General features: G+C 46.0%; 6 protein-coding genes across 10 annotated transcripts in view; 2 read left to right on the top strand and 4 right to left on the bottom strand.

Annotated features, from left to right (window-relative positions):
* The window catches only part of LOC119445851 (TWiK family of potassium channels protein 7-like), a 97,628-nt gene extending 64,721 nt beyond the window's left edge, over positions 1-32,907 (bottom strand). The window contains exon 1 of the mRNA XM_037710156.2: positions 31,980-32,907. Coding sequence (XP_037566084.1) covers positions 31,980-32,403 — 424 coding nt within the window. The 5' untranslated portion in view covers positions 32,404-32,907. The remainder of the gene's footprint in view (positions 1-31,979) is intronic.
* Positions 32,908-57,554: 24,647 nt separating this feature from the next.
* LOC119445849 (eukaryotic translation initiation factor 4H-like) lies at positions 57,555-94,148 on the bottom strand. 3 transcript variants are annotated; one of them, XM_037710153.2, is made up of 9 exons: positions 94,025-94,148; positions 92,483-92,618; positions 89,597-89,645; positions 88,130-88,194; positions 84,208-84,310; positions 64,769-64,949; positions 62,680-62,792; positions 60,249-60,404; positions 57,555-57,691 (listed from the first exon to the last, which is right to left on the bottom strand). In XM_037710153.2, the coding sequence occupies exons 1-9, from the start codon at positions 94,057-94,059 to the stop codon at positions 57,678-57,680; spliced, it is 852 nt and encodes a 283-aa protein (XP_037566081.1). In that variant the 5' UTR covers positions 94,060-94,148; the 3' UTR covers positions 57,555-57,677. The 3 variants fall into 3 exon arrangements, with proteins under 3 accessions (XP_037566081.1, XP_037566082.1, XP_037566083.1); XM_037710154.2 differs by having other exon boundaries at positions 64,769-64,931; XM_037710155.2 differs by having other exon boundaries at positions 64,769-64,910.
* A 4,626-nt stretch (positions 94,149-98,774) lies between these two features.
* LOC119445848 (phosphatidylinositol N-acetylglucosaminyltransferase subunit A-like) lies at positions 98,775-113,013 on the bottom strand. 2 transcript variants are annotated; one of them, XM_037710151.2, is made up of 12 exons: positions 112,774-113,010; positions 112,530-112,686; positions 112,320-112,442; positions 111,774-111,949; positions 110,039-110,154; positions 109,322-109,429; positions 105,296-105,402; positions 104,737-104,819; positions 103,425-103,510; positions 102,290-102,473; positions 100,696-100,795; positions 98,775-98,946 (listed from the first exon to the last, which is right to left on the bottom strand). In XM_037710151.2, exons 1-12 carry the CDS (start codon positions 112,797-112,799, stop codon positions 98,863-98,865), a joined length of 1,350 nt encoding a protein of 449 aa, XP_037566079.1. In that variant the 5' UTR covers positions 112,800-113,010; the 3' UTR covers positions 98,775-98,862. The 2 variants fall into 2 exon arrangements, with proteins under 2 accessions (XP_037566079.1, XP_037566080.1); XM_037710152.2 differs by lacking the exon at positions 112,320-112,442 and having other exon boundaries at positions 112,774-113,013.
* Positions 113,014-113,187: 174 nt separating this feature from the next.
* Positions 113,188-115,042, top strand: LOC119445847 (2,3-bisphosphoglycerate-independent phosphoglycerate mutase). The gene has a single exon (XM_037710150.2). It carries the CDS (start codon positions 113,366-113,368, stop codon positions 114,896-114,898), a length of 1,533 nt encoding a protein of 510 aa, XP_037566078.1. The 5' UTR covers positions 113,188-113,365; the 3' UTR covers positions 114,899-115,042.
* A 4,211-nt stretch (positions 115,043-119,253) lies between these two features.
* Positions 119,254-200,909, bottom strand: LOC119445845 (transcription elongation factor SPT6-like). The gene is given in 38 exon segments (XM_037710148.2): positions 119,254-119,895; positions 124,436-124,665; positions 127,864-128,006; positions 130,323-130,524; positions 136,860-137,093; positions 140,940-141,062; positions 145,372-145,487; positions 145,722-145,810; positions 146,560-146,666; positions 147,192-147,232; positions 147,235-147,298; positions 148,361-148,509; positions 154,613-154,802; positions 155,337-155,502; positions 156,275-156,402; positions 157,401-157,568; positions 161,987-162,124; positions 165,819-165,954; positions 167,116-167,192; positions 172,736-172,853; positions 175,700-175,830; positions 178,588-178,731; positions 179,567-179,668; positions 179,756-179,851; positions 182,746-182,896; positions 185,553-185,682; positions 185,900-186,150; positions 188,915-189,060; positions 190,176-190,265; positions 190,786-191,205; positions 192,045-192,144; positions 192,276-192,357; positions 192,871-192,952; positions 193,061-193,177; positions 194,452-194,525; positions 194,616-194,726; positions 195,925-196,049; positions 200,760-200,909. Coding segments are annotated over 37 exon segments (5,145 nt in total). The 5' UTR covers positions 196,034-196,049; positions 200,760-200,909; the 3' UTR covers positions 119,254-119,705.
* Positions 200,910-204,676: 3,767 nt separating this feature from the next.
* Positions 204,677-282,384, top strand: LOC119445846 (ankyrin repeat domain-containing protein 13D). 2 transcript variants are annotated; one of them, XR_007466045.1, is made up of 16 exons: positions 204,677-204,987; positions 209,817-209,952; positions 213,458-213,582; positions 218,648-218,693; positions 223,168-223,221; positions 225,253-225,342; positions 225,664-225,853; positions 228,039-228,105; positions 232,913-233,071; positions 234,885-235,061; positions 240,784-240,886; positions 243,451-243,612; positions 251,618-251,775; positions 259,557-259,660; positions 262,633-262,709; positions 271,869-272,005. XR_007466045.1 is itself a non-coding variant. In XM_037710149.2 (15 exons), exons 1-15 carry the CDS (start codon positions 204,883-204,885, stop codon positions 272,158-272,160), a joined length of 1,887 nt encoding a protein of 628 aa, XP_037566077.1. In that variant the 5' UTR covers positions 204,680-204,882; the 3' UTR covers positions 272,161-282,384. The 2 variants fall into 2 exon arrangements, 1 of the variants encoding a protein (XP_037566077.1); XM_037710149.2 differs by lacking the exon at positions 251,618-251,775 and having other exon boundaries at positions 204,680-204,987; positions 271,869-282,384.
* The last annotated feature ends 5,974 nt before the right edge of the window (positions 282,385-288,358 follow it).

The following is a 288,358-nucleotide window of genomic DNA, read 5'->3' as shown; positions in this document are numbered from 1 at the left end:
GGGCCATAAGGTAATTAGTTAAAAACTTTATTAGCGGATGTTTAATTACTCAATTATGCAACCTTTAAAAAATTTGAGAGTGTTTGCTGAAACGCCCTTTGTGTTCCCCATGCGGTGCAGCCTTATGCCAAGAAATAATACGTCAATCTCAGAAACTGACCGTGTCAGTGACCGACTGCAGTGTCGATGTGCACCCCGGATGGAGCTAGATTCAATGTTATCTCTCCTTTCTTTTCTTGCTTTTTATTCCTTAAGCCGCTTCCATGTGCGAAGGGTAGCAAACCGGACGCGCGTCTGGTTGACCTCCTTGGCTTTCCTTTTTCTCCGTTCTTTCTATCTACGCATTTTTTTAAGCATCTGACAGTCCTTCGGCTCTGTTATTCTCGTCTGTTTCGTATTGGCTTTTGGTAATCGGGGTTCATCGTCCTTTTTTTCGCTTCATGTAGGTGTTGTTTTTTTTTTTTTTCTTTCACGTATGAGAACGCAGTTAGTTCGGACTTTGGACGACCCCGCCGTTCGAAAGCATCATCCCCACCACACTGCCTTAACGTGACACCAAAGTAAGAATAAATTTGGGCTGCATTAGTAAATTGTCCTTCTGTACAATACCAAAAATGTCACTCTTGCCGTGAGAGGAGGAGACTTGATGAGACAGAAAAGACACGAAAGCAAGATACGGATACGTGGCTACGCTGACTAGAAGTTCCCGCACCATCTCGTCGTGAAGACATTTTGACGGCGTCTACTTTGAGCCTAATTCTGTCTATATTTGGATATATATATATAGAAACTTTATTTGGCTGGAAAATATTTTAAGTATAGCGGTGGTCGGAGCCCCTCAGTCCAGGGCCCCACTGGCCTCTGCCGCCTGCCTGACCTGGCTAATTAAGGACTTTTGTCCTGCCAAGTCGGAACGGGCGAGCTGTGCCTCCCACTGCTCCATTGAGATATTATTAGTGGGCCTATGAGGGTGCTTACTACACTCCCAGGTCACATGTATTAGTGTAGGTATGCCACCGCACCAAGGGCATGTGGCCCTATAGCGGGTGGGATACATGGCATTTAGCAGTTTTAGATGGGGGAATACCCCGGTCTGTATTTTGCGCCAATCGGCGGCCTCTTCCCCGCTAAGTTGTGGGTGAGGCGGCGGGTATTTTCTGCGGACTCCGCGCTGATGAGCAAGGGTGTCTTTTACATTTAAATTGATTGGATTTTGTGAGGGATAGTGTGAGGGGTTGGGGTTCGAAGAGGACGCCATCGCTCGGTTAGTAGACGCTCGAGCTAAAGCGTTAGCCTGTTCGTTCCCCTGTATCCCCGAATGTCCCGGGCACCAGAGTAGGCGATGGCGGTGGTTGAACGATTTGGGGATTATCGCGAGGCTAGCCGCAGTCACGTGCCCCTTAAGAAACATGCAACATGTCTCCCGGGAGTCAGTGACCACGACTGAGTCCCTTTCCGAACGCTCCGCGTGAGCGAGCGCGATCGCCACTGCTAACATTTCGGCCGAGGTGGGGGAGCCCGCCGTGGTCGACGCGGTAATTTGCTGCTGGCTGATCGCGTTCACGACTGCCATGGCGTACCTCCTTCGGTAGTGCTGCCCGGTAGCCTCTGCATACGCAGCTGCGTCCGTGTAGTACGTATTGTACCTAGCGTTATTGGAGTACATCGATTGAATATGTTGTGCGCGTGCTTTGCGCCTTTCCTTGTTGTACTCGGGATGCATATTCTTAGGAATTGGAGCTACTGTAATTTTGGATCTCACCGAAGGAGGGAGAGGTACGGCATCACATCGCAGATATATTTGGATAAAGGTGGAGTGCATTGTATTCCTAAAGTGTCGAAGACTGAGCTTAGCAACTTTCAAGAACTTTCACTGGGTCACAATGGCGGATATAAGAAACAATAGTTTGAGATTCACGACCTAACACTGACGTACCGGTGCTTTAATATCGACGTGAAATTCAATAAACCGAACGTTTCTAACAGTCAACGTATCACCGCAAAATCAACTCTAAACAAGAGTTGTTTACAGAATACTTCATCAGTCTAAACTGATTTAGTCCAAACTGATTTATTGTTTTCTCTAGTGAGTCCCTATAGGGCCACAACTGGCTTCTTTTTCGTTGCAAAGTTTAATACGACACACTCTCGCAGACAGTTAGCACATAGAGTCAAGCCCACACACGCGCGCGCACACACACGCGCGCGCACACACACGCGCGCGCACGCACACACCGAACGAACGAGCATGCGTACGCATATAAAGTGGCGAAAGCCACTTCAAAGCGAGACAGTGGGCCCGCTATGGCTCCTCCTGCGCGTCCAGCGATCTGATTTGCATGCGTCTCCGCCGCCTGTTATCAGTGTTATGAGCCATCACTCCTCTTCTTGCGAGACGGTAGATGGGCGTGTCAATCCCAGCTTCTGACACCGTGCGCAGTTTTCACCGTACATCAATGCGTGAACGCGGCACAAAACGCAAACACTGCTCCCTTCCCCCTCCACTGGCGTCCAGCGTCCTATCTTCTGTGCAGTGAAGCCACAATATCGCGGTGTGCGTAACCTCAACAAAGATAAAAATGGGGCAGGGACGAGAAGGGGAGGTTAGGCTTCCGCGCCGAGCACGCAGCGACGGCCCGCTGGCACTATGCCAACCGTGAGGGGGCCCCATTGAGATGCAGTTTAGGTTTCGCGATGAGGCAGGCCCGCCTCCTTCCGCAAGACAGCCAGTCGCTTTCAAAACAAACGTGTCGTCGTCTTCGGGGAAACACTCGGAGCATGCAGCTGATCGACGGCGCCGATGCAGAGCATGGAGAGCCGCGGTCTGCGGGCCCTCTTTCAATCATCCGGCCCATCATCGCCGTATCTGGCCACGAGTACAGTGTACGTGGCAGGCCTCCTTGATGGCAACGTCGATGCGTGTGCGCGAGGCTGGTGAGGCCTTGGCGCAGTAGCGCGCGCGGCTGCGGGGACGTCGCAGTTTGCTTCGCGTGGGCGGTCGGGAAGTGTCTTCCGCAGTGGCTCGTTTCTTTGGGACAAGGTCGCAAGAGAAGAGTGTATGCACTTTTTCTCGAAGCAGAACTGACGCACGTTTGATGCTTGAAGGATGAGCAGCGCATGGCATGACCATGTATCTCTCCGTGCAATGCCATATCTGTAAGCCGTATGCGCGAGAAACAATCAAGCGACTATATGCATGCTATGCTGCCCGGAACGTCACCCACTTTATACTTTGGTATTTGCAGTGAAGTAAAAGTGAAGCCTTGTCCTCTTCCTTACAGAGCTAGGAGTGAGGCAAAACCGTTCGTTTTATTCTCTTTGTAGAGTAGTTGACGCAGAGCGTGAATGTCGCAGTGAAATCTGCGCTGTCAAGGTCAGCGTGGAAAGACGGAAAAGCTTGCTTCTAAGCGTAATGATTCATGGTTAAAGGTATACAGAAGGCGCAATGGAACGTTTCTACACAGTAAGCTTATAGCGGGTATTTGAGAGCTATATCGCGCGACATAGAAAATTGGTTTACAACCTAAAAAAGAAAGAAAGAAAGAAAAATTGCAGTCATCACGTTCTGCGTCGCGTGGAGGTACCTATACATACTCCAGGAAATGTCTTAAAAGGTACAGCTTGGCCGCGATGGCTTTCACTCATCGGTTCACACCAGGGGTGCATGTTCAACAGCACCAGATTCAACTTGCGATGAGGCAAAGAGTTGCATCTAGGACACACACCACGACACGATTCTCGTCAAACTGAACTTTGTATGTTTTTCCCGACGAGTCGGCTGTGCTGCACTGCCACAAGGAGACGTAAGATCATTCCCAGGTCACAGTCAACCGAACCATAGTGTAGCACTAGTAGTAAAGTGTTACAGTTTTCTTGGCATTGCATTACATCTAATACGCTTGCCTAGAACGCTCACATAACCCTGTAGTGATGCGTCGTAGGTACTAGGGTGCCTAGATATTACTGCACTGCTATCGAGACCACCCTAGAAAAAAAGAAGTCGCAGTTTCGCCCGAAAGGCGAAGCATTGATTGCGATAGCAAATGAGTGGACAGGTATACGAAGTAAGGAAAGTAGTTTTATCGGCCATATAATCTTGTAAACATAGGCATACTATATAAATTAACAAGCATGGTGCCACGCGCGCACAAGCAAACATGAACGAATCTCAGTCGATGGCCGCGGAAACTCGCTGTCAAAACGCTGTACTGAGCAAGCCCCCCCCCCCCCCCCCCCCCCCCCCCTCGGAGCCTTGCGGCCCGGCGAGCGCGCGCGGTCACTCGGGCGGCGCGGAATAGAACGCTCCCTCCTCTCCCTACCCTCCCTCCGGAGCGTTGCGCGAGACTGGAAGACGACGCGCTTCCTTCCCGCTTCCCGCCCTTGCGTGCGCGAGATTGCCGGCTCATCGTTGCAGGCTTTCACTCGCACATACAGCTTACGGCAGGCGACGACGATTTTATCGCCCGTGGACTTTATACGGAACCTCACGGCGACGGCAGAAAAGAGCCTGGAGTGTCCTTATAATTGCTATTGCAATAATAAACCAGCTCAGCGAAATCGATGGTGGGAGTCCCTATTTTCACTGTCCATCGTAACGTGCTCATTATAGCTGTTATGCCGAAAACAAACGTGTGATTCCAGTTATACCAGTTCATTCACTAATTCATTCATTTTTTTTTTATTTGCTTCATCCAGGAAGGCATGCGCGCAATATGTTTAGAATTATAGCCCATGGCTAGTAGGGGGTCTAAATATACACCATTCATCGGCTATTTCACCGACGGTGAAAAATATTTTCGGTTATCTCAACCTAGTGAACTGAGCAAATGTTAACAAAACTAATGGTCTGCAAGCACTCCAGAGGGCTCCTCTCCCCCGCCCTCTCTCTCTCTCTCTCCTTTCTTTTTCTGGACCCGCAAAAAGACCGCAAGCGCAGGTCGAACGTGACGCGCTTCACAACAGCGACAAGAAGAGCGCGCGCTAAAAGCGCGACATATGCCGGAGGAGCTTTTAGTCATCGCATCACCGGAAAGCAACAGCGCAGCAACCTCTCTTCCTCCATAGCACCGCGACGGTGGCTTACTCAGCCACTTCGGCAACATAGAGGCACGCTCAAAGTGGTGAGAGTTGGTTGGGGAGCGGATACTAAAACGGTGTACCTAGCACAGCGGTGAAGCGTGGGGCACCGCACTCCCCCGGGGTGATGTGATTAATGCCGGGCGGCAGCGGCTTAACCGAGCTAGAAACGGTGACAACCTGGCTCGGAACACGTGGGCTCCTCTCCTGCTAGTGCTCACTGGTTCATATTACAAAATCAGCAACAACGTCGACGCGAAGACACCCGCTACAAACACCTTTCGCGCGACACATAGTGTAGGCAGGCATTGGCGGTTCATGTCGTCATCGAAGAACTGAGACATCGTCGAACCGTTTCTGTCGCTGGCTTTTTCTTTTTTTTTTCCGCGCCGCGGAAGTTTTCCAAAAAAAAAGGGGGGAAAGGATCCAGGTCGTTACCTTTCTCTGCTTTCCTAGAAGCACAAGAAAAAAGGTCGGCGCTAAAGTTTTGTCTTTCACTAGCGTTTATTTTATTATTATTTTTTTCTTCGACGAGTAGAAGGGTTGCCCCAGAAGTCGCGCGGTTCCCCCCGAGACGGCACGCGAGACGAAGACGAAAGAGTGGGACGAGACGTCTGAGAGAGTCGAGGCAAGCGACAACTTGGACAGCAACCAAACTGAGGGGGCGGGGGGCTGAAGAAGTCGGCGCCCGCTTTTTGAGGCGTTCGCTCGAGGAACCGGGGCGGCAATTTATTCACCGTACAGCCAGTTCCTTGGATCCGGTATACGTGGAAGAACCGGGTATCTGCGCAACTGTGCGCCCGCTGCGGTTCGTGCAACATCGTCAAAATATACTAGCACGTTGTGCCTGAATAGTCTCCGTGTGTTTTAAGTATTACTTCTTTTCTCACGCGTTCTTATGGCCCCTGTCGCGCACAACACTTTGAGAACCATGAAGTCAGAGACGATGTGCCAAGTAACTGCTTGACCCGAATTCGACGCGCTCTTGTGTTGCGCGGTGGTTCGCTCATAACGCAAGGCGCTTAAACCGCCACAGAGCTGCTCCCCTAATTTAAGAAGGGGGGAGGGGGACGGGGGGGGGGGGAGTGAAAGCGGCTTTTTAAACGCAGTGACGGAACTGCGAATGCGCCTGCAAATTTGTATTGTTTCGTTTCGCAAATTACCCACAGAAACTTGGCGAGCAAGACGTGAGACGCAGGCTGAAGAAGAGTGAGTCGGCGAGGATAGAGAACCTGTCGTAAAGCAGCTGGCAAGGCATGACAAGTGACACGGAACACGGTAGCGCGCTAGGAGAACGATGAACGACGGTAAAATGGTCGCGAAAGTTTAAAGGTCTCTTTTTGAGTGAGGTTATTTAAAGTGGTGACGTGGAGCACAGGTAGAACACCGGGCTTCTAATCTGAAGGTGCCACACTTGAATCTTGGTCCACTCCACATTTTTCAGGCTTGGAGTGGCACCTGACACCGGCAAAAAAAAAGAAGAAAAAGGCCGAGTGCAAGTGGGTTCCTAACCAAATTAGGAAGATCCACTAAGCTTCAACAAAGACACTCCCTCACCAGAATAGGAATTGGTCTTCCTGGTGCAGTATTCGGCCATTACCTACATCATGACTCTTGAAATTAACCGTGGCCCTCAGTCCCCAGCGTTTGCGGAGCACCTGACCAAGGCGGAGGTCCGACCTGCGATGTGGCAGAAGGTGCTAAGAACCTCTGGTTACGGACAGGCCGCCATTGGAAACTGAACTTGTCCCCATTTAACACACGAACCCTCTCGAGTGAGGCTAGCTTAGCAGGGCTTATAATTATGAGGCGTTGCCTGGGATATTATTGGCCTCAGTGAGGTTAGAACTGCTGAGGCTTATACAGTGCTGAATAACGGCCACGTCCTGTGCTACAGAGGTCTTCCAGATAAGAGAGGATACGGGGTAGAATTTCTAATTCATAAAGACATAGCGAGCAACCTTATAGCGTCACAACAAATTATACCGACGGAAAACTTGAGGAAGCAGAAAAGTTGCCACAGCATAAAATCAGTGAGAAGAAAACTTGGCGCAGAAGAGGGAAATACGTATGCAGTGAAAGACAAGCAGGGTAATGTCATCAGCAATTTTGATGATACAGTAAAATATGTAGAACTATTCTATACTGACCTGTACCGCACCCAGAGTAGCCACGCAACCTTCATTTGCAGTAGTGGTGAACAGGATACAAAGGCTCCTTCTATAACTTGCGGTGAAGTTAGAAAGGCCTTGAAAGACACGTCCCGGGGAAAAACGAAAACTGCCTATCAAGAAAGGGGTCAGGCAAGGAGACACAATATATCCAGTGCTATTCACTGCATGCTTAGAAGAAGTATTCAAACTCTTAGACTGGGAAGGCTTAGGAGTGAAGATCAACGGCGAATATCGCAGCAACCTTCGGTTTGCAGATGACATTGTTCTGTTCAGCTACACTGGGGACGAATTAGAACATTTGAGGACCTTAACCGAGAAAGTGTAAGAGTGGGGCTGAGGATTAATATGCAGAAAACAAAGGTAATGTTCAACAGCCTGGCAAGAGAACAAGAATTCAGGATCGCCAGTCAGCCTCTGGAGTCTGTGCAGCAGTACGTTCAATTACTCACAGGGGACCCTGATTATGAGAAGGAAACTTACAGAAGAATAAAAAGAGGTTGAAGCGCATACGGCAGGCATTGCCAAATCCTGAGTGGGAGCTTACCACTGTCGTTGAAAAGAAAAGTATACAACCATTGCATTCTACCGGTGCTAACATATGGGGCAGAAACTTGGAGGTTAACAAAGAAGCTGGAGAACAAGTTAAGGACCGCACAAAGAGCGATGGAACGAAAAATCTTAGGCCTAACGTTAAGAGACAGGAAGAGAGAGGTGTGGGTCAGAGAGCAAACTGGGATAGCCAATATTCTAATGGACATTAAGAGCAATAAATGGAGCTGGGCTGGCCATGTGATGCGTAGAATGGATAGCCGGTGGACCATTAGAGTTACAGAATGGGTACCAAGAGAAGGGAAGCGCAGTCGAGGACGGAAGTAATCTAAATGGGATGATGAAGTTAGGAAATTTGCAGGCGCAAGTTGGAATCAGCTAGTGCAAGACAGGGGTAATTGGAGATCGCAGGGAGAGGCCTTCGCCCTGGGTGGACATAAAAAAGTTGTCGCAGTTTCACCTGAAAGGCGAAGCATCAATTGCGATAGCAAATTTGTAGAGAGCTATACGGAGTAATGATATTAGCTTTATCAGCTGTATAAACTTGGACATGCAGCAGCACCGGCAACACGCAGAACTATTGTCGACGCCGTCGGCGTTTTGCCCGCGTTCGCTCAAAATGCGTGCGGCGTTGGTGACTGTTGCCGGAGCCTCTGATATAAATAGGCACTTGGTGCCACAGCTAAACGTCGCCTCCCTTCCCTCCCCCTCCCCCACGGCCTCTCGCGCGTCGGAAGAAGGCGCGTTTGCTCTACATATATGGTGATTGTAAAGGAGGAAAGAGACGCTTACTTCTGCAGCCCTTAAGCGAGCACGGCGCAGAACGCGCGTTTGTTCTCCGTCGTGCGTTCACTCCCCGTGAAAGCGCGCGCCCCTCGCGCCCTTTCACTCGCACATGCAGCGTTCGGCGCGCGGCGACGATTTCATCTCCATTGACGTCATACGGAACCTCACGGCGACGGCGACGGCGACGGCGACTCCGACGGCAGAAATCTGCTTTTGAGTGTCCATATAATTGCTATCGCAATAATATAGGCTGATGATGATTATGATGATGACGATGACGATGATTTGGGGGGTTATGCGCCTAATGAGATGAGTTACTCATGTTAGGGTCTTCTGAAGCTTCGGAAGTGTAGCTGCGCCAGATCCATCTTTATGTATTGTGAGGTCAAGGACGCGGAGGGAAATAACTTGCGAATATCGCCTCCACTGAGTGCGACTTTGGGATCGGGGGTGACGTGGGCTGGTGGTCTTCCCCTTGTCCTTGTCTTGAGTATAAGTATAGCTCTTATTTTTCGGGGGCGCACTGAAGACCGCATTTTGCAAGGAACTGTTCTATCTTATGTAATACCCCCAGCTTCGGAGTTACCCACCGTGTTTGCTCAGTGGCTATGGTGTTGGACTGCTGAGCACGAGGTCGTGGGATCAAATCCCGGCCACGGCGGCCGCATTTCGATGGGGGCGAAATGCGAAAACACCCGTGTAATTAGATTTAGGTGCACGTTAAGGAACCCCAGGTCGTCCAAATTTCCGGAGTCCCCCACTACGGCGTGCATCATAATCAGATAGTGGTTTTCGTACGTAAAACCCCATAATTTTTTTTCAACTTGGGAGTCTTTAAGGTAATAAGGTGATGTGATGTGATGGTCGATTGCCTCTTAGAGGGCAGTTTCCTGTTGGTGGGTTGTAGATGCTTTTGTCCATAACATTATATCGTCGGTGTGTATTGCATGGTTTAAGCCTTCCCCATTTAAGCCTTCCTGTCATTGAGTTGTTGGGGGAGCTTAATAACGACGAGATTGAACAACGAGACGAGATTAAATGGCTGACCCTTGTGGCGTGCCTTTGTTGGGCATTTCGAATTTGTCGCTTCAGAGGCTGCCAATACCCACCGTAGCCGTGCGGTTTTTGAGGAAGCCATGTACGTATTGGTAGGTCCGGATTCCACAGTTTGTGTCTTGGAGATTCTGCAAGATCGCGTCATGCTTCACATTATCAAAGGCTCATTTGACCTCCATTGCTAAAATAGAGAACTTTTCGTGGCGAGGGCCTCTCCCAGCGATCTCCAATCACCCCTGTCTTGCGCTACCTGGCTCCATCTTGCACCTGCAAATTTATTAATTTCATCATCCCCCGTTCTTTGAGCTGCAGATATACTCCTACAGATCAAGGAAGGCGGGGTGATGATTTTATTGCGATAGCAATTATATGGACACTCAAAAGCAGATTTCTGCCGTCGGCGTCGCCGTCGCCGTGAGGTTCCGTATGACGTCAATGGAGATGAAATCGTCGCCGCGCGCCGAACGCTGTATGTGCGAGTGAAAGGGTGCGAGGGGCGCGCGCTTTCACGGGGAGTGAACGCACGGCGGAGAACAAACGCGCGTTCTGCGCCGTGCTCCCTTAAGGGCTGCAGAAGTAGGCGTCTCTTTCCTCCTTTACAATCACCATATATGTAGAGCAAACGCGCCTTCTTCCGACGCGCGAGAGGCCGTGGGGGAGGGGGGGGAGGGGGAGGGAAGGGAGGCGACGTTTAGCTGCGGCACCAAGTGCCTATTTATATCAGAGGCTCCGGCAACAGTCACCAACGCCGCACGCATTTTGAGCGAACGCGGGCAAAATGCCGAAGGCGTCGACAAAGTTCTGCGTGTTGCCGGTGCTGCTGCATGTCCAAGTTTATACAGCTGATAAAGCTAATATCATTACTCTGTATAGCTCTCTACAAATTTGCTATCGCAATTGATGCTTCGCCTTTTAGGTGAAACTGCGACAACTTTTTTTTTCAGAGCCACTACGGGAGGTTCCGCAAGCATATAAACCAGCAGTTCACTTACATGAAATCAATACACTAAAATAGGCTATACATTTTGACAGAGTCGTCTAATACAGCGTGAAGGCAGAAATAATCTTAACAACGACAGTTTCTCAAACAATATTCCCGAATTATGTAAGAATAAATAAATCTTGTATGCATCAGCGGCTGCGTATATGCAACGCATGTGCCTTGTGTATGTTACATTCCTTCGTGGGGCTCCTCTGGCATGTTGCTGTGAAAAATACTGCCCGTTGCCCGGCGGCGCTCGGAACGCAGAGCAGGCCTGGCTTCGACGAGAAAACATTACACCTTGACTGTTTGTAGTTTCGGTGTCTTTTTTTGAGTGCCACCGGCTGAGTCCGAAAACCCACTTTTGCACGCCTTTTCTGTGCCCTCGCCATTACGGCACCATCAGCTTCAACAGTGCCACGAGCATGCGGTCGGCAATCTTGGGAACGGAAAGCTGAGTATGTGAGAAAGCCCGCTTACGGGATTTCGTGCCGACCGCGGTGGCTCAGTTCATGGCTACGGAATTTTGCAGCACAGCACGAGCTATTCCAAAGTGGTAGCAATGCAAAAAAAAAAAAATTAGAAGGCGCTCGTGTGCCGAGAATTGGGTGCCAGTTAAAGAAGCCAAGGTAATAAAAAAAGTTGTCGCAGTTTCACCTGAAAGGCGAAGCATCAATTGCGATAGCAAACTTGTAGAGAGCTGTACGGAGTAATCATATTAGCTTTATCAGCTGTATAAACTTGGACATGCAGCAGCATCGGCAACACGCAGAACTGTTGTCGACGCCATCGGCGTTTTGCCCGCGTTCGCTCAAAATGCGTGCGGCGTTGGTGACTGTTGCCGGAGCCTCTGATATAAATAGGCACTGCGTGCCGCAGCTAAACGTCGCCTCCCTTCCCTCCCCCCCCCCCTCCCCCACGGCCTCTCGCTCGTCGGAAGAAGGTGCGTTTGCTCTACATATATGGTGATTGTAAAGGAGGAAAGAGACGCCTACTTTTGGCGCTGAGCCGTGCTCCCTCAAGGGCTGCAGAAGATAGCGCCAACCTTTCCCTTTCCCTCAAGAACCACTTATCAGCCCTTAAGCGAGCACGGCGCAGAACGCGCGTTAGTTCTCCGCCGTGCGTTTACTCCCCGTGAAAGCGCGCGCCCCTCGCGCCCTTTCACTCGCACATACAGCGTTCGGCGCGCGGCGACGAGGCAGCCCTCCTCGGCCTGCAGAGGCCAGAAAGCGCCAGCCTTGGAGTCGCACTGCTGTCTACCCGGCTGACAGCGCTGCAGGACGCAGGCCACCCGGTGTCCCTGCACTGGATCCCCGCCCACGTAGGGATCCCGGGCAACGAGGCAGCCGACACCCTGGCGAAGGACGCCCACCACACCACTGTGCCCCTCAGTCGGGCCGTGACGGAGGGCGACTTCACTGGACTGAGGCTGCGGCGACACCTGGCGACCCACCACCCAGACAAACGGGTGGCACTGGGATGCCCCCCACGACCACTCCCCCAGCGAGGCCTGGCTCGCAGGGAGACCTCGCTCCTTCTCCGGCTCCGCATCGGCTGCAGCTGGACGGCAGCACGCAGCTACCGACTGGGACGAGCGATGTCCCCGGCCTGCAGCTCCTGCGGGGAGCCGGAGACGATCGAACATCTCCTGCTGGCCTGCCCGGCGTACCTCCAGCAGCGGGGCCCACTCCTGCAGGAGTTCCGCCGCCTGGGCCTCCCCTCTGGCAAGGAGGAAGATCTCCTCTTCCCCGGCCGACACCACCTTTCTGCACTTCGAGGCGTCGTGGAGTTCCTTGACTCGTCAGGGCTCTCCGCACGCCTCTAAGGACATTTCTACAAGCGGGAAGGCCTCACGGCCTCCCGTCCCACCCCGGGCCTGACCGGCCTGGCACAACACCCCTGCAGACTCTGCAGCACACCAAGGCCTTCCATCTCGGCCTGATACGTGCCGCCTATGCCTGCCGGTTTTGCTTCGCCCAGCCATGGCGACTCCACTCTATCCCTTCTTTCGCTCCCACTTACCCCTCCCCGTTGGCGCTGAGCCGTGCTCCCTCAAGGGCTGCAGAAGATAGCGTCAACCTTTCCCTTTCCCTCAAGAACCACTTATCATCGGCGACGATTTCTTCTCCAAATGACGTCATACGGAACCTCACGGCGACGGCGACGGCGACGGCGACGGCAGAAATCTGCTTTTGAGTGTCCATATAATTGCTATCGCAATAAAAAGTACAGTGCAGTATTTCACTACGGCTCATCTCGTTGTACTTGTGTTGCCTTGAGGGCATTAAATTCAACAAACGCCAACAAAACGCTTTCTCTTTTTTTTTTCTTTTTTTTTTTTGCTTCACCTCTGCTGACCGTGAGAGGCGCGTCCCACTCGGATTTCTTAGGGAGCCTACATGCAACGCCGCAAAGCTAAATTGGCGGGTTAAATCTGGGGCACAAAATGGCGAAAGACCAGCCGACAGACCACATTTCCCGCAACCCTTGGTGACGCGAAATTAATTAACTTCTTTTAATAAACTTTGGCCTCAGCAGCCAGAGACAAATGGCGCGTCTGAGCGCCGTACACGGCACGTCTACGTTTTAGTTACACAGACTAGTAAGGACAGTCTTTATTACAGCACACTTCGAAAAGCACCCTTTATAAATTATGCACAACTGGAAGGCAACGACAATGTTTAATACAGTTCCCATTCTTGGCGTGAGATAATCCTACCACGAGCACGCCATCGTGCCTTATAACTTGTTGCTTTATATGTGTCGCACGACGTGCAATATAAAAGTACGTTTGATGTGTTAAAATAAAAGGAAAATGCAACTATAATATATTAAATATGTATGCAGGTCTCTTGTGCACATTGGCGCAAAACTAAATTAAGGATATTTAATAGATCGCGTGCCTACATGAGTACTTCAGAGCGTGACAAAAAAAGGCAGAAAGACTGGCGACCAAAATGGCTAACCACCAAATTTGGTGGTAAATAGCGGTCAAAATATTGGTGTTGTCACCACCCTAAAACGGCGTTGCATGTAGGCTCCCTAGGATTTCTCGGGCTCGTGCGTGAAATTGCTCTGGTGGCGCTGTGAGGCTTTTGTGCCTAGGGTGCCTACATGCAAGCGCTGCTTTAACAGCGCTTGCATGTAGGCTCCCTATTTGTGCCACAGCACTGACATGTTCTGATGTTGTCCAAAGTGCGTTACTAGATAAATTAATATTGACTGGCACGAAATCCCGTGAAGCGACAGATTGCCACCGTGGTCTCGTACATCGAAGGTATCGGAAGCATGCAAGAGCTGCGCTACTGAAGTCAACGGCCCAAACTACAGGCAGTACGCGCATGGGTGGCTATATACGTACCTTGCTAACTTCTAGACTTTGCCTTCGTATCATATAAAGGGAGTGGCGACTAGCGAGATTGTGTTGTGCGACGTTGATGAAAATCAAATAGTGAATATAGTGATATAATCCAGCACACTGCAATTTAAATTAGAATTATAATTATAAGGTGGCAAAGAATGTCTCAAAAATTAGTAAGTGGCGCGGCCTGACGGTGACATCGTGGTACTTCGGATGTAGTATATGAGATTACTGTACGTAAGTCGGCTGTTATTAAGTACAACACACTTATTGCTTAAAATTGCAGTTCGTATATTATTAGACGCTTGCGCTTTATTCTGTGCGTATTACGAAGTAAGGAAAGTCCACGCTAACAAGCGGCACACGTGGCCCATAATGCATTGCGGCGCATATATGCTGCTGTACGCGCGCGAGTTTGCGAATTAGTAACCAGAGTTATTTGGTCTCCCTGTGAGATACAAAATACCACCGAATAGTTGTACCGTAAGTGGCGCCAGCACTGCACTATGAGGCACACGCGTGACTGCGGCAACACGTTGAACTGCGTATCAAGTGTAAACGCGTTGTTTCGCTTTCGAGAACTTGACTTGGCTTGGTTAAAAAAAACACCCTTGACTGGTTAATGACCAAAGCAGTTGGACAGGAAACCACGAAGACACGTAGCGTTATTGTAGATATAATTTAACACTTCGGAAAACGTGTAGCGCAGGAGCATCGGCTTGATAAACAAAATAATACTTTCTCACAGATATGGCCGCACTTGTCGACTGCCTCCCACCAATGCGGCGTATAATCGCTTTCTCTCTCTCACTTATATCAACTGTTTTCAGCATGCTTCCAGTGAACGACTACAACCTCACTACAGATCGAAAAATTCCGATAAAAAAATTTCCAATGCGTTTTGCGCGTTACCACTTAATGATTAAACACTCTGACCGGTAAGCTTTCAATTGCACTAAATAAAATGTCGCAGTTTCGCCCGAAAGGCGGGGCATCGATTGCGGTAACAAATTAGTAGACAGCTATACGAAGTAAGGATTTTAGTTCTATCGGTCGTATAAACTTGCGAATATTGGCTTACTAACTAAACTAACAAACACGATGGCACGCACGCACAGGTAAACATGAACGCTCGATGACCGCGGAAGCTCGCTGTCAAAACGGTGGAGTGAGGAAGCGCGGCAGCGGATCGAGCGAATTGACCTTCGTGCTCTCTCACTTCAACGCGAAGTAAACGTCGAAAGCACAGCGCATACGAAGTTACCGGCACTCGGCGTGGCGTACTTTGTCCACATCGCAGGTCGTTTTAAAGATGAGGCCCGCGCGGGGCTTTCATTCGCACATACAGCGTACGGCGACTGGCGACGATATTATTGACTTTGGACTTTATACGGAACATCACGACGACAGCGACGACGACGGCGACGGCAGAAATGTGCTTTGAGTGTACATATTATTGCTCTCGAAATAAAATACGAGGCCGTCGCGCGGGAATCGCATGGCCACACCCTTCACGTCTCCCCATCCGGAACACGGACGCGCAATCGACTCTCGAGATCTCTCTTCGGCGATGCACCTTGTGACTTCAGCCTGCCTTCTATATATGGGACACTACCAGACGTCTAATTCGGGACGGCGGTTTCTGCTCGCGTTCTTCCCATGTCACCGTCATTCGTCTCTGCCCTTACGACTTTGGGAAGAGGCATTGTGATGGAGCTAGCGACGTTCGTAATTGCCATTGTTTTTCGAACTTCATAATTGTCAATCTGTTTGTAAGTTGAAGGTTGGCTCTATGGCCTGGCACGTTCGGCACTGACGAGCTTCGCGAGCACGCTTCCGATATATATATATATATATATATATATATATATATATATATATATATATATATTTTGCTTGGGTTGTCACGCGGCATAACTTCAGTACGAAATTGAATATAAGAATGCATGGAGGCCCGTTTCATGTAGACACTGCAACAGTGACTTATAGAATGTGTTGCACATAATCCATCGTTCATATATAGTCTTCAGGTTGGTCGCTTGTCAATTTCACACCTCTCACGAAACTTTCGCGGACTGTCGTCGTTGTCCCAGGGCACGTCCAAAGTAGATGGCGGGCACCCGCTGCAGACGCAAGAGCGTATAGCACTTCGGACACTGGACGTCATCTTCAAACGGTTGACCCCAATAGCAAGTGATGGCCGGTGTTAGGGCTATATTCCGCTACATCATGGTGGAAGCGCAATCTGGGCGCACGCATGCGTCAATACGCGTTAGTTTCTTCATCCTCAGATGGAAATGTGGCAATATATACCTTCAAATGCCGTTGTGCTGCGCGTTCGCCTCGCGACTTGCACGCAACAAAGTGAGCTGCGTATCATAATGCTCTTGGGTGGTCTTTTCCAAGGTGCCGGCGCACGAGATTAGCCCCGGTCTTCTTCTTCTTCTTTCTGGGGTTTTACGTGCCAAAACCAGTTCTTATTATGAGGCACGCCGTAGTGGAGGGCTCCGGATTAATTTTGACCACCTGGGGTTCTTTAACGTGCACTACAACGCAAGCACACGGGCGTTTTTGCATTTCGCCTCCATCGAAGTGCGGCCGCCGCGGCCGGGAGAGATATTAGCCCCGGTCGACCTGACATTGTGCGCTCTCACATTGTGCGCTTGTGTGTCTTATCCTGTTTTCTCATTATACCACACTTGAACTGTGGTATGATGACAAAAGCTGCAACATTCCTTTTCGAGGGTTCCATGCGCCTTGCTTGGAATATACGGTTAGATACGCACGAGAATAGTGTTGGATGCAATGTCCGAACTACGTATATTAATAAAAATGTGTTTTTTCACGTCTGAGTAACATCGGCATGTATTTGACTGACCGTTAGAAGGGGATCGAGTGAATTTTGAATGGAGATGTGACAAGCCTGGGAATATAGCAGCACCAGCTTAACGAGCTTCTTTTCCATGTAGAGAAGTAATTTTTTTTTCTTAGTGACTATTTCTAGGCAGTCGCGCCAATTCTGAAGCACAGATTGCTACTGCGATGTTGTCCGAATGTTCGCGGCCAGTACTGGAAGGCAAGGTGATACATGAGAAACTGGGTGCCATGGATCTGATACACGCCAACGATGCAACCTCTTTAACGTTTCTCCAGCCATGACAAACATCTAAAGTTTTTTTTAATTCTTAGATGTAATTAAATATCGCCGAGACATGCACGTAAATGTAGATAAATGAACGTGCACAAATCTCGTAAAGCGACGTGAAAGTTTGACTAAGCTAGGTCACTTGCCCAATTATAGAGCATATGCAACACAATCACAGCTTCAAGTTGTCTAGCTCTAAACATGCCAAATCGGTCATTTCCCTAGATGTTTACGAACCAAAACATCTTCATGAGTTTGTTCGGTTGCTCTATGCTCGAGTTGTCATGTTTTTAACGTCTTTATTTCTGCATTTAATATGTGAAACCTTGCGGCAGAAGAGGGGTGCTCTATGGGGGTGGGGGAGAGGGACCGGTGCTCTCATCTTCCTCCAGGTGGAGCGGTCCCGAGGTCGGCTCTGCAAAGAGGCGACCAGGCCCTTCCTTTTTCCCTGACAAGGTCTGGTGAAGTCAACTGAACTCTCCGACCGCCTCGGATAGCACGATGTACACCTACAGCTGCAGCGGAAAAAGATTAGCGCAAGTGACCGATCACCCGATCATATAAATTGCGGCATGCGACGCTGTTGTTCCCTAGGACGCCGGAAACGAAAGTGCCAGGCACTCCCTCTTTGAAACGTGAATCATGGGGCACTTTAGATACCAGTGTGCACGGGGACAAGAACACCGTGTACCGCAATTTCTCTGCTCCGGTCATCGGCCACTTGTGCTAATATTTTTTCCGCTGCAGCGGTACATGTAGATGTAGAGCCTAAATGGTAGTGGCACATACCCACTCAGGGGGAGTGGCCAAGAACCGATGAATGCTGTTATGTGTGTGCGCGCGCATCCCTTAATCTTCCTTTCCTTCTCCCTTTCCTGTATTTTCCCTTTTCTGTCCGTTTCCCTCTACCCCAGTGCAGGGTAGCAAACTATAGGGACAACCTGGTCAACCTCCCAACCTTCCCTTCACATTCTCTCTCTCTCTCTCTGTGCGTGCGTGCGTGCGTGCGTGCGTGCGTGCGTGCGTGCGTGCGTGCGTGCGTGCGTGCGTGCGTGCGTGCGTGCGTGCGTGCGTGCGTGTGCGTGTGCGTGTGCGTGTGCGTGTGTGTGTGTGTGTGTGTGTGTGTGTGTGTGTGTGTGTGTGTGTGTGTGTGTGTGTGTGTGTGTGACTAGACTGTCGATGCTTCTACAATCAACAGTGACTTTCTTCTGACTTTATTTCCTCAGCAAAATCCGAGTACTACAGCTCACAACCATCAGTACAACCTGCACTCAGCCCCAACTATATAGCCATGCATTTCAGCTCCACACAAGGTCATACCTATACGCAGAACATTCTGAGCAGGCGCACTGTGCACCTGTCGTCGTGTTCCGCACACGAGGGTTTTCGTGGCGTATATATGCTACGCCAAGGTTGTCTTCTGACGCCCTATACATACACCTCTCCACTAGTAAAAAGAATGAGGAGAAATACACTACCGGCGTTAATGTGCCAAAATATTTATTCTGAGATACTAAGGGTGCCAAAGTCACGATCTGGTTATGAGGCACGCCATAGTGGGATATACTCCGGATTACTTTGACCTCCGTGCGGTTCTTTAACGCGCACTAACAGCCCGCAACTCAAGCGGTCTTTTTTTTTTTTTTTTTTTTTTTGCGAACTCTCCGCCACGATGCAGCCGCCGCTGCCGCCGGGAATCGAACTTGCGACCTCCGCGCCCAGCGTCACAATTTCGTGACCACAAAGCCGATAAGAAAGAAGGGAAGTAGGTGGAAGCGTGATAACGGAAAGGAGGAACGGAGGGAGAGAGGGTGGTGGTAAGTTATATACGGCGGAAGAACCGCGAACCACGCCACAATGTCTTCGAAACAGCTAGAGCGAAATGGGGGCGTTCGCGCGGGAGCACAAACCGTGCGGACCACGCGACGGCGGCAGCGGTGGCGGCAGTTGAGGATCCGCGATTGTTTTCGCCGCGAAACGGAGCAGAGCGCGCGCGGGTGGTTGGGGAGCTAGGGCCGATTCCGTTGTCACCGCGCCGCCTATTTTCGGCGCGCTCTTCCGACACGGTCTGTCGCGAAGAGCGTAGAAAGAAAGAGAGAGAGAAAAGGCAAGACGGGAAAGAGTACGGGCCCGCAGCACTGTGTCACTCGAAAACTTTGCTTTCAAGCTCTACTCCTTGAGTGACGGCCAATGACCCAGCGAAGAAAGCGACACGAAGTATATAGGCGACAAAAGACGAACGTTCTGCTCCGTCATGACCCCCCTCCCGCTGCCCTCTTCCGCCCCAGATGAGCAAAAAGAAGCTGAACGGAGAGGACCGAAAAGAAGCCATTTTGTCCGGAGTGAGATCGTCATTGTGTTCGCGCGGTTTTGTCGCCGCGCTGCGCTTGGAACGAATGAATGGCCGCGCGTTGCATCATTCTTCAATGCGCGGCGTTTTAGCCGCTGCGCGGCGTGGATTTAAACTGCATTAATCACGAAAGAAGGCGGATAGCTCGTGGGAGAAGCACCATGTAACAAATGCATCGGAAGTAATACTTTGCGGCCGACCCTTCCCGTCTATTTTATGCTCACGTATAAAAAAAGAAAGATGCGCTAGACTACTTTCGTATTGTATTGTCTTTTTGCAATAGTGCGCTCTTTTGCTAAGCGACATCAGCCATCACCGCTTCTCTGGACTTTGTTTCGGCTGTACGGTCGTTGGTCGCTTGTGTCCCCAACTGCGACTTGCTGTGAAGACATCGGTGAGGATAATGGACATAGTTTCCAAATGAAAGACTAAATTAAGGTATCCCTTTTCTTGTGAAATGATAAAGCTCGAAGCAGACGTGGGTACGTTCGCAAACAGCTGCGAAACTAAAACAGAGCTCGAGTCGCGTCAGCGAGTTTGCGAAAGATGAAGTAGTGTGAGGCAAACAAGACGGACAGAACTTCTGGGACGAAAGAATAGAGAGCTTTCCGGATTTAAAGTATTACAGGTAGTGGCGCATCCCCGGAAGGGGGGGGGGGGGTCGGTTGTTGACCCCCCCCCCCCCCCCACGTCCAGTCCTGCCAGTCCAACGTGTAGCGTCAGCGCTCTATTCACATTGGGCCTCGTCGATTATCCGCTTCTGACAGTCCCGGACTGTCCGAAACGCTGCATACGCAACGCTCATTGGCTGAAAGCACCCCCTCGGGCAGTCCGGGACACTGTCAGGAACGGATAATCGAAGAGGCCCATAGTCATTACAATTCAGGAGGTGGCTTGAGGTCGAATTTTCCTGAGCAGCAAAAACACTCTATCACTGTCTTGCATTTATTCATTGACTCTTAAATTACTTTGAGTAAAACGCTGAAGAAATAAACATCGTCGTCATCATCCTTGGTGTCATTATTATAATTATTAGGCATTTTATTTGCTGTTGGATTCCTCTGGCTAAAGCAAGGCAAATGCATATTATGCGAAGTGTTTGCTCCCCCCCCCCCCCCCCCTACCACTGGCAGGGATCCTGAGTGCGCTACTGATTACAGAAATGCCGGTAGCGACACCTTGCAAAGTTTTGCTCAACCAAAATGGGCCCGAACGTTTCTGTGTAGTAGGTGCATTAGCCAGCTTCAGCATACAAGCCGTCAGCATACAAGAGAACGCATCCTCACAACGCGGTAAGAGAGCCGCACGGTTTGACTGGACGCAGCGTAAGCTGTACACCCGCCTTCTTATGCACAAACCAGAGCATTTCTGGCTTCAAAACACCGCTAACATCCTGCCTAAGTAAACGTTTGTATAACGGAAACGAACAGCTGTGGGCTACAATCAATGTCTCATTCTACGCGCACATCACACTTTTGAGACCGCTGGTCGGAAACGACCAGTCTTCTCGCACGACACGATGACGCAGAAGCTCCCTTTGCGCTTCTGCGCTGCACGCATTTGCGCCTCCTGGGCCATCGCCAATTTCAACGAACAAAAGCGCCATAGAGAATTCGGGAGATGTGAATACACGAACCAAAGCGCCTGTTTTCTATTCGCTCGTCTGCACTTTTCGTAACGTTTGTGTAACACCGAGTCGTTTAACTAGTTTAAAGCGTTTTAGCAGTCTACCGCTGTATGGCGGGTGCAAGATATATGGGGAGCGAGTGCGGCTGACCGCGTTGAGAGATGTTTGCGGCTACTTTCTTACTCGCGGAGAAAAAAACAGCCGGTATTTGTGGTCGCATAATTCATGCAGCGATAATTTATTCGCGGAGCCCGAAGACACGGCCACTTGGCACAAAACAAGTGGAAGTATACGGCAGTTCGTCAGCGCGAACCTTTGGTGTTTTTTGCACGACACATGGCCCTGATATGCGGGTCGACAGTTCCTGGTGGCACAGCGCAGCCGGTATAGCAGAGGCCGGCAAACTGACTCGTGAGTCGACACCCTCCGACTCACTCAGGCCGACCCACGAGTCTGAGTGACACGGCTCAGTAGAATTTCGGTGAGATTGGGTGGTCCGAGTGATCCCGAAGCAAAAAATGAAAATATATTTTGTGAGTGAGTTTGAGTGAGTTCAGTATATTTTGCCAACCTGAGCCCGTTAGTCAGTCAAATGTCTGACGTTCACCATGTCACAAATGGATCATCCAAATAAAATGATGAAACTGCAGTCAGCCATTGATCATGTGTCTCGGACCGGCAGTGATACTCCGCAACCCATGCGGGATCCTTCGTGATAGAAACAGTACGTCCAGGCTTTTAAACGTCGTCGGTGGACGCTGTCTGATTCGTCCAAATTGTCAAACTTGTCATCTTTCCTGCTCTGATTGGATTGAGTGCCTATACCCGTCTCTCAGTGGTACAAAAACAAACATGGTGAAACTCGACAATATGGCAAAGTGTAGCATAATTCGTAATAGCACCCCTGATCAATTGATTGATTGATTGATTGATTGATTGATTGATTGATTGATTGATTGATTGATTGATTGATTGATTTCAATGTTTCAAGGCAACAAACAAGCTATCGGACAGCTGCCATGCCCGGCGACAGCAGTAACTTAACCATTCTATGCACCTTGCTGGTTCTAGCCCCATCCTGATCTAGAATGAGAAGCAGCAAAACTGCTCAACCGTGCTCTGAAGCACCATTCTGGACATCCTCAAATTCAGTCATATTGTGGAATTCTGTAACGACAGTTTTTTAAGCCCATGAGAGAGGCCGTACGTAGCAGCCCTCTGGGACAATCAGAGCTGACAAGATGGCGAATTCGACAATATGGCGGGAATCGTCAATGTCCAGAATAACACCTCTGGATGAGCAGCGTAGCTGCTCGCTTCCAACCGCATCCACTTGACTGTTTGTGCCATCACGGCCAATTTAAACTTTAAACGCAAGCGCAATTGTGTTTTCTACGTTATGTTGGCAGAGCGCGCAACGTAAGAGAGTCTGATGCGCACCTGTTTGCTGATATACAGTTGTACATATAGAATTTGCACCTGGATTCGCGGGGTCACCATCCTCGTTGGCCATCGGCGACATGCTGTTTCGAAAAACCGATACCACTTTACAAGGAAGCAAGTCTTTTTGTTAAAGTCTGTATCTCGTGTTCAGCGTGCATAATCGTGGTATTGCCATTACACAGATGCACGATACTGGGCAGAGTGTCCGCCATCCCCCTGCATCCGTCGAGCATCTCCGAGTCGTTTGCCTTTACTTTCATTTAATTAAGAGGTCTAACGTCCCGAAACTGCACAACGGGGGTTTTGAAGGACGCCATGGTGAATATATTAATTTTGATCACCTAGGGTTCTTTAAAGTGCACCCATATCCCGGCACTTGAGCATTTTTGCATTCCACCCTCATCGGAATGAGGGCGCCGCGGTCTAGATCAAACCAGCGATGTCGTGGTCAGCAGCACAAAGCCATATAGCACTCGAGACGTTTACCTGTCTATAGATTTGTGAGAGGTATAGAAGTTTCATATGGAAAACCGCTGTAGATGATTTAATTAAATTTGATGAGATTTAAGAAAGTTAACATTTTTGCGGTTGAAGGTCACGAGATTTCTATTCAGACTGTGAAATATTTTACAAAAATTGGAGGACGCTTAAGCTTCGCCTTTAAGAGTGGAAGGCGATAGCGTTATCGGGCTCCGTTCGCATCACATTTTCTTTATGAGTAGGCTTCACTGCAACCCACAATGTGGGAAAGCCAACTTACAAAGACCAAGCTTACACTGATCCCTTTAAAGTCGGCATCACTTTTAAACACAAATGCATTGCTGGGAAGACATTTTTACAGGAGCAATTTAAGCCGTCTTGTATAAAAAGTGAAGGCCCTAGGACCTTTTTTTATATTATTTCATTAATGGCTTGCTGTTGGCCCGAGACGCGCGCGTGTCCAAAATTTAGAAAGGCTCGGTTTTCAACATTCCCCTTAATGTTGCCTAGAACCAAATACAGCGAAACACCATCAGAATTAGAGGACGCTTAAGCTTCGCCTTTAAGGGTGGAACGCGATATATAGCATTCAAAAATCTCTGGCTGTTTATCAGGCTTTTTTCTCGTATATTCAAATTACAATCCGACGTTATCACGTCTGTAGGTTGTGGTTAAGTTGTGCTTTACGATTTCTCTGGTGGATTTTACTTTGAGAAATTCAAATTTTGTTCACTAACGCCTTGCGCCACACGGAGGGCCTGTGTGGTCGGGGTTGTTCGGGATGATGTGGTTCGGCATGATTATTTCCGCCAGACGCCGATGGTGAACGCTGCATGACGCCGGATTTTCTGCGACACGGGGCCCTTATCGCTATTGCGTTAAATATGACGCTGCAATGCGATATATTGTTGTAGCGCTATTAAGAAATTGCAGCATATAAAAAAAGATTCCCGCGGTAATTCTACAAGTCCGTTAATCCTCAATAAACAGACATCTAAATAGCGTAAACCGCTCCTATAGAAGTTCTTAAAGGGGAATAATTCGACAAGCTATTTTGAAAAGTTTGGTACTTTTTTTCTCGTTATTTTTGACAGCCTTTAAAACATAACTGAGGGCTTAGCATCGCAATTACGGTCCTATGTGAGTCTCTGGAAGTTGGTCTGCTTTTAAATGAAGCAGATTTTCCTGAGACTGGTTTACCGTTTGCTTAATGAGATTACGTTATGTTTTACACCTGTATACTGATAAATAAATAGGAGACAAATTCGAGCTCACAGACTTTTTTAAAAAAATCTACATCACGTAGAGTCACGGATGATCCAGATTAGGTATACGCGGCGAGGCAGAGGCGGCAGATGGAGGCATCACAGAAGCCATCGACCCGAAGCCGTCCATCAGTTCTAAGCTTGGCCCCCGGCCAGTCAACGCTTTGAAACTTCGCCGCTCGCGCGGCCGCGCAGCTCATATCAGCTCCCGACTCTACTTCCGGCATCCCAAGCGGTGGAGTGAATGACAGACGGTGTTGGCAGGTTCGCCGGTTAAGCTAAACTCGCCACTTCTGATGGCACGGATAGCGGGGCGAAGTTTAGTTACGGGATATGCACTGGCGCACGCGCTATGTGCGCCTAATGAACAACGGATTATTTAACCGAAGCTTTTTTTTTTTTGCCTCTTCCGCCCACTTTCCCGATCTGGAGATTTTATGCGTTGTTTAGGAAAATATGAAATTTTCTCTTGATCTAGGGGAATTTTGCAGTAATAGCAAAGCACAGCTGCGACGTCTCAAGGACCGATACGTGAAACTGCTGCCGTGAAGGTTTTTCTAATTTCAGTGCACCACAAATTACATTCGCATTATTGTACGAAGTGTGACTCATGATAGTGTTGCAGTACTGCAGCGATTTGAACGCATCGGGTCAAGCAAAAGACAGGGTGTGGATGCCCCGGGCTGGTTAACGAAGCCCCGATATTGCGCTATTGCAATTGTTCTGCTGAATTTCTGTGCACTTTGAATGAAATTTTGATCTGCAGCTGTCAAAACAAACGCATGCCGCAAAACTGAACAAAGCAGTGAGGCAAATCTCGTCGTAAGCGAAAAGATAAATCACTACCGCTGAGCGCGACATGCCGATGCACGCGTATACACTAAAATTCACCTGGAACCGGCCATAGGCAGAGCAACCTTGACAGGGCCTCAGTGGTGACGTGTTTGGACTAGTTTTTGCATGAAGGGGGAAAAATGACCGCGTATCTGCGTGCTTCACTGCAAATGGCATGTAAGCGCGTGAGCGTGGTGGTGCTACACGCTAGAACACGGCGTACGAGAAAAATGTATTCCACATCTTTTACACTGATGTCGTGAAGTGGCACACTGATTTGACACTGTTACATTCAGTAAGGGAGGTCAGGCGCCCATCTTCCGTACATTTTCAGAAAGGTTCCGTGTAAATATTATTTTGCAAGTAAAGTACAAGTTTGTTGACGTGCTCTTCTGTGAATATGACTTCAAGCAAGGCTATGTTCTCAGCCTATATAACAACTTGCACTGCGACATCATATAAGCCTGAGTCCAGGAACATTTTATTTAAATATTTCAAATCGGGCTTAAAAATAAGTTTTAAAGTAAAGTTTGCAGTCTGTTTACAAAACAGAATAATTTATCGTTGCAGAAACCATATTTACAAAGTGAACAACTGCGCCTTGCAAAACATCTAGGGAAACCTAGGGAATTTGTTATCCGAGTTAAGGGGAAATTGGCATCGGAAGCTGACAGTGCTCACTGTTTCTATGTCAATTACCTGAAAAAGAAGCTTATTTGAATTGATCATCTGTTGAAGTTCATCGCAGTTAAATCATGGGGACCATCAGCATGGCGTTATGTTACAACTATACAGAGCGCTTTCCCTCGTATATTTCAGCGACAGTCTCAAACCTTATCGAACACATGCAAGATGAACATCCGTACACCACAGAGCACACAAAGCCTAACGTAATTCGAACATGTCTTGGCCTCCCGCGATGTGCTCCGACAGCTGCACTGCGATTGCTATTGCACGGAGTGAACATGCAACATCTTTCACGGCTACCATCGCACCACTTAGCTTGTTTGCCAGCGCGGAGGCCCCAGCGTTACATTATTCGGTGCTGTGGCCAGTCACCGAGACTCACTATATCATATGGCTTCAGGCCTGCGAAGCGCCCAACATCAGCGTTGTGGTGTCTCAGACAACCTTACGTGTGCCTCGCAGTTCCTGGGATTGCCAAGAAGGCGGACATGTCACTAATAGCCTTGAAGCGGTTGCATCTTTTTTCTCGTAAATGAGTCCAATTTTGGCCGCGCACATATCTATCTACATGGATGGTTCTACCAGTTCCAACAGCTCTACCGGAGCTGTTATTGTCCCATCGAGATCTGTATCTATACAGCTCAAGCTCTCGCGTGCTATCACATCGACAGCTGCAGTACTTACGGCGCTTCAAGGTGCCATCGATCACTTGCTTCAACCTCCGCCTAATCGATGGGCAATGCTACAGTTTTCCTTACGTCATGGCTCGCTTGACCAGATGGTATATGAATTAGACATGGCATGCTCCCCACCAAGCTTTCGAGAACAGTCATGGCCTCTGCGCACTAGTCTTAGCCGCTTAGACGACAGACCACTCACGGAAATTAAGATCCTCGGACCTTGGCCGCAGACTTGTATAGTATGTACACGGCTACCGAAGCGCTAATGTGCTGCTTGAGTACAACCGGGTGAGACGAGTGCTTGTGCCGTGAGTGAACAGTCATCTGTGCGTAAGCACAAAATTAATCTCCTTCTCTCCTTCTTATCTTTCTTTACCCTTCTCCACGTGTATATAGGGTAGCCTTTCCTTTTTTATCTCTCTCTATCTCTATCTTTGGCATACATAACTGTTGTTCGTAAGATAAGAAAAAAGCAAAAAAAAAGAAATAAAAGGTAGAAGGCGATTCAACCTCTAGTTGCAGTTGATGAAATACAATGTCTTCCGGATCGAGTAGGAGTGAGAATGGGGTGTATGAACCGTATCATTTATTGTTAGAGCTGGAGCAACAACGTTTTATCGACGTCAACTAGAGGTTGAATCACCTTCTAAATTTTTGTCATCAGTTATCATTATCATCGTCATCATAATGATCATCATCCTCATAATAATAATAATAATAATAATAATAATAATAATAATAATAATAATAATAATAATAATAATAATAATCGCCATCATCGCAATCATAATCATCATCATTATAGTGATGATCAGCGCGGCTCTCAGAATAAATTATGTGGTTCATCATCGTCACCATAAGTCAAATCATAGGTCCTGTCACATTTTTAGTATGGTCACTCTGTCCCTCTTTTACTCTTTCTATTCCCCCTTTCCCTCAGCATTAGTGCAGGGTAGCAAACCGGACGCTCGTCTGGATTGACCTCCTTTGCGTTTCCCTCCATGCTTTCTCTCTCTCTCTCTCTCTCTCTCTCTCTATATCTATATATATATATCTATATATATATCTATCTATCTATATATATATATATATGTCATTCTCTCAGACTGCACTACATTCGAGACTGGACCACGAAAGAGGCTAGAAGCAGGTTAGCAACAGAGATACCCGATACGCAAATGTGGCGGTAACTCGTCAAGAAAGACATTGTTTTCAAAAAACGACCAAGAAAGAAGAGAGACGACGACAGTTTGCGCCCGTGTAGATTTTCTTTCGTCAATTGTGGCTTTCGCGCTGCAGTTCCCAACTATACGAACCAACCGGGATTTTTTTTCTCTCTTTTTTTTCCGTACTGCTTATTGTATTTAGCTAAACGTTTTGCTCGTGGCCGGCGAAAGGGCGTGTACGAGCACGACGATCGACAAATGCAAACAGTGGATAGGTCGTTTTAATCAGCAAGGCCGACCGGGTCACTGCGGAACGAAAATCTTTTAGGCAAGGGAGGTTGGTTAAAGAGACAAAACAAAAAAGAGGGAGAGGAGAAAAACTATCAACAAAAGGGCCTCTCGTCGTTCAAGTCTGCGGGAACGGTTAGTGCAGCGAAAAGCAAAAATTATTTCAACCGAACAAAATGAAAGCACATACGTACACGCAAGTTTCTGAATTGCAATTCGCTCGCGTGGAAAACTTTGTATATCAGGAGACGCACCTCCAGCGTCCTCGCGCCTACACTTTCGTCATAGCAAAATACTTCTAGGACCGTTAAAGAAAAAAGAAAAAATCACCGCCAATTCACTCCGGTGAAGCTGGTTGGTCAGCAAAGCTGTACATATGTTGCGCCTAATGTAGAGCAACTTGTCAAACACCGATCCCATGATGTGCGCCCGTTATGTCCATTGCTCTTCAAAGTGATATACGAGACAAGCCCACGTTTTATTGCAGTTTACAAAAACCTTTATTTTATTTGTTACTTTGAAATGACTGCTATAACTGCTTTGTGGACACAATGATACACACTGATGTTTTCCGTTCTTATGTGAGAAATGTTTTTGGCCAAAGTTAAATCGATGCATGACCCGTGTACGGTAGTTGGTTTACTCCGATCGCTGAAGTAACCACGAGGCCAAGGCCTTTCACGAAGTGGGTGAACCACTGCTTTGTTTCCGGTTTTGAGATGTCTACGTTAAAGTCTTCGACAATGACCACCGGCGAGGGATTGGCGGCAACGTAGGTTGATCCACGCGCAAGTGCGCGCGCATCGTCATCAATCATGTGGTTTGACAGCTTTCTTTAGTTTGTGTGTTTCGTATTGAAACGAAAGTTGCGCTGTATGTTCGCTTCACGGCTCTTCCTTACGGGGGTATGAGCCATTGCTCCTGGGCCTGCACTGCCACCGGGATCGGCCCACCTGGGTTTTCTGTCGACGTGACGGATGCGAAACAATCCCGGGATCCTAGCCATATAGACAGCCTCGCTATTAAAAAAACTATTTCTGCACTCATACAGGCTTTAAAACATCGCCATGCCCTGCATTGCGCAAAGGGATGGAGACACGTCCGCTTTAAGACCCCTTCAGTCACCAATTGATTATGTCTGTTCTCTATTCAAGTAAATTGTCAAGTATTCAATAATTCTGTCTAATGTATAGTTCTAGCACATTTCTTGAACATTCAGCATCGCTAAATACATATGATCAAAACAGATCTTTCAGAGAGATGTTTCATGCACAGTATGGACACCAAGCCTGAACTATCACAAGTACTTGATGCCCGGGTAACAATTTCGAATTCTTTCCTCACGTCACGGCGCTTGGTAAGCAACGGAGCACTTGAAAATTGGTCTGTCGCAAATCATTACTCTCAAGAACAAAAAAAAGGTGAGAAGCCGTTGCAAGACGACTTGCTCGCTTCCCGGTAAACAGGCAAACGTACGTAATGTCCTCGTGAGACTCCTTGTATATACTACAGCGCACGTTACGTTCAGTCATTTTCAAAATTACCTCAAAAGCGATTACGAGAAATAGTGATCCCAAATATAAATTTGGATGTACGTGCAACTGCATAGAATTGGTTTCATCATATTCTTGCCGTGAGCTTTCTGAAAAGTATCACTAATTTTCTCTATAGACTGCCGCGCCGTCACAAACGACAATAAAAACAGCTGTGAAGTACATTTCGAATATCGCGAGTTAATACGAAACTTCAGGACGTATAGCATCAACATGCCAACCTGCTAAGCAATGTTACACCGCGATATCTCCTGCGTTTCAGTCAGTGTTGAGGTTGGGCTGATTGGTATATCATGAATGCTTTTTCGTGTATAGCGCAAAAGTATAGTACATGGGCGCAGAGGAAAAAACAAGACAGGCATACAACGCTATAACTTCAAAGTTAGCGCTGTGTATATATAGTGTTCCCCATCTGCGTCCAGTCCATGTACTGGTTGCGCTATACATCTAAACGCCTTCATTTATCATAGCAAACATGAGGGGAACGTTACCTTCTCCATGTGCTTGGGGATGCTGCTGCCTTCAGCATCTTTAACTGTGGCATTTCACTAAAGAAATGAGTTTATCACCTTCTTAACACGCAAGTCGGTAACAAGAACCGCGACTTAGAAAGTGCTGCCAACGAGTGGAAGGAGGAGATACTTTGGAACCCTTTCTCTAACACACTTAGCGTAAGTAAGTAACCTTTGTAGCGCAGTGCGTCCTATCAGAAGTGTTTCAAGATGCGAGCAACGTGCATTAAACCTCATTATTTAAAATACCTCATCCTACATTGAGACGCTATTTCAGCGAGTACGATTGCACAAGCAGAGCCTGCAGAATTAAAAGGGCTTGTGTAGGCCTAAATCTACTGGTGGTTAGGAAAGAGATAAAATAAAGAGAGAAATAGGGCAGGAATGTTGACAAGAAAAGCGTCTGGCTCGCTGCCCTACTCTGGGAGAGGGTAACAGGGGAATAGAAGGAAGGCAGAGAGGAATGCAGCGAATGTATGCACGTGCACGGACAGCACCGCGCTGTCATGGGCGCTCACACAAGTCAGTCGTCTTCGAAGAGCTCAAAAGTGTCTTCACTGCCTACTGAGCCAGTGATCGGTGGGGACGGTGTTCCAGTAGAGGACACTCAGTGGACTATGATCTAGTCGCCAGAATGCATTGGACATTGATTATCTTCGTGAGCTAAATCGAGGGCAGTGGCACAAAAGGAAGGCCCAATGGATAAAGACGACAAAAGAACACAAGTTTAATCACTCGTTCTGTGTTCTTTTGTAGTCTTTGGCCTTTAACACTTTCCTGACCATGAATCCACATGCACCATGATACACACAAACTCGCCAAGTTCGACATTTTCCCTAAAGCTATCTTCTGTTCCGAAAGAGCAGACGCCCTCTTCTCGCGCACTTAGCGTCTCCGTCTCTAGTAGACAAATGGATGTCTGGAGTTCTTCTTCATGCCAAGAGAACGCGTGTGATGACTCAGCTCGCGCTGCGTTGAACACGAGCTCCGCGTGGACAGGCTTGGCGCTGTTTACAAAGCAAGCGCGCTCATTACGGAAGCCGCGAGCACGTGTTCGCTGGGGGTGCGTGCCAATTTGATTCGGCAGACGAGTGCAGCGCGGACCGAGAGCATGCAGTGTAAACAAGGAACACCGCTGTACTAGCTTTTACTTCTCGCGAGTGGCAACTGGGCCACGTGCTTTATGGTTCCGTATTGACGGGCCCTGACTTATAGTGGCATATGCGATTGCAAAATATAGAGAGAAAGAAAGAAGAGACAAGATAGAATATTCTTTTTCTTTTTGATGCATAGAGGGAGAGCGGTGAGTGCCTTCGCAGTTTAGTTGTCGCGCCAGAGTTTGTTTCCTAAGCCGATTAGCGATGCTAAGAGTAGGCCGCTATCGGATAATATTGAAGCTGTTGACGGTCAAGAATGCGAGGAAGAAGTGCTTGACTGATAAGGCAAAGTAAAAGGCACTGATCGTAAACAGAGACCTGATAAAAAATCAAGCAACACATCTCCAAGGAGTTGTAAAAAAAGAAGGCTTTCTTTCTTCTTCTTTTTTTCATACGGCAGAGTGTGCATGTGCAGGACAGTACCATCTATAGTACGGCGGGGGTGTATGCGTTTATTATGCGCATCAATGTTCTCCGCGATCGTTTTATTTTACCATCTCTTTGCGCCCCTTTCATACTGCCGCGGCACAGAGTAGCAGGTTAGAGTGTGCTAGTTCAAGCCAAACTGTGCCTTTCCTGTCAATGTCAATTGTCGATGTCAATTTCTTCCCTTGCCGTTCGTCGCTCTTACAAAGTACTTCATGCGGCGAAGCTGACGACGAGCAATAGAGCGCGCCATTACCATAACAGAGCGTGCACGACCATTATTGACGAACAGAGGAACGAAAAGCTCGGAAGAAAACCGAAAGCATACTGGATGGCAATGGAAAAGGAAAAAGCTGCGTGTCAGGCAGAGGACGTCGCCTACCGATGGTGGTGATGACGGTGATGCTGTAGAGGAGCGAGCCGGAGAAGGACCACTGGAGCGCCTCTTCCTGGACGTCCTTGCCGTCGTAGCCGTCGTTGCGGACGGCGAGAACCACCTCGTCCTCGAACTCCTTGAGCTTGGCGCCCACCTCGTGCATCCACTGCTCGTCGTGGAGCACGTTCAGCCGCTCGGTGACGGCCCACATGTCGCGCAGGTAGCGGCGGCGCAGCTGCGACACGCGCTGTCGCTGGTGCACCTCCTTGTCGGCCTCGATGGCCCGGAAGATGAGCGCGCCCACGATGGCGTACGCGACCACCAGCAGGCACAGGCCCACCTGGGACACCAGGTGCGTCAGGAAGATGCGAGCGCAGCGCCGGACGCGCGCCAGCCGCGAGGGAGGCGTCGGCGATGCCTCCGCCGGCATCGTCGCCGTCGTCGTCCTCTAAAACGCACACAGCCTTCACGCGTCACAACACTGTCGCCGTGTTTTCTCGCAGTCAACGCCCGAGGCTTCCGGTCGTGATTCGAAGTCCCAGAATGCACATTGCGCTAACTTAATAAGCGACGACACAGTAGACACAGTCTTCTCTCGAACTGGCCAACAGGCCACTGTGACTCGCAGTCGTCGAGTGGTCTTCGCGCTAAGTCAAAGACGGGAACCACAGTCACCCTCCCCCAAAATCGGCCAAGCCAGTCATCCACAGACCCTTCGAACGGATGAAGCACGCCACCGTAACTCGCAGTGCGCCTAACACACTTCAAATTGTGCCGAAGAGGCGGAATGGGCGCAGTCGGTCCCCCGAATTAGCTAATCGACCAACGAGTACACAAACCCCCAAGTGGGCCGAGTTCCACAGTGGGCCACACGCAGCACTGTTCGTCGAGCGGACACCGGTTCGGTGCGAGTATAGTCTGGCCGCGACACCCTCCGAAGAGCGCGGCGAACGCACGTGTTCTGAGCCGGGGTGCGAGCGAGGAGCCAGTTTGGCCGGTTTGGCCACCGCGCCACGCGTGCGCCCTCCGAGTCCGGACCTCGCGATGCGAGCGCCGCGCGTCGCCTTGGAGTTCGCGCCGTGCCAGCGGTGGCATGAGGCGCACGTACGCCTTCCGGGTCGCCCCACGAATTGTTTGCTCTGTCTGGCTCCAATGGCACGCGCGCGATCAAAGTTTGTTCGAGCGGCGCAATTATTCGTACCTAATGAATGCATACAGTGTTTGAAAAAGTGCAGTAATGCGCTGAGGTACATGTGCTTGTTCGTATTCGTATTAAAGGAAATACATTTTTCCAAGCACTTTCGCTTTTTGAACGTTTTATGCACTATAAACGTGAGTGAAAAACTGGGACACCATTCAGCGGATTGATTTATTTTTCGGTGCCCTGGAATAATTTTAATACTTGGTATTTGGGAGAAGTTGGCGCCTTTAAGCAGCGCCGGCAATTTCTTTCCACGCAGAATGGGTGCATACTAAAAATAATAATATAGTTATATATTATAATTATTGTATTTGTTTTGAAACGTATATACACTTGACAAGGAAAGGGAAAGCGAGGAGCAGGCTGGCAACTGCCACCGGAAGGGGAAGAACGTCTGCCTACTCTTCAGAAAGGAGGAGACAGAAATAAATAGGAGACAAACATTCGTCGAGTGTCGAACACCGCAGGCCAAGGAGATGATAGTCCCACACTATTGACCGTGCGCTGCGCAATGAAAGCGGGACACTCCAATATCAGATGCTGAGGTGTCTCGCAGCAACCGCAAGACGTACACGATGGACTTAAAAGGCGAGCTCTAAAAATTCTACATATTCCCAAAAAGCACACAGCTACTTCTTTTAGCATGTCGTATATCGCCAAGGCTGAAGAAAAATACCCATGCCAAGGATGTGGTGATGGCTTGTACTGATGACAATGGAATGATATCTCCTTTGTGGCATTCAATTACTTATTTTTTTCGGGGCACTGCATTTAGCGCAACAGCATAAACAGTATGCTCTGCAAGACGTCTGCTCAGTATCTCTCAAGGAAACGAAACAGCAAAGTTTCTAGAAGAAAACGTCAGCACCCAAGTACGACGCCACAAATGGTTATTAAGGTGACTTTTCACTCTTCTGTTATTTGTGCTTTCGCCACACAACTCCACCTTTCTGATGCACATATTTGGCCAATGCAAACCAAAAATAAACAAAAAAACGCATACTTGTCAGTCGTGAAAACGTTCGTTCGCGTCCTTTTTTTTTTCTGCTTTCTGATCACGTTATCCAACGAGGCAACCTGGAACAGCGCAGGGAATACTTTTTGCGAAGTCTATACCAGTTGTGTGAGTGACGTTGGTCGCCATCGCGTCGGGTACGCGTTATAGAACTAAAAGTATTTCATGGGAAATAGCTTTCTTTCTATCTTCAAAAAGAAAATTGCAGGTCCCATGGAAATCGGTTTAAGCGAAGCTTTCGTTCGTGCCGGCGAAGAACGTAGCTCTTGTTTAACAACCATCTGCAAGTACTGAGCACCGACCAAGTTGAAGACATTTTGAACGGGTGAAGCATTTTGTCGGGCATATAGCTCGACATAATGTTGTGGGGCTCGAACATGCGGATCCCACGCCTGACCACGAAGGAATGAAGACGATAGAATGACGAAGACTATTTGACGATGACGGTGTAACGACGACGTCATGAAGGCAACTATACGGCAACGACTATATGACGACGATTGCTTGACGGCGAGTTTTCGTTCTAGAAAGGTATGTTCTCCGAATTAAAACCGGCCTTAATTCTAAGCAAGGTATACAGTACTTGGACATGTAGGTTGACATTCACTGTGCTTGCAGTACATGTGATGCGAAGCACTGAAGCACGGGGATAGCGTATATCTGCAAATTATTTGCATGGTAATAAAAAGCATAAGTATATAGCCGCGACGGATGTAGACCGCACTGGATCGACGACTCTTTAAATTTCTTAAGTACCGTCCGTGAATAGGTAACACTCTGTATAGGGACCATCATAGCGGGATACGAGCGTTTCGGAGAGACCGATAGGGCACGACTGGAGACCACGTTTACCCGAGGGAACTGGAGACTAACAGACGTCTCTAAAAATTAATTAAACTCGGGGTTTCTTACGTGCCAAAACCACGATATGACCTTGAGGCACGTTGTAAGGGGGGATTCCGGATTAGTTGTGATAAACCTGGGGTTATTAATAACGTGCACCCAATGCACAGTACACGGGTAGAGTATTCTTGCATTTCGCCCCCGCCGAAATGCGGCCCCCGCGGCCGGGATCCGATCACGCGCGTTCGGGCTTAGTAGCGCGACGTCAACCTCACTACGCCAACACGACGGGCGACAGACGTCCCTGTGACGGCGATCATGCACAGGGATTTTATTGCGATAGCATTTATATCGACACTCCAGGCGGATTTCTGGCGTCCGTCGTCGTCGTTGCCGTGAGGTTCCGTATAGAGTCCAACGGCGATGAAATCGTCGCCCCGCGCCGTATGCTGTATGTGTCGCAGAAAATCCGGCATCGGCAACCGGCGTGTGATCGCGGGTATCGGAGAAAATCCAACCACATCGACCGCGCAGGCCCACCACGTGGTGCAAGAATTTTGTGAACAAAAATTGCATGAATTTCTCACAGTGAAATCTGTCAGAAAAATGGTAAAGTAATACTTTACCATTCGGCGTCGGATTCGTCGTCGGATTGTTTACCAATCGGCATCGGATTGTAATTTGAATAGTACGAGAAAACCTAATTCTTCTACGAGGAAACTCAAACACAAACCCGTTTTCCGGCATTTCTACCAGACCTGCGCGCGTCGGGGCAATGGATGGATGAATGTAAAACTTTAATGAACGTCCTGAGGTACGCGACTCAGCGCGCAGCGGGCCGCTCCCACGTTGGGACAGTCAGTCCATGCCCGACCGCCGCATCGTGGGCCCTCTGGACAGCCCATAGTTGCGCCCCGGCATCGGGGCTCTTAATAGCGAAGAGCCACTTGTCCTCATTTATTTGTTCCGTGCCTCGTAACGAGGGGCAACGCCAGAGCATATGGTCTAAGCTAGCGAAGTCATTGCAGTGCCTGCAAGAACTACTGGCATAAGTGTCGGGATAAAGCTTGTGTAATAAAGCCGGGCTGGGATACGAGCCTGTTTGCAATAATCTGAGGGTCAATGCATGCGTTCTATTTAACTTCTTGTGAGGAAGCGGAAAATCTCTCCTGCCATAATAAAAGTGCTGCGTAATTTCGTTATATGTGGTTGGTTGGTCTCTGTTCTCCGCCACTGCGGGCCGGCTGGGGACTGGGAGTTCCCCATTGTCGCGGAAAGCGAGACCTCGCGCCTTGGAGTGGGCCAGCTCGTTGAGGTTTGTGGGGCCTCCCATGATGGATCCCATGTGAGCGGGGAACCACGTGAGAGTGTGGGTGGCAATGCTTTTACCGCCTAGGATGCGACAGGCTTCTTTACACACTGCGCCAACGCTGAAGGCGCGGATGGCTGCCCTGGAGTCGCTGAAGATGTTGGCATGTTTCTCGTCCAGGAGGGCCAATGCAATGGCCACTTGCTCGGCCGCACATGACGACGTGCTTCGTACCGAAGCTGCGTTAACGGTCGAACCCTTGTGGTTGATGGACACTACTGCGAAATTTTTGCTGTTGCCATATTGGGCCGCGTCAACGAAGCAGCTGCCGCCAGGGAGTTCTGTCACCCGGCGTAGGAGCGCCACGGCCCTGGCCTTCCTTCTTTCCACGTTGCGCTGGGGATGCATATTGCGCGGGGCGGGGGATATGATGATGTGGTCTTTCTGCTCTTTCGGAAGGCCCTGGTAGGAGTCTTTGACTTTAGCCGCGGGGACGCCCATCTCTGTTAGGAGTCGTCTGCCCGCCGTGGTGCCGGATAGTCTGAGAATCTGTGCCCTTTCTTGTGCTTCTGCAATTTCTTCTAGTGTATTATGAATACCCAACTGCAGAAGTCGGTCGGTGCGTGTGTAGTTTGGTAGTCCGAGCGCGCTCTTAATCCCCCTCCTTATCATGGCATTTAGTTTCTCTCGCTCGGCCCTCTTCCAGACGTGCATGGCCGCTACGTACGTGAAATGGCATAACAAGAAAGCGTGGACTAGCCTTATCAGATTCTCTTCACTCAGGCCTCTCCTTCTGTTAGCTACTCGCTTGATTAGACCGATGACGCTATCCGTCTTCTTTGCTAGTTTGTGAATGGTAATGCTATTTGTGCCCGCCCCTTCAAGTGTCATTCCCAAGATTCTAATTGACGCGACTTTGGGAATCGGATCTCCGCTCTTGATGTAGAGATTAATGTCGATTTCGGTGGGGGGTTTCCAGTTCTAGAGGGGCTGTAGAGAAGGAGTTCCGATTTCTTTGGGGAGCACCGGAGTCCCGTGTCCGTTAGAAAGCGCTCTGTAGTGTCGACAGCTTCCTGGAGAGCGGCTTCGACTTGTCCGTCACTGCCTCCCGCGCACCAGACAGTGATGTCGTCCGCGTAGATCGTGTGACCGATGCCCTGGATCTTGCCTAAGTATCTCGAGAGGTCGACCATTGCGATGTTGAAGAGGAGCGGTGAGATGACTGACCCCTGGGGGGTGCCTCTTCCACTCAGCTCCATTTTCTCTGATTCCAAATCTCCAGCCTTGAGGATGGCGCATCGTTTGCTCAAGAAAGACTTGACGAAGGCATGGAAGGAGGAGCCCAGGTCGAGTTTGGAGATGGCGTCGAGAACGAACTCGTGACGGATGTTATCAAAGGCCTTCTCCAGGTCCAAACCAAGGATGGCTCTCGTGTCCCGAGTGCAGCGTTCCAGGATTTGGACCTTGATAAGCTTCATGGCGTCCTGGGTGGAGAGGCCTGGCCTGAAACCTATCATGTTGTGAGGGAAAAGGTCGTTCGTCTCAATATACTCGGCAATTCTGTTATGGATGGCGTGTTCGGCCACCTTCCCTACACATGACGTCAGTGAGATGGGGCGGAGGTTGTCCAAGCTCGGCGGTTTACCGGGCTTTGGGATGAGTATGACCTTCGCCACTTTCCATTGTTCCGGTACAATTCCCTCCTCCCAAATGCGATTTGTCTCATTTGTGAGAAACTCGACTGATTCGTCCTCTAGGTTTCTGAGAGCCTTGTTGTTAATGTGATCAGGGCCGGGTGCCGACCTACCATTGAGGTCATGTAGGGCAATAGCTAACAATTAATAAAATAATAAAAAAGGTGCTATACTCGCCGACAACTTTCTGTGGCAGTGAAGGGAAAGCTACGGGCGCGTGGCTGCTGCACATGTGTTACCACGCCAAGTAGTCCGGCAGCGTTTGACAGTGCTTTTGGTTGCTCGGAACAGACGCTGAATCAACGCAGGTTCCAGGTGCGATGGTTTCGCGTTTATGAGTAAACTTTTACACTGCGTGGTGTGTTCTGTTTTATTTAACTGTTCCTAATAAGGTGTTTACGTTTCCTCTTCCCCAGCCTAAACCAACGTGGATTAAAACGCGGGACTCTTTTCAGAAGCGCTCTCACTTGTGCGCGCTTTGCCTCCGTAGCTTTCCCTTCATTGCAACAGAAAGTTGTCCGCGAGTATAGGGCCTTCACATTTTAATATAAGACCACTTTATTTTCCCTGGAAAAACGTCTTTCCAGCAATGCATTTCTGTTTAAAAAGTGAAGCCGACTTTAAGGGGATCGGTGTAATTTTGGTCTTTGTAAGCTAGCTTTCCCACGTTCAGTGTTGCAGTGAATGAAGCCTACTTGCCGTATGCGAACGATGCGATGCGAACGGGTCCCGATAACGCTATCGCGTTCTACTCTTAAAGGCGAAGCTTAAGCGTCTACCAATCTTTGTTATTAACGAGCAGCCTTAATTTTCTGCGGCGTAATGGGTGTGCATTGGGTCATGTGTGTGTCCAGTTTTGTGTGATATATTTTAGCTGATGTTGACAGGTGCACTAGAACATGCTTTTAATGGGGGTCATGTTTTAAAGATTTTTAGGCAGGTCGAGGACTTTTTAATTATTTTAAACAAGCAGGGTGACTTTACTTCTCCTGGAATGATCTCAAATGTTTTGAATCAAGCAGGGCAGGGTTTGATTTTTACACGCGAAATGTCTGGCGCAAAAGGCTTGCCGTTCCTGTACCTTCTTTTGACGTTTTATGGAAACCACGTATACGCTGGGCTTATCTACCACGTGCAAATAAAGGCCTCTATTGTTTTGACTCCGCTCATTCGAAAGTTGTCAAAAGGGGCATTGCATCTCACTGCTTGGAATCTGCGCTCCGGAAATCGCGCCCGCGTCAGATGCAGTTTAGTTTTGACAATAAAGTTGGCCGTCTTTTGGGAGCGGGCTTCCCTAAGTCTGTTGTAGTTGCCGTGGCTAAATCTCTCCTGCAGAAGGTGAAAAACAGAGCTGGAAGGGAAAGGGTTGAACCCGGGCGACCGACGGCGAGACCTTTGGTTATGAGTTATATGCACGATATCTCACACAACTTTGCGAAGGTCCCGAACAGTCATCATATACCTGTGGTGTTCTCGGCTCGTAACAAGTTGTCCAAACTCTGTCCTCGGACTTGCGATGACAGAAAACGACGGTGCCAAACGAGGCATGAATGCACCTTCGTTAAATGCTCGTCTAGGGTTTTATATTCTATTCCAATGACGTGTGGAAAGGTCTACATCGGCCAGATCAAACTATGTGTAAACGACCGACTCTGGGAGCATGCTCTAAAAGCTAGGAAGAAAGACGTTAAGTTTGAGCACTTGGTTGCCCATATTACGCGGTGCGTATGCGAGGCGCGGTTTTGTGAGACAAGAATCATATATGCAGATCTGCAAGTATAACACGGCTCATTTGGCTTTGGAAGCCTTCGGCATTACCAAGCATTCAACTATGTGTATAAGTGAGGCGTCTACTGTTTTGCACGAGGCCGAGCTTGATCTTCTGAGGGATGGCTTCTGACACGCGCGATACTTCCTGCTGATGTGGCTTCACGGTTTCGCTTGATGAAGTGGCGTGACGCATGCGCACGAAAGAACCTACAAATCGTTAGGGTGTTGACAGGAATAAACAGTTGGTAGTAGCGCTTGTCCTCGTGTGTTCCATGTGGGGTGTGTAACTTATTCGCGCTTAGAGTTTTCCAGCCAACATATGTCAAACCGGAGTACAATCAACCTCTCTATATGGCTTTCATAGATTATGAAAAAGCATTTGATTCAGTAGAGATACCAGCAGTCATCGAGGCATTGCGTAATCAAGGAGTACAGGAGGCATACGTGAATATCTTAGGCAAATATCTACAAAGATTGCACAGCAACTTTGGTTCTCCACAAGAAAAGTAGAAAGACACCTATCAAGAAAGGGGTCAGACAAGAAGACACAATCTCTCCAATGTTATTCACTGCATGCTTAGAAGAAGTATTAAAGCTCTTAGACTGGGAAGGCTTAGGAGTGAGGATCAATGGCGAATATCGCAGCAACCTTCGGTTTGCAGATGACATTGTTCTGTTCAGCAACACTGGGGACGAATTAGAACATTTGAGGACCTTAACCGAGAAAGTGTAAGAGTGGGGCTGAGGATTAATATGCAGAAAACAAAGGTAATGTTCAATAGCCTCGCAAGGGAACAAGAATTTAGGATCGCCAGTCAGGCTCTAGAGTCTGTAAATGAGTACGTTTATCTAGGCCAATTACTCACAGGGGACCCTGATCATGAGAAATAAATTTACAGAAGAATAAAATTGGGCTGGAGTGCATACGGCAGGCATGGCCAAATCATGAATGGGAGCTTACCACTGTCATTGAAAAGAAAAGTGTACAATCGTTGCATTCTACCGGTGCTAACATATGGGGCAGAAAATTGGAGGTTAACAAAGAAGCTCGAGAACAATTTAAGGACCACACAAAGAGCGATGGAACGGAAAATGTTAGGTCAGAGAACAAACGGGATAGCCGATATTCTAGTTGACATTAAGCGGAAGAAGAGCTGGGCAGGTCATGTAATGCGTAGGATGGATAACCGGTGGACGATTAGAGTCACAGAATGTATACCAAGAGAAAGATATACCTAACGGCGGCGGCGGCGTCGGCGGCGCCGCCGCCGTCGTTATATGATGATGATGTCAGACCAACTAGCCCAACATTTAGCCCTTCTGATGACAGGTAAGCTAACGTCATTTGTGAGAGGCGACGGCATAAGAATACCGCGACACGAAAGGAAAAAGCCCTTTCCTTCGTGAAGTGCGAAAGTGCGGAATCTTTAGCGAACGAACACGTGTGTCGATTGGTCGGTGTTGTTTGCGCATTTCCCTCACCCAAAGAACTGCGGACTCGAAGGCTTTTTCCTTTTCCTTTTCCTCGAAGGCTGTTTACTTTTCTCTTTTTCTGGTATTTTCCCTGTAAATATATAAAAAATCATCAGCCCTTCCCCTGTCGAAAAAATGAGGGTAAGCGAAGCTTGTCATGTGTTACCCTTCGTCAGGGTAGCGTTCGGAAACCGTGGCTTCGGGATTCTCTGATGGTCGCTGACGGCGAGCCTCGGCTAGGGAAGCCCTTACGCTAGAATCGGCACGTCGACGACGAGCCCTTTCCCGAGCGAGTTCACGCCGGCATTCATCAAACGCAGCTTGCTCCTTTCCAGAGCGCACCACGCGTGGCCTTCCCATCTGTTCGCCGAAACTGATCCGAGGCGAGGGAAGCCCGGAGAAGCGCGCGCCAACCCGCTTTAGTTCCATGTCCCTAGGGCCTCTCGACACACGAAACGAACCTGATTGGTCGCGCGCGTGAGCACGCGTGTCACGTGATCACGCGTGTAGCATATCCAATGCGGGTGTGCGCCGCACGTGATTTTTTTTTCTCTATTTCTTTCTGTAATCCTTCCTTTCTTTCTTTTCTTTCTTTCTTTCCTTCTTGTCTCTGGTATGTGACATTGGGTTTGGACCCTTTATGCACTATCATCAAGATCGGCCCACACGACAGAGGTATGCGCCATTAAGCTTGGAGCATTTCTGCACTATCGCCAGGATCGGCCCACTTTTCAGCGTGACGCCACCACCACCACCACCTCGCTCACTTGTGAGCCTATAAAGCTTCGCTTAAAAACGCTCCTAAAATTTCCTCCTCAAACGTCAGCCCTCCTTCGGCACGCAGCAGTGACTCTGGATAGAAGCGTGTTAGAAGATTCCGAACACCGTCCTGGTAGCGAGCTGAACCGGGCGTCCTGAAGGAACTTTCAAACCTCGGACTCCACACAACACAAAAATCAGAGGGCAGAACAGATCATGGAAGCATTCCAGGTAAGTAAAACTCTGTTGCGTATTTAGTGCCTTCTGTTCTTTCTGAGTGAGAAATAGAATCTGTGAGTTGCCTTGCATTAAAATAAGCACGTGCAGGTTGCCCTTTTGTTCCCTGTTCCCTTACTCCGTTTCTAACAAATCATCAGTTGGTAGTCATAGCATGTCCTATATATTTCTTCTGCGCTTACGTACACTTCTGTTGCGTTGAAAAAAAAACAATTAAACCTTATTAGCGAGTCCATATGCATAGTTTCGGATTTCGGAGATCTGAGATGTAGGGGCGTAGCCAGGGGGGGGGGGGGGTTCAAACCCCCCACCCTGAATTTTTTTCCGCGACCCCCTCCTCCCCCCCCCCTCCCCACTTACCCACCCTTTGTTCTCGTCGCTTCGCGCTGACATAATTCATGAAACCGGTGCTGCTATCACAATTTCATTCCTGGGCGCTTCCGTTTGAGTTGGTAATTTACAGCGAATCATGTCTGCATATGGAAAAAACTGTCACGGTGTTTGTCAAGGCTTTGACACTCTGTGAAGTTTTGGGCGAGAATGTGGCGGTCGCATTCTGAAGCAACAAATGCGGCAGCCGCATTTTAGATGATGGCGAAAACGCTCGAGGCCCGTTTACTTAGATTTAGGTGCACGTTAAAGACCCCAGGTGGTCGAAATCTCGGGTATACATTTCCGCCGCTTCCCTTCAGGTGCCGGTTAGGCCGCGCTCGCGCAGGATCAGTCTGCGCGAGAAACGTCTGTTGTTTGCGATTGCGCTCCTACGGAAGGATAATTACTGTTGTGTTGTTCAATCCCAAACCAGCAATTACGGAAGGCTGGTAGTTGCTGTTTTGTTGTGGAATCCCAAACCAGCAATGGCCCATGTCTTTGATATACATGTATAGAGTCTGCTTAAACTACCGATATTTATTATTTAATTAATTTAATTTAATTATGGGGTTTTACGTGCCAAAACCAGTTCTGATTATGAGGCACGCCGTAGTGGGGGACTCCGGAAATTTAGACCACCTGGGGTTCTTTAACGTGCACCTAAATCTAAGTACACGGGTGTTTTCGTGTACTTATTATCGATCACGTGACGTAGAGGAAAGCAGAAGCTTGCCCCCCCCCCCCCCCCCCCGGTCGGGCCGGTGAACCCCCCCCCCCCCCCGAAAAAAATTTCTGGCTACGCCCCTGCTGAGATGCTATTCAGGATATTGTCGAATTCTGTAATGGCGGCATTTTGAGCCAATCAGAGAGACCGTAGCAACTCTCTCGGCCAATCAGAGTTGACAATATGGCGGAATTTTTCTATGCCCAGAACAGCACCCCTGGTCGCTGCAACACAAAGCGCGGCCAGTAGGTGCCCTCTAGAGGGGCCTTCGACAGGCAACTATTTCCCAGGACAAAAATAACGTGACACACACACAGCGCCTGTGTCACGACTTCCTTCGTCCTTGTCTTTTCACGCGCTACAAGCCTTTCGTTAGAAGGAATTCGAGCCATGCTCGGTTGCAGTCGGTTGACTACTATTGTATGCCGATAAGTTTCTCCACTGCATCTTTTCAGTTATATATTATGGTTGGCTGAGGTTCCGCAACCATACATAAAGGTCTTTGTCTTCATTCGGTTACAATGGCAAACGCGCTATTAATAAATACAACAAAACAACCCGTCATACTGCGCGTATAGCGGCTCCCCGCACTTCATTCCATCAACACAGCTGACATTCGCCCAAAGTACAAAGAAAAAATAGCGATGGCTAGTAAGTACTAGCCAACAGTAGAACTCAGACGCAAAAGTCCCCAGATGTCTCTCTCGCAGCTAACGCACAGAAAGTCGAACCAAAAATGTTTTCGTTCCGGTTCAGCCAAAACAGCTCAGTTGCTGTTCAACGCCGGAGCGGAGAATTAACAGTTAAACTTGTTCAAAACGGTTCCAGTTCATTTGAATAACCGAAGAATAATTACAGGAAAACAGCACAAATTCGTTTTGCAATAAAGCTCGGCGCTGATGCTAAGCTGCACGGAAGGATTACGCGTGTTGTTCACGTATAATCGGAGGCAGCCAAGCGTTATGACTCACCACAGTGACTTGCATGCTTTTCAGTGCAGAAATATAAGCGAGTACACGCATTAGGGGCGTTCGCAGTTTAGCGAAAGCGCGCGTTTGTAAATGGTTCGTTTGGATATCTGATCACGAAGTGCAGGCGTATAGTGTCCTAGCGAGAACGCTGAATAGACGTCTGCTATTAAGCGGGTACTTTTTATCGAGAGCTGCCGCATCGCGCTGCCGGTGATTCTTCGCGCCAGAGCTCGCGAACGCGTAATGATTAATTATACGTGTTGCTTTATGGTAACCTGACACTTCGTGTAATGCATGAGATTGATATATCAAGTTTCGCATTGCTGATGCATGTAAGCTATGCTAACCGGTACTATTGACCCTTTTCGCGGCGATCCCGTGGACGCTGCCATGTTTGATCACGTGATAACGCGTCAATTGCTTGCCTCAACTGCCTCCGTTGCCTCCTTGTGGAAGTGTATGACGCCGGCGCGGCTTAGAAATCCTCTGTTTTCGGAGATATCGTAGACGGTGACTAGGTGGACGACACGAAGCTTTGATCACAACTTCAGAGAACATGCAAAAGCGCTTTCAGAGCTGATTAAGCTATGTCCAAACGGCGCAAGCAGCGTACATGGTGCTTGTTCTAAAAGCGGGGCTAAATATGTATTCCAAGCTATCCCAGCTTTCCGATTATGAATTCAGTCAGGATTAGTGTGTGTCTTTCTTTGTTCTTTATTCGGCAAATATTTTGAAGCAGTGTCTTGTCAGTTTCTGACTCAGTGAAGTTCCTCGGTGCGGCCACTATCTTATTATTAATCACTCGCGGTTGTGCTCAGTTCCGATAGATTTGTTCTTGCTGCGCACGAGGCTTGAAACGTAGCTGTTTTGTACATTGCAATACCTTGTAGCAAATATATATTACAGCTAGTAACTCGCTTACTCTTGTGGACCGTCACGAAACATTCAGCTTCTACCATTCGTGCGCCATAGGTGTAGTCCGTCATTTATTGTGCGTATAAAGTGCATATATATTCAAGTGTGCGCCAGTGTTGCCAGGTTTGGCTATATATAGCCAAATTGGGCTACGGGAAAACGTTTTTGGCGTCGAATTGGACGTGTTGGCTATGTGGCTATATTTGGGCTACTGAAAATCTGCGACTTGGCTGTGTTTGGGCTATACGTGGCGCCCTAATCCAAGCTCCAGCGGTGGCTCTGATCGGGTAGAATCAAATCTCGAAGGCTGTGTTTTAACTGGCGGAGCCGGCCGCGTGGTTGTGCGTGTGTGCGTGCGTGAAATGACCCCCCCCCCCCCCCCCCCACCTTTCCTTCCCTCTCTGCGCTGTTGTCTGTGCAGGTGGCTTTGATCTTTGATGCATTTAAACTTACGCCCTGCTTGGCCGTTAGGCACCCGATCCCCGGGCATCGGGATGAACCTGGGAGTAGTGGGTTTTTCACAGTACACTGTACTAACATGGCTATGCTCAGGAAGGGAGAGCAATAACATAGGGTCGGGGCCGTCGGGCGATCGTGGCACCCACATGAAAGAAGGGAAGCAAGGGTGGATGACACGCCCCAGTGTGTTCATGTCCATGTCTTAATTCTGGATGAAGTATCGCGCCGGGCACAGCTTTCGACCTACTCCACGTTTCTCGCGCGAAGCTTTACTGGCATTTTCCATTTCCTGCTAGATGAAGTTTTCTTCGTGCTTAGATTCGAGATTCATTTCGATAGGTTGGACGTAAGATCGGATCCTCCTCAGAGAGGAGAATCCAAACATGGGTAAGTGGGCCAAGTATGGGAGAATGTATAAAAAAGAATGGCAGCAATGCCCCGAGCCAAAGGTGGGTTCTGGTGCTTTTACTTCTAGATGGTTTGCCCGTAACGTCATCGATGCAGATACTCATTCTGCCAATATCGAAACATGTTTGCCACGATGACATCAGTGCACCACGTCACACGAACTTCGCCCACCGTGTTAGCTTAGCTTGTGAGGTGTCGTGCTGCTGGCTCGATGACGCGGGCTTAATTCCCGGCCACAGCGGCCGCATTTCGATCAAGGCGAAATGCAGGAACACCCGTGTACTTAGGTGTACGAACCCGAGGTGGCCAAAATTAATCCGGAGTTCCCCACCGCGTCATGCCTCCCAATCATATCGTGATTTTGGCACGTAAAAACCCCAGCAATTATTAGATTTAGAATAGGGACCTCAAACGTATTGGGGCCTCAAAGAAATAGCGTCGAAGCCACTGCGCATGCGCAAGACGTTAACTGTATTTGGGTTTTGCGTCGGACACGCTATTTCACCGATTTAGTCGGAGCCCCAAAAGCTACCTCAAAAGCTTTCGTCAACAAACATGGCGGCGCCCATCGAAGCGAGGCTCTAACATAGCACAAAACTGGGATCGATTCGTGGTAACGCGTGAAGTTTGTAAACTAGAAGAAGTGATTGCGGTTATCGCTTTCACTCAACTAACATGTGTAATGAAGATTGGTTCATTAACGCCGCTGATTCCGAATTCAATTGTCGATTTCATGGCTCGTAGGCCTATCACGGATGGACTTTGTTGGGTGAAGATGCGTAAAGTTGGTTACTCAAAACTAAGTGCAACAAGCTGCATGCTGCTAATAGAATTGGTTTAAATTGTAATTGAAGGCGAAAACACGAATGTCTAAAATACTTTTCTTATCAGAAAATGGTATATTTTATTTTAATATTTATAACAGCCTTTCTTTGACGTCGTAGTGACGCTGCAAACGCAACACGCTATCCGCAAACGCAAAACGCCTATTCCAAAACTCTTCATTCCTGCATGCCCCAATGCTAACAGCCGCAAAGCTCTTTGGGGCCCCAAACTTTAGGGGCCCGTATTCTAAAACTTTATTAGCCATCAACATGGTTTGCTTTTTGGTAGTAACCGGTTTTCACAGCATTACCACTGTTATCAATTTGTTAACATTGCTCTTTGTGCGCCGTCGCGGCTTTTACCATTTCGAGCGAGTTAGTTCGGGACGTGCTCGTCGCCGAAAACGACTGCGCGCTTCTTACACTAGTGGGTCGGTTTGCGCAGTAATATTTTAAAGCTTACACCGATTCAGACAGTGAGTGGCATCTGTTGTCTGTCCCTTTTCTTAACGCATTTTCTTGGCGTGCTAGAGACCTAAGATGGCGGCCAGGTTGATGTAAATTGACACTATATAGGTAGTGTGTGTCCCCGCTAATCCGGGCCAAGCTAATTGAAAAAAACACAAAAAAACGAGAAAAAAAGATTGGACAATGAGACAAATAACGCTAGATATCATAGCGCGAAAGACTTGTTTTAGCTCATAAAAAAAAGAAGCCGTGAGCACGTTGCAGATCGCTGGACAGCTGAACTTCTACGCATATAGGCAGAGATAACGTGAGAGATCGATGACGCTGAACATTATTTTGTGTTCACGACAGCTAAAAAGCAGAGTTCGTAGTAAATATTACTGTAAATAACTAAAAATAATAACTTAGCATTATCTGTCATAAAATAAAAGCACTGATTCGCCCTCTGCAGCGATTCGCTGGAACTTAAGACCTTCCGGAGCCAACCAAAAAGTGTTCTGTGCAAGCATGATGTCCCTGTTGTTGATGTAAAGGGCCGACCGTCACGGCGGCATGGACATTTTGTTACGACGGGTTGTGCAAAAAAGGACTGCCGTAGTCGAATGTGAAAAGGTATACACAAATAAAATAAAAATGGCTATATTTGGCTACGAAATATTTTGCCCTTTTTTTTCTGTTTGGCTACATTTGGGTTACAACTTCTCTAGCGTTTGGCTACGCCTCCTCGTCGGACCTGGCAACACTGTGCGCCCATTCACTAATTCTTGATACGTCGGCGATAGAGTGGGCGTAAGTTTTCCTTCCATTTGGGACAGATGTGTATAGATAACGTGCGCGAAACTTACTATGACAGTAAGCGGCGCTACTCCTTTTGTCATTGTTTAACGAGTGGTACTCACTCTTGCCGACGTTCTGGGGATGAAGCCCTTTCTTTGAAGGTTAGCGATACAAGGCTGGCGGATGAGAAAATTTCTGTATCCTCGAGGAAAGCCGTACATCACAAAGTGCCGGTAACACGTTCGGACAGTTGCAGCAGCGGTTCGCGAACTTGGCCACACAGATTGATTCTATTCCTTAACATGCCAGTGACTATTTTTGCAGCCAACTACTGCGCACGGCTTCAATCCACATGATTCAATCTAGCATGATTGGAGCAGTGTGTTAGCGAAAACTTGCATTTCTGACAGCTGATCGCACAGAAGCAAGGCAGAAGCGGCAATTGTTACATATTCGTGCGCGGTCACTGAGGAGAGGTATGGCGCGTAAAGCCCCTTGATAATTCTAAAGTACCGCCACCCTTTGTATTCTGCCGCCGGCGCGCGACCTCCTCGCCTCCTCCTCGCCCCTCGCGAGTCCCCTCCGCGGCAGACGGTCTTGCGCCCGTTTTCCTGCACGATGATTGGTCTCCCTGCCGTTGCCCTTGAAAACGAGCGGAGCTTGCGTTTTGCTTGTGTTTGCTTTTTCGTTCGCGCCATTTTGCGCCTTAGCTCGGTTGGCTCGGCGTATAGAGAACGGCACACTAACATTGCACGCTGTTTCGTGCACTGTCTGCTAGCGCTATGCCGTGCTGCTGCGCATATAACTGCAGCAAGAAGCGTGATGATGGTTATGCAGTTTTACGATACCGCAAGGAAAGCGTGATGGCTTGCGCAAGAAGCAGTGGCTGCACAACATTGGCCGAAAGAACTTTGTTCCGACAAGGAACAGTATTGTTTGCGAGGTAAGGCGCCTTTCTTATTGCTCATATCAAAGCATCCCCTAATGCTGCATTTTTTTCAATTCTTCCGCCCTGCTCATTAGCGTTTTTGTTGTGGCAATTTGTACGTTGCATAAAAATGGGGTTCTCCTCAGAATGCTGAATATTCTGCCAGAACTATATCACCTCGCACCTCGTCAACTGTTATTCAATCGGAAATGCATCATTATAGATTCTGCTTTCCACTGAACAAATATACCCGAAGATACAGCCTCTCGATCGCACTTTTCGCGATTGTTAGGATCCGTTGCCTGTTTTACTGAAAATCGGAATAGCAGCGTGTAGAGGAGCTTTTTACAGCTTCGATGTGTGTGAATGCAGGGCCTGAAAAAAAATAGTTGGAAGTATACCCGTGGTATTGCAGGTGATGAGCGCTAGCTGGTCCTCATTTTAAGGCGAGACCCTTAGTTGGATATGTTTCAAGGTGAGCGTTTGAGGTACAGAAAGTAACGTGACCTAATGAAGGCCAGAAGCAAGCCAAATCATGTCCAGCCGTGTATAATAGATTATTAATGATTAGCAAAGTAAATTCATGACTGATTAGTGATTGGATTAAGGGGGTTTAAGGTGGATTAAGGTTAAATAAGGAGAGCTAAGGTCAATTAAGGAGGATTAAGTTGGATTAGGGTAGATCAAGATGTAATAAAGAGGATTAGGGTGGATTAATGTTGAATAACGTGCATGAAGGAGGATTAAGATGGATTAAGGTCGATTAAAGTATTAAGGAGAGATTAGGGTGTATTAAGGTCGAATAAGGTGGATTAACGTCGATTAAGGTGTATTAAGGATTAGGGTGCATTGAGGTGGATTAAGGTGGATTAGATCTATTAAGGAGGATCAGAGTGGATTAAGGTCGAATATGGTGCGTGAAGGTGGATTAGTGTGGATTGAGGTGAATTACAGTAGATTTTACAACACTCGCATTCGCGTCTCTTAGGCGATAGCTAAGGACACCTGGTAATCTTTTTCAGTTCTTGAATTTGCTTTGAACTGGGCTGCCATGCACGCGCGAGTGGGTGACGATTATTATTTGGTTTTCTCACGGATACAGGCAATGTGCAGGAGACGATCGCGCACCCTTGCTGTTGACTTCTAGGTGGAAGCCGTGAATCTTCGCTTTAATAGCGAATGCGTTACAATCACCTTTCGGTTTTGTTCTGTGGGTAAACCCTTTCCATCCATGTAACACGAGCCGATGTCATTGTATCAATGCGCTTTGATTACGAAGGTTGAGCACTAAATAAAGATTATGGTTATGATGTAGCAATGCAGGGAATATTATATAGGCAATAATGTTTAGCATGGGCAGTCCAACGGGCCCGCGAAGCGGCCGATAGGCTAGGCCTTTCGGTCCCAACGTGGGAGCGGCCCGCTTCGGGCAAGGAAACTAGTGCGACCCAATGGACCAAAATAAAGTTTTTCCATCCATCCATCCATCCAATAATGTTTAGCACTGCAGCGTATTAGCCCCTTGTGCTTGTATAAAGGACGTTTTATTCATCCTGCCTGAGTGATTAACTCTTCGATCAATGTTCTAGCTACATTTCACTAAAGACCAATTTGAGCTGTACATATTACAAGAATTTCGAAAAAAAAAAAAGCTGAAGCCCAACGCAGTTCCAATAACTTTCTCCCACCGACCTGTCGTGAAGCACAGGAAGCCCCCTCGACAGCGGCATGAACCTCGAACTGACAGTAGTGATTGCTGCTGCTTGCTCCTTGTCCCGCCTCTAATAATTTCAGCAATAATGATCTCGGTCGCTTAACGACGCAGCCAACGACACTATGATCCTTTATGCAGAGCCTGTCGCCACCGCATGCTTGCCCGCAATCTACAATGCGTCGGCAATAGGGCCCCCCGCGAATCAAAATAACAGTTTTAACTATCCTACTACATAATTTAACGGTATGCCGGTGTGAACCATCAAAATACCTGATCCAGAGGCGTTTTTTTTTCCCCCTAAAAATATGGAATGCCTTCTCCCATGGGTATACCGAGTATTTTTTTTAAGCTTCATTGACACCGGCGCCTAAAGAATAATCTGTAAATACTTTTCCTCAGCTTCTGTTATTGTGGGCGTTGAGTGGTTGCCGGCACCGCTTCATCACACTGAAATTGCGCAACCGTCCTATTCAATGCCGAAACCACAGCACAAAAGCTACATTGACATTGAGACAAACACATGGACGGACGATTCACTCGGCAGTAATTCATTATAAGAAGGCTCGCTGAATATACCTGCGGTGCACATGCGCGCACATGCAAGAAAAAACTGCCAAACACAGAGCGATTGACCACAAGCAATACTATATCATATGCACAAAGTAAAGCAGCGTATCATGTGGCAGAAAAAATAACTGGAGTATAGAACTCGCCTCAAAGCTCCTTTTACATCAGTGTGTGTCATTCATACGGCTTTAAGATGAAACCAACCTCCTCATAAACGTTGCCTTCAGCATTCTCCATGCTGTTACCATTTTTCAAAATTTTCTACGCCACTGGAGCGCACAAATGGCCCAAAATCATGCGCCTCCATCGAATTCTGCGGCCCATCCGCGGGAGCCCAGGCGCAATAGCATGCCGTGCGCAGTGCGCGCAGCCGGCGGGCGAGGAGAATCGAGGAGGAAAGCGCGGCGGGGAGGAGAGTCAAATTATCAAGGGGCTTTAATGGTGCGCCAGTTTCTCTAAAACAAACTGCTCCACGAAAATGGTCAATACTATATTGACCCTATAATCTCTAAAGAGCTACAGAAAACACCGATTTTTCCTTTCCACAACTTATTTCGCTCCCTCTGTGTGTAGCAAGCCCATGTGAAGTTTAACCGCCGGCGCCAGCGCTTTTCTCCTAGGCAAGGCGAACTTACGTGCACGTGCTCACCAGCCGCCGCTTTCCTTTAAATTTCTCTAGCTACAAGGTGCAACAGGCGAATATACAACACACAACGTTCTGGAAGCTACGTGTATATATACATATAGTATATATAATTAGAGATAGGGCGGGGGTTGGAAAGGCTCGCCGCGCCATATATATATGGCTGACGTAAAAAAATTTTAATTCGGCAGAGACATGTAGGACTGCTTACGTGTGGGAATGCGAAAGCATTATAGTTCCTTTGGTGAAACACAAACACCAGGGCAAACCTTTAGTCAGCAGGAACCGTGAAGCCGCCCTGGCGTCGGGAAAGCGTGCTCATCTCGCACCCCGGAGGCCCGGGTTCGATTTCCACCGACCGAAATGTATTAATTTACTTTGTTGACAGAAACCTTTCCAAGAAATCTGACGTCAATCTGAGCATTTTTTACGTTTTTCGCTCTTTGCGCGTCAGCCATTTTTGGTACCATCGCTCGGTCACGCCGACAACAGATTTTCGCATAATGGGGTATATAATGCGTTCGCATTAAAATCGTTGGTGACCCATCTTCTACAGTCAGCGTTATTTCCCTTCGTGATGGAAAGCAGGTATAGCTTGGAGATGTCCTGCCTTCCTGTGTGTGTGTGTGTGTGTGTGTGTGTGTGTGTGTGTGTGTGTGTGTGTGTGTGTGTGTGTGTGTGTGTGTGTGTGTGTGTGTGTGTGTGTGTGTGTGTGTGTGTGTGTGTGTGTGTGTGTGTGTGTGTGTGTGTGTGTGTGTGTGTGTGTGTGTGTGTGTGTGTGTGTGTGTGTGTGTGTGTGTGTGTGTGCGCGCGCGCGCGCGCGCGCGCGCGCGCGCATATATACAGGGTGTTTCATTTAAAGGGCAACTCCGGCGATTTTTTGACCATGTCGAGCTAATAAAATATTTAGCTTCCCGAGACCCTTCTGTGACGCACCTGATAGGAGAATTGTTCCGCAAATTCGAAAATAATTTTAAATAAGCAGAAAAGCGCAAAAACGAAACCGAAACCTGAGCAAGCAGCCGAGCGAACCTCTGCGTGTGACGTCACGAATGTATCCCCGGCGGGGAAGGCGCGCAACGCATGCCGGTCTCGCCCGCGGGGCGAACGAAACCGGCGAAGAGCAGACGCCCAGCTTATTCGTGACCGCGCCGGACTTTCGGGGACCTTCGGGTTACATTGCAAGCTGCACCACCTATTCGGATCTGTCAAACAGTGACAGTTATGATTCAGACGAATTCAATAGCCACGAATCGCCGTCCTCCACCACTCATATACGCGCTGCTTGCTATTTTAGGTGTTTTACCCCTCTCAGGGAACCGCTTCGCATGCTCACTGTATGCTCACGAAATGTATGGGCGTTCCAGTTAACTTTTTGAGGAAAACGCTGTTTTATCCATTAAAGCACAAAGTTAACTGGAACGCCCATGTATTTCGTCAGACACTTTGAAAATTAATATCTCAAAACTGGTGCAGTCCTGAGAATTCGTTCCAAGTGGATACGCCTTGCGAACTCAGCGGCTGTAATTCGTAGATTGAAAGATGTCCCATAAAACGAATAATTAAAAAGTTAATGTAATTATGTTAATAACTAAATTCGGCGTTTTTATTTCTCGTGGAAGTAATGGCCGCCTCATCGATTAGTTTAGATCAAGGATTACAATTGTGCTATCTGCCACAGGCAATTTTTAAAATTTTGGTGCAGCTAAAATGAAACACCCTGCACATATATATATATATATATATATATATATATATATATATATATATATATACATATATATAGAGAGAGGCGGGAAATGGTTATACATGCATAGCTCCCCAAAAAGTGCGTGAAGTACCCAAAGAATGCAAAGGCATTAAAAGCAGAAAATGACTCTAACAACAGGTCAGCACTACCAGATGAAATCCCAATACAGCTAATCAAACAGCTGTGTCCAAAGAGCAAGGCACAACTGTCTATGTGCACGGGCCTCACAAAAATGCTTCCACAAATCTCACTTTGAATAAACATTTGATGTCAATAGTGCATTACTGTGCTTTCCTTTGGATCTCCTGAATTTTATATAAAATTTAAGTGGAAGTTTTATTTCATTTATTTATTAAACAATACTGCTAATGTCCTGCGAGATCATAGCAGGAGGGACACAGGATCAAGTACAGAGCCAAGTCATGAATAAAAACAGGCGAGTATACAATACACAATGTTCGGGTGTAACATAACACAGTGCGGCAACTTTGAAACATAAACACTGTAACATCATTCAACACGATTTAGTCACCCTAAGTATGTCCATGTTACATCTTTTACACTATAGCGTCGATCTCCGGCCTAGCCCAGAGTTTCCAATCGAAACACACCTGAAATGCAGATACACTGTATTTCGTAGACTTGCAAGTTGCACCTTTGTATAAGTCGTACCTCCTGCTTTTTGCAAGTTTCCAAGAGAAAATTTATACGCAAGTCGCACCGCTGTATCTTAACTCGGTCAGCATGATGAAACACCTTGCACACTCATTGCAAAATGCCATACCCATTTTGAGGGCACTGAATTTCTGTTAACAATTTGTACGAGCTGCAAATTCTACCAGAAAAATACATTCAAATAACACTCCACTTAGGCTCAGAAAACCAATATTTATTGCACCTCTCTTGTAGCCATCGAAGATCTCGAACTCCGTCCCAGCTATACAAGAAAAACGTTAAGCTACTTGGGCAGCAGCATAGCTGGGTCACCTTTGTCAGCCTCGGAATAACCTTTACGAGGCGTATGCACGCAGCTGGCATTGCCTCTGTGGCGTGGCGTGCTTGATCCGACCAGTATAAACGACATCGCTACGGCGACATGAACTGCTGCGGATGGCGGCGCAAGGTGAATTGATGACGCAAGCCAACTACTGCAGGTAGCGGTGCCAGGTGCGCCGATTACGCTTCGATCATTATAAGCCGTTATCGCTCTTTAGCGCCTTATCCATCTGCGTCGAACCATTACGAACCGTGATCAACCATACTCCAGCAGCAGCTGCATATGGCGCGGCCGCACGGGCCCTATCTTGAAAGTGATCTACGATGGGGACAGAGTGCGGCGAGTGCCGTGTTCTCGTCGCTTACTTTGTGTTCAAACGAGACGCGCGGAGCCTACCTTAAAAGCCATCTGCGAGGGGGCCAGAGTGTGGCGAGTGCTCATGGCTTCATGTGCGCTGTGTTCTCGCCGCTTAATTTGCGTTCAAGCAAGAGGCAGCACGAAGGTCAATTCGCTCGCTGCTGCAGGCCCCATCTTGAAAGCGATCGTCCTATGTGACGGACAGAGACGGACGGGTTTCCTCATTCAATAGGCACAGAAATGCTTACGCATTTAAAAACTACAATGTGCGTCTTGGGTCACACACCAGGCGCTACGTGCCAGCTCCACGCGCACTGGCATTTTGTGCCGCAACGATTCGCGCCGGGTTGGCACATCAAAAATTTCAGTACATAGCCCAAACTGCCATCGAATGACACGCATTCCAGCTGCTAGATCTCATAGAAACAGGAAAAGGCGCGAGGGGCGCGTGATAGAGAATAACAGCCGCCCACCGCATGGTTCTCCGACAGTACTCGCCCGCCAAGTGCTATCAGTAAATCTGCTCCCAGGTCGTCGCATGCCACATTCACAATGATCGCCGCCAAGATATTGCGATAATCATCTTCACCTACCTGTTCCACACGACACCATTCCCTACTGCAGGCAGCGCGATGTGAGCGTCATATTTCGTTCAGGCGGCGTCGTAGACATCGTATTCCTGCGTCGCCCACCAGCTCGATTTTGTTTTGGTTTCGCAAAGGAACACGACAACATGCAATTGAACATCAGTCGCTCAGGCGCCACCAGCTCCATGCGCATCGACGTCTCGTGCCGCTATGATTCGGCCAAGTGGGCACGCCACAGCTACCCGCCAAGATGCCCCGTTCGAAGAAGCTGCAGACCCAGGGCGAATTCGAGGAATGCAAGCGTAAGCTTGCTGAAGCCGCTAAAACAATAACACACATCTCGGCCCGCTTGGCCTACACCAGCTCGGCGCGGGTCCGCCATCTTGTGCTGCATCGATTCGCGCAACGCTTCACATTACCTAGATGTCAAGTACAGAGTCTGCCACATCTTTAGCGATTTCGGATCGTATGTTTTCCCGAGTAGTACACTTTTATTTTCTAGAACTGTGTGAACAAGGTTTTACCTTCTACTTATATGTCACACAATTACATAAGATGCACCGTTTTTTTGGGATAAAGCTGCGACTTATAGTCTGGGAAATACAGTAGTAGCATGCCCTTTTAGGTACTAATTGCTGTAATGGTTAAGTTTGTACAATCGCCGACCGATAATACGGACATGCTCGGTAATTCGGACAGCTTTGCGGCACCGTCAATGGCCCCGTAGAATTAATGTGTAAAGACGACCGATATTTCGGACAGCCGCCAGCTCTACTTTCGAGTATCCAGACTCCAGTCCGTGACTGTAGCGTACGAGGATTCTGCCATTATCTCCTCTGACAACCTCGATGAGACATGAAGCATGGCCTCAAAGATAGGAGACCTCAAGATTACACGTAAAACAATAATCCCCGAGGCCTTGTCTCGGTCACAGCACTACGCCTCAGATTAAATTACAAGTGCTGATCTTGGAGGCTTTGCCTGAATTGTGAGGTCGCATCAACATCGCGATCACCACATCCTATTCCGGCATCTCAGCGCATGGCCCGCTCTCACCATTCTGTTTGTTTAGTTGGCGTTCCAGACTGCGCTCTGCTGGCTCCAAGAAGTATTTCTCGTGAAGTTATCGACAGGCCGCATCAAATGGCACCAACGGTCCCCTCGCAGTCCGACTCCGAATTAGTCTTCAGTCACAGTCCGAATGACCCCGACTTTGCAACTAAAGAGCCTGAACAAGCTCAAATGCAGACATCACTGATGACCTGCTAGGCTGCGGTGTGCCGATTCGTGCCGCCGTTGCATTTAAAGACATTGCAGACGTTGAAAGCGCATTGTTGTGTGCCGAACTGAACGATAACGAAATAATTGAGCAAGTTCTCCCACTGTCAAACAGCGACTGTAACTCGGATAATGATGTGCCATGCCTTGCATCAGTGTACAGCGACAACAGAAACCGACAACAGAAACCGACAGAAATATAGGCATACTTGGTTGCACGTAAGCGGATGTGTGTGCAGCAACGAATCGGCCACTTCTTCCTTGCACGGGGGAGGGGGGGGTCATTACAACGTAAATAAGATTATCTTTTCTGGGCACATCCGTTTTTTCAGACATTCGATAGTTCGGACTTATTTACGTTCCCCATGAAGTCTGAATTATTGGTCGTCAGACTGTAGCAGCAAAACTTGAACAAATTTAAATCCCGTGCATCCACCAGCTAGAATTCTGCTCAGCCATAACCAGCTAAATCGTGAAATAATCACTTTACCTGTCTGCAAACGTTAATCAAGCCAAGCAAGAACTAAACAAACACAAGAGGCCCAGTTTTCCAGTACGCCGTTTTTATTCTTAATCACAGAGTACAAAACTCTCAATCCACACACAAAAAAAAAGACAAGGCTTAGCTTTAAACACAACATGCTGAGTTTTCTAGGAGCGGTGGTTAGTCAGCATCGCCTGCAAGAAAACATAGAAACATTGTGGCTACCAGTAATCACTGCAAACACCTCCCCACAACTGCTTTCAACATCCCCTCCTCACTCTCAACATGCACAGCCAATCACTTGAGCAAAAATCAAATGCAAAAAAATAAAAACTGAAAAATGAAAAAGGAGCGCAGCCATTTACATTCAAGGCATGAAATTACATAATGCACATTTCCGTGATTTTCCCCATTAACAGCAAGTGACACGTGCCAGCACCGACAGCTCAGATGATACACCCTGCTCAAGTGGTGCCTATAGAAAGAACAATGCAGGAGTGCATTGGGCCAAAAGGCAACATAACCACTTATCTCTTATGTATCTTTCTTTTTTTAACCGCTGATGCACGTACGTTCTACTACAAGATATCTATGCCTTTCTTTTCTCCTTTGAATAGAGCACATGCTCATTTCTCCATTTAGCATGGTACAATTTTTACACCACAGAGCAGGACCATTGCATCTCAATATTTCACTGCAATAGCAGGTGGCGTACTTGACACAAACACAAAAGCCATTTTTACAAGCAGATAAGTAGGTAAGTTGTTTCCCAGCTCTTTGCTGGTAAGTAGCTTATCCACAGTTTATGGCACTGGCAATTTGAAAAGATCAGAGCATTTTCTTTTAATTTTTGAATGTTTTCAAAATGATAGGAGTGCATTATGTAGCAGTACAAGACTCCACTCTTACTGATCGGAGAACCAACAGAAGTAACACAGTTGCACGCGAAATACATTTTCCGGGCCAAAGTGATTAACTCAATGGCTCACGAAAAACCTTCTACCTCACCAGCCTAGCTAATCCTGGCCTATCCATTCGGGAAATGTATGCATGTGTCCGGAGTGCACCAGCAGCCCATCATAGAAAGCTACACCAACGAGTGCTTTCCACAGTTGCAAGAAGGCTCAAGAGAGGGCACACATGGCACACACCACCAATGATGCCGCATTTCCTCGGTCACACTAAATGTGGACAGCAGCTTTGCCAAAAACCCAACAAAATCACAAACATCCCTCTGAACACTATCCAGTTCAACCAAAGCCAAGTGGCAAACGCGATGCTCTGGTTTTAAAAACCAGAACTAGAAATATGGGTGCACACAGCAGGCCAACCACAAAGATTGTTTGCGGCTGTGCATTATGTGCAGCACTTCACACATATGCTTCCATCTCATTGCAGGATTTTTTTTTTTTCTAAACAATCCACCACTCGAGGGCAGCTGCTGCTTTTTCAGGTGCGAGGCCTAAATGAAATTGTACATGACAAATGCACACTTATGTCGAGGAGTGTCGCAAAGAGACAAGATGTGGTGGAAGGAAAGATTAATTTGATTTGTTCAATGTGTAATGCAAGGCCATGTGACGCCCTTAATTATAACACACATCACTCGCACACCACAGCAAGCAGTGGACTCCATGACACCGGCACTCAAAAATGCAGGAATAACAACGGCCTCTCAAGTCAGTAAATTATTTAGTGAAGAGACATGAGCTGTGACATCCAAGATGTTTTTTGTGCAAGATTACCACTTTATAACACTTATGACTCTTCAAATCAATCGGAGCATGCTGATTCACTATATACACTTCATACCAAAGACTGTAGCTGTCTGTCCTCTCAAGGGAATGCGGAACATAGTGAAATGCACTTCTGGCATAATGACATGTCCGCTAAGCTGCAGCTCACACATCTGTGTCATAACTCTTTTGCTCCCCTCGACACAATGCTTTACCGAGTCTAGTTATTCCGGAGATCAACATGCTTTAACTTGAAAACACTTGTATCTAATGGCACGCAGTAGATGATTGGCACCATTCAAAGAATCTAGAACAGAGACACGTCTTTCCGACACTTCAACAAGCCTGCTAAGGCCATGGCTGGAACATTTGTCCGACTATTTCCACCGTCAAAGTGCCCGTTCAAGGGCTTTCCTGACACATCACTGCCTAGCACGCACACAGGCTGATTTTTTTCCCTCTTCCAATCTTGCAATTCCTGTACACATGCACAATCCTCACACCACACAAAAGGCTACTCATTACTGCAGCAATATTGAATGCCAGCTCCCCACACAAGCACCGCCAGACAGACACATGCACACACGCACCTACAGTAGGTGGACAAAGAGTATAAACAGCGAAAGAAGCAGAGACAGAAGCCTAGAAGAGGGGAAAGTAGACAGGCTGGTCCACCGAATGTAATAATGCCCCATGTAATGCACCAGACTTTTTTGGCGCGAGTGGTGGCGGTGGAGAGACACCCAAGAGAGAAAGCCAGGAAAGAAATAAGAGGCAAGGTCGTTGCACGCAGTCCCACGGAAGCAGCGGCAGCAACAGTGGCAGCTGAAGGTGAACAAGGCCGACGCCAAGGAGGGCAGAGAAGCGAGAAGGAAGAAGAAGAAGAATGGGGGACCGAGTGAGGAGGGCCGAGTGGTTGCAGTGGCAGCTCAGTGTCCCCCCCGTCGGGAGGAAGCAGACGAAGTTCCCGACGGGCGGGAGGCAGGCAGGGAGTCCGAATGCAACAAGTCATCACCTTCGGAAGTTTTGCGCCCCTTCTCGTACTCCTTCTCGTCCCGAGGCTTGGCTCCACCAAAGATGCTCGAGCGGTTCGACGTGTCGGCAACATCATTCACTGGAGCACGGACTGTGCGCGGCAGCAACTTCAGCCGTGGGCGGTTGGACAGCTCTTCTGCATTGCAAGAGAGCAAGGGAAAGCTTTGAATGCCAGCTGTAAACACTACCGAACATGCACAAAAAAGAGCAACGAAGAGCGTGGGCACAGTTTTCCTTGGTCCGCTTTTAATTACAGAAACCCTGCAAACAAAACTCTTTGCCCCAGGAAATCGGAAGCACTATGACAATGTGCAATGACTCTTTTCAAGCTATACACAAACTTTCAAAGAATTTCCCGAAAGCAGCTAACACTGGTTGGTTTCTCATGAATTGTGAATTTTTGGCAATACTATCCTTGACTGATACCTTCCTCCCTGTACTACCCTCCCCCTTCCCTTACCCCCCCCCCCCACCCCCAAATCATACACTTAGATTTAAAGGGACACTAAGCTCTGCTTACCGTATTTTCGCACTTCTAAGCACCCCCCCCCCCCCCTCTGTTTCGCGAAAAAATTGGGAAAAAAGTTTGCATGAGAATCTAAGCACCCCCCTAATTGTTAAGAAGAGCGCGCAGCTAAGGCCGCCAAGCGCGGTTCGAGTCGGAGCCGTCGGAGTCCCGAGGTGGCACGGCGTCCACAGCGAGATTTCGCCGCAAGGCCAGACTGTAAAAGCGCGCGGACTCGTGATGCTCGCGCACCGGGCGTAGCCGGGCGAGCGTCTCGGAGCCAAGCGTCACAGAGATTTTTCGAATCTAAGCCCCCCCCCCCCCTCACTTTGGGCATCGCGATCATGAAAAAAAGGGGGTGCTTAGAATTGAGTAAATACGGTACTTTCAGTAAAGGAAAATACAGTAAAACCTATTCATTAGGATTTCAAAGGACCGAGAAAAATGGCCGAATTACCCAAATGACGAATTATTGAGGCTATCAAGAAAACAATAAATAAATGCTTGCTACACCAATCAGCCCTTATTTACTAAATAAGTTTGCAACTCTTGCTTCTATTTTGCACAAAATTAGTGCATAAGCTGCAATTGTCGTCATCTCGGGACTGATTAGCGCTCGCCGCAGGGCTTCGCAATTTCTTTCGCAGAGCGGCTCGTTTGGCCGTGCCGCCAGACAGTGCAACAGATCATCCGTACATTGTGATGTAGCTGAGGGTTTTATGCCAGCATGTGGGCCATGGCAGAATCGGTCTTCGTTCTCGACAGCTTCGACCGTGTTTCTGACATTGCGCGCGCATTGTATTGAGTCAAAACAGAACTACTGCTTGCCGCAACTACTTGTAACGTAACCGAGATCACTATGGATGCAATCATGTGTGGTGACTGCGCAGTTCTGAAGGCACGATGCCGACACACGCCCTGAGTCGAAACGTGGTCACAGCAACCACTACGGAAGAAACCACGGTCATTATCGATGCGATCATGAATGGCGACCATGCAGTTCTGAAGATATGCAGCCAACACGCACACTATGATCCTAATGTTAGCCACAACTGCGGCGAACGAAACCACGGTTGTTATCAACATGATCAGGCATGGCGGTTTGTTGTTATGAAGGCACTTGCGGCCAACAGTGTCATGTGTGGCAGTAAATATTAAGCACACACACAGACATGAAGCATTCAGCGTTTGTCATTTGCATACGGTTTCCGCTGACGACTATGGCGATGCGGACACCGCCGCTTCCCTTCAATTGGTCGCTAGTGCCGCTCTTGCTTTCTTGCGCAGCACATTTGCAGTGCTCCACGTTTGCCGCGCTCCATGGGTTGTCCTAATTAACCAGTGTGTGGCCAAACATGTCTGAATTAACGAGAGTTTGATACCATTAAATAATGCATGCGCCTGCAGGGACCAACGGACGAATCCGAATTTTTTGGTTTTATGAACTAACGAGGTTTTACTGCATTAAGTAGAGCTAAACTGAAAGATTAGCCTTCTGTAATAACAAAATCATCATTGGTAGCTAGAACAAAGCTTTTGTAGGCGAAAAAATGACAAAAATCAAAAATCAGTGGCGCCACCTATTTTGGACTATGGTACCTCTCCTGTGACGTCAGCACTAGCCAATTCACAAAGAGTGGCAGGGAGGGAGGCCACGCGACGATTACGTCAACTCGTTTATTTTGGCACAGGCGATTCAAACTGAGGAGCAGCAGCGGGACGGGACACCTTTGATGGGAATTTTCTACATAACAAGTCATATTAGCACACAGAGAGCGATGGCAGACTTTTAGATGAATAATCTATTGATCTAACTAGGCTTAATATTTTCCTTTAGTGCCCCTTTAATAGAACTGGCAATAGAAATGGCAACAGGGTGACCGAAGTGTGACCAAAGATTACTCACCTGCTGTGGGCTCCCGGAACTCCTCGCTGTCTGCAGGCCGCCTATCACCACGAGGTGGGGGTGGTCCTCTGTTGAAGCCGCCGGCACCACCAGCACCTCCTCCGGGTGGGCCCCTGTAAACCCAAGAACATTGGACCTCGTCGACACAAACAAGTTCCGACAGTGCAAGCATCTGTAAAGCAGCCAAAGGCACCATATTTACTTGATTCTAACACACACCCTTTTTCCAAAACACATATCTGAAAAATTCCAGTGCATTACAAAGCCACATTCACAGAGTTGGTGACACCCTACCGTCAAAGCCGGTCATCACCATTGTCCCTGCAATATGGTGACAATGGCAGGTTCTGAAGCAAGTTGGCAATAACGGCACGTCAATTTCGTTACAAAAGCTTATACAGTAATATCTCAGTAAATGCTCCTGGAGTGTCCATATGATCGCTATCGCAATAAAAGTAGGAGACACACGGTACGATTCGGCGTCCGATACCATCGTAGCCGCCGGACGCCATATCGGACGCCGAATTGTACCGTGTCTCTCCTACTTCACGGCAGCAAGTTTAGGGTGGGTCTATTATGCAGGAGAAAAAAAAATCCCCATTTTGACGCCTAAAGTTGGGGGTGCGTTCATTATACGAGTGCATTCATTACGCGAGTAAATACGGTATATTAATTTTAATAATACAGGGTGGAAGATTTGGTTGTCTTCTTCATTTTTGCAAAATACCAATTTTGCACATTCAGCAAACATTTACCATAATACCTCAGTACCTATCACAGACAGAATAAGAATTCTTTTTGCAGCATGAAGCAAGATGTTTGGAGCACACAACATTGGAAGCACTTTTCAATTATTTTTTGTTTTAAGTTATTCAAATTTGTTTTTTGTGTGACCAATGTATGTCCGTGTTCAAAACAATGGAGTTCAACGTACTACAGTCGAATCTTGTTAATTCGATTACGCTTAATTCGAACATACCACGGAACGACAATGCTCTCAGCAGCGCGCCAAATAACACGGCGGCGCCTCCGACCGGCATTGCTCCGACACTGCCATAGAGCAAAAGCTTAGGAGACCCCCCTTAATGCAGCGGCGGAGGCCCAGTCCGGCCAACAAAACTGCCCACGCCGGCAAACGCTCGCTTCCTGATAACGATAGACAACGAAAGTTCAGGGAGCGGGTTAGGTGGCGCCGGGCCGGCTGGACTGGCGGCACTGGCACCCACGCCGGCAAACGCTCGCTTCCCTTTCCCGATAACGGCAGAAAACGAAACTTCAGGGAGCGGGCTAATCTGCGCCGGCACGGCGGCTGGCGCGCATGGAGACAGTCGAAGGGAAGGGAGCTGTGAGAGAGCTGAGAGAGAGGGTGAGGCGAACCGCGGTAGCCACTGCCACCGAAGCGGCGGAGTTGCCGAGGCAAAATCCGCTTTCCTGCCGCCCTCCTCCCTCACGTCCGACAGTCTCCACGCGCGCGCGCCCTTCGCCATCCGGCGCCATCCGTTCCCTGAAGTTTCGTTTGCTGCCGTTATCGGGAACCGAGCGTTGGCCGCCGTGGGCGGTTGCGCGCCTCACGATTCACACCGTTCATGCTATGGTGCTCGAATACTTAAAAAGTACGTCCTTTCTTTAATTCGAACTTCTTTTTATTTGAACAAATTTCCGGGCCCCTCCGAGTTCGAATTATCGAGATTCGACTGTATAAAGTACATCATTTCATTGCAGCATCCCCCCTTAATTTCCCAAATTTTTACATTTTTGGGAGATACGAATTTTGAGTCATACAAATTAGTGTGCCATCCCGAGATAGTCGCATTGTTGAGATTCTACTGTATATTGGCCCATGAGCACAGCATAACTGTCGCCAGTTCTTGCCACACTTTTTGCCACTTGTCACCATGTTATCACAAGCAAAAGCAAGCATCCTGAACATGCAGCTTAGAAGAAAAAGAAAAGGCTTGTCGCCTTGGCCTCATCGCAGATCAAAAACCAACACGAGGACAAGGCAAACGGCTGCTCTGCAGTCATACTGTCGCATTGCTCTCACGTTTGCTCTTGACTCACGATGCGGTTTGACAGACCACACAAGCACCTGTCAAAGTCGCGGTCGCTGGGCCGGTCCGAGAAGCCTCCACGGAAGCCTCCACGGTCTCCTGGCCGGCCTCCTCTATCTCCGTATCGAGGCGGCCCACCGTCCCTTGGTCCACCCCCTCGGCCACCACCCCGGTCAAAACCTCCACCACCCCGGTCAAAACCTCCACCACGGTCAAAACCTGAAGCCAGCAAAAAACAAAAACAAAAAAAAAACTCAATTGATTCAGCACAGAAATGATTGCAAACAGAGCATGCTCCACACTCAAAACAGATAAACTAAATTGAGCTAGACTAATGCACAACACCTGTGAAATATTGTTACGGTGAAGGGAAAGAAGGGGACACTAACGAGAGGAAGACGAAGACTCTGGCCGTTGCCTGAACGCCATATACATCGCTTGTAAATATACATTCTCCAACACTCGTGGGCCTGCTTTCTTCCTGTAACAATACTATCAGTGCTTATTAGGTAGAAAACAATTACTTATTTGCAGACAAGGTTACAAATACAGTTGAATCCCCCCACCACGAACGCCGCTACAACGAAATTTCTACCACAATGAAGATTCTCCGATTCCCCGTCCTCTGCCCATAGAAAGTAATAAAAAAAAAAGTCTCTTCATAATGAAGGCGTTTTATTCGGTACTTCCGCTTCAACGAACTTTTCGAGAACAAAATTGCGACTTAATTGAAACTGGAACTGCCGAGAAGTCAAATTAGAAGGCCCTTCCAAAGCTGTGACGATCCTATGTCCACTTGAACAAGGTTTTCGTCAACAAAATCAAATTCAAAGTACCGATTTATGCCACTGCAATCCATAGCCACGCGTTGTCATCACGCACCGGCGCGACTGGGGCCGTATTCTGAAATGTTCCACTAGGCGAAATTTCTTTTTTCGCTTTCAGGCGCGCGCTGATTGGCTGGTTGACCAAAACCGGAAAAGAAGTCGCGCCACCTAGCAGTTCCGGTGTACGTCACTTTGGCGTAACGGTGTCAGTGGGTGCAGGGTGTCTACCAAGTTGACATTTTCAGATTCCCTGAGTTTTCCAGGTTTTCCCTGAGTGATTTTGCTAAATTCCCTGAGTGAAACGGAACTTTCTTTTACATCAAGATGGGCTGACACCATGTTGCCTGATGCTGTCACTCTTTAGTAAGTATGTTAAAAAAATGCGAAGCATCAATTGCGATAGCAAATTAGTAGAGAGCTTTACGGAGTAAGGATAGTAGTTTTATCGATCAGCTGTATAAACTTAGACATGCAGCAGCACCAGCAATGCGCCGAACTGTTGTCGACGCCGTCGGCGTTTTGCCCGCGTTCGCAACGCGCACGGCGCTGGTGACTGTTGCCTGTGCCTCTGGGGGCGGCTCCGAAGTTTTCGACGAGATCCGAACGGGACACTTGTCGAGCAGCGTCCGAAGTCTTTACCACCTTCTCGCCTCACCACATTTTTATATAAATACGCATTTGGGGGTGCAGCTAAACGTCACCTCCCCTCCCTCCCTCCATTACCACAGCTTTCGTTCCCTTTCAATTAAATTACAGCTAATTTAGGGACGGGCGATTAGTGGATTTGAGGTTCGAAGCGAGTATTGATTTGGTCAAATAATTTCGAATCGAATAGTTTGAACAGTATATATTACATATTACAGTAAAACCTAGTTAATTCGAATTTCACGGGATTGAAAAAAAAAAATGTCCGAATTATCAGGGTATGCCGAAAACAATAAGCAAATGCTTACTACGTCAGCACAATTTTATTAGTATAATGTATGAGCAAATCCTTTCGCTATTTAGCACAAAAGCAGTGCGGAAGCTGCAATTCTCGTCATCTCGTGACTGATTAGCTCTCGCAGTGGCGATTGAGGCCTCGCGACTTCCTTCGCAGCACGTCTGCGGCGCGCGCCATCATTTCCGACACGCTTTGCACTACCGCGCGCACATCCCGATAATTTTTTCGCCAGTAAGCTCACAGCCAACGTATCGCACGTCCATCGTGATGTAGCCGGTGCGCTTCATCCTCGACAGCTTTGCCCCGAGTCAAACCGAAACAACTGCTTGTCGCAACCGCGGCCGCTATCGACACGATTATGAACGGCGACTTTGCCCACAATAGCGGCAAAAACGCCCGCGTCATGCCGCGAGCGGCAACGCATCATGACGCGCGCGGCAAAAGCGGCAGGAATCGGGGGTTTTAAGGCGCGACGAGGGTGACGTCACGGAGCCAATGGCAACCGGACCTCCGCCGTTCCGCGCCGGGTTATCAATCGACGATTGTCGTCTCTCGCGGTTCTATCGAGGGATTTCTGGACGCTGTCCGATCGCACCCTTTTCGCTCACGGTGATTCCGCGTTCCGAGAGCGCGCGAGATCATATCGCGCTGCCGCGCGGCGAGACGCGATAGCCACGGTGGACTTCGCGGCAAGGCGCTGACGCGCGGCAACTTGCCGCTAATGTGACCATACCCGGCCGACGCACGCACCGAGTCAGAACGAAACTACCGTTCTCTGCAGCAACTTCAGACGAAATCGCGGTCGCTGTCTATGCGATCATGGATGGCCACTAGCAGTAGCGCACCCAGTATCTCTGCCAGAGGGTTGACAGCTTGTCAATACCATCTAAACAGCACTAATTTCGATTTCTTCACGGGAAATTAATTGTCAAAAAAATGCGCTTTTTGCGAGTGTGCAGACGATTGCGCGTCTTACATCTTAGTTGCAGCACTCAAATGCGTAAGGAAAGAAAAGGGGTTAAACAAAAGGGGGGGTTAAGTCGGCCTCAGGGGGGGGGGGTGCAACCCCCGAATCACCCCCCCCCCCCCCCGTCGTTGCGCCACTGGCCACTAGGCAGCTCTTTAGGCACGCGGCCGACGTGCGCATTGAGTCAAAACGAAACTAAACGAAACCGCTGCGAAAGAAACCGCGGCAGCTATCGACGCGATGATGGGTGGCGACTATGAAATCGCGCGGCCAACGCGTTGTTATGCGCGGCGGTAAACACAATAAAGGCACAAATAGGCACGAAGCGTTGCGTCGTTGCTGTCATTCACGCACGATTTCCGCTGCTGACTATGGCCATGCGGACTCCGCCGCTTCGTTTCGGTTGTGCGCTAGCGCCGTTTCTGCTCTTCTGCGTCGCACATTTCAGGCTCTTTAATGCAAAAACATATAGCCTTCGAGATTTATGGTTGATGTATGGTAGCCATGACGTGAAGCAAAGCCTCCGAGATTTGCACCGGCCGTCCGTGGCTTTTGGCTGCCTATTCGGGACCGCTGAATAATTCGAAAATATTGAATCCATGAATTTGAATCGAAGCGAATAACGAACATAGAATTATTCAATGAAATATTCGACAATACCCTATATTCGCCCATCCCTAGAGTAATTTTCCCTGATAGAGGCACAAATTCCCTGAGTTTTCCCTGAGTTTTTCCAGAATATTCAAAATCCCTGAGAATTCCCTGTTTTCCCGGTTTTCCCGGTTGGTAGACACCCTGGGGTGCTCCCGACATGTATTGAATAAACGAACACGCCTGTGTCGTTCTGCGGCCGATACATTCGAAAACAACACACCCGAGCCGCTCTGCACTCGCACGGCGCGCCCTCACGTGTGTTTTGCGGGGCGTTCGAGTGCGCGTGTTGGTAGTGCATGTTGACGTCACGGGTGAGCAGCCGGTAGACTTATTGAACGCGACTTTCGCCTAGGCGAAATTTCTCCTAAGTGGAACGTTTCAGAATACGGCCCCTGCACAGGATCACTACAATCGCTGCCGTTTTCTGTGGTGTGTGTCTGGTCGAAATGGCTATGCCAACAAAGAAGCGTAAATTTCTCTCTCTCGAGGAAAAATCACAAAGCACGGTGTAACGCATGCACAGGTAAACCTGAACACATCTCACTCGATGACCGCGAACACTCCGTGTCAACACACTGGAGTGAGAAGGCACGGCAATAGATGACCCGTAAAAGAGCGAGGGATTCTGGGATGCGCCATCTGCTGGCTGTTTCCGGTTCGAGGCAGCGCAGCCGCCGCCACCGTGTCGCCGTTGAAGCTGGTTGCAAGTGCCTAGTTGAAGCTGTTGCAAGCACCTAGCAAAACCATGGTCAGCTGTTCAGCCGTTGGCTGCTCAAATTCAAGCGTTAAAGGTAAACGCATATAACTGCTGCCTTGACATGTACAGTGACACTTATCAGGCTCTAACATTGACTCAAGCAACCAGAACTATTTCAGCACTCGCATGCACATATAGAGGTATGAAACATGGTTTTATGGTGCAAATTACGGGACACAGCGAGATACATACATAATACTCGTAACTAACTAGGGCACCTTAGTTCCTTGAACACAGAAAGAGGTATTGCGCAGCCGTAATATGTTGGTGATATGGCTATTCCTCATCCTGTTGACAAAAAAGCAAAAACTTCTACCTACATACCACTCACTTCAAGTGAACCTCGAGTTTCGACCGAGAAATGCTGTTGACAGCGGGCAAAGTTTTCAAACATTTTCAGCACTTCATTTTTTAATTACGCTAACTGTGCGGTTACCGACGATATCGGTTGCAGCGATGATCACAGAGAAGCATTTACCAGACCGATGTAGCCATCGCCTCAGCACCCGATTTTCTGAATAATGCTTCGATACGCTTGATAAATTATAGGATAAAGATAACTTTTTCATCTGTATGACTGGCTCGCAGGCAGGGCAGTCAGCGAAGGTGCTTCTAAGCAGCGGCAGATGTCGTAAAAATAAACCTGTCAGAAACAAAAAAGGCTGCCAAAACGAAAACCAAAGTTTGTTTATGAATAAAAGCATATCCTTACTTTTCTTGGCCTGTCATCGTAGCACCAGAGTGAACTGAAACCTAGAAATCAGCTGCATGAATGGTACGACATTGCTCGTCGACAAAGCGGACGGAAAACTTCGCATGGCTGACAGCTGGAACCCACAGAAAAACATGTGCGCCGGGCATGCCGCCGCGTCGGGCGCGTCATCCGTTGAACCGGAAGCTGCTACCAGACGGCACGCCCCACAATTCCCTGCGATTGCTCCTTTTACCGGTCACCTATAGCAGTGAGCACATTGACCTCCGTGCTGTCTCTCGCTTCAACGTGAACTAAATGTCGAAAACACAGCGCACAGGACTCTACCAGCACTAGTTGCCCTTTGCCCACATCGCAGATCGCTTTAAGAATGAGGCCTACGCGGGCATGCACTTTGTACACGTCGCAGTTTGCTTTCAAGATGCGGTGGCCACGCCGCAGCCCCAGTTGTCAACATGATGCTAACGTCTCGTCGTCGTGGAAAATGACAACCTGCTAGACACACCGACTCCGGCGACTGCTTTGAAAGTAATGGATCCTTTTGACCTCATCTTAAAAGTTATCAGAGCCCACAACAATGATGTTGCGATGGCTCTTTTAACAGACTGTGAGACTCGCGTAGCGCCTTTGCTTGCCGTGAAGCGTAAGAAATCCAGGCTGACCGACTTCTGTAAATAAAACTTACGGTAAGCGCAACCTTGACAAGCTTGTCGACATTGTCAAAAATATGGAATGAAATTGTGATAACTGAAACCGCTTCATTGCGACAGTGCATGAGCCACAAAATGAGTGTTTCGCAATCGGCCGGACACGCACGTTGAGTAGGCGGCTGCCGAAATGTACGAAAAATGCTGCAACAGCAGCGCGAAATGCACTCTCTCGTTAAGTTGACACTTTATTGACCGCCTTCAGAACATCTCAACCTTTGCCCCCACGCCATCGTGAAAAATGTTTCGTTCGCGACTTTGCCATTTGCCATATGTATATACATACAGTAAAACCTCGTTCATTCGGATTTCACGGGACCAACAAAAAAAATCTCCAAATTAACTGAATGTCGAATTATCGAGGGTATCCTGAAAACAATAAGCAAATGCTTACTTACAACAACGCGCCTTTATTTAGTGAATGACTGAGCAACTCCTGTTGCTATTTTGCACGAAAGCAGAGCGGAAGAGCAGAGCCGTGGTGTGCTGCGGTGAATGACTTATTTTGCTCTTAGTTCTTATGAGGAAATAATTATGTAAGCTAAAGAGAACGCTAAACCATATTATTGCGATAGCAATTATATGGACACTTGAACCGGATTTCTGCCGTCGGCGTCGGCGTCGCCGTGAGGTTCCCTATAGATAAAATCTTCGCCGCGCGCCGTATGCCCGAGAGGAAGCGTGCGGAGACGCGCGCTATCACGGAGAGCGAACGCACTCAATCTCCCACGCGCAAGCAAGGAAGCAGGAAGCCAGCGCCGAAGGGAGCAAGGGGGGGGGGGGGGGGCGCACTTCTCTGCCAACAACCGCGCTCGTCGCTCGCTCGCACCATCTCTTATCTCCACACGGCTCTGACCTTTAAGTGCATTCGCCGCTCAGTTTCCGTTGAAGCAATAGACCGCACGTACCTTCGCCCGCTGCGGCGTATGCTTGCTGCCAGCGTTTTGACAGTCGTTGTCTGCTGTCATTCAGTGTGATCTCTTCGTGTTTGTGCGCGCTCACACCATGCTTGTTCATTCAGTTCGTAATAGTCGGGCCACATTTTACAACGCACGCTACACACGCAATGCTGCCCGGATCGGCAGTGCAGCGCTACAGGTGTGTCCCTTCGCACGCGCTGCCCACGGGAAGCGCTTCTCATCAACACCACCGTTTCACACGCGCCTTCTCGTGGTCATCGAGTCTCTCTTCATGTCGGTCTACTTACGCCGCAGCACACCTGCTTACTTAATCAGCTCATGTTTACTACAATTCATATTGCTACCAAAGCCGCTCACCTTACTTCGTATGACATTGCTGTGTTGCTATCGCATTCATTGCTTCGCCCTTAGGGCGAAACTGTGAAATTTTTTAGTTTTTCTGTGTCTGCTTTTGTGGAAATCTTACACCTGCTTCAAACAAAGCAGTAGGCACTCCAAAAATAGATTTTGTCTGTTCCAATGGCTGCTCCAAAATGCAAAAGAGCATTCCCAACACTCATAGTGTCCCTAAGCGAAGCAATGTGGTGGTTCCACAGCCATTATTAGCAGGCTTGTTTAAATTACCATTGTTGCCGTTAGCTATACGAAGCCAGATCAAGCGACCAAGCCATACCGCTATTTTTGTTTTGCTAGTTCGTTCACACCGCAGCCATCATGGCTCCATTTTCAAGCTCTAGGTTCTAGAAATACCTGGCAGAAAGTAAGTTTCAGCCACTGTGGAATCTGTGGGTATTGAGGGATGCAGCGGCACCATTGCGCAGGCTTCACCTGTCTGCCGTCCCCGCCTATCCCCGCCCGCTCACAACCAGTTTCAGCAGTGTCGCTTCACTCGCGGTGGTTTGCGGTGGGGGCGGGGCGCTGACGTCACTACGCTGCCGCGTTCGGCTGCAAGTTGCCGAGCGTGGCTCTGATCTCTGGGACCAAAGCAGGGTACATACCGTAAAAACCCGCGTATAATACGAGGTTTTTTTCTAAATTTTACCATGTAAACTTTCTGCCTCGTATTATATGCGGATCCCAAAGTTTTCAGCGTAAAATGTGCAGTTTCGGGTTCGTTTTTGCTCACTGCTATCATCATCAAGACTCGCAGGGAGTATGCGTCATCTTGCAGTGGCATCGGTAGGCTGCTGCTGCTTTCAACGGGCGCCATTTTGACCACGCTAAGAATCGGCACGTTCACTAGTCTATCTTGCACGATGACGGGACTAAAAAAGTAGTACCCAGCTGCCTTTAAAAGGAAAATTATTTTAGCTGCCGAGGCCATCGGAAATTGCACTGCAGGGCATCACTTCGGCATCACCGAGGGCAGCGTTCACAGCTCGGATGACATCCCAGTTGCAACGGCGGCAGATAAGCGCATTTGGCCTTGGCAATGCCGTCGCTTCGGTGGCAGTGGCTCCCCTCGCCATCCCCCTCAACTCCCTCGTAGCTCCCCTCACCTTCGACTGGCTCCGTGCGCGCCCGCCAGCGTGGCACCAACTTAGCCCTTTCCCTGAAGTTTCGTTTTCTGCCGTTGCCGGGAAGTTGGCCTAGACGTCGGCTCATACAAGCATGTTCCGGTGCGACGGTGAAACGGCGACCTTGCTATTTGAGAGTGAAATTGCCCGCCGCGTGTTTTTTTTTTTTTTCCATTTTCTTTTTCTCCGTGTGGCGTTGAACGGTCTATCCTAAGCTTTTGCTCTGTGGCGGTGTCAGAGCAATGCTGGTCGGAGGCACCGCCGCATGATTAGGAGCACTGCTGAGGACATTGTCGGTGCGCCGTATGTTGGAATTAAGGGGGGAGGAGGGGATGAAAAATAACTTTTTTGTTTCTTGGCAGAAAGGGCTGAAATTTGGCACACACGCTGTACATTGCAATATAGGGACAAATCCAAAATTTCATTAAGATATCTTGATTAGTTTTTGTTTTATAAGAATTTACAAAAGTTTACAAGTTCCTTGCTCGTGGAAAGCCTGGCACAGTAACGAAACATGGTACGGAACTGGGAATACTTTGTATGTTTGCCCAGATGTCTAATCTATATCAAGACAGTGTTCGATTTTTTTTTTAGTGCCCTTGTAATTTTTTACTCAACATGACATGCATGTAACTTGTGTTTGACTGCATAGAGCCATGCAGTAATTGTGAAGTAATTAAATAATGGAAAAATAAATGAACATTTCAAGACTGTCCTGATGTGCAGCACAGTTCATGGATCACAGCAAAACGAACTGGATCAAAATCGGTCCAGCCATTGTTGTGCTATGCTTTCCACGAGCGAGGTGACCGACCAAAAAAACACTATTGAGAAAACGAGCTGCAAAGTTTTGCAAGCAGTGTAGGTTTATTAGAACGCATCAGGGCGGTAATTTTTGGCATCAGTGCTGTCAAGCATCTTCTTGCACCTCTGCCTCTTCGTTTGGTGGGCTTTGAAAATTTAATAGCCTGGCTAGTACATCAAATTGAACTTCCGTTCAGTTGCGGACATCGCGCGAAGGGAGTCGCGCACGCTGCATGCTCGCGATTCTGCCGTCACCGCTGACGCGAAACGCGGCTCGAGGCGCGTCTGAATGGTGCGCCGTTCGGGCGACTATTTGTCCGGTTATTACACTGTAGCTCGTCGACGGTTGGGGCTCGCTCAGAGGCGGCGTGCGATGCATCAAACTAAGTATACATCGTCTTCGCCGGCGATGGTGACCTTCGACCCGCGTCGATACGATCTCGGCTGGTTCGCGCGGCCGTACGCCGAGGCGCGGGAGCTTCCGTTGGCGCGTCTTCCGTCGACTGCGTTATCGGTACCGATGGCACAGGGCGATTGTCGGTTTCGCTGCTTGAGTCACACGGTGCAAGATTGCGCGGCACGTAATCCACGGTGCAAGGTAGCGCGGCACGTTCAGTCGGGTGCTCCTCCGCTAATCGCCGTATTTTTCTCGCCGTAGGAGGCTTGGGCGTCCGTATTCCGAAGACGTGCTTCGTCCAAACTTTCTTCTCCAACAAGCGACGATCCTTAACTAAACTGGGCGCCCTCAGAAATCCGAATTCTGCGTGTCAAGTGAAGACGCCGGCATGGTTTGCGAAGCGAACAACTGCGGTAGCCATCTTGCCCGCTGCCGCAGCAGTAACCAATGGGAAGACGCCATTCAGCACGGCAGCCAATCGCAGGCCCGCTTTCATCGGAGGGCCCGTGTGACTACCTCTAGCAGACCCGCGATTCTTTTGTGTTTGTGCGTTTGTTACAAGATGGCGAAGACCGACGAATTGAGAAGCGGAACGGCGAAACTTTGAGCTTTCGAACGATACCAAGATGGCGGAGCTCGGTGGCGGGAAATACGAGATATGGCTCCGTGAACTGCGGTGATTTTGCGCGATTTAAAGCTGTTTTTTCGCCCTGCGCACTGACAAATTAATTTTTTTCGGGCACTTTTAGTGCGTTTCCAGCCAAATCATTTTGATACAGCGTAGATTAGGCGTTGCAGATACCGAAATGCGGGGTTTCCAAAAACCGATTTTTCTCGTTATTTTCGCGATCTGATCCCCGCGTCCCCCCTTAACCGTTGCAAATGCTTTCGCGTTCGAATTACCGGGCGTTTTCGCCCATAGCAATACACATAACTTTGACGGGTCCACAGCGTCAGTTCGAATTAAGCGTATTCGAATTAACGAGATTAGATTGTAAATGCTTTCTGTGGGTTTTCCTCGCTCGCATTATATGCAGATGAAAACATTTTTTTTCGTTATTGCTATCCCCAAATAACACCGCGTATTATATGCGGGTCCGTATTATACGCGGGTTTTTACGGTACATGCTTTCCTCTCGTCCGCCGACACCTTTGTGACTAGGACTTGAGCTCGCGCACAGTGCCTTTGCCCATGCAGGGAGCGCGTACTTTGTGTTGATCCTTTCCTGACACTAAGCCTAAGAGCGGTGCCTAGTGCTCGCACGAGGTCGTACCACGCCAAGCAGCACTTGCCGAAGGAGATTGCCCGAGCTCTCGCGAGTTGGCCCATTGGTTATTGCCAGAGCAAGTAGCATAGCCGCCAGGACTTTTCCTAGCAGCGTGTCCCAGCTTGAGCCTGTGCTCTCGCAGCGACGTGTTATAGGCGCCCATGTCTGTATTTTCGCCCGTGGTGCGGGACCCCTTTGGCTCTCCGCCGCCCAGGCGTTTGTGCAGTGCTGGTGCTGCCGGAGACAGTAAACGTATGCTTGTGGAAATATTCGAGCGCTTCAAATATTCGAACGAACATTACAGTATTCCAATTCGCTTTGACCCGAATTTACAATTTCTGATATTTCATACTATCTGGAGTGAACGAATATCAAAACTGCGTGCATGCAACTACAATCAGGAGTTTCAATTTAGTTAGGCAAGCCGCAGTGCCATTGACATCAGGCTTACATCTTGACTACATGTGGAGCCAAGACAGGCTAAGCCACATTCAGAGCGTTGTCGCAGGCTTGGTTACCCTGTTGCACGCTTGCAGTGAGCAGGTGTTGATCGCACTCCGCGCTTGAGCTTCAGTGTGCATCAGTTGCTTCAATCAGTCAAGTGACATGGCCAATGCGTCCATGGCTGCCAACCCGATATTACAGTGTACTAGAATAGGGGCAGTGTGCTCACTGCCGTATCTCTGCGCCGCGGCGCTGCGACGCACTCAGCGTCGACCGCTCCGGCGCCCGCTAGAGGCGCTGCCGCCAGTTTCTCCTGAAAACTTCCCTCGCTTGCTATGGAGTGCGTTCTGTTGGATCGCAACGTTGACCGTTCTCCCTCAAGGGCTGCAGAAGATAGCTCCAACCTTTCCTTGCTGAAAACGAACCACTTAAGGGGGGACGTGGTAATAAAAATTAGCATTACTTATTTATGAACCAAACTTGATAAAAGTTGGCATGCTTATTTAGTTTCTTCTCCTGACTCTAAAAATGCAGTTAGTTTTTCTGTAGGTTCATTATTTCATTACATAATTAAGAAAACAATGTCTTTTGTTCTTACTACAATAGACAAATAACCGCTGCATAAAAATAGACAAATGACATATGGACCAATAGCAGAAAGCACAAGCTACACAACATAGGAAGCACTTTTATGATTGGATCAATATTTCTTACTTTATAGTAAACTGAACTCCATTGTTTTCAACATGGCCATGCATTAGTCACACAAACGACAAATTTAAAAAACTTCAAACAAAGAAACTTAAAAAACTGCTTCCTATGTTGGGTGCTCCAAACATCTAGCTTCATGCTGCAAAAAGAATTAATATTCTATCTATGATAGCTACTGATATATCACGGTAAATGTCTTGCTGGGTGTGCAAAATTAGTATTCTGAGAAAATCAAGAAAACAAACAAATGTCACATTTAATTATGAAAAGTCGCAAATGTCTGCACGTACACACTCCCAAAACATTAGTAGGCTCCTGGGGCATAGTCAGTTTGGGTATTAGCACCTCTGTGGCGCTTTTTGAATAAGCATTGCACATTTTCTGCCGATGCACGCTTGTTTTCAGATGCAGCTGATCGGCGCCGGTCTTTTTCGTCCATGCGCTGCATACACTTTTGGCCGGGGTTCATCAAGAGTTCTTGCAAAATGCTTGCCGAGGTTCTCCTGCAGCCAGCATTGAATTTCATCACTGCTTCCGCCACAGCAGCCTCAACGCTGAAGAGTGAGGCGTGCCGCTCCTTCGGTGCGAGCGCCCATATTAGCGAGTGCAGGCTTTCGTTGTTGTTCTGTGTTTTGCCTCGCTGGCAACGTTCAAGCAGCCTCTTGTCAGAGAGCCGTTGGTAAATTGGCAGTAACGCCTTGCTGACTTGAGTCGGTAAATTGTAGTGGTGCTTCGGCACAGGTTGGCCTTTGGCCTTAGCAGCATTTTGCCGGCACCAGGAATCGGGACCTTCTGGACAAAGGCTATGATTTGAGGTGACATCATTTGATGTTACGTGATAGTAGCTTGCCATCACGGCCTTCTCCATGGCGTCAATGTCACCAGTGTGGGACTTCAGAGCCCATCCATAATAAGAACTCAATTTGTTGACCAAATCTCCAGTCAACCTTCCTCTTCCACCAAGTGGCTCTGAGCCAGGCCCCTTGTGCTTTGACAGGGCATTACGAAGTGCTGTCCCCATCCTTTTATGGACATGGTTGATACAATCCTCTTTGTCAACTTCGATGTAGCCATATACTTTGGCCTCCTTTAGGGCCAAGAAAGTACGGCTGTCACCGTCTGACAGCACAGTTGTGTATCTCAGGCTGTGCTTTTCCAGCGATCTGTTGAATAAAATGAGGCCAGCCTCCACCTCCATTTCACCAGCCTTCTTATCCGTATTTTTCTGGCACTCATGGCTGGCTTTCCATTCTTCGTATGACGGGTCACCAACTTTTGGTCCACGCTGACAACCGGCACAAAAGTTGCTCAGCACAACGTAGTCCAGCACAAGTCCGGTAAAAAGTTCAATGACGGCGCCGACACCGATGTGCGAACTGTGCCCGCGAGTCATCCAAGACCCGTCATACGATACAGCAACGTTGCCCGGGTTGCCGAAGTTTAATTGGCTGTAAAGCTGCCGGACCGACTTCGCGCATTCAGTTGTAAGCGTCTCAGCTGCCCGGGTCGCGGCAGGCGTCAACTTAGTTTTGACGTACCGCTGCCACGTTTTCGTATGCAGCCCGCGGTGCGATATATTCATTGCTGCGAAAATATCGTTAAACGCAGTTTGCCGATTGCCGGTGCTCTGCATCGCGCGCGCAGCCAGAATATTAATGGTAAACGGATTCACCTTCTGAGTCCCATTCACGCGCGGCGAGCTCCACGCTGACGCTTTGTCGCCGCATTTCGAGCATGTGAGCACCAGACTTACTGCAAGGCCGTATTCGCGCTCCTTCCGGCTGATTTTCGCGCTACCGCCGCATGTATTACAATTCATATGCTCCAGCAGTGCGTTCACCGATTCCAGGCACACCACGGTGAAAACAGTATTGTCAAGCGGGTCGGCCGCGACATCGCCAGCGGACAAGATCTCCGACTTACGGCTCACTGCTGCGGTTGACGCGAGCTCTTGTAGTTTCTCGTCGGATCTCCTGTCGATTATCTCCAAATCTGCAGGCGTCAGCATAACGGTGTCACGACGGACGCGGCTGGCGTTTTCGTCGCACCTACTCGTTGTCGCACCATCTAGGCCTAACGCTCGGTCGGCTCCATCGGTTCCGTCGCTTGACGCCGTTATTGGCTCGTCCTCAACGACTGGCGACGCGGTGGGGCGTTTTTTGAAGTTGTCGAGCATGGACTTCTTCCTTTTCTTTCCAAACTTGTGTTTAGAGTCAAACTTTCGAAGCGGAGGAGGCATCGTCGCGGGTAGTCACACAATGATCGTATCGAACATGGCGTCTCGCACTGCGCGTCTCTAGCGGCTAGCAGACAGCTCGGAGTGGGCCCAACCAATCACGGGGCGTTATCTCGTCACGTGCACGCGACAGCGAATGAGAGCGCGCGTTTCATCTATTTTTGCCGCCGGTTTTTGTATTGAACTAGCAAGCCTAACGAAGCGGCAGCGCGCGATATTTGAAGCCGAAACCCCGTTCTTTCAAACGAGACCAAGATGGCCGCCCTCAAGGCACTGGCATGCGAGCGCGGCGTCATTGAATGTGTGTCGTTTTAGCGTCGACACACGCGAAAAATCAGGTGCCCTATCTGTTTTTAAATTGATGGTTTGGCTGAAATAGGACCTTACGAGATTGGAAACTTGGCAGAGAGGGAGAATAATAGATGTAGATTCCAGAAATGCTATATTCCAAAATTCGTTTTTTTGATGATTTTTTGGGTCTAAAGACCCGTGTCCCCCCTTAATATCGACGTTGTCGGCTCTAGACTGCAAGTCCCGCCGGTGTTTTCAGCAGTATCCTCTGTGCTTGCTCTGTGCTTGACACTTTACTCAATGTGCAGTCTGAGTGAGTGAGAATGACTAGCCGCCGTCGAAATTACTGTTTTGCACCCGAGTGCAGAACTGGCTACAGTCGCGTGAAAGATGCCCCAAAGGCGTCTTTGCTCAGCGTTCCACGTGATGAAGAATGGCGAAAGGAATGGGAGAGGAACCTCAACCGTACAGATAAGACACTGGAGGAATCTTGCGCGGTCTGTGAGTTACACTTCGAATCGCGATTCATAATTAGGGACTTGTGCACCTTATAGAATGCAAAGAGATGTGCATTCCTCGTGACAATTGCCACTGCTATCAGAAAACGCTGTTCCCACGATTCTTCCGAATTTACCACAGTACCTGATGAAGACGACACCTAAGCCCAGGAACAAAAGGAAAAGATGTGAAAGGGACGAAGCACCCGCGAAGAAAAGCCGAAGCGCACAAGACAGTAGCTATTCGGAGTTTTCACCAGCTGCTTCCAGCGCTTCTGGGATCATTCTTTATTTCGTTGTAAATAAACATTGGTATTGCATAAATGTACACTCGTAATCAAAAGTATACAGACCAATGATTGCGCGATAAAGCCGTTTGTTTCAACTACCTGCAAATGCAACTTGAAATTTAAGACTGCAGTCCAATCTTGGCATTGCGAGCTTTCCAGTGTACTCATCAATTTCAATTTATGCATGTTAATTACGAAGAAATTGAGTTGTTTCAGCGACCTTGTTGTCCGTATACTTTTGCTCACGGGTGTACCTGGTATTTTCATCCTTTCGATTTCATGTCGCATTAACGTTATGAAAGATGTAATACATAAATAACCAGCTAACCAGCTTAACTTGTGCAGCAGTGATACCTAAATATTTCGTGAATAGATGGGGCAACGTAAAAATGTCTAAGGCGCTGCACGCCTTACCTGCGAAAAAAACAAAACGAAGTGGTGATTAAATTCGGCACGGTGGTGCTGGAAACACCGATGTGCGGTCGTTGTGGCGAAACCACACTGACGATTTTATCGATCAGCTGCAGAAAAAACTCGAGTGCCCCTTGCTACCGTGACTGCAGCGGCCGTATCAAGCCTTTAACAGAACACCATGAATATCAAGGCTAGTTCATCCGTGCCTCCGGCTCAAAACAATGCCAACCCTCTGTAGATCAGCCGCAACAATAGTAATTTATTTCACTGCACACTGCGAAGGTGCACCAAAAGAACTCTCGTGCGCTGCACGTTGTGCAAAATACTTTTATACGGTGAAAACAGCAACACCTGATAGCTGTTCTACCGTGACGCGTAGGAAAGTTTCAGATGACGCTGCGAACCGCGCCACCTGTCGGCGGCGACACGAAGTGCGTCAAGCTCTGCCGCGTTGTGAGCTCACTACAACTCTTCTAGTACACTGTACCGATATGGAACTTTTTTGTAAAGGTCCCGCCAGACCAAGAAGCTCAGTGTCTCAAGTGCCACACAATTCTGAAGACGCCAACGGGGACTATGACTCTGGCGACGCATTTAAAGAGGCACCCGGATGTCTCCATGACATACGAAAAGGAACATTGTTCGCGGAAAAGCATGAGGTCTACTGCTAAGCCTGACGTGCAACAGCCTTCAGTAGCTGACCGGTTCAAGCCGAAGCTGAAATATACAGCGCCAAAAGCACAGCAAATGACAAAGGCCATTGCCGGATTCGAGCGCAGGATGCATTCTTACGGTGTTGTTGATGAGCCGGGCTTTGTGGCCGTTAAGAATGCCACTATGCCCGAGTACATTGTGCCGTCGCGGACGTTTTCCAGAGCAATTATTCCGGAGCTCTACGCTTCCATGAAGCAAAACTTGATAAACAGCCTTCAGGCGGTGATTGACGCTGGAGTAGAGGCCATTTCAATAACGATGGACAGTTGGACATCGCATGCTAATGAAAGCTACTTGTCGGTAACATGCCACGTCATGGACAGCTCATTTCAACTGCATGTGCACGCACTGGCATGTATAGAAATGGCAGACGCTCACACAGCCGGAAACTTGGTGCTGTTTCTGAAAAGCGTGATGAAGAAGTAGGCACTTCCCGATCCAGGTACTGTGCCAGTGTACGCTGTTACAGATAATGGAAGAAATTTCACTGCAGCAATTACTCAGTCGCCTTGGATAGGCATAAAATGTTTTGGGCACACGCTGCAGTTGTGCGTGAGTGATGTCAAGCAGGATGTACCTGGATTTTCCCAACTGTGCACGAAGGCCAGGGCTATCGTTGGCCGCTATAAAAAAATCTCGAAGGCTCGGGCGCGCCTTATGGAACTACAAAGGGAAATGCAACTGAATGCCCTGGAAGTGGTGCAAGATGTTCCGACGCGTTGGAATAGCGAGCATCAGATGATGACTAGGCTGGTCAAGCTTCGCAAACCAATCACCGTGGAGCTTTCGGAGTGTGATGGGGCTGATAACCTCACTGCAGCTGAATGGAAGCTGATGACTGCCGTTGTGAAGGTACTGGATCCACTTGCTCAAGCCACAACAGAGCTATCTAGGGACAAATATCCCATGTTGTCTCAAGTCATTCCATTGCTGGAGTGCACTGGCATTGTACTTGCTCGGCACGCAGCATCAAAGCAAGGTTTCTTGGTGTCAAGACATCTGAGGATACAGCCCTAGTGATGTTGCTAGATCCAAGATTTAAGAATGCCAGCTATACGGAAAGGGCAGAGAAGTGGGCCTGCGCTGTTCTCACCAAAGCAGCAGAGGGAACACTGCAAGTTGTATGCTATGAAACATCAAGTGAGAGTGGTACAAGTTTAGATAGCTCCCAAGCACTTCTGTGGCCTTTGCAAGCTTAGCATCAGATGGTTCTATGAAGTCTGGTCCTTTCATCAAAGATGATGTTGAGAGCTTCCTGAGAGCTCCCCTTCTTCCTCGCTGTGAGGACCCACTCGATTGGCGGAAGAGCAAAGGCAGCCACCTTCACCCGTCCCTTGTAAGGGTAGCCCGCAGGTACTTTTCAGTGCCAGCAACCCAGAGAAGTGAAAGGTTACTTTCGACAGTGGGTGCCATTGTAACCTGCAGAAGGGAGAACCTTATTCTACAACTAATCTATATACAGTCGACGTCCGATTTTCCGGACCCTCAAGGGACCGCGAAAATGTCCGGAAAATCGGGCAGTCCGGAAAAACGAATGCACGTGAAAACGCACATTTTTGGTAGGTATTTTTCGCTGACGGAGAGGGTCACGGCCGGAGTACAAAATTCTCATTGCTATTCAGCCAATGCATCGTTTAGGTGGCTCTGAAAAGAGCAGTTTATAAAAAAAAAAAAAAAAATACGACGTGGCCGGCGCTACCTCATAGGTCAGCACTTGGGCGCAAAGAAGTCGCTTATTTTCTTTTGCACGGTCCGCTTGCCCGCGATCATGTCTGCCTCAATTTCAGTCAACGTCATGTTGCCGCCGTACACCGATGACAGTGTCATCAGTGCTCGCGTCAACTCCGAGCTCGTTGGCTGTGTAGGAGCTGGCTCTTCGTTCTCGGTGTCAGAGTCGTCGGAATCCTCCGTAACTTGACGAATGATTTCGTCATCGGTCAACTCCGCACATAGCTCGAGGTCTTTGTCAGCGTCGGCGAAGCCCTCAAAGGTTATCCCGGCTGGAATCGACACGCCGGCAGCGCGCAGATCGTCGAAGGCAACGTCCGCGGATGGCAGTTCGTCACTTCGTCAGTTCGTCCACGGAGGGCAGTTCGCGGATGGCAGTTCGTTCAAAGGCGCGGACGAAGACGAAGGAGCAGTCAGTGCCATCGCTGTAAACGGCGAATCCGCTCGACGAAAAGCGCAGCACGAAACAGCTAGGAACTCGGTGGATGCTGAAGGTCGGGAAACGTGATCACTGAAGATAGCGCGCAGCAGCAAACGATCAACCGCAGACACGACCGCAGAGCTGGCAGAGCTGACAAAACAACACGTGAACGAACACAGTGAGGTTTGGCTTGGCTAAGCTACGGCTGGCAACGGATTGACACGTGCGGTTTCGAGGTTACGGCAACCGCGGCGCGGTGCGGCGGTGCTGCTGGCCACACCTGCGATGCGAGTATGGTGGGTTCGAGGATATGAAAACAACCAAAATGGCGGCGTCGGTGGTGACTTTGGTAGGGTGCCCTAACTTTGGGTCGGCGGTTAACAGTAAAAAGTCCGGGAAATCGGATGGCGAAGGCTATAAGCGTCCGGAATTTCGGACTTTTTAATACATTGACTCTATGGGGAACTTGACGGTGCCACAGATGAGTCCGGGAAATCAGGCATGTCCGGAATTTCGGGCGTCCGGGAAATCGGACGTCGACTGTACATAAAATTTTTTGGCTGGTTAGGATATGTTATCACAGGATTCTCTGTGATGCCTTCGTATGTTGTAACCTCAGAAATAAAGAATTTTTGCATAGAACAACTTTAAACTGCTCAGTTTTGTTCTTTGGACACCTGATAACTATTCAGGTTCGCTTCGAAAGTATTCGACCCCAAGGACTATTCCATCGAATTCGCATCAAACCAAAATATTACTATTCGCACCAAGCCTAAATAAACGGTTTCCGTTACTCAGGGCAATACTGTGTTCTTGCGGGCGTCGCTCGGTAGCCCCTTGCAGCCTGAGTCTGCGCGCAGCGGTGCTGGAGGCGACGGCTGACGCAGCCCTGCGGCTGGCTAAGCTCGAACCCGCGGTGGTCGGTCACCTGTGAGACACTAAGACCCCACAAATCTGAACAATAGACGATATTCAAAAGTCCATAAGCAGGCATTCCATCACAAGCTACTTTTCCCTAACCAATATGGCCACGTTCCTGCTAGTAGCGCTGTTAAAGCTGAGACGCATTATGAAAGCTTGGACGGTGTGAAGAATAGATGGCAGCAGGAATGATGTTTCCATCCCGCATGTTGGCATTCACTACGATTTTAGCCTGAGGTCCGCCATCTTGGTTATGTCAACAGGTGTGGTGAAGCACACTTGCAGGTTTTGCATATCACTGATTACTACATAGTGCATGGTATGGTTGTATGCATACCTCCTCCTCCACCTGGTCCACCCCGCCTGTTGCCGAATCCTCCACCACGGTCGTTCCGCCGACCCTCAGCGATGTCCACTCGCAGCGATCGGCCCTGAAGATCCTGCACACATGAGCCAAGATGTTTTACTCCACAGTGGATGCTGTTATTAAAATTTTTCCATAACTGCTACCAATAGACAAAGTGTCCCGGCTAACTTTAGCCAAGGTTTAAAAATATGCCGAAGCACACTAGGAGGATGCAACCAAATGCATATTGTTGGCTATTGTATGGAGCAAGTCACACAATATTTTGTATTCTGCTTTGATTGCATAATTAGTCCAGATTAATGAACCAGCTTCGCAATTGAAAAAGTTGTACAGTTCGCCAGAAATCATTTAATTCAGCAGCTTTTAACTTCCTACTTGGCCTGTAATAATTTTTTCTGCATCCTAAAGAAAGCCCACAAAATATGGAAAAAAAGCACATGACATACCCGCTTACGCGTGCCACAATTGGAGCATTTTTAAACGTGCCGTATATGGACGAATAGCGCACTTAGCCTAGTATGCTTATCGCTATTACGCACGTAATAGCACGTAAGCGAAGCACATCACTGGCGTACATCACAATACCAAATCACTGTTTAAGTGGTAGCACACCAGGCTAAATGCGCTGTTCTATCATACTCCACACATTTGAGAGCACTGCAATTGTGGCACGCAAGCGGGCATGTCACGTGCTCCCCCCAAATATCGCTGGCTTTCTTTAGGACGTAGAAAAAAAGATTACTAGGAAGCACAAAACTGCCCAACTGTAAGGAAGCAGCGCTTGAAACCTCATCCTTTTTGTCACCCTTAACAGCCTTTATATATAAATTGATGCCCCCATGCATTAACACCTTATTTTGCACAAATTTATTTTAAACTGGCAATACAAGCAAAGTCAAGAACCACAGCATTTTTGTTCAATACTACAGCAGCGTCGGGTATTTTGTTTATTTATTTATTTAGACACCTACAGCACCTTAATTGGGCATTACAGTCGAGTCTCGCTACAACGAAATTCACGGGACACACGAAAAATTTCGTTGTGGCGGAACTTCGTTGACGCGAAATTGGTATGTATATACCGTGTAATTTCACGATTCCCCCTCTATTTTCGCAAAAAAAATTGGGGAAAAAGTTTCCATGTGAATCTAAGCGCCCCCCTATTTGTTAGAAGAGCGCGTAGCCAAGGCCGCCTCGTGACGCCCGCGAGCCGCACAGACTCATGACGCTCGCACGCCGCCGGAGCCGAGCGTCACGGAGATTTTTTTAATCTAAGCACCCTTCTCCCTTCATTTTGGGCATTGCGATCATGAAAAAAAGGGGGTGCTTAGAATCGAGTAAATACCGTACGTACGCCGAACGGCAAAGCCGCGAACGAAACTGAAACCATCGTCCGGGAAATCTTCGCGATGGCGGGGAGGCAAAGGTTGAGACGTAGCGAAGGCAGTCGATAAAGTGTCAACTTCACGAGAGAATGGATCTTGCGCCACTGTTAGAGCTTTTTTCGTACATTGCGGCCGATGCCTAACCCAACGCGCGCACGACCAATCGCGAAACACTCATTTTGCAGCACACGCACCGTCGCAATGAAGCGGTTTGAATTATCACAATTTCACAGCATATTTATGACAAAGTCTGCAAGCTTGGCAAGCTTGCGTTTACCAGAAGTTTTATTTCCCGAAGTCGGTCAGCCTGGATTTCTTACGCTTCACGGCAAGCAAAGGCGTTACGAGAGTCTCAAAGTCCGTTAAAAGAGCCATCGCATTGTCGTGGGTTCTGATAACTTTTCTGATGAGGCGAAAATGATTGATTACTTTCGAAGCAGTCGCCGGAGTCGGTGTGTCTAGCGGATAGTCATTTTCCCCAGACGAGGAGACGTTAGCATCGTGTTGAAAACAGCGGCTGTGGCGCGGCCGCTATCTTGAAAGCAATTTCCGACGTGCACAAAGTGAGCGCCCGCACGAGCCTCATCTTCAAAGCGATCTGCGATGGGGGCAAAATGCAACTAGTGCCGGTAGAGTCGTGTGCGCTGTGCTTTCGACGTTTAGTTCGCGGTGAAGCGAGAAACGGAACGAAGGTCAATTCGTTCGCTGCTATTGCCGCATTCCACTCCAGCGTGTTGACACGGAGTTTCCGCGGTCATCGAGCAAGATCTGTTCATGTTTATCGGTGCGCGTGCGACACCATGCCCGGTAATTTAGTTAGCGAATGTTTACAAGTTTATATGGCCAATAAAAGTACTATCTTTAGTTCGTATAGCTGTCTACTAATTTGCTATTGCAACCGATGCTTCGCCTTGCAGGCGAAACTGCGAGATTTTTCCTTCGGCTCTCTGCCTCGGCGATCATATGTGCCTTCTCCTCTAGAGAGAGAAATTTACGCTTCTTCGTTGGCGTAGCCATTTCAACCGGATACACACCACAGAAAATGGCAGCGATTGTGGTGATCCCCTGCAGTGTCGCGCAGGCGCGTGGTGATCACGCGTGGCTATGGATTGCAGTGGCTTAAACTGGTACTTTGAATTTGATTTCGTTTGCGAAAACCTCGTTCAAGCGGACATACGATCGTCACAGCTTTGGAAGGGCCTTTTAATTTGACTACTAGGCAGTTTCAATTTCAATTCAGTCCCAGTTTCATTCTCGAAAAGTTAGTTGAAGCGGAAATACCGAATAAAACGCCTTCGTTATGAAGGGACTTTTTTTGTATTACTTTTTATGGGCAGCTGACGGGGAATCGGAAAATCTTCGTTGTGGCGGAAATTTCGTTGTAGCGGCATTCGTTGTAGGGGGATTTGACTGTATACAGTATACCGTAGGCTTCCGTTAATTCAGTTTTTCGGTTCATTCAATCCCATCCAAAGGTTGTGGCCTGCACCTATACATTTCTATGGGCTAAGACTTTTGTTTTTACCCTGAAATTGGCCCTCACAAGATAACCTCCTAAATCAATTTGATTGGTGCCTGACCACACGTGCCTGACCTCAATGATGGGCCCACCTGTCAGTCTTGGCAGCATTCAGTGACAGTGAATTCACTGAAGACACGCTAGCTTCCACCAGAAATGTTGGTTCCCCTTGGCAGGGTTTCAAGTTAAAATGCCAGCTCACAATGAATGACGTATTTACTTGCGCCTAACACACACACTTTATTTCTGTTCCAAGAAAACTGGTCTGGAAAAAAAACGGATACGATACCGAAACCATGTTCGCACCACTGGCAATAGCCTACTGTCACAGCCAGTGTTTAGTGCCATTGTCATAAAAAGATAACGACAGTGCAAATTTTCGCTACTGTAGTATTTTTCACACAGGTAAAGAAAACTTTTTGCATGCTAAACTAGGGGCAACGGAGCCACATTGAATGTTTTTAGTGTGTCGGAGTGTTGCGTCGCATGGCGAACTGGCAAAGTCTAGGCATCGGCTCCCATCCAGTTTGCAATGACTGTGCAGTCGTTCAAGAAATGCAGAATGTCAAATGCAGTGGACTGCATGTAGTATGGTGTTTCGTGGTTTGTAGCTATACAGATATGTCTGAGAGTGACAGCGATGGAAATGAATTGCTATCCTGTAAAGGAAAACTGCAGAATTGAGGGCATGCTATATTTTTCTTGTTATAAAATTGGGTGCACAATGGATTTGGTTGCATATTGTTTTCTGCTTTGAACCCATAAAAAGTGGGCACATTATATTCAGGGATGCACTTGAGCCAGATAAATACTGCTAAATAAAGCAGCAGTGTGTTAGGACATTTCCTTTCTTTCAGCCTGTTGTAATTTCAGCCGCTGGATAATTCAATTCTGTTGGTTGTGTCAAGGTGAAATTAATAAAAGTCAACTTTACTCTGCAAACGTTTCGCAGCACTAATGAGGGTTATCAGGTAACAAGTTTACTCACAGCTGAGTCAAACTCCAAAGCCTCTTTCAGGGAGTCAAGGTCAAAGAACTCCACATAGCAGTAGCCTGGAAAAAAAAAAAAAAGCAAGGTAAGACACTTGAACATGAGCATTAGTATTAGACTAACCACAGAATCAAGAGCTAAGAGTCTATCTCAGCAGTTAACCCAAGCAAAGGGGTGCCTAGTTTCTCTTACCATTAGGGGTGTGTGAATGTTCGCTCCTGCGCGCACACTTTTAGGAATGCAGTTATCCTGTTCGCACAATTGCATTTTTGCCACTAAAACTTTTTATGTGGAAGGATGCGTGCAAATAATGACTTCTGCCTCAGCCGGTATTTTTGCAGTTTTTTACAAGGTTTACTAGCCATAGAGGTGTCAAGAATATGCTTGAAATGGCCAAAAATCTTTAAGTTGAAACCGTAATAAATTACTTTGTTAAGCTGAAAAAAAAATACATGGTTTTCAATAGAACCAAGATTGGGAAATTAAAATAGTTTGCTACATTGCGGATTTCGTTAAATTGAAGTTCCTTATATAGAGGTTTGACTGTACTACAAAGCTGGGGCATCTAAGCCTTTGGTGCCATATCTTCCTGCTTCGAGCACACTCGCCGCAGTAGGCAGCCAGCTTATTATCAACACACTATGGGCACCACAAACAATATCAAAGGAAAGACAATGAATTGTCGATGACCTCCCCCCAGATCATCAATTGCCATAAAATAAAGCAAAAAACACCTAGATGTTGAATAGAGACCAGCATGGCAGTATACCAGCACTATTCAAATAACAAAATGTAACTGATGGCACGAACAGTAGCACACTGCTGTTTGTCCCTGCATTCGTGTGTAACAATAGCTGCAAGGCCTACACTTTGCCACGAAACAGTTTGCCAAAGGCACTGGAAACAATGATGCATGTCACCTGAAATGAAGTATGAGCTAAACTTCACAATTATACTGTAAAAGTCACGAGTTCAAGGAACTACAGTAGAACCTTGCTACTATGTTCCACATATTGATGCTGTTCAACACCTTACAGAGGCCATGAGAGGTGCCACAGTGGACGGCTCCGGACCAATTTCAAACACCTGAAGTTCTTGGTAATGAGAACGAAATGCTAGTGAATACATTTTTTGTATTACACTCCCCCACATAGCCACTATCAGCCGGAATTGACTCTAAACTCTTATGCCAACAGCAAAACCACTTCAACACTGAGCCACTGTAATTGTGACTGTTTTATGTTTACAACACCACAAATAACTGGTCCCCACATTGATGACAGCATCTTTGGCTGTTTTGTTTTCATAACTACAGCAAACATGTTCCTGCGTTCCAATGAAAACTTAGGATGGTTCTAAGCTCGAACGAAATACTGAAGGAGCACGCATGCCTCGGATATAACAAAAACACCCCAGCACAATACAACTTTTCAGCTGCTTCTGCATGCGAAAGGTGCAACACACCTTTGAATTTGTCAGTCTCCTTGTCTCTCACAAGGCGGGTGCTCTTGATCTGTAAGAACAAGTTGCATAAGTGTTATTATGAGGTTCTAGCGCATGTGTTGCTATTGCACAACTGAAATTCTGAAACTAGCATTAGCTTCAAGCTCTTTCTGTCATGAACACTAAAAATGTACACTGAGGAGGAGGACAAACTAGGGCAGGATGCTGCACTGGCTGTACCTCGACGGTAGCTGTTCTTTCAATATGGAGGCGGGCTATATGAGCAGCAGTGACCTTTACCACATGCTACTCTGGATAACAAACACATCTACAGCAATCAGCCTAGTACTGTGGACTGACTTGTGCCACCACCACCAAGCAAGCACACATTACTGTCACGCTCACGATGCACAGAGCAAAAACAAGACCTACAGCTATGCTCACGGTCACATGTAAAGGAACACCAAACAGGGCTATTACATTAAGAGAAAGCTTAAGCCCGCTCGAGACTTTTCTAGTCAAATATGTGGGAGAAGCAAAATTTTCACATTAGGCCAGCAATAAAATAACTGAACAAAATTTGTTGCCTTTAAAGGGAAGTGTTAAAGTCTGGTGACTGCTGGGAGCACATTCCTTACTTATGCCATCAATTATTTTACTATATTTGCCAGAATTAAAGAAGACAAAAGTATAGAGTTGACAGCTTCATAATTACACAATAAAAATAAGCAATTCGAAAGTGGAAGAATTTTATATATTACTTCAAAATATCCCAGCAGGACTTTGGCAACATTCACGTCAACGAAGCAATTATTTCTTGAAAACTGTAAACCAGTGCACTACACATTTCAGCACCTGAAATGGGTGACCAGGGGGACAAGAAGCTAACATTCGTCGCACAAGTAGTGTTACTACTGGAGAGAAAAAAAAACACTAAGTCAAGCTGAGGCTTTTTGCAACAAACCTGAGTGTTGATTCAAAAACGATTGCCGACTTACAACTAAAAATTATTCTCAAGTATTCGCCAGGTTAACTCTCATATGGTTAAATGCCAGCATCGTATTCGTGTTTGCACAGTGCGCAATGATCAAGCCTAGAAGCCCTATTCATCTTATTTTTCTTTGCTCATGGTGCAATCTGTCACTTTCCCCCACATTACCCAGCACACAATTGGAAGCAAACAAATTATGAGCGCAACTTTTCAGTTGTAACGTCCCAAAGCAATAGCATGGGATATGAGAGGCCGTAGTGGAAGGCTCCAGATTATTTTCGACCACCTGGGGTTCTGTAACATGCACCCATAGCATGGTACCTGAGTGTTTTCGCATCCCAAATTATCAGAATGTGGTTGCTGCTGCCGGGAACCAAACCCCTGACCTCTCGCTCAGCAGCACACCACCATTGGCATAGCCACTGAGCCATCACAGAGGGTGGATGACGAGTTGGCTACACATGACGCTCCGCACAGCTCCAGCTGTGCATATCCCGACAAAAAACAATTTTAGGCTCAAATATGGCCACGCATTATGATTACACTCGTACACTAGTCACAAATATCTGCTGGCATGGGCAAGCTTTCGAGTCCTAAGCACACAGGCACATCAGCACTGTGGTGACAGACGAGCATACTTTGCTCCTTAAATTTGCACACTTTGCTTTCTGATCTTTAATCCCAGCAGATCACCGTTTTCTTTTTCTGCTTACTTTTTGTATGTGCCAACAATGGTACACAACAACGCGATAGATCTGCTACTAACCCATATCATGCCACTCAAATGTCAACGGATATACACCTCTGGTGGCAACGGCAGTTAAGTACAACCAGCTAAGCAAGCAGATACAACCTAGAGATGGTTGTATGCAAGCTATCTATATTATGCAATATGTCTGACACTGCCAACAACAATCTGTTGAGCAATCTTCATCTCTGGCGAATTTCGTATGTCTGAACTACTGTAGTCAGTTGACATGAAACAAAAGTGGAGATCACTCGAAGAGGCCTAGGTTTGGCCTGCAGTGAACAAAAATGAGACTGCAATGCAGCACTACCTACTGGCAGTGCAAGCAAGTGTTAGCTTCTTAAAAGTGTGGAGTTCAATTTTCACTGAGCATCCCACTTCAGTGACTTCAAGGAAACTTCTGACAGGAAAGCTGTCTGCGCATTTCAAGAATACTCCACGAAGCTGTCGTTCACAATGTATTCAAATATAGAGTTAACGACTTGCATCACTGAACAGAACCTTGATGCCTGGAAGTTTCTTAGAGGAAAATGTGTTCTCCGAGCTGAACCTCTTTACCACAGCTTCTCATGAGTAAGGGGGCTTTACCTGGTGCCACACATCTACATCCTTATCGCTGTCACCTTATGATATCTTGATACCGGACCCAGATAGCACATAAGGGTGGCTGCCAGCAGTCACATTACACATGCAAGGCTTGCACACCAGCACCTGGCTTAAACGTGCATGTGTATGTCTCGTTCAAACGTCCATTCTGCAAATTTGATGCTTTCCACTGAAAACAGTTCAGCGTCTAAAGGCATGCTTCTCACACAAATACAATGTGGCAGACCTGTAGCTGTGCTATCCGTACTGAGGTCGCTACAGATGCATGGCATAAAGTTTGATTCACACAACAGACCAGATCATTGATTGAGACCATGGATGAAACATCGTGTAGCTCATCAGCACGAAATCACGAAGCACAGAAGGTTACAGTCGACTAGCTACTAGTGGCACGACACCACTTGGCCACCCTCATCATGCTCAGTCAGTAAATTCACCGCTAGGTCATGCTCCAAGGATATATATTTAAAGATTGTGTGATAATATCTGCCAAAAGATCAAGCATAACACAAATGGTGCATCACAAAGCACAAGACGTTGGCACACTTCAATGCCTTCTTACCCTGATGCCATGGAAGATCTCATCAATGTCGCTCTGCACAACACCATCAGGGAGGTTCCCTACGAATGCTGTGAAAGGTGGCTCTGTGGGCATTGGTCTAGAAGGCTTGCCATAGTGATCTCGATGGCCTCCAAATCTATAAAAGGCACACGCATTGACTCTTTTGCAACCGTTGTTGAAAAAAAAAAAAAAATTTCGTACAAGCTGCAATGCTCACCACACAAGTGCTTGGCATTAAATGGCATCAATGGGGAGAACAAAAAAGCATAGCGTTTTGTTAAAACATAAATCAAGTGCAATCAACATTAGAACAGTCAATGACAAGAAGTTGGCCAGTTTGACAAACCTTATCAGATACAGGGTATTTGGCTGTAGACAGCACTTGAACATATGGAATGCAAGGCATGGGAGGCAATGTATATAATAGGGCTGCTCCTTTACACTGACGTTGTCAAACTGCACACTGTTTATCAGCCATTTCATAGTGTTCGTGCACACACATTGTGTCAACAAGGCATCATGCATGCAGATAGCAGCAGCAGTCCAAGATTACCGGGACTTTTATAAACAAAACACGCTCACTTTTTAATGCCGCTCCTTTCAAAAAAGCAATGTAAAGCATGCTGCAAGATCGCTGCAAATTCGCCTGTTTGTAAAGCAGGCGGCACCAATTTTTCTTTTTTTTTTTTCTGCTCCGCACACATTTCTATTACATGACATATTTTTTTACACGAGATCTGCCACTCGGTGAAAGTGGCCACGACTGCGCTATGCGTCTCCCGCCGCTATGTACGACAAATATACTGCTCCGACATGAAGCATGCTGCTGGCGCGTCGCATCAAACTGGAAGCTGATATTGTCGTGGAATTATTAGGTACGTGTACACGGCCTTAAGCACGGCACTGTGTTCGACACCAAGCCAGACTTGCTGGCAATGTGTTATCAAGGAACAAGCTTCGCAGGCAGGGCCGGCAGCCGGCGTGAAGCCACTGCGATATCGCATGGCTGTGTCGCTTGCATTCGGCGAACGCGACGCAGCGAGAACCTCCGAATCAGAATCCTGAACTGAAATGTGCGCAAATCAAAATTTTTATCGCTCGATCCTGAGCAGATGAAATTAAACACAACATTTACATCGCCGGGACACGTTTTGCTTTTTTATTTTTCGGCGGCGATTGCAACCCACCTCATCAAGCGGCGAACTAGCCAGAAGCACAGCGTTTCACTGCCGTTAGCCCGCTTGTCAGCCGGCTACAAGCACGCCGTTAAATATCCACGCTTATACGTGCCAAGGGGACAGCTTTTTGAGTTCACATGCTGTTACGAACACGAAATGCGTTTAAGCCAAACGTGTTGCTGTTGGGAGGGAGGGGGGAGCTTTTCTCCATGCTAACACCGCATGCACCGTCATGCGAATGTTACAACGTACCAGCGACTAAACCCCGATATTTTCCAAATTAACGGATGAGCGCAGCGTTAAGTCACTGCGATGACGTCGCAAAAACAGCTGTAATTACACAAAAACGGCGATTTTTACTTACCTAGACCCGTAGTCGCCCTCATACCTGTCCGCCATGATACGATACAAAAGCCACTGGGCGAGTATATTGCAGATCTCAGTGCTCAGCGTTGGCAAATAGTGCGATTGCTTAATTTTTAAAAATAAATTAACGAAGTTTATTTTAAATTATTGAATTTAATACATTATATTTGGTTTTACCAACCACGTGCATTTAGAGACAAAAATGGCGTCACCCATCAAAACCGTAATGACTGCCGAGTGCAGTGCGTGGTGAAGTGTACTCCCGCCGACCATGCGATTTGGCTCAACGTTACTAGATGATAGAACCACCAGGTTCAACATCTTTTTCAGTATATACCATCGTGTAACAGGTGCTGTCAGCGTTACTGTGCCGAATGCACTTTTATCGTGCGATGTGTGCACAAAATTTCATTCCCGCTCCGAAGTTTTGAAGGTTGGCTGCGCGTTTGTTTACGGTTGAGCATCAGCTGTGTTGGCGTGTCACAAATTCTGCCCAACCCGCAGATTAGAGGTTACGTTAACGAGGCCGCGTCCCTGAATTAAGTTGCTATCTGCACGGGTCTTGTTTGGCGATATGCCCTTTGTGCATACAGTGCGGTGAACCACTTTCTGCTTGCTTGTCGGCGATTTTCCTCGGCAAGAACGTTTCTCGAGGTGTCTATAAGCAAGCTTGGCCTCAGCGTGGATTTCTTCGCCCTGCTGTCCTTAGTAGCGTCCACGTTGGGAGTACAGCTTCGGGAATATTTGCAATACAAAGACTATTCTCTACTCAATCTTTCGACTTTCTAAAAAGTAAATTTGTATTTTTTTCGATTCACTGCAATATGATGGCCGCTGCACTGTAAACGCCGTTTAATAATGCGTCTTTCTCTAGCAAGGTTTTTTTTTTTTTTTTTCAATTTTCATTTTGTGTAAACCACCCAATTCTTGGTGGGTAGGTGCCACGTGTGCAGAGGAATCAACAATAATGCGAAGCATTCGTGTCGAGTGTACCCAGTTTTTCCTGCCATTTGTCAGACTATTCTCACCTAATCGAATGCCTAGGTATTGCCCAAAATGCTCGTGAAATAGTGCACAATCAATTAGTGCATGGCACAACATCTCTCGACTCCCAGGAAATGTGCGGCGGGATTTTCCACAAGTGGCAATTGTTGAAATTAAGGCATCTAGCAATCTAACGTCGGGGCTCCACATAAAAAAGAGGCTCGCTCCTTCACACTTCAGTGCGCCCTGGGAGCTGCAAAGAGTGTCCGTGTCACTCTACAGAACCATTTCTTGGCAAAATGCCTTGCCCCATCGCCCCAAGAAGCTTCGCATCTCAGCCAGGTTCAAGGAGCGTAAGGAGCGCCGAGGCCGCTCGTCGTCATTGTGCAACTCAGACACCCAGGGCCTGCGCTGCCCTACTGGAACGAAAAAGGATCGCTAAACAGGAATGCTACGAATCAATGAAATCAACGAACCAATGAACATTGAATAATTTAACGTGCATATGTGCCATAATGTTATGTAATGCACGTAATCATCTCTAACACATCAATGTAATAAAACAATCTTCAACCACCATGTCATTCCCACTGCACACACTACCATTTCACACATGTTACAACTGCAGTCGTCGTTTCGCTGCAGAAAATTAACATAATTCGCGAGAACCCTTATAACAAAACAATGCTTTGTGTCGTGCAGCGCTCAGCATGGGTTGTGGCTGCTGGAATTTCTTTAGTCACATATGCGGATACGAAAGGGAATGCACATGACACATTTGTGCAAATTTGTAATGAATATGCCAGCACATACTCGCACTGAGCGCGGCCAAGTGCAAGCCAGAAACCAGCTGAACACACCTGGCGTAACAGGTGTGAAGAGAAATGCCTGCTCTCTCGTTTATTCACTTTGGATATTATTGCGCTCTATGCAACCATCTACTATCATTGATACCTGCAGCCCTGAAGGCACACAGCACTTAGGGATGTCTAATGGATACCCCTGTTTGGACGTTGGGAGCATCCCAAGGATGTACCAGAATGATTCTTAAAACCTCCCAAGTGAAAAGCTGAAAGATGTCCTATGGATGCCTCAGCTAGGCCTGTTCTTAGATGTCACTGGGACATTAGCCAGACATTGAATCATGGCATAGGACTTGGTCTGGATGTTATTAATCACTCAACAATGTTTGTTGATGCTACGCAATGGCTTTCCTAGCTTGTAATGTGTCAAGCAGAGTCACTGCGAAAGTTCCAATGCTTTATTGCAACTAACTGTCTGTAATACAAGATGTCGAATAACTAGGGCAAAAGCTTACAAAGCTGCCCCCACTTTTTGTACAGGTATAACACAACGCGAGTAGAAATCAGTATAAAACAGCTGCCCAATGTTGGTTGCAAGTGTTGGCAGCGGACATGCACAGCGCACGCGGTATACACTGAGCACTACGCATTGCATGAACATCACATAGTTAAACCTGCATATAATGAATTCCTCGATATAACGAAGTTTTTCTATTCCCTGTCGTTACTGCATAGAAGCCCATGTATTTGAGACCTCTACGTAACGAAGTGGCAGCGGGAGACCCCCTCGAAATAACTAATTTTCCCCGCCGACAACCTAGAGATTTCGCCCCAAATTTTGTCATTTTTGCGCGAGCAGCAACTGGAAGCACCTTCTCCACCACGACGGAATGCGAAGCGGCGGTGGCGCGCTCAAATTACGGCGAGAGCGAGTGTGCGTGAGGCGGGCCTGCAGTTGTATTTCTGTATGAAAGCATGAGGTGCGCGGTACTGTAAAGGATTTTTTTTCCTCTCTTTTGGTCATGGAAGACGGGTGCGCGTTACAATCGAGTAAATACGATAAGCGTTTCCTTTTCGAATTTTCGTGCCGAACCTGCATATAACGAAGTTTTTTGGGAATTTGTCAATTTCGTTATATCCAGGTTTAACTGTATATGCAATGCCTAGCATGCAATGTCTGCCGCATGTGCAAGAGCAGATACATTGCGTACGAACAAACGCGTTCGTGAGCCCGCACAGAAGTGCAGTTTGTAGTTCCCTTCTTCAAGCAAAGTGGATGCACCGTCAACGCTATGCTCAATTCCCTGGGTGGCAGAGCCAGGACAGTGCCTTGCCTTCTGTTGCTAGCATAAGCGTTGTGCACACGAACACTATAAGCTGGTGTGTGTATGCAAGAGCTGCCTGGCACACATGAGATATTCAAGTTTTCAAGGTCAATGCTATTAGAAAATATGCAAACTGTGGTGTATGCATGAGCTTGAGACATTATAGCATTGCATTATAATTTGCAAAAAATCGTTAATCGTGTTTCTCTTTCTAGGAGACTGAAAGATCAAACCTCCATGCAGGAGGCCGACTATTAATGTAGGCCGAAAAAGGGTATGGGTGTGATGTCCTTGGGACGTCCCTGGTAGGATAACCTAAAATAGTAATTAAGTCAATTTACAGAGAGCACCCATCTGAGAAGTACACACACAGCTATCTGGTAGGCTATCTCCTGATGCATGTCTGCAGAAAATATTTTGCATGCCGATTCCACATCCCAATCATGTCTGTGATGATGCATTTTTCGGACCTTGCCAACTAAGACATTGCATGGAAATATACCACATGTGTCATTTGGATGTGGGACGTGTGGATCTTTTTGGGAGTCCATGGGACTTTCTGTGTCATATGAGTGTACAAGTAGGTCCACTGTTAAAGGATCCCTGAAACGGTTTGGACAAATTCTGTAGACGCATAGAGCACAGCTACAGTAAAGCATTCACACCACAATTTAAGCGAAGCATCTCATGTTAAGAGAGCTACAGACGATTGCAAGCTACCCTCCTCCCTAGCTTTTTCTCCTCAACTTGTTCGCCTAGCGATTGGGGCTAACTCCTGCCTTCACTGGCTCTTCAGTCATGATGTGACATTGTGTTGTCTACTTTGGGTGTCTTGGAGCCAGCGCTCAAAGCCTCTCCGCTAGCCACTTGGCCATCGATTGCCAGCGAGAGCTATCCAAGCAGCGGGCATTGCGAGCATTCTGTCGCAGCTCTGAGCGTGTCCGGTATTCCGGTAAACACAGGCGAGCTGAGCGTTTTTAAGGATGGTAAAGGCATGAACTAAAACCCCTCCATACTACAACCGCTGTAATGTAAGGGCTTTAGCGTAAACGTGAGCAGCCTGCAGGGTGCAGAGCTTAGCCGGCCAAGCACGGTGCTGATATTACTGCAACCAAGTGTAAAACATTTTAAGCAATTGAGAAGACAATGCGTTCATGATTACACTGCTGCCGAAAATTTAGACCAGCAGCAAAGTAGAATACACTTTGTTACTGCTATATTAGCTCCGTGTTTGTCATGGTTGAGCTCTGCGGCACCAGGTGGCTGGCAACCTGCAGGCTGCTCACACTTACGCCTTCACCCATCTTGCAAAATGCCGTCTGCCAGCATTTACTGGAATGTCAGACACGCTGAAACTCTCTTTTGTGGTAGTATCCTGTGGTGTGAAGTGACAGCTGAAAATGCGTAGATTCTGGCACCAATCGGATGCCGACAGCCCGATGCGCTGCAGCCACTCTGCTCGCCTGTTGCTTTGCAGAGGGATACAATGTCGCAACTTGACATGTCACCAATCACTAGGTTTGCAGCCCAAAATGCAACAAGGGTGATTCATGGTTCTCTTCCTACTAACATGACACATTAGCTTTCCTACTTGATATCTTCAAAGTAGAAAACTACACAGTAAAACGAACAGCAATGCATCTTCACATCCTTTATTGACACATGGGAATATCCCCTATCAACGTAGGGGATATTTCCAGCACACACCGTGCTGGAAATCCGCCTTACAAATTTGTACTTTTTGTGGATTGGCGTGAACATTTTTCTGCGGTCTTGGGAGCTGGGTAGTCCACTGCTTTATCAATCAGCTGGAAGCAAAAGGAAGCAAGCAAATGCGCAAATTGGCAACACACAAAATATGAACAACAGGGTTTCAAGCCAGCGAGGCTCACTGGAATAACATAATCTTGATGCCCGAAGAAAGCACACAAGAACAAGGCCGTAACATAAAGGCTTTGTTTCACTGATGGTGTTAGTTAGGTGCAGTGCTCTCTGGGGAACACAAGAGAAATTTTTCAGACCTGCGCTGAAATCCTCAAGCTACTTTCCAACTTGCTGGAGGTGGTCAAGACGAAACTCTTGCATTGTAAATAAATGGATGGATTTAATGGGTGTACCATTGAAGCAAGGTGGCGGCTGGTGCCATCCAAGCTTGTTTTCTTTTTTCCTTTCTGCTGCATTTATTCTTGGACTGTGGCCAACAATAATAAACCGTAGACCTTTGAAGCAATGTATTAAAAAGTAATCTATTTTCATTCCGTGTTCCCTACCTTTATGCCACCAATACTTCAGCCATCGTCTTTTATTTTCTCAAACACCAGGTTCGTTTGCCTTTACCCTGCTATCTTTAAAACCAAAGACATCAGGCAGGGCAACCAAATAATCATTTACCTCTGGACAGATAGCGTAACTAGCTAACAAAACATGCTTGGTAGGCACTATTTCCAAATGCTACACATGAGCAGTCATCAAAAATATTTTGGCAGCTTCGACCGAAGGGCAAAGCACTGACTGCAATAGCAAGGTGTAGTGTTGTGTTTGAACTTCTTGGACGGTGTTCAAACTATATGTGCGCGCCCAATATTTCTGCCACCCTTAAAAGCTTTAACCTGCCATGTAGGGCCTGTTATGACAATGCACAGGTGCCACAACATTGCCCATAAAATTACATCACTTTCAGGTTTGAGTACTGATACTATTTTGCATTTTCATAATATTTAATAGTCTGAGAAGACTTAACATGAAAGGCATATGCTGTGAATGTTATGTTTCATGGCATTTCTTTGTGAGCTACCATTCTCAAAGTTCTGAGGAATAATTTAGTCGAGAACCTAAGACTTGGTATGAGCAAGATTAGCGATTAAATAGTGTAGCAATATAACCCACATATATATCATGGATAAGACCTTGTGGTCTTACTAGAAATTTAGCCCCTCAGTCTTTCCCCTCATTAATCTCTATCACTGTTAGATACATCCCACAAAAGTAAGAACACCACCGAAAAAGAACCCTGGGAGCCTCTAAAAACAACTGCGACTTTTGTTGCATGCATCTGTAGACTAGTTGGTGCATAATGTTAAAGCCACCCGCTCTCGAACTACATACACGCCCACATTCAAAGTGCAAAGTTCACATTCAATATTCACTATGACAGGGAGCTCAAAGCATAGTACGCAGAGGTGTGCACACAGATTTGTTCACATAAATTCCCCAATCTAAGTAGATTCCCTACAAACATACAGAGTAGGAGAAAAATGACAACTTTAACAGCCCTGCTACTTATTTATTACTTACATTTATTATTAATTTTTTGCCTTTGTAGAATTTTATTAAAATGGCAGCTGCAATAGGGCAGTGGCCCATCAAGACAAAGGTCACTCATGACATTTATCCTAAGATGAAATCAGTTTCATAATAAACAATGCTACACACTATCTCATGCAAGACCAAGGATAAAATATGCTGCAACTTCCAAAGGTCACAAAATGTTTTTATAAATGTTGGGACAGTCACAACTTGTTACAGTAATGACATTTACCCAACAGCAGACAACTTACCGAATTGGGCCTGGCATAAGACAGCACAAGGTGCGTGACATGGAGGACTATAATGACCATCCAGAAGATTTGAGCAAAGACGAAGCCACAGCGTTTGGCCCTGTTTGAAAATACACTTGATCACACTATACGAGGCAACAGCACACTCTTCTTCCTTTAGAAAATCTGAATGAGAAGAAAAATACCTATAATGTAGGCAGCAAGGCCTTATATAAGTTAGCAGTATGGCTTGTTCACCTTGACATGTCCTTTGCAGTTCACTTATAGCATGCAATATGTAAAAAAAAAAACAAAAAAATGATGGGGAATTAAAGAAATAGTAGTCGCATGATACAAACATCCTACTTTTTCTTAGGAACCTGAGTCTATAAGTCCATCCCTGCTGGCTATCATCACTGTAACCTGAGACCACGTTCTCACACTTCCAAGCACTATGGAGTCTAAAGAAGCAATTACAGTCATCGTCAAGTTTTCGGACTCCCTAGGGACTGCGAAAACATCCGAAAAATCGGGCCGTCCGAGAAAACAAATGCGTGCCTTTAACTGCCCCCAAGGGCTCAAATCGTCACAGCCATGTCCGAAATAGCTTTAAAGGAATGCCGGTATAATTACTAGGGGTCTCTATACTCATACTGTGACGGGAGACGGCGGGTGCCTACGGAACACATTTTAGGTCCCGCGGCAGTGGCCCCTTTGCACTCTTGAGTATGCTTCGCCGCATAACACTGCTGTATTGTGGCAAGGCTGACTTTCAGGAGCATGTATTATGCAACGCTTAGGTTCCTGCCGTGCTTTTCGCGCTTTGACGCCATCGCCGACAGCGGCTAATCCTTTAAATGAAAAACGCGGCACCGAACAACAGGAAACTTGATAGCGAACGTCAAAGCAGCTAGGCTTAACGACAGCACAAAACAAAGGGTGCCAGCAGATCGGCGAGCGAGAGCACTGGTTCAAGCCTGTGAGATAATCAAAATGGCGGCGGTGATAGCTGCAATTAATGCCGTTTCTGGCCTGCGGTCACGGCAGAAAGTCACGGCAAAAAGTCACAAAAATCGGACGGCGAAGGGTTTCAGCGTTCGAAATTTCAGACGTCCTCATACATTGGCTATATATGGGGTACGTGACAGTGCCGCGAAGGCATCCGAATTATCAGGCATGTCCGAAAAATCGGTTGTTGCCTGTATACGCAAGATCACCCTTAGCCTTTCTGATATGTGTATACTAAAACGCCCTAAGCAAGATACACAGAGAAAAGATGTTCAACTGGACAAGGACCAAGCGTGGTAACAAAGTAAATATCAGCAGTCTTTCTAGAAAAGCTTGCAGCTTACAATATTTCATGTTGCACCTACCACACTTTTTTTTTTTAAGGGGTTTCTTACATTGATTGAAACCAATCCAAGTCCCTGGAATACCACCTGTTGAAAGCTAGGCATTCACTCTTTAATAGCCCTGCCAAGTGCACAGTCATATGTGCCACTTCTCTTGAACATCACTTCTAGGGGTCAGCGTGCTTATAATTTTTTTTAGTCGCGCTGTGAGACTTTTCATTATGCAACACAGCAGAATTGTTCTGCACCAACAAGGCTATTACCTGTCCAGCCTCTGACGAAGTGAAACCGGAGGCTCGTGGTCAATGGCATCGTAGACGCGTTGTGTTCGCTTGGCCACATTTTCCCACTGGTACATCCTGCTCACTCGTGCATGTGCTTCCGCGGCTGGCACAACATCGCCTCGTCTATGTCGCTCAATGGCACACTCCAGACCTTCCAGAAGCCCTGTACAACAAAATTTACTTTCGCTATATACCTGGCATGTCTGTGCTCCCTTACAAAACAGAGGTCATAAGGCTTGCAGCATTAAGCCTCTGCAACCGTTTCAACTACTGCAAGTGTAGTGTTAAAGTCAAAAGATACCATACCACAAACTCACACACCGAGACATGCTGTAGAAAGGAGGAAGGCCAGCGCTGGCCCAGAGTCATTACCGTCTCAAGCCTTTCCCCCCTACAGAGAGCCCGCAGCTATAAGCCATAACAACCTATGAAACTCATCATGTCGTGTAGCACATGACGATTAACGAGACCAGCCTTATCTCTATGGTACAGTATCACGAGCCAATCTGTACGATGCTACGCTTGAAATAGAGTCGCCTGGATTAACACATGGTAAGTGATAACTGGTATCGAGCAGAGTAAAGAGAATATCAGGTGCCGACGTGAGGCTGCACAAGTAATGCACAGTATCAGTGCATCTTGATGTGGGTACGGGCATGCACATGTGTGGTCATACTTGCTACTGGCAGATCCAGCGTCTCATATTGACAGCATCTGCTCCGCTTGAGCACCTCGTGGTTTGAATAGACAGTCTTATTCCACCACTCATGAGTTACACCACAGTCATCCAAGAAGACAAGTAAGTAATTTGATGCCTACCACTGAAGACACATCTATCCTTAAGAGTTCAGCAATTTTGATACGTCATGCACAATATAACCCAGATGACATTGAGCATGCATCATGGCTTCGCATTCTCAAATGCAGGCAGAATGCATGATCAAAAAGTGAGACACTTCGCTCCATACAACTCACTCACTCTGCACCAGACTTGAAAGTAACAAGTGGACCAAAGAGCATAAGGTAGACTTTTTTTTTTTTCTATTCTGTCTGATGATGAGAGACCGACTGTCTTTTAATAAAGTGAATATCTAAAGAGGGAGGGTCTACTTGCCTCGCACACTGGGGTCACAAAGATGGATCAGGTCAGGCGGAAGCACTTCGGGCACACCTCCAACCCTGGTGCTCACAACCTGCAAACTTGGGTAGCAACAGTACAAGCAATCAGTGCAGCCTAGACACAGAACTGCATGCTAAGCAAGGTAGAAACTTGTATATCTTGTTTTGTTTTGGAAAAGCTTGCCTGTTTTGTCTTGCCTGATAGTGAGTTAAAGGTCTCAAGCATGTAGACCATGCGCTTAATATAGCTAAGGAGCAGTCATCCATTTGTTCCTTTTAGTAGCCAGAAGCTTATGTAACTCTCTCCAGACCCCTAACATGCCACAAAAGTAATGAGCTATATGTACCTTGTATGCAGATTGACACGTAATGCGAGTTCAAGCTCTCTAATAAAGTATTAACTGAATATAACTGAATATATCCATTCATTTACTCAGATGTTTACTTAAAACACAAAATAAAAGACTGCAGACACTAAATCAGGATAACTTGGCAGTAGTGTGCTACTACTTACAGCACTCAACAAGCACCCTCAGAAAAGCAACTTTCTAGGCAAGGAAAATCACAATGAGAGACAAATGTCCCCCTTAGGTTTTACTGTGAACAAACCAATGAAACCATTGCAGAATGTTTCAGATATTTCCAGGCATTTCTACTGTATTACAAACCTGGATCCTTTTTTTCATGGTAAAAGTCTAACGAAACCCTTCGGATGTTCTCACTTCACGATTGAATGTAATAAACTTATTTCGCATTTCACTACGCCACTGCTCCAAATGATACCGATAGTGGCAGTCTCTAGTGAACTGAAGAGCAACTGTGGTCTAAAAGCACCTTGTTTTCTTTTCATGTTTTATCCCCCCCCCCCCCTCTTTTTTTTTTCTGTGACCAACTGGCTTAATCCTCAAGGTGAATGGGCAGGAAGGAGAGAATAAAGATAAAAAATAAGAACTACAACAGGAGCTATGAAAGCCCCATTTGCATTCACTGCATAAAGTCACACAGAAACAGAATCTTGAGATCCACATACATTATTAATCGATTACAATGATGGAATTTTCCTGATTTGACACTTTATATTCACATACTAAATGTTATCCAATTTCTTTGCTCTCCTCACCTACCCTTTTTTTTTTTTTCAATTTAATTATTATGTATTGGCGACGGGAAACCAGCCTTTGCTTCATAGCAGGAATATGCAAGGGCGTGATAACATTAGGCAGAAAGACAATAAATTTTTCATTTTTTCTTGTTTTTCCTCCCTTTCTTGTTTTTTTCCGGAGCAGCATTTCCAAAGCTGCACTCACCCGCAGGCACAGGCTTCCACAATAGCCATGCAGAATGCCTCTGTTAATGAAGCGTTCAGGAAGATGTCGCCCTGAACCATGACCTGAAAAAAATAGCAAGGTCAACTCTGCCACACAATTACAGCTAGGTTCTAGGCAGGGCATTCATTTAAACATTCTAATGAGGCAATAAATATGCTGGCCACTGCTTCAGAAAAAAACATACCCAAGAGATGGAATAAAATTTTATAAAGTATTGCCAAAAGCAACTACACGAAAGCTGCACATTCTCCTGTAATATTCGCAATCAGTGTGCAAAAATTTGTCTTCACCAGGGCCTGAAACCGTTCCTCAATTATTCCTTCATTCATCCTGAAGTTTGATACATATCATCCAATAACTCATACAAGTCCATAATGATATCTACATGCAGTGCAGAACAGTACATGCAATAGACATCCATAAATAGTGAAAAAGAGCCACCAAAGGCAGACTCACAGCTAACTATACTGGCTTGTTTTATCTTCTGCACGGAACTTTCTTAAGCTGCAGATATTAGGCAAATCCTTTCGCCACTTACATCTCTCACAGAGTCGTGCTCAATGGCCCCCAGCATTGTAATTCTTTCCTGCAGTCGATGCCGTTCCCTGACTTCTTCAATCACAAGCCTTTTTGGGCCATCGCCACCTCAGGATAAAAGGACAATAAGGATGACAGAAGCACTGCAGAGCACACCCATTTGGCCTTTAAAGGCCAACTGTAACGAAATTTCACTTTGACTAAATTGGCTATAAATGAGTAGCATATACTACTGAAGCAATCTTGGCAAAGCTGAAGGGTTGGTAATTCTCAAATTTTCTTAATAACAATCACTGAATATCACCTATACTTCAATTCATACATTGCAGGCACCACTACGAAGGCTAGAGAGACCTGTATCACAGCTCGCATCTGCAACAGTGGAATATAAAAGTGGAATATAAAATACAGTGGAATATAAATACAGTGAAATATAAAAGGAACATATAAATATTCGTCATGTAATTCAATGTTACATTGACTCATACTACTTTTATATAGCAAAATATGACATATTTACTGCATTTCTGGTACCAAGAATGTCTACTTTTGCAAGCTTTTTGCAATGCATTGACTCATATTTAAAATGCAAATTTTGCATGGAGGGTGCTCTTTAGTATCTATTGGGCACGAGGGCCACCACTAGAAGCACTAGTGCTACTATTGTTGTTGCGTCAAAAGTGGGATTACGTAATATTTCTTCCCCATGGCAAGAGCGCACATGGCGATTTTATCTCGTGATTTAGGTGGATTATTTTATTTCGAATGTTTATAAACATTTCTTCTTGTGATTGAATAGTACTCACTGTCGTATTAGAACAGAAAAAGATTGCTTGGGCCCTTCAAAATGCTTTTTAATACGCTCACAATGCGGAATATATCCAGCCAAGGCCAGGATTTGTTCTTGCTTTGGGCTGATTGTACATTTAGTATGCAACAACAAGACATAGTCTACGCAAAAGTTAAAGGGTCCAGAAACAGTTTGGACAAATTTTGTAGACGCATAGGATACAGCTACAGTAAAACCACTCGTACCACAATTCAAGTGAAGCGTCTCATATTAAGAAAGCTACAGATGATTGCAAGTTTTCCTTTTCCCTAGCCATGCTTTTCGTCCCCAACTCGTTCGCCGAGCGATCGAGGCTAAGCTCCACTTTCAATAGCTCTGCGTCATGATGTGATGTTGTGTCGTCTACTTCCAGTGTCTTGGAGCCAGCACACAAAGCCTCTCCAACCTCTCCACAAGCCGCCTGGCCGTCGGTCCCCAGCCAGAGCTATCCAAGCAGTGTGTGTTGCGAGCATTCTATCGCAGTGCCGAATGTGTCAGGTCTTCCGGTAACGCAGGCAAGCTGGGCGTTTTGACGAATGCATGGAGGCGTAAACATGAGAGATCTGCATGGTGCAGGCATGGTGTAGAGCTCAGCCAGCCAAACATAGAGCTAATATTGCTGTGACCAAGTGTAAAACATTTGAAACATTTAAAAAGATAATGTGTTTCCAATTACGCTGCTGCCGGTAATTTACACCAGCAGCAAAGTAGGATACACTTGGTTACTGCTATATTAGCTCAGTGTTTGTTGGGTTGAGCTCTGCACCACCAGGTGACTGCACCCTGTAGGCCACTTACATTCCATCAAAACGCCCAGTCCACCTGTATTTACCGAAATACCGGACACACTAAAACTCTCTATTGTGGTAGTAATCCTCTAGCTTGAAGTGATGGCAGCAAAATCCTGGCGCTAACCGAATACTGACAGCTCGACACGCTGCAGCCACTCTGTTCGCCTATTGCCTTGCAGAGGGATACGATGTCGCAGTTTGACATGTCACCAATCGCTAGGTTTGCAACCTAAGCCACAACAAGGGTTATTCATGGTCCTCGCACAAAAAAAAAAACGCAAAACCAACACAGAACGTGCAGCTCGCTTCAACACAGAGCATGTTGTAACACAACCAGATGACACTTGCTGTGTGCTGGAAGTGCTTGAGTGTAGTGATAAATTGTTGTTGTGTAATCTCTTTCTGTTACATTTTTTTTGTAAAGAAACAAATCAACCAACATTCCAACCATTAAGAACAACATTTGTTCACCATAAAGTTGGAAAAGTTATCGATGACGCAACCCGAGTAGCCAATCGGATAGCTTGCCCAACTGACATCAAGCACGCCCGTTACATAGATGGTGACGGGGTGCCTGAAAACTCCGGGGTGCAGCGCCGCTGTGATCGGAAGCAATGCACATATTTAAAAACTTAAAACAAATTACACGTTTTACGCAGAGCGCTTAAATGTGTCACTTAGTTATCAGAAGGATCTATACTAACGACTCAGTACATTTGTACAATATCGTCAAAATCGCTTCAGGGTCCCTTTAACTGGTCAGAGATTTTTTTTTTTTTTTACAACCTTAAAGGTTTAGAGATCACTCCTTAAAATGTTTTTATCAGTAAGATAACTTGTTGCAAATGACTGTCAGCATTCAAGACACGGCCGGGTTACAGTTAGTGATAATGTTTGCAGAGAAGAAAAAAAAATTTGACTTGTTTTTTCATCTTTTTCATCAGCAGTGCAAATAAAGATGGCCTTGACTGCTACATGATACACAAATAACATAAAATTACGTAAATTGTACAGTACAAAACAAAATGACTACCACACTTTGTAGTTACACTCCTTTTTCTTTTTTTTTTTTCTTCAGGCATTTTCTAGACTGAATAAGAGAAAATTACAGCAAGATATCTTCTGCATTATTGAGCACTGGGATGCACGCGAACGAGCCACGACTACACAGCATGAGACGCTTCTCATGCAGGCTAATAAAGGCGAGCGCAGGTCCTGAAGGCTCTACATTGTACAAGCGATAAAACTTAAGCCACTACAGAGATTTATCGTCCAACGATACTGCTAGTAAGTCAAGTGAGGAAGATACTTTCAGCATGAAGTTACGGAGATAATGAAGCCGCATTTCCTGTAAATAGACAGCCAAAGATAACACTCTGACCGATCCAAGCAATTTGATACAGGCATGGGCGCATATTGTCCACGAGAAAGTAAAAAAGGCAATAAACCGTGCCTATAGACTCTGAACATCTGCGACAAGATCCCTTCACATGGTAAAACCACCTAAAGGCCATCGATTTACGAGATATAACACTTTGCCATGCACATGACTGGCTGCATTGGTCATGTATATATCTTGCTTCATGTATGTGACTTCACTCTTGCAAATGGAACTTTTTATTTTGTACATGCATAAGCACTTCTGAAGCAGATGCTCCGGCACGTTATCCAACTTTACACGTCATTCAGGCGCTGACAGCAAGTGGCACCACGGTATGTCCTTGCCCCCAATACCTATATGAAACTAGGCCTAGTATGCAGTCCAAGCCTTTAATCATCTTTGGTCATATTCAGCTGAGTAATCATAAGTGAGGCTGCAGTACTCGGACACTATTGATTCCCATGGAAATGGTATAAGAGCTGGACAAGAATTTTCAAGCAGCACAGTTGGGACAAGCTACAGAGAAGGAAACAACAGAGGCACTGTTCTCCTCAAGCAATGCATGGCTTAAGTGGCCTAATAATGGCATACATATCAGCACGATCCACCCTACTATTCAAGTATCAAGAATGTCAAATTGTTGTACACCTGTCCATCATGTATATCTACGAGCAGACAACAGCTGGAAAGTTGCCCACATTGGTTCACAGACAAACTTTCCAAAGTCATCTGCATTTCAAATATAACGATTAAATTGTGGAACCAGCTCTCAAAATTTACTGCTACGCTAAGTAACACAGACTATGTATTTTAAAAATTAATTCAACATTCATTAGGCTTCTGATCTTTAAAGTGATCATCCCTTTTCTGTATTTTAATTCCCCCCAATTACGTCTTTTAAAGAATGTGCCAAGTGTTTTAAGACAAGTAAAACTGTAATGGCATGTAAATATATGCCAGCTGACAGCAACATGAAAATATAAAAAAATTATGAGTAGCTCTAGCAGCCCTAATAATTGCGCTCACCTATGATAAATTGCACATTGGGGTGCCTGTTGCAAATTACCGGAATGACGCCTGCCATGAGGTCAACACCCTTGCGGTAAACCAGCCGACTGACCACGATGATAGTAACTGTAAACAGGAAAACGTGACACTCTGGCACTGATACAACAAAATGGCTCCCGTCACTACACACTGCCATTGGCAAAAGTCATGCTCCACAATTAGCGATGGCCTTTGTACCAACCCAAGTATACAAAATTAAAAGTTAAATTTTGATGTCATCAGCTCCTCAAATGTTTGATTGATTGATTGATTGATTGATTGATTGACTGAGTGGGTTTAGCATCTGAGAGAAACCCTGGAGCAACGAGGGCCGCCATAGTGGGGAGCTCTGAATTAATTTCAATCACCTGGGGTTCTTTAATGTGCACCTAAACCTATAAACACAGAAATATTTTTGCACTCCAGCCCCATCGTAATGTGGCTACTGCAGTCAGGAATCGAACCTAGGACCTTGTGCTCAACAGTAGAATGCCACAGCCACTCGGGCACGTGGCAGGTTCCCTCAAACTTTTGCCGTTCACTAAAGCTCCAACATTAACACACTGCTGATATGATATGTTTGCCTTGTTCTTAATTGCACTCAGGCATGCTCATGTTGTAGTATTTCAAGATAGGCTGCCAATATGGCAATTTTTTCCCCACTCGCACAGCTTCAAGAAAAAAACGTGCTCTCACTTTTGTCTGAGGGATTTTTGTTCAGATCAGGGAAGAAAACTGCAGTCTCTACGGCATTTGGTATGACCGACACCCTGGCAGGTGGCACATTTGCCCTCAACACAGTGTTCTCCTTTCTGAAAGGTGGGTACAAATAGATTGTTCATCAGTTCGATGACAAAGGAAAATTAAACTGTGAAGGCTATAATTTGAATGAAACGAAAACACTTTTTCCTTCCTTCTTTTTCTCTTTTTTATCTGACAAGTACCTGTGATTATAAATGTCGCTCACAATATTCACACGTGAAACAATATTACTGTTCTAATAAGATCCTTATCATTTTTTACACGGTTCCTTTCATTAATGAATGTGAAATTATGGCATATGAAAGTGAAACAGGTGCTGTCATAAAAATTGATAGCAATGGCATTTCGAAATTGAAGCTATTGGACTAAGATATAGAGAATTTTTTGTTTTTGTTTTAGCTACACCAAATTTTTAAATGTTGCCTGTGGCAGACAGCGCAATTCTAACACTTAATCTAAATTACTCGGTCAGGCGGCCACTACTTCTACGAAAAATCAAAATGGGTAATTGAATGATATAATCACGCTAATGAACGTTTTCATTCATTACTCTACGGCACATATTTCAATATACAAATTGTAGCTTGTGAGCATGCAAGTCATATACACTTGGAACAAATTCTGAGGTTTGCACCAGGTTCGAGATATGCGTCATCAAACTTGCAGTAAAAATGCACTGTTGTTCCACTTACTTCTTTAAGGAAACACTGCTGTATGCATTGAAGCACAAAAGTAACTGGAGGAGGAGGAGGAATAAACTTTTATTGCGGAACCAGCACTTTATCATGGCCGGGCCTAAGCCTCCCATGAGGGGACGTCGAGGGCTTGCCTCGCCGCCGCCTCACGGGCGTGCTGAGTCGCCCAGGTTTGGTCGTCGAGGGCGGAGCTCCGCAGAGCCTCACGCAACCTCGACAAGAGGGTCGTGGTGTTAATTTGTGTGTACTGTGGTGGGCACTCCCACAGCATATGCGGAAGCGTAGCCGGGTGAGTGCCACAGCACCGGCAGTTGGGACGCCAATGCATTTCGTTGGACACATTGAAAATTAATATCGTGAAACTGGTGTAGTCCTGAGAATTCGTTCCAAATAGATATGCCTTGCATACTCATCTAAATTAGAATTTGTAGATTGAAATATGTGCCATATAAAGTAAATAATTAAACAGTTAATTATCGTAATAGTGCTAATTATCCAATTAATCATTTTGATTTCTCACAGAAGTAGTGGTCGCCTCATCGAGTAATTTAGGTCAAGGCAAAACACAACAAAGTGACTACAGTAAATGGGAAAGCTAATATTGTGAGAATAATGTGTGCCAACGCAAAGCATAATAATAAAAAAAATGGCCACGTGCGAAGTATATATGAGGTGAATGGCTTACAGGCTTTTCCTAACGTTAGCCAAAACACCTTCAGCTTTGATAAAATTCTCAATTCAACTAGGCACTTCTGCCTAGTTGCACACGGGAAGGCCTGCAGATATTTAACTATATTATGCCACGTGGCAATTCATGTGAGAAAAAAAATAGGCAAATGCATACTGTCTGCAATACACTCCATCTTGCACATGTACTCTGTAACACACAACATGCGCAAATCTGGAAGACCTATTGCCCTCTAAAATAAATCCAAGTTCAGCAGAGAAAGGAACAGTCAAGCTTTTATAATTACCCAGTGTGTGAGACGCATATGACGTGGTTGGCAAATGACAGAGACATGCTGAGCAGTTTGTTTGTGATGATTGCACTGGCATCGGCAAATCCGAACAGTGAATGGTCTGTAAAGACAGCTCGAAGACCCAAGGTGGAAGCATGAAGCATAACCTCCAATGCCAAGGATGAGAATGCCTTGACAAAAGAATGGTGTTTAAAATTAATACAAGCACATTGTGACTACTTGATGCATCTGGTATAGGTAGTTACCAAATAAGAGGCACAATCGTAAATGTCTTAGAATGACCATGACTAATAATGTATCGTCTAATCTGTAACTTATGCTTTCAACACAGTTACAGCGCTACTGTTGGCGCTATTGCACTGCTAAAGATGTTTTTGTTTTGTATTTTTGTCACTTTTGGCATAAATGGTAAGTATGACACTGGGTATGCTTAAAATTATTGCCATCACTTTTTTATCTAAAATGACATACCTCAATTTGCAGGCTATTATCAGAATGATATGAACTTTCCCAAAGAAATTAACAGAGAGTCATGCTTACTGAATGTGCATGAACAACCGTGATCTCTTCTCTTATGAGAATGTTCCGTATGAGTGGAAAGGAAATCATGATGGTTGGTAGAGTGCATTGGTTGTATATAACAAGGAAAGGCAGGTAGTACACCTGGAAAAAATAAGGAGGGGGGGGGGGGGGGGGGGTAGGATGAGCTGCGTATAATCATCGAAAGAGTACTACAGTGAACTGCCATACCTTGAGCCCAGATGTCATGTATCGAACTCCTTTCCTGTCCCCATACGCATGCGTGATAACGCAAACTTTGTGTCCCAGAGCTAAAAGACACTGTGAGAGTTGGTAGATGTGACTTTCTACACCACCTGTGTTGGGATAAAAGAAGTCCGAGACCATGCTGCAAGAAACAAGGAATTGTGAAGTGCCATAGTGAATTAAATAAGAAATTTTCCAAAGACAGTCATCGGTAGAGCGGATTATTCACCATATTCTGTGCCGCTTTCGTTCCATGGTAGCGACAAATTCGTAACGATCGAATCAAAGGAAACGCTGCAGACTCATTACCGCAGGCAAAGCACGGTAAGAATTGATGGCGCGTCGTCTACAGCACTTTCATTGTCGTCTGCTACAGCCAACGCTACGTGATCACGATCACGAATTGCATCGAAAGCACGCATCGAAAGCACGCACCGACGCAACCAGCGGCCAACGCACGCTACGTCACGTGACCCAACAAATATGGAAAAACTTGGCCTTATGTAGACAAATGAACGCAGACACCCACTACTGGTGACTGGTGGTAGCTACGGCACCATTAACTCTGCGCTAGCGTCTACGAACTTTTGAACTGTATTGTGGCGCCCCACCCAAAACGGCGTCAGATTGGGAAAAGGTTACTTCATTGCAAGCCACGCTGGGAATATCACCGGTTCCGGGGTTCGGGCGTCACTTAGCTGGCTGGGGTCGTGGTGTCAAGGGTGTTCAAGGGTACGAAAAGTACCCTCAGCTGGGGTCGGTTGATTTTCGCGAACAAGAGCGTCAGTCCAGTCCTCGTCGATCGTCCCAGCCTCCGCAACATGACTAACGTGTGCTTGATTGTCATCGACGGCTGGGGACTTTCGGAAGACCATCACGGTAATGCCATTCTCAACGCTAATACGCCGGTGATGGATGAGCTCTGCAAAACTCAAGGTCAGTTCCTGCCCTTAGAAGCGTCCGGCCTTGCCGTTGGCTTGCCCGCCGGTCTGATGGGCAACAGCGAGGTAGGGCATCTCAACATCGGCGCCGGCAGGATCGTGTATCAAGACATCGTTCGAATTAACATGGACATGGAAAGTGGAGCCATCAAGGACAACGACTTTTTCGTGGAAGCCTGCAACCGTGCCAAGACCAAAAACGGCCGCCTGCACCTTCTCGGGCTCGTCAGCGACGGTGGCGTCCACTCGCACATCGACCACATCTTCGCCCTGTTGGAAGGCGCTCACAAGCACGGCGTACCGCACACTTTCATCCAGTTCTTCGGCGATGGCAGGGACACGAGCCCCACGAGTTCCATAAAGTACGCGCAGCAAGTCCTGGACAAGTGTGCGCACCTCAAGTACGGTTCACTGGCCACCTTGATCGGCCGTTACTACGCCATGGACCGAGACAAGCGGGAGGAGCGCGTGAAAATCGCCTTCGAAGGCCTCGCACAGGGAATCGGCGACAAAGTGGAACCCAGTAATCTCATCAAACACATCCAGAGTCTTTACGACGCTCCCGAGGACAAGAGACAAACTGACGAGTTCTTTAAGCCCATCATCACGGACCCCAACGGCCGTATTAAAGACGGCGACACCCTGGTCTTCTGCAACTTCCGCGCAGACCGAGCCCGCCAGCTGTCGGAGGCGCTGGGGATCAAGCCCAACTTCGAGACAAGCGTTATTCCCAAGGATGTGAAGCTGTACACGATGACCCAGTACAAGAAGGAGTATCCGTTTTCGGCTCTGTACCCTCCAACCGTGCCCAAGAACGTCCTTGCCGAATGGCTTGCTGCCAAGGGAAAAAGCCAGTTCCACTGCGCCGAGACAGAAAAGTATGCCCACGTGACCTTCTTCTTCAACGGTGGCCAGGAGAAGGCCTTCACTGCAGAAGAACGCTGCTTGGTGCCCTCGCCCAAGGTGGCCACTTACGACTTGATGCCTGAAATGAGCAGCAAGGGAGTAGCTGATGAGATGGTGAAAATTATAGGTGAAAAGAAACACCCATTTGTCATGTGCAACTTTGCTCCCCCTGACATGGTTGGTCACACTGGAGTGTACGAGGCAGCCATAAAGGCTGTGGAGGCGACCGACGTGGGAATTGGACGTATCAGAGATGCCTGTGCCAAGAATGGCTACGTGTTGCTCGTCACTGCGGACCATGGGAATGCTGAACTCATGAAGACTCCCGATAACAAGCCCGTCACCAAGCACACCACGAACAAGGTTCCCTTCTGCATGACTGGAGACCACAAGTTCTGCAAGCCCAGCCACACCCCTGCTCTCTGTGATGTTGCCCCAACTATTCTGGACCTGTTGAAAATTCCTCAACCACCAGAGATGACTGGAAAGTCTCTCCTTGCACACTAAAAGCAAAACTAAAGAATGGTCACCCACTTTCCCGGTGCTATAGAAGTCATATTCTGTTCCTGGCCCCCCTTAGGTATCTGCAGGTTCCTCCCCGCCCCCTTATTTATCTGCCCCTAAATGTCAATAAATTGTTGTCATTGCCCACTGATTCCTTTCATGGCACCAGCTTAGCAATCAGCAAAACTGATCAGCCAAGATGGCATCAACTAGGTACTGACTCGCTTGGCAGTCTTGGAGCAGAGTGGCCAAACTGAGGCTACAAAGAGCTCTGTGCTTGTAAAACACCACGTTTGTGCATACAGTGACAAACCATGTCCTATGAATTACTGCAGCTAATAGCCTTCTTTTGTTGTAAGCAAAAACAAAGTGCTGATTTTTTTTTTATTTTTTTATTTTTTTGCAATGCTTGCTAATGCTCAAAAGCTGCAAGCTTTATTGTTTCGCATACAATGATGCACTGCCAGTACAGGATGTCTTCAAAATTGATGTCTGGTTTAGCAGTTACAATGTTACAACATTGTAACTGTTGTTACAACATTGTACAAAGTTACAACATACGTTACAATGAAATTGAGCTATTATTTTAACCACAGGAGGTACGTAAAACATGTGAAGGCTGCAATACAAGAAAAAAATGTACTTCAATAATTTGAAGCACACGTAAGATTGTCGATGGTGATCTTTCAGAGATTATTTTTCAGTCGGGCAACTGATAAGTTGAGTATCATTGAAGGTAAGTGCAAATTTTGGAGTTAGTGTGACACAGTGCCTCATTCATGCAAAAGCAAACTGCACCAGCTGCAAAAGTGCTGAAGCAAGCAAATATCCATCACAGGCGCGTACACCTTATGTGCAAAACCTGCACGAATAAAAGCCAGGATAACGTTAACATGGCATAAGAGGCACAGATGGGGCCAATATAAAAGGGAACACCACCCAACTTGCATTCAAGGCAAATCCAAGGCAAAAGTTGGACCGATACATCCCACTGTCCATCAAAGTATTAAAGAGTAGTATTAATACGTACAGTAGGAGAATTTTTCAGTATCATGGCCAGGATACACCACCCAACTTGCATCCAAGGCAACCAAAACCCAGCATTTCAAAGAAACACGTAAGACGCCGGCTTTGTAGCAGGTGGCAGCAAGTGAGGTATTGACTCTCACTGCTAAACTTATTCATATTGAACAGCACTGTACACACAACGTTGACCACCTGCACATGCTGTTAGCAAATACTACCAAGAGTCAGTAATGAAACTTGGTAGTATTTGCTAACAGCATGTGCAGGTGGTCAACGTCGCGTGTACAGTGCTGTTCAGTATGAATAAGTTTAGCAGTGAGAGTCAATACCTCACTTGCTGCCACCTGCTATAAAGCCGGCGTCTTACGTGTTTCACTTTGAAATGCTGGGTTTTGGTGGCCTTGGATGCAAGTTGGGTGGTGTATCCTGGCCATGATACTGAAAAATTCTCCTACTGTGCGTATTAATACTACTCTTTAATACTTTGATGGACAGTGGGATGTATCGGTCCAACTTTTCAGGGCAAGTTCACTGTCCTGTAGTGGTGCAATATAGCAACTATGATTGAACATTTTTGTGTGGCTATATTTCTTAACTTTGTATATACCTTTCAATTTCATATTCATCAACAAGACTGCATAGATAAAAGCTTACTTCCTTTCCTCCTATATTTTATTCTTTTTTATTTGCCTTTCTGCAGCCGCCACAATAACTAATGATGCCACTTTTGAGCTAAATTTCTTTCTCGCACAAGACTGGAGCATTCTTAAGAATGCAGGAATAATCCAAACTCATTTCCTCCCATTTATGTTCACCGAAAATACTTGGTATATTTCGAGACGTGTGTTCGTTACAGCTGTGCGCTTTTCTAATTTTAGTGACGTTAGGAATCTCAATTTTGCCACACCCACTCGCAAACATTCCCACATCATTTTGTGCACGCTTTTGATGCACTTGGTTTCAGTTATGCATGCAGAACGATTCAAAACTCTTTGTGCCAGCATGCCTTTATAAAGGATATTGATCCATTTCAAAAGCACATTTCTTATGAGCTCACCATTAGCTACAAATGCCCAATTGTCACTGCTGGCCTAGCTTTGATAATAAAAAATGACAAAACCTTAGTCAATTAGGATTTGTCAAGTTTTCTTTCGTCGGCCCTTGTTGCAAATCTTAGCCAGCATGTATTATTTCAAACCCGCTATTTTTAATAATTTAGAGACAGTCATCACGAAACACACGATACAATGACCTTTAGGTTGTTTCTTATTTACAAGCTCCTCTGTTGAGTGGAAATTCAATTCTGAACGATAGTGCATAATAAGTGAGCCTTCCTTCTTTACGCAGACTCCCTACAACCTCCGTGTTTCACTTTCTTTAAAAATGAGAGGCTATTCTGTTTTTGATACAATATCAGGTTGTTTTTCTGTAATATTTGTAACCAATTTGTTTAAGAAGTTTCACTACTGAAACACTTCTACTTTCAAGGAGTACCGACATGTCATGTCCGACGTCACTTTTTTTTTCACACTAACCAAAGGTCGAAACTCCCTAAACCATAAAAAAAAAAGAATACTGACAAGCATCAGAGTGCCCTAAATAACTTGCTGCAATATAGTTGTTTCCACAAACCAGTTTTGGTACCAAGTAGGTGGACACACCGGTTGCGACACACAAGTACAGTCAAACTTGAAAAACAAGAACATGTCTAGCCCAAGGAGGTTTTAAATAAAATTAGCTGAAGTGGAAGCTCCAGCAGCTTGTTCACAGTAGAGGTGAAGCCAGTGCTTGCACCCTACTTCTGAAATAGAACCTTGTCAAATGGTGTCCCCTCATAGATTAAGAGCTTTGGCTATGTTAATGTAAATTCTAGGCTAATTAGAAAATAGAAGCTGGTTGCTCCCAATTAAAGAACTTCAGCTACTGATGATGCAATCTCCAATAAAATTTGCCAAGCCGTTCGCGCAGTGGCGTCACTAGGGTCAGCGGCACACGGAGCGGTGGCCCACTGCCCAACACCCCCCGTCCTCTCATTTCAAGCAACAAAGCACAATTTTATCCTCATGGCTTGCTTCAGTGTGTCTACAGCTTACTGATGTTTATTTCTTTCTGAAATGTCCCAAGTAACGAGTGCACCACACAGCTCCCAGTTAAACACATAACATTGAAAGCGCATATTTACGCATTTAAATCGTGTTAACAGGCAAGGAAACAGGAGTGTGCAATTATTTTTTTTTAATTTCAAAAAAAGAACACTTCCCAAGAAATAAACAGAGTAAATATAGTTTTCGCCAGATGAATGTCAAGACTAACATTACAAAAATGAATGTGCCCATAAAACACAACAAATGCAAACATTGAGCATGTAGAAAAACCTGTAAAGATATGTGTATGGTATGTGTAGGCGCAGTGTATGCATACCCACGTGTGGTGCACATCGCATGTGTAGCCATGTAGGTATATACAATAGATTATCCACATTCTTCAAGTGAAGTTGAAAGAAGCACCTTGGAAAGAGGAAACATGAAAGTATAGGAAAATGAAGACGAGCCAGAAATAGTATGCGACTAAGCGAAGAGTCCGAGTAGAATGCGTGGTATTTCAAAGGAGCTTTCGTAAGAAAATTAAAGCACAAATTTATGCTAAGCTCGCACTACCTGCTAGCGCAGGTGGGGAAGTATATTTCTACAGTAGTTACACGAGTGCTACGCAGGTGTATCTGTGAAACGTTTAAGTACCTCTCAATGCCTCGTCAGTAATGCATATTTCATTTTAACTTCACGTTCTAAAGCACGCTGCTACAATTTTCCGTTCTTATTTTCTGTAGTCGGCGCATAGTGCCATAGTTCCACTGAGCGAAAGTGGCACGGCCCCTTGTCGCTTCTTTGACAAATCATTCTATGCCAACAACCACACCCTCTATAAGTGCCCCGCTGCACTTGACCAAGCACCAGCAGGCTTCTGAGCTAAGGTGCCCCAGTACATCGTGCACTTTTTATTCATTTTTTTATTTTAATGTTTAATACAACTACTTACTGCAACACTTCCAACAAATTTTGCTCCATTTCCCGATGTCACGATGATGTTGACAATGCCGGGATTGGTATCTGAAGATCAACTTTAGCACCAAATTAATATACCACAAGCGTCTTCAAAATTTCATATGTGCCAAGTGTCATCCTTTTATTTTCAAGGTACATGTGGCAGAGTTCCTACAACTTAGAAAATTGTATAGAAAATTTGTTTTCGACATAGGCCGCTGTAATGGGAACAAGTGGAACAGTGATGCCCTGTACGGCTTTTCAAGCCAAAGACTGAAGCAGACACTCAAGTACAGAATTTGCATTGCATATTTATTCGTCATGTACCACTTTCACTTGAGACTTAAAAAGCAAAGGAAAGGTAAGTTACACAGTTTAAATAACTGCTTGTGAGAAAAACATATTTACATGGCAAGACGGTAAGGATCACTCCTCCATTCTTGCGTGATGCAGTTCCCAAGAGCGCCGCACAGTCACTTCGTTCCGAGAAGCACGCAGTATGCCACAATGACCTAGTTGCTACATGCAATCCAGCATGCCTTTAGAATGCAAAGGGGGCAAAAAAGCCAGGTCATCGGGCTGGCAGCATTATTTTCCCCCAATGCACCTTCCGAAAGAATAATAAAAAAAAAAAAGAACCTAACAAATCACATGAAAAGGTTGTCCACAGTTCCTCAAGAAAGGCAGTCCATTACAGCGTATAAAACAGCTCCCCAACGCGAGCAGCCGAGGCGGCTTCTTGACTACTGCTCGTCTATGAGCGGTGTGGCATCGCCAGCCGGTGTCGACTCGATCATGGGGCTTGGGGATGCGCGAGTTGTTGGAGTGCGGCGCGCAGACGCACGGTTCGATGCGTCTTGCTGCTCCATGCGTTGCTTTGCCCACTGCTCCGCCATGCGCTTCCAGTCGGCAATCGATGGGTTGCCTGTGCTCCTGCAAAAAGAGAATTCACATAGTTGTAGGGCAACACATCCTCGTCATCAGTCTATACAAGTTCATTGCAGGGTAAAGGCCTCTTCCAAAGATCACCAATAACCCTTGTCGTGCACAAACCAAACCCATCCTGTGCTTCTATGCCTACAAATTTCCTCGTCTCACAGTTTTCCTGCCTTTCAAATTGCGTTTGCCTTCCCTTGGCACCCTATTCTGTTACCGCAATAGACAACTGATTATGTATTCTACTAAGGGCGGATATAGTAACATCTGAAATTGAATCGAGTACGAACCAAATAGTGTCAGAAGCCAGTTAAATAGCAAATACAGTAGAACCTCGTTCATACGTTTTCAAAAAATACGCGAAAAATAAACGTACGATCCGGGAAAACGTAAGATCCGAATCCAGTAAAAATTGAAGCTGACAAGCCCATGTTGAGGTGCAAAGGCAGAAAACATTTATTTCTTGCAAAACATAGTTACAGTCGAATCTTGTTAATTCGAACTGACGCTGTGGTCCCGTCAAAGTTATGTGTATTCCAATGGGCGAGAACGCTCGGTAATTCGAGCGCGAAAGCATTTGCGACGGTTAATTCGAACATAACCGCGCACCGACAATGCTCTCAGCAGCACGCCAAATGCGCCTCCGACTGGCAATGCTCTGACACCGCCATAAAGCAAAAGCTTAGGAAAGACCCCTCAACGCCGCGCGGAGAAATAAAAAAGAAAGAAAAAAATACCGCGGCGAACAATTTCCTCTCTCAAATGGTAAGGTCGCCGTTCCAGCGTCGCGCCGGAACATGCGTGTACGCGCCGACGTCTCAGTCAATTCTGCGGCTGAGGCGCAGAGGGAAGCAACGCGGAGGCCCAGTCCGGCCAAACGCTCGCTTCAACGGCAGAAAACGAAACTTAGGGGAGCAGGTTAAGCTGGCGCCGGGCCGGCGGGCGCGCACGGAGAGTCGAAGGTCAGGGAGCTACGAGGGAATTGAGAGGGAGGGCGAGGGGAGCCACCGAAGCGACGGGGTTGCCGAGGCCAAATGCGCTTCCCTGCCGCCCTCCTCCTTCACCATTGATGCGGTCTCCGCGCGCGTGCGTCGCCGTGCCGGCGCGGCCCGCTCCCTGAAGTTTCGTTCACTGCCGTTATCGGGATGCGAGAGAGAGAGAGATTGTGGTTGTGAAGAGGAAGAGGCGCTATCGGGATGCCAGCGTTGGCAGGCGTGGGCAGTTCCGTGGCCCTTGCTCGCTATGTGCTTGCGCGCCGCGATATTTCACGACTCACACCGTTCGTACGTAGCGCTATGGTGCACAAATACGTCAAAAATAAGTCCTTCTTTTAATTCGACCAAATTTTCAGGCCCCTTCGAATTCGAATTATCGAGATTCGACTGTATTTTCTGCTGGTGCGTCACACCCTTGGACAGGAACAACTCCTTTTGCGCACATTGCAGACCCTTGTCTGCATTTTCGTTGTCTTTCATGCGAAAGAAGCTTTGTAAGGCTTCCAGGCCAGCAAGGGCTTCGGCGAAGGTAGTCGGTGGACGCAAGCCTTCGTTCTCGCCGCCGTGTTCAGGCGCCTCGTCCGCCACCACCTCCGCTACGATCTCGGCGAGTCGTAGCGCCCCGCACCGCGCACGCAGCATCCGCCTGTTTTTGCCGCTTAGTAGTTCGCGTTGAAGCGAGGGGCGAGGTAGCGCAAAGGTAAATTCGTTCGCCGCTGCTACCGCGCTTCGTCACTTCGGGCGAACGAGCACTGCAGAGAAGCCGCGTGGCGGCTGTCTGCCACTTAGCGCTTCACAAGCACATGAGAGCGGCATTTCTGCACACCTGAATGATAATTTTTCGCTGCAGAACGTATCATACGACCGCAGTTTGCCGCAATGCTGAACATTGCTGCCGAATAATCGTATTTTCGGGGAACGTATTAACCGGAACAGATTAACACATTCCTCCATGGGGTTATGTTTATTTTTCGCGATTGCGAACGTAGGAGCCGGGAAATCGTATTAAGCGGGAACGTATCAGCAAGGTTCTACTGTACATCTAGAAGAGTTTTCGAACAATGAATGCCATTTTTCATCACTATTATAGAACAATAATATTTAATCACAATACATAAGCTGCTTATAATGTAACTCGGCAGAGTTGCAAATTTTCGCACTACAAGCGGTACCACACTACAGTCCGAACCCGTTTATAACAAACTCTGTAGTTCCGCGAAAAGTAGTCGTTATACCAATAGTTTGTTATATATGGACTCGCCCTTAATTTCCAGCGTCATTTTGTTCCCGGCACGTTTCCGCACCTAGCTGCAAACTTCCATTAGGAGCGTCCATCTAAAGAACGAAATGCGGCGTCGTGTAGCTCTTTCAAAACGGCACCTGGTTCCGATCACCTGTCTTCGAAACTGCAAGCGCAGCTGCCATTTTTTATTCGAAAGCTGGTCACTTATTTTACTACCAGCAGAACATGACTGTGTTCTGCACACGAGAGCGAAGCATCCTAGTTGACCGAAAGCGTAAACTTCAGAAACTACTGCGACATGCCGTCATACTGCGAAGGTATCGAACATCATGGTCTCGGCATTACAACAGCGCATCAGCCACACAAGAGCCGTAACATTACGTTATCTATGTCGATACGGGTGAAAAAAAAATTGGTTGTTCGAAAGGTAAAACGTCACCGTGAACCGTTATCAGCAATCGGCAACGCGTAAACAAAGCACCGCCAAACCGTGATCTCCTGATAACTACATAGTAACTGCCGACCCTTTGCAACATTACGCAGCGGCAGCGCATAGTGCAGCGTTCTTGCCAACTCGGGCCGTGTAACAGGAACGCTTGAGTGGCCATTGTTCCCATGGTGGAAAGACATAGATGGTCGTTCCAAATCATTGAAACAGGCGTGATGCACATGGTGCTGCACAGACAATTGCGCAAGAATGAGAGTGACGCCATCGTGGCATCCAATATCGCATCGGCGCATGCCCCGTGCCATGCTGTTTATGCTGTATGTGGCACACCTCTGCCCTGGAGGAGTGCCTTGAAAAAGCATGACCTTCTTCGCGGCTTCCGAAATCAGCGCGAGGTGATTACTCGCTCATCTCGAAGGCTGTATGATTGTCACAGTTTGACTGGAGCGGAGCGCACGCTGTCGTGCGCCTAGTTTGGTCACGCTTCCGTGCTTTGGCACTTCACGTATGCCCTCTCCTTAACGTGACCAGGATCAAAGCATTCGTTGTAGCAGTACAGCGATTTAAAAAACGTTCGTTATATCTGGAAACAGCTTCCATAGGGAGGGTCGGAAAATCGTAAATGCAATAAAATGTGGTCGTTATAACCGATAGATCGTTATAAGTGAGTTCAACTGTATAACCAAAACAACATTTTTCAAAGGCATGCATGTGCAACACATGTAGACCAAGCAGCCACATGTGTCCGAGAACCGAAGCATATGACCAGAATGTGCCCTCACTTTCGTTAGCGAGGTGGTTCCCTCATTTTTTTTTTCAAGTGCTGTACAGCCAATGCGAAGGATTTCATTGACTCTGCACCAAACCGCAACGTTGGCCACAGACTTCAGACAAAACGGCGCTGGTTAGGCCTAGCTAGCGGGGTATCGGGAAGCATGCCATCATGGGAAGCTCGCCCTTGATCTATGTCCATAGCCGTAGACGAGTACACGTTGCTCTGGTGCGAGATCATGTGCAAAGGCTACACTAACAGAAGCGCATCTGACGTGGAGTTCACAGGTGATTACCCAGCAAATACCGCAAACACATACAGTAAAGTTGGTATGTGTGCATACTGGTAGGAACGGTGAAAGCTCGCATGTGAACAACATTTAGAACGGATTAATTTGTAGAACACAGCTTAAACTGACAACATCACGGAGTCAAGGAAGGTTGCACGCGTAGATCTGCACTTAACGACGACGCGAATCATGACAGGCGAATGCGAAACGCACTCGCAGCCTCGGCCTATATTACCGCGGTACTGTAGTAGTCAAAAACAACAAACTGATTTTACCGTCGAAACTAGTTTTTTTTTCAGCCTGCTCAATAATCCAGACATTTTTGCGACCCCATCCGTGTCCGAAAAAAATTAATAGGTGACTGTTCCGCACACAAACTGAAGAGCCAAAGAGCGGCAATGCACACGTGTTCCATGCGTACCGCACGCGGCTGACAATCGGCCAGAGCAAAAGGCTTCTCTGTCGCCTAGGCAGCATGCGCACCAGCTGAGCCAGCATGCTGCTGCCACGTATTATAATTCTACATGTAGCATGATACTTCTTCTAAATGTCTATGTCTAAATGTCTCTCTATACTTCCTCTAAATGTCAACTAGAACATGATCTGCCTGATACCTAACCAATGCTACCATTGTTCTAGCTCTATCATTTTCCATTTAAATGTTTACTGTGTGGTTACTGGCTTCCTTTCAAGCTACAGCACCAAGCAGACCAGCTGGCCAGTGGAACATCACACACTTGGCAAAAGTGTGAACAACAGTCGAAGACAATGAAAAGGCCATGATGCTTACTTGGTGCCAGACACGACGGTGGGGATGGGATTGGCCTGGATGACAGCTGCAGCGGGCGCAGCTGGCGTGTGCCGAGGTGTATGAGCACCCCGTGGCGTCTGTTGGGCAGCCGCCCACGAAGTTTGTGGGGTCTGTGGGTAACGAGGGGTCACTGATGGTGTGGCTACCGCATGGTGGTACGATGGGGTCACGAGTGGCGTCGCCATCGCTTGTGAGGGTGTATACGGCTGCTGCAAGAATGAATCAAGAAAAAAAGGAGAGGGGGGGGAAGGGTTAGATTCATGTGGTCCTGGCTCCACAATCCAAGGCTTTGCAAATATATTGTGGCAAGAGAAATGGGTAATCGAACTAACAATAACAGAACTAAGGCCTAAGGACTGGCCCACTGAAGCCACTACACTCATGTTCCCGAGAACCCACCCACCAGCTAACCTAAGCCTTGCCACGGCATGAACAATCACAGCTGTTACTGGGAGTGCAGAAAGACTCCGACGATAGTCGCTGTGCATGAGTGTGTGCTTTTGTACAAGTCTCTTAGACAGCAGTAACTGAAACACACACTTCAGGCTCGCTTCCATTCTGGTGACTTCTGCCTTTGCTACTCTGTGCCAGATGACAAGCCTGTAGCTGGTGGCCGATTACTAATGTGTGTCTTGACCTGAACTCTTGTTTAAAGCACAGCTCTTAGGCACCCGTTCCTGTGTTGAGCATTGGCCTCAGTTTCAGCCTAGCTGGCAGAATGAACCAGCAGAGTGCAGCGGAGGATGAAAGCGGAGGAGGAGGGTACAGCGGATGCATGAGACGTGCTCCACGGCGGCGACCCACTATGAGACAGCGCCACAGTAGCATGCGCGCCGTCAGCCGGTCGCCGATGGCCTCATTACTAAGACATGCGGTGAGCACGTCCGATACCATATATGAAAACGAAGCACTGGCGTGCACTTCGGACCCACTGCTAGAGAATGCGCTCCGCGCGTGCCATGCATTCCCATGTTCACGCTTTCTTTCTGAACAATGAGCGACACAACTGGTGGAATGCAAAGCACCTAAAGAGCTGTGCTCAAATTTCGCATTAAGGAGTATCGTACTCGTCGATAATTTTATTTCTTTTTTTTTTCTCTTTTTTTTCTTTATGATGAAGGTTTCCTCAGTAAACACAATGAGTATACTACAGTGAGTTGACAAAGGAAACATTTTCACAATATATGTCATTACTCAGCCTTACTTCCTGAAACTGAAAAATCAGCTGGCATCACTTTTGCCCAAGTAAATATCCTTTCGACTGACTAATTAATATAGTAATTACATAGTAACACCTGGGTTATGAGAGTCGCCACAGCGGGGAGCTCTGCATTAAATTTGTCCACCTGGGGTTAACGCAGACCTAACATTTGGTACACAAGTGCTTTCGCTTAGCTTACCACATCATCAGAATGTGGCCACCATGGCCAGGAATTGAAGCCGCGATCTCCGGCTCAGAAGATTAAAGCCATAGCCAATAAGCCAGCGTGGCATGCAACTTTCAGGAGAGGCAATCAACCACCAGCAAAAGCTGTCAGCTAGGTTCATTAAGTACTTCTTCTGCCTCAGAGAGATGAAATTTACAGTGGAACCCCGATTATACGACTTTGAAGGGGCCACGCAAAACCGTCGTATAATTGAAAAACTTAGAATATAGGCAGTGATGCTCAGTCTTGCACAAAGAACAGGTACAGAGCGCCTGAATAAGCCGGCGGCATGAACCTGCACTGCTTCCAAGGAACGTAGATTAAATTGTTGAAAAATTACTGTATTTATTCAGTTGTAACGCGAGTTTCTTATTTCATGATTTCGTTGCTTGAACTCGACCCTCACGTTACAGTCGAATAACGACAAAATTGACCATTTTAAAACGATCTAAATCCCGCAATGTTCAGCGTAAACGTTGGCAACCTGTAACTTTACGTCTCGATCTAATCCATAGACAAGTCGACCGAAGTCAGGACTTGTTTTTGGTTGGAATCGACGCTGTTTTCACTGTGCTTGTGACTCGTTACAATGCTGCAATGCTCTACGGCATTTTGCGATTCAACTCCGTTCATTCGCAACGTTATGGCGATGCAGCGCATTTGGTATGACGGTCGCTTCAAGAGATGAGCAACTTTGATGACCGAGGAGCTGGCAAAGTCTTCCGCGGCTTCGTGTCTCGAGATCGACGATTTGCGGATGGTGGGACCAGCGGCAGGCCCACTTTAAATGAGAGGTCAGACCGGAAAGCTCTGTGCAGCTTGAAGTGGCTTGGTACTGAGCCCGAACGAAATGATTGTGCGGTCTTTTAAGAAGTACTTAAATCTCAAACAAGCTTGATGGCATGGAAGATGACAATTCTCGGGCAATCTTTTTTGGAGATAGTGTCGCTTTCGCGAGACTCTGCTCGTCCCGACACCGAACCCCTCGAAGTATACAGCCGACAGCTCTCTTGGCGCTGCTAGCGAGCTTAGGACAGCACCAGAAACACTCATTGGGGATGCTTTCAGTGCCGAGTCACGCGAAATTTTGCAAAAGTGAAACTATCTACGAAAGTGATCGTCCGAGAAGACCGCCCAAGGGAAGCTCCGTCTCCTCTTCAGACGACCATGATGAGTAAAGAGAACATTTCCGAACTTCGATTCCTTGAATAAAGGTACCATTTCATTTTCTGTTCATCTTGTGTTACATTAGCAGTTTTATTTTCTTTATTCGCATTACAATCGCAGTCGCGTTACATTCGGGTAAATACGGTATTGCACACCCGTTATCAGCTGGCTGCAGTGTGCTTACGTGCCAGAATGCATCTGTTTAGAATTTTTTTTTTCTCGGACGGGACCAGAGAGGCATCGTACGAAGCAGGTCGGCGTAAAATTGCGTCGTATAATCGAGGTTATTAATACATTATTTATATGAGGCTTCGCCAAGACCAAACCAATTCGTCATAAAACGCGGGTCGTCGCATGACTAAGGGACGTATAATCGAGGTTCCACTGTAGTTTGTGATGCTGCCTTGAGCTTGTTTCACTCCATTCAGGAATGAAAAATTTATTTAAGAGGGAATGGCTATTCTATCATAACTTTGGCTATGGCTCAATGATTAGCCTCTTCTGCGAAGGCCGCTATGTCAGCAGTCTCAATTCAAACCCCACATTTACTTTTGGAAAATTTTTCCTTTGGAGTCCATCTAAATAATAGTGATAAAAAGCAGGTCCTATGAACCCAATAGAGAACATCACAGTATTACTGCACAGCCTGGTCTAGTGTGGCTTTTATGCCTTTGATAAAAAGCATAGGTCCATTTATGCTTGAATACAGCTGCAAGGTGATTTCAGGCAAATCAACTGTCACTCATTGCAAATCACACGACCGGGTTCTAGCTGTCACATCACGCTGGAAAAGCAAAAGAATGCATAATATACCTGGTGGTAAGGGTATGCATTGGCATAGGTTCCACCATATGGTGTTGGGAATGACGGTGTCTGTCCGGCCACTTGAGATAATGATGCAAACATGTGATTGGAAATGTTGGCTGCTGCTCTCTGGATCGCCTGAGGGTCGACATCTAGTTGCAAAGCAGAAAGACAAGAGGCATCTTTCATATCACATAGAATATACATAGATTATATCACATAACAAATTCCAGTAGCAATGGATTCTTATCAAACATACCCACAACGAGCTGTACAAAAACTTAACAGTAGGTACAGTACAAAAATGTTGCTTATTTGGCCGTGCCTCTCCCGTTTTGTCGCCGCCCTTGTCGGCACAGACATCAAGGATGAAGTTGTCACCATTTGAAGATGCTTGACAATTCTAAAGAACAAAAATCTTAACAGCAGCCAACGAAGACACCTGACACCGTGTCGCTATTTAACACGCAAAAAAAAAAAAAAAACACAGGACCAACAAAACACACACAAGAAACCACAAATCAAATGAGCCTATACAACTCAGGAGCTAGGCTTGACTTGTTACATGGTTTGAGTGTGGTCAGCAACTACTGAATGTTTCCCTAGTTTTGGTTTCAAGAAGACACCAACGTTGTACCAAAACAAGAACATTGTTCTTTATGCTTAATACTGCTACACGCGTGTGGTATCAGGCATCAGGGGCATCAGAAGTAGGGTACGGACGGCGAGGTGAGTAACGGCGAGCGTCGGCGTATGGGCGAGGAGCAGGGAATGAGCTCCAGTACGGCGGCATCCAGGTGGTGCGGCAGTGGCGGGATACGTGACCAACACGGTGGCAGCGGAAGCAGATCGGTTTGTCGTCAAGTGTTCGCCATTCAGGCGGATTGCGTGGTCTGGGAGTGAAATACTGGTCATTAAAGGTTGTGGACATAGGAATGGGTGCTGAATCAGGTCGGGAGACAAAGCAGGCGGGAGGGATGCCAAGGTTTGCAATTTCTTGCCGCACAACCGCTTGTATAACGGAAATAGTAGGGGCCGCTGGCTCAAAGGTACCGTCAAGGGGTCGAGGATGAAGGGGGGCCGGACTCGCCGCTTCCATCTCACGGCGAACGATACGCGTGACGTTCTCTTGAAATGGTCGTGTGGCAGGAAGAGCGGAGCAAGAGGACGTGGCAGGGGTGTTTGGGAGCCGGGAAAACTGAGGGACGACGCGGCGGCTTTTGGCTACCTCGAAGCGGCGGCATTCTTTGACGATGGCTTCGTCGTTATATACGAGCAAATTGAAGGCGTCATCGGCGATGCCTTTTAGGATATGGCCCACCTTTTCAACCTCGGTCATGTGCTCGTCGACTTTCCGGCAAAGCGCGAGCACTTCCTGTATGTAGGAGACATACAATTCTGTCAACGACTGGACACGGGAAGCAAGCTCTTTTCGCGCAGCCTGTTGGCGACCTGACGGGTTGCCAAATAGGTCGCGAAGTCTCTCTTTGAAAGTGTCCCAGCTGGATATCTCAACCTCATGGGTGCGAAACCAGACACGCGGTGTCCCGTCCAGATAAAAGATCACATTGGCAAGCATGATGGTAGGGTCCCAGTGGTGGCTTTGGCTAACACGCTCATACATGCTGAGTCAGTCGTCGACGTCAACGCCATTTTGGGCGGAGAATGTCCCAGGATCACGGAGACTAGGACTAGGAACTGTAATGTACGTTGTGGTTGGCGCCGCAGGTGTAGGTGGCGACGAGGTTTTTCCATCGGAAGCCATGGCTCAGAAGACGACGGTGTGGCCGCTTCGGAGCTCCGTGGCTAGGACGGGGAACGTTCCACCTCCACCAGAATGTTACGCGAAGGACGAGTCAGTAAGACTACCAACTATTTACAGGTTGTACTTACAACAGCAGTTGCAGCGCTGACCAGTTAGATTCACAGCGCGAGCCCAGCTCTTTCTTCGCGCAGCGCAGCTCTTTCTTCCTCTTCTTTTCTCGAGTGATGGCGCCCGTGCGCCTCGTTCAAACAACCAAATACCACACGTGTGTAGCAATACCGTAGCTGAACTAGCATGCAGTCATGCAAGTGGAGTCAGAAGTATCGAATGGCGCACTGTAAGGCGTCCGAAATTTCAGTCATCCTTATAGCTTACGTTTATGGGACGAGTGGCACTGGTGCAAAACTGTCCGAATGTACATTTCCCTATTATTGGTCGGCATATGTATGCAGAATGAAAGGGTTTAATCTGAGTTTGCCCAGGGTTTTCCAGCACGCAGCATGCACCTGAGCGTGAACGTAAATTCATGAAACACAATCTGCTAATTTCTGCTTCGAATGGTGCTGCGCCATCTTTTGCTGCAGCTTGCTTTTGTGCCTGCCTCCCCATGCAAGACACAAAGGCAGCACGGCCAACAGCGCATGTTTATGAAACTGTTACACATCCATCGTAAGGCAAACTAGGCCCAAGAATGCCCGCTCACTCGAAATGTTGATGCTGGGTGTGGCACCAATGTAGGATGACTGGCCCATCGGTGTGCGCACTGCAGTCACACTGCTTGGCGTTCCAGGGATGGGGTCCCGGAAGTGCTCCTTGAACCACCTGAACAGAGAGCCCACGGAGTGGAACATCTGCTGTCGGTAGCGGAAGCCCTCGGGTGTCACCGTCACATACTCATGGCGCGCCTGCAGGCAAATTACAACCAAGCATCAGAGCTCATTCATTTGGTCCAATTAGTACATGGCACGGTGAGAGCAACAATTCAAGCAGCCAGGCATGTCCTGCTGATGCAGGATGCAGTGCACTATTTTCAGTGGACCCTGCAACTTCTGTACATGTCAAAATAGTGACAAGTAAACTAATCCAGAAGGCATGGTGAAGGAAACTTATTGATCTGTTAAAAAGAGGCATGTTAAGTCCTGTTAAGGCTTGTTCTGATGCATTTTTAAACTATAAATTGCAAACTGCTCAATCATTTCAACATGTTATGCTATTTCTACACCAGACCTGCATTTGTTCTCTGTTCATTTCAAAAATAATGGGTTATGACTTATGACTGATTTACTAATTGGTTGATTGATTAATACCCTAAACAAGAAAATGACCTTGAAAATGGCATACCATATTTACCCGATTCATATGCCCCCCCCCCCCCCCTGATTCTAAAGTGCACGTAATTTTCGCGGGTTTAAGGTAAAAAAATAAACGTGTACCTGAATGTAACACATGCCGATTTACAAAATAACAATATATAGCAAGTCCCCACATTTGCAATCAGAAAAAATGAGATGTGCAAAATTTACCTTCACAGAAAAGGAAAAAAAAAATTTATTTTTATATAAGCTTTCATAATGAAAGCGGTGTTTTGTCATCACCACTTGTGCTTCATTGGCCACAGATCCCAAGCATACAGGGGCGGTATTCTCGAGCAATCACTTTTAGGGGTACTACTATCACATTCACGAGACCCTGCATCGGACTTGTCGAAGTATGCATCCGACAGCGTTCCTGGCCCTGTGCGCAGATAGCGATCTTGGCACCATGCCAGAAACGCGGGTGGCCGATTACGCCGCCGCATCCAGTGCAGTCACGCGAAATCCCGTGAAAGTGATCTCTGAAAGTATCTCTGAAGGTTATTGGCCGAAAATACTGCTCAAGATCGTAGTCAATCAGAAAATGAGCCAACAGCAACGTCAGAAACTTTCACAAAATCGTGCTCCGTTGCCATGTTGTGATGACGATGATGTTACATCTGACGGCTCTTACAGTAGGCTGTTGCCAATGCCGCGTATGTGGTTTTGGTCTCGTATTCGATTGTAATGCACAGGCAATTTTTTAGACCAATTTTCTCTGAAAAAGGTGCGCATTAGATTCAGGTAAACATGGTACTAATTTGCTGACAATGGTAAAAGTGCCATTTTCTGCATAACTCATGAGCTTTTGCAACATATTTGAAAATGGTATTTAGTTGCTTATGCTATGAGTCAACTAGTACACAGGGTGCAAATCAGGGACAGAAGTTTGCAGGCCACGAATGCCTTTACAAAAGTAATTCATTGGGTGCTGAACATATCGCCTGGATAGGATAGCTGCAGCACAATGCACACCCCAAATGCCTGCGCCAAAGTGGAATTCAGTTTCTTGAAGGCACCTACAGTATATAATGCCAACTTGTAGAAATTGTGTGCGAAATGGCACCAAACATAAAGCGCGAAGAAAAGACTGTAATCTGTCTGTAGCCTATTCTTGGTAATTCGTGTTTGGCTAGTCCACTAGTCCTCTTTAGTCAATTTTCATGCATACCAGACCCTTCTCTGATCTGGTTGTTTTTGCTGTCCAGTAAACATTGTCCACAGCATACATGCATACCGCCATACCTTCTTGTAACAAAGTTGCATCTGACATGGAAACACCTCTGCTACAGTTAAACCTGGATATAACGAAATTGACAAATTCCCGAAAAACTTCGTTATAAAGAGGATTTCGTTATATGCAGGTTCGGCAGGAAAATTCGAAAAATAAACGTTTACCGTATTTACTCAATTGTAACGCGCACCCGTTTTCCGTTTTCGTCGAAGCACTCATCCTCGGAATGTCACACCAGGTACCGGATGCGTGGACGCGTGTCGTTTCGCACAAGCGCGAGGCATCGGAAACTAAGAGCGAGCGTCACGATGGCGTCGTAGCGTCGTATAGTGTTACAGTAGAACCTCGCTGTTACGTTCCCGGCGGCTGCGTTTTCCCGGATGTTACGTCGTTTTCGACCGGTCCCGGCACAGCTCCCATAGAACTCAATGCATTGGTAGCCCCTCTGTTGCGTCGCAACTGTGGACCGTTCCCGCATCATACGTTGCGAACTGCCACCCCGCGCCGGCCCGAGCGGCCATTTTGACTTTTCACGTCGCTTGGCTTGGTGGCTTGACAATGGCATTTGCCGCCCAAAGTGCCGGGGGCGACAACTATGACGTATTTTCGGTTTCCGCCAGCAAAAGTATGGCCCTTGAGATCCGTATTTTCTATATAAAGATGGTGTCCATGATGCGTTGTGGCCCTAAAATTGGTTTTGGCTCATAGATATTCCGTATATAAGGGTACGGCCACGCTAGCAGCAAAAAACACGTGCGTCATGCAGCGAGCGGCAAGTTGCCGTGCGTCAGCGCCTTGCCGCGAGGCCACCGTGGCACTGCGCGTCTCGCCGCGCGGCAGCGCGATAAGATCTCCCGTGTTCTCCGAACGGGCGAGCAACACCGCGAGCGCTCGTTATTTCATGCGAGAGACGACGATCGTCGATTGAAAACCCGGCGCGGACCAGCGGCGTTCCGGTTGTGATGGCTCCGTGACGTCACCCTCGTCGCTCTTGATTGGTTCTTCATCTCACGGCACGAGGCATTTGCCGCAGAAATGGGTCTCGAACCCATTTCGCGCGGCACGCCGCAAGACCCCCCCCGATTCCTGCCGCTTTTGCTGCGTGTTTCTGACGCGCGTTTTTGCTGCGTGTTTTTGCCGCTAGCGTGGCCGTACCCTAAAGACCAAGGGTGATAACGCAGTCTCCGCGCGCCGTATGCTGTATGTGCGAGTGAAAACGTGCGAAGGGAGCCGACGACCGCGTCTAAATCTCGCGCGCACAAGAAAAGCAGGGAGGAAGCGCGCCTTCTTCCGTTGCGCTCGAGGCACCGGCGAGGGAGCAAGGGGGGAGGGATAGCGGGTCGGTGCGGGGTCGCGCAGGCCGTATCTTGAAAGCGATCTGCGTTGGAGCAGAGTCTAGCAGTGTAGGCATAGAGAAAGAATTTCTTTCTCTATGATGTACGTGCGTCGGCGGCTCGTAGCTTTCTGCGTGCTGTGTGTTCTCGGCGCTCAGTTTGCGTTGAAGCGATAGACAACAGCACGAAGGTCACTTCGCTCGCTTCTCCAGCGTTTGACAGCGTGTGTCCGCCCTCCTCGAGTCTGATGTGCCACAGTGTGTACCAGCGCGTCGGCAACATCAGCTGGAAAAGGAGAGAGTGCCGGCTTTTCGGGATAGGCCAGCTGCAGCAAGCAGCAGGATCAGATTTGAATGAAAGGAGGGGGAAAGGTCACGCCCGCGGCGGCAAGATCACTGGGTCGAGGGATGCAGGGCCGCCTCGCACACGCACGCACGCACACGTGCGCTCGCTTCGCATTCCATCGCGGCGGAGAAGGTGCTTCCGGTTGCTGCTCACGCAAAAATGACAAAATTTGGGGCGAAATCTCTAGGTGGTCGGAGGGGAAAATTCGTTATATCGAGGGGGTCTCCCGCTGCCACTTCGTTACGTAGAGGTCTCAAATACATGCGCTTCTATGGAGTAACAGCGGGGAATCAAAAAACTTCGTTATATCCAGGAATTCGTTATATGGAGGTTCGTTATAAGCAGGTTTAACTGTATATCCAATATTTATTATACGCGCATACAGTCAATGTCCAAATTTTCAGATTCCTTAGGGGTCACGAAAATGTCCGAGAAAAATGAATGCATGCCCTTTAGTGGCCCCAAGGGTTGAAATTGCCACAGACACATCCAAAATAGGTATGAGAGCCTGCCAGTACACTTAATAGGCATATCGGTGCTTGTACTGTGACAGGAGATGGCGAGTGCAGGCATGTATATTTAAAGAATACATACTGTGTACTGTAACAGTGGCCCCTTTCCATTGTTGGTATGCTTCACCGCAATGTTTCCATATGATTGACCGCATAACACAGCTGTATTGCGGCGAAGCTGACATTTAGAGACCAGCATTATGCAGCGTGTGATACTATACTTTCCGTCCTTCGAAGCCATCCACGAGGATGACAAAGGGGGAGACAATGCGACTACTGACAGCAGTGAATTTTTTCAGTAAAAAACATGGCAACGAACAGCAGGGAGCTTGGCAGCAAACGTCAAAGCAGCCAGGCCTAGCATTGCGAAATAGCTACAGCTGCCAGTAGATCGGCATGTGCGCTGGTTCAACGCAGTGAGACACTAAAAATGGAGGCGGCGGTGGTGGCTTCGAATAATGCCCTTTCGAACCTGCTGTCAAAGCAAAACGTCCAGACTCGATGAGCGATGTGCGCATCGGCACATCGCTCATCGAGTGTCGACTCCTCGGACCCGCGGCTAGGCACTTCGCGCATCGGCAACTCGAGCGTCGACTCCTCAAGCACGCGGCTAGGCATTTCGCGCGTCGGCACCTCGGACTGCGCGATTGAGCTCACCGAGTGTCTATTCTTTGGACCTGCGACTAGGCATTTCGCACATCGGCACCTCAGACCCGCGACTTAGCACATCGCGCCGACTCTATTATCGTATTGCCACGATATCTCGTACCAATACCTATCATACCACCCCTTCATAAAGCGAACCTCATCACGAGCTCTGTTCACTAGGCCACTTGGGCTGGCACAGACACCTGGCTGCAGAAGTGAGGCATCATACAAAAGTACAGGCTGGAAAGCACCTCGCAGCTGCATTGCTGCCTATCTATAAGTGGCTCTCCTAACATCCATAGCCATTGTCAATGGAAGATGATCCAGAACGCTGCTGAGAGCCTTCATTCAGTAACATGGTCGATTCTACCAAAAGAAAACAATGCCTCACTGACTGTACTAGAGACTGCTATCAATGAGGCAGTCTGCAGGTACAACGCTAGAACTACTGTATATTTATGCCCACATAGTTCTGCACCTCACTTGGTTTAAAACCGAGGTACCATGCTCTTTGTAGGGCAGCAGTAAAGAATGCCACACAAACATGAAAAAGGCAGAACGAAGGCACAGCAGAGCAGAGGCCACATGTCCAAGAAGCCCCACATCACAAAACACATCAAAGATTACAAATTTGGTGCATTTTAGAGAACTGAAGAGAAGGTGAAACTTTGAGAGCCGTATTCTCCAAACTGTTTTTTTTTTTTTTTTGCCTTTCTGCTCAGTTTATGGAGCTGATTTCTTCGTTACCGTTTAGCCTATTTTGATTGTTTTTTTTTGTTTTTCTTTTGTCACGTTCCTTGGACTACAGTGCAGGTCGAGACAGTCTCGCATTTTTATCTTGACTTTTTATAAATTTATGGTGTGGCTATTCGTTCACCCCGAAAGTGTGCTTGGTGCGAAGGTAACTTGAAAAATGACCATCTAAAAAATTTGTGTCGCGAAAAAAAAAAAAAGTAAGACTGTCACGACCTCCAGCACGCATTGAGCTATGCAGTCAATACTCAACGAGCCTTCCATCATGTTTTTTAAGCTCCCCAGGCCCTCCAGAAAGTTCAGCAGAGAAAAACTCTGCTCAATTAAATGTTCTCAAGGTTCTCTGAAACTTTTATGGAAGTATCAGGGAGACATTCTAAACATTTGTGCCAATTTTCATCAAAATTTATGAAGAAGTAAGGAAGTTGATTTTCAAAGCCACGTCCCCCCTAAGTTGTAAACATTCGCTTACTAACAAAATTAACAAGCACAGTGTCATGCGCGCACAGGTAAGCATGAGCACATCGCGCTTGATGACCGCGGAAAGTCGCTGTCAAAACGCTGCAGTCAGGAAGCGCGGCAGCAGCAGCGAGCAAACTAAACATAGAAAGCACAGCGCATACAAAGCTACTGGCACTGAGCGCATTTTGTCCTTTCACAATACGATCGCTTTCGCGCATACGAAGCTACCAGCACTGACAGTACGGCAGCCACGCACGGCAGCAGCCGCCGGAGGTGAACGCCCCCTCCCTCGGCTCCTCCCCGTGCCTCGCGTGCCAAACAGACGGCGCGCTTCCGCCCCACCTTCCTCCCTCGCGCGCGCGCAAGATTGATCCACGATTGCCGGCTGACCTTCGCAAGTCTGTTGTAGCTCGGTCCGTTAAAAGCGAACTTCATTGCGTTAATAAAATACGTAGAGCAAACTAAGGTTGTAGTATGGTCCATTATACCTGAAAGTCTGTTGTACGCGGATCTGTTGTAACGAGCATAGACTGTACTTGCACTCTTGCACGCATGCTTTTTTTTTTTTTTACCATTCCAAAAAAATTCTGGAGGATGTACCTTGACTCGTGGCAGGTAGGAGAGCATAAACTTTCCAGGGAACTCTCGCGAGGCTGAGACAAAGTAGTGGATCTTGGAAGGGTTACGCTTCTTCTCCTCAGTGAGCAGCTTCTCAATGACTTCTCGTTTGCCACCTTCAGCGTCCCGGAAGTACCGAAACGTGGTCAAGTCACGTGCAAAGCTTGCCATTGGCTGTACATGCCTGGCTATTATTTCATCCAGGTCCTCAAATTCCTGAAAACAGCAGAAAAATGAAACGTCTCTAATGAATTACAGCATGAGCAAAGGGCATATGAGTTATCATATTGTTGCAATACATGAATGCCAACAAGCTCTGTGAGCATCCAAGTTTCAGATTAGAATTGTATACTAGCTCATCTAAATATTCAGCAACAGAATGCAATAGCCACTGAGCAACTACGGCCGAGTACTGGTAGTAGGCAGGGAGGAGTCCGCTTTGTTGCCACCATTAAGATGGTGGCCAAACATGTGGCTATTAGAGTGCACTAGATTTCGTTGTAGCATTGTAAACACCCATAGAAATGTGCGCACATGTGAAAGTCTAACGTCCGGTGTCCAAAACAATGAACACTGCGCCATCCGATGGCACTGTCAAGCCCTAGCCTAGACATGTATTGCATGGGAGATATTGTTTCTGCTGCACATCTTAATAGCTTTACAACACAAGAAGGAATGACAAGGATGGACAGGGAGGAAACAGGAAAAGCGCTAAGTAAAAGCGCTTCACGCACACGCGTCTGCTACCACATTTTACTCTCATAATCAGGGTTGTCATTTTAACGATTTTGTCACAAAATTTTTTCTGTTAAGCAATTGGCGACCTTTTTCAACAACTTGAAAGAACAATTGAAGTTTTAGCGACTTGTATGTTAGAAAATGGGGATAAACGATACTCTAATTGACATTAGGAGAAAAAAAAAGGGGGGGGAGCTGGGCAGGCCATGTAATGTATAGGGCAGATAACCGATGGACCATTAGAGTTACAGAATGGGGGCCAAGACAAAGGAAGCGCAGTCGAGGACGACAAACTAGGTGGGGTGATGTAATTAGGAAATTGAAATCAGCTAGCGCAAGACAGAGGTAATTAGATATAGCAGGGAGAGGCCTTCGTCCCGCAGACATAAAAATAAGCTGATGATGATGATGAAGTTAGAAAAAGCTGCTTTGAAAATTGCCTTCTAGCTACAAGTAAGTGGCCGAAATTGGCTGTACAACGCGTGGGCTCTGTGACAACGATGAAGCAACAGTTGCCATCATCTCGGTGGTCTGCATAGGCTCTTCAGAAAATGCATGCTTTTTTTTCAATTCTTTAAACAAAGATTTGAGTGTGTCTTAACGGTGAACATTCACAAGCATAGCAGTGCGTACAACTAAATTATTTACCAATTATTGCAATTAATAATATGGTGACCTTTAGAACGCAGCTGCTGAATGATAAGAGAGATCAACTGTTAAAATAACGAAGCGGCTGGGCTCGTTCACACGAATCTGAACTCACTGCTTCCATTTCTCACGGCTATTGCAATAATTAATACTGCATGGAGCTTTTAGGGCGATCAAGGGGTGGAAGCGTAGTATTTTACCTGCATAAGACTTAAATAAGTGTCATTGCTGTATGAACAGCATGATAGTAAGCGCGTGTCGCAGAATTTAGTTCTTCTTTTTACAAGTGCCAAAACAAAAAAAAATTTTTAGAGGTAATGCAAACTAAGAACTTCGTGCTAGGAAAATCAGGTTACCCAAGCTTTTAAAATTGTGCAAGATTGCGACCTTGTAATCTGAAGATAAACGCACAATTCTGCTTCATCAATTCTTTTATTCAATATATTCGCAATTTTATTAAATATTTTAGCAATTTTAGTGACTGAAGCATGAATTTAGCAGTAATTTAGCGACTTCTGTCTCACATTAGTGACACGCTCCCGAAAATATTTGGCACCACTGCTCATAATACATACAACACAAAATGACAGCCAGTGCGCTTGATCATGATATTGTTGCCCAGGTTTCTTGTTAAATTTCACTTATGAGCGCTTACCAACAGGCTTTCAACATATGGTGACCGGAAGTACTCTAGGGAGCTGTGAAGATTTTCTTTACTTAAACATGGCAACCTCGCTTTAACAGAATTCTCGATTTAGCTGGTTTTCTTTCTGGAAGTACACATTGCTTATACCGTATTTCAAGTGCCTTTGCTTGATCACAGCCAATACCAAAACACATTCACAAATGTAAGCAATAACACATTTCAGAGTTCTCACACAACTTATAAAGTGGACAGTCTAGTTTCCACACAAAGGCATAATTATGACAAGCACTGGCAGTAAGTGACTCCTTTCATTACTACAAAGTTATTTTATTGCGATAGCAATAGCAATCGCCGTGATGTTCCATATATATTTATGTATGTGTATTCGATATCTTTATCGATGCCATAAATGCAAGGTGGATGTATTGGCGACATACTATTCAACCACCAAATTCGCTCAAACTAGGTCTTCCGTTCTTGACCAAATTGTTCCTCAAAATTTTGAGAATTGTTGCACACAAAGGTCACAAAACATTTTACTTACAGTGCATGCTTTTTTTTTTACCTTATTTAGCTGAATATAAGGCAAGATATTTCCCCAGAATTCTTAGCCTTGAAGTCGCCCCCCCGCCTTAACAAGAATTTTGCCTTTAGGTGTGGCTTCACAGCAGCCCACGCCCCAATGCCGTGAAGCCACACTACAAAGACTGGGCCCTACATGGGGTGAACTTTCACAGTGAACTTCACACGGCAGAAATATACACAGCGGCACGGCGCTGACTGTTAGCTGGCTTGGCTGAGTGAAAAAGAGGCATACGGGGCAGCACGTTCGCCGTCTCACTGTTAGTATTGCCAAGATTGATTAACGTGTTTCTCTAGAAAAAAAAAAAAAAACTAAAAAAAATTATAAACAGAAGTTCTATTATCTTTAATGGCTAAGCAATATTTAAAAAAAGTTTCACAGATACATTTACAAACGATTTCTACACATTCTATTGAGCTTAGCGGGATGGCATTGTGCTGCCTGTGTTGGGCTGCTAACCACAAGGTCGCGGGATCGAATCCCGGCCACGGCGGCAGCATTTCGATGGGGACGAAATGTGAAAACACCCGTGTACTTAGATTTAAATGCATGTTAAAGAACCCCGGGTGGTCAAAATTTTCCAGAGTCCCCCACTACGGCGTGCCTCATAATCAGATCGTGGTTTTAGCGCATAAAATACCATTAAAGAAAAAAAATTCTGCTGCCTTGACGTGGTAATGTGGCACAAGCATGGTGCGTGTCAGTGCATGTACAGTGCACTTCAGTCCGTGTATAGTCTGCATAGTGCGTGTGACCGGGTGTGTGCCTTCTGTTTCACATGCAAGCCTACAAGCGACTGTGCGGTGGTGGTCGCACCGTTTTGTACTGCAGCTGGAGATGCTAGCATTATCGAAATTTTCTTGGAACCAGCCCGTCAGCAACTCTCGTTCTTGATGCCGCAAACCATTCCGTGCGCTGTCTGGGCCACACAGATGCAAACAGCCTGGATACCAGACACAGTCGACTTTTAACTATAATTTTTCTTCCCCTTTTTCCCTAAAGGCACTTGAGTACTCAAGACACTCAGCAGCCCGATGGACACTCTGATAGTGGCACCAGGAGAAAAAACGCTCGCGGCGACTTACAACCACCCCTTGAAGTCGGAGGGAGATCACTTGGCGAGTATGCAAGGCGCGCTTGCCGCTTTCGTCGAGAAACTTAACCAGGCAAAGCTTTCCCGATTGAACTGGGTTGGCGGCGGGTGTCAAAATTTTGGACGCCAAGGCTGAGCGTTTGCCGCCGAGCAAAGTTCATTGCTTTTACGCCCATTTTCCGCTCCATGTAGCTCGGCTTTAAGGCGAAATTTGTTGTGTCGTGAAGCCACAGCTAAAGGCAAAATCTGCATATAATCAGCACTCCGTGTGTGAATTTTTTTAAGACACTGAAAACGGAACATAAATGTGTACAGTTGCAAGAGGAGCAAAGTCAACAGGTTCAAGCTGCTTACCTCGTTGTTGATCATCAATGAAGACCCAAGACTGAACGCATTCTCCTTCCCCTGCTCTTTCACATCAATGTGTTGCAGGATGCCATCATACACCTTCCATGTCACTGTCAGGTGGTCAACTCCCTGCATTGATGAAGATAAAAAAAGAGAGAGGGGGGGGGGACTGATACAGCAATGCCACAAAGCTACATTCTACACTATGATGAATTACTTTCAAATACTGGCCATTTGTGAGATAACAGAACCAGTTCTAAAATCTTAACACACGAGGGCTTAGACACTGTCAAGTGGCAGGGTCCCAACAGAAATGCAGGCAGATAAGAGGACACAGTAACACCTCATTGATGCGCCTATAGTACAGTCGCCGACCGTTTATTCGGACGCTGAAAATTCGGGCATGCTCGTTTATTCGGACACCTTCGCGGCACCGCCACTCGTCCCATTGAAGTAATGTATAACCACGACCGATAGTTCGGACGCCCTACAGCGTGCCGTTAGATTTTTCGTACTCCGGCGGCCTGGTCAGATGCGACGTCGAACGCCATGATACGGTCACGACAAGCTGGCCACGATGTTTACATTTTGCTAGGTTGCCAGCACTGAAAGGGCGCTTGCTATGGTTGGATTGCTGGTGTCTAAATCCACGCAGCACCTACAAGTTACAGTTGCCGATCTCGAAGGCTATACTTTTGTTGGCTGCACCTATTGGTTGTCGTGCTTCGCATTTAGCCAGCCCAGTATCCATTGACTGTATACCGTGGCCAAACAGCAGGCCAGGCCAAGCCAAGCCAGTGTGCTTGGAAGTCGGTGCTCGGCCTTTGCGTTGTAAGTTGCAACGCCTCCTAAAAAGACAATGCCTGGAACGTCGCTCTTTTTCCTCCCTACCGCGTCTTGTGACCAGGCGCCGTGCAAGAGCGCTCGCCTACCTACCGCCTGGTCACGTGACACCATCGGCGTAGCCAATGGCGTAACGGGAGCAGCCGGCAGCGCACTGTCCGCTGGCGGAGAGCGCGAGCTCCCGCCGGCGTCCCTGGAAAAAATCAAAACACCGGCGTAGGTTTCAGCGCCGCTAATGCCGCGCGAAAATTTGCAGCTCTCCAGCAAATTTTTGTACTAAAACAAACTGACCATCGACAGAAAGCCCCGTAAGGTGACTCGCATGATCTCAGAAAAGCGATAAAGAAACCACTTGAGTGTCATCGTCTGCATATAGCAGCGGTGACCACGCGCGGTCGGCAAGGTGTCGTCTGCTCGCGACAAGCCAGATGCTCGGCTCCTGGCCGCCGCGCGCCGGCATTGTCTTTATAGGAGGCGTTGTCAGTTGTTACGTGACCTAGGCCTTGTCAACAGCTACCTTTCAAGTCTCGCTCTTTTGCTTAGTGTGTTAGGCCTGATTTGCTTGTTCGATCTCGTCCAGTCATCGCGTAGTGCGAAATGGCTCCGACGCCTCCCGTGCCATCTGCGCCGACGAGACGCGGCAATTACAAGACTGTCTATAGCGATAGCCAGACACTGTCGAAAATACAGGCTGACCTGATCGCGTGTAAGCGTGCATCTGTACAGTCGCGCATTGACAATTTTTTCCGTCCACTGGGACCATAAAGGTACTTTTTTCTAGCGAATCCTTTTTTTTCGGACTCTCGATTATTCGGATTTTTCGCCGGTTCCCGTCGAGTCCGAATAAACGGTCGGTGACTGTAGTCCATACAATTTACAATTCATAAAATCGCACAGAACAGCACTGAACATGCTTTGAACATGTGATCCCAGTATGGTCAGTGCTATTCTAACCCTACACTGACTGCGCTTACTAACCACACTCTGGTCACATGATCACTTTCTCAAATTAAACATTTTTCAATTGCATTCTTCTCTTAAAAACATTCAACTGTTCAACCAATTGTCAACTCGCCTACCAAAAAATAAATAAAAGAAAGACAATGAAAGGGCTTAGTCAGACAAAATTGTGCAATTACTGTAACAAGCAACACCAAAACTTTGAAAGCGGTTACTTGACACAGACGCGCTTTCCTTCACTGTTGGTGTTGCCAACCAATAGAAGCTTGATGCACTATGCATAAATAAAATGCAATAAAATGCAAGTAAAAGGCTTCGTAAACTGAGCACAAGGCAATGTGAATGCAGAATACATAAGCACAAATAATAAACTCTGAAGTCATGAGCAGTGCACACAAACACACATAAGAATAACTAAAGATGTGCTTCTCATGAACTGCCTTTACGCACAAGTTCAACTACCACTGCTTTAAGATTTGTATAAGAGGTTTACGAAGAGCCATGATGACTGCAGGTTGCAAGAAGCCTTAGCAAGCCAAGCCAAGTAAAAGAAGTTCCGTAATTAACAGATTTCAATTAAAGCCTGCTTGCACAACCATGCAAATCTAGACTGCAGAACAGTCACTCACCAGAGAGTACCCTATTATAAAATACTTCTGCTCAAGTTGTTATAAGTCTCAACCCCCCCCCGGTGTGTTCACTTAGTTGATATTCACCATGCACATACCTATGCAAGCTATTTCTCTAATATGCGTGAATGTTTACTTGATTAAAGTGACATTAAAAAGGAACACTAAATCAGTTTAGACAGACAAAAGTACTACTTTTTCTAAACAATTTTTGTCATATTGGTGGAAAAAGGTTCATTGAAGAAATAAAGAATGAAGGCCAAACTTGTATTTTAACATCTGGCACCGAAACCCCAGCACCGGTCTATCAGTCACAAATGTCAATAGATTTTGTTGATTTTAAAGGGGTTGAGACACCAAATTTTGATGGTATAAAAGGCCTGCTGTAGGCTTCCTCTGTATGAAAGGACACTCAACATGAAGTGTTGGACACAGCAAACGTTTAAAATATATTTTAATTCACTTCCAAAGAGTGCCTAAATGCTCGTTCTCGCGATCGAGACCCATCGCTAGCGCAATTAACATCGACGTCACTGTGTTGGAAGCGTAACGCATTTTAGTGACGTCATACCACATTAGAGTGATGTACAATGAGCTGTGAGCCACAGCACGGGCCAAGCCTCGAGAGCCTCGAGTCTAGAGTGCAGTATAAGCTGCATCGGACCCAGACACAGAGTCGTAATTGGAGCTGGCGCAGCTAGCGATGGCAACTGTCGGCGTGGGTTTGTTTGCCTGCGCTGGTACAAAACGTGTGTGCGAGAGCAGACGATGCAGCAGTGCGTGCGTCACAGCCTTGTGGGCCCACGTGACCAAACTTCCTAGCCAGTGACGTCACTGTTCAACTCGGCGCCGAGAAATAGAAACCGAAAATGGTGCACATAAATAATGCGATATTAAATTATTTACCGAGAATATATGAACCTTCCAGCGTGTATCATGCTTTCTGGAGCAATAAGAAACGTTTGAAACAAACAACGCGCAAGCCACAAATTTGATGTCTCAACCCCTTTAAGCCATTGTAGTGCAGTCAAAGTTCTGAAAGTTGGATACATTGTGGGGATGTGCGACTCTCGCGCGTCTCCTGTAATCCGGCTTCACCGTGTGGCTAAGTGCCGGCGGCGGTCGTGGTGGTTGCGGCGCATTGCGAGATTTGGCAGCGAGTGTCGCGATGCTAACGCCACCGAACGGCGGGGTGACTTGGGAGAAAAAGATCAAAGGCGCTTCCTCTTTGACTTGGGATCGGCGACCAACACGGACGAACGCTTCGCGCGTGCGCCGACTCGCTTCGCGGGACCGTCTCGCGAGGCTAAGAGCAGGACACCGGTATGGACGAACACGGATCGTTCGAACGCGCCACCGTTCGCGTGACCGTACACGTGAACGACTAGGCGATGGTGTCACAGCATGGGGTGAACATATTCGCTCGCTGTCGGGTCGCGGTGAGTCGGACTTCCTTGATTTGTCGCGCGCCCAAGTGAATGTTCTATTGGTTGTAATTCGGCTAGCATGTATTAGTGTATGAAAGGTGCAATAAATGCCCTTTTGATTGTTTGCACTACTGTGTTGTCGTTCCTTTGTCCCAAGAGCACATGTGAGGCCCCACAACATCCAGTTTCTGGCACCAATAGAATACAATGTAGTCCCTCTTTACCAATAAAACAATTAACTAGGCATGAGCAGACACTGTCAAATTCCATGATGTCACGGCGGCCTGGTACAGGAACTTCAAGGTGGTGTCATCACTTGTCTTCATCTGTTCTCGTGCTTCTTCTGGCTTATTAAGGTTCCACTTATAAGGGTGGCTTCCTTTGTTAATTGCAAAAGTGCAATTTATAATTACCACTCAACTTAATTTTTTCTTTAGTGTCTCTTCAATCAATGTGGCTCCAGGCCAGTGCAACATAACAAAGGAATATTGCACGAGTTTCAATTTCGTGTTCACCCTGTTTCTGTCAGCCCATTCCAGAAGAAAGTCAGAAATGGGGCTGCCAACGCATCCTGCTCACCTTGCTGCTGGGACGAATGATCACATCACCTTGATCCATAGTGCTAAGCAGCTTCTCAGCCTCCTTGTAAGAGATGTTATGGAATGATGGATGAACAATCACACGCTTCACGTATGCTGAAAAAAGGGGAGAGCACAAAGGTGTGATGCAAATTACTATCACCACTAAAAGCACACAGTAAAACAGTGGAGGAAGCTCTTGGCCTTAGATTGCAAAGCTGGAAACAATGCAGAGGTTGTAATTCACAACGCTGCGTAGGTGCTTTTGTACACCTGCTAAAACTTTTAACAAGAAGTCTGCAGGGCATTGACTAAAACACAATCAAGAAAAACGTTAAAATGCAAACTCACTTTGCCGATTCTGCTTCTTCTTAGAGTCGTCATCCACTTTCCGGTCCTTTTCTTCGGCCTCATAATCATAGTACAGGTCCTTTGCAGGCCTGCAATTATTATATGTCAAAGTAAATGAATAACCAATAAATATAAGCCACCGGACCGGGACCGATGCATAGAGTCACTATAACCAACGCTAGAAAGAAAGCTTCACATAGAGTCCATTCACTGAAAGCGGTAACCGCAAGGGCGCCGCTATGTTGCTATACACAGGCGTAGACGAGATGCGATTCAGATGAGATGTGCAGTCAATGCGATCCCAAGCCTGAAGCCTCCCTCAGTATGGTGGTGCCATCTAGTTCCAGGTGCCTGCCTTTCATGCACCGTAAATTTTACATCAAAATTTGATAAACAGTCATCAGATCTTTCTGAAAAATATACAGAATGAACATTACACCTTGTCCACACCTATATGGCGTACATTGTAAATACTTGTTTTTGCATCATATTTTGAATATATTTAGCGTAACAAAAATTAGAGGTAGTACATATGCCCAAACCTAGGTGAGTACGATAACTTGTGCCTTATGCTTTCAAGAGGTGTTCTTTTGTTTATGCGTTCGCACTTTATGCATCCTTGTACTACAGGTCCCACCATGCGTTCCGTTATATAGGATCTGTATTTTTAATCGATGACATTTCAGGATAAGTGTTTCAGAACGCACTGAATGGCCAGCAGAAGGCGATGTCCCAAAAGCAGCGGCACAACCTTCGTTTGACAAATTAATGTCATTTAGTGTCAGCACACACCACTGTGATCATGCAGCAACACATACAAGGCATGTAATCGACCCACCTCCACTCATTGTTGACGTCAGAAAGGTCAGAAGATCGGCAAGTCAGATCAACCGCGAACCTTTCAATGTCTATCTTCGTTATTCTGCAGTGAAGAATCATGCCGACCTAAAAAGGATTAAAGAGGTAGAAAAACATTTGTCAATCACACGCCGAAGGCTGGCAGTGCTGTAAAACAGAGCACTGATGACCTAACATCACATCTGCTCGTATGCAGGTTAAAGCAAGAGGCTAAACATTTTTGTTTGGCACAGTAATGCACTTTGAAAATAAAACAGCCATAAGGTCAAGCTACATCTTTTTCCAGCGAACACGGCTAAGCATAAGCTGCCTGCACCTACTACTAGCTAGCAATGCACATTACCAGAAAAAAAGGAGGCAGAAAGAAAAAAACTACTACCAAGGAAGTGCACAACATGAAGCTACTACAAGATTACCCCCACTTAGTGCTGTATTGTGATGCTTTACTGGTTATTTGTAACCCAGCAGGGCAGCTCTAATGAACCAAGTGCTAAAGCACTGCACTTTGGCCCCTCTGCCCCATCCAGCCAGGAATGCAAGGAGATGCATTGGCTTTTGCTTTCAAGTTGGCTTCAACAAACAGCAAGTATGAAATGAAGAACAGTTGTTCACCTTTACTCTCTCCTCAGGGTTGGTGACCTTCTTGTCGCTGAGTCCAGGCGCACCCGGACACCCATAGACTGTCCCGGACAGCTGCCAGCATCAAAATGATTCCACACCTGAGGGAGAAGCCAGGAAAAAATTCACTCAGATCAAGACTACCCAAACCTTTCAAGAAGTTCGCTGTTTGCATTAGGACATTGTTAATTTGATTCTGGTTAAATAAAAGAAGAAAAAAACTAACAATTCATACCGACCATCTGGTCCCATCAAACATACTACCATTATTTTATGGTTTCAAATATTAGCTCAACTTGGAGGTATCAGGCCACGTGCCTGTTATTTTGGCTGTACCATGCCGAGTGTCACACGTTGTGAGAGGCAAAAATGGCATTAGCACTCCAACCAAAATGCAGTGCCAGAACAAACATCACCATCATCATAATGACCATCACTAGGAAGAAAATGGCGAGGACATAAAAAGTTCCCCCATGTATGCCACAATGCATGCTGCCGGGTGCACGCAGAATAGCAGATGTGACAAGCATTTGCTTTGTTTTGATCTACTGCGTGTGGGCCACAGAAGACTGCTGGCAAACAGAATAAAAGGGCCGACCGCATGTTGGCATCACTGCTCAATTTAGCTAGCCAACCCTTCGTGACAAAATGATGAGTTTCATGATGTGCTCTGTTGTAAAAAGCATGCTTATTTATAAGATTTGGCCAACACTAAATGACAGGAGCAAGCATCATTTGTTGGTTTACAGCGGGAACACCGAACGAGGTAGAAGAAATTCAGCATGCAACTCGCTTTCTTTTGAAAGCACGGTCAGAGGATACAGACCAATGCAAGATCTTCGTCTGCAGTGGTGTCACACACGTGACGTAAAGGAAATGAAATGCATACCCATGGTTCCCATAAGACGAGAGCTGTCTGTACAAATTCTAAGCTAAGCCATCTGTGGCTTGGGGTGAAGCCCACTTCCTGTTTTCTGTCTGGGGTTCCCTCCTATTGGTAAAAAGGTTTTTGCAAAATATGTTTTCTTTTCGTTGATTACGCTTATTCTCTATGTTTAAGTACATCTAGCTAGAAAATATATGTCCTCTCACAAACACACACGGACACAGACAAACAGAAAAAGAAAGAAGATTCACAAGGGGTGGACAAAGCTCGCACGCACTTCACTCAGCTCAGGGAAGTCGTTTTTCTGGCAGAAAGGGCACTGCCAAAGGCCCGTCTCATCATTTCGGATAGGGTTGGCTTGGTCCAGCTGCTGTCCGTGAGGCTTCCGCCGTGCGATGCCCACCACCTGACAAGTCACCATCTTGCCTGCATGCAATGAGAATTGCGAGAATGGTGATTTGCAGGCACTAGGAAGATAGCTGGCCACTTGGACAAAAGGTTTCACCTGTGGGCAAGTCTATCCACAGGCAAAAAGACTTGCACAAGTGAGATTAAGTTGACACCTTGTAAATTCCTGAATGACTGAGAAGTGATGCTTAAATCGCTTTACATCTTCCAATCATCAACTTACTGTCATTTGCATGAAGCTTTTCACCTGTGGCTCACTCATGCATGTAAAATACTTTACATGCATGGCTGGCTCGCTCTCAGCGCACAGTGACTGAGTGAGCCAGAAGACAGTAGACAGGAGGTTTTTAAGTTTGAGCAGTAAAAACAACTTCAAAAATTCAAAGCGCAAGAAGGTAAGGCCATATTAGCGCACCTATGAGAAACAGCATGTGCGGTGCTGATTGTGTTGAGAGCAACGCATTAACAAAGCTCACGGCATCCGAGATTTGCATGTGATGTGTCGCGTGGTGCTGAAAATCTTTTGACGCCATGGCTCACTGCGCTTAGTGCCCACAAATTAATAACAAAGGTGTAAAAGATACGGATAACCATTCTGAGCAAGGAAAAAAAAAAGTAACAAAGTCATAGTTTCACCAGAAAAGCAGAGCATTGATGGCGATGGCAGAGAGACAACTATACGAAGTAAGGTTCGTAGTTTTATCGGTGTCACACACGTTCAGGCAAGCATTAACAGATCTTACTCGATGCCCATGAACTTGCCAACACAACGCGAGTGAACATTTCGCACCAAATCTCGGAAACTTGAGATTATGTGACCGCCAACATTAGACGGGCAGAAACCCAATGCGCATCAAGGCACCAACCATCTCAGCTCGGCCTTTGGACTTGCCGCACAGACTTTACCTCCGAGATACAGCGTGTGGCCCGCGTGCGAGGAGACGTGCGCGCGATGAGGGAAAGAGCAGATAAACGCTTGTTCCTTCCTTTCCCTCCCCCTAGCATGGTTCATCACATTACAGCGCATTCACTCTCCCTCCCCATCCCCCTTGCACAGAATCCCCATGGCGATTTGAGCCCTCAGGGGCAGTAAAAGGCATGCATTCATTTCTTCGGACTGACCGATTCTTCGGATGTTTTGGACGTTGACTGTATATTAATGTAACCATGCAAGGTATCGAAAGTCACGAGACACCGCCTGCGAAGGTGAATGTAGGGTGACAAGATGTGAGTTCAAAAGCTGCTGCAATTTGCGCCGCTGTCTAAAATCTGGATCACTGCTGAAACCATACTGAAACAGACTGAATCTATCAACCTCCAACATAAGGCAGGCGGTGGCTTCGAGGCTAAGGTTGCTAGAAAATATGCCTTGACTAATACTCCAATAAATACAGTAATTTTCTACCATTATAGGTTTACCTAACACATCACATCAAGCATTTCCTATTAAGTTTACATGTTCTAGTTATGTTAGTGGGTATACTAAAATTCAGTGTTTTCTTTAGGAGTGGGGTAATGTACTGTACATTAAAGTGCAAGTGCACTAAGAATCTCCTGAAGTCTTCTGGGTTTGTCAGCATACATTCAAAATTCCCTTGAACTTCATTATAACGAAGTTGAAGGGGGAGCCTAAATTACTTTGTTATATCTAGAGGTACGCAAATATTTTAAACCTTTGAATAATGAATCAAATAGTGCGCTATTAGATACGGTCTTCGAATCGAATACATAGTCACTATTCGTAAATTCAAATATTTTTCGAATACTTTTCCAATATTTCAAAACATCAACTGCATCCAATTACAGTTAACGACCGATGTTCCAGACATGGTCGGTAATTCGGACGCCTTCACGGCACCGCCATGTACCCCCTCTCCCCCCCACCCCCTCCCATAGAGTCAATGTACAAGAACATCTTAAATTTCCGACGCAAAACACCCTCACCGTTCGATTTTCTGGACATTCTGCCATGATCGCAGGTCCAAACAGCATTAATCGAAACCATAATCGAAACCACCACCAACGCCATTTTGATTATCTAGCCGCCTCAAACTGGCGCTTTTACACGCAGATCCCCCGACAGCCTTAGCCACCACAGCGGCAACGCTAGGCCTAGCTACTTTGACGTTCACTACCAAGCTTCTTGCTGTTCGGTGCCATGTTTTTCATTGAAATAATTCGCCACTCTTAGCAATAGCACCGACTCCACCTTTGTAATCCTTGCCAATGGCTCCAACGCTCGCGATCGAAACCGAGAATGCACTGGGCCTGTGCCCTCTCCACCGTCAACCACGTGCAAAGTGTTCTAGGCGCGGCGCCAGCGCGTTCATCTCATACCAGGTGCGAAACCAAAACAATCTGAAATACGGTCTCAGAGGCAGTATTTGGTACATATACATTATAGACCACTTATAACGTAACTGCTTATAGTGCAGGACCGGATATAGTACGGTTTTTTCAGACTCCCGTTAATTTTCCCGTAGCACTCCATGTATACGCATACCGCTTACAGTGCAGCCGCATGAGACGAAATACCGGTTATAATGAGGCTTCCGCGGGAAAATCTCGCCAACAAGGGCGGTAGCAAGCACACTTCTCAACGAGGTGCACCCACCGATGGGAGAGGAGATCAACGAGGGCGATGCGGAGGAGGAGCAAAAGACGTGGAGCATGAGTCCAAGGGTAATAAAATAGATGCCGCATGCCGTATGTGCGAGTGAAAGCGCGCGCCTTCACGGAGAGCGAACGCACAACGGAGAGCAAACGCGACTTCCATCACGCGAAAGGCCATGGGGGTATGGGAGGGAGGGGTGGGCAACACTGTGCTGTGGCACCAAATGCGTACCTTGCAACCGAACGCAAGGGCAATTGGCGACGCAATCTCCCACGCGAAAGGAGCAAAGCAGGAAGGCAGCACGGGAGAGAGGGAGGGGGAGGGGCGGCGGCTTCTCCTCTGCCAACAAATGCGTTTGCGCCTGTGCCGGCTGTCGGTGTTGTCGCGCGCCTTATCTTAGCGATCTTCACAAGGCTCTGACCTTTGTATGCGCTGTGCTTACGCCGTTCAGTTTCCGTTGAAGCGATAGGCCGCACGAACAAGCTTCGCTCGCTGCAACGGCCGCGTTTCCCCACGCCCGTGTTTTGACAGTGGTTGTCTGTGGTCATCGAGTCTATTCATGTTTGCTTGTGCGCGTTGACACCAGGCTTGTTAATTCAGTTAGTAAGCGAATGTGTCAAGTTTATGCAGCTGATAAAACTACTATCCCTACTCTTATAGCTCTCTACTAATTTGCTATCGCAATTGTTGCTTTGCCTTTCGGGTGAAACTGAGACTTTTTTTTTAATTATTACTTTGGCTGCTTCATGCGAAGATCGTAGGTACTTGGACATTAACCTTTCAACGTTCGTAAATTTAAACGGATGCAAAACCACAGTCGCACGCTTCGATTCTCTGATACGCACGGCTGCTTGGTCTATATGTTTTGCATGCGTGCAGGGCTTGAAAATCGTTGTTTTGGTTATAGTGCGGTACCGCTTATAGTGCAGATATTCACGACTACGGCGTTATAAGCGGTCTACACTGTATATTTTGTCCATCGCACAGATTCATCCTGGTGGTTAACAGCTACGCCCGAGCGAATGAACGTAAGGTGAGAGGAATGAAGAAAAAAAAAATGGAGGACGCTTAAGCTCGCCTTTAAGAGTGGAACGTGATAGCGTTATCGGGCCCCGTTCGACCCCGTTGTAAGCTGGCTTTCCCACTGCAACACAGAAAGTGGGAAAGCCAGCTTACAAAGACCAAGCTTACACTGATCCCCTTAAAGTCGGCTTCACTTTTAAACAGAAATGCATTGCTGGGAAGACGTTTTTCGAGGGGCAATATAAGTGGTCTTATATTAAAATGTTAAGGCCCTAGTACCTTTTTTTTATTACTTTATTAATTGTTTGCTATTGCCCCGACGCGCGCGTGTCCAAAACGCATTAGGCAGGCGAAGTCCCAATTTGACCTGCCCAGGATGCGGGCACCATCTGGATATCATTTTCGCAAGTAAACTACCCAAGCGCGCAGCTGTAGGTCTGGTAGAAATGCTGGAAAAGGGGTTTGTGTTCGAGTTTCCTCGTAACAGAATTACATTTTCTCGTACATTCAAATTACAATCCGACGCCACCATGTCTGTAGATTGTGGTTAAGTCGTACTTTACCGTTTTTCTGACGGATTTCACTGAGAAATTCAATTTTTGTTCACCAAAACCTTGCACCTTCTGGAGGGTCTGCGCGGTTGGAGTGGTTGGGGACGATTTTCTCCGCCACGGACGCCAACATCGCATGCCGATGCTGACACCGACGCAGGATTTTCTGCGGCACGGGGCCCTTAACACTATCGCGTTAACACGGCGCATAACATGATGCTGTTCCCAAAAGTCAGCTTCGCCTCAATACAGTAGTGTAACGCAGTGAAGCAAACGCAAAGTACTGTGGTGAAGCATGTCAAGAGTGGGAAGGGGTAATTGTCACGGTAAACAGTATCTATTCCTTATTTATACACGCGTGCACCCGCCATCTCTTATCACAGTATGAGCACCGATCCGCCTAATAAGTGTACTGGCAGGCCTTTAGAGGGCAGTAAAAGGCATGGATTCATTTTTTTTTACTGCCCGATTTTTCAGACGTTTTCGCCTGAAAAATCAGACTTGGACTTTAAACATAAAATAGGAGCAAAATTACATTAAGTTATCACCCGTGGGCATAGTATAGACATAAAACAACATGAGAACTTGCGTAGTGAAGTCGGCTACGTTGCTTAGGTAGCCATACTTTACAGGCTATACAGTGATGCTTCGGACACTCTGAAGAGTCTTATGCATGCAAAGAAACTTCTTGTTTGCTTCTAATGCTCCACTGGTGCTTTTAATAAACAACGCTTCATAGTGTGCTATGTAATGATTTGCTAACTTAAATACTACGATGTAAATATTGTTCCATATTATTGTGACAATAGCTGTTCATTATTCGAAAGCTATTCGATATTCGATTCAGTTCGTTTCTAGCACTATTTGATTCGTATTCGATTCGGTCTCAAAAACCTTTATTCACAAACCCCTAGTTATATCCGTTACTTCACTTTATACTTTATGGCCATTTACTGGAATATATGCCCAAAGGGGTTGAAATAAAAAGACGACATAGCGGCCCGCAGAACCGCTACATGACCACGCATTCGATGAAATTTGCCTAAAACAAAGGAATCTTTGGCGTGTGTAACACACTACTTAGCACATGACGCGACCGCCTTTAGATAGCTGCCTTGTGCTCCATTGTGATGGTCTTTCGCGTCAACTTTCCACTTGGCTCGTTGCGGTCGAGCAGCATGTGGCACAACACAGCGCTCCGTTGTGTGATCGACAAGGCAAATGAACATGGCTCAGCCAGATCCTGGCCTCCGAGGTCCCCTCGGTGCCTACGCGATCTCGGAGGCCACACTCAGCTGCGAGGACGTGCGGCACACTGCAGGGAGAAGTGAATGCTCGGTTTGGGCGTGACCCCCAAATTGCGCCAGGGAGATCTCAGAAGCCACACCAAGCTGGCAGCACAGGCAGACTTGCGCCAGCAGGTTGTGTAGCGTAAGCACTATCAGCACTACTGGGTGTGTCACATCACATCCCACCAACATTGTCCATGTCTCTTTGTTTATCAGCAAGCGATAAGTGTGCAAGTCTCCAACACCTCCCCTGCTTTTCTCGCACGTAAAGCCGGTAAGTCGGAAACTCCTTTATATGTAGCATATTCTCTTCAAGGAATCCCTCAGTGATGTTTACTATAGCTAGCTGCCCTGTTCGACGTATTAGCATAATAAATGCTTTCCGAATGTACACATGGTCGTCGTCCATTGTTTCCTCGAGCTTGAACTGGAGCACAGTTGTCCAGCAGGCAGGCGCCAACCACTGTGCGGGAAGTGCAGAGGCGTGGTGCCGTTGGCACCCCACCCCAATTTCTACAACACTTTCAAGTGGCTACAAAGTGTGCTGCACATCCTCTTAGCACAAGAATAGTTGACGCAGAAAGACAAAACTTCACCCCCACCACTGGGCAAGCAAAAATAGTTTATCAGATGTTCTCACTCACCAATGTAGAAGGTCTGTGGGGTCTCCTTCGTGAGCATGTTGAATGTTTCTTCGGGGTTGGGGGGCCGGAACGGAGTGCGCAGGTCTTTGTACCTGTGATTCAATTCTGCCCGAATGTCGTACAGCGTGATGCTCTTGTTGCCATATCCTTGCCGTTCAAGCTCTACCGCAAATGCATCGAGATCCAAGTCCTGAGAAAAAAAGACGAACTTCACTCATAGTATTCATGGCAGCTTCCCAGTGCCCATTCACTGCCACAATTTACTTAGTGTGATGCGAATCTTCGTGTTATTAGGACTGAATCCAACTGCCTTAACTAAGCACGTTCTACTAATGTGCATGCTTGAAAAGGAACAAAATAGACTGTGCCCACAGTGCAGGGTCTTTTGATAGTCAAACCCCGCTGTTACGTTCTCGGGTGCTACGTTTTCCCAGCTGTTACGTCGTTTTCAGCTGGTCCCCGGCACAGCTCCCATAAAACCCAATGCATTGGTAACCCTGCTGCACTGCACTTCCAAGTTTGATATATCCGGGATCAACAGTATAAATACATAAATATATATGTCTACCACGTGGCCAGCTTTCCACACTTCACAAACCATACACTTTTTTCCACTTTGACACTCCCAATGCTGACGCATTAAAACACCTGGCATATTCCGAATTCTGAACAGGGAAAGGAATTGGCCGCAGCAAACAGGGGTCCACGAAATATCATCACTTACCCTGAGCTTTTCAGGGTTCTCCAGAATTTCCTCGAGGGCTTCAGCGGGGTTCACGTCTTCGGTGACATCATCATACTCTAGGGCATCCACAGCCATCTTGCGAGCCCACTCATAAGCTTCTGGATGAACACGCGAGCCATCCAACACCTCCACATAGGCATTTGTGCTGCAAGTATAAAAATACTACATGGTCATGTAAAGAGATTTGTTCCAACAAACAAGAGCCAGTGCTCATCTAAACCGAAGCACTAAATATGACTGCCTATTTAACAATGTGTGTATGAGCTATCATGAAAGAAAACAGCCCAACCAAAAGCTGACAGATAATTTGGCAATCTACTCTACCAACAAGGAATGCGCAGAGAACATCCACGCACTAGCGTTTTCAACAATGACGCCGCAACAACCTTGTCCTCCGCAGTATTTAAAAGGAAACTGGTTTTGCATTGTTTCTGGGACTGGCAGCAAGGAGAGGGAAAAGAAACGGATAGAATACTGTAATTAGCATACCCACAAACAAAAGAACAAAAGCTAGAAGGACGTCACAATGAAATTGAGAAACACAGGCAGATGTTTCAAGGTGAATTTGTGCAATAGATGCATGCACGTTTCTCAGCATCAGCATTGCTATAGATGAATTTCTTCCTACAACACAAGGTAAAAAGGTCTTTCGTCAAGATCATTATAATAAAGACTTCTCTTTCATGCAAATGGCTCATTAGCGTTGATAACAAAGAGAACAGAATTTGTTCACACTGTACGCACATATGAACATGAAGAACTTACGCAACATTCATTTCATACAACCAAATTACTTTTTCAAGAAACCCAAATGCCATTTGCACAAAAGCTGGAAGTATAATATGTCTGCCAAGACTAGGTTCCAATCTATGACCAATGTGACCTCGACCTACACATTAAGGTCTACCATTTCATACCTATTCTCGAACGAAGTTGTGTCAATCTTGATGAAGCCCGCACAGTTGATGAACACTTTAGGTCCCATATGGCAGACTGTCACAAGTTGTGTCCGGCTTTCGAGGCGTTGGTGGGATTGCTTCAGTGTCTGTAATAAAGAGGAACCGCTCACTTTACACAACTAGTAATATTGATCCGCTGTAGTAAATTCAAGTGGGCTATCTTTAAGTGGATAATAGCTGACTTGGGATTGATTTGTGAGATTACATTCCGTATGTACTTGTGTAAGGCCTGCACTTTTTTTTTTAAACATTTTTTCCAGGGTGCTCACTGAAGCTTAGAGCTATGCTCAGACTGTATGACGTAATAGTTCAGCGGAAATCCGCTAGGTGGAGATAAGTAATTAAAGGGAAACTGAGACATCCACCCAAATGTAGCAATTTGCTACATTTCCGCTGATTTGCTGATTTCTGCTGAACTATTACGTCATACACTTGCCTTTGCTTCGAGTTGTCGATAAATTCAACTTCGCCCTGCCATCTGCTAGCCGCCTGGTTAGCTCAGATGGTAGAGCGGCTGCCCCGGAAAGGCGGTGGTCCCGGGTTCGAGTCCCGGACCAGGACGAATTTTTCTTAAACTGTGAGGCTTTCTTTCGAGAAACCCGGTTTGGTTTCCATTGTAGCAAATTGCTACATTTGGGTGGATGTCTCAGTTTCCCTGTAATTATGCTCAGACTTCTATGCAAAATAACATATAAACTCTTTTTTTCAGTCATTCTCGTTGCTTTCACTGCCCTCGTCGTTTGACGAGCTCGCCTCATCGTTGCCTTTCCAGAGCTGGTCATCCTTTGTGCCGAACTTCCGCCCAGTCACATTTTTATTGTGTTCTGCATTAGGAATCACCCGGAGCTTGAAGGCCACAGTACATGCAGCACATGCAGTACATCAGAGAAGTCTATACAAAGCAGCTGACAAAAAGACCAGTAAGGCTACAGTAAATTTGCAATAAAGCAGTGAAAGATAACGATAGAACATCGAGCTTTTATGTAAGATGTTTCCCTCAAAGGCTAAAGCTTGTAACAGAGTGTCGAACAGTGGCATCAGGTGCGTAACATTTATCTAGGGATATTCAAGCCTTTCCACTGACCTTAAGCAGTGAGGCACCTTTGCGAGGTCCGAGGCCACACACGAACTGCACCAGGAAGGACGTGTGTATGTGAGAGATCGCCAAGTTGATGTCCACACCAACTTCATTAGTCCGGTTGACGAACTCCAGGTTCAGTGCATTGGTGAGATCGTCCCTTGGTACCAAGTCCTGCAGCCACAGATGATCAAACAATGTTCAACACAACACAGTCAAAAGCTTCCTAATGTCACCAATATTTGGTTGAAAAGCAACCAAAGGCTTTGTGAAATGGGCAAATCGACAATATACCCCACCCTGAAGTGAACTTGCTTTTAATTTCAAGCTGTAAATGTGCAAGGTGACTTGCTCCTTACTGTCCGGATTGACACAAGTTCAGATTAACTTGTGTTATTAGTACTCTTTTGTTACAAAACGCATGACATAAGGACCATCCAAAGCATTTACCTATCCCGCATTTCGATGGAGGCGAAATGCAAAAACGCCTGTGTGCTTACATTGTAGTGGACCTTAAAAAACCACAGGTGGTAACAATTAATCCGGAGCCCTCCACTAGGCATGCCTCATAAACAGAACTGGTTTTCACACGCAGAACCCCAGAAAGAAGAAGAAAGCATTTACCGTAGAAGGGACAACTCGTCAGGACCCTGTATACAGTCAAACCCAATTATAACGATACCGTTTTAATAATAAATCGGATATAACACCAAGCAGCTGATGCACTGTCAACGTTTATATGTCTTCTATGGTAAAATACCGCTTATGACAATGCTCCCATGCCCCTCTTTCGGTTATAAGAAATAAATCTGCCTCCTGGGTGTGTGCATCAAAAGAAAGAGACTGCAAGGTCCTTTAAAAAAAAGTCCGATGACATCTAGGCGCTTCTTATGAGTTGTGAATGCGAAAGCATTATTGTCCAATTGAACGCCACTGAGCGGTCCTTCCGAGTTACGAACTCCTTCCGAGTTACGAACTTCTTGCCGGTAAGCGACCGCATTGAGACGCTTGACACGTTTTGGTTTGACCTTACCGTGGCACAGATAAAACCCAGGAGAGAGCTTGCGTGGACAAGGAATGCACAGATAACACAGGCTTCCGAGAGCGAGAGCGATATAGCGTAGCAGCAATGCCCTCTCCCCTCACGCAACACCTGGCGGGCTGGTGTGGCGCTATTGCATAAAAAAATAAATGCAAGCTGCTTCACAACACCCGCCTTCGTACCACGCAGCCCACATGGCAAGCCTTTGTCACATTGCTTCAAAAATTAAAAGGTGAGCTGCTTTGAAAGACCCCTTTGTGGTTGTGCACCTCGCATGGCACGCCTTTGTCGTATTGCCTCAAAAAATACATTTTAAAATGTGAGCCGTTTCACCCCACTCGCCTTTGTGCCGCATGCCCCCATGGCCCACAGCACGCCTTCGTCGCATCGCATCCCATCGCCGGCCTCGCACATCTCTCTCCCTACCTCTCTCTCACTGACGTGGGAGGGGTGGGAGAGAGAAGAGAGGGGTGACAAAGGCATACGGTACGGGGGAGCAAAAGGCCAGTGGGGCAAAACGGCTCACTTTTTTTATGTGCAAGCGTTGGCGATAGGTAGTGTGAAGCCGCAAAGGTAGCGAGCGCCAGAGGAAGAATGTGCCTGAAGGTGGGGAAGAAAATTGCGCGCAAGGAAAAGTACAAAGTAGGACGATGAGCGCGCGGCAAAGCAACGCCACCTTGAGGAAAGTCTAGGTGGCACTGAACAAAGCAGGGAAGGAGAAAAGTGGCGAAGCATCGCGGAGAAGGAGGGTAGGCGCAGCCTTGGTGTGTTGACCTCCTCTGGCAGTTGCTACAGGTGCTGTGCGCAAAAAAGACGTACCGGGTTCATCTCGTGATAACATCTTCCCCGCCACCGTATGCTGTATGTGCGAGTGAAAGCATGCGATGGTGAGGAGACAATGGCAGCTCAATCTCGCACGCGTGTGCAAGGCAGGAAAGCGGGGACAAAGTGTGTCGTTTTCCACCGGGGCGGCCGCCCAGCCACACGAGCCCTATCTGGAAAGCGATCTGCAATGCGGACCACCGAGGGCCCATAGCTTTGTGTGCGCTATAGCACCCATACACTTGAGCGTCACCCGCGTTCACAAAATGAAACGTCACTGTAACTTTTTTTTCTCCTGGATTTCGCATTCCTTTTCTTTTCGGGGCAGACACCAAGTCGTCATCATCACCAGCATATTTTTATATCCACTGAAGGACAAAAGCCTCTCCCTGGAATGTCCAATTACCCCAAGACACCCAGTAGCTAGATTTAATTGTTATGGCCAGTAATACAGCATGGGAACATACATCGTAGTAAGTGGTTTATTTTACCATAGAACACACACTAAAGTTCACAGTGCAGCAGCTGCTCATTGTTACATCTGAGTATTATTAAAGCCAGTAATGCTTTAAGTGGGTTCGACTGTACTTCTCTAATTAAAATGTTTGCATGCTTGTCCCCTCTGCTTTTTCATGCAGCCCAGTTGTAACAATTATCGGTTATAACAATGGGTTTTTCTAGGCACTTGCTACAAGTGGGTTCAACTGTATAATAGAGAGTTTTAGATTAGGGGGACGCAAGCGTTGGCGCCCCCTAATCTAAAACTCTCTAATAAGAATGTATGGTCAGCAACAGAGGCGTAAAACAGTGAAACAAACACATAAAAACATTATGTGTGTCACATGCACTGTATAGCAAAGCTCTACATATGTAAAGCAAATAAATTATCATTATCATTATCAACTTGATATTTTTACTCAATACATGCCGATCTAGTGGTTATCTTGGTGTTGCACAGATCAAAAGAACCAAGCAATGAATGTGCGGCTAGTTTTTCGTAGTGCTTGGACTGGCAGAGAAATGATCATTAAACTACATACAAAAGAGTTAGTATTCTTTCAGTCATTGCAAAAGCACTCAATGTGCAACTAATGTGACTCACCAGTGGAACAGTAGCGTGCCACTAAAACATTTGCAAGACATACAAAGAAAGTCATCACTGAAATTTATTCTTGTGAAATAGAGAAAACAAGAAAAAGAACACCAAATAATTCTTACGGCGCATTAATAAGTCTTACTTGAGAGGCCTGAGACCTGATACAATTCACATGAACAATGAACTGCATGCTTAATTAACCCTTTCAGGGCTAATGACTTGCATATAAGTCCTTCGCGAACACCTTCAATATGGTCAATGACGTACATGTGCGTCATTGCTTGTACATTTAAAAAGCATGCCTCTTTCGATCATTTCTTTCGTTTGGCATGCGGGTGCATGCGCGGCGGCAGCAAGTTTTGGTTTTCTCCTGCGGCGGCTCCTGCTTGTAGCACGCGCTAAACTGATGGCTATCTGGTTTCAAATCTCTCAAAGGGTGACCGCTCATTACTCGATCGTTTATCGCTCACAGCGGCGCGATTACACCTGTTCCTGGGCAGGCGCGCATATATATATATATATATATACTGTACACACAAACAATGCTGCCATTTTTGCGTTTCCTTTTTTTTGAAGACCACAACAGCTCTATTGCACCTTGTTGGCAATAAGACGAAGGCTTATTGCCAACATGCAGCATGTTTGAACATGCAGCGACTGTTTGACAATCTTTTTCGCGTTTCGGCGGTGTACAGCGAAAATCGGCACCGTTTCATTACCGCGGTGCCTGTTGCCGCATGGAACCGAACCCTTGCCTAGTTTTGTGCATTGCGTCGCCTACAAAGCTCACACCGTCAGTGCCGGGGTCGCTTGCTGTACCGTACAAGCGAGTTTCCCGTGGAGTATTTGTACCCGCTCCACTCGTGACCGCGTGCACAGATACGGCGAGGATCTTGTTGAGTCAACACGGCAATGGCGAACTGCTTTCGTTACTGCAAGCAACGCGCACTCCGTGTCTCCGCAAGATTTTACTGCATATACAACAGCAGCGAAAATATTCTTCGGCGCCCACCACCAAACACGCCAACGTCTCGTCTGGGCACTCCAGTTTGGATCTCGTCTGCGCTACTGGTACTGTAATGGCGTGTCAACCTGCAAGTTGCCAACCGATGACTCCGACACTAAGAATGAAGAGACAGCGCCTGCACAGCCGACGAGCTCAGAGTTGATGCTTGCCTCAGTGTGCAGTGATAATATGACCCTGCTGAAATTGAAGCAAGCATCATCGCATGCAAGCGGAACATCGTGCAAAAGAGCATCGAACATTTTTTTCCACCGCTAAGGCAGTAACAGGCAGCGTTGATGCAGCTAAGATAGCGCCGGCGACATTGACGACACCCACTGTCGGATTTTCTTAATTTTTTAAAATTTTTATAAAAGGCTCTTTTCAGAGTCACCTCAAAGATGCATTGGCAGAGTTGCGCAAGTCTGATACTCCGCCCTTGACCCTCTCCATCAGAGAAACACCTATAAAATGGTGTTTTCTGCATGCATTCATTTTTTTCACACTGCCCGATTTCTCGGGCGTTTTCGTGGTCCCTTGAGAGTTCGAAATATTGGACTTTGACTTTAAATACTTCCCGAGTTTCCACGGTCATGCAACGGAATACAACGACCACGCTTCCTACTCACCTGTAGAGGGTGATACTTGAGGCAAAAAATTTCCTCATCTGGAGTGCAGAGTTGCGAGAACTCAACCAAGGGATCCTGCATCCGCCTGGCCAATGAGATGGCTTGCCGCAGCAGCAGCGGGTAGTCCCGGAAGTCGTTCTGCAAAGCACACACGTGTTGCTCAGTTGGCTGCTATACATGGGATCACCACTTTCATCTGCACGTCGAAGTTCAGATAAATTCGCCAATTTAACAGGTACGCTACCCAAAGACGTTGAAACAAATGCCCGTAACAGCTAATTTACTTTGGGTGACCCTGTGCCCAAGAATTGAAGAGACCGCTAGAGTCTTCCATGAATTCGAAGACCGCTACATTGCCATGAACATCACGTCTCACCTGCCAGTCACCTCTTGTCAGGCAATGCGACGTGTGGTGCCAATCCTCAGCCTGTCCTGTGGTGTTGGGTATGCACCCACTGTGTTTTGTTCTGACAGTGTTACAAATTACAACTGCTCACCGACAATCCAGACATGCTTGATTATTCATACAGCCCCGCGACGTCGCCACTAGCCCTGTAGACAAAATGTTACAAGGACAACCGAAATTTCCGACACCTTGCAGTGAGCCATTCGATAATTCAGACTCCCGACTTTATGACCGTATGCTAATTTGGCCACCGAGTCCAGCAGAAATTTCAATATCTTCATTTTGGTATATGACTGGCATCATCGTCAGCCATGTCGCCAGCACCTCCCTGAAACAGAACCTAGCTAAGCCTTGTCAATCTTGTAGTCGCCGATGAGAATCCGGTGCATGCGATCACTGTACTTTCGTCTATCTGTAGTGACAGCATGACAATGGACACATTGACAGCAACAGCATTGACAGCAACACGTTGACAAACTGGGGCCGTATTCTTGGACAATCAGTTTCAAAGATATATTCGTTTTCGCAATATTTCCAGTGACTAGCACTGGATGCGTCGCGGGGGGTAGCGCTTCTTCACTGTGATAAGATAGCTTGCTTGGCACTGGGCAAATTATGTGGTCACTAGTAGACACCGATGCCTTGCATCTTGAGCTGGTCATGCGAAAAATAGTGTGCTTGGCAAGTGCCAAAAATGCCATCGTAACACTGATGCAACTTGCCTAGCCACTCAAAATTGAAGGTATAAACTGAGGGTGGCGATCGAGAATACAGCACACCTTTTTTTGCCGCTTGTGGATAAAGTAACTTTTTTCCAAGCAAATCCGGCATTTTGGATTCACGATTATTCTGACTTTCTTGCAGTCCCCATCGAATTCAAATTATCGGTCAGTGACTGTACTCTATTACATTCTTAACCCTTTCAGGGTCAATGACGTACATGTATGTCCTCTGTGAACACCTTCAAAATGGTCAATAACGTATATGTACATCATCGCTTGTACATTTAAAAACCGTGCCTCTTTCGATCATTTCTTTCGCTTGACATGTGCTGCCACTCGACGGAAATACATGGAATTTTTTACTTGGGCGAATGCCTCTCCATTTCAATTTTTTTTTCTTTTTTTAATGGCAACGACGTGTTGGCTATTGCTTGCGCATCCGGGCACGTGCAGCGGCGGCAAGTGCGCGCCTATTTCGATCATTTCTTTCGCTTGGCATGTGCTGCCACCCGACGGGAACACGTGGAATATTTTACTTGCGCCAATGCCTCTCCGTGTATTTTTCTATTTAAAAAAAATTTTTTTTTACGGCAACAGCGCGTCGGCTATCGCTCGCGCATCCGGGCGCGCACTGCAGCGGCTCCCGCGTGTTGCACGCGCTAAGCTGATGGCTATCTGGTTTCAATTCTCTCAAAGGGTGACGGCTTGTTACTCGATCGTTTATCGCTCACAGCGGCGTGATTACAGTAGCCGACGAATTTTTCGGACTAAAAAAATTCGGACTTGTTGGATATTCCGTACTTCATATATGTACCGTTAGGGTTCCCATAGAGCTTGTCTTTGTTTTTTCTTTTTTTTTTAAGTTTCGGTTGCGCCGTACGCTGTGTGCGGGTGAAAGCTTGCGATGGTGAGCCGGCAATGCACACGGGAGAGAGGAAGGCGTCTGGAAGCACACGGACTTCGTTCGCTTTCGGTGCACAGGGGATTGGCGCTGAGCCGTGCTCCCTCAAGGGCTGCAGAAGATAGCGCCAACCTTTCCCTTTCAAACAAACCACTTAATGCACAGGAAGGGAGAAGGCGACGGTGACGGGGGGGGGGGGGGATACGTTCAGCTCTTGCGGCTACTGCTGACGGAGCTGCCACACAGGCACCGTATCTTGAAAGCGATCTGCTATGTGGCCGAAGTGTGCGCCCATGGGGGACTCATCTTCAAAGCGATGGGTACAAAGGGTGTGCGCCAAGTGCTAATAGCTTCGTATGCACTGTTTTTTTTTTCTTTTTTCGTTTTTCGACGTTCCCGTTAAAGCGAGAGAATAGACAGCGCGAAGATCAATTTGCCCGCTGCTGCTGGCGCGCTTTCTCACTCGAGCGTTTTAACGAGTTTCCGCGGTCATCGAGTGAGATGTGTTCATGTAACCTGTGCTCGCGTGACACCGTGCTTATTTAGTTAGTAAGCGCATATTTACAACTTTATACGGCCGATAAAACTAACATCCTTACTTCGTATAGCTGTCTTATTAATTTTCTATCGCAATCGATGCTCCGCCTTTTGGGAGAAACTGCGCCGTTTTTCTTAAGCCGCTCTAAGCCTCATAATGTTTTTTTCTTGGAGGGGGAGGGGGGGGGGGGGGTGCGTGAGTTTTTCGGACTGTTCCGATTTTTCAGACTATTTTTCAGTCCCGCGAAGTCCGGAAAATCGATCGGCTACTGTACACCTGTTCCCGGGCAGGCACATATATACACAAACAATGCTGCCAATGTTTCCTTTTTTTTTTTTTTTGAGACCACGAAAGCTCTATCGCACCTTTTTGGCAATAAGACAAAGGCTTCTCACTTGTTTCGGTTTCCAGACGTGTACACATCTATTTTTCAGTGCACTTTCTTATTCATGAAGAAACATTGTGTATTTTACAACACAAATTATTTTTTCATTTCTTTACGGTCACCCTAAAAAAATTACCATTTCGTTGCGAAATAGGTTCTTTCGAAGAATTTAAATCAGCAATGAAAAAAAATCAACCCTGGGGGGTTGCATTTGGCAAAAAAATTCGACCCTCAAAGGGTTAATTAGCTACTTGAGGAGACGTAATAGTGAAATTGAAGACAAGGCCAGCCAGGATGCAAAGCATACCCATTTGTGAGAAATCATCTGGCTAGCACTTAAATAAATTATGTTGTCAATGCACTGCTGTTCCACGACATTTTTCCTTAACGGCATTTATTTTTTGCATGTATTTTTTGAAAATAATTCAAAAGCACAAGATTTCTTGAAAATTGTGTACTGGCTTTAATCAGTGTATCTGCAGTTTACTGTTCCATCCATTAGTGATTACCACACAGATACCATCATCAACTGTGACGAATTAACCGATGCCAAATAGCATCCTAAACTCTGCTATGCCACAATTAATAACCCCAAGTCTCACTGAAACACTTCGTATATGCAAGTTATATTATCCCAAGTCATCACCTCTCCAAGCAAAGCCTGTAATTGGCTCAAAATGGTCGGACCAGACAGTATATCCTCCACTACATGGGGAAAAAAAATAATGAACCAACCTCGAAGAATTATCAAGTCAACGTGCATCATTAGTCTCCCCTCTGTCGTCAGAGGGACCTCCCACATCCAAATGTATCCCCAAACTATACTTTTAAAAGCAGGCAGGCAGACCAAAATGTGAGAGAAACAAAAATAGCTATAGACCTCGGCCTTCTTGGAGTTCATGTAGACCATTGCCAGGTCATTGTCTTGCAGCTCCACATTGATCAGGGGCATCTGTTCATTCTCTGCTAGTTCAGATACCACGCCTTTGATGTCCTCTACAACCATGACTGCCTCTCTGTAACACAGAGAAGAATCAGACCTGAGGACCAAAGAACTGCATCCTCCACCAAATAGCACTGTGCAAGAAGTCGCGTCAAATGACACTCAAATGATGGCGCGTGAAAACTGCTTGATTGACAGCATTCAATGCCGCAAAGCAATCCTCGATCTCCAAGACATATTCCATATTAACTTTGGGTTGCATATTAACTTTCAAAGCACATGAACATCCTCGAGTTCCACCCCCATTGGAGCAAAGCCTTTAGAGACAGGAATCTAACCTGCAATTTCATCCTGATGCTCACCAGAAAGACATCTAAGCCCCACTGCCATCACAGCAGGTGGCACATGAAAATTAACACTTTAAAGGCAGCTACTCTCTTTAATCCTAACTGATGACTGCATTTACTCAAGACATGCACTTTTTTCAGAAACTTAACAGGGTGCAGCTCTTACACAAGTCAGGCAAGAAAGTGGACAATGTCGCAAAATGTGTACAGAATAATTCAAACATTGGGTACACACTACACGCACATTTATTCAAGGTTCCGAACAACTGATAGTTCTGTTTCATTCTTCAACACTCTTGCTGTCCTTCACTTCCAATGTCCTTTACTCCCACCCAATGTCACATTCCCAAACACGGTTATTGTGCCAATGCATGCAATGTGGACTAGTAACTTTGGTGAAACTTTATTCTCTTCAATTCTTGACCTCAAATGTAGGGGGTGTGGGTCTAACGCGAGGGCAGGTTACGATAATTCCTGATTTATGCAACATACTGTGTGCAGTTTGTGACATCAGAGCAACACCACACCACATATGGTAAAGCAACAACTCTTTTTATTCTTAACTCAAAAAGCCCCTTGATGGCATCCAAGATGTTGAGCATTTCTCTGACAAGGAGATGTGACTCCACATGGGAACAGCAACACCATCACGAGGAGAATGCACGGTCATCCAAAAACAGCCGCACTTATTAGCATTTGACTGACAATGCTCCTCCCCCCCTAGGGCCACCATGGTAAAATCAGACATTCACTTTAATCACAACTATGTTAAAACAAAAAGACGGGAGTAACTAAGTCATGCTGAAGCACCCTTAAAAGCATGCTACTAAAGAACTTTGCAAATATCTTTCATACCCAATAAAAAAAAATGCAAAGAATATCCATACCTGGATTGTGCTCCAACGCAGATTACATGAGGTTTCTTGTTGCGAATGAACTTCCTGAGGACCTTTAGATCAAGTTCCTGGAAACACGGTAGATGAGCAAAATGAGAACACCTTCGACCTAGGAATGCTTACATAGTGAAATGCAATGCATGAAGGCATTTGAGAATCCAATCATCAGTTACAGGGATCTAGTGCTGGAGGATGATTGCGGAAATTGTGACCCTTCGGGTCATGACAATCTCATATGGTGTTTACTGTTTTTCACACAATGTTGATAATACTGAAGCAGATGTGAACTGGCATTTGCTTGCTTATGTTCACTTTATCAAAGGCACAGAAGCAAAAACTGATCAGCATGTCCATCATTTCAAGTATAGTTTGGGTATGTGTTCAAAGCCAAACAGCAACAAAGAGTCACAAATAACTAGGTGGCAATGTAATTTTATTGAAGGCACTAAATCAATAGCAAACTGTCACATCAGGAAAAAATACTTGGTATGCTATGCAACGACTATGCTGTACCATAAAATAGCAACACATGACCATCACAGGCAACATGGCATACAACTTCATACTGTGTGCTGTGCTGTTCCAGCCCTTGAGCAGACAGACAACAATTTGTCCAATGCCACTCAGTAACATGCACTACTGACAGCAACAACTTAAAAAAGGTGGGAGTAATTTTTTTTCCAGTTTTGCATCAAACCAATACAGTGGAATCTCGATGATACGATCACGGCTACTGCGAATTTTTCTGTGGTCCGGGCCGAGCCCCATTACTTTGCAATGTGCTAGGGAACGGTTGTTGCGAATCGATTTTCGACCCGTGTCGGTTGATACGAATAAACGGCGCCCCACCGACGGCCACAAAAGAGAACAGTGCGCAGTTGCGCGCTTTCTCCCTTTCTCTTTTGGTACGAAGGCGCGGACGCGGCGCCGGACAGCGCGGAGCTCGCGAGTGGGCACAAAGAGTTTGAAGCGGTGGCACTTTTGTTGCTTTTCTTGTTGTGCTTTTCCCCACGCAGGCATGGGGAAGTGCGGCCGCGGCAGCGAGCGAAGGTTCGTGCGGCACGATAACACCGACAGCCGGCACAGGCGCAAAGTACAAAACGCATTTGTTGGCAGATTAGAAGCCGCCCCCCCCCCCCCCTCTCTCCCTCCCGCGCTGCCTTCCCGCTTTGCTCCTTTCACGTGGGAGATTGTGTCGCCAGTTACCCTTGCACCCAGTTGCAAGATACCACTTACACCGTGCAAGATACGCATTTAGTGCCGCAGCACAGTGTCGCCCCCCCTTCCCTCCCATACCCCCGACGGCCTTTCGCGCGACGGAAGTCGCATTCGCTCTCGGTGAAGGCGCGCGTCCCCCGCGTGCTTTCACTCGCACATACGGCGCGCGGCGACGATTTTATCGCCCTTGGACTCATGCTCCATGTCTCCGTATCGCCCTCGTTGATCTCCTCTCCCATCGTTGGGCGCACCTCGTTGAGAAGCGTGCTCGCTACCGACCTTGTCGGCGAGATTTTCCGGCAGAAGCCAGATTATAGCCGGTATTTCGTCTCACGCGGCTGCACTCGAAGCGGTTACGTATACGTGGAGTTCTATTGGAGGGTAAACGGGAGTCGGAAAAGGCCGCGTTGTAGCCAGTTCTGCACTATAAACGGTTATGTTATAAGTGGTCCAAACTGTAAATGCTCTTTACGTGCGTGTGCCTGAGTCACAGAGAAAGAATAACAGGAGGCGAAACTCCGGGCCGGCGCCAGCGCGAGCACTGGTCGTGATAATGTCACGCAGGGAGAGGAGGAGACGCGCTGGTGGTGAACGTGGGCGCAGCGCCCCTTGCGACGACGGAAGGAACTACTTCCCTCGCGGTCGGGGTTGAAGCGGTGCGCGCGACCGCCATCACGGAAGAAAAAAAAAAAATTGCTCTCCGACGGCACCCGGCGTCGTCTGTTACTGGCCGCTTGTGCTGCTTGTCTGATGCCACAAAAAGATTTTCGCCAGCGCGGTTCGCACTCAAGGAATAAAATACCTGTACACTCTAAAAACAGTTGCACCCTTTGGGGTGCATTTTTTCCACACAACAATAATCGTCATCTGTCTTGCTTGCGTCTTCTATCTTGAAAACTCTGCACTTGCTACTTTCCTGTCGAGAACGCTGTGTCACGCTGATAACGCTCTTGTCGTTCGTGACCGAGAAGTGCCGGGCGCACAGCGTTAAAGAAAGGAAAGCCACGCAAGTCAGATGACGATTATTGTTCTGTGGCAAAAATACGCCCCAAAGGGTGCAACTATTTTTAGAGTGTAGACTGTCATGGTATAAATATTTTTTGAAGATTTAGATTTAGGATCACATGCTTTTTATGCGGCAATAATAGCAAGAAACTAGAGCACTTGAAGGACCAGACGATCTGCGATCATAGCCAGGCGCGTATGGAAAGAGCAGACGATTTGCAACCATACCTATGCGCGTATAGAAAACTGCACTTGGTGCTTTTTCAAATTTTTCGGCGTAACAAAAAACGAGAATTTGTTTCATCATGCACTATAAAAAGTACCGATCAGAGTATGCGATACATAGCTACCATGCGAGGAAACTAAATTTAATTATATTTCTGCGGCAAGTTTGGGGAGACGTGGACAGACGGAACAGCAGAGTAGAGCAGAGTCTGCCGCTCGCTTCGCGCAGTCAGAATCATCCCTTCTAAGTTCTGCAATTTCTCCATTGCTCCTCTACGATGTAAGTGTTCGTTGTGTACGCGTTTCATGATTATCGAAAATGGGGCACCGATGCTTCGTCCCAAACCGTAACAGCGGATATAAGTAATGCGCGGAAAACGCTCGAACATTCAAAGCTCCAAATGACGAACGCCTGCAAGAATGGGCGATATCTATAGAAAGCGACGATAGAGAACTGACGAGAAACGACGTCTGCTGATTTCCCTAGCGGAACGCTCAGCAGGCGTAAATACTACGCTGACCTTGGAGGCACAGTCTTCCCTGACCAGCCGAAAAAGTCATTAGACAGTTTTAGTTTAGCGTGGTTACCGGAATAGCGGGCGTACCGGAATAGCGGGCGTACCGGAATAGCGGGATCGAAGTGCGCATGCGCAGAACGCTAACCGACCCATACCGTTTACCGTGCGCACGCTATTTGTCAGAGTTAACGTTACCGTATTAGCGTGTTTACGTAGTGTACGTAAAACATGGCGGCGGTCCCGGCCGCCCGCTTCGAACTGAATTTGGCGTTGTTTTTGTAGAATTCACTTCGTTCGTAGCAAATGACTGCGTAAACGGCTTTTGCTTAGTCTCATGTCGCTTCGCCGAGAGAGTGTTATGGCTAATCTTGAGGAATTTTCGCAGCTTGTAGCCACCCAACCTCTCAGAACGGGCAGCGCGCCTAAGCTTTCGCACTTGAATCTCGGAGGCCGTAGCTTACCACCATGCGCCTTTCTCCTATTTGTAGATAGGGTAGGTGCCGATAGCGTGCGCACTGACCTATTCGTTGGAGGAAAAAAAAAAAAAAAAAAACGCGGAGCACCGCAAATGCGCGCCGCAGAAGAGCAAGAACGGCGTATCGTCCAACCGAAACGAAGTGGCGCAGTCCGCATCGCCGTGGTCCTCAGCGGCAATCGTGCGCGGCACGTGACTGACAGCAACGCCGAAGCGCTTCGTGCCTAATTGTGCCTTTAAAGCCTTTATTCTTGCGTTTATCGCCGCGAGTAACACCGCGTTGGCGGCTAGCCGCGTGCCTCTGTAAGTGCGTAGTCGCTATCTCTGATCGCGTCGATAACCACCGCTGTTTCGTCCGCAGCGGTTGCGGCAAATAGTAGTTTCGTTTTTGCTCGATGCGCGCATCGGCTGCGTGCCTTCACAACTGCGTAGTCGCCTCCCATGGCAGCGTCGATAGCGACCGCAGTTTCGTCCGCACTTCTTGCAGCGAAAGGTAGTTTCGTTTTGACTGGTGCATGCGTCAGCCGTCTGCCTTCTGAACCGCAAGGTCGCCGTCCATGATCGCGTCGATAGCGGCCGGGGTTTCGTCCGCAGCGGTTGCGGCAAGCAGTAGTTTCACTTTGACTCAGTGCAAAGCTGTCGAAGATAAAAAGCACCGGCTACATCGCGATGGACGGACAATTTGTTGGCGAGCAGCTGAGTGGCGAAAAATAATCGGGATGTGCACCCGTTGTTGCAAAGCGCGCCTCAGATGAAAACGCGCGCCGCGAAGGATGTCGCGAAGCCTTCGCCGCTGCTAGCGCTAATCAGTCATGAGATGAAGAGAATTTCAGCTTCCGCACGGGTCTTGTGCTAAATAGAAACAAGATTTGAGATTCATTGAGTAAATAAAATCGTGTTGACGTAGTGAAGCATTTGTTTGTTTTCTTGATACCCTCGATAATTCGACATTCGGTTAATTCGGGGGGGGGGGGGGGGGGGGGGTTCCTTGGCACTTTATGGAGCTTAGCAGGGTTCCCTGGGATGAACGTACCTGAGAACCCCTGCACTAAGCAAAAGAGCGAGACTTGAAAGGTAGCTGTTGACAAGGCCTAGGTCACGTAACAACTGACATCGCAAAGGCCGAGCACCGACTTCCAAGCACACTGGCTTGGCTTGGCCTGGCCTGCTGTTTGGCCGCGGTATGCAGTCAATGGATACTGGACTGGCTAAATCCGAAACACGACAACCAATAGGTGCAGCTAACAAAAGTATGGCCTTCGAGATCGGCAACTGACACTTGTAGGTGCTGCGTGGATTTAGACACCAGCAATCCAACCACAGCAAGCGCGCCCTTTCAGTGCTGGCAACCTAGCAAAATGTAAACATCGCGGCCAGCTTGTCGTGACCGTATCGTGGCGTTCGACGTCGCATCTGACCAGGCCGCCGGAGTGCGAAAAATCGAACGGCGCGCTGTAGAGCGTCCGAACTATCGGTCGTGGTTATACATTACTTCAATGGGACGAGTGGCGGTGCCGCGAAGGTGTCCGAATAAACGAGCATGTCCGAATTTTCAGCGTCCGAATAAACGGTCGGCGACTGTAGCTGCCGTCTCGTTTAGCGACAGGTACCGTGTTCAGCTAGCGTACTCGAGCTGTAGCTACCTAATGCAAGCGCGGCGCACTGGCATCAAGCATCCGCGCGCGAGCAGGCGACAAAACCGAGCTACCGAGCCCCGCGTTCCCCGCATCCGCTGCATTGCTTCGACAAAAGCGTCACGTGACCATACGTCATGCGTCCGGCGTATGGTAGGGGGCGCTGTCACAGCGTCCGCCGTCGCGCTCCAGCGTGACATTATGACGCGAGAAGGAGCTGAGTTGCGCCTCCCGAGTTATTCTTTCTCCGTGGCCTGAGTGAGTTCACCTCTGACTCTTTAATTTAGCTACTTTTAATTGTGTTTCGATGATACGAATTTCGGCTAATACGAATATTTTTCGTAACCCCGTGAGATTCGTATCATCGAGATCCACTGTACTCCACCACATGCAGTCAACCCTATCACACCTATCAACTATAGTACACAAATCATTATTTTGCAGCCTCCAATGTTCAAAAATGCCTTTTCAGTCAGGTGAATTTTTCTAGCAAACAGTCCTTTTGTATTTATTTATTCCTGCCCAGTATACTTCACCTTGAGTTCCCGCTCCTTCTCCCGCCAGGAGTTTTTCCTCTTGAGCAAGTGGGGGAGCCTGATGTACTCCATCACTTCACCAGTGCCGTCTATAAGTGCGCCGAAAGCAGGAACCTCCCTGTGCAAAGCAACGTACATCTGGATTACGCATCAGGTCAGAACTGGTGTAACTGTGCAGTGGAGTTTTGGGCCTGAATGAATTACCAATCAGAGTTGCGATTTGGACTTGTTGGTACATCATTCCGAAAGCGTTTAGTGTAGGGCAACTACCTAGTACATGGATGCAGAGGAGCAACAAGACACAAACACCTCGATATAACGAACTTCAAGGGACCACTACAAATTATTCGTTATTCTGAAAGGTGATTACAGTGAAAGCCCCAAGATTACCCATTCTACCCACTGACTCTTCAGTTCATCAGTTGTCACCGTATGAGCTATCTAAGAAAACATTGCTGCTGGCTATTGGCCTGCGCTGTTGCTATTTTCCATAGATTCTACTGCCACGCATCAGCGAAGCATCATTGGACTGGACTGGAAAAACTTTATTTGGGTCCTGCAGGACGCACTTAGGGCGTAGTGGGCGTCGAAGCATCATTCATATAGTAAAATTGGCTCACGCAAAAGAGACGCACATGCCGAGAAAACCACCAACAAAGAGAAAGCTCCATGTCTCCTCCAAAGTGCAATGTTTGTTTTCGTTTGTATTCCAGATTCGTTACCGTGGACACTGCAAGTATCTCGCTTGAAGCGGACACCTGAACTATTACAGAGTGCAAGCAAGTGTAAACGACACCATCCGAAAAGTGCGACCGTGTGGCGATGAGCACGGAGATTAGGTTACATTTCTCCGCCACGTAGCTGGTACAGTCACAGAAAGAAGCGCGAAAGAAGGAAGAGGCGCGCCTCCTTTGCTAGGCAACACTTGTCTGGGCGGAGCATGCACTCGCAAAACCTGATGCCTCGTCAGCTCAGCAATAAAAAAAAAGTTCACTCCCACGTTTTTCTCCTCTGACGCCGTCTCAGGTTTTCCAAACCGATGCACCGCGGCATACGCTTTCAGCGCCTTGTCGTCTGCTAGCCTGCTGTTCAGGCTGTCGTGAGGGATACACACAAATTAAGAATCCCCAGATTTCGTAATATTAATTCATAGTACTGAGGCATCGTTAACATGATGCAGAAACTGAATGACTATCGTTGTTCTGAAAAGTTCGGTGCTCTAATGTTTGTAGTACTGAAATAGTTTTACACTGAAACTATTTTTGTAAAGCGATTTAACGTGGAAGCTTGGGCGTGTTGGTGATTCATTGGAAAAAACACAGCGCAAAAAAGACAGGGACACGAGAGAGCGACACGCACACAGCGCTGACTTGCAACCAAGTCAGCGACCAATAACTGACGACCGATAAAGTATTCAAGGCAAGCTAGGGTGAAAACGACGCGAATGTCAACGAAAGCAACAATGATGAAAATCCTGTAAACAAACCAGGATTTTGACGGCAAGGGAGGCAATAGCAGCAAGTCAGCGCTGTGTGCTTGTCGCTCTGTCGTGTCCCTCTTTTGCGCTGTTTTTTTTTTTCCTATTTTTGTGAAGTTTGTTAATATGAAACGTTTGTTAGAGGTTGTTCACAGCAACGAGCTTTCACTGTATTTACACGAGATTGTTTAAGTATATTGACGTGGGTTCGAATCCACCCAGCACCGGAGAAATCTTAAAGGGATCTTTTTATGTCATTGAAGGGTGGCACATACCCAGTGCCACTTACCGAGCGACCCAAGTTGGCATGAAAAAGGCGCATTGAAAAACGACACATACCCACCCACTGTCACACAGCCAGTGACACAAGCTTGTCGCTGTTGGTTACGAACCCAGTTCCCTCAGCACAGCAGCTCGATGCTCTACTCATTAGACCATGGAATACCCAGCGACCCAAGTTGGTGGGAAAACGGTTAGAGACGTAGATAGGCAGATACAGTCGAACGCCTTCACAACGAAATGACCTGTACAACGAAGGATTTTGTTATGTCCTGGCCAAATTCCTATCTTTCATGCGTATTCTGAACGCGTGTACAACGCCTGTACGACGACCCCAAAGGCTGATTTGTTGCTTTACAGCGAACCCTACGTAGCGCTGGTACCACTGCACCCTGCATACGTCACCAAGGTGCGCTCTGCGCTAGCGCTAATGGCAGTGCTAGTGACGCACTTGAGTGTGCCGATGTCACAAGTAAGGGTCCTGCTGCACTGCTCCAGGAATCACTCAACTCGTACACTCCTTTTTGTAGCCGACTGACAAGTGCATCGCAGTTCATGACAGCGTGATTGTGGAATCAATAACTCACGACCGATGACGTCTTCAAGGCAAGCTAGGGTGAAAACGACGCGAATGCCAACGAAAAGCAACAATGATGAAAATCCTGTACACAAACCAGGATTTTGATGGCAAGGGAGGCCAATAGCAGCATTCGTAGCTGCTACGTTTCACTGCGGAGCATGCTGTGAGCCTTGGTGCAATAAGTTTGGCTGTCACACATTCTGTCAGACAAAGTGTACACAGAACAATTAGTGACATATTTCATAAAGTCTCTCCTGAATTCATGTTAAGCAGGCGTTTTGTTTTGTTGAACACGTTTAGCCTGCTCTAGTGCGAGTGGTACGGTGCACACCCTTTCCATCGAAGTGACCTGTATAACAAAGAATTTTGGATGTCTCAAGCACTTCGTTATAAAGGCGTTCGACTGTAGATGGATACCAGAAAATGTGTGAAAAATACTAAGAATGCTAATCCCATTACAAAAGAATACACAATCCTTAATGCAAGCTAACTTTACAAAAAATTGACTGTGCGCTACAACTTGTTAAAGTGAGGTACAATATATTGAGATTAATCTATTCTAAACCACCGACTTCCAAGTCCACATGTGCCACCATGTATTCACTTGTCAAATACGGGTACACCTCACCAATTGTTCTCGTAGGCAATGGCAAACACCCGAATGCCATCACGAGTGTCAAAGTCCTCATCCTCCTCCATTTGGGCGTCCACCTGGTACGGGGCCACCTTCAGCCAGTTGTACAACTTTCGGGAGCAAGCCTAGAAACACACGTTCAAACAATTAAAATAAAAATGTCGTTTCAAGCAAGCTGGCAGCAGTCACCCCCTTTCACTATATGTTTATTATAGAGACACAGTGGCGCAGAGCTCATAAACAAACAGCTCGCAGAGCTTTATGGCACAGCATTTGACTGGTTTCTACCATGCTCCGATTCTGTTTGCAACACTGCAGAGCCCTTCAATATTGCAGACAGAAAATGCATGCAATCAGATCGGCCACGTAACCACAATTCTATCAGATCTAGGTTGCCATTTCGAAGGTGAGAATGCTTTCAAGTGCACTGAATGAACCAGGTGAATGATCTAGGTTCCCATTTCGAAGGTGAGAATGCTTTCAAGTGCACTGAATGAACCAGGTGAATGTGACGCAAATTCAAGTTCGCCCTTGTTGGTAAGACATAGTCTAGAGTGCTTAAGTGCGGTGACAGACCAGGACAATCAAGCGGACACACAAGCGCTTGTGTGTGTCCCAAGGTGAAATTGTTTTAAGCACTTCATTTCAACCAGCCAAATGTAAAGTGTGCTGCCAGAGCGCTTGAAAGTGACCATTCAAATGTTCCACTTGTATGCCAGATTCTGCCTCCTTCATTTGAAAACCTACAAAAAGCTCCATCTATACAGTGTTTTTGAGCTAAAGACATCCACAGCAAATTCTAAATTCCTTCCATGTCTTGGATCAGGTGGGCTCAACCCATAGAGGCCTTACTCACAGCTGTATTTGTTTTAACAAACTAGTATTACTTGCAATGTTCATAGAGTCTGCTTTTCCAAGAAAAAAAATTTCTTTGTTATGAACACTTCAGAGCACAGCAGAAGTTCAGATTGACCTTTGGACCTCTCTTCCTTGAGTAAGCCTAGAATGACTGCAGCAAAATTCCTGTCCTATATAAAATGCTCTATAGTTTACTATGAAAAAAAATCCATTATGATCATGTGCCTTGCTTGGCCTCAATGCTGAATGCTGTAGGCTGCTAGTGCTAGGATCACTGATGACTGACAGAGAGTTTAACGTCTAATACCAACACATGGGATGTGAGAGATGATGTAGCAGAGGGCTCCGGATTAATTCTGACCCCCTTGGGGCAGTTTTTTTAATGCACACCTTAATCTCACAACGCAAGCACTGCTGCATTCCACACACATTTGGACTTGACTACTGCAGCCATGTCTGCAAAGCAAGAGCAAATTAGACAACATTACAAATAAACCACAATGATAAATTTCAAATGAACCTTTAAACAAGGCTACAATTGTGGCTACAATTACTTTAAGACTTCCTGCATCAAGTGTGCAAGTCTGGTTTATTCGTCTAGCCCATGCAGTTCCACTTTACACAGCAATAAAACACAGGATTTCAACATAAATCTGAAATTTGATCACTAGACTGAATTACCTGTCGCAAGCATTTGTACGAACAAATGAGGCTGTCGTCGTGGCTATGGCACCTACTTGTCAGCACGATGCCTTACCAACAAGAACCATAGTAATGCCACATGCCTCAAAAATATATGCTCATGAAACCACACTGCACAAGCATTTGCCACACATTGAGTGTTTCACCCTAATCATCTGAATCCCGTGCTCCAGTGCACCTTCATGAACAAAAGTTGCTCTATGTGGTCAAGGCTTATGATCAGAAAAAAGATGTTTGTATCAAATAACGTTGTCAAACAAACAATTGCTTCACCTTTGAGAGCAGGGAGGCACGGCACATGTGGCCTTCACTTCAATTAAAATGTGTGTGTCCAGCTTGTGCTATTCCCAGTGCATCTATATACACAGGATGCTTCTTAACTTATCAAAAATAGGAGATTCGAAACAAAATGGTCACTTTTGGTGGACATGATTTATAGCTGTGGCAACACCGAAAATTTCACCAATTAACTTTAAAATATTTGCTCTAGAGCACACAGTGCAACTGCAGAACCAAAGCCAGTCAGTGCTCAAGGTATGTCCATTCTGTAGACTAGCACCAGTTTCGAGATATGTGTCCTCACGGTATATTGCCAGTGACGTTGGAGATTATTATTTTGAAACTGGGTGATCCTCTCAGGCAACTTCAACCCCTAAGCTGCAGTGTGTGCCAGTAGTCAAAGACATTTATCAGTGAGAATTATTAGTGATTAGGGCTTACTGGTAATTATTGCTGAATTGCTGACATCTGCCACAGCTATGAACTTTTCCAACAAAAATTGTTATTTCACCTATGTCTTCAAATTAGACAGTCACTGAACGACCTATGTACTATACTCATGCATTGAAACATGTCAATCTAGGTCTAATTAATCTGTGTACTTTTGTTTTTGTCGTCCACAGTTCGAGTGATATTGCGACAAGTTCACCTTTTAAGCTTTGGAAACCAGGTGCACAGGGGCGTGAAATTGCACTCACTGGTAATTTTGCATAAGAGGCACTCTGTTTTAAAGTTTCTTTATCACATTCCTTGCGGGGGGTATAGTACACATGTGTATCACAGTAAGTTCCATTACAAGTAAGCACTCATTATTTTTGCCTCCTATATGTTGTTAAGAAAAATAAATCAAGAGGAATAGCAGAGCACCAAGCCAGACCCATCAGAGGAATAAAAGAGCAACCAACAGGCCAGATCCATCAGAGAAACAATGGTACACCAACGAGCGAGACCCAACATAAAAACGTAGCATCAAAAAGCCAGACCCATCAGAGTAATAAAGGAGCGAAAAGCAAGACCCCCCTCCGCACAGCGCTGCACCTCACCTTGATGATGCCTTCCTGCGCTTCGTTGAGCAGCTGTGCCTTGAGCTCCTTCTCAAAGCTTGGGTAGAGAAATTTGCTCAGGGCAAAGCTGAGAGCCTCACTGCGCTGGTTGTTCCACTCCTGGACATTGTTGCTGAACTCGTCCTGAGTGGGAAAGACAACAATGCACACACACATCATGGTAAAATTCACAACTGGCTCCACAGAGCACCACAAACAAACAAGTCTTGCTTTCTCAAGTACTACTCAGAAATGAACAGAAGGCAAGTAGTGTATTGGCCTACCAAGAGAAATGGTGCACCTAAATACCAACCAGAGGCTGCTAAAAAAAGGCAAAGCACACTGCTACTGCTACTACTTTTAATTTGTGCACTGAAGTGCACAAATAAGCAACACTAAATTAGTTTTGACTGCTAAAGTATTTCTTCTGAACTCTATCTGCATTAATTTGATCATAAGAGGTTACTAGAAGAGAAAATGAAAGTTCCCTTTCTTGAATTTCATGCCAAGACCCCAGGTGCTTGCATATCAGTGTGATGACACAGGTTTCAGATGATTTTTTTCTAACTTGGCCCATTATGACTCACTGAAGAATCCTGAAACTTGCCAAGTTCCGTGTTAGGCTGCTGCTTCTTCTCTTTTTTTCTTTTTTTTAAGAATGCAATATACACTCCATCTCTACCAATTAAAAAAATGAACTAAGCCCCAGCAGACTTTAGAAAAGTATTTTACTTATACAGGTGAAATTATTTTTCTTTAGTGCCGTTCCCATCAATACCAGCAAATAAGGGCAATACACCACCATTACTATCGGCTGAAGTAGTCACAGCACCAATTTCTAACAAGAAATCAACTCTTTTTCAGAATCAAAGCAGTAACTAATATATGATTACATCCAGAAGCTGTTCACGCCTGCTGAAATAGAGTATGAACCAAAGGCTGAATCTACTTGTCATGGGCTCATGTCAAGTGTACATACCCTGTAGTAGAGCTGCTTGATCTCATCAAGGTAAACTCCAGGATTTGATTGAGTGCTTCCATCCATAGAAATGGTGATATTGAGCAGCTTCTCGTTTTCAGCCTGAGAAAACAGGAATCCAGTTAATATTCAAACACGCCTTATCTAAGGGCAGTGCCTAAGATTGAAAGAACAGGAAACGGACATCACCTGCGTCATGTTAAGAAACTGTGCTCCTTCCAAATCTCGAACAGGCTTGTTTTTCAGGTACTTCACTGAATAGCATGAGTGGTTCTCATCGATTTCCTACAGAATGCAACAGGACACGGTAAATGCACGGCCTGTTTTTTGGTAAATCTGGATTCGTTAGTCAAGAAAACAATTGCCTTTAACACCAATGTGGCATCCATTGCTGGACTGCAGATAAGAGAAATGCAATTATTTGAAAAGTGCACGAAAAATTCCACCGACGATTACGATACTCGCTAATGCGAAATTCAAGCGCAGCACTTAAGGTGTTTTGAATTCCACCGGTTGTGTCGCTCATTATTCAGAAAGAAAGCATGAATACGGGAACGCTTCACTCGCGCAGAGCACATTCTCTAGTAGCGGCGGTGCAGGTGAAGTAACGCATGCACAGTGGGTCCTAAGCCCACACCAGCACTTTGTTCCCATACATTGTATCGGTGGACACGCTCACCGCATGCCTTAGTAATGACGTCATTGGCGACCAGGTGACAGCGCACTCGGTCCTATGGCGTCATCTTGTAGCGGGTCGCCGCTGTGGAGCAAGACTCGTGCAGCACTCCGCTTTCCTCCCCACCCTTCCGCCATACTCTCTCTCCTCCTCCGCTTTCCTCCTCGTGCTCTCTTCGCTATCACCGTCTTACATCATCTGCTGCCCTCGTTCGTTCTGCCGGTTACGCCGACGCTCAACGCAGGAACAGGCGCCTAAGAGCTGTGCTCTGAAATCTACAGAGCTTAAAGTAAACCCTTGGTGATATAAGGAAGGCATATCACTGAATTGCTTAAAAGGTACATTCTTAGCTTTCACTCAGCCGGTTCCTACTCTTTTGTTATCAAATTTTATGTTTTAAGACACCACTAAATTTCGCATCTCCGAAAATTTGCACAGAAATCACTGAAGATGATTGCCAAATTAAGCGAAGCTTAATTGTCGTAAGTGCTTGTCTGTCATTTCCCACCCCCCCTCCCTTGTCTATTTGAAGCATCATCGTTTGCTGTGGCTGTTGCATGGCTGCACCTCACAATCCAGCATAGGTATAACAGCGAGACGCCCGGCTGATGTGTTGCTTTGGTTATGATTGGTAGTGAAACACAACATGCAAAATGTGAGCATATCCTTTCTATAACAACACACACTGCTGGGCTCAGTATTTCCTACCGCCGACCGAGCGCAGGCGTCCAGTCTGCCGCTGCAGTGAATAAAGGCCCAACCGCATGCACGCGATTTTCGAGCGACAGCGACAAGCGACGGCGACGAGCGACAGGTTTTGCCGTCGCGGAGGGCTATCCGTCGCTGTCGCTGGTCGTGTCGCCGGTCGTGTCGCCGGTTTCTGGCCAGCCAGAAAATATCACTTGTCGCCCGGAAGTCAGCGCGACGACATCCGCTGGGGACAGTGATTGCACAACAACATGGCAGCAATCAGTCTGCCCGCTTCGATCTGAATTCGCTCTTGCAACTTGCTCTCTGCTGTGACAGCAAAAAATAAATAGTACAATCAGTCATCGCTTCACCTCATCGCTAGCTGAAGACTAAGTATCGGCGCTCTCTTGTCGTTATTATTGAGATCGGTTGTTTTGTTTTGACGCTGTTAGGCCTGAGACGCCACCGAGAGCTGAGAAAGTGTTTTAAGTTTTACTCAACAGATGGCGCCACGGCACCTTACGCTGGCGGCATGGGACGGAGTTCCTCTGGGGATGCATGGGACGGATTTTCACTTGGGATGATAGCATATTTTAGCTAGGTATAGATAAAACATTGACCTTTTGATAAAATTGACATTTCTTTACGCGCGCAAGATAACATTTATTCGCACAACAATCCGTCGCTACTCTTTTTCGCGATGTCGCGTTCATGTGGTTGCTCCACGCCGCGACACGACAGCGCGACAGGGTGTGCCTGTCGCGTCGCTTGTCGCCGTCGCTTGAATATCGCGTGCATGCGGTTGGGCCTTAACGAAGGGCATGCTCCTCCTCCGCCCAGTACAACAACCGCAGCAGTTTTTCAGTGTCCTTTTTTGGCTTATTTCGCGGCTTTTCTGCTTCAGCAGTTGCATAACAACTAAATGTCATTCATGTAATCATTCATGTATCAACTAAATGTCATTCATGTCATTGTTGTTTTCATCCATATACCTACGTTGTGTTACCCTACTCTGCTGCAGCTCCTCGCCTTATGCCTTTAGACCTACAATAAAGTTACGGCTACAACGAAGCCAATACTCCATGCGAGCGATATTGTGCGCGACAGCAACAAGCACCGAAACAGGCCGTCGCGCAACCAGGTCCTCATTCTGTTCACTCCATCGCTCGGTTCAGGAAATTAAGAATTCGTCATTCCTTGCCAAGAGGTGTTATGAATGACTAGCCAATAGTGCGAGGCCGGAACAGGCTGTACATAAGTGGCCTACAACCAGTTGTCACTCAAATGACCAAATTTTGATACGTGCAAGGAAAAAACCTACTGCAAGACTTTCAGAAATATTTTATGGTTCTCTGTACATCAAAACAAAAAAATTTTAATTATTAGAGCATGCATCACTCCAGTTAAGGTGCGTATCTGCTGCCCCCATAGTGGCAACACTGGTGAGCCATTACTCAAAGTCATCCCTTATGTGGGGTTCGACTAGTGAGCAATGAGTGGACGCGACAGCTATCTTCGTCGCATCGCTTGTCGCCATGGCGCACAAGATCGCTTATATTGCGTTTATAGTTAATTAATTGAAATGAAGTCAAGTCAAATTGAAACCCATCATTTCACAATGCAAGTTTCATTTTAAAAATTACCTGCTCTGTTTGTGGCCTCTATCACCTGAGAAACGGAATGCAAAGGGTGATGCAGCCCCGCCTAAGCAGGTAGGCATGAGCAACTCCTCTGGTTACTCAGCAATTTGCCATTGCTACAGTGAACGGAACTACACGCTAGACATGGAAGTACTGAGGACATGGCTACTTGCCTTGAGACCCTTCTTCGTCGGTGAAATGCTGATCTTGGCCCTCTCGAAGAAGGTTTCACGTATGCACCTTCGTACCAGAGGGTCCATAGCAATCATCACCGCCACCATGTATCGTGCTGCTTTCAGAGCCTCCTCGGGTGTTGTGAAGCGCCTGCAGATGAATCAAGCATCAAGCATGCAAATGTCACCTTGAAACATATTTTCTGTAGCCTCACTGGCTTATGGTGCCAGAACACAAACAGCAGCTGTCACTACTTACATACCGTACTTACACGACTCTAACGTGCACATTTTTTCAGAAAATTCTGAAAAATTTGGACACGGAACCTAAACGTGTTGTCAGCGTTGGCAACATTCTACCGTCAGAGCCTTCAGACGCAGTCATCACACACACAAAATGGCAACTGAGCACCTTCGGGTTCATTTTGTGCTCGACTACAATCTGGAGCGGTAGTCTAGATCAGTCACTTTCAGTGATACTATCCCTTTCACGAGATTTCACATGACTCAGTACCGGATGAGTTGGCGTATACGGCAGGCAGCGTTTTTAGCGCTGTGCCAAGCTTACTATCTGCGTAGTGCAAGGAACACTTTCGGCCGCATACTTCGACAAGTCCGATGCCAGAGCCACGTAAAATCTTGTGAAAGTGATAGTAGTACAGTCAAACCTCGATATAACGAAGTTGTACCGTATTTACTTAAATCTAACGCGCACTTTTTTTTCCGATAGAAACAGGTCCAAAAATTGCGTGTGCGTTAGAATAGAGTACATCTCTAAATCTGCGTTACCATATAGCTGTCAGCATTTCAAAATGGCCGCTTCTGACGTGCTTCGAGCCTAGCTATTCTCTAGCCTAGCTGCCGTAGCTTCCTCCACGTGCTGCAGTACGTGTGCTTAGGCATTAGTCTACTGTCTTCCGGTTTTCTGCGTCTGCTCTATCAGCATGAAGTGCCGAGTTAATCATGACGCCGCATTTAAAAGGAAAGTGATCATGCGGGTTGTCGGGATATGTGGAGATGGGCGGAAATCGGGCCGCATCACGGGCGTTTAGAGAATCCAAAACTTACGTACGGGACTGGCGTAAACAGAAGGAGAGGATGTTCGCCAGCAGAGCAGCACGGAAAGGTTTCAGTGGACTGAAGCAGGACGTATTCTGCGACGATCCACTTCGGCAATACGATCGCCTTGGCCCTATCTTGAAAGCGATCTGCGACGGGGACAGTCCGCCGCGCGCTGTGTTTTCGCCGCTTATAGCAACAGGCATGCTAGCATGAAGGTCATTCGCTCACTGCGCTTCGTCACTCCAGCGTTTTGACGGCGAGTTTCCACGGTCAACGAGCGAGATGTGTTCATGTTTGCTTGTGCGTGCGTAACACCGTGCTTGTTAATTTATTTAGTAAGCGAATGTTTGCAAGTTTATACGGCCGATAAAACTGCTATCCTTACTTCGTATAGCGGTCTACTAATTTTCTATCGCAATCGATGCTTCGCCTTTCGGGCGAAACTGCGACTTTTTTAATTCATCGCAACTTTAGTGCATTGGGAGGGAATCTCTGTTTTTCCAAACGAGAGAAAGTTGTATTGCTGTATGAAAGCATGAGGTGCGCGGTACTGTAGGATATAGTTTTTTGGTCACAGAAAACGGGGGCGCGTTACAATCGAGAGCGCATTACAATCGAGTAAATACGGTACTTGCAGTGAAAAACTTTGTTATATCGAGGGTTCGTTGATGCAATGGAACTAAGATGGGGAAATAAAAATAGTTTGTTACATCGCAAATTTCATTAAATCGAGGTTCGTTATATCGAGGTTTGACTGTAGCTCTAAATGTGATCGCTCGGGAATACCGCCCTTGTGTGCTTGGTATCTGTTGCCAATAAAGTGCAAACGACGGCGTGTCCCTCATTTTAAAGAAAAGCTTTTCCCGTCTGTGAAGGTAAATTTTGCACATCTCTTTTTTTCTGATCACGAACGTAGGGGTATGCTATGATTTTTTTCTTCTTTTTATTAGGTACATTACTATTATTTTCTTACTTCGATACCGCGAAACTTGGCTGCGCATTAGATTTTGAGGCATGTTAGAATAATGTAAATACGGTATATACACGCACAAAGAACGAATTAAAGTACTGGAACAACTAATAGTCCTGTTTTTGTTTTCTTCCCCCTCCCCCTGGTGTTCTTAGAGTCGATACCAATCTCTTTATCTGGGTGTTTTGAGTGCTTGTGCAGCCAATATGCATGCGAGCTCCTGTGACTAACTACCCCACTTTTCAGCCTTGATGGCAGTGTACAAGTTTTCAACTCTTGAATGACAACACCGAACATTTTTTTAACTAAAGCCTGCTTATTTTGTGCAAGCAAAAGTGTTCAGGGCCTGACACCAGTGCAAATGCGTCTGTGGCCAAACTTTCAGCCCTGTATTCAGAAATGACTCAACGTGAAGCCCACACTCGACTTGATCTCAATGACGCCTGGCGTAATCGTGCCCAAGATGCTCACTGCGTTTCCTTCAGCGCATTCACGACAGGCGTCATTTAAATCAAGTCAAGCATGGTTTTCAAGAGGACTTTATGAATACAGGGATAAGACAAGAAATAAACAACACCTTAAGATTGGGAAATTCGATTGCACTGATGTAATGAAGCAATGTGACAACCTTGTGGTACTGAATGGGGTAGAATAATGTGCAGCCGAGGAGACGACAGAAATAATTTCCAGAGTGAGCAAGTGAACAGTACCAGCCCAAACAGAAAGGTTCCCAAATGCATGAAAGTGCAGCAGAAAAAAAAAAAAAAAAACTCACTTGCTGACAAAATCAGTAGCAGCCATCAGGGGTTCGACCGGAAACTGGTCCACCTCGTGCCTCTGGTAATTGTCTCGGAGATTCTCTCCAAACTGCTCTGGTGTCAAGCCAAACTTCTTTGCAAGGCCATCTGCAAACGAGGGAGAAGCGCTACTCATTACATTATTACATTGCCTAACAAGTTCCAAGCGGCCAAAACACAATGTGGGGAAGACGCAAGCATCTCATTTGTAAAACGGCCGGTCCAGCTCACAACTACTTTAGGCTCACAAGTTCACAAATATTTCCCTCTTGGAGTACAACGCACTATCACAATAAAAACACAAGAAGAGAGCAAATGAACCTACCGAGTCCCATGTCCCGACAAATGTCAAACAGACGCTTCCGAACAGGATGCTTCAACCGCTGATTCTCATCATCCAGGTCCTCGGGTTCCTTGGCCGTTGCATTCTCGCCGTTTTCATTATTCTCGGCTTCGGCCTCTTTCCTCTTACGCTTACGCATCGCCTCCTGCATCTCAGGTATCTCTTGTGCGTAGTACAGCAGGAAGAACTGGTAAACATCACGCAACTCCTCGGGCGTCTGCACCTCTTTCAGCCTGCAAGGAAGGTGAATCTGTCTAGAGAGTGGAAACTTGCTCAATGCAGAGGAATACAGCTGGTTGCTGGCCAATTATGCAGCAGAGCTATACAGTCAACAACCGACTTCCCGGATGCCCGATTATTCGGACATACCTGATATTTCGGACACCTTCGTGGCACTGCCACATAACCCATAGAGTCAATGTATAAGAACGTCTGAAATTTTGGACACGAAATACGTTCGCCGTCCGATTTTCCGGACTTTTTGCCATCTTCGCAGGTCCGAAACAGCATTTATCGAAGCCACCACCGCCACAATATTGATTATCTCGCCGCCTCGAACTGGCGCTCTCACACGCAGATCTGCTGGCAGCCGTAGCCATCACCTGCGATAACGCTAGGCCTAACTGCTTCGACGTTCGCTACCAAGCTTCTTGCTGTTCGGTGTTGTGTTTTTCATTGAAACAATTTGCCACCGTTATCAATGGCGCCGACTCCACCTTAGTAACCCTCGCCAATGGCTTCGAAACTCGGAGACAACTACAGTGAAATCCCGATCATTTGAAATCTATCAATTTGAATTGACAGAAAATTCAAACTGCTCTTTTGGTGATGGCACGAACTTGAATTTAATTAATAGCGCAACGGTTATTTCAAACAAAGTTTCTCACTCCCATGGACCACTTTTCGGACAAACCCGAGCCAAAGGCAAAGGTTCAATGCGTCACTAGCTACCGCAATGTCACGTGCCATAAAAATGATAAGAAAAGACTCGGGGAGCCGAGACCAAACAAGGGCAAGCAGAGCGGCAGGCTCTAGGAGCCTCCTAACCCCCGCTTGATCACTTTACTGCGCTCACCTGCCTCCTCCTCACGCCCCTCTCTCTTGGCGCAGGCTTGATCCTGTTATCGCGCCCTCACCTGTTATTGACTCCCATCGAGCTGCTAGGAGCACTCAATCCCATCTCCAACACTGGGCTTGCGGGAGGATGGCTTGCATCAAGCCACCATCCTTCTCGGCTCACCCTCACATGTTTTCCCTCGCACCCACAGCAAACAGCACGCGAGGCGCTATCTTATTGCACTTAAACCTTATACAGTACCTAGGCTTCTTTCAGCCCATGTCGTCACGCACTAATGGAAGAAAGATAAGACTTTTTCAATGCAGCACAGTGACGGTTTTGGTTTGCGCGCTGTGCTGCACAATTGATCAGGCACTACATTTAATGGGGCTCTCCTTAGTTCTAACTCTAGTTTCATTCGCATAATTTCTGGTCCCCTTGGAGTTCGAATTTACAAGATTCTACAGTACAATGCTGTTATCGACACTTTTCACATCCCCGCAGGCATGCTTCTCACCAAGGAGGAAAGGCAAAAAAATTTTAAGCCCTAAGGAGTATGCGTATTCTGTGGTACGGTACGTTTGACCCTCCCACGTCCACTGATGTTTTCCCCGCAAGGCTCTCGCGTCTCCTGTAATCCGGCTTCGCCGCGTAGCTCGATGTAGTTGCAGAATAGTACGAGAGATGGCACGAGTGCTGCGCTGCTCGTTGGACATAGCGGGGCACCGGGATGAACAAACACAATCGTTCGAATGTGCCACCATTCGCGTGACTATACACGCGAACGATTAGGCGCTGGTGTCCAGCACTGGGGCGAACATATTCGCTCAATATCGTCGCGGTGAGTCAGATACGCTCATCGGTATATTCTATTGATTGTAATTCGGCTAGCTGGCATTGGTGCAGGAAAGGTGCAATAAATGCCCTTTTTGGTTGTTTGCATTACTGCATTGTCGTTCCTTTGTCCCAAGGGCACACTTGAGATCCCACAATTCACATGAGACATTCATTCAAATCCTTAAGAGGAAGTGGCTCCTTCTTGCAGCAATCAAAATAAGTAACCAATCTAGTCATATAAACCAATTTGTAAAATATCATCATCAAGATACTCGAAGACGAAGAGCGAGAGAACGGCTCCTTGGCGCGAGCGCCAAGGGGAGGATTCTACGAACGCCTCATACGAAGCCTAAAGACATTGATACGAAAAATTATCTCAAGAAAAACAACTTCAGTGGAGGAGCTACGCACAATTGTAGCAGAAGTTGAAGGAGTGCTCAACAATCGACCGTTAACTTACGTGTATGGTGAACCTAATGAGCCCATGCCAATAACTCCTGCAGACATCATAAGCGGTCGCCAATAGCTTCAAGACGGACAAACAAGACAATACAATGGAGACATTGAAGAAGCATGGCGAAGTAGATGCAAACTAGTGAAAGCTTGGTGGAAGAGATGGCATCACGATTATCTCACGGAAATAGGAGCTATTGTCAAAGCCAAGACATGACAATCGAAACCATTGTCCCAAGGCGATGTGGTTTTAATTGAAGACCGGGGTCCAAGAACATTTTGGAAAATGGGCCAAATTGAAAAAAAGTTACCCTGGACGCGACGGAGTAACAAGAGCTTGCTTACTTCGGACAGGCAACAAAGAGTTTCTCAAAAGATCTGTGAACAACATCTACCCTCTTGAAGAGTGTTTCAAATAGCCCACCAAAGCCTATCTCTGTGCCAGTTGGGCGGGCGGGAGCTTGTAAAATATCATCATCAAGATACTCGAAGACGAAGAGCAAGAGAACGGATCCTTGGCTCAACCGTGTGCTACTTCACTTCTTCAATAAACCGTTCATGTTCGAAGCAGTCAACAGTCTCGATTGTTCTAACACAATCCTTTAGGAAGTACCAAAAGAGAACAGTGACACAGAAAGAGGAAAGAGTACCTCTGGAAGTCGTTTTCATCAATGGGTCGTACATTCTCTGGCAGCGGCTTGTCCGGGTCTTCCTGCAGTATCTGATCACACTGGAACTCTTGCATGCGCTGAAACAGCTGCTGCAGATTCTTCTTACGCTGCTGCAGCTGGCACCACTGCATTACCAGAGAAAAAAAAAGGGAGCGCATGAGTGAAACAACTACCTTGCACAGCCGTCTTTTGTCCTGACAATGAAGCACGCAGAAATGCAGCACAGGCTTCACTATGCACTGGGCTTCTTTAGGTGGTGTACCTATCCCTAAGATCGTAGTGGTGCTTGAAAATCCTTGAATGTGCAGCTATCATTTCCAAGCCCTTGAAAGCCTTTAATTCTTATGGAGTGCTTGAAAATATCTGAATTTCGCTTTTGGCTAAGCTTAGTGGACTGTATTTGTGTATCTCACCACGAGGTTTACACAAACCAAGAGTCAAGCCTATCAGATTCAATTAGCAGCTTTGCAGTACTGAGACATCTTGTTTGTGGTGGCTGGCGACGGTCTATTCGAGTAAGGCTCAGTAAGCACTTTTTCTTCCTGTGTGCAATGAAAAAAAAAAAATGTTTACTCACTGAAATTTTTTCTGCAAGAGCTACTATGAGCCCAACTATTCCCAGTAAAATGCACTCTCTTTAAGGAGACACTAAAGGCAAGAAAAAAAATCGGGTCAGCTTATTAGGGAAATGACCGCAGTAGGGTACATGAAACATCTTGTGCGTGTTGCAGACTATGTGTGGGCTCTGGGGTCCAGGAATGACATGACCAAATACACAAGTTACATTTATTCACGCATTGGGTTCTTTAAGATGCAATTAAATCTAAGCGCACAGGCAATTTTGCTTTACACCCCTTCCACTCTTGACGAAATGTGACCACCGTGGCTTGGAATCAAACTCTTGACCTTGTGCTCAGCACCAGAACGCCATAGCCGCTGAATTACCACGGCAAGTATAAAGGTGAACATTAAATAAATCTCTCAACGTTTGTTTTATGACAAGAGATGGCTTAGTTGCAGATGAAAGAGTCGCACAATTCTGCCGCAACTCAAATCACGGCACCAGCAGAACCATTTACGTGAAGTCCTACACAACACCATGTTATGCTCTGCCAAGCACTGCCGTCAGTCTGAGAACCACTAGGAAAGGCAAACTGCACGAAACTGCAGACTAACTGCATGAAAGCAAAGCTATGACATTACAAAATAGGCAAAAGTAAGTCGCGGACTTCGTCGGCACCTTTTCATCCCACTTGTAGACTGTCCAGAGGTCGTTAATGTTGAGGTCAGGCTCCACGTACTCCTTTCGGTAGAAGGCAATAAATGGAACCTGCAGCAATTAAGAATAAAAATGCTTCAAGACTTGGTTTATCAGGTCATCTGCTACACAGAGTAACAAGTCAACAAGAAATTCACTTTCACACAAGTTATTAAGGGAGAACAATGCATGCACTGTTTTAATACTTAATGAAGGTAGCTGGCACACTGCCATCCATCCATCCAACAACCTCAGCATGACACTAAAAAGTGTACAGCACAGTTAAAATTAAAATCAGTGTGTGACACACCAGCAATTTGTACTTCCAGAGAGGCAATAGAAGTAATCTCCACTCGAAATAGCACTGCACTTCTGAAAACAATTGACCCCACGTGGACTTCTAATCTAAACAAATGTCACAAAGCACACTTGTCATAATTTAACACGTAAATAGAACTTCACTTTACAAATGAGGCACAAAGCACACTTGTCATAATTTAACACGTAAATAGAACTTCACTTTACAAATGAGGCACTTTACAAATGAGGAATACTCAGCCATAGTTTACATGGGAGAGAGAGAGAGACAAACCTCAAAAAGTTGATTTCTCATGAACTTCAGCGCCTCGGCAATCTTTGCCACAGCTGTCACACTCTTGCGCCCTGCAGGAGGCTGGTGTCGACCTGCCAGATCAGAAGCGGCAGAGGACCCCTTGGCGCCTTCATCAACAGCCGACTGCACCGAGATTGTGGGGTTCCCAAATGCATGCTTGTAGATCCACTCAGCCTCACGCGCAATCTCTTCCTCGGAAGCCGACGTCACCGGCACTGCCCGTAGTTGGAACCGTTCGGGCACGTCTGTCGTCCGTATTTCGTTATCCCGGTCGGTGAAGTGGCCTCGCTCCAGCTCGACTGGTTCGTACACCTCAAAAATGCTCTTCTTCGTCTGGCGCTTGCGTGACGTCTTCTTGGGGCGTGGGCGAGTCTCCCCTTCCTCTTCTTCATCCTCATACTGCAGACAACAAAATAAGAAAATGTGAAGATTCTGATCAGCTTGGCCTTACAAAGCAGGACAGAGGAAAGTGATGAACACAGCACTTCATTCCTTCAGTTTCGGTGCTGCATGCTCTTAATTACACTGCTTACATGCTTCAGGCTGTGTATTTAGCTCGCTGCTACCTGGCACATGGCAAACTTTATGAGCTTCTTCATCAAGTTAAGAAAAGCCAGCAGAACAAACATTTAGGGATGTGGGAAGGAGATTCCCACATCCGCTTAGCTATTACTCGGCTTAGCTTAGTTTATGTTTATTTTATAAAATCCTGCAGATCCAGAGGCCTGAGCTGCAAAAGGGAACACGAAAATCAAACACTAAATTATGATAACAATTAAAAAAAGAACACAAAGAAAGATTAACGTCACATTGGACCAGGACCTCAGTACCATACCTAAATATTTTAAAGAGTTGACTTGTTTTGCAATAAACAAAGTACATCTCTCCTTCAGAGGCAGTAAAATCTACACTGCAATATAAGATGGGAAAAACAAGGCTCACTTTTCTGATATTTTACACGGCCCCAACATACTCTACCCTACATCTTATTTCTAGCAAATATAGTTCAACAGCAGCATGTTTTATATTATAGAAAAATATATGTTGTTGCTATGGCACTTCAACAATTACTACAACTGGACTTCCCAAGCTCTCCAGAAGTTAGAAAACGCACCTGTGACAGCATTCTCACAAAGTACTAGCTATGCACACAGCAAGTTATTTTTAAAGATATTTACAAGTGTACACAGAACAAAATTTCTTGAAAGAAGTTGAAGCCCTCAAAGCAAGAGACTTACCTCTTCCTCTTCCATTTCCTCATCGTAGTCATCCTGGTACTTGGAGAACTCGTCAAAGTCAAAATCGACACCGAAAATGTCCTGAGCTTCCTGCAGGGCCCTGGAATAGCAAACCAAATTTCAGTGCCTGATCCTCACTACCAACTGAGCTTCAAACAATTGCAAGATCCCAGGCGTGCTTCTTAATGCATCCCCTCGGCTTGGAGAGGCAAATTTTGGAACTATACTCACTGGTCAGTGTACTTGATATGCCTCTTCTTCTTGCCTTTTGTGATAGGCTGGCCATCATCATCGACAATGAAATCATCGGGATCTAGTGAGTATGAACAAGAAGCAGTATTTTACAAGTTCACTTAGGACACAACAATTGATTGTTCTCAATGTCCTGAAACAATGTCTAGGGTATGAGAGGAACTACAAAGGAAGAGGGGGAGGGGGGGGCTGTATCTAGCTTTTGACTGCCAGAGTAATCTTTAAAATGTGCTCCTAAATATTCACTTCTGGAGCAAGTGAATGACAGGAAGTTAACCTTCCCTATAATCTAGCTATAAAGCCAGGAATTTAGGTGAACATGTTATCATTGTACAAAGACTTAAATGAACACCACACTTTCAGAATCTGGCAAATTCTGCCCAAACAAATCATCGGCGTTTTTAGGTGTTTTTTTTCTGCATCTTGTTTTTCAGCCCACCGGATAATTCGATCAATTTCGTCGGTCCCTCGTCAACAAAGCATAGGTGCCAGTGTATCATTTCAAGGATCGGCTGACATGAACATCGACGTAAACATTCAGGTAAAATGTAAACGCTAAAGGTGGCCAGCGTACCAGACTCAAGCTCGGAGCCCGAGCCTTCCCTTTCCTCCTCTTCTCCCTCTCCTCTTTCTTCATCCTGCTCAGCAGCTGCCTCCTGAAACACACATCAAATTAAATCATGCAAAAGCATCCCCTACATCCAGAACTGGCCATAAACTATGCTAAAAAGCTTTTATGAGCATTTTCTTTTTTCCCTACTCACCGCATCAGATCCTTCAAACAGCTCATTGGCAATGGCATCACGATTGGTGCTGTCCTTGCTTTCTTCATTGTCACTTTCTTCGTCCTCTATTCTCCTCACACGCTTGAACTTCTTTTTCTGTAACGGGAATATACAAACATACATACAGGCATTAGCCAAAATGATGACATAACTAAAACACAGATTCGCACATACTGTGGTAGGAAAATATATTCCACTTGAGGACAACCTAGCGCGTGTTTCTCATGGCACAGATGAATGAACATAGTAAAAGTGCTGTAGTAACTCTAGGGCAGACTGCAGACGACAGTATTAAGTGAAGCATGCAACTGACTTAAAGCTCATTGAGATCTTTTTGAAGCACTGTTTTAACTACGGTACACGTGGTTCAAGAAACGTCAAGCAGGTAACAGAACTGACAAATGCCTATGGCATAATACTAGAACCAACAGTGAGAACAAAGGCATCAAATGCCAAAACAAACATCAAAAGCCTGATAATCATGTTCCACAACTTAAAGGGACAGAAAACCAATTATTAAGGACCTAGTTTTTAATGGCGCAATGAAAAGCTCACCATCGGTAGTGTTTGCGCCTGCAGCGGTTACTTCCAAAAGCGCGTGCATAATTTGTAAGCAGAATTTTTCAATCTGAGCAGCCTCTGAGAAGTGAGAGCGATGCCAATAGCCCCGCCTTGCAAATTGTGAAAGCCGCCCATCATTCTGGTTTCACAGCAGTGAGTGCAACTGTGGTTAACCACCTGCATTTTGACATTAACCACTTTTAAAAACAAAAAGGTGGTACATTAAGTTTGCGTTGTCGTACAGACCTTTCTTATATTTGTACCGCGTTCTTCCCCAAGTAAATGCCTACGTCATGGCTGGCTGGCCCCCATCGTTGTTATTCTGTCGATAGACGAGCTAAGCCAACTCATCGAAAACGAAGGCAGCGCCACTTTTCTACTCACTACAAATGAAGGCCTATCTGCACATTGTAAGTTAGAAAAAAAGCATTTCAATACTAATAAAAAGACCAGGAACATCATACACTAATAGAAGGTCACGCGATAGGCCTCTTACGCATGTTCATTTTTTTGCCATGCGGGGGCGCCAAAGGTTATTTTCCACAACCTTTAGTGAAGAATTAAAAATACAAATTCATGTTTAATGAGAAAAACATGGCTCATTTTAACCAGTACAAAAGGCAATTTTTCCATCAGCGGTGTTATCTCGATTTATGTTTTGAGTGGTTGCCTGTCCTTTTAAGAAAAATATTTTATTTGTGTGTTTATTTATAGACAATATGATGTACGCTATTTCTCATAATATTGTTACGATGCGGAAGTTACACATTAAAAAAAAAGACAAGATCTGCGCCTCAGCTCTAACTTACCCTCTGCACTTTGACTCCCAAGTTTTCCTCTATAAGATCGTAATCTTCATCTTCTAGATTGTCGTCAAAGTCATCTGGAAAACATAACAAGTTAGTTGCGTCATACCTGTAGAAGCCCACAATTATGAAACTGTGATCTATGTTGCAATGACTCAATATCCTACCGTGATGCCGCCGCTTCTTTTTGCCTCCTACATCATCGTCCGAGTCCTCTTCAACTTCTTCCTCTTCATCATTGATAAGATCCTTCATCTCTTCTCTCAACCTCTCATCATCTAAAACAAGCAGAGAACATAAATATGTCAACCTATGATTTTTTTTAAATATCACATGAATTGAAAGCAACCTTTTAACATAATTAGGTCAAACTGTGTCTAAAATTTCACAAATTTAAAATGAACAACAACTCTTTAACACAGTGCCATGATAAAAACGAATGTCTCCTTATGGAAAGAGCGAAGCAAAAGGCCATAACTTCTAGGCTAACACACTTGTGAAGAAGCCAGGAATAATACAACAAGCAATGAATAGAAATACAATAGGCAGAAATACAGAAATATATCAATCAGAGATTAAACAAGAGTACATGATAGTCTGTTTGAGGTGAACAAGATGATGCAAAGTTGGGTAGTCCATGTTGTGCAAAGCAGATAACTCCTGGTCTATTATCAAACTGAAAGAATGACGTGGGGAGAGATGCAGAGCGGGCTGACCGATAATTAGATGAAGGACCCCCAGGTTAGAAATTTAGCAGGTATAGCAAATGTTGGCAACAAAGGACCGAGCTAGTTAGAAACCTCTGGAAGAGGCTTTTAACCTGATCCAAGCAAGATCTGTTTGATGATGATGATTGTGGCAATCTAAGAAGCAAAAAGATATCATACCTCCTTTTCATCCAATAGCAGCAGTACAAAATAAAAACACACGCTTAGTTTATAGGGAACACGTTTAACTATAGCTAAATATATAGTTAAACCCATGTAATAACAATGTGCATTATTGCAAACACTAGTAGCACAACTTGATTTGAGCGAGTTGGTTTTCTTGAATATAACTTAAAGCAGCGCGAAGGGGCACCTGTGCGCATGCCTGTCGATCCTGATGGTTATTGTTGTGTACTCGACCCTTTATAAATGGCTGCTGCTTCTCAAATAAACTTCAGTTAGCAGTCAGCACTCATCCTGTCATAGTTGTTTTCTTGTTCATGTCCTCGTCCCTTCGTGCTGCTTCAAGTTATAAGCAAACACAGCTGACGTGTCTTGGAGAGAGCATTACAAGCGCCTGCCCATACAAGTTTCATTGCGCTATCCAACCATTACAAAATAGAGCGCACTCCATATAATTATATCAAAGAGAATGTTCTGTTGCGATCCCTTGGATGTGTTTTATGCAGAAAGATGCCTCATTCGCAAAGCAACCCAAGCATAAAGGACACTTTTGTCATCTATCTGCATGTCTATCAAAGCGCCCTACCATCTTCTTCCTCCTCTTCTTCCTCATCGTCATCGTCCACTAATGGTCGTTTCCCGGTCACCTCCTCATCGTCCGACTCCTCGGCCTCACTCTCCAAGAAGTCTGCCATGGCCGGGGGCAGGGATCTGCAGTCAAAATAAACAAACGGTCCACAACTTAAGCGTGACATTATGTGTAGTCAACAGGTACAGCCCAATGCAAGTGGCATCTGGTTACATAGAAAAGAAGGCCACACATTGACTGCCTTTCCTGCACGAGCCGCAGTTATGAAAACAACAGCTGGTGGCATTAATGTTGAACTAAAACTGATACTGTAACTAAGATACAACATACAATACACACTGCAACCTGCCAGACAAAGAAATTATTTACGTGCCTTATTGTTGCACACAATGCACGGCAAAATATGAAAAAGCATTTTAAAAAGTATCTGTTTATGTCCCCTGCATCATTATAAATAATATTGCTACACGCGTGTGGCATGTGGTTGTTTGAACGAGGCGCGTGGGCGCCTAGACGAAGAAGACGAACTGCTCTGGGCTCTCGAGCTATCGGCTGATCTGGCCAGCGCTGCAGCTATCATTTGTAAATATACTTGTAAATAGTCTCCTGTACTTAATCCTTCGTTCGCGTAACATTTTGGTGGAGCGTGCCGTTCCCCGTCCTCGCCACGGAGCTCCGCAGCGGCCGCACCGTCCAGCTTTCCGCCATGGCTCCCGGTGACACCTCGTCTGCTGCTGCTACTGCAACTCCAACCACAACGTACGTCACGGTAGCCACTCCCCGCGATCCTGGCATCTTCTCCAGCCAAGATAATGTTGACGTTGATGACTGGCTACGCATGTATGAGCTTGTTAGCCGCAACAACCACTGGGACCCTACCATAATGCTAGCTAATGTCCTCTTCTACTTGGGCGGAACACCTCGTGTCTGGTTCCGGACACACGAGGAGGAGATCTCTAGCTGGGACGCTTTCAAGGAGAAGCTCCGCGACCTCTTTGGAAATCCGACCGGTCGGCAGCAGGCTGCAAGGAAAGAGCTTGCTACTCGAGTGCAGTCTTCCCCTGAATCGTATGTCTCGTACATACAAGACGTGCTAGCTCTTTGCCGGAAAGTCGACGAGAACATGGTCGAAGTTGACAAGGTCGGCCACGTTCTCAAAGGGATCGCGGACGATGCATACAACTTGTTGATCTTCAACAATGTGTCTACCATCGACGTCATTGTCAAGGAATGCCGCCGCTTTGAGCTCGCCAAAAGCCGCCGCGTCATTCCACAATTCTCCCGGCTCCCTAACACAGCTGCGACGTCGTCCTGCGTCGCCCTTACCGCTTCGCCCCCCTCCAATGAGACCGTCACGCGTATTGTTCGCCGTGAGATCGAGGCTGCCAGTCCTGCCACGTTCCATCCGCGCCCACTTGACCCCACCATTGACCAACCAGCCCCAGCGATCTCCCTCATTCAGGAGGTTGTGCGGCAAGAGTTTGCCAACCTCGGTTTTCCTGCTGCCTGCTCCATCTCCCGACCTGACGCCCGACTGGTGCAGACAGCTGCGCCTCGCAGCGATCTGTATTCCAGATACCGCAAACGAATGGCCTCACAGAGCGTCTTAATCGCACTCTCACAGACATGCTCGCGAAGTATGTGTCTTCCGACCACACTGACTGGGACCTCGCTCTACCGTTTGTCACCTTTGCGTATAATTCCTCGCGCCACGACACAGCCGGTTATTCACCATTTTTCCTTCTGTTCGGCCGAGAACCAGCACTGCCCCTCGACACAAGCCTCCCTGTTCACGCAGCACCCACCAGTGAATATGCCCTTGACGCCGTCGCCCGCGCTGCCCACGCAAGGGCAATTGCCCGTGGCCACCTTCTGCACTCCCAAGAGAGTCAACGGCGTTTGTACGACCAGCAACACCGCGACCTGCACTTCCCACCTGGTTCTTTGGTGCTCCTATGGTCTCCGTCGCGTCAGGTCGGCCTGTCAGAAAAACTGCTGTCTCGTTACACAGGCCCCCACCGAGTGATTCGTGCCGTGACTCCCGTCACCTACGAGATCGCCCCTGACGCCCCATCTGCTTCCCAGTCCAGTGATATCGTGCACGTTACACGACTGAAGCAGTATCACCCTCCCAGTGATGACATTTAGACGCTCCGGGTCGTCGCTTCTGCCGCCGGGGGATTATGCTACACGCGTGTGGCATGTGGTTGTTTGAACGAGGCGCGCGGGCACCTAGACGAAGAAGACGAACTGCTCTGGGCTCTCGAGCTATCGGCTGATCTGGCCAGCGCTGCAGCTATCATTTGTAAATATACTCGTAAATAGTCTCCTGTACTTAATCCTTCGTTCGCGTAACAATATTATGCAATGAAAGAAAGCGAGTTACTTTTTTGTTTCACATAAATTTTATAGATGTTTCTCTGCAACCTGTCAAATGACAGACAACTAAACATGGCAACCTGCAAACTATTTCAACAAAAATTACTGATTTTTCGGTTCTGAGAAAAATACGGCTAAAGTAAACTAGCAGTTCTGACAATTTTATATACTGTGAGAAAAAGGCATGAAAATGGAACCTCTAAAATAACACTGCACTTAATCTGCAGACAGTTATTCTGAAACTACAGGTGTGCAAAAACATTTTCTTACTACATCACTATTATCACACTCGTGATGCAGAACCAGGTCATACAAAGTTTTCAGTACATAGAACAGCTCGCTTAGTCATGGATCATTCCAAGCATCCTGTACTTAATTCACGGCAATATAAACAAACCACTGATGTGTAACCCACCGCACATCCAAGTCGCACTCAAGACTGAGACTTCGTAAACAAAATGGCACACTTGTTAGGACGAAGTATCTCTTCTAAGTGCGCAACACAAAACCACCATTGCAAAGAACACTCAAATCTTCTCCGCTAAACCTACCTGCCCAAGTTAGCTACTTCCACAGTACCTCACTAAGCATGGCTACTACTGTTCATGTTTTTTTTTTTTTTTCTTTTTCACCTCTACCTTTTTTTTTTTTTTTTACCATCAGTAGCTATGACGGCATTAATACGGCTAAGGGAGAATAAAGTTGTCCTTTTTCGTCTTGTAGCCTTCAATAACATGTGCATGATCTCACGCTTACTGTGCGAAATTGCGGTGCATTGGCTCATCGAAAACCAAAACAGCTTCAAAACAAATGGCCCCAAATTTACAAAAGCATGCCTACCATGGAACACAGTCAGTGTTCAGTTATTAAAAACGAGAATGTTTAATACGACTGTGGGGAGCCACCTGGCTCAGTCTGCAATACCACACATTAGATCACTACCACTAATAGCCACATTACAGTAATAACCAGGCCCTTTATATTGAAGACGTATGTCAATTATAATGTATTGCTTGCTTGCTTCATTTCAAGCATGCTGGTTATTAACCCTTTAATCGTTCATGCTCTTGCAAGAATTGAAGAAAAACAATTTTTCATTCTTTTTTTTTTTTTTCTCGTGTATGTGTAGAAAAGCAACGCATACCCTCCTAAACATTGAGAGCTTGGTTGCGAGTTAAGGTTGAGTTAAGGTAGGCTCAAACAGCATGTGTTGGTAGTATGCACACTGTATGACTCAATAGCTATTAACTGCATAGGCAGATTAATATTGACCGATGCCTGGGTTTGTAACATTAATGATCCAACAAACAGTCCGAGATTTTAATCTGTATGCAAAGCTATGCTCCTCCACCAACAAATCGCGAATTACTGTGCCTACTCTCCTGTAACAGCAACAAGACTAGTATCCGACACAAGACGTGCTGCTTCAGAAAGCTACCCCAGTTTGGAGATACTTCAACCCATGAATCGCCAAGCTGCATTATGTCCACACTGCGTTTTGATAGGAACTGCAGCTTCTGGCTTCAATTAAAGACGACAATCAGGAGCGCAAGGCTGAGACACAGAATTCGCTCTTCCTGTGGAACAACGGAAAACCGTCCTAAACCTAAGGTGCCTGAACTCTCAAGGTGCCAAGAGTACTCCTGCCCCGTCAAACTCCGATGACAATAGTCGTATGAACAACCTACGTGCTTGCCTGATGGATTAAAATGCTTGGAAACATTAGAACGGCCTTGTTCGTAAACAGGGAGAAGTAATTTCTTTTGAAAATACGTCCTGCAACATAAAATCAATGCGGCAGCAGGGATATCACGCCAAAATATGCTGTCAGTTCCAGAAATGACAAATATGACAACTTCAAATGTTACACAGCTCCCCATCGTATATGGGGTTAGATCTCCGTTGCCAGTTATAGAAAACAAGAAATCTTGCATTCAAGGACCCACTCGCGTGAAAAAGACGGACACGAGATTTAATTTCTCTGGTTTACTTTTCATTACGTTTCCACGGGCTTCGCGTCAATACGCGCAGCACGAAGTAGATGTCAGTCCGAAAACGATCACTCACTTTTCTATTCACGTATGCTGCCATGAAACAAAGGAACCTGTGAAGCAGCCAACGCTGTACCATAACGAGAGGTCAGAAAAGTGCCTAGATGGAGATCTACAACAGTACGCCGAGTTGACCATGAAGAACCAAGACAAAATAAGGATAAAGAAAGAAAAAAAAGTGACACGGGCCACGTTGCCCATGTCGACATGCTGCCCAATTACAACTGGTGTACGGCATTCATTCTGCATACTTCAAGAACAGTCCATTAGGTACAGCTAAGCGAAAGAAGGCATTTTTTTCGGTTTTTAATGAGCGTCAGGCCTAGGATGGAGCCGCACTTGTAGCTGGCACAACCAGCGGTCATGCGTTTCAGCTTGCGCGACACCGTAAAAGGAACTCACCGGAGGCGTCAGATATTGGCACTGGGCTTGAAACTTTATTATCCTTAAGTGTGCACTATGTTTCTTGGCAAATACGGGTAGATACCGTAAAAGCACGCAAAATACGCAGTGCTTTAAAAACAGCACAGAGCGTACGAGGGCGCCCTGCACGTTTCGATGAAGAAGACGATGACGCTTGGCTCTTCGTGGTCACACCTCGCATCAGTTTCGAAACCATATTGCTGCACGTTGCACACTTTTAAGCAACACAAACAGTAGGCATATATATTTAACTTTTATCAGGAATCCTATCTTTTTATTTAAAAGTTATTGACGAGGATATTGCACGTGTCGGATTTACAGTTTCGGTTTCAGTTTTTAGCTGCGGCTAGATGAGCCTGCATTTATGCACAGCTTCTCTATGTTTGCACTCAACATTACTAAAACTAGAGGTTTGCACTCACGCAGAAAGAAACAAATAGACTGAAACATGAATGCGAGCTCCAGCAACCAACTAGTCCACTTCGCCACATTGACTGCTTCGCTTGGTGAGCTAGTGTCGACCATTTCTTCCTCCTCGTCGGTGTCTTACCTACGGAATAATTAATCGATATCACCTCACCAAACTGTCACTTCTTCTGCTTGATGAGAATAAAGTCATTAGTGGCTCCTCCACACAGACACACAAAGGAAGAAATAACATTGAAAACGACAAAAAGAAGAAAAAAACTCGACAGCAAAAGAGCGACGTCCCAGCAGAACACGTTGTTATTCAGCAACAGTCCGCGTTAACGCGCACAAATAACTGTATGTAAAAAAATTTAGTGGCGATTTAGCAGTAAATGCGAGAGAAATGCGTTAGGATTACTCGCACCTCTTTTAGGTCCCGTATCCGTGATTTAAACCGCGTTCACCACATTACAATTTAAAGAGTTATTCATATATGCTGCCTCTTTTCGACACGCACTGCCCCTTTTCGATGAGCGAAATGCAGCTGGTGCAACGAACGGCATAGACGTTGTCAACGTGACATTGCATTCGATCCCAACAGGAAAGTAGCGAGCGCTGAGTTTTCAAGAAAGGGTATAGCAAACCAAATGACGATTATCATTGCGGGACAAGATAAGCCCTAAAAAGTGCCAACAATCACAACATATTATTTATAACAATATTATACACTCTGAAAAAAGTTTGCACCTGGGTTTATCTCGTCCCACAAGGATAATCGTAATCTGTCTTGCCCGTATTTCCTTTCTTTAACGCTGCGAGCCCGGACTTCCAAGTCACGAACGGCATGCGCGCGTCATGGAGGAAGGAAAAATATATTTTTCGTTCCTCCATGATGCGCGTTATCAGAGTATACGTGACATCATAGAGTTCCTCATGTAGTGATCGAGAAACTCTACATAGAGTTTCCCACTATAACACTCTATGAAACTCTATGCGTGACATAGCATTCTCAACACGAAACTATAGCGAGCGCTGCGTTTTCAAGAAAGGAGTGTATCGTGAGAAATTCTACACTCTAAAAGCAGTTCACACCCTTTGGGTCGTATCTTGTCCCCAAACAATAATCGTCATCTGTCTTGTCCGCATTTCCTTTCTATAACGCTGCGAGCCCGGTACTTCCTAGTCACGGAAGGCTTGCGCGTTATCAGCGTGATATATACAGCATTCTCGACTGGACAGTAGCGAGCGCTGAGTTTTAAAGAAATGAAACGCAAGCAAGGCAGATGACGATTATCGTTTGGAGACCAGATACGACCCAAAGGGCGTCAACTTTTTTTATAGTGTACACTCAAAGTTTGCACCCTTTGGGTTATCTTGTCCCACTACTATACACTCTAAAAACAGTTACACCCTTTGGGGTGCATTTTTGCCACACAACAGTAATTGTCATCTGTCTTGCTTGCGTTTCCTATCTTGAAAACACTGCACTTGCTACTTTCCTGTCGAGAACGCTGTGTCACGCTGATAACGCTCTTGTCGTTCGTGACCGAGAAGTGCCGGGCGCACAGCGTTAAAGAAAGGAAAGCCACGCAAGTCAGATGACGATTATTGTTCTGTGGCAAAAATACGCCCCAAAGGGTGGAACTGTGTTTAGAGTGTATAATCGTCATCTGCCTTGCTTGCGTTTCCCTTCTAAAAAACTGCGCTCGCTGCTTTCCTGTCGAGAATGCAATGTCACGCTGATAACGCGCATGTCGTTCGTGACGTTGAAGTGCCGGGTTGAAGGGAAGGAAATGCGAAATGCGGGCAGGCCAGATGACAATCATCGTTGTGGTACAAGATAAGCCCAAAAGGGGGCAAACCTTTTTATGAGTGTACACTCTACAAGCAGTTGCACCCTTTTTAGGGCGTATTTTGTCACACAATACACTCTACAGTCTTTTAATACTTTAATACACTCTACAGTATTTTTTAATACGTTAACAACACCAAATGCGTAAGATTACCTTGAAATCCATGACGTTACACTGACGTACCGTGTTCGGGTCATTGTGCGAAATTTAAAAAAAAAAATAAAAAGTTGTCGCAGTTTCACCTGAAAGGCGAAGCATCAATTGCGATAGCAAATTTGTAGAGAGCTATACGGAGTAATGATATTAGCTTTATCAGCTGTATAAACTTGGACATGCAGCAGCACCGGCAACACGCAGAACTGTTGTCGACGCCGTCGGCATTTTGCCCGCGTTCGCTCAAAATGCGTGCGGCGTTGGTGACTGTTGCCGGAGCCTCTGATATAAATAGGCACTTGGTGCCGCAGCTAAACGTCGCCTCCCTTCCCTCCCCCTTCCCCCCTCCCCCACGGCCTCTCGCGCATCGGAAGAAGGCGCGTTTGCTCTACATATATGGTGATTGTAAAGGAGGAAAGAGACGCCTACTTCTGCAGCCCTTAAGCGAGCACGGCGCAGAACGCGCGTTTGTTCTCCGCCGTGCGTTCACTCCCCGTGAAAGCGCGCGTCCCTCGCGCCCTTTCACTCGCACATACAGCGTTCGGCGCGCGGCGACGATTTCATCTCCATTGACGTCATACGGAACCTCACGGCGACGGCGACGCCGACGGCAGAAATCTGCTTTTGAGTGTCCATATAATTGCTATCGCAATAATAATACTTTTTTCGTACTCAGAGAGGCATACATACATAATCATACATTTCGTACATCCAGGCATACAGGGTCGCAGAAAGCAGAACCTTTTGGGGCAGAACATGCCCATACCCCATGCCCATACCGGAGACGGAGTGGTTTGCGTGCCAAACCTGGGACCCGTGGGGGAAGCACTTAACGTGAAACTTTGACCTTAATTTTCTCTTCTAATAATCAACCTATAATCGGGAAATTAACAACAAAGTTTTCAAAGGCTGCTTTATCGGTCTAAAGTGATTTATTGTTTCGCTTTTGTCCTTTTCAAGAAAGGAAAGGAACGCAAGATAGATTATGATTATCGTTGTGGGAAAAGATAAGCAAGCCCAAATGGTGCAACTGTTTTTAGAGTGTAGCACCATAAAATGCAATATTTCTGCGACAATAGAGCAAGATCATGCAAAGCACTGGTAAGGGCGTTTATATATATATATATATCAGGCACTTAAACTAGAACAGGTGGTGTCCAAATCTCTGCCCCAAAGAGTGATGCTCTCGAGTGTTAAAATGCGGATCTTAAAGGATCTGCTTTCGCTGGTTTAATGCGGCGGAAGCGATCGTGAGAGCCAGAACACCATTGGATTTGTACAACACAATTATAACCTTTTGTTTACCACACACTTTGTCTTGTATCGAGTGGCAGTGAAAGTTCAAAGCGACTCTTCAAAAAGTGTCAGCTGCGTAATATTTATGTTGTTTCATGCAGGTGTTTCATGCAGGTGTTTCATGCGCGTTGCAGTTGACCATCTCGGAAGCCGCGCACAAGCAGTCAGGCTGGCGCTAGCTGCCTCTCTGACAGCATGTATTGTGTATGGCTTGCATTTCTCCACGTCTTATACAGTTCTTGTTTATTTCTTTGAACGCCATAATGGAGGTTGTTGTCTGATGTGAGAATGCTGTGCCGGTGAGAGAACATTCCGTCGTTGATTCGTATCGGATGCAATGACTCATCGCCTTAACATCCTACCTAGTCAACGAAAGTCTACATAGCACAAGCATGTCGGACAAACTGAAGGCGGCGTTGCAAGAGGAGTATCCGCTCCACTGGTTGGCTTGGCATAACGACTACGAAGCCCTAAAAACACTCCTCGAAAAGAGCGCAGTAAGTGGTCTTTCCCACTTTTGACTCGCCGAATGCTGAGATCGGGTCCAATATTAGCAAAGCAATCGAGTTACGAGATCTATGAGATCGCTACGAATGATCACGCGGACGGAGCTCCACTGTGTGTTGACGTAGTCACACTTGTCGATTTTCTTGGGCGTTGCAGTTTCGGAATTTTCCGCAAATAAAGAAGCGACTGTTGCGAAATAATTTCCACGGAAATTTCACTTCCTGCGTTATCTTTCGTTGCCCTACGCAATACGCCCCGTGCGTTTACCACTGATGTTTCTGTTGCTGACTAGTCATTAGAAACAGCTGTCAAATTACTTCCGAGATAACAAGACTCGTTAGCTTTGGCGTATGTACGCGTTCTTCGGGGCAGTTTACTTCGTCGTAGGGTTAATTGCTATGGCTTGTATTGTGTTTCATGTTTTTGGAAACTGGTAGATTTGCCTGCTGTCTCTGAAGAGCTAATCTTTATTGCCCTTGATCGCATTTGAACTGCTCAAAGATAAGAAGTTGCACTTGTCACTTTTATAGATGTTGACCTAAACTTCTTTGGCAGCTATAGGTACGCTGAAAGTGCTGTTTCCATTCGTTGACACTTTAAATACGTGGACCACTTAGCCACAGGTGAAGGTAGCCGTAGCTTATTTTACGAGTTCATTATATGTGATTGCATGTATGTGTTGTACATGCATACATGCAACAAACATACAAATATTGTGAAACATGTGATGAAGCTTGCTCCCTGCACAACCTCATTGCCTGCAGCATTGGGGTACAAGCTTGAATGTTATTTGGGCTTCCAGAATATAGAGATGTATAAAAGACTGTTGCTGGTATTGAAGCTAAGAAAAAGAAAATGGGGTGCAGCTAAAATTTTGTTGCAAGCTTGAAGCAGTGCCAGTGAAAAAAAAAGGCATAAAAGTTGTACTTGATTTTCAGAATGAGTGTGTTGTTGGAGCATACCGCACCTGCAACTTTTCGTTGGCATGATGTGCTTAAACTAACTAGTGATACTTCGATTCTGTTAAAGGCAGATCAGTAGCAGCAGTCTCCTCCTCCACCATCAATTTGTTCAGAACATTGGGGGGGGGGGGGGGATCTAATAGATGTATGTATTTATTAAAACCCTACCCTACTGGGTTTTTTGTTTGACGAACTTGCAATTATTTAGTTGGTGATTTTGGTGTACCTTCAGTAGCCAGTAATTTATCAATGTAACCCATGAACCATGAAAAAGTACCAGTGATGTTACACTTAATGGTATAAGGCAACTTGCTTATAAAAATACTACTGTTTTAAAGAACAGTGCATGTAATTAAATTTAGTGGCACACAGCTGAGATATGTCCTTTGCATCTTTTCTTAGTGGTAATTGTGGCATTAGCAGAATAATGCAAATTTATCTTTTGTATTAAGGTGATCCAACATAAATAAGGGTTCTTGAATAGCTATATTTTTAAATCGGGTGGAACATTATTATTATTAGAGCAAAATGACCTTTGAATATGGAATATTTCCAATTTCTATATAAGGTGAAGTACCATGGTTCTGTAGAGTTTGTTTGGCAATAAAATACTTATTTGCGTTATTGCATGGATACATCTTATGTCGTTAACAACTGAATTTCAAGTCAACTGAGATGCTTGCAAATGATAAACAGAGGGAAGGTGATGACAATGACTGTAATGAAAAGAAAAAGAAACACCAGTGTCACCAGATGCACACATTAGAGTGTAGAACCCTTGAAGGTGCCAAGTGTAATTCTCCAGCACTGCACATCATTTCAAAGGAAACCAAGCATGATTTGATTGGCCAAATAATAAATTGTCTTGCCTTAAACTGAGGACAGCAAATTTGTAACCTGCCAAAGACGAGACATGCTTATTTAATGACTGGAAACAATTGTTCAGAAGTAATTTCATCCGTGCGTTTGATCAGTAAGAGGTTCCCCTGCGCAGCAACTGGGATTCTCCTGCTGCAACTGGGATTCTCCTGCTGCTGCTGCAGTGATTTCTACACCTAGACTGTAACAGTTGTTGGCCCTTATAATATTGTCACGTAGTGACGGTGAAGAATGCAGTAGCGACAACTGTGAGTCACGTAATTCTTTGTTGGGCAAACTTGTGCCCAGCAAAACAAGTAACACTCAGGCGCAACAATAGCAGCAAGCAAATTCGGCGATTGTCGAAAATCTGATCTGCGCGTCAAGTGCATCGGCTTTTATACATGACTCATCGAAGGTTCCAGTGTAATCGCTGGTGCCTGTGTGCCTTCCAGAAAATACTACACAATTCGCAACGCGCATGCACTCAGATTACACAAGCTTCATTGACAACAGATAGAATCAACGAAAACCTTTGAGTAAGTTCCAAATCATGCAGGCGCATCTTGCGCTAAGTGATAACTTTATGTTGTTAGCGGGTGAAATGCAGTCCCCGGGAATAGGATAAATAAGTACACATGTGAATATTTGAACAGAAAAAATATTCAACAACTTTGAATTGTGAATTCTAGAATGGAATACGAATTGAATACCAAAGAATATTTTATTCATATCTAAAATTTTGGATATTCGCACGCCCCTAAACAAACACAATTGAAAAGTGTATCTCAAACGTACAGATGTGGCAGGTTGAATTACGTCTGCAATTTTTTTCACTGCTTCCATATTGAATGTTATATGTGGTATCTAGTTGCTGCAATCAAGTTCATTATTAAATTTTTTTCATCCACTTTGTTACAGTCATAGCAGAAATGAGGGAACCTGTTCAATTATTGTTATAAATTTTGCTTTCATTTTTTTCTTGTGCTAAGCTAGTACAGTAGGACGCAACAGGGACGAACTAGACACTGAATATGAAGCGGACATGAAGTGACACACGGGGGACAATATGGTCTACCCGGTGAAAATGCGGGATGTTATTAACGTTGAAGCCCGATGTACACGAAATAACATTTAGAAGAGCTATGAATTCGGCTAGTTGGTCTGCATCAATTTTTTCTTGCGCTAAGTTTCCGCTTCATATTCGGTGTCCGGTTCGTCCCTGTTGCGTCCTACTGTCCTAGTGCAAGAAAAAATGAAGGAACACCAACTAGCCCAATTCATAGCTCTTCTAAATATATTTTTGCTTGCTGTATTGAATGAGAAGAAAGGACACCGAGGGGCCCGATTTTTATTAATCATATCATGAGAAGCCAACCAAAAGACACCAAGGGCAATATGTGAAACTTACTTGTGCTTACTAATTGAATTAAAGAAATGATAAATTAATGGAAATGAAAATGGATGAAAAATATACTTGCAGCAGGTGAGGAATGATCCCACGTCTTCGCATTACATGTGCGATGCTCTTACCAGTCTGAGCTACCACGTCGCCGTCTTCCCATCCACTTTCTGGGGTATTTATGTTTGAACTTCACTACTAGAACTAACCCTGGGAGTGTTAGCCAGTGCCACCAGCTCACAAACCTTAGTGGTGGATGTAGGAACATCCTTTCTGCCAACTGGTCAATAAACCCACACATGCTAGCTGAAGGCATCAGTGTTGCCGGATTCGAGACCCTCGTTATGTAATGAACGAGAAGAAAGGGAACCGAGGGGCCCGATTTTTATTAATCATATCATGAGACGCCAACAAACAAAGATACCAAGGACAACATAGGGGAGATTACTTGTACTTACTAACTGAATTAGTGAATCAGCGGCAAGTTGTTCTTTCATCAATTTCCATTTCCATTAATTTATAATTTCTTTAATTCAATTATTAAGTACAAGTAATTTACCCTATGTTGTCCTTGGTGTTCTTGTTTGTTGGCTTCTCATGATATGCTTAACTAATCCAAATCATCCTTTGGACCATAATGGAGCTCTGCATGAGAAATGATGGCTCGTGATATTCATGTATGTGCACATGCATGGCCTTGCAGAGGTGTTCAGTACGTTTCATCAAGTGAAAGAAAAGGCAATGAAAAGATGTTTTCTTGGTAACCAGCCATGCATAGCCTAAGCAGATTGCCCCGCAGCTGAGGACATGACAGCGGTAAATACTTACTGTTGCAATTATTGTTTGTCGTTTAATGAGAAACTTAAAAAAATAGCATAAATGGCTCTCCTTGTGGTTACACTGCCATTTTATCTATTGGAAATGAAAGCTCTAGTAGGAAATGAGGCTCCTCACATGGCATTTCCAATGACACTGAACACTCCAAAGGAAAATGCAAGGCCACACCTATTCAGGTTGGCACATTGAAAGCTTCAACTCAGCAATACAAGCCATTTTAATCAGAAACTGAGACAGTTAGCTTACCAAATCAAAAGTCACACAATTACAGAAAATGAGCGCATAAAGGCATCTTTTTGCACTAGAGCTATATTTTGTTTTTTTGCAACAAGGCCACGAAGTTCTCACTGAAGCAGTTAATGGTGTGACAATAATCTTGGGCATTCATGCCACACATATGAACACTCTTGAGTGCTGTTAAATATTTTTGTGTCTGTAAAAAAAAAAAAAAAATTCGGGCTTAAGAGATTAATTTTGGTCTTACCCTCGCTGATCTAAAATGTGAATGTGTGCAGAGTCACCAAACATCTGTTCATGCCAACTTCCCTAGACATGCACTGCTAGGTGGGCATGTTGCTAACACTTCCACCTTCTTTTATGTCATCATTTTAGAGTCCCTCTGTAGGAAAACTGAAGGGCAGCATGGCAAGTAACACTTTGGTGGTATTCGTGCGCAGAATATGTGCTGCAACTAATCTTGGTTGCATTTGCTTAAGTAATCCAGTTTCTTAATGCCAGGTCTTGTTTTATGTCGTTGCAGGAAAACATTGAACGGCGTGACTGCCGAGGGAGGACAGCCCTCATGCTGGCTGTCACGCTGGGCCATCTTGAAGCATCAAAGATTCTTCTCAACCATGGTGCGAACGTCAACGTGGAGAACAATGACGGCTACACAGGTTCTGCTTACTTCGCATTACAAATTTTACACTTAAAAGACTGCTCACTGAGATGCCAAGTGTGTAGATCATGGGGCGACGATTGTGTCTGCAAATAGTAAAAGCTCGATGATACGAATCTCACGGGGTCACGAAAAATATTCGTATTAGCCGAAATTCGTATCATCGAAACACAATTAAAACTACTGTCGAATCTCGATAATTCGAACTCGAAGGGGCCCGAAAATTTGTTCGAATTAAAAGGACGTATTTTTGAAGTATTCGTGCACCATAGCATGATGCACGAACGGTGCGAGTCGTGAAATATCGCGGCGCGCAAGCGCATAGCAAGCGCGGGCCACGAAACTGCCCACGCCGGCTAACGGTCGCTTCCCGATAACGACAGAAAACGAAGCTTCAGGGAGCGAGCGGGCGGCGCCGGCACACGGGTGCGCGCGGAGACCGTCGAAGGTGAGGGAGGAGGGCGGCAGGGAAGCGGATTTGGCCGCGTAAACTCCGCCGCTTCGGTGGCTCCCCTCGCCCTCCCTCTCAACTCCCTCGTAGCTCTCTCACCTTCGACTCCGTGCGCACATCTCCGTGCGCGCCCGCCGCCGTGCTGGCGCCAGCTTATTTTAGCCGCCCCCTGAAGTTTCGTTTTCTGCCGTTATCGGGAAGCAAGCGTTTGCGGGCGTGGCAGTTTCGTTGTCCTGACTGTGCCTCCGCCGCTGCTTCCCTCTGCGCTGCTGCCGCAGCGTGCAAGGTCAACATGTGACTAGAAAATAGAGAAGGGTTCACTGCCATTTTATCCGCGTGGCTGAGACGTCGGCACTATTGTGTGCTAGAATACGGTTGTCTAGAACACTCTAGTCGGCACGTACACGCTTGGTCCGATGCGACGCAGAAACGGCGACCTTGTAATTTGAGAGAGAAGGAAATTTCCGCCGCGGGTTCCTTCGCGCGCGGCATTGAGGGGTCTCTCCTGAGCTTTTGCTCTATGGCGGTGTCGGAGCAATGCCGGTCGGAGGCGCCGCCGCGTGATTTGGCGCGCTGCTAAGAGCATTGTCGGTGCGCGGTATGTTTGAAATAAGCGTGTTCGAATTCGCTTGCTTCGCGTTGACGTTGAACGAAAGCACGTTTTTCATGATAGTCTCGCTGTGCAACAATTGTGCTCAGTGTTGATGTTGCGAGGCCTAGCTCCTTAGCCAACTCCGTCCGCTTCCTCTTGGGATCCTCATCGACCTTTCGAAGAATGTCTAATTTCTCTTTAAAGGAGAGTGCTTTCCGCTTGCGAGACATAGCTCGCTGCGACTAGGCAAAATGGCGCAAACACGAAGAACGCGGCCCGAAGCGCAGCAGCCACTCCATCTGACGCAGAAAAGGAGGAAAAGTACAAAAGCACCAAAAGCGCCACCGCTTCAAACTCTTCGCGCCCAGTCGCGGAGTCCACGCTGTCTGGCGCCGCGCCTCCGCACCAAAAGAGAAGGAGAGAAAGCGCGTGACTGCGCGCTGTTGTCTTTCGCGACCGTCGGTGGGGCGCCGCTTTATTCGTATCAACCGACGCAGGCTGAAAATCGATTCGTAACAACCGTTCTCTACCACGTTGCAAAGTAATGGGGCTCGGCCGGGACCACAGAAAAATTCGTATCATCCAGAAATTCGTATTAGCCGTGATCGTATCATCGAGCTTTTACTGTATTAAGGTGGTGTATGCTGCGAAAACAGCTGAAAATGAAAAAATAAAAAAGGAAAAAGGAAGAAAAATCTCGCCAAGCCTTCATCTTGAAGGGGCCACTTGGCCCACCAGCAGAGTGATATCACAAGCATGGCACTTCCACTTCAGAGGCCTGCAGTGCACAGATTGTCAGCAAGAGCACTATTCCTGTGAAACAGCGCACAAAAATGACTCTGGTAATGTGCCTTGCAGCAAGAAAAGAAAGGAGACAACAAGAATAGTAGTAATAATAGCGGGAGAGAGCATCAGCTGCAAAGAGGGTAGCTAACTATCTTGCTCCATGGCTTCGCAACATTTTATTTGCTTCCATCTGAGCTACTAGTAAACCCTTCCTTTAAAGGAACGCTAAAGGAAACTATTAAGTCGAGCTAGGTTGAAAGATTAGGCTTCTGTGATAGGGAATTCCTCATTTGCAGTGAAGACAAAGATTTTGTAAACAAAAATATTATGAAAAAGAAAAATTAGAGTGGCGCCGCCTGTTGCGGACTACGGTACCTCTTGTATGCGACTTCAGCACTTTTGATTCACCGAGAGTGGCTGCTATGTCCCACCGCCGCGAGTTGCTATCCTGAACAGAAGCAGAACCGCAGAGCGACTTGCGTAGGCAGAACACCTGCAGCTGCCAAGCAGAACACATTGTGTATAGGGCTAAATAAAGAGTTCCTAAAAGCCATTACAATGGCATAGACAAGAGTCACGTGAAGATTACATTATCTTTTCCGTCTTGGCGCAGGCGGTTAAAAGAAGCAGCAGCGCAACCTTTAATGGCGGCAATTTTCCATGCAACAAAGTGATATATTGGCACACGGAAAACGATCGACTTCTAGATGATTACCCTGTCGATCCAGCTCGATTTAATATTTTGCTTTAGTGTCTCTTGAATATCGTTGCAGTATAATGCTCACTGGACGGCAGTTTACAGCTTATAGTATATAAGGAACATTTTTGACAGAGCCTAGTTAGGGGAGCCATTTGACATCTCGTTCAGCGTGAACAAGTGCAGTGCATACAGCTACTTGTCACATTCATCTAGCTCGAATGTTGTCTTGTGTCTGTAGCAAAAGGCAGGCAGGCAGGGGTGTTCTCAGAGTGATAACAAACTTGGAAAGAAGGAAACTCTTTGTTGGGTGAACTTGAGCCTGGTAAACAAAGACACTCTTTGAAGCAGAGATAGTAGCAGCCCAGCTGGGCATTTTCTTGCACAGAAAGGACCCAAAATCTGGGATATACAGTTGTTTATGTGGTGTTATACTCTTGAAAACAGCAGTACAGTTCGGAGACAAAAGAAAAAAACAAAAACAGTATTAATAAGGATTTTGTTCTTACTATTAACTAGCATTTTTCTTCCCTACATATTAAGAGATTTTTGCAAGACTAATGCACTGATCTAAAAGAGCTTTAGGGCTCTTTTTTTTTTGTTTCTTTAACCCTTTCAGCATCATTGACATACCGTTACGTTTCCGCATTTCTTTTCCGCATTTCTTTCCCGCCATGTTCCTTTTGACATTCCTTTTGTTAGATAAGAATGCGAGTACCACCCCAAGAGAGCATTTGCCATTATCCGGGTCATTTCTTCATTTCTGCACAACCAAAAACAAACCAATCTGTTCGTTTTATATCTGAGAAAAAAAACCCAATGGGCTGGGTGTGCATCACCTCCGAAAAAAACCCAACACTGAAAGGGTTAAGATTAGCTGCAAGTACAAATAGCTACCAGTGAGCACCATGGTATCCTCTGTGGGGCTTTTCCTGTCCTCACTACGTATTATTTTTATTTATTTATTTCCTTCACAGTGGTCCATGAAGCAGTGAGCACAGGTGACCCTGAGCTTCTGGCAGAAGTGTTGACCCGGCGAGACCTCCAACGCTACAGCACATCCGTCGGGGGTATCCCTGATCTCTTGAAGCGGATCCGGGACGTGAGTGTTGGCTGCACACAGGCCTTCCAGTGGTCCCTGCTGCTGCTTGGCACTTACTGCGTGGTCTATCATATGCGATACACATAGAACGACTTCTAACGTGATACAATTAATAGAAAGAAAATCAGCACATATTGACCCAACATCTGTGTCATCTTTAGCAATGAAATTCATAGTGGCTGTAGCACTGGAAATAATTTTTTAATTTTTTTTTCTCAAAATACGGATGCTGGAAACTCGTCACACAATGCATAAAAAGTTTGTTAATAAACAGGTTATTTTTATAATTCTTGCACTTGAAAGCAGTTGCGGGTTTGCTCATTATCAGTCTACTCTGATATTTTGAATGAGAAAGACATTTCGGCACTTCTGTGAGGCAAGCGTTAATTTCTGTATCATATATATATATATATATATATTGTATGTTATTTTGTGGACGAGAGCTATGGTTTGTTTTGTTATGAGAAAATAAGTTTGGTAGCAAAATATAACATTTTGACACGCTATATACTGTTTATTAGCAACATTATTGTGATAACTACGTCACAAAATGAAAATTCCAACAGTTTCTACAATATATGTAGCGTGGTGGGTCTAGCCATGTTCCAAGAGCTAAAGACAAGAGCAGCAACGCAGAATGCTTGAAGCAGGACGAAGGTAATATATTATTGCTGTTTTTGTAATGCTCTTAAAGTCTGCGCAAAGCAATAACTCACAAAAAGAAGTGCACTAAGGGATCCGGCTTAGATATTCTTCTTCTTCTGTTGTTTTCTTGACTCGTGTACAGTGTTTTATGTTAATGCTGATTGACTGTTTTTTTTTTTTTTATAATATTGTGGCACATTTTGTTACAAACTTCGTGACAATATTTTTCTTTGCCAAGCAATGATGAGTAGCCAGTGCCATATAAATGTGCCAACCTCTCCTACTACATCATGTCAGCAAAAATAAATAGATGAATAAATAAAGCCTATAATTTAGTCAATCAAATATGGCATCATCAATTTAACAGAAAATTGTACGGAATAATAGGTGCTGCGAGAAACACACGCAATTTATTGCAGCAAAGTTTCAAGTCTTTTTTAATGGTTATGATATTTCTTGCATGTTTTGCATGATCAAAACGTGTTTCTGTATTATTGCAAGATGTACCTGTAAACCTGTAACTGGGGGGCATACTGTATCATAGTGACACGTGACACTTTTCACTCACAAAATCGCAACCATGGGTTTGCTTAGAATATTGAAGTGTTTGTTCATTTCTGGCATAACTAAAGCCTGGCCAAATTTTTTCACAAGAAAATAAAAATTTATTCATTGAGGGGTTAAAGAGTTCTGCAACTGTTTTCCAAATTGCTTGTAGTTTGAGAAATATGTTGCCACAAGAACTGGAATCAAATACTGTATTGTCACAAATGTGGCATGCCCATGGATGTAAAGCATAAGGTGATTCGAGGTAAAAAAAGAAAAGTAAATTGTGTTGATTGCAGTGCAGTTTGACGCTGCTTGTGCCCTTCAGTCACGTATTATGTTCACTAGCAGGTAAATCTTTGGTATTTGCACATGGTCACCTTTCAAACATGGGGCAGGATCAATTGAAAAAAGAAAGGAAAAAAAGAAATCAAGCCAGTAGCATGAGTATTGAAAGTTCCTGGTCCGTCGTTGTAATTGCAAATATACTTAGTAAATCAATCTAAAATGGCGCTGTCATTGACACTCTGCTGCTTGTGGGGTCTAAGGGTATCACATGAGCTCCGACCATCACAGGTTCGAGCTTAGCGAGCCACAGGGCTGCGTCAGCTGTTGCCTCTAGCACGCTGCTGTGTGTGCGCTCAGGCTGCAAAGAGGCTACCGAGCACTACGCAGGCAAGACCACAGTATTGCCCTGAGTTAGCGGAAACCGTTTATTGTCTCCGGCGGCACCCAACACTGTACAAGCTCCCCCCCCCTGAAAGAAGTTCCTGGCTATGCCACTGGTGACATGCCACCACCAGATTTCATTATAGCAAAGCTTTCCTTGCGCATTCCACACGGTGTACTATGTTTAAAGACTGACAGACTGTCAGCAGCCACCATTAAACATGCCTTTCTTGAGAGGCGAAAATGGATGAGTGTTAGCTCTGCGGACGTTCCATAGATAAGTTGGAAGGTGAGATAACCTAAGCGCTTTTTGACTGTAAGGCAGTGCAGTTGGGCATTCCTCCTTTGTTCTACAGCTTCACTTTTGACCTTTCAGGGGGAACTCAAAAGTGCTCAATAATGGAGGGTGTTGAGGGGATGCAGTGTTTGTTTTGCCAAACACTGCTATCTGGCGAGAGCTTGCACGGTCACTCACCTTGTTTGTGGGTGTCTGCACTTTTAGTGCCACTGAACTTCATTAGTAATCTGTTCAGCGTTTTACAAAGCATCTTCACTTAGGTGTCATCAAACAGGCATTGTGTCGCTTCCCGGTTCATTTGTCTATTTTTTTTTAGCAGTACCAGGGGGCCGTATTCTGAAACGTTCCATTTCGGCGATAGTTCGCGTAGGCGATAGTCGTGTTCAATAAGGCAACCGGCTGCTTACCCGTGACGTCAGCATGCACTACCAACACGCGCACTCGAACGCTTCGCAAAACACACGAGAGGGTGCACCGTGCGAGTGCAGAGTGGTATGTGGAAAGGTGTAATGGTTCCAGGGCTTACATTTGGAAATGCGGTTGTTTGCTTGAAGTCAGGAGTACAATCAGGACTCGATGGCAACCAAAGGTCAGTGGGACGCCTCGCGTTGGGCGCCCACGGGAAGACTACGAATGAAGCTGTGCAGGGTGATATGAGCTGGACAAATTTTGAAGCAAGGGAGGCTCAGAGTAAAATTTATTTTGAAGAACGACTGAGGAAAATGGAAGAAAGTAGATGGGGTGCAAGAGTATTCAGGTATTTGTACAAGCAGAACATTGACTCACAGTGGAGGAAAAGAACTAGGAAGCTTACCAGCAAATATGCGAGTGGTATGGCCAGCAACATGGCAACAAAAAACGTTAAATGCAAAGTAAGAGAGGCTGAGGCAAGGTTATGGGTGGCGGCAATGGAAAACAAACCTGCTATGATTAACTACCTCAAAGGAAAAATAGAAATCAGGAAAGAAACAATTTACGGTAACTCAAAGGGAAGCTCCTTACTTTTCGAAGCGAGAGCAGGATGCCTTAGAACGCTTAGTTATAAAGCCAAGTACACCAAGGACGGAGCTGCATGTGCTTGCTGGGGTAAAGCTAGAGAAACGGTGGAACATGTTTTATTGGAATGTGAAGAAGTCTACCCAGCTGCAAGTCTAGGCTCCTCTGACCTCCTTGAAGTCCTTGGGTTCAGGGATAGCACGGGCAAAGTTAACATGTCAGCTGTAGAGATTAGTAAGAGGCGGTTGGAGGTTTGGTGGCAGAAAAGTAGGGAGACCACAAACAACGAAGACGTACAGATACAGAGTTCCCAGTAATGGTTCAAAAACATTGATGCCTGGAATTCTTTGTATTTGTGTGTTGCTCAAAAATAAAGGCCGGACATTAGGCAAAATAATAACAAGAGCTTGGTGGCGCAACCCACCACCCCGTTTCAAAGGGGACGCTTATAGCATCCATCCATCCATCGAGTGGCTCAGGTGTGTTGTTTTCGAATGTATCGGCCGCAGTACGACACAGGCGTGTTCGTTTATTCAACATGTGTCAGGAGCACGCACTGACACCGTGACGTCAAAATGACGTACACTGGAACTACTAGCTGGCGCGACTTATATTTTCCGGTTTTGCCCAACCAGCCAATCAGCGCGCGCCTGAAAGCGAAAAGCGAAATATCGCCGAAGTGGAACGTTTCAGAATACGGCCCCAGAGTAATACTTACACATATTCTCAAAGTTATAGGAATACGGCCTTCACTTATATCCACCTATTTTCTTTACGTCTATTTTATTGTAGCTTACCTCTCCTCTATCTTTTCCCTTAGCCTGTATTTTTTCCACGGCCACAGGACAGCTCAGGTGTCCACTGTGAAGTGAGACAGTTAAAATTTCCGTGGCTCTTCATGTCCTTCCCACTTTTGGCCTTAATACAATAAACTCCTACTACCAAACTTTACCACATGTTTTTCAAACATAAAATGATTAATTTATTTATTTTGAAGGACCTTACTGAACCCCTTCATGGGACACTGAGCAAAAGGGGCCTTGAATAAATTGCACAAGTAAAAACTTCACATTAAAAGCACATAAAAATTAGCGGAAATTGAGTACATGAAACCATATTTAAACCAACAGCACTAAAGAGTAGAATATAAAAAAATTAATAAACATATCAGTGACATGCAACCAGCCGCCTAAAAAGAAAGTAGAAGCACAATTCAGTAAAGATTCGAAAGATGGAAACTGGCAAAATGCAATAGTTGACTGAGAAAAGGAAATACTACAACACACAATTCCTTGGAATAGGGAGGCACAAAAAATTACTTCGATTAACCGCGAGTATGCATGTTGAGCAAACTGCCTCAATTTATCTGTTAGTTCCTGTAACTGTGCTATCTGGAAGCTTGTCGCATATGTAAATGGCATGTGGAAGTGTTGATGCGCTGGTAATGTCGTAGGTGCTCAGTTTAGGAGCTTCTGTAATCTAAATGACACATGCAACAAAGCTTCCAGGTATAAAAGACACTAAAATTTGCCACGAAATGCCGGACTTGGCGTCATATCAATTAACGTGACAGGTAGGATGACATTGCTCATTAAAAAAAAAGTTCTAATACCGAACCTGGTTTGTAGAAGCAAGTGTCATATTAAATTATTTAGGGGCACTCTAACGCTTGTCTATATTTTTTTCTAAAGCTTAGAGGCCTGGGACATTCACTAATGCAAGAAAAAAAAAAAAGAAATGCAGAGAAATTTAAAAATAGAGCAACAGAAAAATGTGGTGTCAGTTCCCCGTGAAAGGTTCTGAAGAGGAAAACATAAAACATAATATGTTGAAGTTCTTTGTTTTATTTCTAGCAACTATGAAGAATGCCCCCCCCCCCCCCCCTTCCCTTTCTTTTTTAATTTTCTTCAGACCCCGGACTTCTATGTGGAGATGAAGTGGGAGTTTACAAGCTGGGGTAAGTCAACCAAGGCATCCTACTAAAGTTTCTGTGCATGGAACTTGTGGCTTCACATTCAGCGAGTCGCAAAAGTAGCAGCAGGCTGCTCTGGTTTTGGGGCTTTCCAGTCTGCACTAGGTACTTTTCAACTCGCTGTTTCAGAAAGTTGCTGTAATGTGCGAGGTTCTCAATAGGCATTAACATATATTTACACATGCTTCTGTACAACATCTTTAGGTGAAAAACGTTTCACCAACACCCACAAGAGTGGAGTCTTCAAGCTTCAAACGTACCTCTATAAGATTAAAAAAAAAAAAAAGAAACATTTTGTCATGTACAGTACAACCTGTCTAATAGATTATCTTGCTTGGAATGTGGCTGAATCCCAATCTCGGTGACAGTAGCAGCATGTGAAACATGCTTTCTTTTCTTCTGGGTTCTATTTTATGACCCTGGGACAAACTTATTTAGAATGGTGCATTCTACTGTATCATTGTGTGACCTACTTTGGACATACCCTGGGGAAAAGGCAATCGGTGAAGGTGTACTTAAGTGTGTGAAGTTCTTACCCCAACCCAAAGACTTCATTATGAACGATGACTCAAGCACAATATATTTCATTAGTCACTCTTGCAGTATCTGCATGGAACGGACCTCCGGGCTCACATGTGAATTCATTCCCACATTATGCTGCATGGCAACCGAAGAGACATTAAAAACAAAAATTGTTTTTTATTTCAATGGCTCTGAGGGCCACAAATGGCGCAGTGGGCATATTTCTGCATGTATCTGTTTCACACCTTGCGCTCGTTACGTTAAATGTGATAGCATTTATCTGCATTGTAGGAAGTCCTTGGCGTGTGCTGGCTTGAAGCACGGTGTCCATGCGGCATCAGCGCAATGACTGTGAGCAAAACTTGTCAACTAGCAGAGGGGCCTGTGTAGACCATATTAGTTTTGGTCAGTGGGCTCCGCAATCGGTTAAATTCAGGGCTGTTTATGCAAAGATCTTTCTGTTCCGGTGTGTCTGTTACCAAAATAGCACACACACATGTGTAATCTAAAGTCACTCCGTGCGATTCTCCAAGCTGTTGCGGATTGGCTTTGGCACATGTTGAAAGACCTCCGAGCTTAGAGCATCATTTGTGAAATCACACTGAAAAACCTAAAGATGTGCTGCCACGTTAAGCACATGCGTGTAGCTAGCGACAGCACAGCAAATTCAGACAGGCTGTGTCACATTTCATCTACTCACCCCAGTAGTCATCTTCGTTACAGTAATGTATAGTAATGAAGTTAAAATTTTTCTTTGCAAAAAAAAAATGCCACAGTTGAATCTCATTTAGGCCCCAGTTGAAAGTTTCGTGAAACGTGTTGAAATGAAATAGGACGCAAAGAGAGGATCGACACTATAAATGTTGGACTGTCGAGGACTCGTGTCTTCTTGTTGTGTCCCATTTGATTTTGCACAGTTATTATGTTTCACGAAGCCAGCAACCAGCAAGCCTGTCTAACAGCAGTAGTTCGTGGGGCCTCAGACATGCTCAAACAATCAAAAGGACATTTATTGTGCCTTTTATGCGCCGATTTAGCCCGCGGAATTATTATCAGTAGAACACGCCGGTGGGTGCTGACGAATTGAGGAAGTCCGACTCAGTGACTGGAGATCGAGCGAATATGTTCACTTCTGATGCTGGACACCAACGCCTAATCGTTCGCATGTACCGTCAAACAAACAGTGGCGTGTTAAAACGGATCATATTCGTCGATCCCTGTGTCCCACTATGAAGCCTTTCGCAGAACAGTCCAGCGAAGCAAGCCAGTATGCGCGCGAAACAACCACTCGCATTCCTGAACCCAAGCCATTAGGTGGCATTACTAGTGCATCACTTGCGCCATCTTTCGCACTATTCTGCAACTACACCGACTGGTGGTGGCGCACAGCCATGCGGAGAAGCCAGATTACAGGAAAAGCAAGAGCCATGTGGGGAAAACAACATCGGGGACACATGACAGTCGAGTGTCTCCACAAGTCGCACTTGAAAGTTGTCTATTTGCTGCTACACTACCGTAAAATAAGATGCCAATCGTGCACCCATGTCGCAATAAGGGCTCACTCCCTACTTTTGAAGCAATATAAAGTAAAATCAGCATAGATCAAGCACTCAATCTTGGGTAAGCTAAACATTTTACTAAGGATGCATCAGCAGTGTTCCATCACCATCGCCGCCCTATCATTGCAGTGCCTGTAAGGGCAGGAGTGCCAACCTCTTGCTTCGTTCAGACTTGGAAGAGACCTTTAATAGCTTTAACGTGGAAGAATAAATGGGCATACTAGTGTAAATGTGTTAGCAAACATTGACGAGTATGTGCTGATAGCACAAAACTGCCACCATTTTTATTTCTGCGGTCGGACCAAGCAAGTGCCCACCCGATTACATGTTCTTCGTGAATTTTCACCCTTGAACCGAACAAGCGCCAACCCCAAAATTTTCACTTACAGTCAAAATTTTGAGCAGGCGCTTGCTCGGCTTTATACTGTAGGTCTAAAACATCAGTTTATTCATTTCCTAAACATGTTTTACATATGAGAATTTTTCAGTTGGCTGGTGTTTGAGTGCGTTTCGCTCGCAATAGCAATCGGCATGCCGACGAAATAATCTCGTGAGTGTTGGTCAGTCATGGAAGGCACTTACGGAAGTGTAGTTTTGTGAATGCGTGCCCAGAAGTCTGACCTTGGTGTGCCTCGCACTGAATAATTGGATCAGTATGACCTTTGCACAGTGTAAAAAGCTAATTGTGAGGCGAGTTTAAACGTACACACACTGGCACAATTTTTCTTCTTGCTTGGGCAGAAGCCTGTGCTGACATGAAAATGTGTAGGCTGACATCAAAAACTTTGAATGCTGCTGACTCTTGCGGTTCACGTGCGAAATGTGTTGTGCTGATCTGCATTTAGGCAGTGCAACCAGAAAACTTTTATAATAACTTTTGGTCACATCTGGTCACTGTTTCTGGGCACTGTTTCTAGTTTGTTTCATTTCAATCACGTGGCTGCCGTTTTGTTGTGTGGTGTGGCTGGAACAATGTCCAGCCAGCTAGGCCCGCCAGCCCTCCATTTTCTGTTAACCGCCCAATATTATGCCACTAAGGGTGTCTTAATAAAAAAACATCTAAAGCAGCAGATTGCTACTCTGTGGGTTATCCATCTAAGTGCAGCCTCATGAAATCTACTTGTGCAAAATTCAAAGCCTTGTATTGTTTTACCACAAAGAGTAATCAAAATTCTCGATGGCTTGAGCAGTACAATATCATAAAAAAATTTTTGTGGCTATTTTTTACGCAATATTCAAGGACGTGACCCCTGGTGCATGATGATACAGTCGAATCTCGTTAATTTAAACTGCCGGTTTATTTGAACTGACGCTGTGGTCCCGTCAAAGTTATGTATATTTCAATGGGCGAAAACGCTCGGTAATTCGAACGCGAAAGCATTTGCCACGGTTAATTTGAACATACCGCGGACCGACAATGCTCTCAGCAGCGCACCAAATAACGCGGCGGCACAGTCCGACCGGCATTGCTCCGACACCGCCATAGAGCAAAAGCATAGGAGAGACCCCATAATGCAGCGGCAGAGGTCCAGTCCAGCCAACGAAACTGCCCACGTCGGCAAATGCTCACTTTCCTGATAACGGCAGAAAGCGAAACTTCAGGGAGCGGGCTAAGCTACCGCCGGGTCGGCTGGACCGGCGGTGCTGGCACCCACGCCGGCAAACGCTCGCTTCCCGATAACGCCAGAAAACGAAACTTCAGGGAGCGGGCTAATCTGCGCCGGGCTGGCTGTACCGGCGGCACCGGCACGGCGGCAGGCGCGCATGGAGATAGTCGAAGGTGAGGTAGCTGCGAGGGAGTTGAGAGAGAGGGCGAGGGGAGCCACCGAAACCATTGCCACCGAAGCGGCGGAGTTGCCGAGGCCAAATCCGCTTCCCTGCTGCCCACCCCCTCACCTTCGACGGTCTCCGTGCGCGCCCGCCCGTCGCCATGCCAGTGCCGTCCGCTCCCAGAAGTTTTGTTTTCTGCCGTTATCGGGAACCGAGCGTTTACCGGAGTGGGCGGTTGCGCTCACTATGCGCTTGCGCGCCGCGATATTTCACGACTCGTACCGTTCGTGCGTTGTGCTATGGTGCTTGAATACTTCAAAAATACGTCCTTCTTTTAATTCGAACTTCTTTTAATTCAAACAAATTTTCGGACCCCTTCGAGTTCGAATTATCGAGATTCGACTGTAATATTATGGACCAGTGTGAAAAGATGGTGGTCAAAAGAAAGCTGCGTGTACAAGAAGAGGCACAGTTTGTTTGACAAGAAGCATGTTAATTTCCCTTTGCAGAGACCTTGGAGGCTTTGCAGACTGTGATGATGATGTAATTAGAATGCACTGTCTGTACTGCTTGCATAATTGCATCGTTTGCGCTTTTGTTTTTTCCAGTACCACTTCTATCTAGGATGTGTCCAAGTGACACCTACAAGGTCTACAAGAGTGGTGAGCCTTGCTCATATTATTTATTTGCATGTGAAGTCTTTTCACACATTTATTACGCACGTAATCTTAAAGCTTGAAATGATAGAAATCACATTCGAAGCAATCGAGTGACAGCTCATCAGCTGATTATTAATAGATCACTTCGATACCTAATTTTTTTTTGTACCGTGAAAGGTGGAGTGGACTCGTAAGACTTTTGCCTTGATGTTATAACCCTTAAAGAACAAAGTGTGGCTTGCCGTGGTTCACTTGCCCTCTCAGTTCTTCTTGGCCTTGTGTTCGTAAAGGCCAACTGCAACGAAGTTTCACATTGGCTAAATTAATTATAAATAAATAGCATATGTAGTTGAGTTCTGTTAAATGACAGGACCGTCGAAATGAATCAAATTACCTGGTAGGTCGAATTAAACGTTGCAAAAAAAATACATCACTGATTCATTTGGTAGTTGCCCGATTCTAACACACCCCCGAGTGAAATGCGCGCCTGCTTTCTATGTGTTAAAAATAGAAAACTAATGTAGAGATAACTTTAAAGCTCCTAAACTAAAGCAAAAATCTTACGCACACTTGATTTTCTAGCAAGAAAAATGGGCAAGGGTGGCCGGTTTCCTAAAGTCAGTTTTGCAGCACGATGTTTGCAGCTGTATTGCAGCTTTGCCGCAATACAGCTGTGTTTGCGGCAAAGCATATTAATGCCGCAATGCGGTTCTCGGCCAATTTTCATGAGGGAAAAAAAAGGTGCGCATTATAATAGGGTAAATATCATAATCAGACATTGTGAGCTATCATTATTGCTTGAAAATCTTCCTAGGGCAGGCCGAAAATAGGCATTTTCAATGGGATTGGGTGTTCAACGCATTCACTGTCCCCTAAGCTCTGCTGAGACAGACACTGCCAGTGAAGGGTACGGTATTGGGTCACCATAGAAGTCAGGCACGTGCATACTGACTGGTCAAGTTCAAATGAACCGGTGAAGGCTAATTTTAGGATCTAAGTAACAAAAGCTTGGGCCCCTAGGTGTTGGCCGGGACCTTCGGATGGGATTGAATTAAATGAAAAAGCAAGTCAACCAGAGTCAAATTAACGGAAGTATACTGTATTATTGCAGCAATCTTGGCAAAGCTGCAGGGCTGGTAATAGTCTAAATTGTTTATTGGCAGCCTTTAAATAACACCTAAGCAGACAACACTGACACCTGGTGGTTAGTGGATAAAGCACAAATCCCAGATTGTGACCTCCAAGATTTTCGGCACTCTGTGGGCACTGCCTAATCTTGGAGGTCATCCCCAAGGGCTGTGCTTCTCACTGTTCAGGGTTGTGCATAATTTCCAGTAAACTAATGGCAGAGGTTTGTGTTGTTGTTCAGCATCAAATACATTTTTGCTAGTTTTTTTTTATATGCATGCACTTTTAGTTCAACTGTAAGATTTTGCAGGGAGGCAAAATCGAGCACTATCTAAAATTTGACTGTTTATGCAGTCTGAAATTTTGCTGCAGTTTGCCTTTTAAGGTACCCTACTAGCACCTAAGAAAGGTGTAGAATGTGTCTGGTATTAAAGAGGCATGAGCTCACAAACCTTTCTCAACAAAAAGTTTTGGTATTATGCGAGTGGGGGGGGGGGGGGGGGGAGCTGTCAGTAATCAGGAGCTGTCCTTGGCCCATCTTTGCACCTTTCTGTCTCCTCCTTTGCGTTGTTCCTGTTGGGATGAAATCAGCCGTTTCTATGAGCGAAAACAGCCCAGCCATTTTGAGTAAGAACAAGGCCAAATGACATTATGAGAATAGTACTGGACAATCAGAGATCATTGCATTGTGTAAAGATTGGGCAGGCTGTCTTACTATATCGAAAAAGTTTCAAAGGGCCCCTTTTGCTGGTGTGCACAGGAAAGTGAAGTGTAAGGTGCACAAGCTAGTCCAGCACATGTCCAGCAGCAGCACATGTGCACCCAAGCTTGGGAGAATGGATCAAGGCACGGCATTGTACAGTGCACTGTACTAACACATTGGGCTTTTTTTTTTTTCTTTTCCAGGAGCTAATGTACGGATAGACACTACTCTGCTTGGATTTGACCAGTCTAACTGGCAGCGTGGGCGTAGGAGCTACATATTCAAGGGACAAGGTCAGTCTTTCATCAACTCCCAGCATGCCGAGGCTTCATGAGCTCCCGAGAGGGTATCGAGAGCGACTGAGGGGGTTATATATATATATATATATAGTGCAACTGACTGTTGTTCGAAGCAGACCACCACCATCAGTTGCTTTTCACCCCTTGAAGAGGCCGGACATGTTTTGAGTGAGCTCCTGAACAATACTTTGCAATGTGATGAACATGGTTTAAGTCATGGATATGGGACCTCAAAGAGGTGCGAACATAGTGCTAATGCATTTCCCTCGCATTTACCGCTAAGTCACCACTGAATTTTTTAAAATCTTTGCTCAGAGGATCTTGCCCTGATGATGGAAGTGGACCATGACAGCTGCCAGGTGCATGTAGAGCAGATGCAGGTGTTGCCACCCGAATACGTGGATCTGACGGGGAGCTTGCGGCCCTCACAGGAGGCCATCTCTTCGCGCCTCACCTCTCCTGTGGTGGCCACGTACATAGACACCGACAAGATCAGCTTTGAAAGGTGAAATGGACAGTGCTGCTCATTGGGTTGAACTGCACCTGCTTTACCTAATTTGCTTGCAGGATTCTTTTTGTCACAGGGCTCTTCTGGGGCTGAGACATGCTCACGCTCACTTGTTTCTGAAAATGATTATTTTATTTATTTAGTGATTAACAATTAATTATTTAGTAGTCCATGCAGGAGGTTCAGTAGGCCACAGACCTCTAGATATCCTTGGGAATAATTATTTGATTTATTTAATGTATAATGATTTAGTAGTCAATTCTCTAGATATCCATGGAATGGGTGCATCTAACCAAAACAGCCAGGGCAGCTTAATAAGTATACTGTTGTTATCTAGCATAAGCTGGCATACTAATCATTGTCATTGTATTTAAGGCCACTGCTGTATAAAGGTGTCTAACTACCCTTGTCCTGTGATAATTTAATGTACCCTACATTTGCATATTTTCTTTGGTGGCAAAACTTGCCAATGAGCAACAGAACAAGAATGACATGTGGGCTGTGGAGAAGAAAATACGTAGCAGTATGGATATGTTTGGTTCTGTTAACCTCAGTATGTCGGTCTTCATTTTTTGTGTTTTTAAAAAAATTATTACTGCTAGAAAATATGCTGCATTGTGTAGTCAGGCAACTAGTACATCTTTCATCTTTGAAGAATGGGTGCCAAGGAAATGGAAATGGCTGAGGGTAGCAGAGAGCTTTGAAGTGATGAGATTAGTAAATGAGTGAACGATAGGGGGCAGTTGTTCCGCAATATTTTGCTTATGTCGGCAATAACTTGAGTAATCTTAAGAAGCATGCACTCAGATCTTCAGTACAAATTGGTAGCCTGGAACTTAAACCATCAGCAGAATTCCTTCCTTGAAGACCTTGCCACTTTGTCAGCATAGAAATGGTGCCATAATTGCACAGAGATGGCAGGTGTGTGTTTGTGTGTAAGTCGTGGGCATTATACGGGGCTTGGTAAAAAAATGTTATACAAGATTTCTCTCTCTTTTTCTTCACTTTGTCAGGTTTGATATCAAAATATCTTGGCTTATGTAATATTCTGTAAGTGGACTTCCCCAAATGCCCTGTAACAGTTTTCTGTGACACAGCAATATGTACCATGGTGTGCTTCATTTTTTTGTACTGTCTGCCTTGTCGGTTCAAGTGTGGAAATATCTCGATAATTCAAACTCCAAGGGGCCCGAAAATAATTCCTAAATTAAATGGAGTTTGAATTAAAGGAAGCTGATTGAATGGAGGACTTACATGCAGTGCCACTTTAGGCAGTGCATGTTCAAGTGTGGAAATATCTCGGTAGTTCGAACTCGAAGGGGCCCGAAAATAATTCCTAAATTAAATGGACTTTGAATTAAAGGAAGCTAATTGAATGGGAGGACTTACGTGCAGTGCAACTTTAGGCAGTGCATGTGCACTGAGCTAGCATGAGTGAGAGGGTTCCAGAAGTGTGGCTTCATGGCAGCCCGGCGCGTGCTGCCATGAAGCCACACTTCTAGGCAAAGGTAATCGCTGCTGTGAAGCCGAACCTCAAGACGAAATTCTCAAATAACCCACACCCCCATAAGTAATCCACATCCCGACTTTACTTTTAAAGTTTTAATTTTAGGTGTGGGTTATACGTGCCAAAATATGGTACTTGCAGCGGAAGACTGGAACAGCAGCTGGCACTGCCAGATTGGAAGTGCTGCTGCGTGAGTCAGCGCGCTGCTCAGAGCATGGTCGGTGGCACTCTGGTATAAACAGAAGTTCTAATTAAGTAGGTTTGATTTAACGAGATTTCACAGTATTATGTATATGGAACAATATATAAGGATTGTGTGGCACAGATTGGTTTGGCCATATGAGGCATCTGTGTACGTGTGCATGTGTGCATGAACAGGCGAATTCAGTGGAACCTCGTTGATATGATCTTCACGGGAACTGGAAAATAAAGCGTATCATCCGAAAATCATATCATTGAACGTATTATCCAACCAAATCGTATTAGTGCAAGAAGAAAAAAAAAACGTATCGTCCTGAAAAACGTATTGTGCAGAATCGTATCAACGAGGTTCCACTGAATATGTGTTTGTCCAATTTTAAGCAGTCTGGGAAAGCTTCCTGGCACTTTGCATTTTGTTTACTTGTTTTTTCCTGTTCACATTTGGGCAATTTTGGGGGGTTTTCGCGTGTGCAGAAACAAGTCTGGAATCCTTGGCTGGAAGAGTGACAAGAGTGAAACAGTCAACGGTCATAACTGCAAAGTAAGCACACCCCTTTGGGAGCATGTGAGCGACACCCCTAATCACCATTGAGTACTGCTTGCAAGGTCGACTAGATATAGTCGCCTGCACCGTGCACAGGATTTGCTGCTGTTGGACTAGTTGCAGTCATGTAGCTTTTGTAAGAAGTAGCTTGCCTGCCACTGTGGCTTGGTGGCTATGGCGTTGTGCTGCTGAGGGCAGGGTTGTGGGCTTAATTCCCAGCTGCAATGGCCGTTATTCAAAAGGCGTGGAAGGAGAGAACACTTGTGTGTTGTCCTTCGGGTTTACCATTTTATTCACATCACATACAACCTTGTGCATGTATGGCATAACCTCTGGCCCGTTCACATGCTTTCTTGGTTTAGTCATTACACACATTTGATTCGGGTCCTGGCTCAAAAATTGAAAAATATATATTAAAGGCCAACTGCATCGAAATTTCACTTGGGCTAGATTGCATATAAATGCTTATCTTATACTATCAGTGTAATCTTGACAAAGCTGCAGGGCTGGTAATTGTCTAGTTCTTTTATTAGCAACCTTTAACCCTTGGAGGGTCAACGCCATAAATATATGGCGCCACAAACAAGTCCCAAGTGGTTTGTGCCGTATATTTATGGTTCTGTCTGTATGTTTCAAAAACGCGTCAATTTTTCAACTCTTTGTTGCCGAGCAAGTGCTGCCACCCTGTGTGAATACAATTTTTTATTTTTTTGCTCTCTAGGCTCTTGGTTGTCATTGCACAGTTTCTTTACACTGGTGTTTCAGCGACCACTCTCGCAGGCACGGGCACGCAGCAGTTAGTTTTGGTTTCGTCTAGTGGGCTGTTTTCGTTCGTTGCATTCCTAAAGACTGATGTCTATCTGGTTTCTACAGTAGAACCCCGCTGTTACGTTCCCGGGTGCTGCGTTTTCCCGGCTGTTACGGAATTTTCGGCTGGTCCCGGCACAGATCCCATAGAATCCAGCGGTAACCCCGCTGTTACGTCGCAACTGTGGGATCATTCCCGCATCATACGTTGCGAACTGCCACCCTGCGCCAGCCCGAGCGGCCATTTTGACTTTTCATGTCGCTTGGCTTGGTTGCTTGACGATGGCATTGGCCGCCCAAAATGCTGGTAGCAACACTTATGACGTATTTTCGGTTTCCGCCAGCAAAAGTATGGCCCTTGAGATCCGTATTTGCTATCTAAAGATGGTGTCTATGACGCGTTGTGGCCCTGAAATTGGTTTTAACTCATAGATGTTCCGTATAAAGTCCAAGTGCGATAACGCCGTCGCTGCGCGCCGTATGCTGTATGTGCGAGTGAAAGCGTGCGAGGGGAGCCGACGACCGTGTCTAAATCTCGCGTGCGAAAGAAAGAAAATCAGGGAGGAAGTGCGCCTTCTTCCGTTGCGCTCAAGCCACCAGCGAGGGGGGAGGGATAGCAGGCAGCATTGTGCTCTGGCATCAACTGCGTACTGTGCGGCGGCGCGCGGTCGCACGGGCCGTATCTTGAAAGCGATCTGCATTGGGGGCAGAGTCTACGCAGTGTAGGTGCGTCGGCAGCTCGTAGCTTTGTGCGTGCTGTGTGTTCTCTGCGCTCAGTTTGCATTTAAGTGACAGACAACAGCACGAAGGTCACTTCGCTCGCTTCTGCAGCGGCACTTAAATTCCTCACGCCAGCGTTTAACAGCGCGCGTCCGCGCTCATCGAGTGTGATGTGTTCATGCTTGCCTGTGGGCTTGTTAATATAGTTAGTAAGCGAATGTTTACAAGTTTGTACGAACGATAAAACTACTATTCTTGCTTTGTATAGCTGTCTACTAATTATTTGCTATCGCAATCGATACTTCGGCTGTCGGGCGAAACTACGACTTTCTTTCACACGTAAGAATTAAAATAATATTGTGTGCAGTTCAACACTACTCCCGATTTCTCAACTTTTACGTTCTCCCGGCTCTTACGGTTTTTTTTTTTTTTTTTTTTTTTTTTTTTACGGTCCCGTGAAAAACGTATCAGCGGGGTTCTACTCTGTATCTTTAGGAGTCAGCACCACTGATCAAGTTCTTCTTAATTTTTTCCAAGCTCCTTCTCTCGACGTCGCTTGCATTGTCACCAAAGCTTGCTACCTCATTGGCAGACTCCCAAAGATAGTTGTCATGTCAATACATGTGGTATTGTAGGACAGGTAATTTTCATGAAACTTTTTTTTTCTCCAAACTTTTGACTTTGAAAGTGGGCTTTGCAGGAATTTGACACGAGTAAATATGTTACTGTGTAGAACAGAAGTGTCGCCATGTTCTTCTGGCTTAATAGTGAACCACATATAGCTCAGGAGATGGGTACTTGTCTTACATTGCTGTGGCTACTGCCACGAGCAACAAATCATATAAACGTAGTGCAGATCAAAGAATGGTGCTACTTGGAAAAGCGGCCAGAGGGATCTCAACAATGGGGCTTTACAGGAAAAACATACTCCAGCTCACCAAGCTCCCTCATCACAGCCGGCTACGCATCGTGTAATTCCTCCTACATAATTATTAGTCTAACCAACTCTTCTGCATAAACACCTTAGCATCAAACCACCTGAGCATTTTCTTTAGAGGCCAACTGCAACGAAATTCCGGACTGCATAAAAAGCCCCGTTACAGATCATTTAGACATACAGTAGCCTCTGCTGAAAATTTCAGGCTTGATATGCAAGTGGGTGTGTCACCAAACGCTCTCAAAAATCAATGTTTTTCATACTGAAACTGAAAAAAAGAAAAAAGAAACACCATCATTACCACTCAGCAAAAGTGCCGCACTATTTAGACTGCAAAGAACCAGCGCACGGGTCGTCTGCTTTCTTTGCTTATATATACCATTCGCATGTTGAGAGAACAGGTCCCCCGCATGTCACCTAGCCACAGTGTTAGTATACTCTGCAAACAATGCTTTGTGCGCTGTTGCGTACCGCATTGCGTATCCGCAATGTTCTTTTAATGCTAAGTATTCTCCGAGCCAAGCCGGTTTTCTGTACTACGGAGGTGTGTTAAAAAAAAAACGAACTTTTTAAATAGCGCGCCAACCGGCAGAAGGAGCGCGATGTGGCTACTGAGTGCATGTAGCGGCAGGTTCAGATAACAAACTGCCATTTGCTGCGTTTTGCTCTGACCGTTAATTGGCGAGCTATAGCCGCTGAAGTGAACACATGAGCAAGCTGTTCTTCGGATTGGTGCTAAAGTGACAATAAAGGAATTGGAAGAACAGCGTGTGTGTCTGAAGTTCTGCTACAAACTTGGGAAAACTTTCACAGAGACATTTCAGTTGCTTAGCCAAGCATACGGGCAGGACTGTGAGTCGCACGCTGTGCTATGACTGGTTTAAGCGTTTTGAAGACGAATGTCGGTCGGTGATGATCCCAAGCCTAGACGACCTTAAACCCACATCCACAGATGATGACCACGTCGAGAGAGTTCGAACTGTGATTCGTGGAAACCTTCGTTACACTGTTTCGAGAAGTCGCTGACGAAGTGGGTATCAGCATAGGATCGTGTCGTAAAATTTTTAGTGACATACTTTGAATGTGTCGTGTCAGTGAAAAATTCGTGCCGCGTTTGCTGACTGACAACACAAGCAGACCCGTGTTGAAATCAGCCAGGAACTGCTCGCCGCTGCCAATGACGATGAAAACTTTCTTAAGAACATCATAACAGGCGATGAGACATGGGTTTATGGCTATGATATTGAAACGAAGGTGCAGTCATCGCAATGGGTGGCCAAAGGTTCTCCTTGTCCAAAAAAAGCACGCATGAGTCAGTCAAAAATGAAGGTGATATTGGTTGTGTTTTTTTACTGCAAAGGCATTGTCCATCAGGAATTTGTGCCACATGGTCAGACGGTAAACAAAGAAGTTTACCAGGGAATCCTAGCACGTTTGAGAGATTCTGTGCGCAGTAAGAGGCCTGAATTGTGGGAAAATCAGGCTTGGATGTTGCATCGTGACAATGCCCCGGCTCACGCGTCACTCCTTGTCCGCAGCTACTTAGCGAAGCACCACACTCCTGTTGTGCCCCACCCACCATATTCTCCGGACCTAGCCCCGGCAGACTTTTTTCTATTCCCCGAGCTGAAAACCATCTTGAAAGGATGTCGTTTCCAAACTGTAGAGGAGATCCAGGACAATGCGAGAAGAGACCTGCGCGCCATTCCAGAAAGTGCGTTCCAGGAGGCTTTCCAAAAATGTAAGGAAAGATTGGAAGAGTGCATTGCCAGTAGCGGAGACTACTTTAAGGGGACAGCACTTACCATAAGCAGGAAAAGTGTTACAGCAAAATTTCGGTTTCTTTTTGAGCACACCTGGTATATGTTTCTCATGTGTAGCCAGTGTTTGTTGTTAATCTGCATATCATTCGCAACATTGTCCGTGGCTTTAGTGGGCAGACATATGTTGGACTGTTGTAAGAGCGGCACCCTGACAAGATTCTGAAAAAAAAAAGTATGAGTCTTACACAAGTAAATACAGAAATATGGGAATAAAAGTAAGGGGGGAGTGCCAGAGAGGTAGCTAGATTGGTGGTGTGTGTATAATCTTGTCAACTGTGGAGGGGATTTACTGTCAGGGACATGGAGAGGTGCTTCACAGAGGTAAAGCATTTCAGCAAATCTCGTTCTTGCATAGCTTCGTGACACAGCATGCAAATGACATGAGATCAGGTGACAGTGATTCGGTGCTATGTTCGTACAATAAGTTTGTTTTTGCCTGCTCAACCACCTTTCTTCTTTGTTTATTTTAACGTTACAGAAGTGGCAGATTTCATGCTTCAACTTGCCACCTGTGCAGGTGTTCAGTGCGACAAATGTGGAACTCGTGACCAAGACCAGGGTGGAGCACCTTTCAGAAGCGGACAAGGCTCGTCACAAGGCTGCACGATCGCCATTGCAGTCTTTCTTGGGTACAATCGAGGTTGAAGAGGGTGCGGCTCTGGGAACGCCAAACGGGGTCGGTATTCTTTTTATTCTTTTTCCTTTTCTACGTGTCCTTCACTCGCTCCTTTTTGAAAATGGCCTTACTGGTTGTCATTTGTTCTTCTTGGCAAAAGATTTACCACTTCAACTACAGCTGGTATTTTACTTACTCTCGCCAACCAGTCACGCCGACTTTTCACACCAGCTGGCAGAGCCCTTTAATAGCCTCTACGCCTTTGAAAAAAATCTTTGAAGGCAATACATTAAACCACGCTCATTGTTGACTACAGCTCGGGTCAAATATAGTTGTAATGAAATAGACAGATATACACTCAAACCCACATATAACGATACCGGCTTAACAATATATCGGATGTAACAATGAGTAGCTGATGCACCGTCAACTTTTGTATGTGTTCTATAATGCTCCCATGCCACGTTATCGGTTATAACAATTAAGTCTGGCCACTGGGTGTGTGCACCTAAAGCAGAAGAAATGCAAAATTCTCAAGAAAAAAAGAAAGTGAGCTCCTTTATCACAGCTGCCTTTGTGCCTGCACAGCACGCCTTCGTTACTTTGCATCGCCCACATCGGAGGGATGTAATGAAGACGGGAGAGGGGCAGCTAAGGCGTGCCATCTGGTTGCGCAGCACAAAGGCGGCTGTGGCGTAGCGGCTTGCGTTTTCCTTTTTTTCTTTCCCTTATCCCCACTTTGATGAAGTCCCTCCCTCTCCGCCTCCCCTTCACCGTGGAGGCTGGATCCACCACTGGCGGAAAGTGTGCCTATTGTATCCGATGTGAATAGTGTTGTACATTTTCAAATGCACAAAAGCACCAGTGATTACACTGGAATGTATAGCGAAACATGCATAGATATTGGAGGGACTTGATCCGTGAGATTAGATACGTTCACTGTGCTCACTCTGTCATTGTGATTTTAGTGTTGCTTGCTTTTCTGGGTGCCATTAAGAACTAAGATCTTTAACTGACATATCTGACAGTGTATTCATTTCAGCACCGTCACTGCAATGTAACAATATGACAATATAGACAATGAATATGAATATATGACAATGTGAAAATATAGCTGTCCACCATACACCAAGCAACTTTTGCAAGTTTGCTCTGTAGCACCAGCTCAGTACCATACAAATACATTGTGAAAGTCCTTAGGTATATGTATGCCATTTGTGTTAGAAAGCATGTTGTATGCTTTTGTGATCTTTGCATCTTTCGTTCGTTTGAATATGTACCAAAGTACCAGATGTGGTTGCATCACCCAAGTGTACTTCTATGCTGGCACTCAAATGTCAATAGAAAACCCAGGTCTGAGCTTGTAAAGCCTTTTGATGTGACAGCTGTGGTGTAATGGACACTGACACATAATAGACGACATGCAAAACTTGTAAATGTGCTCCTTCACGCACCTTTGATGCCACCAAGATGGCAGACCTCGTGCTAGAATCGTAATTGAAGTATCTGCATGTGGGTCAGTGACATCATTCTTGCCACTGTTCGTTCTCACACCATCCAAGGTTTCAAAACAGGTTTCTCAGCTTTAACAGCACTTCTAGCAGGAACACAGCCATCTTGGTTAGGGATAGTTGGCTCTGTGGGAAAGCCTGCTTACAGACATTTGCATATCGTCTATTACAGGATATGTCAAAATGAAGTAGCCACTGAGGGCTACCACATTTAAAGAAATGAGTGCAATATCCTAAGCTCGTGTGAACAATGGCATTAAGACGGGACACTGGAAGTAAATTGCATTTTGAAGCAGTTCTTTTGATAGTATCCTGTCTTTTAGATGCTTTGACTTATCTCATTCGTCTGGTTTCTCTCGCAGGATTTGACAGAGTGGCGAGGCAACCCATGCCACATTCGTCCAGAAGAATATTTCAATGCCAAAGTGGATCTGGGAGGCCGAGATATTGGGCGACCCCGAGAGGCAACTGTACGCACCCAGAAGTTCCGTGCCAATCTCTGGCTCTGTGAGGACTATCCACTGTCTTTACCTCAGCAGGTTAGTTGGTTTCCTGCTTCTTTTGTCATAATTTGTGCTGCTAGCTCTGGTCACGCAGAAGCTCTGCAATTGTCTTGCTTTGCGCTGATTTGTCAATGGTTGTAGCATGTCTGATATATTTTTTTAAGGGGAGATGCTCCTCGTAAGCTACTTTTCTTTATTGCTTTGAAATTTTGATCACTAGTAGAGTTTGTGATGCTGATTTTAAAACTGTAATTTGTTTTATTGTAGCTGTCATAGTTCCCGAGTCGCAACATCTGCAAGAACAAAGTATAAAGTTTTTTATGGATGCAATTTAGGTTATTAAAAATATTTGCAGAGCATCATGCCCTAATTCATTTTGCTGCATATGAACTGTAGCGTGCAGAAAACTATCGACAATGTGTGCACAACACACTACATTTTCAGAAAAAAAATCATGAGTACCACATGTATATTGTTGTTCTCTGTATCAGCATCTAAATTTTTTATTTTTTTTTAAATTTTGTAAGAGGTATCAATATTTTAGATAAATGCTTGCACTCTACGCTGTGTGATGACGCTGTGTGCACAATTTCGTTAAGTTCAGCCAATTTTAAGTGGCAAGAACATTTGCAGGCTACTTGTCAAAACTTACTGAAAATGAAAATTTAGAAAAATGCATTTGAAAGTTGTAAACATCTGTATTCTTGAAAATACAATTGGAATTTCATGCAAATTGTTGAAAACATGCAACAATGCACACTTTACACAGCCAGTACGTTTAGAACTGTCTAGCTCGATATCTTGGTCCCTCCCTCCCGGTCAAAGATAGCCGACATGCGCGTAAATTTGCGGTTTCGAGAGCCACCGCTGCTGATTAGATTGATTTTTCACCAATTTCTCATCCGAATTCAGCCTTGAATTTTGGGGAAATAAGAATTGAATGACCAAGGATAATTTTACAAGTAATAACTGAAATGTAGTTTAGAAGAACTTGTTGTTGGGCGAGTTGGTACATATTAGCGAACATTGTGCAAAAAAAACGGACCACATAGACAGCATGGAACAAGGACTGCATCCGTCCTTGTTTCATGCGGTCTCTGTGGTCCGTTTTTTTTCGCGCAGTTAAACAATGTTCGCTAATAACTCAAAACTGAGAATTCTCGTGAAAAACGCAATTTTCCGAAGAGCATCTCCCCTTAAGGGGGGACGCGGCTTTCGCATCGCGAAAAATGGCTAAAAAATCGATTTTTTGAAAATCACATTTTCAATTTCTGTAACTCTTATTCTATCTGATTCCGAAATATCATCACTGAAAACAAAGTAGAAGTGCTCTAAAAAAATTGTTGTATCAGCCAAGGTGCCGAAAAATTGCGCGGAAATCGCGAAAGAACGGCGTTTTTCAAGCCACGATATCTCCGGAACGGCGCAGCCGAGCGCCGCCATCTTGGTCTCGTTGGAAAGCGCATTTCTCCGTCTTCAAATCTGCCGCTTCAGCTATCTCCTCCATACAGAAACAATCACACAAAAAGCAAATGATTGAAGGTCGTGCCGGAGCCACCGATTGGCCGCGCCCGCCACGTGACCCCAGCGCGGTTCGCCATTGGTCCGGTGCTCGCTCCGAGATGGCGTCGTCTGCTCCGCTTGTTGCGGTCTCCTCGCGAGCTCCGCACAGTTTCCGTAATCTCGACGAGTGTTGAAGCGGGCGCTACGCGGACATCGCAGTACCGTGGCCGATCCCGCTTTTTGTGGATGTCTCAGACTCGCGGCTAAGCATTCCGAGCATCGGTGACGCGAACTTCGCGACCGAGCTTCGGGCACGGAATGCTCGGACACGCGGCTAAGCCTTTCGCGCGTAGGCGTCTCCGACTCGGCGATGAAGCGCATCGCGCGCGGACTTCTCCGATCCTTGTTGACGCCTCCGACTGCGCGACTAGGCAAATCGAGCATAGACTCCTCGAGCCCGCGGCTTGGCATTTCGCGCATCAGCACATCGCTCATCGAGTGTCGACTCCTCGGACCCGCAGCTAGGCACTTCGCGCGTCGGCACCTCGAGCGTCGATTCCTCGAGCCCGCGGCTAGGCATTTCGCGTGTCGGCACATCGCTCATGGAGTGTCGACACCTCGAGCGTCTATTCCTCGGACCCGCGGCTAGACATTTCGCGCGTCGGCTCCTCGGACTGCGCGATTGAGCTTACCGAGCGTTCGGACCCGCGACCAGGCATTTCGCACATCGGCACCTCGGACCCGCGACTTAGCACATCGCGCGCCGACTCTGTTATCGTAATGCCACGATATCTCGTAACAATACCTATCATACCACCCCTTCATAAAGAGAACCTCATCATGAGCTCTGTTCACTAGGCCACTTGGGCTGGCACAGACACCTGGCTGCAGAAGTGAGGCATGATACAAAAGTACAGGCTGGAAAGCACCTAGCAGCTGCATTGCTGCCTCTCTATCAGTGGCTCTCCTACATCCATAGTCATTGTCAATGGAAGATGATTCAGAAGGCTGCTGAGAGCCTTCATACAGTAACATGGTCGATTCTACCAAAAGAAAACAATGCCTCACTGACTGCACTAGAGGCTGCTATCAATGAGGCAGTCTGCAGATACAACGCTAGAACTACTGTATATTTATGCCCACATAGTTCTGCACCTCACTTGGTTTGAAACCCAGGCACCATGCTCTTTGTAGAGCAGCGATAAAGAATGCCATACAAACATGAGAAAGGCAGAACGAAGGCTCAGCAGACCAGAGGCCACATGTCCAAGAAGCCCCACGTCACAAAAAACATCAAAGATTACAACTTTGGTGTGTTTTAGAGAACTGAAGAGAAGGTGCAACTTTGAGAGCCGTTTTCTCAAAACTGTTTTTTCGCCTTTCTGCTCAGTTTCTGGAGCTGATTTCTTCGTTACCGTTTAGCCTATTTCGATTCTGTTTTTTTTGTCACGTTCCTTGGAGTACTGTGCAGGTCGAGACAGTCTCGCATTTTTATGTTCACTTTTTATAAATTTATGGCGTGGCTATTCGTTCACCCCAAAAGTGTGCTTGGTGCGAAGGTAACTTGAAAAATGACTATCTAAAAAATTTGCGTTGCGAAAAAAAAAAAGTAAGACTGTCACGACCTTCAGCATGCATTGAGCTATGCAGTCAATACTCAACGAGCCTTCCATCATGTTTTTTAAGCTCCCCAGGCCCTCCAGAAAGTTCAAGAGAGAAAAATTCTGCTCAATAAAATGTTCTCAAGGTATCACTCTGAAACTTTCATGGAAGTATCAGGGAGACATTCTAAACATTTGTGCCAATTTTCATCAAAATCCATGAAGAAATCAGGAAGTTGATTTTCAAAGCCACGTCCCCCCTTAAGCCCTTTCAGTACAAAAGGCAAGACATATTTGTTTGCAGTTTATTTGGCAAAAGCTTCCATGTAAAATCTTGCCTGTTCGCTCATTCTTTTGTCTGTAATGAATGGTAGTAATGAGGCTCTCCCGTACATTGCATTTCAGCATGTTGGGCAACTCTTCTGTTTCATGTCATTGAGGATGTCATTGTGCTGGAAAGCTCACACATTTTCACTGTGACACTGTTGTCACTGTATATTGAGCCTGTATGATATAAATACTGTCATCTTTCCCTTTTTTTTGCTCCATGCGTTGTGTTAATTATATATATATATATATATATATATCTTTTTTTTTTCCTGCTACATACGCTATTCAGTTTGTACTGTAGTGCACCACACTAAAGGCGCTAAGCTGTTTGTGGTCTTGTATTCAATAAAATAATCTTTAAAAAAATGCTTGCCAAATAGAACACTTACCATGTCTTCATATAATTGGCCATGATAACTCTTTTTCTCATTAATAAGTCTAGCTGATCAGTGGTGTCTGCAATGAGTTAGGCTGGTCGCTGGTTGTCAGTCAAATGAATGCACATACATTTTCACTTGCCCAGAAACTAAAAGCTGCTTTTAATTGATCCCTTTGAGGGATACAATCACTTTCACAAGATTTTTCCTCGCTAGCACCGAATGCTTCTGTATCTACAGTTAACAGTGTTCCTGATGCCGTGCGAAGATGGAATGCTTGGTACTTTCCTAAGATTGCTCTCGCCCGTCGACGCCAACGTGCCTGGTGCTAGTCATGCGAAATACCACAAAAGTGATTGCGTCTTTGAAAGTGATAACTGAGAATGCCGCCCTATATTTCACCCCTTATCCTTCCTTAGCACTAGCACTTTGCATTACCACAAAAGTAATGGCAGTATAATAGATGTCGGGACATAGACAAGCACTGGTATAGTTTGAACCCCATATTCATGAACGTGCCTGTCACGCCTGTCACCCGTTCGCCATCAACGCGAAGTCGATCGACGGGGTATACAAGCCGATTGGTCATTTCGTACTCCGGTCGTTCCGTGCAGGGTACGGATCAAATATACAAGAATACAATTAACAGTAGTTCACTAAAACAAAGTTCAAAAGAAAACAAACAATGTCATACGCGTGGCGGGGCAGCAGCAGCAAGTCCATAAACCGTGAAGTCAGCGCGCAGAGCTTTGCCGATGAATGCTGCGAGCCGATCTTGTTGAGGTGGATGCGATTGCTGGGCTGGGTTTCCTGGGAGTCTAGATCTGACGACTTCTCTCAAGCAGGTTGAGCTAATTTGAGGCGAAATACCGCGAGCTTCGTTGCAGACATTGGTTTGTCGTCTCGTACGTCAACGAGTTACTCGGAGTTCCGGCGTGGCTAGGCGGCCCAGGCAATACTGGGCGGCGCTAGCCCCCCGAAGGCTTTTCAGCAGCTCACAGGTTCAGCTTCTAGACTGATTAGCAGGGCCTAAAACCTGCGCTTAAATAGCCTCTCCTTTCCCTAGTTCCTTAGGTCGGGGAATGGCAGGTATGGGTGACAATTCACCTAGTTATCTCATGACTCCTCCCAAAACTCTTGGCCGCCCCCCATTAGTCAGGGGCAAGGGAACGGATGATTCCCCCCTCACTGTCCGAGGTCATGCCCCCCGCACTGCACCACACAGACACACACGCACACTTGGGTTCGTTGACCAGCACAGCAACAGCGGCCGCCGGTCATATGGCGCCCGTTAATCGGCGTGTCGCTATCTCGAAACTATATGCCGCACTGTGAGACCATGAGGTTTTTGACGCCCGTTAATCGGCGTATCGCTATCTCGAAACTATATGCTGCACCGCGAGACCACAACGTTTTCAGCATCCGTTGAACGGCCTGTCGATGACTCTAAACTATGCCACTCCGTGACAGTGCCCAAAACGCTCATTTAGTGAACGAGAAGAAAGGGAACCGAGGGGCCCATTGTCCTTGGTGTTATTGTTTCTTGGCTTCTCACAAAACGCTCATTGCGTTTTCTTCGGAACATTCACGACGGGCACCATTTAGATCAAGTCAAACATAGGCTTGATTCATTTATCAATACAGAGGTTAGTTTCACAGTGCATCACTTTGCCCAAACCTGCATCTTGTCAAACTGCATTTCTGGTACATGTTACACCAATACTTCTTTTTTTTTTTTTTTTGCTATGTCTGTTTTGTTATCTTATTTTAGTTTTATGCTGTTGTATACTACTATATGTGATTAGCTTATTGCCCTAACTGATTCCTCCTTGAACCCCTTTCTCCAGTGCGAAGTAATGGTATGATGACTCTTTCCTGTGCAAAAGACATTGCGCCCCGGTGCTTCTTGATAGCCACTTGATGGTTTCTCTGTTTCTGACTTTCCAGATTCTTCCAATAGTAGACCTTATGTCGATCAACAGCACCCACTTTGCCAGGCTACGGGACTTCATCACTCTCCAACTCCCTGCGGGCTTCCCAGTCAAAATTGGTATGGCTGCTCTGGTTGATCGCTCTGCGCGTGCTCATTGAGCATCCAAGTTGCAGTAGGGGTACTCTCGTGTGCGTGTTCTTATCTGCCATTACATGCTGTTAATGTTTGTCTCAAATGTTTCTCTTTTGACACTGTGGGGTCTCAAATGCGCACTTGGGACAAAGGAATGACAACACAGTAGTGGAAACAAGCAAAAGGGCATTTATTGTGCCTTCTGTGCACCAATGCCATCTAGCCAAATCGCAATCAATGAAACATGCCGATGGGCGCTAACGAATTGAGGAAGTCCAACTCACTATGACTGTGACAGGATATCGAGTGAATATGTTTGCGCCAAGTTGGACACCCACACCTAATCATTTACGTGCACAGTCACGTGAACCATAACACTTTCGAACAATCGCGTTTGTCCATCCCGGTGCTCCGTTCCAAAGCCTCTCTCAGGTTGGTCCCGCTAAGCGTTCCGGCGGGGGCGGGAAAGATCTGCGCAGGTTGCCGACGCTAAGCCAAACAGCAAGATGCTACTCCCTTTTGCGCTTGAGTAACCGTGTCGTTAGGTGGCGTTTGCAGCGTAACATTTGCACCATCTCTCGTACTACTCTGCAACTATACTGACTGGAGGCGACACAACTATGCGGGGAAGCCTGATTACTGGAGACGGGAGAGCCATGCAGGGAAAACAATGTCAGAGGACGAAAAAGAGTCAAGCATCCCCACAACACACACACACTTATATCAGGAACATTATTAAAACATACTGGCACTGCTAATGTTTAAAGGTGGTGAAAATTGTAGTTCTTTTTTTTTTTTGCTTTGTTCACACTGTTGCTAACAGGTTATTGGTGCGTCCAGAAATGAGCTGTTAGAGGTCTTGTACGCTTGTGAGCAACGTTAGAGGTTAGGAAGCATCATTTGTACAAGGCTAAACATTATTCTACCGGAAGAAGACAGGGATAAGCAAAGAGAGGACAAGAGGACACATGTCAAGCTTTCAACTGGTGGTCTATCTTGTAAGGGGCAAACATTTACTAGAGAGGAGAAAGCTAACATTTATGGAAATTCTGTTGCGATGCTGTACTGCACAGCTGCAACATAGCTAGAAATAAAAAGATAACATTGACGATAGCAAAATTTCCGCCATGTTTCAAGTGCCAACGTGTATCGGCAGGGAGCAAATGTTTGAAGATGAGGCAGTGACTTATCCTACATCTAAAATGAGCATAATCTAGACAAAGAGGAATGCCAGGTGAAGAGCTGAAAAAGAAACGAGCGAGACAAAGGGCAGGAAGGAGTATGTGAAATCTTGCGTACATGAACCATGAGCAGGAGATTAGAAAGGTATATTGCTTCATTTCTTTTTAGTCGAAGAAGACCAACACTTCAACCCTCCCTCACAAAACTTTTATACCCACATATAACATGAGAAGCAAATTAGGTATGCCAGAATTCAGAAACATGTTTCGTATTTCAGTGATGCCTTTATATAATGAACGCAGGTATATAGTAAATCATCAGGTATAACAAAATTAATCTAAATATAACAAGTATTGGAAATAGCAAAGGTATTTTTGTGGCAGACGCGACTTTGTTATAACAAGGTTTCACTATATGCAGAATTTTACAATATTTTCTCTCATAAGTCCGTGCTTGGCAGTTTGTTTGTGTCTTTGCAGGCAATGATTTTAGTGCCATAGCTTAGTGGCATGCATACGGAGGCCCCATCATTGTCATTCTAGCAGCTATCGTCATCTTCCTCGGCCACCTTTTATATACGGCGTGCTCCGGCGTGCTCCGGCGTGCTCCGGCGTGTGCGTCTGGTGCCTCATTCTGCGAGCTGCGAGGTTAGATAAAAAAAGGAAGAAAAATAAATGCGAGCTTCTTCTGCTCCTGCCATTGGTCCAAACTGTTCGCAGGTCTTTCGCTGTAGTGGACCTAACCTCGGTCCCTATATCATGCTTGCCACATATAGCTAGCTGGCTGGCTAGCAACCAATGTTCATATTTACATTGGATCATGTCACTCATGTTCTATACATTCTTGGTGTTAAACTCAAGCGAACGAACATAAAGAGATCGTCTATGCGCCTATTGCTCATCACTTGGTAGTGAGGAACATGCTTCTGGGTTGCAATAGCACTGAGACAGATCTGTGATGCATTTTACTGTTGTGTTGCACAAGTGTGAAAAGTGTGCAGAAAAACATTACAGACCAAAACTGCTTAGGTCTTCGTTCATGGAAAAGGAACGCTCTTTCTTTGGTTAGCTCATTCATTGCAAGTAATGAGAGCGTAGTGCAAGAACAGTGAAGACAAGAAATGCAGTGCACAGAAGTAGTGCTCATCTTTTGCATTGGGTTTCTTGTCCTCACCTTGTTTCTGGTTCGATGCTTCCTCTTTTTGTGGAAAAGCTGTTTACTTGTACCTTGAGTGTAGAAGCAGAGGTTCACCTTCTGAGATGTTTTCTTTGCTCATTTGTTTTAGTATTGGGTTGTCAAAATCTGTGATTTTATGCTCTTTCTCTCTTTGCCTCTTTGCTTTGTCTTACATTGTGTGCACCTGGCAGAGATTCCCCTGTTTCACGTGCTCAACGCCCGAATCACCTTCGGCAACATAAACGCCTTCGACGAGCCTGTCCCAGGGGTGACCACTATGCGGGAGCAGGGGACAGTGAAGTGCAAGATCGACGAGAGCTGCTTCGAGGCCCCCAGCAGCTATGCACGGCTCGGTGAGTCGCCCCAGCACGGGTCGGGACAAAAACAGACCTGGCTACACGCATTATAGCTGTGCCACATGATTCAGAAAATTTGTACATAATGCTTGGTACCTTAACTCCCGATGCGCCTCGTGCGCTGCCACATGGGTTAAATGTAATGGTGCAGTGGTTTACTGAGCTTCCGTTGAGCTCTTACTCTGACTCGTGTGCCTGTATTGGAGAGTATATTTAGGTGATGCTGACAAGCAAATAGGCTGAAAAAACAGTACAGTACAGACCAGTTGTGTCTTAAGGGGGGACGCGGCTTTCGCATCGCGATATTTGGCCAAAAAACCGATTTTTTGAAAATCACATTTTCAGTTTGTATGACTTCTTTTCTATTTTATTTCAAAATTTCGTCACGGAAAATCGCGCGGAAATGATGTAAAAAATGTTTATCGAAGCTAAGGTGGCGAGGAGTTTCTCGAAAATAGCGAAAAAACGGCATTTTTCAAGCCGCGATATCTCCGCAACCGCGTAACCTAGCGCCGCCATCTTGGTCTCTATGGATAGCGCGATTCTCCGTCTTCAAATCTGGCGCCTCGGCAAGCTGCACCAGGCAAGAGCAAGCACACAGCAAGCAAAAGTTTCAAGGTCTCGCGGCGGTTTCTGATCGGCAGCGCGCGCCACGTGACTGTACGCGGCTCCGGATTGGTCTCCCGGGCGGTTGCCCTTAGCAACCGGCGGAAAGGTCGTCTGCTCGCCGCGCTGACGGCGCTGAGGAGCCGATTTCGCGTCTTTTCAACTCGTCGCGGCGAGGTTTAGAGATCGTATGATCGTATCTCACTCATGATAACGGACCGGCGCTCGCTTGTTAGAGAAACGAAAAACGTTGTCAAGCTCGGCCCTTCTTAGCTTGGAGAACGGCTCTCGTCTGTTATCATGGGCCGGCGATTGTTCAAGAAGAAACGCAAGACTGCGCATCAATTTGGTGCTCGTAAGTCGAAGCCACCGATCTCTAAAACAAAGTTTGCTCCGGCGACTTCAGCAGTGACAATGACGGTGGCATGCAGCGCGACGCGGACGTGCAGCTGAGCACCTCAAGCACGGATGGCACATCGTCCGCGCGTATTGGCGAAACTGTTCAGGAACCCAGCCGAAAAAGATGCAATGCGGAAAAAGAAAGCTGCAAAAGCTCATCAGACCATCAGGTCAGATGGTCAAGCGATGCCGCATCGCAAAGGACACAAAGGACTATAACCCTGGTGCCTATTAAATTTTGACAACTTTGAACCTTGTTTTCTCAGTAGTTTTTTTGGCATGTTGCTCAGCTCGTGGAGCAGATATCTTGGTAACTACTTTACACATTTTGATTGCGTTTGTTTTGTCAGACTCACTGAACTGTACTTTAGGGGATAGCGCTCTTCTTTTTTTATCCTAGTGTTTTAAGAATTCGTAGTAGGGTTCCTTGTTTGCATTGTAGGCGTGCTCACTGCAGTGGGACTGGAGAAAACATAAACTACAAATTTTAGTGTTGAAAAAAAATTATTTCGAGAACGCTATCTCCTTCTGCATACATTTGGCTGTGCATACAGTATTTAACAAACTTTTCACTTGATTTCGTAAATCCTCCAGTCCCTCCACGAGGTTCAAGAAAGAAATAATTTGTCTACCAAAAAGTTTTCATGGTACCGCTTTGAAATTTTTATGAAAGCATCATAGAGCCATTCTTATTCTATGTACCAATTTTCATTGACATCCACCAAGAAACAAGAAAGTTGGTACCGAAAGCCGCGTCCCCCCTTAAGTTGTTGAACATATAGAAAGACTTCAGTCTGTTGTTGTGTTGAAGGAATGGGGCAGAAGTTGTACTCGCAACTGAAAGTGTACTTTATGTGCAGGAAAATACACCACAGGAGCAAGTAAACTAAATATTAGAGTGATTTGAGCGTCAAAATTTTCTAGTCATATTGAAGATCAAAAGCTTTCTTCTCCCAAAAGTAAAGAAACTCGCATAAAGCAGGAAAGTGAGAAAGTTTTTCAAAATCTTATTTCCTTCAATTCATGCAACACTTTTCATAAACCACTAAACTGAGCAGCTTTCAAGGGGGCCAAAAAAAAAAAAGAGTGAGAGAGAAAACACAATTTCTCGCCAGCTTAAAGCGAACAGTTAGAGGGAATAATGAACCATGTGCATGGACCTCTTTTCGTGGCCGGTAGGCTGCAATGATAAAGTCTGCAACCTTGGTCTAATTATGTCTACTGCAGGACGATGGCTTCTCCCAGTGACCTATAATTACCTCTTTCTTGCGCCAGCTAACCTTATCTTATATGCTTGCAAATTTCCTAGTTTCATCACACCACCTAGTTCTTTGCCTTCCTCGGCTGTGCTTCCTAAAACAAAAGCGCAGTCAAACCTCACTACAATGAAGTCGCACCCGACCCAAAGATGTCTTTGTTACATCGAATAATCACTGTAAGCATACACGCTAATATTAGTGAGAAAAGACATTAAGACATTTGTGATAAAGCATGGCCAACCAACTTCTAGATTTACCTTGTTATATCCAATAATACCCTAGCCACCCCTAGAAAATGTAAAAATATGTACGAATGAGTGAGGGCAGTGTTTTCATCTCATCTTAACTCCCATTGTTGTGCTGTTCTTCCCCACCATCTAATCCAACTTGAAGCTATTCGTGAGTCAAGGGTTCCTCAACAGTTTTTGTAGATAAGGCAGGACGTCCGGCATTTCGCAAGATTTCACGTGGCCAGGCTTAGTTACTATGAAACTTAGCAGGCAGAGATGGCTACAGAAAAAGATATGGTTGGTCCCTCTTTCATAGGAATCGGTAGAACACGAAAGTGAAACGCACCTTCACAGAAGCTGTTGCATGCTTGCTTCGTGAACTCACGGTCCGCTGCAGCGAAAGGCGCACGATTTGCGGGTCGGCGACCGTGTTGCAGGTTTACTTGGTGCGCGGCGTCCTGTTGGCGAGCGGCGTCCTGCTGCCGAGTCGCATCGGGGAAGGTACGAGCATTTTGGTCCGGCTCCGTAGTGTCTTGGGCAGCCAGTTGAGTTGCGACGCGCTCAGCTTCAGGAATGCAAGTGGCAGAGTTCACAGCGTGCGCTGCAACTGTGTGAAGACGTTCTGCTTGACGCTGGCGTGTCTCTCGCCGGACCAAAGCGAGATTCACCCCTCGACATAGTTGCCTTTCTGCGGTGCTTAGCGCAGCAGTTTTGTTAGTTGGTGCCATCGCAAGCAAAACAGTAGGCGGTGTTACATCAGTAGGCGCTTGATGCAGTACTTTGCTTCACCGCTCCTAGATGGCGGCGCCATCCCTGTCAAGAGAGAGCATATTTTAAGCGTTTGTGCCAATGTCACATCCGTTACAGGAAGTTGATGGTGGATCCCAGCACAAAACACTTTCATGTGCATGCACCTGGTGCATGTGACCACTTCGCTTTAGCACAAGCTTCTTGTGCTTTCATTGTATTTTTAATATTGGTCTTCCTCCTGAAACTACAGTGCTAGCTGCAGGACTGCAGAAAGACGAACCAACAGTGATGTCGTGGTCTGGTGGTGCTGTCACTAGTGCCGTATTCTCAGAACATCGCTCCAACTAGGCCAACTTCACACTCTTTCTCTGTCCTGACAGTGCATATAACCAAACATCAAACAAATCTGACAGGAGCTGGAAAGCACACCAACATGCGTAGTAGTGCCTGCAATGAGCTTTGAATTGCCAGGGTCGGCTGTGTTAGAACATTCTGAATAGGTCAGGGAAAGTTTCCACGTCCTTTAGAAGTGCCTACTGTGCCAGTAAACATTGCCCTGCTTAGTATCGTCTATGTGATGCCATGCACCTCGGCTGTACAACCTCATCATCAGTTCAAGAGGTGCCCTGCACTACGGTTGCACCTCGCCTGCACCATGTTGCAGTTGAGCACTGCAGTGTAGCAGTGCGCTTTTACACTGGAAAATCAAGGGTTGCGGTGTAGCTCCCCATGAACTGGTGCATGTGGTGCAGTGAACCACGCTTAAATCTCGAACAGACCTACAAAGTAAATGAGATACATCTATTAAGTCACCTATACTTGATTTTCAAAGGCAGCTACAATTTTCTTCTTCTGGTACAGTGTAGACCGCTTATAATGTAAGTCGCCGGAGTCGCAAATATCCGCACTATAAGCGGTACCGCACTATAACCAAAGCAACAATTTTCAAGGCTCGCACATATGCAAAACATGTGCACCGAGCCGCGACGCATATGCGACAGTTGAGGAATGCGGCTAGAACGTTTGCATTCAATTTACAGTCGAATCTCGTTAATTCGAAATAATTCACGCGGCGGCGCCTCCGACCGGCATTGCTCCGGCACCGCCAAAAATCGCATTGCGACGCGTGCGATCGCACCAATTTTTTTCGCTCCAGTCACAGCATGTGAAACGGCCTATAGAGTAAAAGCTTAGGAGAGACCCCTCAATGTCGCGCGCGAACAAAAAGAAAGAAAGAAAAAAAATGCGGCGTAAATTTCACCCTCTCCCAAATGGCAAGGTCGCCGATTCTGCGTTGCGCTGGAACATTCGTGTACGTGCCGACGTCTCAGCCACACTACCGTAGCCACGTGTAGAAAATGGCAGTGAACCCTTCTTTCTCCTTTATGCTTCCTCTACTTTCTAGTGACGTGTTGACCTTACACGCTGCGGCTACTGGCGCAGAGGGAAGCAGCCGCGCTGTCCTAGGCCGGCCAACGAAACTGCCCACGCCGGCAAACGCCCGCTTCCCTATAACGGCAGAAAACGAAACTTCGGGGAGCTGGCGCCGGGGCCGGCTGGAGCTGCGGCGCCTGCACGGTGGCGAAGCGCGCACGGTCACAGTCGAAAGTGAAGGAGTTACGAGGGAGGGCGAGGGGAGCCACCGAAGCGGCGGAGTTGCCGAGGCGAAATCCGCTTCCCTGCCGCCCTCCTCCCTCACATTCCACGGTCTCCGCGTGCGCCCTTTCACCGTGCCAGTGCCGCCCGCTCCCCGAAGTTTCGTTTACTGCCGTTATCGTGAAGCGAGCGTTGGCCGGTGTTGGCAGTTTCGTGGCCCTCGCTCGCTATGCGCGCTGTGATATTTCACGACTCGCACTCAGTATTCTGGTTTCAGCCTCACTGGCTGTTCGTTCGCATCACGTGCCCTTCTCCTCCACTTCGTCACTCTTTCTTCCTCGAGCACTTCTTGGGGCGCCCGTTTGAGGGGAGCGTTCGCCGTCTCCGCTGACTTCCGTACTCCCAGGCGGCCGCACTGTAACCGGTATTTCATTTCCCGCAACTGCACTATAAGCGATACGTGCATACATGGAGTGCTAGTGGGAAAATTAACGGGAGTCTGAAAAGACTGCACTATATCCGGTCCTGCACTATAAGCGGTTACGTTATAAGTGGTCTATACTGTATTTGACTGTGAAATAACGCTTTCACGCCATGCTGCTGTGGTCACCCTAGCTTTACCAACAGCAACATTTTATATAATGTCTCTTTTCTGCATGGCTAAAGTTATCGGACAATCTTTTTAAGGAGGCATGCTGGGGCTAAAATCATGATTTTAACTAGAAAAACACATTTTCGAATTTTGTTTATTTTGGATTCCTAGACATACAAAGCAGCTCATCAGCAAGTTTGGTTGCAATCTGTGCTGTAGAAAAGAAGAAAATGAATTCTATTCTCGTGATGGTTGCGCGCGCTTGCCGTCGAGAGCGCCCATGAACGCTGTATTCAAAACGTGGTCGCAGTGTGGGCGAGATACCAAACACTTATTGAATGCCCATGGCTACCGTGCTATAAATTTTGTTTTTGTCGCATTTTAATCATGATAGACCTTCCATCAAAAGCACAGCAGACTGCTAAGTAAAAACTAAAGAAAGAAAGGCATAATTCTGGCTGTGGTGCCCTTGTTTACGAATTCAGACAAGGGAGCTAGACTGCTCTAAAGTTGAGAAAAAGGCAGTGACTTGAAGCAATTTGTGAAGAGCAGGTTCGAATTGAAGAGGAGGGTCAAACCTATGGAGTAGGGCATTTTGATTAATTATTTTTGGTTTTAAAATAACATTGCGTGTTATGAAATTTTTTAGCTAATTTTTCTCAATTTGCACATTTTGGCTGAACAGAACCTTTAGGATGACTATCATTTACAAACTGGTTCGCCAAAACCTACTTTGAAAGTAGTTCCTTGGGCTGAAATATTGTCAGGAACAAGATGAAGTACTTGTTATATATCCGTGCAACGGCATAAAAGTTAATTTTCAGCCCTGCATCCCCCCATAAGTGCTTGTGTGCATTATTGCAACTGTCTGCACCTACTGTTTGTGCCTTCTATTCATATAGACTAAATTGCCTACAATAACTTGTGTCGCTGATTGTGAAAAGCGCTCCTTCAGAGAAAGTAAAGAGTCTTGTTGTAGGATCAGCAACCCAGTTTCTTAAATGTTTCTTAAGGAGTGAGTTCATACTCTCTCCATGGAGATAATGAACCCAAGAGCTAGCAGAGGCTATCAGCTCTGTGTACATGAGAGTTTGCATATTATTTATTTATTATGCATGCACAATGCTGTTTGATGCCTTGGGTATGCCCAGCCCTCTTAAGCGAATGCAAGCCACTTGTGTATGCCATTTTTAAGACTTTTCATCGGCATGCCCACATGTACAGCTAAAACTGAAATTCAGGTTGTTAGTTGCTTCAATGCACCCTCGGCTGTTGTCATGTCAAAGCTGCAGATTACTTTTGTTGCAAAGCTCTCTCTCTTCTCCTTTTTATTTTTCTTATTTTTAAAAAAAAATTTTCTCTTCTGTTGCTGAAGAAAGCCGTTTGCTCCCTTTGGTGACCTAACCTTAGCACTTTGTATCTGTTTAGCTTTGTTGTGAATACTTTTCTGTTTTTTTGCGTTCAGTATGTCATCCTTTAGCACAAACACCTGCCGGCCTGATAGGAGCAGCTTTAAATTTGTGAGGCAGCGTGCACAATCACAATAGGCACTGGTGATGGAGCAAGTTGCACCTTGCCAAGAAAAATTGTAGCGTATGAAAGCCGTAAAAACCACCATGTTTTGGTCTAACATTGGATGCGAGGGCAAGCACTACTCAGAATGTGGCTTTGTCTGCCTGGCTTTCATCATGTGCTTTATTAGTCTATTTTGATAACCGTAAACAGTTTGCCTTGCTGATATGGCACTATATGTATACAAACATGCTATATATATATATTACAAACATGCTTTGTACCGTTGTTAATATGCAACCGTGAAGTCACTATGATTATAGGGGATAGGCATTGGCTTGCCAGCTGTAGGCCCTCCAAGCCAAGCCATTCGCAAAAATGTGCACGCACATTCAGGGTGGGCTGTTTCAAGTTGCTCTTGCTGATTATTTGACATTTTCCCTATCGAAATGTATACTTTGAGCTGTGACGGAACAAATGTTTACTGTAACTGATATTGTCTCAGATCATGCATTTTTGTTTATTTTATAAAGCAGTGCAATGTATATCTATAGAACGGGACAGGACAAATGGAAGAAACAAAACTGACAATTGGTCCATTTGGTCCATTGGTTGGTCCATTTTTTCCTTTTGTTTGTCCAGTTCGATGTGCTGTTCTCTATTTAGCTATAATGGCGTACCAGTCAGCCCAGTTCAGCAGCACAATACTCGGTGAAATAAAGCATGGCCATCCAAATTTAAGGTTCACTTTATTATATCCAATAATTCTTTATGTCTATGTTATATAAAGGCTAGACTTTATTATAAAAAGTATGGTATCAATTGAGTAAATTGTAGTGTATGAAAGCCGTAAAGACCACCCATAAAGTTTTGGTAGAGTAATGCAGCAAGATATAAAGCATGTTTTTAAAAGATAGCGCCCAAAGCAGAAGCATGGCCTTGCAGGTTAACGTAGCAGTAGACTGTGATATTGGTGCGGGCAGAAAGCCTAATCGCTTTGGCTGTACACTGTTTGTGTGCATATTGTGTGTTTTTCTTTCCTCCTGCTCTGCCGGCAGACGGCCTGAGAGCCCGCCGCGCTCGCCCCCGCCGTGCACCGCTGAGCCCCGAGAGTAGACGCAAACATAGGGAGAAGCGTCGGCTGGAGGTGTGTGCAAAATACGGTCAAGGAGGGTTGCAGCAACCCCCGGCCATGCCAAAGGGCCCACAGCCGCCGGTAAATAACAGCCGATAATTTATAACAGCAGCATTTGGTATCATAGCAGTGGCAGCTACAGTACACTGCCCTCTCTCCGAGTTGATGTTACGCGGGTGTTCTGCGCACAGGCCTCCTCCCCTGTCGCCCGCTTTCGGTGTGCCTCTGACTGCTTTGATCTTGCGTGCAACACTCTGATGAGTGGGGTTTTGCATATTGTAGCAACTCGGTCTTTCATTCTACCTACAGCACTCACCGACAACCTCCGGGTTTGGGTATGCAACGTCAATTGCACTCTGGTGGGGACGGAATCCAGGGGTTCTTTGTACTGCAGTTTCAGTGCACACGAAAGGGTTGCAGGCAGTAGATTCCTAGGGCGAAAAAAAAAAAAAAAAAAAACTGGTCAAAAACCAACATTGCCTGATAGTAAAATATTGTTATTAGAGATAGTTCTAGTCCTGATGGAGTAGATGAAAATTGTCAGCCGTTTTGTTTATTTTTGGTGATGCAGTGAAAGAGCGCTTACTTATCTTTACTGAAAAATATTGGGCAAACACAGTACATTGTTAAGGTGTGTTTACTTGCATGCTGTGGATTTGCGGCCCCTTTTAATTCTTCATAGCTCACTTGGGATTAAGGTACCTCGCACCTCATGTTGATGATGTTAGCATCAAGAGCGGATATTGATGTATGACATTCTGACAGCTTGCTCTAATGCCCTGTCATAATTTTAAGCCATACTTGTGGCCTGCAAGAAAGCCCTTGCCTGGAAAAAATTTAACTTTGCTGGTGGCTTCAATAGGCAGGTTGCACAGTTAGCCCTGCGATCGTGTAAAATGCTGTAGAGACTTATGCATTAAGTGTAGTTCCCCCCCCCCCCCCCCCTCTAGGTTTTCCTCAAGCTATTAGGCAGACAAAAACAGAGCTGGTTCCATCTTCTATGTTTTTCCTTGGTTTCATCTGCTTTGTTCTAACCTAAACTACCACATATAGACTCACATAGTCTGAGATAAATTGCATCAGCTGGAAGGTGCACTAAACTTGGGCTGTGGCCTTGGCTTGACATGGCTAAGCTTAGTTTATTGCTTTTTAAGATATAGTTTTATAGCACATATTATAGTGCCCAAAACTCAGCAACATAGGAACACATAGGAGCAGTCAAATGGACGATCGAAGAAAGATGGCGGATTTCTTTGAGCGCTTTGCTTTCTTTTCGTGTTGCTCTTCTTCAGTTGCACGTCTTAAAATGTTGAGTTACTACTGACATGACAAAACCAGCTTTTGTTTAACTTTCCATGTGGCTTAATTGTGGAACTTGACGTACCTTCATGGCTCTGTGAATCCATCTTGTGTGTGGTGTTTAGATACAGTAGAACACCAGTGATGTATTTCCATTTGTTGCTTTTTCCTGACTGCTGCAGTGACAGTGATGTCTTGGCACCTTACATTGATTTTTGGACATGACATTGGCATAATGTTAGTGGTTCTGAGAGGGAACGTTTTGAGAGGACATACAGAGCTTACCACACAAACATACTGTATCCAATGGGCAAACTGGTTTCATTGCAGCAGCAATTGACCACACGTGGCATGGCATTCGTTGTGATCATCACGATTGTCTGTGCCAGTACTACTTGCACAGAATTTATGGAAAAGCTGAAGGCACGAGATCATCAGTCACAAAAGAGAAACACCGATTACAAACATAATACAGTATAGACCACTTATAACCTAACCGTTTATAGTGCAGAACTGGCTACAACGTGGCCTTTTCCGACTCCCGTTTACCCTCCCATAGAGGGTAAACGGTATTTGTCTATACCTGTATAATACCTGTATAAACCTAATACCTGTATAAATACCGGTTATAATGCGGCTTCCGCGGGAAAATCTTGCCGACAAGGGCGGCAGTGAGCACGCTTCTCAACAAGGTGCGTGCTCCCGACCATCGTGTACATTATTCAATGCAATCAAACTCTTGTTAATTCGGACTTATTTGGCTGCACATCGGTTAATTCGGACTACTTTCGGAGCTCGATGAGCGAGGATCGCTGCAAATGTGCCACGCAAAAGAGCAAAAACGGTGCTAGCGTCCAACCCAAACGAAGCGGCGGCCATCATTTGAAATCGTACGTGGTTCACAGCAATGCCGGAGCGCTTCGAGCCTATTTGTGTCTTTAAAGCCTGTATTCTTGCTTTACCGCCGTGCATAACACCGCGTTGGCCGCGGGCTTTCGTGACTGCGTAGTCGTCATCGACTATCGCGTCGATAGCGGCCACGGTTTTCTCCGCAGCGGTTGCGGCGAACAGTAGTTTCGTTTTTGCTCAGTACGCGCGTCGGCCGCATGCCTAAAAAACTGCGTAGTTGCCATCGACGATCGCATAGGTTTCGACTGCGGTTTCGACTGCAGTTGTTGCAGTGAATGGCAGTTAATTCGTCCAGACTCGGTGCGTGCGTCGGGCGCGTGCCTTCAGCACCGCTAAGTCGCCGGTCATAATCGCGTCGATAGCTGTCGCGGTTTTTTTTTTTTCCGCAGCGGTTGCGGCAAACAGTTGTTTCGTTTTGACTCGATGCAAAGCTGTCGAGCTTAAAGAGCACCAGCTACATCGCGATGTGTGCGCGATATATAGTACAAAGCGTGTCTACATGCTTGGTCTACATGTTTTGCATGCGTGCAGGGCTTGAAAATCATTGTTTCGGTTATAATGCGGTACCACTTATAGTGCAGATATTCGCGACTCTGGCGACTTATGTTTCGGTTATAATGCGGTACCACTTATAGTGCAGATATTCGCGACTCTGGCGACTTATGTTATAAGCGGTCTACACTGTAATGTTAATCAGCTATTGCTCCAGAGTTACTCCAGTTGAAGCTACACTGTCTTCATAAATGCTGGTCATTATTTTACTCTCCTGGCTCATGTGGTGTTTTCTGCCACCTCATGAAATACCTCCTGCAGAATTGTAAGCACACTTGCTATATCTCGCTGAACAGCATGTTGGTTTTTTCTTATACTGTGTACTGGTATAGTTTTCTTCCGTTGCCTCATTTCCATTGTGCTAGTATTGCAAGGACCTCTCTTTCTCAAGTGGTTTTTAAGCTTTGTGAGGCATACATTGGATGTGTCCATCATCTGGTTTTGTTCTGGATCCATTTCTTTCTGTTCTATAGTACTTTTCACTTTTCACTGCAGTCCTTTTTCTTGGGATTGTATCCATGTGGGTTGAAAGCATTGCAGGTGTCACAGAGTTGATTGCAGCTATAAAGAATTTTGTCACAGCTTGTGGGATGCACAAGCAATAATTAAAAGAATGGGTTATCAATTACCAATTGTGTCTTGCAGTGAAATATCAGCAACTACATAATTTGACAGTGGACAGATACCTTAAGCACAATTCAGTCTTATTCACTGAAACTCATTAACAGTGCTTGTGATTCATTACACTTATGACATGACATTGAACAAGGGTTAACAACCCTGCGAATGAGCTTCATTATGAACTGTTGCCGCTGTAAATGGGATGTACATGTTAGCCGGTGTAGCTGCAAGCTATTGTTGAATTTATTTGGAGCTGCCTTCAGCTCCTGCTTTTTATTCTTCAGCAATCACTTCTATCTGCATGTCACAAGGTGCTGTCCGCTTGATTGGTAAGGTTGTGACGGGTCATTGATATTACACTAATTTCTATCGAAATGATTGGCAGAAATGACAGTGATGTTTCACTACGGGGTCCTCGGAAGTTGTGCTCCGATTCCAGAAGTGCAGAATTCATGGATTCTTCTCTTGCCCCTTTTCAACAGTGTAGAAACAAATCTGCGGGGCCCACTCGGCGAGGTTGGTGAGACGTGAGGGTATCCCCGTGCAGGTGCGTTGACATACACTGCCAGCCTAGGTCAACGCCCCGCAGCAGCACTCGCATAGTTGTGCATGTGCACGACGTAGGCTGGAATGTGCAGGCAAAGCATGGCAGGCTTTGAGGTGCGCTTGCCGCAGGAACAGCAAGATTGGGCAGAAGAGCATAACACCAGGAGCATGGCAATTTTCTCCATTTGTGTTGAGACTCGTCACACTGGCTGATGTTGCTTGCACCAAAAGTCTTGTGGTCGAACTGTTTGCTTTTGCTGTGCTGTGCCTGTGTGTGCTTCTGGCACAGCAGAGGATCTTGCTAGATGAATAATTGGCTGCTATAGAGCAGTGGTTCTCAAACTGTGGTTCTCAAACCAACATCATGTTATCCATCAGGCATACATGTTTACTTGCTTGAGGCACAATTGTGGTCTGCTCCTGCACCGATAATGGGCTCCGAACAATCGAGCTTGATAGGTCGGAATTCTCCTTTATGCTTAGTTCGCATTTTCTTAACATGTAAAAAATGTCCACTGCATGGTGATTTCTTTGTTCAAGACATCTAAAATCTCTCAAATGGAAGCGATAAGCTAAACGTTTTGACAAGTCTGGGTTAAGCAAAGGCACGAGAGAGAGAAGAGGTGTCAGGCTATTGGAAACACGCATGCATCGGTTGCTGTGCCATTGATAACTTCCAGAAGCTGTCTGGCAAGCACAGCTGCTGCGCTGTAGAGTCTGCACTTTAGCTGCACAGATATCAAGAGCCAATTGGGCAGTTTGAAGGCTTGATGCAAACAATGTATGCGTGTTCCTCGTTCCATGTACTCATAGTGGACAGCACTCTGGAATATCAAGGCTAAATTAACTGCATTATTCCTAGCTTAGCAATGTACGGGCACTCAGCTGGACCTTCTACCGTGAGCATTCCCCAAGTGAAATTCTCGTGTTATTGTGCTAGCCACAAAGGCAGCACTTGTATAACGTACAAACTTTTACATATACAGGGTGTTTCAGCGAACACTTTCAAAAATTCTTAAAGGTTGCCTGCGGCAGATAGCACAATTCTAGTTCATGAGCTGGTCTACTCGAAGACACGGACATTACTTGCACAAACAATTGAAATGCACATTCGACTAATTAACAAAAATTCACTAATTAAGTTTCTAACCAATTACCTGATGGCCCATATTGCAATTTACAAATTGTAGCCGTGGAGTTCGCAAGGCGGATCCACTTGGAACGAATCTCGGTATTACACCAGTTTCAAGATATTAATTCCCAAACTTTGCGGAGAAATGCATTGGTGTTCCAGTTAGGGGGGAGGGGGGGGGGGGGTTCTTAACAAAACGTCGGTTTTTGCATTGAAGCACAAAATTAACTGGAATGCCAATGCATTTCTCCGCAAAGTTCGGTAATTAATATCTCGAAACTGGTGTCATCCTGAGATTTAATTTTAAGTGGATCCGCCTTGTGAGCTCCACGGCTACAATTTGTCAATTGCAATGTGGGCCATCAGGTAATTAGTTAAAAACTTAATTAGTAAATTTCTGTTAATTAGTTGATTATGCATTTCAATTTTTTGTGCAAGTAATGTCCGCCTCTTCGAGTAGACCAGCTCTTTAACTAGAATTGGGCTATCTGCCACAGGCAACCCTAAATAAATTTTGAAAGTGTTCGTTGAAACACCACCCTGTATGTGGATGTTTGCTTTCATCAAACAGTAAGGCGCGCATCGCAGATGTAGGGTAAGTGTAACATATGTCTAATTTTATAACATGTTTACATAGCATGTGTGGCAGTAGTAGGCAGTGAGTTAGAAAACCAACTGCAAGTCTGCCCACAAATCTCCGAATCAAAATTTCGAGCAGTGGATATGATGGAACTTGTGCTTCACGATTAAGCTCTGTGAACTGGTTTGCACACACTCAAGGTTATCTGCGTGCCTAATGCCTCCAATTTTTTTGTTATTGGCTTTCTTCCATGCACATGTTTAATTATAATTAATTTATATATTTTTTTCTTCAATGTTTTCAGTGTGCTGGAAGTTATGCTACATACATTTCTTTTGCTACATAGGTTTCTTAAGCTTGCAACACTAGCTGTTGATCGTTACAAGTCAAGGTTAGCTCTCAATAAGTGAAGCCATTGCATAGGCCAAACTGTTACACATCCCATAGACCAAGGCCAATCCATAACTAGTCAGGTTTTACTCAGTAGTGTTTTATATGAACTGCAATAATCAGAACTACTTTGGCTCATGATTCATGAAATTTAGCTGCTTTGGTTAGACCTTTATGGAATTCATGTTCATAAACCTACCGTGGTTGCTTAGTAAGGCTTTGGCATTGCGCTGCTAAGCACGAGGTTGCGGGATCAAATCTTGGCTGCATTTTGATGGGGGCTAAATGCAAAAACGCCCGTGTACTTTGCATTGGGTGCTCGTTAAAGAACCCCAGGGGATGAAAATTATTCTGCTGTCCTCCACTGCGACATGCCTCATAATCAGATCGTGGTTTTGGCACATAAAACCCCAGAATTGAAATAATTTAATTCACATTAGAATTACTTGCAACAGTCGTCATTGCAAAAAGATTGAAAGGGGATGCCAGATATATACAAATTTATCCCGGGTCCATTGTAAAAATCTTGAATGCCTTCATGTGGCTGTAGTGCTACTCTTTTGTAATTCATAAATCTTAAGTTGCATCGCATCAATGATGCCACTGCATCGATACCATGTCCACAATTTTCATTTCCACCAGTAGTGAGAATGACTGAAGGGTACTGAGGACCCTTTTTGATAGTTTCCATGTTATCTGTCCTTTTAGTTTTTAAAATTGATTTTCTCGGTTTATTCTGGACTCCTGTAAGCACATTTAGTCTGCTCTTGCAACCATAGTCACCTTGTGTAGCTTTACCTTGTATTTTACGTTCATTTTATTGAATAGTAGTATTTTTTATTTGTGTTCAACATTACTTTTATATTATGTAGTGTAGTTCTTTATTAAAGCCAGATTTTTTAAACATGTTTGTGTGAGTCTTTGAAGTGACATTTTGATTTTAGTTAATGTTTTCTTCCGCAGTTTTTTTTTATTATTGTTTCTGACATCATTTAAACTTTTTGTTTGTACGACATACTATGCTCATGTTATTCAATGCTACGTTTCTGCTGCGGTTTAGATTTTAATTGATATATTCTACATCAGAGTTGGGCACCATGTGTGCCACAATGTCAATCAGGCCCTGCTTTGTATCTGGTTTCTAGGCCTCTGTTAAGCCCAGGAAACCTTTCCAAAACACTTTAAAAAAAGGGGGGGGGGGAGGGGGGGGGGTTGAATAGATGAAGCTGTTGTAGTCATTGGTTTGCTGCAAAAAATTGCTTTATTGAAATAGCCCAAGGGATTGATTTATATTATCAAACTGTTGTTTTCTACAGTAGACTAATCTAATTAACTTACCTCATATTAGTTAATTGGGAATGTGTAATGCCTCAATGGGTACATAATATTGTTTTCAAGTTCATAAGAAGTGAATTTTTTTTTCTTCTGTTTTATATGTCTCTGCCCCAGTTATGTTCCAGAATGTCATTAATTATGCCATCATTCACTCCTACTAATCCTGCTGGCTGGTGAACATTTATGTTGCAGTGAGTTGGCCTTGCATTTGGCAGTCACCATTTTAAAGTGTAGGCCTATTACAGTGTTTTTTTTTTTAATTACTGAGTCTATATCTAAAGAAAGTGAAACTTAAGTTCTTTCTCATTATCAATCTCGCACTTCTTCCTACAGACAGATGTGTCAGTGGCTGAATTGTGAGGTTCTGTCAAAGGGTGCAGAACTGTCACTTAGAAAAGTTTTATTAATGTCTTGTGCCAAACTTATTCCTTGTCTTGCTGGACTGTTTGTCCAAGTGTTCAGTGGGAGCACCATTTTCTCTCTGCTTTTCTTGTGCAGGGGCAAATAAAATGCGACAGTTCAACGTCAACGACGAGGACGACGAACTCCTCCAGTATGCCATCGAGCAGTCATTCGTGGAGGCTGGCGGGGAAGAGAATCAGGTCTGAAAACTTGTGATTACTATGTTGATTGGCTCATTGCACGTATGCTCACACACTGCATATGTGACTTGTAGCGTGCATTCGTTGAACACCTTCAAACCAGTGCATTAGTGAAGATAATAATCACAGCAAAACCCAAAAATACCTAGAGCTAAAAAATTAGGTTGCTTGTGAGCCCTTGCTTGCCTAATCAGAAGCTCACGAGAATAAATTATATGGTGTAAGATTCATTCTCGCAGTGGAGGAGGAAAGAAAAACAGTTATGGTGTTCTTTGCGCTATTTGCACGAATGAAGAAGACTGGCATTAGTCAAAGGGCGACTGCACGTTGGGGACAGGTTGGCAATGCTTGATAAGTACAATCGAAGGCCTCTACAATCAAAGCTTCTAGAACAAATTACTTGTATAATGAAATATTCCGTATGTCCCGGCCGAATTCTTATCTTTCGTGAGTATATACAGCGAAGATCCCTACAAAGAATTTGTCTAGCAACAGAGGAGTTTCTGTTTCCCCAACACCTGATTTGTTGCTTTACGATGAACACGCATAGCGGCATCACCACTGCCCTCGGCAGTCATCATTGAACAGCTGTGCATATAGGGAGCTCCAGTCAAAAAAAAAGAAAAAGAGACACTAGGTACAATGACCTTTGCACTACTACTACTAATACTACTACTAATGCTACTACTATTACTGCTAACTAACTAACTACAGTATAGACCACTTATAATGTGACTGCTTATAGTGCAGGACCGGTTATAATACGATCTTTTCAGACTCCCGTTAATTTTCCCATAGCACTCTATGTATACGTGTATCGCTTATAGTGCAGTTGCGGGACACGAAATACCGGTTACAGTGCGGCTGCCTGGAAGTTTGGCAGTCAACCTAGACAGCAAACGCTCCCCTCAAGCCACAAATACCATATTTACTCGAACCTAACGCACACTTTTTTTTTTGATAAAACAGGTCCAAAAATTGCGTGCGCGTTAGAATCGAGTACGACCCTAAATCTGCGTTACCATATAGCCATTGGCATTTCAAAATGGCCACCTTGCACGCGCGTCAAGCCTAGCTACTGTAGCTTCCTCCATGTGCTGCAGTACACGTGCTTAGGCAATAGTCTACAGTCTGTCTTCACGTTCTCTGCATCTGCTCTATCAGCATGAAGTACCGAGTTTGTCATTAAAAAAAAAACATTTAAAAGGAAAGTGATCATGTGTGCGGAGACGGACGGAAATCGGGCCGCATCACGGGCATTCGGAGAATCCGAAACTTGTGTTCGGGACTGGTGCAAACAGAAGAAGAGGATTTTCACCAGCAAAGCAATGCGGAACGGTTTCAGTGGACCGAAGCAGGACGTAATCTGCAACGATCCATTTCGGCGTTACGATCGCCTTGGCCCTATCTTGAAAGCAATCTCTGACAGGGAAAGTCGGCGCGAAGTCGATCGACGGGGTAGACAAGCTGGTTGGCCGTTCCGTACTCAAGCGAACACAGTGAAGAGAGTCAGAGTCGGGAGTAAACAAAAAAACAAGATATTTATCGGCTGATAAATATACATAAATTAATCAAATAAAGTACACTGGACAAACTAACACAACTGAACTTAATATAACACAATGATGAAGACAAATAAATACGAGCAATTAACAGTAGATATAAAAATGAAACAGTGCGAGGATGAAATACACAAGAGTACACTAAACAGTATTTCACTAAAGCAAAGTTAATAGAAGTCAAAGTTCAAAAGAAAACAAATGGTGTCATACGCTTGGCCAGGCAGCAGCGGCAAGTCCATAGACCGTGAAGTCGGTGCACAGAGCTTTCCTGAAGAAGGCTGGCGGTCCGATCTTGTCGAGGTTGATGCGAATTGCTGGGCTGGGTTTCCCGGGAGTCTACATCTGACGACTTCCCTCAAGCAGGTTGAGCTAACTTGAGGCAGACTACCGAGGACTTCGTTGCAGACGCTGGTTTGACGTCTCGTACGTCAACTAGTTACTTGGAGTTCCGACGCGGCTAGGCGGCCCAGGCGATACTGGACGGCGCTAGCTCCTTGACTACTTCTCCGCAGATTACAGGATCAGCTTCTAGACTACTCAGCCGGGCCCAAAACCTGCGCTTAAATAGCCTCTCCTTTCCCTAGTTCCCTATGTAGGGAAACTGCCGCTATGTAGCGTTCTCCGAATTCGGGGCTCTTAGCTCCCAACAATCTGCGTCCCTTTCACCATGGACGAAGAACCGCAGATTCTCCTCTCTCCCAAGGTCAAGGGCCAAGGCAGAACCCGGCATACCACGCAGGCGTACACGCACACTTCTGGGTGCGTAATCGGCGTGTCACGTCTCGAATCGAGATGCTTCCTTGTGAGGCCACGACGCTTTTGACGCCCGTAATTCGGCGTGTCGATAATCGAAATTATGCGCCACATAGTGAAGACCCCACGTTTTTGACGCCCGTAATTCGGCGTGTCGCTAATCAGCGTCAAAACCACTCTCGAAAATATGCCGCTTCGTGACACCGCTTATAGGTCGCGTTGAAGCGAGAGGCATGTTAGCACGAAGGTCAATTTGCTCGCCGCGCTTCCTCACTCGAGCGTTCTGACAGTTCGTTGCCGCGGTCAACGAGCGAGATGTGTTCAAGTTTGCTTGTGCGCGCGTGACGCCGTGCTTGTTAATTTATTTAGTAAGCGAATACGGAAGCTAGAGCACAGTGACAGCGACAGCAGAAATGCGCCTGGAGTGTCCATTATCGCAATAAAATTGGTTCTGGTTATAGTGCGGTACCGCTCATAATGCGGATATTCGCGACTCTGGTGACTTACGTTATAAGCGGTCTACACTGTACTACTCGGCATTACAGCCGTTGGACCTCATCAAGTATTGTGTTTAATAATCTTTACACAGTGGCTATTGTTGAGAAGTGGCTGTGGTGGCTACAAGTCTTCAGTTTCATGCCATTTTCTCTGTTTCAGGTCACTGTTTGGGAGGCCCTGACAACTGACCAAACCGGAGTTGCACCAGAGCTGGAAGAGGATCATGCTTTGCAGAGGTATGATGTTTGGTAGTTAAAGGCCAACTGCCACAAAACCGTAGATTTCGTAAAAAAAGCGTTTCATATGGTGTACATAATAGATCAGCAGCCATCATGCAAAATGTTACGTTTTTGAAATACAAGTGGTTGAGTCACGAAAAACTACAAAAAATGGACATTTTTGGTGCTGAGGGGAATCGTCATTACTGCTTGCTGGAAATTATGCATAACCCAGAATGTTGAGAACCAGCACGGCTTTTCAGCATGACCTCCAAGATTAGGTGGCCCCCGCGACATGCTGGAAGTCTCAGAGGATACCATGCTGCTATTTGCATCATATCCTCTGACCACTAAATGCAGGAGTTGTCAGTTTAGATGCAATTTAAAGGCTGTTAATAAGAAAGTTTAGACTACCTGCCCTGCATATTTTGCCAAGATTGATTCAATGCTATATTTCTGTAAACAACTTGGCCAAAGTGAAATTTCCTTTCTGTTGACGTTTAACAGTGCCCATAGCGCTTTCAGCATCACGCCATCTGCAGCAGCTATTTTTCAGTTAGTCGCCAACCGAAATATCGGATTCATGTTGCGAAAAAATGATGTGCCACATTCTCGGAGGGCCACTTTCTAGGATACTTTCAATTTCGCGTGACTAGCGCAAGGCACATCAGTGTCTCCGAGCGACGGCATTATTAGCACAGTGCCAAGCACGATATCTGATTACAGTGCTGGGAAAACTGTTGCCTGTCGACATGTCCTGTGCTAGTCATGCCAAATATTGTGAACGTGCAGTCAATGACCGATTTTTCGGGTGTTCCCATTAATTTGGACACCTTCGCAGCACCGCCACGTACCCTATAGAGCCAGTATATAAGAACGTCTTAAATTTTTGGCACAGGAACCCTTCTCCGTGTAATTTTTCAGACTTCTTGCTGTGACCACAGGTCTGAAATGGAATTAACCGAAGCCACCGCCGCCACCGCCATTTTGATTACCTCGCAGTCTTGAACCGGCGTTCTCACATGCCAATCTGCTGGCAGCCGTAGTGACTTTCGTGTCTGTTTCTGTTCAATGCTAGGCCTAGCTGCTTCGACTTTCACTACCAAGCTGCCTGCTGTTCAGTGCCATGTTTTCCATTGAAACAATTCACCGCTGTTAGTAATGACAGTAATCCACGCCAATGGCTTCGAAGCGTGGAAAGCACAGCTCTTTGTATAATGCCAGTTTCCAAAAGTCAGCTTCGCCGCAATACATTGGTGTTACACGGTGAAGCATACGCAATGTATTGCGATGAAGCATATCAAGAGCAGAAAGAGGCCACTGTCCCGGGATGCAATATGTATACCTTAATTGTATGCGCCTGCACCCGCCCTCTCCTGTCACAGTATGAGCACCGCTACGCCTAATAAGTGTACTGGCAGGCCTTCAGAGCTGTTTCGGACATGCCTTTGACGATTTGAGCCCTTGAGAACCGTAAAAGGCATGTATTCATTTTTGGACTGCCCGACGTTACGGACATCCAACAAATTGTATGTTGACTGTACTTATCTTTGAAAGAGATCATTGCTGAGTGCACATACGCCTGCCTTTGACCTAGGCAGTCCATATCTCGACCATTTTCATGTTGAAGCTACAGATAGACGAAAATATACAGTGCAGTCTACTTATAACGATATCAAGAAATACGAAAAATCTCATCGTTACAACCGATCATCGCTATATCTGGACTGCCGTAAAAAAGAACTGCCAAATATACCTTTGTAGTCCCGAAACCAAATTTGCCAATTGCGATACGATATTAAGATATCGACATTGCAGAAAGTAAACTGTGAAGAATAAAACGTTTATTTCTAATTCTAAATAGTGCCTCAATCGTTCGGCGCGCTGAAATAGAAATCTGCACTTGCTTTCGCAGAAGTTTCGGATTCACAACGCCGTGTGCATCGCGTCCACCTGCTGCGCGAACACTGGCAGCTATAATTTAGCGTGCAATAAATCAATGAGCGACTCGATCGACGAGATTGCACTTTGGTTGAACATCGGGGTCGGTGTCAATGACGGACCATTGTCAATATCGTCGTCACTGCTGCTGTTGTCGTCGCCTCCGTTAGCCAACGCCGCCGTCTGTCGCGACAATGATCGCCCCGTCGGAGATCTCTTCGCAGAACGAGGCAGCACTATCTGCACTCAGAAACTCCTCTATCGAATCACCACCTATTTTATCGTTGGTCGCGACGTGCTCCCACAGTTCAGTAATGACAGCGGCTTCGTTGGTTTCGCCCAGGGGGGCTTCGTCCTGGCGCACAAAGCCCGCCTTTTCCGTTGATCGGCATGGCCACCGCTTCTAGCCTTCATGATCGTGCCGCTACCGGTTTTCGTAATCATCGATATCATCGACTGCGCGAGCTTTTACTTCTTCGATTCTTGCAAAATTTGCAGTTTTCGTCTCGACAGACGGAGCTTTGCGCTCTGTTGGCGCACCTCCCGCTGCGCTTCCGCGGCACATTTCCGCGCTCGCATAGAGAGAGACAGCTTGTGTTTTTTTTTTTTTTTTCGCTCACCTCCTCTTCTATGGAAGCTCGCACAACCACCGGCGACGCATAAGTGACGCGAAGCAGCTGGCGCCATCTTGTGCACGCTGCGCCAACTTGTGATGCTCTCCGTGGCTTTCGCAATCGGCGAGCGTGCGGAATGTGCCACGCGGTGATGACGGCAGCTACGAACTCCCGTAGGCAAACTTTTCTCCCCATATCGGTTAACGGCAACTCAGGAACACAAAGTTCACGATTATTCTGCATGAAAAACGCCCCCCAGATGCAAAATTTCGATCGTTACATCCGATATGCATTGAATAACCGATCGTTATATATGTTTTTCTCATAGCCCTAATGCATAAGTTGATACTGTTAAGTCGACTCATCGTTATAACCGATACATCCTAATATGTGGTATCGTTATAAGTGGACTGCACTGTAGTCAATGCATGCACCGAATCTTCATCCCCTGCAGCATAACAAAAGTCAACCGGGCTGTGATAGCTGAATGATCACGGCAACAGTCCTTGTCCGGCGCTTCCCTCAGCACTCTCCTTGGTGCAGACATTCAGGGTGGAGTTTGCTGCCACTTGAAACTCCCTGGAGAAGTCTCCCGGGACCGTGTCACTCTTGGACACGTAAATAAACCATTACTTGACAAGCTGAGCTAGCACAGTACGATGTCACTCTCTAACACGTAACTTGCCTAACACTGGATGTGCAGAACTCGCATGACAAATTCATAATGCTGCCTTTGCAACTTAGCAGTTTGGCTTCGCTTGTCCCGACGATTAGACGCAATTGGCGACTACTGGATCAACTAGGTTTCGCTAGTTTCACTTTTGAGAAGGTGCCGACAACCATGATGACGATGTATCAAAACCAAAGTATTGGTGTTTCTGGTCGACTCAGTGGCCAAATTAGCACAAGACGTGACACGTCGTGCGCTCGGAGTCCAACTTATCATATGGCCTGCTGTAAGGTGTCTGAAATTTCGGTTGTCCTTATAAATAAAGTCTGTGGGGCCAGTGGCAGTGCTGCAAAGCTGTCCGAGTAATCAAGCATGTCCAAATCAACGGTCGGCGGCTGTACCTTTCTTCTTTTCATCGATCCATTAAGCGCCAGTCAAAAATTTTAAAAACATTTGCAGGAAATAACAGGCTCTTTATCGCTAACTCGTACAGAAAACTAATTGCAGGTTCCAGGCATGTGGGTACACGATTATCAACTTATTTGCGAGATTAGCAATAAATGAGCTGTGCACAGTCAACCATGTTGATTCATGTTCAAACAGCAATTCTAGTAAAGTTTAAAATGTCTTTCGCTTCGACTTGCTGTGTAATTGTCGTGTTGAAGAATACCTCCATTGGAACTCGCTTAATTTCATAGCAAAACAAATAAAAATGTTTGGCGTTCAAATGAAAATATATCGTTTTTTTATTCATTCACATTGAGACATAACTTGCAAATTAAATTAAATTAAATATATACGTACATGCAGGCCTGTTTCATACAGATGCTGCAAAAGCGACTTATGAAATGTGTTCTCTATTAGCCATTGTTCATAGTCATCAGGTTCGTCACTTGTCAACTTCACACCTCTAAGTACACTTTCGCAGACTGCCCTTGTTATCTTTAATATTGGTGCACCCTGCACCATTGTTCTTTCTACCATGTACCACATTCTAAATGTGACTGCTTTTGCTGATCTCACCTCAATGCAAGAGGCTCGCTGCTGTGTTTATTAGGACATACGAATGGCACCTTCTTACATTCGGTATTAGCAGTGGAATGTGTCAATAAGCCCAACTAGTTGTTGGCAATGTTGTCAGCAATCAAGACTTACCCTGGGTATTCAAAGAGTTAGAACTATCACCAGCCCCACTACACTTCACTGCCGCTTTTTTCCGATGCTATTTTCGTCTCCAACCATCCATCCATTTCCATCTCATCCATCCATCCATGCGCACTATGATCTCAAGACTGTGTGGCAAGACCGATCTGTCACACTAACCCTATATTTGAGGCCATAGTATTGGTGCAGTGGTATCGCTCTCCACCATTATGTAGCGCAGTGAAGGAAATTTTTTTTTCTGCCATAGGCACTGCTCATATGTGATATATAGAGAAATCGGGGCAATGGCCATCATGTTTCAAAGTTTGTAGGAACATACACAAGAGGGGGTGGGGATTTCAAGAAATTGAGGTAAAAAGCAAGTGGTATTTTGGACAAAAGGCTCTGGGCTTTAAGTCCAGCAATAATGTTAGGATCGAATGTTCATGACATAATTCTCTAGTGACTAAGTTTTATTTGCCGTGTTGACATATTCAGGGATATCTTCATTGACTCTTAGATGACTTGCAAACACAAAAGGAACTATAATGCGTGGCACGACAGTGCAGCAGCTGACGCAGTAGTCTGGAAAGGTTGGCGACGACCACTATACATACGCAGGGGTGGGACTCCTGTGTCAATTTCGCCATTTTGATAAAAACGCAAATTCCTGTGCCAAACTGCACCATAAACAGAACATTGACCGAAATTGCTCCACGCTGTGCCAGAACGGCTTCGGCATGTGTGCTGTGGCAGTAGCTGCGCACCGCGAGCGAATTCATTCTCTGAAAAAAAGTGCAGCCGTTCATATTCCGCGCACCGCATGACGGCACCTCCAGCACAGTTTCTCATAATTTTCACGCTTATAACACTGGTCTTTTCGGCGCTTCCCCGTGCCACTCCCGGCTCTCGTCGCTGCTGTCAGAACGGCCAGCGCAGCCTTATTTAGAGTCTCCTAGAATATGGTTGAGTGGGCCGAGCGGCACGGCGCTCTCTAGCTGAGACATAAAACAGCGAAAAGTAGACTGAAGGCGCAGCGAGTGAACTAGATATTAGTGAGGGGTGCGCTGCAGTGGGTTCAGCGGATGGGCATCTCTGTCCCAAGGGCCGGTATAACGTAAAACTATTCCACCCTGTTTTTATGCCCATATGGGCAAGGCCTGAGCCATTTTGATCTATCGGGAAGGGCTAATGGCAAATTTGGAATAAAAACGGTGCAGTTTCGCCCGAAAGGCGAAGCATCGATTGCGATAGCAAATTACGAGGTCTGTTAGAAATGTATCCGACCTTTGGCCGAAGAAAAGAAACTGGCATAACTGGAACGTTGGAAACCTAATCAGCCTCAAAGTAGTCTCCTTTGGACTCCACACACTTCTCCCAGCGGTGCAGCCATTGTTGGAAGCATTTCGAGAAGGCGTCTTTCGGAATGGAGTTTAGCTCAGCTGTCATTGCAGCCGTAATGCCCTCTCTTCTGAAATCGCGCTCCTTTCAATGGCCCCTTGATTTTGGGAAACAGCCAGAAGTCACAGGGGGCCATATCAGGAGAGTAAGGAGCCTGTTGAACTACAGGAGTCTGGTTTTTCACGAAAAAAGTCTGAATCAAGTGCAAGGAATGTGCAGGAGCATTGTGGTGATGGATGCACCAATTTTCTGTTGACCACTACTCTGGTCTCTTGTGCCGCACAGCATCACTTAGGGGACCTCATCTCTGTCGTACTCTTTGGTGATTATTTGACCCTGTGGTGCATACTCGGGGTGTACCACACCGCGGGAATCAAAGAAAACAGTCAGCATCACTTTGACATTGCTGCGCACTTGGCCAGCCTTCTTTGGTATTGGTGACGTGGAATGCTTCCACTGTGATGACTGGGATTTGGTTTCCGGGTCGTACCCGTACACCCAAGACTCGTCACCAGTGATTAAAATGTTCATGAAGTCGGGGTCACTGTTTGTGGAATCCAGCATGTCCAGTGAGACTTCAACACGAAGTTGCTTTTGCTCCACCGTGAGCAGCTTCGGCACGAATTTCGCCGCAACTCTCTTCATGGCCAAATCTTCGGTCGTAATGGAATGTGGAGAAAAAGTGCTGGATGCCCACCTCTTCTGCAATTTCTCGGAGAGTGACTCGCGATCCCACATCACCACAGCGTCCACTTCGGCAATGACCTGGTCATTTGGCATGTTGATGGCCGACCGGAGCGTGGCTCGCTCTCCACCGATATGCGGCTGTCTTTAAACTGGTTGTACCACTCCTTAATCTGTGTGTTGCTCATAGCATCGTCACCGAAAGCTGTCTGAATCTTCCCAATGGTTTCCACTTGGCTGTCGCCCAGTTTCTGGCAAAATTTGATGCAGTAGCGCTGCTCCAGTCGCTCCGTCATTTTCCTTGCAATAAAAAAAAACCGACAATAGCACTGCGCACTACCTCACTCAAACGCTGCATCCCAGCAACTGACGCTATCGGCAGGCGGGAAAAAATTTGCGCATGCGCACGAAGGTTCAAGGTCCGCTGATGCAAGCACCCTTGTTTCATATCCATCAGGTGTTCGAAAAAAAAAAAATAAGGTCGGATACTTTTCTAACAGACCTCATATTAGCTATATGAAGTAAGGTGGGGTGTCTCATACGGTGCTCTTAGGACATTAGGACAAAGGAACGACAACACAGTAGTGCAAACAATCCAAAGGGCATTTATTGCACCTTTCATACACTAATGCACGCTAGCCGAATTACTACACATATAGAACATTCACAGGGGTGCACAACAAATTAAGAAAGTCCAACTCACCCCGACCGGATAGTGAGCGAATATGTTCGCCCCATGCTAAGACACCAACGCCTATACGTTTACGTGTACGGTCACGCGAACGGTGGCGCGTTCAAACGATGGGTGTTCGTCCATACCGGTGCCCTACTCCTAGCCTCGCGAGACGGTCTTGCGAAGTGTGGATCGGCGCACGCGCGGAACGTCCGTCCCTGCTGCTTGCCGACCCCAACGCCCAAGAGGAAAGGAAGCGCCTTCTTCCTTGGGCGCCCAAGTAACCCTGCCGCTAGGTGGCGTTAGCAGCGCAATACTCGCGCCATCTCTCGCAATACGCTGCAACCGCGCCACCATAAAGCCACGCGGCGAAGCCGGATTACAGCAGACGGGAGCCATGCGGGGAAAACAACATCAGGGGACGCATGAGAGTCGCACGTCCCCACAAAGGATAGTAGTTTTAATGGCCATACTTGTAAACATTCGCTTACTAACTAAAATAACAAGCACGGTGTCATGCGCGCACGAACAAACATGAACGCATCTCACTCGATGACCGCAGATCCTCGCTGTCAAAATGCTCGAGTGATGAAACGCGGCAGCAGCGGTGAGCGAATTGACCTCTGTGCTGTCTCTCGCTTCAACGTGAATTAAGCAGCGAGAACGCAGCACCCACCAAGCTGTCAGCACTCGGCGCACTCTGTCCCCATCGCCGATCGCTTTAAGATAGGGCCCGGGCGGCTGCACTAGGCTGCGCCATACGCAGCCGCTGCAGGAGTAGAACGCCGACCTTGGTGCCTTGCGTGCAATAGACAACGGCGCGCTTCCTCCCCATCTTCGTCGTTTGCGGGCACGAGATTGAGCCACCATCGTCGGTGCACCCTTGCGCGCTTTCACTCGCACAAACAGCATACAGCGCGCAGTCACAATGTTGTGACACTTGTACTTTATACAGAACCTCAGGGCGATGCCGACGACGACTACGACGGCAGAAACGTGCCTGGAGTGTCCATATAATTGCTATTGCAATATAACAGATTGGAATAGTTTTACGTTATACCAGCCGAGGGTTGATTGTGGCTCTCTGGGTCTGTGGTGACATATGGTGACCCAGAAATTATGTTAACGTATTAATTGGTCCCTATAATAACATTTTCCGCTATCATCATGAGCGTCGGCACTGGTATATATAGTTAGATCGTAGTGTCCCCGATGTTTTCGGTATTATAGGAAAGTATTCGCTGTGCCGCCACTCGACCCACTCTTCAACATTCAAGTACGCTATAGCTACAAAGTGCGTTTATACTGCGCACTTCGTGTTGGTTTATCCTGTGTTTCGTCGTGGTTTCTAAGTGCGCTGCCATATCCCATAGTCTATTATTGCACCAAAATTAAGATTGGCCTGCTCCAAGCTGCTCCAAAATGCAATTTTGCCTGCTCCAAACTGATCCAAAACACAGCTCCAAAAATTGCTCGAAAATGACTTTGGGTAGTCCCACCTCTGCATACGGTCCATGGACACGCACTCATGCCAGTGTGGAACGGAATATATCGCACACTTACCTTGTCAAACCTCAGACTCTGCAACGCCATGGTAAATTTCCAGCAGTCTGGGCCATGTCACTGTTGCTGCCATTGCCACAGAAAGCCGGTTGTCACTGCTACCAACAGCAGTGACAACTGGCTTGAAGTGGTGTAGCCGAGTGTGTCAAATAGGCTTTATTATGAATTTCTGTCATTGCAAGTGTCTTATGCATAAACCACGCAACACCTCAGGGTTGTTTATTGAAACACATTTCTCACAAAATAAATCTAAACTGTTTTGAAGGTCGAATGCCTTGAGTAAGAGTGCTGGACAGTTAGTTTATAAACAACTGAGGTACTCACCAACGTGCTTGAGACTTCCCAGGGAAAGCCCGGCGCTGCTTGTTGATGAAGCCATCTCTTTCTAAACTGGGTTAAATCTATCTCACAAAGGACACATTCTATATCATTGCCCATGTGGCCCAGCTAGTTTGTTTAAGACAGTCTTGTGTCGCTTTTGTTCACAGGGCCATCCAGGAGAGCCTAGCCAGCTACCAGAAGTCGATCGGTGTTGCAGATGGAGAGCTCACGGCAGGTGGTGGGGTGCAGCAGCAGGTGCAGCCGCAGGTGCAGGTGCAACCGCAGCAGCAGCAGCAGCAGCAAGACAACAGCGAGTGGGCACTGGGTGCCAGTGGTGGCGCTGACTTGGCAATGGCACTGCGTCTCTCACAGCAGGCCAAGGAGGAGGAGGACCGGCGCCAACGAGAAGAAGATGAGATGCTGGAACGCATCTTGCAGCTTTCCATGACGGAGAAGTAGGGACATGCCATTTGTCACCCATCATCCATGCAAGAAGCTGAGTTGTGCTGGGACTTTGGCCTGCTTTGTTGGCGACACATTCTTTCTTGTGCCCCCCACCCCCGTGCTGGCCCTTCCCATCTCTTTATTCTTTTTTTCTCTGCTTTGACTGTTTCCTTCACGTGTGAGTGTGTTCTGGAATGTGTGTTGAGATAAATTAAGAAAAACCTCATTTTGTTTGTTCTGTAAAAGCCCAAAGGTGTTTGAATGCAAACGGATCGGCTACATCCAGGGCAGTGCCTTTGATGCCTGTTCGCTTGCTTCCAGTGTTGAAGGAAGTGCTAACTTTATTACAAAAGTGTCGTTAAATGCACAGAACTGGGATGTGCACAAAGCTTGCAGAACAAAAGGGAGAAGTGGCTTCAAAGTGGACAACAATTTAGTGAGTTACCGAACTGTGCCCCTTGCAACTTAACCAACTTCCCCAGGAATCTCCTTTCAAATTGTAACATATTTATGGTTCCACATAATCTACAGCACTGAGCACAAGCCATGCTGATGCCGTTGCGTGGAAGCATTGTACAAAAGCATTGTGCCTCAAAACTTGCTCATTAAGGCAAGGAAGGAACAGTGCCAACTAAAAGAAGTTGACACCAGAACATATTTCAACCATCCCTGATAGACAAGTAGAGACTAGCTCGCTTTTTCCTCTGGATCTCACATCCTTGTGCATTAACAGGGTTGTGCTGTGTGTATTGTTTGCAGCCAGAAACAAGGAAATAGTTGAAAAGTCCAATTTATGAACAGTGACATAGAGTGGTTTCTTTAGGAGGAAGACCAAGGGCTGTTGCTTTCTGATTGAGGAACAAGAAAGTTTGTGAGCATAAATTGGCTTTGCTGTGACAGTAAGCTGAAGAATGAGCAGCTTTGCTAAAACTTCCCAAGCACAGAGGCAGCAGTGTAGAACTTGATACACTGCTTTTGTAATCATAAGTACTAGTTTTTTTTTTCTTTACTTCTCATTCATGTTTGCCTGTAAAATGGAAAGCAAAGAATATTCCTGTTGTTGTATTTGCTTACTCCTTGCACAGCAAAGGTGTAGCAGTTGTTCGATTTAAATCGCGGCACAACATTTTTGCATTGCTGTAGTTATTCAAGGGCTTTGGCCTGTGAGTGTGCTGACATGAATGGTCCAGTTTTCTTAATAATTTGCAGCTTTATTCCTTCGATATAATGCTTATTGCCCTCACAACAGATTTCCTCCTCGTTGTGCATCGAAAGAGCTGCTGCATTTTTTACTCGGCATGTTTCCAAGCTTCTAGCACTGGCTTTAGTGCAGGAATTCTGTGTTGGCAATGCAACTTTCAGTCTTTGTAGACCAGCAAGAATGTGCTTGCTAAGACAGCAAAGCAGTACAAAGTAGACCGCTTTCCCAGCCATATTGGAAACTTCCACACCCATGCCACATCATCGGAGGCAATACAATGTGGGCATGGTCTGTCTTGGTTGCTGTTTAAGGCAGGGGTCTAAGACGGGCAATCTGTAAGCCAAACCCTGGTGACCCTTCAAAGTGTTGGATCCCCTTCCTCTAACTTGTGTAAGCCCTGCGCAAATTCCCTCACCTGTTACTTGGACATGTCGCTGCATAACCCACATGTAGCTGCATGTAATTTGTGCCGCCTGATGCCTAGTGCAAGTTTGAGACCCCTGCTTTTAGGGTTTCACGGCGGCAAGCTGCCGCCGTGAAACATCAGAGCTTGCTGTGAGAGCTGGTTGGTTGTCTTTGTTGCTGCAACCTCCTTTAGAAGGAGGCTTTAGTAGCAAACTCCCGTAGCACCACCAACTGACAGCGATTCTGTGCCTGTTTAAGATGTTGGATATGCTTGCTTTCGGAATGAAAGAGAAAGCGCCAGGTGAAGCAGCGCAAGTTATTTGTGCGCTTGTTGCGGTGTGCAGTTATCATGCAACGTTTAGAGACTACTGTTTCACTACCATGTAATGCACAAAGATTGCAAGTGCTTAAAGCTGTAGCGCTGCCATGCAGAGGCGACTGCTTTGAAGGAACTGCATTAGGAGCTACGATGACAGCACAGCAGCTACACCACTTTCTCTCACCTGATTTACTTTTCTTCGTTTGCTGCTATGTATTTCACTTGGTTAAATAACTTGTGCTTTCTGTTCTCTTACAAATGTCCATTCATCACAATATCAAGAGCTGATAAATGCTTTGCACTTGAAGGCTGCTGTGAATTGTGGCATCGACCTGTGGTTTCCATGGCTGCTAATGTGACAGTGTGCAGGCTATTTGTGAGATTTTTCTCTATGACACAAACCATACCGAGACTTTAAGTATTAGCCAGTCAGTAATGGAAAATGCATACCCTCCCCTCTGTACTCCCCATATGAGTGAGTTACTAGTGTAAACACCGTTGATGACGAAAAGAAAATTTTGTGTTGCCGCTCCTGTCTGAAACGTCAGCGTTGCAGTAGTGCAGTTTAGGGGGCATGTGCTGCGTGCATGTGCGATTTGCCGATGAGAAGGTCACGAGCAAAGCTCTCATCGGAGTTTGTCCCATCACTAGATGGCAGTGACGTACAGTACAGTCACGAACAGAAATTTTCGAAACAGATAGGGGCAGAGGCGTAGTGCTGCACTGGTTACCAACAGTTCACCTCATGTTGACGCTGTGGAAAATGTCATGCATGCTCTATTGAGCTGGCAGACAGGTCTCTTCTCTTGCTTTCTTGTGATGTGATGGCTCTCTTGGGCAGCAGCCACATGTAGTGCACTTCCGACACATTTTTAATGTGATGTCACCAGGTGCTAATGTGCCCATTTCATACTGTGTGGTGATTGCACAGTTATCGTGGCTGCAATGGGGTCCACTTGGTTGCAAGTGGATAGATACCCTGTGGCATGCATTTCAGTTGGTGTAACATGGTTATCCCACTGTGTAAAACAGATATGCCTGCACCAGGTGGCATCTTGTCCACAATACATAAGAACTGCTGCTATAGAATTCTATAATTCTGCTTTAGAATGACTAGCATGATGGGGCCTGTGACCAAACATAATTCTGCCTTTGTCCCATTTAAGCTAGTCATCATGGTGTCCACCAAGGCAGTAGGTTGCTTTGCGTTTCTCTTGCATGTGTCACATTGGGGAAAAGCAAGAAAACAGACGTGTCCTTTCAACATAACAGAGGAGTGTGTGCGCTGTTTTTGATTCGTCAAACAGTACAAGCCTGCATAAATGCAATGAGAGTTCTTTTCGTCTAATTATTATTTTGAGAAGGCACCTTGTGTGATATTTGGAATGGTGTTCTCCCAGTTTCATGCTTTATATCGCTGCAAGCTTAATGGCCAGGTGACTGAGCAGTACAGGAAAGACAAGCTGTTGACGTCCTAGGGAGAATGCACATGTTTGGAAGGGAGTAAGCACGGGTCTGTAATGAAAGGAGAGCACACTTTGTGAGCGAGGAAGCAACACTGCAAGCGATCTAACAGCCTAGCCGTGCAGTCTGGTATTGCAGTGAACGCTTGTGCCACATCTGCCACATTGATTCAGCACATCTCATTGTGGTTTGATTATACTTCAGCAGAGCGCAATGCGTGATTTGTTAGAATACTGCATGCCTTCACAGGCTCAAACCTATGTGGAGGTGATCCTGCACTACTGCACATATTATTACTGTAGCAAATCACGCATAATTCTGTGCCGAAATGTTCTATTACAAGCCCACGACCTTGGTTGCATTATGCATTGCGAGTTTGCGTTCTAATTGCAATATTTTTTGGTTGGTTGGTTGGTTATTGTTGTATTTTTAATTTTAATCTTCCGAGCCATTGAAATTTGCCTCTTGCTTCTGCAAGGTTGACATTTGGGCTTGTTAATAAACAAGGACGAGAGTACCTAAGTGTGCCACGAGTTGTAAGTGCTTGTGGTGGGGTTACCTTCCTTAGTGCTTGTTTGTCGCGCGAGTGGTGTGCACATCTTGCATTATATTTGTAGTTGCATTATGTGTGTGCATTTATGGCAACACAGTGATGCGCCTCAGTCACTGCTCAAGTGTACTGGGCTCTTTTGTCTGTGGTAGCACAACACTGCTTACAACACTGGCCGTTGCTTCAGTAGAGGGCACAAATAGCAGCTTTCTCAATATACATAGAAGTGTTCTCCTTTTATATGGCAGCATATGTTAGTGCATTTTGTTGTGCTGTAGTTTATATATTCGGCATTCTGCACCTTATTTTTGTTACCTTAAAATACAGATGGTTTGCAAAAAAAAAAAAGAAAAAAAGAAATAATAATAATAATTAAGTGTCAAAATGTATCTATGGCAGGCCTTTTCTAGTTTCATATTGGGAATGCAATGTGAAATAAACATTGCTCTGTGATACCACTTTCCCAAAGGGCACAGTATTAGTAAGGCATAATGCGATAACTTAGTACAGTTTCTATATTGCACCTTGGATCACTAGCCAAGTGTTTCACAGAGCAGAATAGGTTGTTTTAAAAACTTGAACTAAATGTTTCAGTCTTGTGGTTCTTTAAGCTTGGTTCTTGTGTGTTAGATTATGCTTAATTCTGCTGCCTGTTTCATGCAGTCTGGTATAGCAACCATTGTTTTTTTCTTCTTCGTATAGTGTATAAAACCATCTTATTTTCCTGCTTATGTAGACACGTTTCCATGTTTCAATTCCTGATAGCACGTGTGAACACTTATCCAGAGTATTTTTTTTTTTTTTATGTGCACGTTTCTGTCGTGGACAGAAAGCTTCGTGGACTACAGTTGTCCACGAAGGAGTGATATAAAGAAACTTGTGGCTGTAGATTCTTGCAGTCAGGGTGTGAGGTGTCACAATAATTTTCTTTATAACTGCGGGCCACCACTGGCTGAGCTAGCACATACATCTGGGAAATGCATGACTCTTAGTGACTGCAGATTTTGTCATAAAAGAAGTGTGCCACACTGCCGCATAACACGCTGCATTGTCGTTAGCGTAATGGCTTGTGAGGAGCACTGTACAGTGAAAAGGCATCTGTTCTCGGAAGTTGGAACTCCTGTGGAGTTGTTGTGCAAGATATGCAATGAGAGATCTCTCTCTTTTCGAAAAGAATTAAGGTGGCCAAGCACGTTATGACTCTTCGTTTTCAGAGATCTCTTCAATATTATAAGGACATGATATAAACTGAGAGCCATTCATCTGTGAAATAGCCTGGTCAGATAAGGGTGACATCACTTGCGCAACCATTGTTTTGATCGGCAGGGCACAGCTATGTGCAACTGCTTATGTTGCACACAATTGAGGATAGGTGCCAAAAATGGGTTAGGTATTCCATTTTCCTTGAGAACAAAATCGCCTTATTGCTTTGTAAGATAAAAATGTCTAGTCTGCCTATTATTACCGGCACTTTCAGGAACTGAAGCATAGCATCTGTCAGTATTGTGCGAGAAGAAAACATGTGGCTAAGGACACTTTTGTAATATTGACTACACCAAGTTGCAGAACAGTGGCCACTTAGTTTATTATTGGTAAGCTGCACCATGTATCAACACTTATATGTAAAACTTTTTACCTTCGTTGCTATTACTAGTACTACTGATTTACCACGACTTGATCTTTTTTTCTCGTCTGACTTTTTAACAGCGGAGCTGTTTATGTCGAGCGTAATCTGTCTGATGTCAACAGAAAATGTGGGCCGATCCTGGCGGCAGTGCAGAAAGGGTCCAAGCGCAATGGCACATACCCCTGAGAACTAGCGAAGCCAAGCCTGGCTAAGTCTAGCTAAGCATGGTTGGGACTACTTAAGCTTAGTCAATCATTGATATCCAATCAATAGCTAATTGATAATCAATCAATAAATCAATCAATAAATTCCAGAAAATGCTGGGGATGACTTTGATATGCTTAGCCTAGCCCGAAGACATAGCCAATACCTTGCGATAGCCAATCAATAGCTAATCGATCAATAATCAATAAATTCTGAGAAATGCTGGGGATGACTTGGTAGTGCTTAGTCTAGACCAAAAGCCAGGACTAGCTAGGTGCCCATCAGCTCCGCTGTCACTTTAGCATTGCACCTCCAGTGCAAGCTATGCTAATTTTTTCTCCCTTGACTTTTCATTTGCTTTAAATAAGCTGTCACTGAATATACTGCTGCAGGCAGACCTAATGGCAGAGCAATTAGCAAAGCGAATTGGGTTGGGTGTGAATTTTATCCTCCCTTGTGAACATCCTTAATGCCTTTGAATGCATACTTGTAGAAGCTTTCTGTGCTTCACCATTACTGTTGTCATTTTTTTTTTTCTAGCTTTGTTACTCTTTGGGACTTACAGGAACCTGCTGCTGAGAATGTTAAGTTTCCAGAATAATTGAGCAGGTTGAATTCGGTGTTGGCTAAGGTCTGGCTTCCCTCATGTGAAGTTTCACATTAAAGGGACACTAAAGAAAAATATTGACCAACGCTAGATGTGTAAATTGCACATTGAGGATAGCAGGAGTGCAAAGTCACTCACTAAAGAGGGGCATTGTCCCCCCCCCCCTTTCCCCCCTTTTGGGTGGTATTGCTTACACAGATAGATATGTCAGTCCATCTTAAGCAGAGGCTTAACCTCTCCTAGCCTGTTGTAAGGCTTCGCAGCGCACCGAATCTGAGCCCATAAGTCGAAACGGGACGCTTACAGGGACACTAAAGAGAAAAATTATTTGAGCTGTGTTAGTAAACTATCCTTCCGCTATACCAAAACAGCGACTCTCACTTCAAGAAAACGCTTGGTTAGCCAGAAAACACGTAAAAACGAAAGACGGGTGGTGAAGTCGCCTTGAATTTCCTGTACCAGCTCGCTGTGACGTCATAAATTTTTGACATTGTCTCCTTGAGCCTAGTGAAGGTTTTATTGATAAAAATGAATGTCGTATTTTAAAAGAGCCAAAGAAGGAACTTAGGAAGTTTCACAAACTGCTACTGAACCACATCGGCCAAAATGTGAAAAATTATTTTTCATCCGTGATGTCACACTGACATACTGACCGTGAGGGTTTTGACGCGAAATTTAAAAATGAAGCTTTGGACAGTCAATTTCTCTTCTAATAATTAACCTATTACCACGAAATCAAAGAAACGAGAGTTCTTTAAAGATACTTTATCAATCTAAACTCATTCGGTATTTCTCTTTAGTGTCTCTATTAGTGTTTCTCTTGCTTAATGCGAGGGAAATCTTTATTTTTACATCATGTATGGTCAGCCAGCAAAATCTCTGAGGGGAAATCATGCGCGCCTCTGTACCATTGAGCAGAGGGAAGTGGATAGTTTTGGGCGGATATTTGACTCCAAAAGTATTGCATTGTGCATGGGGCTTCCCGTAGAGTTTGTCACAATATTACTTAGAGGGAAAACTAGTGCTGTGATGCTGTTGTATGCATTGGAATGCCAGGATATGGTGCCTTTGGATTGGCATCGTTCTCGAAAAGCCAGGGCACCTTGGAGGCACGCCTGGCCAGCACCGTTCCGTCTGGCACAGTGGTTCATTTTCTATTAAAACAGCACGTCAAAAGCAGTTTTGATTTTATTATCACACAACAACGTGTTTTATTCAATCGCGAGAGCTTGTACTCAGATGAAAACACGACAAGGGCCACGCTCGCTTTTTGCTGCAGTTTGTAGTCTGTTCTTGCTTTTTTTCACCTGATTAGGCACTGCAGGTGAGTAAACTTCATTGAAATGTGTAATACAGATGAATGAATACCTTTCATGAAGATTTTATTTTAAGAATGCGTTATCTGTGCAGCCACATCCACGTTTTAGGCGAAGCCTCACTCAACATCAGCCAATACAAGCCTTGCACACCTATATACTGCCATTCCCATGACTGCACACTGCCCGTTAGGAAACTCCCGTAAACAGTGGCATGCAATTTCCCTCTAGGTAATACTGTGAGAAACTCCATGGTGCTTCCAATGAGCATGAGCCATTCAGGTGCATAAATTGATGCCGCCATCTCTACAATACCGGCTGTTTTACGGACTGCCACAAGATGCGAGATGGTTCATCTGCATAAGTTTGTTGAGTGTGAGAACATGCGAATATATGGGCATTGTTTTGTTCTAGATGCCGATTTCAGTTTTGTTTAACCCCTTAAGTGTTTTGGACGGGCTCAGCTCGTCAGCGGCAATAATCTCGTTTTCAAATCGATTTGGACGAACTCAGCACGTCCACTTTGTTTTTCTTCTACTAATAGACAGCTGCAGTGCCAGTTTTTGAAGTCCACAGTTATTTCGCTCTTTTTTGTTCTACTACATGGATGTCAAAACTACTTCAGCCGGGTTGATTCAGTCTTCACGTTCTACAACATACATGGCAGCCATTTTGTCAGTGCTGGAGGGGAACTTTCATTGTGGTCTTCATTTTCTACCACATAGATGGCAGCACTTTGTCAGCACTAAAACACTCGTTTTTGGAATTGCACGCTTACTGCTCTGTTTTCCCACTTTCTAACTGTACCGTCTGGAGCAATGAAAAGTACATATATATATGTACATATATATATGTACTTTGCTTAGTGAAAAGGTAAAATAAGGTTTTCACTCTTAACACATCAATTGGTTAAAAAAGCTTTAGAGGGGTTTTTGATGAAGTGAAGTTTAAAATGAGCCATAAAATAAAAAAAACAATAAATACAAACTAAGATCACCTTTGGTCAAAATAATAAAACACTTAAGGGATTAAGCAAGTCTACGAATCTCACCCATGGAGGAAATGGTGTGAAAATAATTGTGAATATTACCTCACATACAAGTAGTATTTAACTGCAATTCAAATGTTTTTCTTCTAGCAAAAAAAAAAATATATATATATATATATATATATATATTCAGGCTATAAGAGGTTAACCAGCCAGAAATGCAAAAGAATAAAGGCAGGTTTCAATGTCTTCTTGAAATATCTGTTTTATCCCCAGCAATGTTGGCAGTTTTGACAGCATCTGCTTCAGGCCAGTTAATTGTTTATTCAATAAACAGTGATTACATAGCATTCAAAAGTAAGCAAAGGTTCAGCCTGACAATGTATGGGCTCTTTTTCATCAAAGTGACCCAAATGCATGTAGTGGTGCCATCAGGAGTCAATTAAAACACCACGGTTTGTGCATAGAATTAAGAAATTGAGGTTGGGGCTTTAATATCTTTTGATGCTGAGAAAATGCAAATAGAGCTTTGAAAGAACTTCATTCCTCTCTTTAGTGTCTCTTTAATGCTGCTAAGACAGGTTGAGTTGTGTTGCTGGTCGTGGCCTCTAAGCTGCCGAGTTAGGCAGCATTGTTTAGTTCTTAATGCTCGTATGCACATATTTTAGCTTTCGTGTAGAGCACATGGTGAGGTGCGTGCACTGCTGTTCATTTGCACACTGACATATTCCTAAGAGCTATTCGCTCTGCTTACTTTCCACGTGTCTATGTGAGTGCAAGTACTTGGGTGATTTGCCAGTGATTTGAAAACATGTTAATTTCTCATGTTGGTTGTGCCTGTGACGACTCTAGTGATGGTCATGTCAAAGTAAATGGTGGCGGTGGTGAGATGTTTCTTTTCTTTTATTTCACGGTACATTGCAGTATATTGAAGCGCAAAACAATCTAAATCGCCTTTCCTGCTATTTTTCCCTGTCTCTCTCTTCTTGTTCTTCTTTTTAGGGACAGTGCCCTTATGGCTGATGTATCCTTAAAGAAAACATTGGAACAGTGGGAGCTTTATTGAAGGCTATTGTGTGACATGTTACGCTTGGTAATGATCAGTGTACATTTGTATTGTTCACAGCTACTTCACTTTGTATAGAGCTGGCATCTCCTGTGTAGTAATTCTTGAGAGTTCTTTTATCAGGGTATATATATATATATATATGTGCGTGTGTGTGTATGTCTTGTATTTATTAGACCATTGTCTTGTGTTGAAATGGTACTGGCTTAAAAGAGCCCATTACTGCACTTACCTCAAAAACTAGATACATTCCTTACTTCAGCATACAGTCCTGCTTGTTTCCTGTGAACATATCAAAAAGAAGTGACCGAGTGAGAATTTTGTCAGTGAGGCTGAAGCTGGGGGCAGGAAAGAATTGAAAGAAAGGTACAAGCGAAGTTTATCCAGAAGTATAGCTTTGTTTATTTTCCCGCTTTGTTTTGCCTATGCTAAATTTCAAAGCATTATTGTACTAAGTGCGAATGATGGGAATAAAGTGACGAAGCAACTTGATTGTGTCACAGATCATAATTTTCTACTTGCAGGGAAACAAAGCAGCTACTGCTGCTGTTGTGCCCATTTTGTCACAGAAGTGTTCTATTGCACAAGCTTTGCATAAAAAAGAAAGACCAACACTTTTATCTGCAGTTATCCATTTTTCAGCATCAACCGGCCTCGTCTCAAGTAACAAGGTGCGAATGGAGGCATCTACTAGAATGAAAGAAACAATGGGACAGGCGTTCGAACAGCACAGGTGAAACGGGACCAGCACTTGTCCTGTTGCTTCTTTCATTCTAGTCTGTGCCTTTGTCTGCACCATTATTTGAGATGGAGCTTCAACTCACTCAAATGTCAAATGTCAGTTCTGTTATCCTTCAGCCTACCTATTTATGTAGTCAGGGTTGTGACAGTTGCACGAAGTGCATTAAGCTTGTTGAACTTGGGCCACACTATGCCAGAATATCTCAACTAGTAACAAAAGACAGTTGCCAGCATATGGTACTTTGCCCTTTGAATCCAGTCACGAAGAGAAACCAGGACAAAATCAGGGCCTTAAAGTTTGGCATCTTCCCTCCAGATGCTAAACTCTTCTCATTCTGATATTTAAATTTATCAGTTGCAAGACTCTTCCGCCAACAACATAACAAATACTGATGCCTTGTTGTCTGAGCACAAGGCTGGTGTAAGCATCTTTTCTCCTCCTCGTTGTCGGTCCTTTGCTTTTTGCAGAACTGTTTTCATAGCTGTGCTATAGGTGATTGTCCTAGTGCCCTCAAAGGAATTGTCAGCTACTATTGTTGGACCCTCAGTCTGTTCCTCACTTTCTATGGCAATAAAATTCTACTCTTGTAAATGCGTTTCAATTTTTAGTCCCTGCAAACTTACAACTTGGTTTCTTGCGAGTGCCTGACCACCGCGGTTTATACTTAAAGGGAAACTGAAGAAGTTTTAGCATTGGAAGATTTATGGGGGTTTGGAAGGCTGACACAGTACAATTCACCTCCTGCAGTTATTTTCTCGATTATGCGCATACTAGCGTTGTAATCGCCGTTTAAATTTACGTTGAAGCTCCACCCCCCTCATGCACCGAGCGTAGCGGCCAAAGTCCGGGCGCGAGGATGACGTCAATACAGGGGTCACGTGAGCGCTCTATTCGAATTACGCACCTCGCCGATACCTATGATGACATCACGCTCGTATTCGGCATCAGAGCCTGTTAACTGACACACGGCGTCTCCCGCAGACTCTGCGGCTTTTCGCTTAATTAAAGCGAATAGCAGTGACTTCTGGCCTGTTAAACTATGATTCTCGTATTCAGGGGGTGAAAAACTATAACAATTTCTTAAAAGCTCACTTTTTGTTTTTTAAGTGCTTCAGTTGCCCTTTAAATAAATTGGTGAACTAATTATAAGCCCAAACCTGTAATTAATGTTTTACCTGACATGTCTTGTCACTGCAGCGAGATATACAAAATTTTGTTTGCAAAATAATTATATCAAATTATCGCTGACAAAAATCCTCACATTTTCAACATATCCATTGGAATAAACAGTGAAGTTCTTCCTGGCAATTGGAAGTCTCATGTACAGTTGTCAGCACGCTTGTATAGAGTATCTAAACAGTGGGCTTTGGATTGCATGGGTGGTTGACCAATAATACCTGGTTTGGGATAGCTTCCATGTGAGCATGCGCTACCATACTGATGGGTCTGCCTTCATCTACCTCCCCTTGCTGGTAACCGTGGCTTCCACAGATATATTTTCCTGCCAAATTGCCTCAGGGCTGGGGGACATAAGTGGAGACAATGAATCTTGGCTCGGCCCAGCGTGATCACTCGCTGCTGGGTGAAATAGATGCTGCTCATTGCCTAGGCAAACCTAGGACAAAGATAAGTCCCCGAGTTGAAGTGCTGACTTCAGTGACATTGCTTGTTACACCAGTGTTAATCCATCGTCCTGTGAACTGCTCTTCTGTTTTGGTGCTGCAGTTGGAAGTACTGCTATAGCTGGTAAGGTTTTGTCACCTTGTCAAGCATGTATGGCAACCTACATACTAGTACTATAGGCAAACTTATTTGTTGAGTCCAGTTGTCATAATTCATATTCTTATTGCTAATTTACATGTTCCCCACTTGAACGTTCAAACTCAAAATAATGTTCCATGTTTTTGATATACCTATTCTTGTTTAATTGTTTATCGTTGTGACATTGCTGCTTGTATGTTATTTGAGAAAGTGGTAAATATTCTGTAATCAATTCAAACAGTAAGTTTTTTTTTTTTTTTTTTTACATGCATATTCGATTAGAAAATTCCACTATTCTAACCTGCCTGCCATTGTCTTGCATAGTGGTGATGCTAGCTACAATTTTATATGAGACAGCTTACATGTGTTATTGATCAAACAACACAGATTACAATCCACAGCTTGTTGAGCTTGCCTCCCCAGCATTAAACCGTGAAAGTCGCGCACACATGCACACACACACACACACACACACACACACACACAAAGAAAAATGTGGCAGGAACCATGAAAGATGATTGTCAATGTAAGCAAATATCCGAACGCAAATGTTTGCAGCCACATTTCATAGCATACCAGAGGTTTTCGTACTTTGCACAAAGCCATGTTTTTTGCTCTGTGCAAACTCTTCGGGAGAGGGCACATTTGCACTCATTAAAGCAAATTTCGAAGCCTTAGACAACCTGTTCTATATGTATATGAGCGATGAAGAGCTGGCAAAATAAATGATTGTGTGAAGAGAAAGGCGGACGGTGAGGCTTTTAGAAAGCTGTTTGGTTTAATACTAAAGGAATAATGCCCTTGAAGGCATATATTTGTTGCAGTGAGGGTATATTTAGCTAGCGTTTGTTGTTTCATAGTGTAATTCCATAGCTCACGAAGCTGTAGCGGTAGTAATAGTATAGATGGCTGTATAAGCCGATTCGCTATATCTCCAGCGGCACGATAAGCAGCGTGGAAGGCGTCTGGCCAACTTCCCTTTTCTTCTCCTACTCTGGCGGCCGCGGGAAAGGAGGAGAGCTGTCGGGAGAGCTCCGGCGTTGCTCTCGCCCATGGGCAAGATACCGCGTCCAAGAAAACGCGCACAGTAGCCAAAGAACGCTATTACTGTTAAAAAAATGTCGCAGTTTCACCCGAAAGGCGAAGCATCAATTGCGATAGCAAATTAGTAGGGAGGTATACGGAGTAAGGAGTAGTTTTATCAGCTGTATAAACTTGGACATGCAGCAGCACCAGCAACGCGCAAAGCAGCAGCGTCGGAAGTCTTTACCACCTTCTCGCCTCGCAAAGTATTTATACAAACATGCATTTGGTGCCGCAACTAAACGTCGCCTCCCCTCCCTCCCATCCCCCCACGGTCTTTCGTGCGACGGAAGAAGTCGCGTTTGCTCTCTCTCTCTCTCTCTCTCTCTCTCTATATATATATATATATATATATATATATATATATATATATATATATATATGGTGATTGTAAAGGAGTGAAGAGACGCTTAATTCCTGCAGCACATCAGGGAGCACGGCGCAGAACGCGCGTTTGCTCTCCGCCGTGCGTTCGCTCCCCGCGAAAGCGCGCGTCTCTTTCCTCCTTTCCATATATAGAGAGCAAACGCGACTTTTTCCGTCGCGCGAATTTATATAATGCGTATTTATATAAAAACACCGCGTGCGTTCGGTGAGAACGCGGGCAAAACGCCGACGGCGTCGAGAACAGTTCTGCGCGTTGCTGGTGCTGCTGCATGTCCAAGTTTAATTATATACAGCTGATAAAAATACTATCCGTACTCCGTATACCTCTCTACTAATTTGCTATCGCAATTGATGCTTCGCCTTTCGGGTGAAACTGCGACAATTTTTTCATCGTCGATGACGTCATACAGAACCTGACGGCGACGGTAGAAATCCGCTTTGAGTGTACATATAATTGCTATCGCAATAAAACAGCCTAAATAAAAAGTTACAAGAGCGTAGATCAATCCTTTTATCATGTGCTTCACTTACGTTGTCATAGCACAATTGGTATTACAACGCTCGCCTATGCGGAGGTTCTCACCGGCGGCATTGTATCCTTTTGTCGACATTCATTTCCCTTTTTTTCGTTCCTTTCTAGATTTCACTTTCAAGCACAGCAGCGGATTTCATCTATGCTTCCCTTGGCTTCATTATCAGTTGGCTTTTTATTGCCATAGCAATTTTATGGACACTCCAAGTGGATTTCTGCCGTGGTCGTCGTCGTCAGGTTCCCTATAAAGTCCAAAGGCGATAAAATCGTCGCCGCGCGCCGTATGTGCGAGTGAAAGCACGCTAGGGACGCGTGCTTTCACGCGAGCGAACGCACGGCCGAGAGGAAACTCGACATCTTTCGTCGCGCGAAAGAGCGTGGGGGGATGGGAGGGAGGGAGGGAATGCAACGCTGTGCTGCGGCACCAACTCTTCTTGCGACCTGGCGATCTTGCGACCTGGCGCAAGGGGACTGGCGACTCAATCTCGCACGGGAAAGGAGGAAAGCGGGAAGGCAGCGCGGGAGGGAGGGGGTGCGGCTTCGACTCTGCCAGCAACTGCGTACTTGTACTTAGCACGGTTGCGGGTGGTCGCGCGCACCATATCTTGACAGCGATCCACACACGTACGGCTCCTACCTTTGTATGCGCTGTGTTTTCGCCGCTCAGTATATAGGTGTTCTGTGGCTCATGTAGTTTCCGTTGAAGCGATCGACCGCACGAACCTTCACTCGCGATCGCTGCTGCAACCGCGCTTGCTCACGCCAGCGTTTTGACAGCGGTTGTCTGCGGTCATCGAGGGTATGATATATTCATGTTTGCTTGTGCGCGCTGACACCATGCTTATTAATTCAGTTAGTAAGCGAATGTGTCCAAGTTTATACAACCGATAAATCTGCTATCCTTACTCTGTATAGCTCTCTACTGGCTAAGTGCGACCTGCAGGACCTAAATAAAGTTTATCCAGTCCATTCTCTACTAATTTCGGGTGACACTGCGACATTTTTTCCAGCCGTCTAAGGAACGAACCAGGGTACTGCTCGCCGCAGGCGGACAGCTTTCCGGCGTACTGCTGACGGTCAGCGTCTGGCAGCGAACTCACCTATACTCCATGGCGCAGCGACGGGGGAGGGGGGTGTATCGGGCGTTCTTACCCGAGTCATAGTCGCGACGGACTATCTAACCCGATATGCGGAAACCAAGGCAATTCCGAGCGGCACGGCAGCTGAAGCAGCACGATTCTTTATCGAGAACATTGTCCTCAGACACGGTGCTCCAGCGATCATCATAACCGAAAAAGGAGCCGCATTCACAGCTGAGCTTCTGCGAATTGTGCTGACGCTGAGTGGCACAGCCCATAGGAAGACGACGGCCTATCATCCACAAACAAATGGGCTTACCGAGCGCCTCAACAAGACCATCGCAGACATGCTTTGCATGTATGTCGATGTGGAGCACAAAAACTGGGACACAATCTTACCATAGGTCACATTCGCATACAATATACGGCACGCCAAGAAACAACGAAAATGATGCCGTTCGCTCTGGTCCATGGTCGAGAAGTCACTACAATGCTTGACGCTATGCTGCCTCATGACTGCAATGGTTCAGATGCAGATGCCGCAGATTTCACTGAACGCGCCGAGGAAGCACGACAGCTCGCCCGCGTCAGGATAACTAGTCAGCAAGAACGCGACGCACGACGCTACAATCTCCGCCACCAATTTGCCGCTTATACGCCTGGAGAAAGAGTCTGGATTTGGTCTCCCGTCCGACGCCGAGGGCTCTCGGAGAAACTTCTACGCCGGTACTTCGGACCATACAAGGTTCTACGCCGTATTAGCGACGTGACCTACGAGGTGGTTGGTGATGGTTCATGCTGCTCGAAACGCCGTCAACAGGTGCCTGAGGTAGTGCACGTAGTGCGCATGAAGCCTTATCATTCAGAGTGAAGTGGACACCG

This window comes from Dermacentor silvarum, chromosome 3 (genome assembly GCF_013339745.2).
Source record: "Dermacentor silvarum isolate Dsil-2018 chromosome 3, BIME_Dsil_1.4, whole genome shotgun sequence".
Taxonomy (NCBI): domain Eukaryota; kingdom Metazoa; phylum Arthropoda; class Arachnida; order Ixodida; family Ixodidae; genus Dermacentor; species Dermacentor silvarum.
Note: the sequence above shows the minus strand (reverse complement) of the source record. Positions and strands in the feature narration are given on the sequence as shown.

Bases quoted from the DNA above. Each gene is read 5' to 3' on its own strand.
- LOC119445849 (XM_037710153.2), bottom strand. From the start codon at position 94,059: ATGGCGGACAGGTATGAGGGCGACTACGGGTCTAG. The intron at 92,619-94,024 runs GTAAGTAAAAAT...TGCCTTTTATAG, and splicing joins GAGGGCGACTACGGGTCTAG to ATTTGGAGGCCATCGAGATC. The intron at 84,311-88,129 runs GTGAGTAAACTT...TCATGTGTGCAG, and splicing joins CTTTGGAGTTTGACTCAGCT to GATCTTCAGGGCCGATCGCT.
- LOC119445848 (XM_037710151.2), bottom strand. From the start codon at position 112,799: ATGGAACGAAAGCGGCACAGAATATG. The intron at 110,155-111,773 runs GTAATTATAAAA...CCCACCTTTCAG, and splicing joins ATATGCGTCTCACACACTGG to AAAGGAGAACACTGTGTTGA. The intron at 103,511-104,736 runs GTGAGTGCAGCT...TTGCTACCCAAG, and splicing joins GTGGAAGCCTGTGCCTGCGG to TTTGCAGGTTGTGAGCACCA.
- LOC119445847 (XM_037710150.2), top strand. From the start codon at position 113,366: ATGACTAACGTGTGCTTGATTGTCATCGACGGCTGGGGACTTTCGGAA.
- LOC119445846 (XM_037710149.2), top strand. From the start codon at position 204,883: ATGTCGGACAAACTGAAGGCGGCGTTGCAAGAGGAGTATCCGCTCCAC. The intron at 218,694-223,167 runs GTAAGTCAACCA...TGTTTTTTCCAG, and splicing joins GTGGGAGTTTACAAGCTGGG to TACCACTTCTATCTAGGATG. The intron at 235,062-240,783 runs GTTAGTTGGTTT...CTGACTTTCCAG, and splicing joins CACTGTCTTTACCTCAGCAG to ATTCTTCCAATAGTAGACCT.